This window comes from Cavia porcellus, unplaced genomic scaffold (assembly GCF_034190915.1).
Source record: "Cavia porcellus strain 051 isolate PalLab524CR breed Dunkin Hartley unplaced genomic scaffold, mCavPor4.1 scaffold_31, whole genome shotgun sequence".
In the NCBI taxonomy this organism is placed as follows: Eukaryota; Metazoa; Chordata; class Mammalia; order Rodentia; family Caviidae; genus Cavia; species Cavia porcellus.
The window spans coordinates 42,658,048-42,946,405 of NW_026947514.1; the positions used below are offsets into that span (position 1 = coordinate 42,658,048).

The 288,358-nt window shown below is 43.3% G+C and overlaps 1 protein-coding gene and 2 long non-coding RNA genes across 8 annotated transcripts; 2 read left to right on the forward strand and 1 right to left on the reverse strand.

Annotated features, from left to right (window-relative positions):
* Positions 1–17,935: 17,935 nt before the first annotated feature.
* On the reverse strand, positions 17,936–27,080 carry Otx2 (orthodenticle homeobox 2). Of its 5 annotated transcripts, XM_063241324.1 has the most exons (5): positions 26,949–27,080; positions 26,732–26,797; positions 22,501–22,717; positions 21,452–21,627; positions 17,936–19,591 (listed from the first exon to the last, which is right to left on the reverse strand). In XM_063241324.1, exons 3-5 carry the CDS (start codon positions 22,595–22,597, stop codon positions 18,971–18,973), a joined length of 894 nt encoding a protein of 297 aa, XP_063097394.1. In that variant the 5' UTR covers positions 22,598–22,717; positions 26,732–26,797; positions 26,949–27,080; the 3' UTR covers positions 17,936–18,970. The 5 variants fall into 5 exon arrangements, with proteins under 5 accessions (XP_063097394.1, XP_063097395.1, XP_063097392.1 ...); XM_063241325.1 differs by lacking the exons at positions 26,732–26,797; positions 26,949–27,080 and adding an exon at positions 25,194–25,384; XM_063241322.1 differs by lacking the exons at positions 26,732–26,797; positions 26,949–27,080 and adding an exon at positions 24,904–25,059.
* A 127-nt stretch (positions 27,081–27,207) lies between these two features.
* Positions 27,208–219,947, forward strand: LOC134474232 (uncharacterized). 2 transcript variants are annotated; one of them, XR_010044952.1, is made up of 4 exons: positions 27,208–29,604; positions 85,039–85,102; positions 190,040–190,230; positions 217,225–219,947. It is a non-coding gene; the product is annotated as an uncharacterized LOC134474232 (long non-coding RNA). The 2 variants fall into 2 exon arrangements; XR_010044953.1 differs by lacking the exon at positions 217,225–219,947 and adding an exon at positions 204,697–204,733.
* Positions 219,948–234,124: 14,177 nt separating this feature from the next.
* LOC134474138 (uncharacterized) lies at positions 234,125–237,623 on the forward strand. Its single transcript, XR_010044766.1, has 2 exons — positions 234,125–235,773; positions 236,134–237,623. It is a non-coding gene; the product is annotated as an uncharacterized LOC134474138 (long non-coding RNA).
* Positions 237,624–288,358: the final 50,735 nt, after the last annotated feature.

Genomic DNA, 288,358 nt, shown 5'->3' on the forward strand with positions numbered 1-288,358 from the left:
ACAGGAAGAGATGTACAATTATAAATATATGTGCAATAAATATCAGCACACCCAATTTTCATTAGAAATATACTGAATATGAAAGTTCACATATATATTAACACAATTAAAGTGAGAGACCTTAATACATCACTGTAACAAGTACAGATCAACTAGACAAATGTTAATAAATATTAGAGTTGAACCATATCTTTAAAAAATGAAATTATTAAGTATCTACAGAGTACTTCATCTAACACCAACAGAATATATTCCTCTCAGCAGCACATGGAACCTTCTCCAAAACACATCACACATTAGCCCATAATGCACACATAAATAAGTATAAAAGAATCTAAACTAATCCATGTTATTATCAGATTATAGTGTAATACAACTAGAAATCAGTGGCAAAATAAATTATGCAATTATATGGAGATTAAACAATACGTTCTTGAATAATCAGTGGGTCATAGAAGAATTCAAGGAAGAAATCGGACAGTTCCTACAACAAACAATAATTCAAGTACAATATTCCAGAACCTATGAGACACAATGAAAACAGTTTAAGAGGGAAGGGTATAGCTGTGAATACCCACATCAGAAAAATAGAGCCAATCCAAATACATAACCTAATGATGCACCTCAAGATCCCAGAAAAACAAGAACAATCCAAATCCAAGATTAGTACAAGGAAGGAAACTATGAAGATCTGATCAGAAATGAAATATAGAATGAAAAATAATACAAAGAATCAGTGAATTGAAGAGCTAGCTCTTTAAAAGAATAAACAAAATAGACAAACACTTAGCCAATCATAGCACAAAAAGGAAAGACCCAAACCAGTGCAATTAGAAATGAAAAAGGTCAAATCACAATAGACACTGCCAAAATTTGAAAGATTACTAGTAACTACTTGGAAAACCTGTCCTTTTAATAAACTGGAGAATCTAAAGAAATGAACGGATTTCTAAAGACATATGAAATACCAAAACTAAATAAAGATATAAAAATGCTCAATAATCCAATAATAGGAAATGAAATTGGTGCTATAATAATAATTTTTTTAAAAACTTACCAACTAAGAAAAGCTTAGGACCCAATGGACTCATACTGAATTCAACAAGAATTTCAAGGAAGAGTTAACATCAATATTCCTGAAACTCTTAATAAAATTAAAAAGAAAGGAATACTGCCAAATATTTCTGGAAACTAGCATTACGTTGATTCCAAAACTAGAGAATGACTCAAGTATAAAAGAAAACTAACAGTAAACTCTTTTTATGAACAAAAATGAAAAGATTCTTAACAAGCACTGGCAAAAAAAATATACAAAGAATGAAATTACAAAGATCTACATCATGACCAAGCAGGGTTCACTACAGAGATGCAAACACGCCTCAATATACACAAATTAATAAATGTAATCTATATCACATACGCAGAGGTGAGGATCATATGTAATACATCAATAGTCATCTCAACAGATGCAGATTCCAACAAAATCTAACATCTATTAACAATAAAAATCTTGAAGGAAGTAAGTATAGAGAAAGCTTATCTCAATCTGACAAAGGTTATTTATGACAAACCTACTTCCATCATCACATTAAATGAGGGAAAATTAAAAGCTCTTGATCTAATACCAGGAGGAACAGAAAGATGTCCACTACTGTTCAATATAGCACCCAAAACTTGAACGAGCCCAATCAGACAAGAGAAAGAAATAAAAGCAATTCATATAGAAAAAGAAGTCAAACTGTCCATATTCATGGATACAGTATCCTCTACATAGATGACTCCAAAAACTCCATCACAAGTCTCTTATAATTAATAATTCAGCAAAGTAACAGAATATTAAACACAAAAATCACTAGTATTCCTTTACACCAACAATGAACTTGCTGAGAAAAAGTTATAAAAACAATCCCACTTATTATAACTTCAAAAATAAATACTTAGGAATTAACCTAACCAAAGTAAAAGACCTGTACAACAAAAACTACAGTACTCTGATAAAGATCAGAGAACATCAGAAAACACAAAGTTAATTCATTCCTGAAAGCAATATTGTCAAAATGGTCATACTTTCAAAACTGATATATAGGTTTATTAACATATCAATCAAAATACCAACAGCATTCCTCATAGAACTACGGAAAACAATCCTAAAATTAATATGGAATCAGAGGAGGCCAAGAATAGCAAAAGCAATCCCAAGCAATAAGACCAAAGCAGGAGGCATCACAATTCTGGATTTCTAGTTATATTATAAAGTTATAATGAGAAAATCAGCATGGTACTGGCACAAAAATAGACACACTAATCCATGGAATATACTAGAGAATTCAGAAACAACTGCCGACACATTCAGTCATCTGATATCTGACAAAGGGGCCAAAAACATGCTAGAGGAAAGATAGCCTCTTTAACAAATGGTGCTGGGAAAACTGGCAATATACATAGGAAGATTGAATCTAGACTTATACCTCAACCATGTACTAACTAAAATCAAAATAAATCAGAGATCTACATATTAAAACAAATAATTTTCTGGAAGATAAGAAAGAAAAACTCTTGAAGCATGCTAGGTATACACAATGACTTTCTAAATAGAATCCCCATTGCTCAGGAAATAGTACCAAGAATCAACAAATGGGATCACATCAAATCAAAAACATTCTGCAAAGTGAAGAGACAGTCTTCACAATGGGAAAAAAATGTTTGCCACCTACAACTCAGACAGGAGATCAATATCAAGAACTAAAAAAATTAGGTACCACAATAAAAGGGCAAGCCAAAAAGAGGCCAAGTGAAATAAATAGACATTTTTCAGAATGTTCAACACCTCTGGCCACTAGAGAAATGCAAATTAAAACGACATCGCCATTCTATCTTGCTACAGAAAAAAAAAATAGCTATCATCAAGAAATCAAATACCAAAAAACATTGGTGAGGCTGCAAGGACTACAAGAGCTCTTCTACATTGTTAGTGGGAATGTAAACTAGTACAACCATTGTGGAAATCAATATGAAGATTCCACAAATAGAAATTCCATTTGACCCTGATATTCCCCTTCTAGGTATCTTCCTGAAGAGTAAAAGAGATCATTACAATTATCTGTACATGCCCATGTTTATAGCAACAAAACTCATACTAGCTAAATCTTATAAGTGGCCTACATGTTCATCAATAGGTGAACAGATAAAGAAAATGTGGTATGTATACACAATGGAATAGTACTCTGCCATAAAGAGGATAAAGTTGAGCCATCTGTCAGAAAATGGATGCATCTTGAAACCATAATGGTGGGGCTGAAGGTTTAGCTCAGCGGCATAAGCGCCTGCCTTGCAAGCAGGCAGTCGTGAGTTTGATCCCCGGTACTGATAAAAAGGAAAAAGACAAAAAAAAAAAAAAAAAGAAAGAAAGAAACCATATGGTTTTTGTTTCTTTACTTTACATATAATAAAACCAAGCAAAATAAAACAGAATAAAGCCAATGAAAACAAACCAGTGTAAGTGACACAGGACTTCAAAATAATACAAAATCAAAAAAGGTTACCATAATGCCTCTTGTCTTCAAAACAGCTGCAGATATCTTCAGACATAGTAAAAATCAAACAAAACAGAACAGAATAGAACCAACAGAAAAAAAACAATGAATGTAATAAAGGATTTCAAACCAAGACAATAGTAAATCTAAAATGGCTACCATAGTATATCTTGCTGTCTTTGAAATAGCTGGCCTTGCCACTGGATGTAACAAAGTCAAACAAAACCCAACCCAACAAAACAGTGAAAATGATACAGGACTTCAAAACAAGACAATAGGGAATCAACAACAGCTACCACCTTCAGGAGATGCCCCACAGATGCTACATGTATACTGTTACCTTCTGAACAGATGATCAGACAACTGGCTTTAGACCTGCAAAGTTGAGACCATAAGGCTGAGTGAAATAAATCAGACACACAAGCTTAAACATTTCATGATTTCTTTTATATGAGAAATCCAGAGTATAAAGAACAAAATAAAAGACAAAGGAAACAAAGAGGACCTCTTGAAAATGGGAAGGACACCAAGAGATGGAGGGAGTGGGCGAGGAGGGAAGGAGAACGGGAATGAGAGCAGCGAGCTAAGGCATGTCACTCTGCAGTAACTGCACTGCACCTAACAAAAATAAAAGCTAAAAATGAACACAGGCATAGAAAACCATTTTGCTGCCAGGTATGTGGCTCGCACTTCTAATCCCAGCTACTAGGGAGACTGACACAGGAGGATCCCCAAGTTTGGGCTCAGTTTGCACAGCTTAGCAAGATCCTGCCTTGAAGTTAGAAAGTAAAAGGTGTGCGGATATAGCTCAGCACTTAGTTAATCCCAAGTACTGCCAATAAATAAGTAAATGGAAGGGAAGGGGAATGGAGGAGACAGGCCGGGAGGGAAGAAGAGGAGGAGAAAACCCTTCTACGTATTGATTTGACATTCATTCACTGCTATAGAACTATATGCTGGCAATGCGTTAGAACTATCTGCTACTAACAAGCTTCATGAATTTCACAACTGCCCATTCTGAGAAAGATTCCAAACAGTCTGGACACTCTCTCTCAGGAGAAACTTCAAGAGCTAGCCAAAGTTTTCTAATGCCAGTATCAGTCTAGACATTTCTTTTTCTAGTTCACTTATTTCTGTGTTGTTTTGGGGTTGAATCCGGGCTCTTCAGCCTCTGCAGCATTCCCAGCCCTTTTTAAAAAATGTTGTTATTTTGAGGCAGAGTCTTGCTTAGTCAGTAAGTTGCCCAGGCTGTGCTCTAATTTGCAACCCTCCTACCTCAGCCTCCCAGAATGCTGCAATTATAGGTGTGTACCATCATTCACGTCTGGTTTTTTAAGTTAAGTATTTTCATTTATTTTTTCCTAGTAGGATTACTAGGATCTTCTAGGATAAATATGGGCTATAAAAAATAAAACAGAGGCTGGGGATTTAGCTCAGCGGCATAAGCGCCTGCCTTGCAAGCAGGCAGTCGTGAGTCAATCCCTGGTAATGATAAAAAGGAAAAAGACCAAAAAAAAAAAAAAAAAAAAAAAAAAAAAAAAAAAAAAAAAAAAAAACAAAGTCCTCTACTGCTTTTTTCAAAACTTCATTGTCAAGCAGATAAGTTTGGCATTTATCTGGCATCTAACCCACTTCTTACGGCCCCTATTTTCTTCTGTTTAAAACACACGCACATACAGATTAAGTATCATTAATACTTTACCACCCCAACTCATTTCCAATTCCTCAACAGTGTAGCAGTGAACACTGAGATTTAAATTGGGAATCAACACAAGTGCTTTTGAACCCAGGGCCTTGCCACTTCGGTGCAACCCTGCTGCTTTATTTTTTGAGACAGGCCCTCACTAAGATGCTAAATTGTCCAGGCTAGGCTTGAGCTTGCAATTCTCCTGCTTCAGCCTCCCAGAGTTACGTTTCTAAATCAAATAAAGCTCTTCACTATCCTGCTCCTGTTCCTCTTATGCCTGCCCTGGTGGCCAGGGGAGGAAATGCTGGCCATGCGTTGGTCTGGACAAAGAAGAAGGAGAAAGACAGTGAACTGTAGACAGACTGCCAAGTACATACCAGCTGTAAAAGGGAAATATTAAAGCCACAGCAGCCTTTTTGAGTCCACTGATGCCAGGAAATGTGCATTGGCAGGTTTTGTTATTTTTTAACTTAACCTTGACAATACCTGCTGGGCTACCTATGCTTTCTGCCAAAGAAGTGTCAGATGAGGAAGTTTGCACACCTGGTGATTTCAAACCTCACAATACCATTTGGAGGCAGGAAAGAGGGAAAAAGGCCACTACAGAAAAGAACAGAGCCAAGAAACACTGAGGAGGAGGAGGAGGAAGAGTAAAGAAACAAACACTCTCAAATTCTTTCATGACATTTTCCAAGATCCCATTACACCACAGGGACAGTGACAAGTAGCGCGCTGGCCCACAGTGTGAGAATACACCACTCTGCATATGTATTGTTGTACCTGGAACCCAAAAACAAACTACCCCTGCCACTGTGTCTATTTTAGATTTTGATGACCTATTTGGCTGGCCTGCCACTCTGTGGAGTTTCCAACTGCATGTAATTAAACATTAAGTGGCCTCTTAATGGACTATCTCTTTCCAAGAGGGGCATTCTTTAATTTATAACCAGTAGTCTGTGGAAAATACTGAGTAATTGCATTTGCCCATTCCAATGACACTTTGGCCATTCTTTTAACAACCCTGTTTTTTGTTTTTCTTTTTTTAGGAGTTGGTTTGATTAAGGCAATTGGCTAGAGCGAGGGAGGCGGTGGTTTCAAAGACATTCAAGCCAAAGCCAAGCTTGTTAGCAGCAACTGTCACACAACAGGGCCAGGACACGACACCATATGGAGCTTCACAGCCATGAGCCCCAAGACCCAACGATGTTCTCAGTGCAAAGCACCTCCTTTGCACTGGGCAGGCAGATTTGGTAGGTTCTATCACAGAATGTGCTAAATATGCTCCTATTCATTAAAATGCAAGGTCTACTCAAATGTGGTTTAAAAAAAGAAAGCGTTTTCACTCATTAGAGTGCTGACAAACATTAAACTTCAGGTGACATTTTCATGTACTTTTTTTTTTTTTTTTTTTTGTACTGGGAATTGAAGTCAGGGCCTTATGAAGCTAATCCTGGCCCTTATTTTTTGAGATGGGGTTTTGTTTTGTTTTGAAACAGGGTCTTACTATGTAGTTCAGCCTGGCCTTGACCCCACTATGTAGCCCAAACCAGACTCAAGTTTACAATGATCCTCTTGCCTCAGCCTCCTGAGGTGCACACTATGCCCAGATTCCAAACACCTCCCAAACTCATCAGTGTTTTCTTTTGATCAGAAGTTTCTGGCTCCTGTAATCACTACCCATCATTATAATCTTCCTTAAACACAAATGTGAACTATGGTACTTGGAAGCTGAAACCTGTGGGCTCCAGGCCCAGAATGGTGCCTGGTTCAGAAAAGCTACTCAAATATTTGCTGAACGAATAGATGAATCTCTGTGATAGGCCTAGCTCTCCTAAACCTCAAAGAAGTTTAAGTGGAAACTTAATCTTGAATAAGTCTGACACCTCTTTCTTTTAGCCATTCTAACACAGAATTATCTCAGTGCCAGAAAAAAATGTAATTTTACTATTCATCCAATTGTTGTGAAGGTAGCTAGCATTTGCTATCTGATGACGTGTACAACAGATATGAGGAACTGGCAACTTACCTCGCTACTCTTTTCCGAGCAGATCAAAGCTGAACTGTCTTCAAGGCAAACACTCTAGTTGAATAATTATATGTCCTCCTGGACCAAATTCAAATCCACGTAACCTACAGAAAGCCCTTTGGCAATAACATCATTAATGACTGTCAAATAACTGTCACATGAACTGAAAAGCAGGAGTGGAGTGGAGTATCCATAGTCAGCTAAGTTATAGATGGAAACTTACACCTAGCAGGTCACTTGGAAGTAAGTCCGCCCTCTGTAACCCTGGGCATTTCCCAGAGATGAAACTGCAAGTGCTCTTTCTTCTCCAACTCTGCACAGTTCAAACTGGAGCCTATCACTTCACTGACAGACTCTTCCATACCTTGTGAGACGTTACTATGGAGAGATTTCCTATTTTCAGTTCTTTATTCAAAATGAAATCCTTGGAGGTCCACCCTGGGATGATTTTTCCAGCTGTCCAGCAGGGTTGTGCCTCTTCAGACTCTTGTGAGCGGCTCTCAGCTCCCTGTCCACTGCAGACATCACAAAGGACATCTCGCTCCCCACCTAGGCACTGACAGTTTTGATTCCGCAGACTCAGACAAATCACTGGCTTGCACAGGCCGAAACTGATGAGTGAATGAAGCTCTGCTCCAGCAGACGAGGTCCATTCTGCCCATTCAGGCTTTGTGCATCTCAGCCCCTCCAGCCGCTTACACGATTCCTCCCAGTGCCTTAGAGAGCTACGCTGCAATCTTTAGTAAATTCATGTGAACAAATTCATTACCCTGTCCTCTTCTCCTTCTGCCAGCATCCATACTAGCTGATTTGCATGTAGTCTTTTTTATTCCCAATTATATTCCTAGTTCCTTTTTAAACCAAGAGCTCAGTTTATAAGGTCTTCATTATTACTAAACTGCTTTACCTCATTCTTCTCATTAAATGCCAATGTTTGCAGGAAAGGTATGAAACGTGTTGGCAGCTCTGTTTGAGTCACACGTAAAAGGAAATTAAAACCATGTTTTGACAGTGTTTTTAGAGATGAATTAACTTCCATTATATGGTAACAAACATGCCAGCATTGGTCTTGATTACAGTGAGAACAGGGTGGTATTCAGAATGCTTGCATCTACGAACGAGCTACTTGCAGTAATGAAGAAGTATTTTAAACACTAAACGGAGATGATTAAAAATACAATTTAATTGCTATAATTTGACCCCCTTGTCAAATCTGTTTTTGTTCTTCCTTCTTTCAAAATATATTTATAGAGTTTTAAATACTCATGGTTTCTGCAACTGTTGAACAAAAGAAAAGGCTACTTATGACAACAAACACACAAATTTAACCGTGTGACAAGTTTAATCATGCAGTTATGCTATGTGTATAATCTGGTGAAGAGTAAATATTATATAACCTTTATTCTTTCAGAGAAAGGGTCTCGCTGTGTTGTGTAGGTTGGGCTTAAACTCAGTATGGAGCTCAGGCTGGCCTGAAATTCTCAGTGACCCTCCTGCTTCAGCCTCCAAAGTGTTGGGATTACAGGTGTGCAAAAACGACCCCTGGGCTATATAACATTTTCTTTAAATTCTCATTACATCTATGTTCCTGTCACGTATGAATAGTCAGCATAGGTTATCATGATCTCTGGCTCTAAGCTAGTTTTGCTGGTCAAGGGATTATTCCAATGACAAGGGTAGCACTGAGGCTAACACTGGTCAGGAGTGCAATGGATGCTCTACTCTGAACAAAATCTGGAAGTAGAAAGTGCTGTTTTTCCTATTTTGTGGATGAGGACAGCACCAAAGCAGGGCCATTTGTTCCTCAGAACAAATACCTATGATTTTTGAAAGAAGTTTAGAACCAGGACTATCTACCTCAGGAGGTGAATATTTCACCACTATTCTACAGCACTACCCTAGTGAAACTAGGGGCCAATGCCTTAATCGAAAATATGTATTGATTTACATTTTTAAGGCAACTGGAAGCCGTAACTCCTCATCAAACAATGTTGTTGAGGGTTTCTATAATGTTGGAAGAACCAGAGTTACAGACAAAAACAAAAGCAAAAGGCCAACTACATCCAGTTTGTTTATGAGTTGGGGTAAATGAATCAAAGCTCAAGGAAAGCTCAGAATCTTCACAAACAATAAACAAGAGGAGTAGATTCTACTTTCATAAGAGAAGGAGCAGACTTCCCTTGGCACCAGATCCACTCAAGTTACCAACAAAATGCATGAATGTAGAACTTAAGAGACCTAAAATAAGAACTGATCCCTGAAAATAGTAAATTTGCCAATTTGGATAGATCTTTAAACAACTAAATAAATCACGTAGTCCAATGCTCTTATTAGTTTAACATACAGTATATGCAAACCACTTCAATACAGGGATCAATCACTATCATCATAATCATATTGAATTATGGGCCAAGACAATAAAGACATTTGGTCTCTTCCCATTTTAGGCTCTGAGGCTACCCAGTACACCTTACAAGGGTAAGACAGTTGCAATACTAAGGAGAGATAGCCTGAAATTTTAGTATCTTCTGAATACTGTAATCATGATTTTACCTGTTATCTTCCTAGGCAAATGCTTTCTCTTTATGCTAAATGAAGCTTATATCAACACAACACTGGAGCCAAAGCCAACCTTAAACAGTAATAATACTTCATACTTTATCTCCCCACAGTCACTCAGACAATCACCCAGTGTTAACAAAAATGGCCCACTTTGTCCATCAGTGGCTTTTTATCAGAAGAGGTGCTCCTTCACCATTTGTATACTATACACCCATCCTGAAGCTATGCTGTTTCTCCACTAGTAACTCTACCATGAGTTTATTCAGTGTATCACTGTTGGGAAAAGATAACAAACAATGGAGCACAGTTTGCAAATACTAGTTAATTGAAAAGGTAGGGCAACAAACAAAAGTTATGGGAATGACAACACAAAGGGTGTTTTGATATTATTAACTGAGAACTAAAATTCTGCATATGTCAGTTCTGCATATGGTCTTTGATCCTGTCCAAATCAGTTTATTGCTAAAAATACCTAAAATAATTTGGTTTTACCATCAATACCATCAATAACTATTTTACCATCAATAACCCATTCTGAATGCATGGACCTATAAAAATGAATTATTAAAATAACTACAATGTTTTGAAGCCTTTTTTATCATCAGTCCTCTCTAGAGCAATCTAGCAAATCAAATAGAACCATTTAACTACGATATTCAGGTAGCCGGACCTGAATAATTCCACCAAGCAGTGAAAGCACATTTCTAGGACTTTAGGCTAGAACCAAGTACCTTAGGATATGAGGCTAAAACTGTTCTTGCTACACGTTTAAAAAGTACAAATAACAAGCACTGGGTCCCCCACAGGCAACTTGGCCTGGTTTTTCCCTGGGGCACCAAAGCACAGGGTAACTTTTGTTCACCAGGACACCCTTTGCCTTCATTTTGTACTGCTCCCTCTACTTCTGTCTTTTTGGCCCTAAAGTGATAGTAAACCAGTATTTAGTAATCTGTACTGAACTTACAGATTGCAAATATAAAGCCACTTTCAGAACAATAAAACCAATTCTTGGACTTTATTTTTTAAGTTGCATTTTCCCTGAACTACTTGACAAAAGCATCCATTTCCAGAGGGTTTTTCCAGTCTTAGTCACAGTAATGTTCAAAGTTGACTGGGGAGGGAACATGCACAGTTACCTTTGCAATCTTTCTAATTTGTATTGGATTCTAAGCTCCCACATCTTGGCCCTCAGGCATTTTCCTTGATAAAGCCCTCCTACCTTCCAGTCCAGCAAAGACCAAAGACTTTGGATATGAAATTTTTAAAGTAACTACTGGAGGAGAGGCTTCAATTGTACTGGCCCAACTGGCAATCTATGGAAGGCCACATGAATCTCTCAGAGATAACGTCCTTGCCTTTTACCTTGCGGTCACCAGTCTGAATCAAGCAGAGATTAACAGTGTCCAAGGGTTGTTATCATCTGGCGATGGCTTGGCAGCTGATATGAAATAAATTGCTAGTATCTTGCGTCTACCGGCCTGAGGTCATCTGCTTCAAACTATTTCAGGACCAGAACTGAATCTTGACTGCAGTGGTTACTCCCAACAGAAGCTTCTGTACAAGGATCAAATGGTAACTAAACCCATAGATTACACTTCCTCTTCGACTAATGGAAGATATCCTCTCAGACAAGGTCAGCAGTGAGTTGCGGAGTTAGAGTGGGGGAAATAGGCAAGGTCTGCACATTGACAGGACTTTGAGTATTTAATTCCATCCTGGATCCCTCCAGGTGATTAGACTGTGATCTTGAATCTCACACCTGAAAGTAATGGCCATAACTCTCCCTCAGAAGGTCTCTCCTCTTTCACCTATTGTTTTGTCCTGATTTGGCAATCATAAATCTTTAAGGCACATAATCTTTTCAACAGGAAATACAGTAACATAAAGATGGTTGGTAAACTTAAGAGAGAGAGAACACCAATTCAGACATTTTCTGAAATTTTTAGGTGAAGATAATTTCTTATATGTATTATCTGTTTTTACTGAAAAAGGGATTTGGGGAAGACTATTGTTTGTTTAAATCTTAAAATATTAGCTAAAATTTTTTAATTTGCATTTCATTTGTAAATATTACTACAAATCACTCATACTTTTATTAATTTAAAATTTGTCCTACACGAACAGCCCCATGGACAATATTCAAATTAAACTTAGCAGGGCAGAACTGCAAAAACAAGGGACTCTGAGAAATGTTTTAAAACACTAAACTTTCAAATATTCGAAAGTAGCTTGTATTTGTATTTGACGGGATGCCCCTCTTGCTACTGAGAACAAGAGTCTCTTACTTTTAAGCAAATTCTTCATTCACAACATGCATGCATCGTAAGATAATTTTTAATTACTGACGGTTACAGATCCTTTCATAAATCTGATGAAAGCAGTGGACCTTTTGAACAGGAAAACTACATTGCATACACAAATAATAACAAATTTTCCATATAATTAAAGGAATTCACTTAGTATATAAACTTGTCTAAGGACTATTCCCAAAGACACCTAAACCAAAGGCTGAGAGTCTCTGAAAGGAATAACTGGCATATTTTATTAAGAGTGTGTATCATTAATCCATACTCTCTTCAAATGTAATGAAAAATTTTAAACGTGACAAGGCAATACACTCAATTAGAACAAGAATCAAAATTAGTGGTTTAATCAACTCTAGTTATATGTCATTGAAAACACTGAATACACATTTGTACCACATTCTCCCTCATCTTAAAACCAAAGGACCCTACCCAATGGACAGTTTTGAGACCAAATAATGATCATGCTTTTGGAAAAAGATAATCAACAAACAGACTCTGTTTAGCTTTCTAAAGCTTCAAGAGACCAACTTGGACTAGAATTAAAAACAGAATCAAGGATCAGCCAGAACTGTTGACCATTGCAGAGACCATTGCAGAGACTTACATCAACTTAAAGCTATTAATGTAGATTCCCCTTCCCAAACTGACTTTTAGACTTCAATTTAAATACAAATAAGAAACGTTTATTTAATTTTATATTTTCCAAAACATCTATTTCTCATATACTAAACACGAAAAACCTCCCTAGCAGCAAGCACTAAGAAAACGTCCCTAGCATCAAGCAGTATGGTTGGTTGGGAACTTTGAACCAAATCCAAGGCCAAAGTCAACAAACTTACACGGGGCGGGCAGACCTACTATACACCCAACAGGGTTTGAAAACTGACCCAAAATTCCCGTCAGGCCAGCCCACAGACGCCTCTGGGCCGGGAGCTGGGCAGAGGGCGGCCACGGGGCCCTGCGCTCTGGGGTGGACAGGCGCACTTGCGCCGGGGGGGGGGGGGGGGGGCCCGCGGCCTGCACTCTTGGGGCCCGGCTCGCCCGGCTCCGGGCTGCCGGCTCGGCGGGGGCCCAGCCTGTCCCGTCTCCGACGCCGACAGCGGACGCGAGGCCGCGGGCTCCTCACGCCGCCCCGCCTGGCGCTGCGGGCCGGCGTGCCCGGGAAGGGTGCCCGTCGAACCCGGAAGCGCGGGGCGGCGCTGGCGGTGCGCGTCCCCGGCGCCCGGCCACGTGCGACCGCCCGCGGCCTCTGCGCGACTAGAGGTCGAGGCCGCCCGCTTCCCGGAGCGGCGAGGGCCGCGGCGAGCCTACGCCACGCTGCTCGCGGGGCGGCCCGGGGCGCCCTGGGGGACGCCGGCCCGGGCGCGGCGCGGGCTGGCGAGTCGCTTCGACTGCTGGCTGGCCGGGAGGTGCGGTGCGGAAGGACACGCCCAGCGGCCGTCCCGCCCCACGTGCCGGGGCTCACGCAGCGCGGACCCGGGCCGCAGGCAGCCCAGGCCGGGCACGGGCCGCCGCCGCTCCCGCCCGGCCCGCGGAGCTGCCCTGAGAGCGGGAGGCGCCCTGACCAGCGAGCCACCCTGTGACGCCCGCGGGCGACCTCGCGCCGGCTGTCTCCACAACACAGTGCTGTTAAGTCGGTGGAATGAAGAACATGAAAGTCTCGGGCTTCGCCGGCAAGAGAGCAGCTTCTTTAGAGCACCGCTAGCTAAAAAGTGGTCTGGATGTAACGGATAATCAGGTGGCTGTGGTCAGACAGCCACAGCCATTCTAGAACCTTGCCATTCTGAGACTCTGTTATCACAGTGTCCATTAGGCCTCAGTAATCCACTGTCAACGCACTTTAGAACTATTCCAACGTTAAGGAGATTTCTGTTAATGGGCCATGATCCTAAAATATGACTGTGTTTCTGGGGACACATTTTTAACAACTTTAAGGCTGCAATGAGTGATTTTCTGGTTTCAGGTCTTTAGAGATTCCAGCTGAGAGACTGGAGGCAAACATTCACCCTGCGCAAGGCCCTTCTCTAAGGGATGCTTTCCAGTCTTTCCCTCAGGACCCTGGACCAAGGGCCAGCAGGTAGCTGCTGCTCCTGTGGCTCCCCAAGGAGGGCATTTGCTAGTACGTTCAGGAACAGTCCAACAAAGATGGAAAAGCAACCATGAATCCTATGGCTGCTGGAAAGTTTTTTTAAAAAGAAGTCCTGGGCTGGAAATGTCTACTAGTAATGTCAAGTAGACTAAGAATATAAAGGCCTGCTTCCAATCTCTGCCTTAGGCAATGAGGAAGGGTTACTAGTGAGGTGGCACAGGACTGATTCTTGGAGACATTTTTTTCCTTGTGATGCTAAAACAGATGTCAATTTAAACTTTGCCAACTTACTTTCATATTACTGTGATATTCTTTCCCCTCACCACCATACTGCCATTAAGAATTCAAGGTGAAGTGTGGAGATTAAGGAACAAAAGTGAGTTATAGACCTCATGCTGTTTGACTTTTCCTCTAGGAGAAAAACAAAATTTGAAGCCAGGCTTGTCTGATGATGGCCTGGCTGCCCTGACACCTGCACTTATTTGGACCAAATGGAATGGACTTGGTAGGGCTTCTTTATTTGAATTTGCTTCTTATTTGTTTGCATCAATAGCAGGTTGGCTTTTAAAGACAGAGAACACGCTGCTTGCAAGAGAGGAAGTGTGACTGGTTCTCTTTAGCAGGGGGCCTTGGAGTGAGGATCATTTGGCAGAGGCCCTTTCAGATGCACCCTGTGTCCTCCCGTTCAGCCGTCTTGGCATACTGAAGCCTCCTCCAGTTCCTGATTTGGTTCATTTCCTTCGAACTGCTTTCATCAGAAAAAACTGCCCTTTCTAGGTAGTGCCTAGATTTCATTTTAATAAAGTTAAAAAAATTAAAGAGCACTACTCAAAGTCTCCCGTTGTTATTAATAGGTGGTTTGGCAGAGTTGCTGCAGGCAATCCAATGCGACATGTCTCAATACACTAGTGCACTACAGTTTCACGTGTAATGTTAATTCTGTCCGAGACAAATCCTATCATCTGTGCGGTTTTGGAGCCGAATACTGAGAGCATCATGGGGGCGGGGTGGAGTGTCTTCCCCCTCCAAGGGAAAGTCCAGGGCCACCGGGTCTTTCGAATCCCACTAACCCAGGTGTGGAAATGGGGCATCTGTAGGAATCGGATTTTATCAGAACAGCTTGCACTGGCAGGTTTCTCGAAGTCAGAAGAGGAAAACAGAGGGGCTCAGAGCACTGGTCGAAGTTCCGGGCTTGGATCCTTTAGTGGCCCGAAAGAAAGGGAAAGAGGTGGCTGTCTGTCCTAAAGTTTTCTAAGAAAGGGGAGAATACGGGCGGGATCCGGATGAACCAGACCTTGCATTTTACCATTTGGATTGCTTCTATTTGCTTGGGATGCGCCGTCTCCTACCCTATTTCTTTGTGTTCCCCTTTGGATGATTAAAAACACGTCTACATGCATAAGCCACCGCCTCACCGTGGCACGCCTGCTTTGGGTTACATCCTGGCGGGCGTGTGGTGCGGGCTGCAGCGTGCGGCGTGCGTGTCCAGGCTGGTCGGTTCCGGTTAGCTGGAGGCGGGCGCTCCTGTGAGGCCTCTGCACTGCAGGTAACCGGAACGGGCTGCAAGGCAGGTTGGCGCTGCTTGATGCCGAGGGGACCGACTCCCCGTTTCCGGACCCACCTCTGGCCCTCAAGGCCGCTGTGCCAAGCCCAAAAGGAAACGGAGGGTTGTGGGGAGGAGAGAGGCGGATGCATCGGAGTGGGAGCGCAGGGTGAGCGAGGGCCTGAGGCTCTCGGGCTTAGCCTGGAAGCTGGGCTGGGGAAGGCTCCCAACAGCGGGCCGGAACCCGCGCACTCGCCCGGCTCCAGGCGTCCACGGGGGCCGCCCAGGGCGTGGACACTCTCTGCAGCGCCAGCGCTCCCCTCTCCAGTTGAGGATGCGGGTGCCTGGCCTCACCCCGGTCTCCGCCTAGCCCCTTCCTGGCCAGGTGTCAGGAGGCCAGGAGGCCCTGCCGTGGATCTGAAGTGGCCAGGGGGTGTTCTGGCCGCGGGGATCCAGGCGTCCGGCCACGCTGGCGGCGACTGCGGGAGAGGCCGAGCCGGTAACACCCCCAGAAAGGGTGGGGTTAGAGGGCCCCGCGTGGGAGCGGAGCAAACTATCGTGTGAAACCTGGAGGTTTCCAAAACCGCAGCTTAATTGACTTGATTTAATTTCTCTTATCTATGAAGGAAGAAACACTCCCCACGTGAAATGCAGAGGTCGGGAGTTTGTGGGAAAGATAAAGACCTGGGGCGATGGATCCCTGCAAATTGAGCTGCCTCCACCTCTGTCTTCCGAAAAAGAGATCATGCCTTTCTGGCCTCGTGGCTCTGATCCCTGGGAGGAGGCATCCTGTCGGGTCAGAACCCAGGTCGCACCACTGGGTTGCCCGATCCCCTGAAGCCGGTCTTGACCACAGGGCTGAACGGAAAGCTGGGGGCTGCAAGCCCAAGGTGCCCCGCCCTGACGCTGCCTCACCTGAGACCAGGTGGGAACTCATCTCCACCTCCCCGTCCATCAAAGGGATTTAACTGCGTGATCTTAGAGAAACCAAGTTGTGCAAAGATGATGGAAAAATTAGTTTCAGAATCTTAGACTTCCCTTTTTCTAACCTTGTTTGTATCTCAGAAGAAAAACTATTTTTAAAGGGTAACCTTTCCTTCGTGAGGCTTCTTGAAAACTGAAGACAATATGAGAAGTTGGTTATTTTGGATGTACTTCACTATTTCAAGAGAAAAATTGGGAGATTAAGATCCCGCATCTGGGAAAACCTTACAGACTCGATGGTCCCAATGTTACATTAGGATAAACCATAGTAGGATTAATGTTATGCCACTAGGTATTGGAAAATCTTGCCTTCAAATTTTATAGTAAGTGTTGGTTATAAACTGTCGCATTTCTTTATCTATGAACAGTTTAGTTTTTAGGCAAGACTCAGTAAAATTCAAGAGCGAATGCGCAGCCAGGGACAGAAAATGAAATAGCCAGGAAACCAAATGGTTGTAACTGCTAACCTTCATTGTAAGTTGCAATCAAGAGCCACTTAATTTTGGTCAGATTGAAGCACATAAGTTTAAAAATGAAATTAAATATTGCTTTCACCTGGGAAGCATGTGATCATTGCCCCACTTGTCTTTTCTGGTGACTGATTTACAAAACACAGGTCCAGCTGAAAAGGGACCTCCCCCTCCAGTACTGTAAAAAACTGACCAGGGTGCCTTATGTTCAACTACTGAAATTATAGGTTTTAGAAGATTTCTGAAACTCTTTTGTTCAGAAATCATTTCTGCCCGAATTGCTTTCAGATTCTGATTACACTCCTTCTCATGTTTGCCTCAGAAATTTGAAAGTTTTTTTAAATCCTCTTAAATAAGAGAATAGAAACAAGAAATTCTTGTCATTCTCATCTTTAAAGATACTCCACCTCTCCACCCCCCTCCCCCAAAAATTGATCTATTTTAAAGCATTCTAATAAAGTGTCTAAGAAACAATCCAAGTTTGCAGCAGGGAAAAAAATCCTAATGAATGTTACTGTCTCTAAATTCAATTTCAGAGCAATCCTGATGAAGTCACAAAAAGTTTACAAACCACCATCATGTCTAGTGCATCCACAGATTAACAACAACAACAACCAAATTAAAAAAAAATGCTGATTTACTCTGTTATAACAAAAAATATTTTGGGGGAAAGGTAAGACTGAATGTAGGCTCCTCATTGTTAAATACTGGTGTAAAATTAAACTAGACCCAATGTTGTGCTAGAACCACTTTAATATAATTATACATATCTGCCAAATCCAGGAAGAAAAGGTTTATGCATATATAACTTTTCCAGTTAACATCTGCAAGCATAAACAACAATGATCTCAGTTTAAAAATTTATCAGGGTGAGAGCCACTGACCAATGTCTGTTTACTGCTAGGCTTACCAACAGTAAGTTACAGATGAATGAGTGTCCTTTGTTTCTCTTCTCTCACTCTCCTTGTCCAGAGACATGTTGTCGTAAAGTTTCAGTGCAGCTCACCTCCAGCCAAAGGTAATCTTTTTAGATCTGTACTCATTCAGTTGCTCTGAATTTTGCTTATAATTATAACCTATTTAATCACAGAAGGGCCCCTGCAGAGGCGGGACCCAAGGTTGCATACAGTAACAGGAGATCACAGTTTTGAAGTCTAGCACGGATTAAGAACCACAGATGTACCATTTATATAGGACACACACTGATTGTCTCTTAAACTACATATTGAATCCTTATGAACATTATTTTTAAATAAAGTAGTGCATCTAGGACAATCAGTCGCACAATTCACACAGCCCTGAAAAGTTTTTCAGTGCCAACTACCAGTTGGTCATGAAACGTGAATGAGCTCGAGACACTGTTCATTCCTAAAATTCAACCAAGGATTGGCTAAAACATTGGATCACCTCTGCTTACAAAGGCTATGACCTTCCCTCCCTTCCCTCACGACTTAATTTTGTTTGATTTTATTTTTGGTGGTGTTTGGTTGCACATGGCTAGAATGCATTGGATCAATCACTTTGCAAATCAGGAAAACCAATGATCTAAAACTATGACAGGATCTTAAGTAGACTGGTTTGTCCATTTCAGGTTGCTGGTTGACAGGCCCCTCTAAGGCCTTTCACTTTTCCTTCTACGCCTCCCAGAACTTTGATCAGAGGAGTCTGAGCATCATCCCATCTAACGCTTTTAACCAATGCCTGGCTAAAACTGGAATGTCCAGCCCAGCATATTTAAAAATCACCCACAAAAAGAGGTTCTACAGGTCTTCACAAAACCTGAAATTTCCACGAGGATGTCTGGTCTTTATAATCCAAGCAGTCAGCATTGAAGTTAAGCTTCCAGGAGGCAGTTTGGTCCTTATAATCCAAGCAATCAGTAGTTGAATTAAAACCCAAGCTTGAAGCTCCATATCCCTGGGTGGAAAGAGAAGCTGGGGACTGATTGAGATGGCTGGTGACTGCATTGGTACCCATGGGACTGAGTGTGGCCCCTGGTCCAGGAAGCTGGTGGTGCATAGGGGTCAAATAAGATCCACAGTCCATGCCCCCAAAGTAGGAAGTTGAGCCAGCATATCCTTGACTATAACCTGAAGCCTGAGTGTAGGTCATGGGATAGGACCTCTGCATGCAGGAGGAGGAGGTGGACAAGGGGTCTGACAGTGGGGAGATGGAGGCGGGGCTCCAGATAGACACAGGAGCACTGCTGCTGGCAATGGTCGGGACTGAGGTGCTAGAGGAGGGAGTGAACTGGCCACTCGTTCCACTCTCTGAACTCACTTCCCGGGCTGGAGAAGTCTTCTTTTTGGCAGGTCTCACTTTGTTTTGACCTCCATTCTGCTGTTGCTGCTGTTGCTGGCGGCACTTAGCTCTTCGATTCTTAAACCACACCTTGAAAGGGAAAGACACTTCTTTACCATTAATTCAACAACCCCATGAAAGGAGTGGCTTCCCCATTATAAATCTGTCCCATATGAGAGATGAGCTAAGGAGACAATGCTCTGCTGCTGGAGACCTATTGAGCCATTCTCATAGTTGCTTTCAGAATTGTAAGAACATTGGAGGCTCTGTCTAAAAGCATTTTACCCCTCCTTGTTACTGACCCAGAACAATAAAATTTAGGATAATTCCCTGTCATATGGCTAATAATTTTCCATCTTGTTTACCTATTTTATCTCTACTACCGCTACACACGCGTGCACACACACACAGAGAGAGAGAGAGAGAGAGAGAGAGAGACAGAGAGAGAGACAGAGAGAGAGACAGAGAGAGAGACAGAGAGAGAGAGAGAGAGAGAGAGAAACAGAGAGAGAGAGAGAGAGAGAACCCTAACTGTATTTTTGAGACATTTTTGTAATGGAATAAATAGATGTCTATTGGAGGGAAATGCAAGAGAAAAGTGGGAAAATAATTCTACTGTTACATGTCAACAAGAGCAGCCTATATTCAGTTTACATTCCATCAAGGGGTAAAATGCTAATATGGAGGTCAGTCGCATCCCCTTACATTATGTCTCTCTTAGAAAATTCTCTAAGAAAGCTCCAAGAAGAAGATATTATCCTGTTGAGGAAATTAGTCTGAAATCCTGTTTATTGAAAGCTGCTCTGGGATAAATGGGGTGATCCATATGTTCTCTGTTTTGAACTCCAGGACAGACCTCTATACTGGTTTCCAGGATTAGAGTCTGTGTCTTCAGGGTGGCACAGCTATATATAGGTTCCGTTTCCTGTACTATGTTTGCTGGCTTGTCAATTTAAATCTCTGCCTGCAATTCTGAAAACTATCTTTTCATACTCTGCAAAGGACTAGCTATGTTTGGACAACTTCTCTTCCGGCTAAAGTCCTTAATATTTTTCTCCTCTTGAAGCAGCTCTCTGTAAGTATTGTAACTATGGCAAAAGGGGCACCCCAAGGCCACACTCAAAGCCAGGGAGAACCTTGGTTCAAGCTCCAGCTATAACTTCTTCCAACCCACTTTCAGAAAAACTTTTTTTCTGCTTTGGAGTTCTTGTTGATGTCTGCACTTTTCGCAAATAGTCCTACCAGAGGAACAGTCCCAGGACTGCACATGGGTTTGATGCTAAACACCTTCCCAAGAACTCTGTGGGTCTTCTGCTCCAGGGAGGAGGAAACTGACTTTCCCTTTCCCCTTTAGGCTCAAGTGGGAGGTGAGGAGTGCCAAGCCAAGGGGGTGTCACTGGGGACATTTTATAAGTATTTTATCTGTTAAATAGCCTAAAACTAGAAAATTCTGCTCAATCCCTAAGAAGTTAAAGAAAATACACTTTTATTGTGCTATCTTATTTAGTAAAAGCATTAGCTGTTCCTACAGCCTGGCTCTGCTTCCAATTTAGGTTATGACCTTGAACGATTCATTTGCTCTATTCCTTTACCGTACAGATATTTAGGTTATCTAAGACTCAAGCTTCTCCCACACATAAAAGTCTGTGAGAATAGCAGAGAATTTCTACACAGAGAACAAGGTGTAAGCACTACTGACAACCACTGAAATCTGCCTGTGGGTGGGTCTCTACCCAGCAGAGAAGGAGGGTTCTAAGACTTTGTCATGATAGACAAATTGCCAGTCTTACTTGGCAACCTTTGCTTATAGGATTAGGAGAGAATGAGAGGCCAAGGACAATAGTTCACTGGTCCCTGGATGTTCAGAGTTGGGATCCTACGAAGGCTTGGGGCTCTCTTGAGTCCGCTACAGAGACTATGTGTGGGGGTGGGCTTGAGGATGGCTCCTACCTGCACCCTGGACTCAGGCAAGTTGATTTTCAGTGCCACTTCCTCACGCATGAAGATGTCTGGGTATCGGGTCTTGGCGAACAGCGCCTCCAGCACATCTAGCTGCGCCCGAGTGAAGGTTGTCCTCTCCCGCCGCTGTTTCCGTGGGGTGGCTGCAGGACAAGAAGCCCAGAGTCCTTCAGGATGGGGGAGCAGTTTCTCAGTCACAGGGGTCTCTGTGGCTTCTCAACTCCCCAATCCACCTGTGTCCTGCCCAAGGCTCACCTGAGCCCTCAAGACCTAGCCTCTGACATGCAGGACACTGCCATCCCAGGGTAGCCCCCAGTCAGCCAACTTCAGAGACCACTCCCACTGGAGGGTCACTTGAAGAGAGCTAATGAAACAAATGAAATTTTTAAAAAAAAATTTTTAAAAAAATCCTCCAAAATCCACCGCCTAATGAAGTTAAAGATCTCCAACTGGGACCCTAGGAAGGAAGGCGGAGGAATGCGTATCCTGCTCACCGGTGTTAGCAAACCAAAGGTCTTTGTTTCTCCATCTTTAAAATGGGGACACAGCTCAAACTTCTACAAGGATTTTATAAAACAGAGCTGAATGAAAAGAAAGCATGGTGGGTTGTCACACCTTTGGGATTAGGCTGCGGAGATGCTAGGCCACGCTGAGAGATATAAAGGACACTCAGAGAGGAAACCTGGCTTCCCTGAGCTACTTCTGAGGAACTGGGCATTGAGACAGGAGGGCCAAAGGCCTCCTGCCCAAGCAACAAGAAAAGAAGCCTTCTCCACCTCACCCCAGTGCCTGTCCCGAGCCATTGGAATTAAGACTCAGCAGTGCGATTTCCTGCAACTGCTGCAGACACACCTCCTCACTTCTTCCCAGGGGGTCCTCTCCCTGGGCAGTCCACACTGGGTGGCTCTCAGCGACTTCTTCTCAAGGAAAACCCAGTGGGCATTTCGCCGAGGGTTGGAATGGGATGGTGTGGACTCGAGTCCAGTGCCCGAGGAAAGAGGGGGTTAATTCTGTGGGCAGGAGGCTGCAGGCTCACTTACCTGGATAGCCCACGGAGGGGTGCAGCAAGTCCATGCCCGAAGTGGTCAGACTCAGCCCATTGACTGCATAAGGCGGTTGCTTAAGATAAGACATCATGCTAAGGTTGTTTGGAGGCGCACAGTCGGCCCAAATCGGGGGAGAACCAGCCAGATGGTCTGGATTCGCCTGGGGTGGACAGGTCCAAGGTCGTTGGTGGGTGGCTTTGGAGTGGTGGAACTAAGGGCAAAGCAAACAAATAAACAGAGGAGCTGGTTTACTGCTTCGGAGACAGCAGCTCTCCCACGTTCCACCACTAACTAAAGAGCCCAGCCAGGCCAGGCAGGAGCTTTTAAAGGATTCACAGACACCCCCCTCCCCTCAACTTACCACAGCTGCCTGAAAACTGCAGGGAGACCAGATAAACCTGTCTTCCCCACCCCCACACTAAACTTAAAAAAAGAAGGAACCCTAAGAAAGCAATTACAATCAGCCTTCCCCCAGAACAAAACCTCACGCCTTCAAATGCACACCTCGCATTCCTATCCCAACATTTGCATAGGACTCATTGGCTGGCACTCGCTAATTGTCTCAAACAAAACTTGATTGGGGCCATTTGCAGAGACAAAGAACTCTTTGGCTAAATAAATAATGCTGATAACAAAGCCCATTGGTGAGAAACAAAGAAACAATTCAAGAAATCTACCTCTCCCCAGACTGTTGCCTTTCCATGGCAGAGATTTTAATTATCTTAGCTTTTTACCACTTTCAACTGCTTCTAACCTAAAACGTCAATGCATTTAACATCTAAAATACCAACTTGCTGAACAACAAACTTGAGAAAACTGCCCTGCCACTATTCTTCCATGTTTAAAGTCATTTCCAGTAATCATTTTCACCTAATTAGTAGTCTGGATAATTAGATTTCGAGGTAAGTAACAGATTTATTAGGGTTTTGGAGAACCTTGATTATATGTGTCTGAAGAACTAAAGCTAAACAAACAATCATTTAATTTTTAAGCAACACCCATCAACTATTTAAACATACTGCAAAAAAGTCATCAAGATTGGCACAAGGCTGGCCAGAAATTCTTTAGTAAAGTGAGAATCGCGGCAATCAGATAATAACAAGCCCACATTTGCAAGCACAGGGTGTGCGTTTGTAGTGCCAGCCGCTTCCATGTTGATCTAGATGTGTGGAGGCTGTGGATCTGTGGAAGCACATTTTCCGACATTTGGGTCCCCAGCAGCTGCGGTGCAGTTTCCTGTTAACTCGACTGCCTTTTTGCACATTTTAGTTTTGAAGGAAGTAAGTACATAAACACCCAAAGTTGTGAGACTAACAGAATTTCACCCTCCCTTTCAAGTTTCCTACAACAGTATAAAAGGAGCCGAGGGAGGAAGGGGAGAAAGCAGTTAATTTACTTTTTTCATTTAGGCTCTTCCCTCTCCTCCCTAGCAAAAGACCCCAAATAGGTGTGAATATAGGCTGGCAGCCCTTGCAAGTCTGGCTTTAATATTCCTCAAATGTGGTACTCATCCTGCAAGAATCTCTACTTCGAAACTTTGACACCAGGAGAGAATGACTCAAAATGGCGGATACAAGACTGGCAGTTCCCCCTTACTTTTAAAATAAGTCTTAGGGAGTTTTAAGGATCCTGAGTTTTCCAATTTACATTGCTTAGGACATCAAGACACAAAGTTCCACAAATGGACGTTGGTGAACTGCAACTTCTTGATTAAAATTCAGAGCACAAAGGCACACTTTTCCATTTAAAATATAATTTAACGAAATTTTATAAAAGTTCTTCTTGGGGAAGTTTGAAAACTAATTTACTCGCTCCTACCACAAATACTGTATAGTATTTGTTCTTCTGTTTTAAAGATGCAGTTATTTGGAGGCTGTGAAAATAATACTGCTTTAAAACAGTCATGTATTTCTTTAAATAGCACCTAAACTGGTGTTCTTTTTTTTTTTTTTTTTAATACAATCTTTCTGCCTTGTAAAGTTCGGAACTGCCAAAGAGAAACGTTGAATCAGATCAAGTGCACGCATGAGAAATATGGAAATGTTTTTACATGTCTAGCTCTCACCCAATTGGAAATGCCTGACACCCCATACAATAAAGTAGCACATTCCAACATAAAAAGCGGTCGGAGACAGAAAGCGCCAGGGTTGAGGTCTTTCTTGCAGCGCCTTTGCCCTCACATCACAAAACGGCTAAAAGTCTCAGAAGACACTATTTTCACTTTTAAAAGAAACGGGATAAACAACATCAAAGCCGCGGGGGTGCTCTCACCGGCCAGCCCAGGTACGCGCTACTCCAGGCAGGGGCGCTGGGCCCGTCCACTAACTCTCAAAGCCCGCGAGGACGCCTCTGACCCTTCCTCTCCAAGCACAGTCCCGAAGGGGAGAAAGAAATTACCCTTTCCAGACCAGACGCCTCGAGGACTGCCGGGGAGGCGAGCGGGCTTCCGGAGACTGCAGCTTGGAGCAGTCCGCGGCGGAGCTGCGCTCCCGGCGCAGGAGGTCGGTCCCGCCCAGCCCGCCCAGCCCGGCCCGCGGCCCCGCGCTGCCCGCCGCGGCTTGCGCAGCCTTATATGTAACGGTCAGCCCGAGCAATCTGTCGCTTCCCCTCCCCCTCCCCCTCCCTTGTTTTTTTCCTTCCAAGAAGCCCATCTACCAGTTGCTGTGTCCTCGCTCAATAATAATTACCTCGTCCGAGAATTAATTATAATAAATGTTTTCTTGATAAACTAACGAGATAATCCGAGGGGCACACGTCCCTTAATTACAGGCCGCCGCGCTCAGCTCTGCTGCTCGTCCTGGCTGATTAATTTTCTGCATGATGGAAAGGAAACAAAACTACGAGGACTGGCGACTGGCCTGCGGCTGGGACACGACGGCGAGAGGCGGAGGGAAGGAGGGAAGGAGGGACGGCGGCAGGGGAAGGCGCCGGGCCGCGCGGGCGGCAGGAACACGAGTGAAAGTTTGTGGCCGCGGGGAGCCAGCTGTGCCACCCGCGGGAGGCGGCAGGAGCGTGCCGAAGGTGGCCCTGCCCATTCATTACCGCGGGCGAGGGCCGGCCGGGCGCGGGGGAGCCGGGGAGGCTGCCTGCCGGGAGGAGTCTCTCCCGCACTCCCCGGCCGCCAGCAACTTGGGGCGGCTGGAGACGCCGGAGGGCCGGGAGCCCCGCGCCGGGGCTGGGGCAGGGCTCGGGCCGGCCCCCTCCGCGCCCCGCTCTGGCGCCCGCTCTCGGGACTCTGCGCGGCCCGCACGGGCGCTGGAACGCCGGGACCCCGAGGCTTCTGCGGAGCGTGCGGCGGACACGGCCCCGGCCCGGGCCCGGGACACTTGTGCCGGGTGCCCGAGCCCGGCCCTGCCTGCCCTGCCCACGCGGCTTCGTGGTCCCCACGCCTGCGAGGCCGAGGCCGAGGCCGAGCCCGAGCGCGGCTCTCCGGGAAGGAAGGCAGAGCCCGGCCCGCGCCGCGCCAGGTGCGCGGGGACCCACCACGCAATCCCCCGGACTCCGGCCTCCTGGCCTCGGCTGGGGCCCCGGCGGGGCCCCGGCAGGCGCCCTCCAGGGGACTTGGGAGTGGTGCTGAGGGGTGCGGAGAAAAGGGAGAGCTGCAGGCCTCGGGAGAGGCCGAGACCTCGCGGCTGCGGCCGGGAGAGGGGCGCGCAGGCAGCCAGGCCGCTCCCGCCGGCTAATTCGCCCGAGTCCGAGCTCGTCCTGAGGGACAGGGACGAGCGGGCCGACCTCACGCCGAGGAGCGCCTGCCTCGTTAGTATTACCATTGTTTCCATCCATCCACCTAGCTACGTCTGCATCTTTTTGTAACGTCCTTGGGATCCATCCAAACGACCCTCAACCAAATCTGGGGCCCAAAACGCAGAGGTCGCAGAGGTCGAAGGGAGAAGGCCAGGATGGCGTGGACGCAGAAACAAAACCACCCACGAAACCCCTCCCGAGCACCCAGATTAGACTCGCAGGCTTTCGACGAGGATTTGCAGCGGCAGCGACCCCAGGAGCGCGCTCTCTCCCTCCCTCCCGCTCCGCCCTCTCCCCAGATCCTCAGTTTTTCTCAGTGATCCTTACAGTATTACTCTTCCCAATTTGCAAGAAAAAAATACACCAGGTTTCAGAAGAACTCCACACTTGACGATGCGATGGCCCACTGGCGGGGTTGGACGGTGGAGGCAGACAGAGGGACACATCTCGACAGGGTACAGACAGGACGGACGGCACTTACCTTACAGCCGCATTGGAGGTTAGAAAAGAAAAAGAAATCCTTCAAAATCCCAAATATCCAGCTATCCTAAAAGAAATCAAGAGTATTGAGTTAGAAACCTTGCTGTCTTCTCCCTTCTGTAAAAAGTCAAACATAACCAAAAAAATTTTTAAAGAGTACAGGAAGTGAAGAGCGTGGCGCGAGTTGCAAACACGCGTGTGCCCTCCACGGTACATACAAGGTGGTCGTGGTGTGCGAGGGGTGCTCTCGAGATTTTTATTTTTAATCACAGTGGAAGGCGAGTTGGAGCTGAGGCCGGTTCCGCTCTCAGGGAGATTTGCTGAGAAAGCGCCTCTCTGGCAACTTTTTGACGCAAACTCTCCAACCAATGGCAGGGAGAGAATGATTGACACATCTAAGCCTGAGGGAAAATAATAAAAACACACAACGGGGGAGGAAAACAGGCCGCTGCTGCACTGGGGGACGACGAGCAGTCAACAAATCCAGGCCTCTGACATTACCAGAATGTTCTTGAAAGACACTGGGCTCCGCTTAAAATATACATTATGGGCCGGGGCATGTGAACTAATTGTGTAATTAAAATGATGGACAGGGAGATTTTCCCTCACCTTTGAGTCCTCTTCTTCCTCTGCACTCCTTTCCTGTCTTCCTGCTTCTTTTTATTTTAGGAAAGGGAGAAAGGACAACCTAGGAATGTAGATGTCCCGGAAGATGCAGACATTTAAACCCAAGCGGGAGAAGGATGGGAGTGGGGGCCGAGGGGTCCGCGCGCGGCCCTGCGAGGGGGCCAGAAGCGGGGAAGAGCCAGCCCGGAGCTGAGCGCCCGCGCTCCGCAGAGCCGGGCCAGGCGCACTGGGGCCAGGGCTAGGGGCGGCCGGGCGGGGAGGCTGGGGTGCGGGACACGGCCACAGACCCAGACACCAGCCCAGGAACAAACTCTTGTGAACTCTGCTCCTCTACATTCTTTAAGCGCTCGTCCCCAAGCGGGAGACCCGAGCTCCGGGTTTGGGGGAGCTGAGAACCCATGGCAGACGACGGCGCGGAGGAGCCCCCGATCTCAGCCCAGGGCGGGCTGGGGGACACAGCCGGGAGGCCGGGCCTGGCTGGCGCGAGCTCGGCGGAGCCCCGGAGAAAGAGGAGCCTGCCGCAGAACCGCCGCCTCCCGGCAGAACCGCCGGGCTGCGGCCTGGAGCCCCGGACCTGGCCGCCGAGCTGGGCCGAGCCGCGCGCAGCCAAGCTCTCGGCCCGGCGCTGCGAGCCCGCCCCGCGCCCCTGGCAAAGCAGAAAGCGCCTGGGCGGAGTGCTGCGGTGCGGGTGGGGGCCGGGCACCGCGGCTCGGGCGCGGCCGCCGGCGGGCTGGGCTGGGCTGCGGGCTGCGCTGCTCGCCCTGCGCCCCGGGCAGAAAAGGAAATACCCCCCCACACACACACCGCCACGGCAAGTGGGCCCCGGAAACAGCTCGCTGCCTTCAATTTGGGGACCTATGTTAATGAAGTTGGTAATTAATTCGTCGCTTTGTTGTCGGTTCTTACACTGTATGTGTAATCAAATGTGGCCGTCCTTGGGATTTCCAGCAATTAGCGAATTACGGAGAGCGCGCGCGGCGGAGGCTCCCGACGCCGGGTCGGGCTCGCGGCTCTGCCCGCGCAGGTGTCCCGGCCCCGCCGGCCGCAGCCCGCCCGCGAGGACCCCGGCGGCCGCGTCCCCGTCCCGGGAGGCACGACTTTCGGGGCCCGGGCTGGGGGAGGGTGAGTACGCGCCCCGCCCCCACCGTGCCCAACACCTGGCCAGGCCCCGCTCGTCCCCGGAGGGAGGGACGGGCCAGCGCCCCGGGCAGTGCGTCCCGGGTAGCGCGGGCTACCGGGACACTGCCGGTGCCCGGGTCACAGCCACGACGCCTGGCACCCGCGCCATCCCCTAGAGGACAGGCTCCTTGTGCCCCCCACCGGGAAGAGACGGGCTTTCCCCCAGTTTGACCGTAGTGACAACGAAATCATCAAAGAGAGAAAAAGGAAAATGAACTTCGTGGATCGGGCGCGGGGAGGCCTGGGGGCACTGAAGGGGTGTGGGCAACAGCAGGCGCGCGCGCTGGGGATTTCCTCGAAGTGAGAAGTGTCGGGCTGGGAGATCCCTCTGCGGGGAATCCCTGGAGTCCAGGGGGTGGTTTAGGACGTGGTCAGGTGCTCAAGCGGCCGAACCTCACGGGCGATGCGGGGCTCCTCTGGCCAGGGCGGGTTGCTACGCGTGGGGCGTGGGAGGGCATCCCCTTGGCAGCGCCGGCCGCACACAGTCCAGCTTCTCCGGTGCCCTCTCGTCTAATAACTTCGCCGAAACACCGGCCAATAAACCACGGGGTGGAAATGGACAGTGTTAAATAAACAAGGGTCTCTTTAAAATTCTCATCCACTTCAGATGTCTAAAGTAAGATTGTGATGATTTTGTCACGGTTTGGTAAATTTACCCCTTTAAGAGGCTTTCATAAATCCCAGAACACACCTTCAGCCAGATTTGAATATAGATTTAGGTTTTAAAACCCAGAAGCTGGAAACACCGCTTTATCAAAGAGAATTTCCCTTTAGCTTAGCAATGTGCTGAAGCTCTTAAAAAGATTGGATCTGAGAGAGAGGGTGAGAGAGGGAGAGAGACAGAGAGGAGAAAGGGAACTAAGGGAGACGGAGATGCAGACTGGGTGGGGGGCTTTCTGTTTCTTTCTAGAAGATTTCTGCCCAGACTCTGCAGCAGTTGGTAGCAGGCAAGCTTTCTCCTGGGTGTCACTTGGAAAAGTTGCAAAATTGCTCTTCACCTGTAAGAACACGCTCTTTATCTTCCAGTCTCTTCTTGTCAATTTGGAAACTGCAGACAGCCCGGCTCAGGTACAGTTTCCACAAACCCTCCTCCAGGTCAGGACAAAAGCCACGAGCTGGGGGTGGGGGCGCCGGGCTGTTTCACTGAAAACCTTAGAGGCTTGATGGGAGAAAAAGACTCGGGGATGAAAACTTCTCACTCTTGATTTCCAGTAAGTTCTTGAACTTCCAATATACTTACTGTCTGTTCGTTGCATTTCCTTTTGCTGTGTTTCACTTTCCTTCCCTGTGTCTGTCTGTCTTTTTTCCCTATAAATCCAACTTAAGATAGCATGCTTTGTATTTTTAAATAATTTTCATGAACAAGTGGATTGTTTTTTAACTGGCATGTGTAGATTATATTAGTATGCATATAAGATATAAGTATGCCCAAGCTAAAGGAAAAACAATACACAGGAAATCAAATTAGTTTTCAAAGCTTGCATGCAGTTTCCAACATACAGCTGATATTTATATTTTGAAAAATCCAGATTCATATTTAGCCCTAACTAGGCTGGCTTTCACCGCCCTACATGCCAGGCCAGTTTAAATATTCCAAACTTTCCCCCCCAAGTTTATTAACTATCAGGAGGGTCCGAGGGAGGAAGGAGAGAAGTAAGAAGAGATCCAGGGATTCTTCCAAGCTAATTAAAAAAGAAGGAGAAGAGCAAAACCTATATTCTGTGAAAACATAGCCTCTTGGGGGAAAGGAGCTAGTTAAGAGTCCCTGAACACTTACTTCCGAAAGATTAATATCCAATCTTTTCAGCAATTTGATGGATGGTGGGGGACCATGTTTTGCCTTAGAACAACCACAATAACTCTAAAAAAGCCATTTGAGTTTTAAATATTACTTTGTTACAAACTTCATCAAGATTAATTTTGATTAATTTTTAAATGCGAATTTAATACTAGCAATTTAGGCAGAATTGGGAGGAAAATATAAAGCAACAGATCTCTTATGAGTTAGGCTTGGGTAGCTCATTCCTTGTTTTGCAGTTGCCTCGAAAAAGAGTAAAGGAGGAAAAAACAACTTCAAAGATAGGATTGTGCTGTCTTGATAAAAGAGTAGGAGGCAAACTCCAAATGCAAAAAAGAGGAAAAGAGGACCATGTTGTTCCGGACTGAAATGGATTAAGATTGTGTGACAAGTGTGAGATGTGGGGCTGGGAGACATTTATAGCTGAGTGCGAGCCGCGAGCTATGCGGTTGCTCCGTCGTGTGGGCCAGGGGTGTGCACAGAGCAGTCGGGGTGAGGCAGAGGAAGCTAGCTGGAGTGTGAGAGATGGAGGTGTGTGTGTGTGTGTGTGTGTGTGTGTGTGTGTGTGTGTGTGAAGGACTGATGAATAGTGGTAGCTGTCAGTTTACATAATTTTCATCTCCTGGTCCAGAAGTTTTCTTGAAATCAATTCTACTGCAGGCAGCAGCCTTGAGCTTACAGAGCTGATATAAAGCAACCATTACAGTCCAATATCTTTCTTGCCTGTTTGCAAACTTCATTTAAAACTGGGGGGAAAAAGACCCAGGAATGGTTTTGTAAGAAAGAAAAAGAAGAAGAAGAAAAGAAAACCACAGTGAAGCTTTAAACTAGTTTGGATAAATCTCTAATCTTTTATTTGTAACCTTTTACAAGCTTTATTTCCCGTATATGAAAAGCTTCTTTCATATGGGCACGGCAGACTTTTCCTTGGGATTTTTAATTAGAGCCCATCAATTGTAGCCATATTTAAGAATCAATATAAAGTAATCCTTCGAGATGGGATAAGGTTTTAATCGAAAATCTAATTTCCCACTCTTTGCAGATCATTTTAGGGGGCTGGTTGATTCTTTAAAAAAGAGTTCAATATTTAAAAGACATAACACCTAAAACCCAGAAAAGATCATGTCTGCAAGAAACCAACTGATGCTGCCTTACAAAGAAAGTCTGTTGTCAGGAACTTTTTTTCCTACTTAGAAGAATTTGACATATTTTTCAACCACTGTTCTCTACTGTGACTCCTATGAAAGTGCACACATAGACTGGGAAGGGGAGAAGAGAAATTATTTTTTTTCAAAACGGTGTATCAGATGCAAAAAAGAGTAACCTAAATTTTTTATCAACAAAGAAAACATAGGTCTTGACAGATCCCTTCACTACATGCTCCTCAGTTCCCAGGATTACACAGTGAATAGCACTCACTTTTCATTTCTGTTTATAAATCCCAACTTCCCACTTTTATATTCAAGAATGAATATTTCTGACCAATTTTAAAACTTCACATTTAGAATTGACAGTCTTTTAAAACAATGAAAAAGTTGCTTAAAGGCATAGAATTTTGAATAGTTCTATCCGAGTTGCTGAATTCCAATTTGTGTTTTTTTAAAAAGGCAAATGAAAGGAGGAAGAACACAGACAAAAACTAACTGCAGGTGCATAGTCCTGACACTTTTTTCCCTCCCGAGTATCAAGTTGAGATATTTGGCCAAATATCTAAATCTTATCGTACATTTTCATTATTCACCACGTCAAAGATCTGCAGAGCATCTCTAAACTAGAAAGGACACCCTCAAAAGTTTACAGAGGTATTTTCAGACAGTTCCTGTGTTTGCTTTTGTTGTTATATCTGTTAAGTGCCTTTGAAAAAACCCCAAACTCTTCGTGCTTGCTTTTTAAAATCTGAACGAAGTACGGTTGAACATGTTTGATACTCATGATTTTGTCTGCAGAAATTTCAGTTCATTTAAAAGCCTGGCGTTTAATACCACATGAATTTTAGAGAAACCCTCTTGTATTTCTCCGTAATCGTGTCTAATGAAAACCTGGGATTTTCCACTATTAAAAAAAAGTGAAAATATAATGCATCTTCATTAGGAAAATTGACTGCTGTGCTCGCGACGGCTCTTAATTGAAAAGGCAACCTATTTTAATGGTGTGGTTGAGCAGAAGATTACATACTTTATCCAAACACAAAGACAATTAATAATGAGAAGCAGGCTGCTGCCATTAGCTCTAATGCAGTTGCATCAATGTCAGCGAAAAGTGCTCGTACCTGAGACGCTCCGTGCAAACTGCCTGGCTCCCTCCTTCCCAAATTCACCCACTCCCGACCTGGGCTTTCTCGGGGTGCAAAGCGCCCGCGCCGGCTGTGCTCCCGCGGGCTCCCAGGGCCGCGCGCGGGCCGCCCGCCCTCCCCGCGCCCGCGTCCCGACCCGGCCCCGCCCGAGGCTCCCGCTGCCGCGGTGCGCAAACCTCGCGCCCGTCCGCTGCGCGCGCGGAGCCCGGAGAAGGCGGCGGCCCGCGCGCCGGGGACGGCTGGGGACGCTAAGGGCCACCGGCTCCGCGCCGAGAAGTTTGACGGAGACAGTACTGGGTTCCTCAGAGACGGCTCTGCTCTGATTCCTTTCTGGGAAAGTTATGGGGGATGGTGTAAAATCGAGGCTCTGTTCGGCGAGCGCCTCCTGAACGCAGTCTTCCGGCCGAACAACCAACTTTCCCCCCGCACCCTCCCGGACCTCGACCGGGCCACGAGCTGTGCGCGTGTGCTCGCGCGCGTGTCGGTGCCTGCGCGCGCCCGAGGACGGAGAGGGGGCGTCCGGGCTCGTGGGGACCCAGCATGTCCGCGCTGCGGGCCGGGAGGCCACGGTGGCCCACGAGGACCCAGGGGGCCGGCTGGGGACCCTGGCGGAGCGGGCTGGCGCCCAGTGCGAGCCTGGTCTGGGCCCGGGCATCCTTCGGTGGGACCTTGAGGGCTCTCCCTGCCCTCCCGGGCCACCGGCTCCCAGAGGCGGCACAGGTTGGGCCCAACTCCCAAGTGGCGTCTGCAGGAGACGCCGGCTAAGGGCCGGGCCCAGCGGGCTAGGGTAGCCCAGGCAGCCTCTCTGTTCCTCTGCTGCGGCCTCCCGTGGCTGGGCGTGCACAGGGCGCAGCTGCAGGTTCGGGGCGCACCCAGACTAGGCCGGGCGTCGCGTCCCTTCACTCAAAGGCTGTGGGGAGCCGCGCTTCGGGGCATTCTGACCCGGCTACTCGGCTACTCGCGTGGCCCAGCCACACGCAGCGCCTGGGAGGTGTATTGAGGGCCGGGGCCAAGGAAGAGGGTCTAGAAGAGGAGGGAGAGGGTAGACTGACTTCCCAGACCGCCCGAAGGGTGCCCACACAGCGCTCCAAGGGAAAGAAGAAACGAGGGCCCCTTTGTCCAAGATCCAAGGTGACACCTTTCCCTGCCTTGAGCCCCGCAGGAAATTTCCTTCCCCTGGATGCCCACTTCCCTCTGCAGCCCTCAGCGGCCCACAGCCAACACACCCGATTTCCCGCCTGCTTCTGCCCATTCATCTGCAGACTTCCTGCAGACTCGACGCTTTTATGCTTCTCCCGTGGTCGGGAAGCCCCTAGAAGGCTCTGAAGACCAGCAGGCTGCAGTTTTCCGTGAGTTCTCCAGGCTCCTCTGCTCCCTCCCCTAGGGCAGGTGGGTCTTTAGGTGGTGCTAACCTCGGGTTGAGGAAAGCCAACTCGGAGCTACAAGGTGTGATCCAGGAACCTTCTGGCTCCTTTCCCACCTCAGTGGCTGAGCAGTCTTCCTGCACAATGTATCCAGAGCTGTCCCTGTTCCTTAGCATTTTTCAGATGGCAAAAGTACAGTTCTCCAGTCACTATTCATCAAGGAAGCCCTAGTGTCTGCTTTTGGTGAGGGCCAGTGTGTGGGCTGAGGATTACCAAGGAGGGGACCAGTTCTTCTAGCCAAGTGACAAGTGTTTCTCTTTGGGGATGCTTGAACTCTAGGTGTTACTTGCACAACTTAAGAGCAACAGCAGACTCTCCTGTGTTAGTGGATCTGTTTCTTGGCATTTAACCTATGGGTGCTTGGAGGCATCTTTTTAGCACGTGTCTGACTTTGGACATGTGCTCAGTAATGACATTCTTAATCATTTATTGAATACCATTTAAGCTAGTTCAGCAATACACGGTAACTCTTAACCTAAATGCCAGTTCCTGGCAGCTTATTCACCTAGTGAACAAGCAAAAGTCAAAGATGTAATTGCTTCCAATATTTAGCTCCTGAGTATGACAATTAAGGTAATTGATTTAAGGGACACACCAAATGTGGATGGTGTATTTTGGGTTACTTTACAAAAAGCAGTTTCCTTTTGGCTCTGACCTCTTGTACTGGATGTACAAAGTATGTCCAGACACAGAGAGCACTCAGGCATAGTCTTGTAGCTGCTGAGAATCAACAAACGAGGGGCTTGAGTGTATCCTGATCTTTTCTTACTGTTTCACAAGGAAACAAAGTAGGAACAGCCTGGATGAAGACTTTTTCTGACAAAGAAACAACCTATAGTCTCTAGATATTCACCACAAATGAATTCACTGCAAGTTAAGTTTTTTCCTATGAAAACATAAACACTCCAGTTAGAGCCGAATGCATCCCAGGCAAGTGCTCTATCATTGAGCTACATCCCCAACCCAATCCTATCATCTTCCCAAAATGTCTCACAAGGTCCTGGTAGTTGGCTCTGTGTACTAGTAGCCAATCACAGAATCCTGGTGAAGCAAAAACACATTTTACATTTAAATTTGGTAGTGCATTTGGATCAGTTTGTTCCATTAACTAATTTGTCCACTCATGGTGAAATAGATACATTTTTTTCACATGCAATATTTTTCATTGAAGTGCCTGATTAACTAAAAATGTGTGATTATCAATACAAAAAGTCTATAGAAGCAAGCATGGTGGTGCATGCCTGTAATTCCAGCCCTCAGGAGGTTGAGGCAGGAGGTTCATTGCAAGTTTGAGACCAGCTGGGCTAAAAAATGAGCTAAGTCCAGCCTGAACTGCATAGTGAGACCTTGTCTCAAAAAACCCAAAAAAGTCTATAAAACACAACCCCTCCTTTTTTTGCAGTGGGCTATAACATGAATTCACATTCACTTATGAATTTGTTGAGCAAGCATTGCTTGTATGAGTTGATTATGTCTAGAGACTTCTTAGGACCAAGAAGTAAGTTATTTTATTTCCTCATTTCAAAGAAGCGTGTACCTATAACAAACATTTGATGTAAAAGTTTACATTCTCTACCTTCTTCTGGAAAAGCTGAGTCCAGGAGGGATTTGCCACTGCTCCAGATAGAGTATGGGTGCCCATCATCCCCAACAGCCTTCTGGGAAAAGCTACAGGAGCCGTTTTCATGAAATGACAAAGTACATGACTCTTAATGTTCAGATTAGATTTGTTTCCAAGAATAGAATCAAAAGTCAACTGAGTATGTGATTTACTATGTGTTTGACTAAAGTCTGTGCCTCCCAGGAGAAAATAATTTTTCGATAGGAATAAAAAAACCTTTAGATTTGACTCTATATTCTTTTAGCCAATATCTAAAAGAGCCTGTATGTGTATATGCCATAATATTCTCATCTCTAAAAGAAAGCAAAAAGTATTCAACATATTATAGATACGACTTTCTAAAGCTAGAAATAAGTATTATTCCTAAATAAATAAATACTTATTCCATATTTATTTGTTTTGTGGCATTTTAGCTTCAATTGCTTGCCAGTTTTAGAAAATTCTGGGTTTTATTTCTCTTCAAATTCTGGATTCCTCATGTAATAACTTATACTTTTTCTTACCAACACTCTCTTTATGTACTTACTATCTGTAAAACAAGTATTATCATCAATTTTCTGTATATCAATGATAAAGTTCTTGAATGTGGTGATCAAATGACAGATTAGAATTGAGTCTCCATAGAGATGACCATGTATGAAGTCTTTTTTTTTTTTTTTCTGATGAACTCTGTCTAGAAGGAGGAATTAAATGCTACCTCATATAAAGGAATCTTACTGATCTATGTCTTCTTGGACACATTAGAGTATTATCTTTACCAGTAGCTGTTTTATCCCTGGGGAAGACATGTGGGTCATGCATAGCTTGTGGTCTGTATAGACGTCATACTGATTAATGTTCTTCATTCAAATTATACAGAAGGTGTTTTTTTCTCCTGAAACATCAAAAAATTAATTCTTTTCCTTCCTAATTTGGCCTCAGATTTCTTTTACAGAGCTAAAAGGCTCTGAGAGCCCTTTTGTTCTTGAGCTGTTTATTTGGGTGTCCAAGGTATGTGTTTGTTCCAAGGACTGCAGTTAGGATTTTAAGAACCAAAGATTCTTCAAACTAAGCCCCTGTATTCTTTAGACCACCTTACCAGCTTAGATTGTACAATCTTAAGAATGAAAAAAAAAGTATTCATGAGATTAGGCAGCTATTTATATTATAACTATGGATTTATTAAATTTAACTGGCAAAGAGATCTGTTGCACCTAAAGAAGGTGAAATGCAGGCTTAAAATATTCAGGAACATTTAATTTCTGATTCTCTCTGCAGGTGGGGTATGAAGTAGAATGCTAGGGTTACTGATGCCAGAGGCTTGCCTGATTTTACACTTCCGTGAGGGCGGTGGCAACAGGAAGGGATACTTACTACAGTGCCACGGGGCTTAGGGAAAGATCTAGTGGTTTTAAGGAGGGCAGTATTTATCTTATGGAAAAGGGCGAGTTTCTGATGCCCAAAAGATACACAAGAAAGATGATGCAGTGCAGAGGAAACGAGAATCTAGACTCCATCAGCAGCCTCAGCCCGTGACAGACCCAGAGGCAACTCCAAAGCCACCAGGGCAACTGCCTGTTCAGTTTGCCAAAGAGCCAGATGCTGTTGCTTGGAAGAATCTCTTCCACAGCTTGATGTCTGGGCCTGTGATTGCCATCCAAAGAGCAGTGGTGAGCATGCTGGGACGAATGCGATCCGGCATCCCACGACAGTCTCCTTTTTAAAGCAGAGTCATTTTAAACTCAGTAAGTTTTAAAACTCATATTTTACTTTATTAAATTTAAAAAGAAAAACGGGAGATAACAATATAAATCAAGGCTATGCCTTTAGTAAAATAAATCCTCTTAAAACTTCATTTTGCTGATGGGTCATATTTAATTATCCCATGAGGATTTGGACATTTAGAAGAAACAAAAGACCATCCACCATTCACAATGGCGGAATGAAAATCACTGCCATCTAGAAGAATGGCAACATGGAAAGTGTTTATTATTTGTGTTAATAACTATAATCATTTATAATATTCACAATAGAATTTTGGTTGTGGGTGCCTGTGAACATGTGCTTAAATTTTAAAAAGCAATAAGACAAATGACTAGTAAGATTTGAGAGAAAAAATTATGCCCACCCCAGTATCTGATGAGTCACTAACGTCTCTCCTTTCATATCACCAGCAAATTCACATGAAGCAATGTCCCTTCTTTTGGAAATACGTGTTAGTGTTTGCTATTTTACAGCTGGGTGAATAATAGCTGCTGTCTTTGAGCCATTCCAACCACTTCAACAAATGAATAGAATTTGATTCCCTTGTACAACCAAAATCTACACTGTTTTAGTGTAATCTTTTATTTTTTGTAATTATAAGAATTTTCTCCTTAATATTTCCAGATTTTGTACAGTAGCCTGATAGTGCCTCAGCACCAGAGTAAATCTGTAATTTCTTTAATTATTGTGATCAAGGTGAGTTGGGGGATGATTCCTGCAGCCAGGGTAGTTGGTAACAGTAAAAAAGATAATCAAAATATTTGGATAGCAATGACTCGCTGTAAAGCTGTGTTGCTCCACCAGCGGTGACTTTGCCTCCCAGAGGACATCTGGAAAAGACTGAGGACATTCTTGGTTGCTACAACTGTCATTTACTGGGTAGACACTAAGACAGCTGCTGAACACCCTGCGTGCAGAAGACAGCACTCCACAACAAAGAACTGCCCGGCCCCAAATGTCAGCAGTGGCCAGGGTGGAAAATCCTGATGTAGGGAAAGTGTAGCATGCTTCATAGTATTGATATTTTTTATTTTTTTTTAATATTTTTTAAACTTTGGTAGTCACCAACTGGAGATAGCTACTAAGTAGTGTCATTAATTCTGAATTTTAAAAAGTCACTTAAACATCTTCATGTTTGGGATCAGATAGACAAACATGTGGCCATAATATTATAATCACTTTCTATAAAATATATTTTTACCCTCTCTTTAATTACTCTCTAAGCATATAGACGTTTTAATGAAGCTGGCAGTAGTTTTGTGTTAGATATTCCTGTTTAATGAATAGGGTACTAACTCAGTAGGAAAAAGGTGAAATTTTTAAACTTTTTGTTTCAATTCTAAAACATTTCACAAAAAAATTGTAAAACACATTTTTTTTCCATGTTCTTTTTGAACTTCTGAAAAGGAAAATGAAAGATATCTTCAGTTCTGAATCTTGCAGGGCTAGTATTCCTTAGCTCTGTGTGTGGCTTGTGTCCTAATAGTATGTTCTTAACTCAGGTGGTCTTGCAAAAGCCAGCATGTAAACTGGACATGGTGGTGTGGTGCATGCCAGTAATACCAGCACTTGCAAGTATCCTTCTTGCAAGTTCCAAACCATCCTGGGCTATAAAGTGAGCTCAAGCCTGAACTGTATGTCTAGACCCTGTCTCTAGAAGAACCCCCAAAAAAACCCGCCATTGTCATGGGGGGGGAGGCTGGGGACTGGGGAGTGAACCCAGGGCAAGCACTGAGCTCTCCCCTCAGCCCTCAACAAGAGATACTTTTCCCTCACTGGATAAGAACACAGAAACTGTCAAATGATCAGGCTAGGAGGGTGTGAGGTATCAGTGGGACTTTGGGTGTTGGTCAGGAGCTTGCAAAATGCCCTGGCTGGATGATGGAGTTGAGTCAGATGGGTGAGCAGGATTGGCAGAAGGCAGAGCAGTCCAGTATGATCAAATTACAGAAACAAAAAGACGAATGGCAGTTAATGGAGTAAACAACACAGGGAGCAGTGATTAGTCTGCAGTGCTATGACCTGAATGTTGGTGGTCCCCCGAAAGTTGTATGTTGAAAGTTTAACCTCTAATAGGAAATAGGGCCTTGGGGATGAATTCAGTCATGGGGCACAGCCCTCCTGCATGTGGGATGTGATTGCTGACTTTAGGAAAGATGCCTGAAGGCACTTGTTCACTTCCTTCACTGTGAAAAGCAAGAAATTGTCTATCAACCAGAAAGTGGGCCATTGCCAGTAGGCACTGAATTTGCCCAAGGCTTGGAATCCAGCAGTCAGAATGATTGCCAGTAAATTTCCGTTGTTTTTAGACTTCCCAGTTGATAATATTTTGTAGCAGCCTGAATGGACTTAGACAAAAACAATTGGCACAAGGACTATTTAAAGGCGGTTTGTTAAAGGTGCTGCTTGAACAAAACCTGGGATGTGGAAATACATGGCTTTGGAACTAGAACATGGCAGAAGCTGAGAGCATTCTGAAGCGGACTGCTGAGGGTGGCAGATGAGGTGAGGGCTCAGAAGGAGGCCAGGAGAGCTGCAGAGCGAGCCTCAGGGAATACCTGAGTGGCTGGGAACAGAGAGCTGGTGGAAATAGGGGCAGTAAGCCCCACTGGATGGAGAAACAGACTTCTGCAGCTGTGGAGAGAAGGAACTCAGCTGAACTGTACTCATACCCTAGTGTTGTGTGGAAGGAGTGTCTTGTGGGTATGGAAATTGGATATTTGGCTGAGGAAATTTCTAAACGAACTGTTGAAGGCACATCTTGGTTCCTTTTGACTGCTTACAGTAAAATGTGAGAAGAGAGAAATTACTTAGTGATCGGATTATGACTCAAAAGAGCAGAACTCAAGAATTTGGAAGATTCTCAGCCTCTTCATTTTTTTAAAAACATAAAGGACAATCTGGCTGGGGAGAACAAGGGTCTGGGAAGGAGGCTGTAAAAAGCGGCATGTGGCGTGGTCATCTTGAGGGAAGGTAAGAGCTGGGCACCAGCGCTGTGGGAGCCACAAGTGACTTCTGCTAATGACCCCCAAACATCTCAGAATGCATTGCACATCTTCCCCATCACAAGCCCAGCGTGCCAAATCTCAAGGGCAGAACAATTTCAAAGGAGAGGCTTTTGCCACCCAGCTCTTTCCCACATGACAGGCTCTCCTCCTCCACTTACTGTGCTCCTCAGCCACTGCAGGGCTGGCTCAGGAAGTCCTGCCATATGCAGCTGTAGGCACACATGGCTTCTTACACTGAAGTGTCACAAAGGATGCCTGGAGAACCCTGCAGTCCAGGCAGGATCAGGGATACCCCAGAGGAGCCTAAGATGGCTATGTCCATTGGATCCTTGGGGATGGGGCTACTGTTGGTGGGGTTCCAGCCTGGGAGGCTCACAGACTCAAGACGCCTACCTGGGGTAACTGTGGATTGAGCTGCACCCCGTAAAGCCATGTGGGCAGGCCACACAAAGCTGCAGGGATAGCAACACTGAGGAGGCAGGACCAGCACCCTTAGGTCTGGATGGTGTCCATCTACCCCAGGGAACTTCACAAGCACAGTTTTGAGTCAAAGATGGTGCTTGAGCCTGAGGCACTCACAGCAATTGCCTTGTTGGTGGGACCTGCATGCATGGGCCCCACCATTTTTCTCCTTTCCTGCTCCTTTGAAATGGGACTGTTTTTTCTCTACCTGTCCTAACACTGCATTGTGGAAGCACATGACATTTGATTGCACAGACCCCCAGCTGGAACACTATTTGCCTCCAAAATAATCGCAGCTTGATTCCTACCCTCATTGGATTTAGAAGAAACCGAGGTGAGACTCTGGACTTTCGACTTGGCAAATTGAGACTGGAATGAGTTAAGACTTTTGGAATTATTGACATGGAATGAGTTGTACATGTCCGAAAAACATGAAGTTTGGAGGTGGGGGCAGAGGTAGAATTCTGTGGTCTACATGTTTGTGTCTGCTCCAAAATCTACATTGAAATCAGAACCCCCAAGGTGACAGTAGTAGAGGGTGAGAAGTTTGCAAGTGATCAGGTCCCCAAGGAACAGATTTCATAAATGGGATTAGTACTTTATAAAAGAGACCCCCAAAAATACCCTAATAAAAGGGTCTTCCATCGTGCTGTAAGAACACAGCTGTCCAGGATCCCGAAAGCAAGCTGTAACCAGATATCAAATATGCCTTCAGTTTATGCTTTCCAGCTCTCAGCAAGATGAGAAATACATTTCTGGGTTGGTTGGTCTATCAGTGGTTTATCAGAGGTCATCTACCTCTGAACTACTTCCCAGATCTCACTAAGTTGTTCAGGCTGGGGTTGAACTTGCAATCCTCCTGCTTCAGCCTCCCAGCATGCTACCACCAGGCTTGTACCACCAGACCTGACATGAGAGTGACCATTATGATCAACTTCCTTTAATAGAAAACAAGCATTTCACTGAAGTGCCTTCTCGTTTTCAGGTGCTCTTCGTCATTTTCAGGTGGATGGCAGGTGTTGCATGATGGCGCCCTTCGGAGGCTGCTTGTTTTCCCTCCCTGCTGTGAGCGCAGGGTTTAGATGAAACCCATTCTCTTGTTTCCGCCAACTTTAGGTACATGAAAAGGGGTAGAAAACAGGCCATCAAAGCATTCCTTGTTTCTTACCAGCTCGTATTCTATAATGTAAAGGCTGCGAGAAGAAATAATGGAAGAGCAGTGAAATATACTGATAAATCAATAACAAATCTATTAGTAAAAAAATATTCTGTAATCTCAGCACTCGGAAGGCTGAGGCAGGAGGACTGCTGCAGTTTCAAAATCAGTCTCGGTTACATAATCACCTCAAGAGCAACCTGAACTACATAGTGAGACCGTGTCTAATATATATATATATATATATATATATATATATTAAAAATAAATAATTAAATAAATTATTATATATATAATATTTGATTTTTTTCTCACAGCAGGGGATAGATAAATCCTTTTGCTAGTAAGACTGCAAAATTACTTGGCTGGCTTTGCTTGGATCTATCTCGGCAGCTGACAAGAGTCTTTTCCAGTCCCACTGAGATCCTGTCCTAGCTGTATGTCCTGCCCTGGACCAGCCCAGCCTTGTTGCTGAGTAGGGATGACTTCTGAAAGAGGCGATCTGCAGCTCGGGGTATTAAAGCTTGAGATTCAGTGTCAGATGTTTCCGTCAACTTTATTTCTACATCTGTAGTTATTTATGTTCCCATTTATGTATTCAGATATCAGACATAGGGCTGACCATTTAAATCTGTGGTTGTATGCCAATTTCTATGACTGCCAATTATACAGTTTATTTTATTTTACTCTCCTGCTATGAGGGCAGGGGTCTGTATGTCTACTCCACCTGATTTTGGCAGGAAGGGATGACATAACTCCTTTGGGAACTATGTAAAGAAGTGTTCTCTTTCTCTAAAACAGTTATACCTCTTGAAGGTTCTTCTCAATTTATTCTTATGTATGGTCTTTTTTACTTTCTTTGTTCCTTTTTGTGTGTGTGTGAGGCAGGGACTCACTACATAGTTTGGGCTGGCCTTGAGCTCACAGCCATCCACCTGCTTCAGCCTCCCAAGTGCTGAGATGACAGGTGTGTGACACCACATGCAGCTCTTATGTGTACTTTCATCAAGTGAAAAACTGAAAAAAAGATATGTTCTGCCCTCAGGAGGCTGAGGCAAGATGATCACAAGTTTGAAGACAAGGCTGGGCAAAACTTAGTGAGCTTCTGTCTCCAAAATGAATGAATGGGGCCGGGGATTTAGCTCAGCGGCATAACTGCCTGCCTTGCAAGTACGCCGTATCCCTGGTACCAGAAGGAAAAAAAAAAAAAAAAAAGAATGAATGAATAAATGAGAATGAAAAGGGCCAGAGATGTAGCTTAGCAAAAAGGTCTTGCGTTCATTCCTGACACTGCAGGGCTGGAAGGGATGTAGCCTACAGGATCCAAGGAGGGCTCTGCTGTCAGGACTGGGACTCAGTATTAACGAGAGTATTCAACCTATTCGGTTGCTCAAAATATGAAGGAGGTGGGGTTCTCTGAGTGAAGAGGAGAAGCTCCTATGACAGCACTGTCCCGGGGGCTTTTCCAGGAGCACAGCACAGAGTTAGAGGGAAGTTTCCTTGTGCTTAAAGCATGGCTCCCATGTGGCCCAGTAATGTCTTGAAAAGCATTGCTGTCTCTAGAGGAGGGACTTTAATAGGACTTCTCCAGGCCTCAGGGGCAGGAGAGGAGGAAGGGCTTGGCTTGGCTTGGCATAGGAGCTGCTTCAGCGGGATGCAGAGGCTCACACACCAGCAATCTCCTGTGGTGCTGAAGCCCTGGATGTGTTCACTGGTGGCTGAGTGGGGCCTTGGTCTTGGGATCTCTGAGCAGAAATGTTGAAAGCTCTGGATAAAGGGCTCATCTACACTGCCTGGAGGCTATCAAACAATTCCTTGTTTCCTACCAGCTCTTATCCTATTATACAAATACAGTTTTGAAGTCATTTTTTATTAAAAGTTGAAGTAAATAGTTACTTCTAACTAGTAAATCTTGAGAAGGCTTTCTCATCATTTGAGTCTAAGGTTATATTGAGAAGATTTGCTAGCTTTGAAATTCTCCCTTGAGAAAACTCAGCATCCCAGAATACATGGCTTTTTGACTTTTTTTTTGTATGTATTTTAGAATATTTTTTTTAGCATTATTTACAATTTACTTACAAACTCTTATTACATGCTGTGGGTTATATTTTATCCTCTAGAAGCCTGCATAAACATTCAAAAAAATCTAAACCACTTGTTACATACTAAACTATTTTTTTCTTATTTTTTGTATTTTTTCTTGAGACAGAATCTTATTATGCAGTTCAGGCTAGCTTTGAACTCACTATGTAGCACAAGCTAGCCACAAACTCACAGGGATCCTGCTGCCTCGGCCTCCTGAGTGTTGGAATAACAAGTGCGCACAACTATGCCGTTTGAACTTGGTTTCTTTTTGTCCACAACTCCTTTTTATTTAAGAATCTTGAAGGTTTTAAACATTAATTTTTCTGAATTATGAAACAGTAAAACTGACTTGTTTCAGTGTATAGTTCTCCGAAATTTTTAACATCTACAAGATTATGTAACCACTGTTACTGTGGGGATACATTGCACTCTCCTAACATAAGACACCTTCCCTCTCTTATCCCCAGTCACTGAAACTCATTCTCGAATGTAGATGCTCAGTGAGTTTACATCCAGCAAAACAGGGATCAGTATACAGTCCCCCAAAAAATGTAAAGCGGTAAGTGTTTATGCACAATATAGTTTTACTAAATAAAACAAATTTTTTTTTTTTGGTACCGGAGATCAACTCACGACTGTGTGCTTGCAAGGCAGGCGCTTATGCCATTGAGCTAAATCCTCAGGCCCCCCAAAAGATGTTTTTAAATAGCCCAAGTTGCTGATCCAACTTATTGTGTTCAATTGAATTATATATAATTTCTCATTATCAAAGTAAACTATCACTACTGGACAATAATATGCACAATATATATCAATACAAACACCAATTCTCCACTGAAGGTTTTTTTTTTTTTTTTTTTGGTACCAGGGATTGAACTCAAAACTGCAGGCTTGTCAAGCAGGCACTTAAGTGGCTAAGCTAAATCCCCGGCCCTCAATTCTCTATAATTTTAAAGACATCATAGTGTGTCAGAATGTTTCTTTAACTTTTAAAAATCTCATTTAAACTATGGCATAGATTTGCAATCAGATTATAACTTACAATATTTTCACTCATTTACTTGGTGTAAAATTTATCCTTATTAGAATCTATTTTACATTTTATCTAAAAGTTGCTTAGGAAAGTCACACATGGTGGAATACACCTATACTCCCAGCTCTCTGGGAATTGAGGTAGGAAAGTAGCAAGTTGGATCCGGCTTGGGCAGTGTAGCAATATAGCAAGACCCTGAATCAATCAATCAATCAGTCAGTCAATCAGTCAATTAGTTAAAAGTTGCATAGGAAAGATTGCAGAAATCATAATGTTTACTGTAAGTGATCAAAACAAAGTCTTCATTGTATCAGATGTATGTATTTACAATCAAGATAAAGAAATGAACTTGGAAATTTTACCCATATTTATATGGCTGAACTTGATACCCTAAAAAGTTTTGATCGTCTTGACTGGTGTAAATTTCCAAGGAGGAGTTAACGTTACATGCAGGGTCTTTTTTGATAGACCATGATGAGTCAGATGTCAGATTTGCCTTCCTATTTGTAAATAGTTTGTTGGTAATTTGCCATAAACTAAGTGCGGATACACACAGAGAAATAATAACATAGGTAATGTAGCCCTGATTTTTGGTTATGCTATCTCTGTAGAGGGCTAAGAATATGTATCTGTAGTTTTTAGATAGCTGAGTTGAAAAAGCCAAAGCTCTGTGCTTCAATAATCACAGTCAACACCCTGAATTGTGTTGTTAAATATTTCCCCTTTCTTCCCATTGCTTCTACAGAAAGTGAGGTTATTATAAGGTAGCAAACACAATAGGGTTAAAAGATATCTGGAAATTTAGTACCTGGCGTCAGAAAAGAAGCCGTAATAGTTAAACGTAATGAGGTTGGATTTTGCGTATTCTTCCAATTTGAGTCATTTGCTTTCAAAGCTATTATTTCAACCTTACAGATAACACTCTTCAGTCTAAAAAAATTGCTATTAACATCCGCTCACTTTTTGCAGGCTTTGAGCAATTTTTTTAATCCAACAAGCTATTTTACCTTATACAATAGATGTGGTCTTAGCCAATAATCTTTATTGTTAACAACATTCAATGGTTTTTTTTTTAACAATTACATGCCATCCATTGTATTCTGTTTTCTTTCTAAGGCAGTAATGCCCCGTAAAGCACCCAACTAGCAAGGTGCACAAGGTGCCGCTGTCATGAAGCTACGCCAGCTGTCGCTAATTCAATTATGCAACTCAAGGACTTTCTTCAGTGGCCCTTTCCCGTTTCTCACAGCCACCTGAGCAGGCTGTGGTTGCTTGGGCTCTGAAATATTTCTTTATCTATATTGCTTGTCTTTTAGAGCCATGTTACTTGTTCTGAAGAAGGGATTCAGATGCTGCTGCTGCTGCTGCTTTTTGTTTGTTCAGTGCCACCATAGACGCTACAGGCAGCTGTTGTTTGTACAAGCATGAACCAGCACATCTTGGGAGGAAGAAATATCAGGCTCTGGCTGACACCAGAAAGCGCAGAGTGGAACGTTAGATGCTCCTCCTTTTATCACCGCCCTTCATTCCTTATTTCTAGGACTGAATCTTTTTGGGTCATTTGATTATTTACTTCTTCTCTCTAGTGGGTGGGTAGGTTAGTATGATCTGAACTCCAAATATAGTCAAAATTCGGTAAAGGTCAGAAATGAGAGAGGATTAAACCCTCTGCATCCGATAGTGATTATTACATTTACCTTCGCAAAACCCACTTGGGTTTTACCCCACGTATTATCCTTTAAGAAAGCAGAAATCATGTTGGACACCTTAGCAGGTGAGTGTCAGTATGTATGTAATTCTTGCCACTAATGAACCCCAAGTCATTTCTTCTCTGGGGCTGGGGATTTAGCTCAGTGGCACAAATGCCTACCTGCCAAGCATGAGGTCATGAGTTCAATCCCTGGTACAACAAAACAAAACAAAACTTTGGAGTTAGCTTGTGATAGGTTTTTGTCTTCCTAAGTTTTTAGGTAAAGAAAACAGATGCTCAAGTCTCTTTTCTAGGTTTAGTTCTATAGTGACTGCCATGAATAATCATTTGGCTGAAATGATTTTGCCTGTTTCCAGTGCCTCTTGGCTGATGGCTGTAGTTCTCAAGCCGGCCAGGTGCTCCATGGTTAAGGCCTGAGCTGCAGGACTCTGGCATTTCGGAGGCAGGCGACCTGCTCTTGCTACTCGCTGACCTAAGAAACTACCAACCAGTTTCTCTTCAAGGAACAATGGCTACAAACTCACAAACTGCAGCCATGTTCGTGGTGAATAATAATAGTGACACTGATGGGCTAGGGTTTTGGTTCAGTGGAAAGGTGATTGCCACCCGTGACCCATGTGTGAGGCCCTGGGTTCAATCTCCAGAAAAGGGTAGTGAGTTATGCTAAGAAGACGCTGTTCACACAGTGGTGCTGTCCAAGCAAGCGTGGCTCATGGCCATCTGGGGGCTCTGAAAGACCAAGGAGAGCCTAAGTCTTGCTTCAGACTGAGGAAGGAGACTAGGCTGTTTGTGTCTGAGTTACCTTGAGAGAAGGGCCAATATCTGCTATTTAGAAAGAAGGGTGCCTGGGGATTGTCTAAGACATCCTCGATGTTATCCCTGTATGCCTGTTTCTTCATCTCTACCTCACAGAGCTAACACACGCCGACCTGTAGCCGGCACCCTGTGATAGTGGCACCTCTGATGTTCAGAGGAACAGGAAGTAGATAAAACATTAGAAGGGTAAGCAGGTACAGTGCTGAATCTGAAAAGGTTGGCTACTTGTCTATTCTTCAGATTGACTTTGGTGTTCACCAATCAGAGGGAGGCACGCCGAGTCGAGTATCAAGTCCACAGAAAGAATTGGGGGATGTATGACTGGTTCATCAGTAAAAGTCCTAAAAACAAAACCCTAATAAGCGAAGAAGAAGGAAGAATAGAATGGAAATTTCAGTTCCCAAATATCTGAGTTCAATTAATTTTTTTGGCCCAGAAGAATAAATGGACTTAAATAAGAATAATTTTCATACAGGTTAATGAATGTCATTGGCAAAACACCATGAGCACAAGACAAAGGTTGTCCTTGGTCCTTGGTTACACATGAATCCTAGACTCAGGTGAATTTCACTAGCTAAGCGTGGCAGCATATTTTGTTTTTCTGTCAATTACAAGATTTGATTCAGGTGCAGCACTTTGTAAACACTAAGTGCTGGGGGGCTAGAGAGAAGTGGAGCCAGAGGAATAGAGAGGCAAAGCCTAGCTTTGCTGCCCATGGACATTAGGAGAGTTTAACGAAGGGACTTTTTTGGCAGGGTAAGGGGGACCATGAAAGACCGAGACACAAAGGGACCAGCAATGCCAGGGAGCACCATTATGGCACCTGAGCCCAATGAGGTAAAGGGGTGAGCAGACCCAGCGTGGCAGCTGCCCTTGTGGGTACAGCTATGGGCAGGCCCCCTGAGTGGAGAGGTAGCTTTCAGGAGCTGCAGCTGGCTTAGTTGGGCTTTTAAGTAGCCAAGAATTAGGTGAGTAGAGGGGAAGCTGTGGAGGGTTGGGGAACAAGATGTCAGTATGGTGGGGTTGGAAGGTTGCATCGGACAGGCTGGCACGTCGAATGCCAGTGGGCGACCCGTGGCAACATTGACTGACATCCTCAGGGGAGGTTTCTAATTGAATATTTGCTGTCTACATGGACTCCAAAAACTTGAAGAGAAGACATCACAGATCATCTATCTGGCTTCATTTCATTTGGCATTCATGAGAAATAGTCAACTAGTTAATGACAAAATAGCCAACATAAATGGCACATAAATGGCAAATTGAGGTTCTAAAAAGGAATATGTTTATTCATTTTTAAAATTGTTTAGAAATGAGTGTGGTTTATTAAGTAGGGACTCTCCATTGCAGTGCCCTGCTCCAGGTGCCTGGCTGCTCCTTTGCACGGTGCTGTTGTATGTGTGCTCCTCATGGCTGTGCTCCTCGGGGCCACACTGTGACAGGGACCCTCCAGGGTGACAGGGACCCTCCAGGGACCAGCACGGAGGACGTTCCCAACCTGTGTCACGATGCCCTGGAGTTGTGAACTCACTCGCTTTGTTTTCCTAAGCATTTTTAGTAATATATGATGGTGATACATAATCATCACGTTTGTCTTGTAGAGTTGGGGTGTATCATTGGCTTTTCAAAGTGCACTTAATAAATGTTTCTAGGTTGGGCAGTGGCTCATACCTGTGGTCCCAGCCAGTTGGGAAGCTGAGGCAGGAGGCTTATTTTAACCAGGAATCAAAGGCCAGTCTGGGTAACATTTGGAACCCTGACTTAAAAAGCAAGCAGAAAAACAAAACAAAAGCTAAACATTCTTGGAGTTTTTACCATGAATCAGACAGTAGCTGTTAAAGATTCAGGTGCTTGGGATGATTGAGTCCCTGAAGCTAACAATGGAGACCACGACTCCACCTGAAGCTTGCCTAAGTTAGACAAGGACTGAGTGACGTCTACGTCTCCAGAGTACAACCTCATGAACCCACAGCTGGACCTCATCCGTATTCACTGGTCCAATGAATTAGTCATCAAAATGAAGAAGCATTGTGAGGGAGTGCCATGTTTGCGGCAGCACACAAGATGCTCATTTGTACTGATTCCCTCAATCTAGGCACACCACAGTCGGTCCCACAGGCATGGAGCAGGGCTCTGGTCTGCCATGTTCACTGACATAATCCCAGCTCCTAGCAAGACCTGCTCAGGGCAGAGCACAGTGTCTGCTTGCTTCGTCAGTGAGTGCACCTGGCGTGGAGTGACGGTCTGTCCTGCTGAGGGCTGCAGTTAGGCTATGCTAAGTAGTTCCTTAGATCTTCCTGCCTACGTGTTGTCCATGCTTCTTAACTTATACTCAGTTTGATTTTTTCAAACAACCACCCAGTTGTGTGGTTGTTTAAACAGTTTAAGTACAAGGGCCGAGGCAGTGGCCACTGGGGCGGCCTTGTGCGTGAGAGTGCCGGGAGCATGTGCCTGGTGGCTGGCTGGCTGCAGCCGGACAGGCGCGGGCTTCGGGTTCCTGCTGGGCACCTGAGGGCTGCGGGCAGCAGCACAGTGGTGCCTGGGCTCCTTTTACCTTTGTTCTTTCTCTGTTGTGTCGAACCCAGGGCCTTCTCTGAATTTTTCCCCCACCGCCATTAAAATCACATTAAGCCACTCTAAAGTGCTTCTCACAAACACCAAATGCGAAGCACAACTGCGAGAACAATTATCCACCCGTGTGGGATGGTTATGGCTTTAATTTGTAATCTAAGTGAGGCTCGCTTTAAAGAAGAGAGTATTGGGGTGTGTTGCCTCCCTACAGGCCACGTGTGCTCACCGAGGAGTGGGCCTCAGGGTTTTTTTCCCCTTTAATAAGTACCTTCCACCCACTGCTCTGTTAATTATGATACCTGAGGGTAAATTCCTGTTTATTGACTTATTTATTTATTTTGTGGTGGTGGGGATCGAACTGCAGACCTCGGGCTTGCTAGTAAAGCACTATACCACTAAGCAATGCCCCTACCTGTGCAGTTTAAAAACTGCATTTTTAAATATGCTATTGGACACAAACAGAGACCCAAATCCGAGCTTCTTTTTCGGCTAGAAGTGGAGACTCCGGGCTGCTAATATCAGGTGGTGATGGATGCGCCATTGCTTGAGCTTTAAACTGGGCAGGGCCCTGAGTGCAGTGAAACACAGTTGCACGTGCAGATCTCTGCCTGTGGCTTTTCCTGTGTGTCCCCATCCCCCTCTCTGCCAGGACAGCCGAGGCTTTCCGGTGTCTGTGAGATCCGGGAACACCCAGCACACTCCAGGAGCCAGAGAAATAGAAGAGCCGCAGGGCTGAGGGTCCCGGCCCAGCCTGGTGCAGGGCAGTGATGGGGGGGGGGCCCTCAGGGATCTGAGGCTGAGGTAGGATGCCTTCTTCCCCCTTGAACAAAGGAGTATTTAAGATTAAAACCTCAACCAATACTCTGGGAGGCCGACTAAAATACAAAGAAGGTGAAACAAATCTGAAAGGCCTGGATGAAACAGTGCTTGAAAAGTGCCCTAGGAATGGAATTAGCAACTCCTACTTTTAGTCTGAGTATGTGCTACAATGTGTGAAGACCTTTCCTGACTCTGAGGGTGTTCCCTCTGCTAATGTACCTAGACATCAATATGTAGAGCTCTCTGCCAGCACTCAAGTTTTAACTGCACAGTATTCTCAGCAAGTTTTTACTGAAGGTTGTACCATGAAATGAAACCAGCACCTCTAGTTTGTTCTCCTACAATGGTTATTCTGGATGCTGTATAAAAATAACAGTAGGGCTGTGGGTACCGAGCTCAGGTGTAGAGCACGTACTTAGGATATGCAAGACCGTGGGTTTGAACAGAGAACAGAGAGAGAGAGGCAGACAGACAGACAGAGAGACAGAGAAGCAGACAGGGAGAGAGAAAAAGAAACATAGTTCTCACCAATATGGCATCCTAACTTAGAGGAAAACTTGTTTTCTTTTAGACCTTTTTAAAGAGATAGAAAGACAATCTGCTTTTGGCTGAAATGTGATACATGGAATCTCAAGAAGTATAATTTAGAATTAAACATCTTAAAAATGTCTTCAGAATTTACAGAATTTGTTTTAAAAAATTGTTTTGTTTTTTATTTTTGAAACAGGATCTTACTATGTAGTTCAGGCTGATTTTGAACTCACGTGTATAGTCCAGGCTGGTCTTAGCCTCACTGTGATCCTCCGGCTTCAGCCTCCCAAATGTGAAATTAGGTGTGTACAATCATGCCTGGCAAGAAGCTTCAGATTTATTAAGAATAAAATTAAGTAGATTCTTGTTATTTTCCATCACCTTTACCAGCAAGTAAAAAATAAATATGGTCTACTTTTCTGCTGTACTTGGCTTGTTGTAGTATTTTAACAAATAAGCACAAACCAGAGACGTGGCTTGATGATATTTTGACTTTAGGCCTTTGAAAATTTAATTGTATGTTTCCCATAGCCTCATACAGTCACAGGTGGGGCTTTTTGGAAGCCTGGATCCAGGGTGTGTGTTGCTGGGACTGAGGAAATGATTCCGGGGTTGATTCATGGTGTGGTGCTAGGACTAAGGCTAATCTGCCCTGGGTATGCGGAGGCCTGGATGGAATCTAAGGGACAGCAGTGGGGCTGTCGTTTTTTTTTTTTTTTTTTTTAAAGAAAAGGAAACAAAAAAAAAATACATGGAGATTAAAAAAAAAAGGGTAGAAATAATACAAAATTACAGATAAACAAAAGGTAAGAAATTGCCGGTTGATAAGTTACAAGTTGTCATCTTCGAAATAGCTGTTCAGGTTGTAGAATTAGAGTATTTAGAATGACTTTCAAAAAAGTGACCCTACAGACCATTCTGCTCTATGATCGAACAAAAGCTCTGTAATATATTGCTGCTGCTTCATTACCTTCTGCCTCTGCCCACCATGAACCGTTTCTCCTCTGTGATGCCCCTTTGCCCTGAAACCAGCCAACTATGACCTGAAACCTCTACCATCTGTAAACTAAATAAAACTTTCTACTCTTAACTTGTAGGTATTGGGCATTTTGTCTCAGCAATGAGAAAAGCATCTAAGGCAACATCAAACAGAACACTGAAAGTATTTTAAAAAGTATCCCTAATTCTGTGCACACTTGGGAAAGATAACTGAATAGACCCAGTCAGCCAGTGGGCTCGGCCCAGTGAAAGTTCGTTTCTTGCCTGTATTGGTCAGTAGCCCTCCTCTGTGTCCTTGTGGAGGGCTCTTGGCTGACAGAGCTCTGTTGGCCTCAAGTTGCCCCTAAGTTGTCCCCGTCACAATTTAACAATCATATTTGTTAAACTGAGCCATGCGCATTGCATCTCAAACATGCATTTTGAAAATGTATTGATAGAATATCTACTTCTTGTCTTGTCGCTCTAACTTCTTAGTATATTTTTGTTTGGGTATTTACTTAAATCCTAGTTTATTACAAAAAGAATTGCATATGCCACAAAGCAGCAAGATAAGCTGACATTAACTAATACATATTTTATGGTTCTCAATAGCCTTCATAATTACAATTCTTCAATTAAACTTAGGAAGGCTTATCTCTAAGAGTGGAGATATTTTTGGTCCTATGCATATCATAGGTACCAAAATCTTATAAAGTGAATAATTCTGTACACATGGATGTTTATTTGGGTGAAGCAAATTTTTTTTAAGATGGGGGTCTTCCTTTGTAGTTCAGGTTGGTCTTGAACTCACTTTCAGGGTGGTCTGAACTTGCAGGAATCTTCTTGCCTTAGCCTTCTGAGTGCTGAGATTACAGATATGCACCACCTTACCCCACCTGAAGCAATTTTTTAGGATAAATTCCTAGAAGTGAGAATACTGGATCAAAAGGAATAAACAATTACATGATTATTCGTATTTCCAGTATTGGCAGAAATGGATATAGAGCTCAATAAGGCGCAAAACTCATCCACTCAAACTGCAAAATAGTACAAATTACTTAATGTTTCCTCTGTTTCTTCATTTTGCAGTGTTGGGGATTGGACCCAAGGCATCATGTGTGTTAGGCAAGTTCTGTACCACTGAGCCATCCTCCCAACCCCAACTTATTTTTCTTTGATTGCTAGTGCTTTCTTACTATGTTCTCCTTCTTTGGAAAAGTAGTTCTTACCCACTTAGAGTCAGTGCTGAGCATCGTCGTGCATACCTATAATTCCACATGTAGGAGGCTGAGGCAGGGGGATTACTGAGAGTTCAAGGCCAGCCTAGACCACATAGCAAGTTCAAATGCTGCCTGAACTACAGAGGAAGACCCTACATTAAAAAAAAAAAAAAGAAAGAAAGAAAGAAATCAACAGGGGATTTAGCTCAGCAGCACAAGCTGCTTGGAGGTACAATTTAACTAATTTGCCTGAAACAATTGTGTCACAATGGATATATTTATGGAATCATCACATGCATATCTTGACTATGACCATTTTTTTTGCCAATTATGTATCAAATAATGTAGAGATTTTTGTTTGTTTTTTTGAAATAGAGTCTTGCTATGGTAGTTCAGGCTGGCTATGAGCTCACTTGTACCCCAGACTGGCTTCCAAGAAAGAATCACCCTGCTTTAGCCTCTCAATGGTTGGGATTGTAGGTGTGTGCTCTTGGGCTGGAATCTTTGTTTTAAATGAGACTTATGTAAAGTCCATGTGTTTTGTTTTGTTGACAAAAAAGCCCTGGCTCATTGGAAGATCTTCCTTTAATTTTGTGCTATTAAGGTGCTATAGTTCTGAGTCACAGATAGTGGCTGTGAAGGACCAATACTTCTTTGTTTTAAGAACTTTGGGAAAAGATTTAAAAAATAGGGCTGGGGATATAGCTCAAGGCTGGGGATGTAGCTCAGGGCTGGGGATATAGCTCAGCTGCACAAGGGTCAACCTGGCAAGCAAGAGATCATGAGTTTGATCCTGGTACCAAAAAAAATGTTATTTTTGAAACATTTCAAACAGAAGACATGGAATAAAATAATGGGAAAATCAAAATATGACAGTACCAAGGAGGGAGAGTCCTGGGCTCACAGTGAATTTTAGAACCAAACTGCATTCCAGCCAGAGGTGTCAGGGTGGCAAGTGACAGAATGGGGTGGGGAGTATCTGTGAGCAGTTTCACCTCCATGCAGGAAGGAGGAAGCAGTGATTAGCCCTGCGGTTACCTCCCCCAGCACTGAGCTCTGAGGAAGGAGGCTCTTGCCTGACTGCTGCTGCGTGCCCTGCACTCACATCTGTGCTGGTTAGAGCCTGCACATCCATCCACTGACTGCCTATTGAAAAAAATTAGCAATCCACCAAATTTCCAAGTGGGAAGAATACACTTTGGGATCTTATGGAAATCGTGGCAAAAGAAAAATGATACGAAATGATTCATTGATCGCTCAATTGCTTCACCGCAGGTATGTAGTTTGCGGGGCCTGGGGTGTGTCACAGTCTAAGCCACATGGAGAGTGGAATTTACCCCACCTCACCTCCAGTGTCATCCCCCTCTATGGTTATTCTTGAGAAAAGGACATTTTTATTAACTGTAAATAGAATACAAATAAAAGCATCTTCAGAAAACTTGTGTCTTTTATGTATTTGAAAGGCAGAGCCAAAATACAAAAGAATTATTTAGTGTTCCAACAAAAACTGAAGCTGTCTTTGGTCCTTTCCTCCTTCCGCGCTGATTGTACCCTCCATGTAAAACCCTGGGATTGGCCCTGGGTAATGAAAACAAAATGATGGCATGAATAATTATAACCCGAAGTCAGAAGGTCAGGGGCTGAGAAATGCTTGCGCAAGTGTCAGTTTGGAACAAGGAATGAGCACTCTTCTGTCAGTGTGTGGGCTGTAGACGGCCCAACCTGGCAGCAGTTCGCATCGCACTGGCTCTTAGAGGACAGACACGAGGTCATTGGCAGAATCACAAAGCCCGACACTGGCCTGAGCTGGAGCAAAACTGCCACAGGGATCATAAGGGAGCAGTTCTCAGGGCCACGGGTGCCGAGGTCCAGGCGTTCTCCATACTCACCATACTCAGGAATCAAATCACAGCGGAGAAGGGGACAGTGCACAGTTCTGATCCGCCCAGCGATGTCACAGGTCGTCTCACCAGAGAAAGGTGGTTTTTGTTTTTAGATTGGCCCTTACCAGTATGTTGTCCAGGCTGGTCTTGAAATTTGGACTCAGGCAATCCTTACTGCCTCAGCTTCGCAAGAGGCTGGGATGATAGGTATGTATCGTCACAACTGGTTTCTGGAATGGGATATTGTGAGTTACAATTCAAGCAAGACAACATGCATCCCAAGACCAGGGTGATGAAATAGCTCAATGATGGAGTGCTTGTTTCTTCTGTGAGAGGCCTAGGGTTCTATCCCTAGGTCTGCACAAAAAATTGCATGGGCCTTCAAGACTGATTGCAATCTCAAAGTAAAACTCGTGTACGCTACAAGAGTCAAAAAGCGTTCTATAAGGGTAGTGGGTCAATGATGTCAGGCAAGAAAAAGGTCAGAGGTGTCCCTGGTATGTCTTAGCGTTGGGATAAAAGAGTCATGGAATTGATGGAAGGGTTAGCACTGAAATCAGACATTAAAACACAGCGAACATGTGAACACCTACAACAGGGAAACAGTTAGGCTTGGAAGCAAGAGGTTGAGGTAGAACAGAGGCACAGAGAAAAGACCAGAGAGCAAAGCTGGCACTGTAGTGGTGTGCAGGAGGCAGCGATGGTGTAGTTTGTAAACAGCATAGGCAAGGAAAGCACATGAAGAATCAATGATATCAAGCTTAGCAGTTCTGAGTTTATTCTGTAAGCAATGGGTGGGTGAATTTTTGAGGTGGGAGATGTACTTATGTAATTGAATATTAGAATCATCTGCAAGGGCTGATTAAAAAGTATGGTGTTTAAATAAAACAATTATCACAGTAAAAAAAACACATTGCCCTTCACCCCCTTAAATGACTGCCCTCACTTCAAACACACAGTTATCCCATCAGTCCTGCCACATTCAGAAGCAGGTCTGGAAACACTCTTTCATGAGTGTCTTTCCAAGTGGCATCAAAAATACAGTGACTGAGGCTTCCAAGTGCCATCCAATAGAAAAGCAGGCTCAAAAAAATGTTATGGTGTGTCTTCATCTACCTTATTCACTGGAGCTGGTCCTATACAACTTCTGGCTCTTCCTCAAGGCGAAAATGACTAGAAAGGGTAAATATCACGAATCCATTCAGGACAATGAAGTAACCTGGGCAGTGCACGTAAAGATACTCAGAAAAGAGCATTTCAGAAGTGCTTGAGAGAAGCAAGCGCGGTGGCAGAAGTGTGCTCGGACTGAGTGGGTACAATGCGAGGGGGATTAATGACAACGTGTCTTTTACTGTGATACATTTCTGGGCAGGAGGGTGCCAGTTTGCACACTGTTGAACAAGGCATATATTTGAGAATGTGTTTGAGGGTGGCATAAGAAACATCATAAGAGCAGCAGTTAGCAGCAGAACTCACTCTGAGCCAATACTAGCTGAGCTAATTACACACTAAGCATCCAGCACCAAAGTCTCGGAGATACCACGCCCACAAACACCAACAGTACAGTTTAGCCATCCTTAACTTCTAAGTTCTTCTTTGGTTAACTGAAATTACTCCAGATTAAAATCTGGCTTTTAAAGAAAGTCACTAAATGCACGAATGTGATCCCAGAGCCTGAAACTTCAAAGTTCAAGGAATCGATCCAATATGTATGTACTTTCCACCAAAAACAAGAGGAAAGATATATAGGAGAGAGGATGGCAAACTTTTCTTTACAAAAAAGAAAAGAAACATTTTAGATTGTGAACCCCAGAGTGGTTGATGTGGCTATTTACCCCATTTACAATCAGCCTTGACTAATATTTGTACACTGAAATGTGAATTTCATATAATTTTCACATGCCATGAAATAGTCTTCTTTTCATTTAGTCTAGCATTTAAAAATGTGAAACGCATGCTCAACAAATAGGCCATGAAAAAGAAAAATAAAACAAGGCAAATCAAAAAAAACAAGTACTAGACTGGACTGGGCTCGGGCGGTGGCTCACGATCCGCGGACCACGGCTGTGGGGTCAGAATCAGCACGGCTCTCTTGAGCCGAAACAACGCAAGCATATTCTAAGTGTAGTCGTTGGGCCAGGAGAGGGAAAACATGGGAACGAATTAATGCCTCAGTGCTGTATTTTGCTCTACCTGCTTTTGTTTCAAATGGGGGGGGGGGCCTTCCCCTTTCAGCCTGCCCTCCTGAAGTGGCATTAGTAGTTGTTAAGATACAGGCTAAAATAAAGGAAGTGAAGGAGGTTCTGTCTAACATAATGGACGCATGTGAACATGCAACAGTTAAAGAAGACGGAAGTTTAGTGAATGGGGCATAGCTGGTAGAGGCTCAGCGGGAGCTCTCAGCTCATAGTGTTAAGAAGGCTCCTCCAGCACCTACCATTACATTTGCTTCCCAGACAGCTGGTAGAGGAGGAGACAGAGACCTTCACAGCCCATTGGCCTGGACTCAGCACACACTCACAGCTGGCTGGGTGTTGGGGGCGGAGCAGGAGTCCGGATACCTAATCTTTATCTAGAAGCCATGGAGCTGACTAAAACTGAGGGTTCTGTTCTTTTTCAGTGCTGGCTCTGATGGGGCCCAAGGCCTGTGTTCTAGTCTTAAAACAAGATGTACAGCCAGCATTCAAGAGGCTGAGGCAGGAGGATCATTGCAAGTTCAAGACCAATCTGGGCTTATAAAGATACTGAGACCCTGTCTCAAAAAGACCAAAAAGAGAGAGAGAGAGAGAGACAGAAAGAGACACAGATGCACAAGACAGATATTGTAGCAACACTGGAAGACAGCTAGCAGGCTCTGTCAAGTGCTGCTGCATATGGCCAAATGATTTCTGTGTTTTATGAAGAGGTCTTTTCATTGCTTTAATCAGGAAGGAAGTCACTCTAAACTTAAACCCTAAAAATAGAAATCAGTTATTGCTTTGGCAGCTTCTTTCTCAGCATTTGACCTCAGGAGCTTCTGTAACATCAGAGATTTGCTCGCTGGCTATTTGGAGCCTCTGCCGCACTGGGCATCTCGCTAGGCAAGTGCAAGCCCTCGTTTTACTCCCCTCTCCCCGTCTCACTCGCATTCAGCTCCCTGCCCCTGCAACATGCATGAGGGGCTCTGGAAGGCACGGGCAGGTATTTGAGTGGGGAGAGGACAGGCCTGCAGCCTTGCTGGTCTCCCTCAGCCCCGCAAGCCCTTCTCCCCAGCACACGTGCCATCGGCAGCCTGCACTCTGCACAAAGGTGGTTTTGACAGAAGCCCCTGGAGCCTCCTCTCCAAGCGACCACTGCTGCTGCACTCAAGGGGGCCAAAGATAGTCCAGATTCCTGTGCCCCAAAAGCAAAGAACAGCCAAGTGTGCCCTCGCCTGGAGCAGCTGTGTTTGCTGAAGATCACAGATGGCAGCAGGGACAGGTAGGGACAGTGAAGGCGGACGGAAGAGGAGGAGGAGGAGCCCTCAGGAACTCAGACTGAGTATTTAGTCAGGTCCCTCCTGACTAACCCCAGTGCCTCCCATGGTGGCCGAGGTCTCTGACTCCTCTGTCCCTCTCTCACTGGTGTGGAAAATCAGGTGCCGGGAGCACAGTGAACTCCTAAGCTTCAGCGTGGAAAATCATCAGGATAGCATGGTATCTGCAGCTGAATGGTGGGAAGGGAGTGGCTCCCCCATCACCTCTCCTTCTGACTGTATCACTTGTACCTGTCCTTTCTGGACATCCCTGTCTGCTGTTGCTGTGTGGCCTGGCCTCTTGGGGGCCATCCCCCAGCCTCCCAGGAAACAATAGACCTTGTGTGTCATTCTTTCCTAAACTGTGTTTTCTGCAACTCCTGGGGGTCCTCCTGCCTCAGCCACTGGAAAGCTTGAATTACAGGGTTGTGTCTTGATGCCTGGCTGCCCAAATTGTATTTTCTGAAAAGAAAAGCAAGCTAGAAAACCCAACACTTCCCTACCCCTCCGCTTGGCTTTAGGATGTGTGTGATATGCATACTCTGCTCTGATGAGTGCGGGATCAGGTCTGCCTCTCTCTGGCAGGGGAGATGCAGGACTCCTGCGAAATCCTCGGACAGAGGGAGGAAGCAAGCAAGGAGCATGCGCGCTGGCACTGCTGCTCGTCAGGTGGCTGGAAATGAAGGCAAAAATGAAAAAAATCCCTCTGGAATAGGCAGTGTGACCTAGACTTATAAGCTCAGCACTAAAGAAGGCTGAGACAGGAGAAATCACAGATTCTCTAGCACCAACCTGGGCAACTTAAGGACTTAGTGAGACTGTGTCTTAAAATTAAAATAAACAAACCCCAAAGGCTGTGGATGAAGCTCAGTGTGAAGGCCTGGATTTAATCACCAGTCCCAGAAAAAAAAATTCCTTTGATTTCTTAGCACAGATCAGAGTGGTAAGTGGCAACCCTCTCACCCTTACTGAACCCCAAGGGCACTGACCAATGTGCAGCCCTTTCCACCCGGCTGCCTTAAGCCACCTCATCTGATGCTCAGGAGTAACTCTGTCAGGCTCCCTAATTTGTACCTGACAGCTGAGGAAGCTGAGGCTTTAAGCAGAGGCCCGGAAGTCTGTCTGTGGCCATCTGACTCTGGAACTGGTACTTTATCCACTTGGCCACATGCTCGAAGATAGTCAAGGACTGCTTGTCACCTTCCTCTTCAGTTTTGTCGCTGGTGAAAATATGGATCCATGTTTTCTAAAAGAAAGAAAAAACAAGCTAAATCATAAATGAAAGAATGCTTGGCAAGCAGATTAAAAACCTGCAAAGGTCTATACCCGTTTTACTTGTTGGTCTGCTAGTACTATTTTTTTCCTGGAGAAAAACACACTATGACCATACCAGATACCACATAAAGCAATTTGTTAGGTTTTGAAAAGTGATAATGGCCTTGTCCTCATCTTGAGGGTGGAGAGTGTTGAGGGACAGATAGCACTCTCAGAAGCAGCCACTCAGCAAGATTCCCTAAATAGTTCTTTCCTCTCAAGTCCCGACCCAGTAACCTCTGGGCCATTCTATTCCCCAGACCATCCTGTATAGGGCCCTGAAAAAGTATGCTGATGCTGGCAACATCTTTTTAGGATTTGAAGACCTATAGTCAAACTGCTTCTGGGGATGGGGAACATATCAAAACGTAATCCTTACTCATAACAGAATCGAGTTCGGTTTGAACCCAGCAATCAGGGAATGAAAGGTGAGCGCATTAACCTACCATGTTATCTGTCGAGGAGTTTTATATCTTAAATGGAACAGACATCCCAGCAAAACAATAATGGCCCCAGATTAATGAGTTACAGGTGACCCTCGGACACGGCAAGGTTGAGTTTGGATAATCACCCACAAAGGTCAAGTGCTTATCTGAATTCACCACAAGTCTTGGATCTGGAGTAAAAATAAAGGACGAGAAATACCCCAGGGAGAGGCTTTCTTCACCCTGAGTTTTGTGTTCATTCTAACCTTCTGCTTAATTCTGCGTGGGCTTGGGCCAATCCTTTTCTTGCAGCATTTCTATACTCATCTGGCCTAAACTGGGTCTCTGTGTCCTAAAACTATGGAAACCCAGAGTGGTGCTTTGCACGCACCTGGGCTTTAGGATTCGTGCTGGAGACCAATCCTCTTCACTGCCAGCACACTGAGCCATTTCTTCAGGGACATCGCAAGGGGCGATGGAAGCCTGCACTGCCTCAGTCCAGGTTGCCAGGTGCTGACCCCAGGGTTTGTGTCATTCACAGTGCAAATGGGTGGTGGTCATACTAACATTCTGTGTTTGTCACTTTCATCCTTGAACCCACTTTTAGTTTGCCTTGTAAGACAGAGTGATTCATCCCTGGAGCACTTCTGTGTTCTGCATTTGTTGAAAAGTGCTGTTACCTCCTGCTTGTCCTGCTGCCCTGCTCCTCCCTGGAGGGTGAGCTCCTGGTGTCCGTGCCTGGGAGCACCCTGGGGGGTACAGCTGAGATGGGAAGGGAAGTTCAGGGTGGAAAGCAGGGTGCTCACTTGAGAAAAGCCACAGACACTAGGGCTCCCTGGGCAGACAGCACCCTCAGACAGGGTGAAGAGCAGAGATATAGTGAGTGGACCTGTGGACAGAGGTAGAGAGAGAACCCCGGGGCCCTTGAGAACAGAACTTTAAAAACAGCATAGCCTCAAACACAGTGTGGACTCAGACAGTTTTCTTGGGGCTTTAAGAAACCCAAGCAAATGAGGTAAAACCTGCAAAGAAAGAAGGTTTTAACCAGAGGTTGGTCAGCCCTGGAAGTGGACAAAAGACAGCCCAGGGCTGGAGCTGCTCCTGGTGTTGCCCAGGGTCAAGCCACACGCAAAAGCCACAGGCATGCAGCAGCTTCAGGAGAACAAGGGGAGAGGACTGGAGCCAGGAAAGGCAGAGGAGAGGGTCCCACCCATCCAGGGGACAGAAGGGTTGTGGCCCCACAAACCTGCCTGGGCAGCTGACCCTCCTTCTGAGAGATGCTGGAGTAAAAACACTTCAGATAGGCAGTGTGGACCATGCCTCAAGCCCAAGCATCCTGTGGTGACATCACTGGGGACAGAGGGATAACTGTGGGGCTGGCCTTGGAATGGTTTTGCAAGATGGATCTGCTCCATGTTGAGAGCAGGTTACTCTCTAAATTTTCATCATAATCCTATCATAGAAGACTATCTTTATTTCTTTTTTACTGAAGAGGAAACCATGGCAAAATTGAGTTGGGAAATAAAAGGTGGGGGTTTAGACCATGAAAGTGCAGTTTCATCCCTTACACTTAGCGTGTTCTTGCACGTCAGTCGCCAGGCTGCTGTAGGGCTGGTAGGCGCTGCCAGGGTAAGGGCTTTGTTTTCCAAGAGCAAAAGGGAGTTTTAAAGGAGGGCCTGATCAGCTGCCTGCTTTGAAACAAAACACTCTGGCTATAGTGTGGAGAGACACTTAGCTACAGTTTTTCTAAAGTTTAATTATGATTATGCTTCTTGTGCAAGTCCATTGAGAAAGAGGGAACAGCTACCAAGATGGCTATTTCTTATTTTAATATAATGAGCCAGCCACAGTGGTACACGCCTAGAATACTAGCACTTGGAAGACTAAAGCAGAAAGCTTTCAAGTTCAAGGCCGACCTGGCTATGCAGCAAGACCTTGTCTCCAAAAAAAGAAAAAGAAAAAAACCCAAACCAAGAAGCTATTTATAATAATATATCACCTTTTGAGAATGGTAGGACTGTTCAAAGTTTTCTCCCCAAAATTCCTAACTGTAAGGTGAGAATATATTACTCATGAGATTTTGAGCATTCTAGAATGTTCCTATCACATTTAGCTCTCTGTATAAACTAATAAAGTGGTCTAGTTTGATAGATCAGACTCATAAGCAGCCTGTTCTTGGAATATCAACTTATTCTCCACCAAGAGGAAGTTTCTGGCTTGCAGTACTAAGACTCTGTCTGATCACAGTCAGTTCACCGACGTCCCAGCTTTGCGCACGGCTGCTAGAGGAGGACAGGGTGACAGTGACAACTGCCGCCCAGACTAAACCCCACAGCAGCAGGTTGTCACGGTTCTCTCCTTTTTGTTCCTCTCCTTCTGCTTCCTCTCCTCATGCTTCTGAGGCCAGGCATTTAGAAACCCGGGCAGGTGGGCAGGTTGGGCCATGCTGCGGGTGCATCTGGACCGGAACCAACAGGAACAACACAGGGTCTGGCTCGAGGGAGTGCAGCATCAAACACGGAATGCAGAGACTGCTAAGCGCCCCTGAGGAGCCAGAGGGAGCCTCAGTGTGGATTCCCCATGGAGTTCTCAGTGAGAGCCCTGTGGATGTGAGGCGTCAGTCTGGAGGTGGCATTCAAGGCCTCATGGCGGGTGAGATCCTCCAGCACTCCAGTGCAGGGAGAGGAAACAGGACCAGGACAGCGCTGGGAACCTCCAACTTGCAGAGGCAGGGAATTAAAGGGCAGCAGTCCAAACATGGCAGGAAGTAGCCCAGGTGAGCAGGGCAGAGCAGGGCCTCCTGTAAGGATAGAAAAGGAGGCAAGTGGTCAGTATTGTGGATGTTCTGAGGTATAAATGACATGGGAACTGAGGGGTTTTCCAGTGTGAATTTGGAGCCCCTAACAAGGTAATTTTTGTTGATGTTTTTCTGGTATTGAGGATGGAACCCAGGGCCTCGCACATGCGAGGCAAGGGCTCAGCATGTACAACCCCAGCTCAGAACAGCTTTGGTGGGATGTCTGCAGCCGGAGCAGAGGGCAGAGCCTGCCACTGGGTCTCAGAGGTGGGAAGAGGGACCGGAGACTGCACAGGATTTCTCTGGGGACTTTCATTGCCAAGAAGAGCAAACGAGGGAGCAATATCTGGAGGGAGATGTGAAATCGAAGTTACCTCCCTCCCTCCCTCCCTTCCCAGTGCCAGGTGTTAAGCCCAAGGCCTCATGATGCCAGGTGAGTGCTCCATCCCCACGCTACACCCAATGCTTTTTTTATTCATTGTTAGTTTGGTTTTGATTTTTAAAATAAGGTCTCAGTATGGGGTCCACACTGACTTTGAACTCTCTATGTAGCCAGGGTTGGTCTAGAGTTCACTGTGATCCTCTTGTTTTGGCCTCCCAAATACTTGGAATTACAAGGGTGTGCCACCACTCCTGACTGTTATCTTACAGCAATGGTCAGCAAGGGCAGAGAGACTGATGGTTCAGGAGAGAGAGGGAGGTGCTGTCACAAAAGCAGGGGGGCTGGTCTTGGCTGGGAGCCTCAGCAAAGTGTCCAAAGCCATGGAAGGAAAACTGGGGTACAAGGTGCTTCGCTGGCAGGAGACAAGTGTGAGTAGAAATATAGATTTGGGGGGACCTTCTGTTGTCGGGCAAAATAGGAGGAAACAGATCCCTAAGGAGTGATCAGATGTGGAGGGTCAAGGAGAGTGTGGTTCCAGAGGGGACACAGCCAACCCTGAGTACAAGGACCCAGGGTGGCGGCAAGGGCCACAGGCAGCACACTTAGCTGAGGCTTGGGTGTGATTTCAGTTGGGCACCATCGTGTGCCAGTGCAGCTCGGCGGAGCACAGCTGGTGCTACTGAGGGACGGTGGAACTGCGGCCAGCAGGAGGGAACCGCTAAGGGCTGAGCCCCAGAGGGGTCACACTGTGCCGCCCTTGGGCCCTTCACACTAGAATCCGCTCATCACCTTGGGGTTCAAGTTTCTGTACATTGTGATGGAGACAACAACAGCAGCAGCAACACACACGCACACACACAGCACGCTTGCATTGTCTTCCTTAACAGGAGCTAGGTTCGTGCCCCATCCCCAGGGCTGCGGCCTCCAGTGATTCTTCAAAGGTTTTGGAGAAAATAAGAGATCCAAGAGAAGCCAAAATAAGGTAAAGAGGCCGGTGGGGGGCAAGGCAGGAAGGCAAGCTTAGCCTATGAATGGAATTTGTGGATGATTCAAGAAATATGCACTCACTTCATTGGGAAAGAAGTCTTCGAGAAGCGGACAGGAAATTCAGGACAGTGACCACAGTGTGGACAGATACCCCCCGGCCTTAGCCTGTAGGACTTCTCCTGGTTATGGATTAAGTCAGCTGACTGCCCTCTGTTCTCTGGTTATTGCCAAGTTCTCTGGGTAGTGGAGACTTTTAAATCAGAAACAGGCCTTTCTTTGATCCTGGCATGGTTGTGTGTACCTGTAGTCTCAGCTCCTCTGGAGGCTGAGGCAGGAGAATTGTTTAACCCTAGGAGTTAAAGGCAAGTCTGGGCATCATAGCAAGACCTTAACTCTTCATTAAAAACAAGAGCGAAATGAGCCTTATAGATCATTCGGATCAATCTTTTCAGCTGACGGGTAATACAGCAGAGGTCTAGTGGGTGCAGTCTGTGTTCCCCATCCTACGCTGGTCCCTCTGTTCTGGAGTCAGATTCTGGCACCCATCTGGGATTGCAGGTCCTCTGCCCACCAGGCGCGGTGGGAAACTCATTTCCTGTCCTGGTCACCCTTGTCCTGTATTAAGAGTGCCGTTTGCCCTGGGATTGGGGAGCCTTTCCCATGACCCAGGAAGCAGTCCCCATCACAGGGCTGCTACTTCCTGTACCATGTGACGCTTGTTTTTTAGACTGCATGTAAGTTATTCACGGGCTATGATTGCTGCTCAGTGGGGGAGCTCTTGGCTCCTACGCAGGAGGCCCCAGGTTGATACACAGCACTGAACAATGAAATAAAAACAGAGCCAGCAGCTGGGAGGCTGAGGCAGGAGCACTGCAAACTTGAGCCCAGTCCCGGGATTTTAGTGACTTAGCAAGACTCTCTCTTAAAATAAAATAAAAAAGAGCTGTGGATACAACTCAGTGTGAAGGCCTTGGGCTCGGTTCCCACCGTGTGTAGGGGTTTTATTCATAAGAAAGATGACAGCCGGCTGCAGGTCAAGGAGGAACAGGTCCTGTTAGAATGAGTTCTACAAAGACAAATGACGATGTCTAGCGTCCACAGGCACATCAATGATAACGAAAACAGTAAAACCTAGTGTGTGCTCTCTGCAGGTGTCAGCTGCTCCCTCCCAGTGTCCTCAGCCCCCACAGCATGGTCTTTGGAAGGTTACCTAATTTCACTTGCACTTTATTATTTTTTCTAACAGAAATATATAAATGACTAGAACTTTCTACGTGGTTATTGTGCCAGATTCCTTATTTGTAAAAAAATTGAAATTAATCGGTATGTGGAAATATCTAACATACGGCGGGTGCTCAGTAAACGTGAATTGTTTGCTCTGCCATTCCCCTCAAAGTTCCTAGGACTTAAAAAGACCTTCCCAGGGCTTGTGTCGTTCAAGAATTTCAACAGCAAAGCTAGAACAGTTCTGATTAGAACCATTTGATAGCGCATATTCAGTTTTGCCACGTAACCTGATATCAACAGCCAGGATCTTTGTCCTGAAGGGAATTTCAATATCTGCAAAGTAGTGCCGATTTAATAACCATTAATTCTGAGAATATGTTCAAGTTCAAAGTCTGTCTGTTTTAAATGTAAATTGCTCTTTTTCATGTATTTTGTATTGGAATTTAGAAACAAATGCTGTCACTTTTCTTTCTCTTTGCATGGGATTGCAGGCGCCTTTATTATCGCAGGGCCCTATTACTGTGATACCTCACACAGGAAGCGCACTCTGACATTAGGCACCGAATTGCTGAACTAGCCCGTGTTTTCTATTCATTAAAGCCCTAAAGCACTCTGCACACATTCTCTTACTTTAATTACACACCTCGGGGATGTGCAGGCTGAAAAAGGAGCCAGGCAGACAAAACGCCAGGTCTTTGCCAAAAACCCCCAGCCCGTCAAACTGGTAAACATTTATTTTCAGCTGAGAAATCTGCTATTAATTCATATAGTGGCTTCCCCAGTAGAAATAATGAGCCCAGTCATGTGAACCAAGGAGCAAACCCAGCAGCGGAAGCACCCATCTCCTGGCAGGGTCACTTCCTCCTCGGGTGGGTGGGGAGCTGGGACAACCCAGACCTCCGCCTCAGCTGTCTCCCCTGAGGGTCTCCCCGGAGCCCTACAGAGCAAATTAGTTCTTAGGGGTTTAAGAGCGCAGTTCCCCACCAACCCCACTGACTTCTTCATTCTGTTGAAGGCCTTTAAAACAAAATTAGAACCAAAGAGGGAAAGATTTGCAAAGAAATACCATCTAGGGATTCTCTTGGAAAAAATTAACAAAAATTCTAAACTTTTAATTAAAAATATGTATTGTTCCATAAAACAAACTATGGATTAAAATAGTGCTAATATTCTCTCAGAGAACTGTTTAAGATTTCCATTTAGTCACATCTTTGGAATGTGGGCAGCGAGGAAAGACAGCTACCCACACACACCATACCCAGCGACAAGGACAGAGCACCTACACTTCCCTTCCAAGGGCTGGTCCCTAGCCAGAGGCATGCAGGTTGTAGAAGAGTAAGCAGCCCTGTGTGTGCACAACTTAGAATAAAAAGTCACCTGTCTAGAAAAGTGTCCTTCAAGGCATCCCTGGAAAGAAAGGAGGAAGGAGAGAGTTCAATTAACACATGGACCAGCAAAGTAGAAGAGGCTGGAGGTCAATATATTGATTAATTCCCATGACATGCAGAGTACCCACCTAACAGTCAATTAACCATTTAACATATTTCTTGTTACAAAGGAAGTTAAAAAGAGTCTCCAACTCATCAAAGATATAATCAATAATTGCAGGTTTAGTGCCTCTTGCTATAAGCTTAGTTGAAGGGTTTTAATCTATTCTGAAAGAAGAAAATGCTTTTTATTGTAATGACGGTGTGATTTTGATTATCACAAGTATGTGGAAAAAGCATGCAATTCACAGCACTTTAAAATCAAAGTTAATCACCTTCCAACCTTTTTCCTAACTGAAAGTTTTAGCGGATACATGATTTTTCTCAGCAATGAATAAATGAATAAAATGTATGAGAATTCTCTCCCCTTTTTGTTCTATCAGAAGCAGCAACGCCCTATTAATTCTGATAGACAACTTGGCATTAACCATTTTAAAGCCTGTTCTCGGATAATGCTATGCACAGCTCCTTTCCCCACACTTTGGCGGCGGGCAAGGAGCCCTGGGTGGGCCCTCACACCTCAGAGGGGCTGTGACTCGATGGCCGGTGCACGGGCTGCCCTGCCGCGCCTTGCTCCTCCTCCGCAATTACCAGGCGCCCACGCGGCCGCTACCTGGCCGTGCCCGCGGCCTTCACCACAATTAGGATTTCCCCTGCCCAGCCAATTTACCCCGGCGCCCCGGCTGGACCAGATAACTCTTTCACAAAGCGCCGAGCTCACTCCTTGCCCTTCCCCCTCCCTGGCCCAGCCCAGCCAATTCTCTCCCCTTTTCAGGGCTTCCCTGCCATTCCTCCCCTCCGAGAGGACAAGGCTTCTGCAGAAGGCGCGGGCCGGTCGGTTTCCAGGCCAACGGGAGCCGGCGCTAAGGAATGTGCTGCCGCCCACCAGGACCCTTGAGGCAGCGCCGGCAGACCTGGGGTCCAAGTGTGCAGAGGGCTGGGGCTGCAGGGCGGGCTGCCAAGATGGGCACAGGGTCCCCAGATCGGGGTCTGGGGCTGGACTGGACGGGAGCGGGGTCACTCTAATAACAGCCTGCGAGGCACTGAGGGTCCCCGGGAGAACCCGCTCCCCAGCCAGCCCTGGTCCACTAGCCTTTTTCTGAAACTCGTTTCTGCAGGACCCCAGATCCTGCTACCGGGCCAGCCCGGGAGGTCACTTTCATTCATTCTGCTGGCAAGGAGGCTGAAGCAGGCAGACCTCTGTGTCCAGAGGAGCTGGGTACTACTTCCGGGCTCCATCAGTGTGCTTTCTAGCCTCTGGGCTCCTTACTCTTTCACCTCAGCTGAGTCCAAACTGTCCTGTGCCTGCCAGCTCAACCCTGGCTCCCTAGGGCTTCTCATCGCCATGGCAACCACAGGTCCTGGATTTTTAGGACACTTTTATTTCGAATATCCTGTCATGTGGTCAAACCATGTGTCTGAGTGTGTACCAACAGAGACGTCCTGGCCCGGGTTTGGAGGACATGGCCACTGTGACTGCTGACCATCCTCCCTTCCTTGTCACTGTAGCATGGAGCTGGGGTCAAAGGTGCTCACCAAGTGCCCCCTAGGGGGACCTCTGGGGGTCCCGTGTCCCGCCCCCCCCCCCCCCCCCGCCGGAGAAGAGGAAGGAGAGTGTTGATACTGCTTGGATTTCACAGATGAGAAAACTGGGGCCCCGGCATACAACACGAGGGCCACAGTTAAGTGCATTGCATAACTGACACACTGTCCTTCACAGGGGGGCAGCTCCAGCCTCTCCATGGATGCCCTGGTGCTCAGCCCTAGGGAGGCTTCCTGCTCTGGGCTCCTGTGCCATCCGGGGCTCACAGGACGCTTTCAGGGACCACGTGCATGTGCGCAGAACACCTATGCTTCATATCAAGTCATCAGGTTCAGCAAGAGCTGGGGCAACCTGAGACATAGTGACCTGTTGTGTCCTTAAGAGAGGAAGGAGCTAAGGAGAGGAGAAACGAGCGCCAGAGCATCTGCCCCACAGCTGCCCCAGTGATGCTCTTACAGTTCAGCCTCCTTAGCACGGGCCTAGCAAGGCTTGTGCACACCTACTCCTCAGTGTTTTATTGACATTCCTAGAAACAGCACTACTCTGTTCATTTCTCCTGAGCTACCATCTGTGCACTGGAGACACCGCAATGCACATGCATTCGGCCCCAGGTCCTGTTCCAGAAGCTGCAAATGCAGGGTGCTCTCAGAGTCCAGGCCAGGGACAGCAGCTGTGCAGGACAGTGCAACCCTAGAGTGCTTAGAGCTGCTCCTCAAAGAGTGCCCAAGAGGCCTCCCAAGGACAAGGAGGTGGAGAGAGAAGAGACTGGCCCTGGCCCTGACAGTCTCAGAAAGGGGTAGGAACCATATTCTTTGAAAAAAAAACATCAGCTGGGATTTAGCTCAGCAGCTTAAGCTCCTGCCTGGCAAACACAAGGCTGTGAGTTCAATCCTTGATACACACTGAACTATAGTTCAGTGTAGTCAGTCAGCAGTCTGACTAGCAATAATAATTGCTTTTTGTATTGTTAGCCATTTCATATGCAGGATCACCTTCAACCTGCACAATTTTAAATGCTTATTATTATTATTATTATCATTTTAAAGATAAAAGCATCCATTCGGGGAGACTGAGGCAGGAGTACTGCAGGCTCTAGGCAGCCTAAGAGACATAACAAGAGCCTATCACAAAGGAAAAAAGGAAGAAAGGAGGAAGGTAGGGAGGGAAGAAGAAAGAGAAAAAGGAACCAAAACTTAGAGGGGGAGAGAAGCTGTGAAGGTCATGTGGCCAGGAGACAGGAAGTCAGAGTTCCCGTCCAGGGCTGCTCTTGGCTTCACAGTGCCCCTCACAGGCTACTAAATACTGTTCTTCCTGGTTCAGAGCTGTCCAGTACTGAATACCACTTAAATTCCTCAGATATCACCTCGGGCTCAGAAATACTTTTTTTGTATGTATGTAAAGTGTACAACTCAGGCTCAGAAAAAAACAGCATCAGGTTTGATACACTTACCTTGATGAACAAATGAGCACACTCAACATGTCGTCTAGTCACCATGCGTGTGTGTGTGTTTCTCAAAGGCACCTCATAGCCTCTCTTGGCAAACTAGCCTTATGCAATGCACTTAACTGTGGCCCTCGTGTTGTATGCTAAGTCTCTACATCTATTCATTCTAAATAACTTCCGCTTTTTACCTTTGATCTGGGTCTTCCCATTTCTCCACTTTATTCTGTTTCTATGTACTGGATTTTTTTTGGTACCAGGAGTCAAACTCACAATCTCATACTTGCCAGGCAGGCTCTGTGCTGCTGACCTGTATCCCTGGCCCTGTGTACTGGATTTTTAAAACCTAGAGCACATTATGCTAAATGAAATAAGCAAAACACACAGACAGGAAAATATTACTGGAGTCTGAATGGTGAGAGCCTTGGAAAGTCACAAAAGCCATGGAAAAAGATTTTTAGATAAGTTTCTTTCAGCAACATCATGCAGTATTTCTCCGGAACCCAATCCTTGCCCCCAGTCTACAGGAGCAATGCTCTGGCTGAAATGTCAGAACTCTCAGGAGCTATTTGCACAACATTATAAAATTTTGGAGTCTCTGGAAACACTCAGAACAAACTTTCAAAATGTGGGTGAGTGCCTTCATCAGTGCCCTTACATGCCTGGCACAGTGGTGTGAGCATCTCCCCACAGCCCAGATGTGGAAATGTAACCCAAATCACAGAGGGGCAGGTCTAAAAATAGGACTAAATAGGACCAGCTGGGCCAGGAGGGACAGGAATTGTTACTAGGTGGAGAAGAGGTTTAAATTCTCGCTGTTGGATCTTTTCTGGAAACTGAACAGGGAAGGCCGCGGTGCGTGGCTGGAGCTTTCCTGGGTACCAGTTTGCCACGCAGTGCTCTCGCTGGGCTGGGGTCTCTTTTGGCCACAACACTAGTCAGGATGGAACTTGTGTGCTTGCACCTCTCCTGTGCCCCGAGACGTCCCCACCACAGCTGTCTGGATGCCAGGCGAGAGCTGGGAGTCTTTAGCAGACACTTGGCAGTCATCAGACGTAAGGCAAACACTTGAGAGCCAAAACACTGGAGCTGCCTCATGTCATCTTGTATTGCTTTTTAATTTAACTTTATTGTTTATTTAAAGTTTAATTAAACTTTATTGTGTGGTTAATGCCAAGAAAACACAAAGCATTTTAAACAGAGGCACAGCGACATTTCCTTATTGTTGGTTTGTACCTGTACATCATCAGTTTTTTTTTTTGTTTGTTTTTTTAATTTTATTTAAGGAGAAAAAGGAAAAAAAGCAGAAAAAGGGTACAAGTTATACAGAATTTCAAAAAAAATAAACAGTAGGAAATCACTAGTTAATGGATTACATGTTGTCATCTTAGAAATATTTGTTCAAGTTACAAAATTAAAGCATATAAAGTGGACATTCAAACAATGAGACTGCAAACAGTTCTGTTCAATGATCCAACAAAACTCAGTAATATCATTGTCTATCTTATACACTTAAATATATATGCAGTTATATCATTTAGAGCACTTTCTTTTCCTCTCTTTTATACAATGACTATTACACATTTTGGGTTTTATTGCTCCTACAGTTCTTATTACTTTCTTTGGAAGAGAGTAAAACCAAATGTGACATAACAGAACAGAGTCGGACAAATCAAAAGGGTGGACATAATAGATAATGTAAAAACATAATACAAGGTGATCAACAATGGTTACCATAATGCCTCCCGCTATCTCTAATAGAATTGCCTATATCATCAGTTATAATAAAATTGAACAAAACAGTAAAGAATGAAACCAACAAAACCAAAACATTGGCAACATTACAGGTCTTCAAAAGTAGATAATAGTCAACCAGAATGGGCGTCATAATGAATCCCACTATCTTCACAGCTGTTGCCTAAACTTTCGAACCTGGTACTATCAAGCAAAGCAGAATAGAGGAACATTGGTCAGAACAAGATGGTGAGAGCAATACAGGGCTTCAAATCAAGTTAATAGAAAATCAAGTGGGTTACTATAATATATCCTGCTATTTTTTATTTATTTTCCCTTAATTAAAAGGATAAAAATAAAAAGTAAATAATAAAATGGAGATTGAGATAAAAGAGGGCATAACAACAAAACAGTGCAGATCAATACATAACCATTTAAGCAAATTAGTGTTTCACCACAAGATAATCCCAACATAAAAGTAGTTACCATATTGTCTCTTTCCTTGAGATCTCTGAGTATAACTTCGTATACTGTAGCATCAAATATATCAAAACAATGTAAAACCATTCAAGAGAATGACAGTATTACAGGGTATTCAGAATCAACTAACAGATAATGAACTATGGTTTCTGTATAATCTCCTTGTCTATAAAAGTTTTTGTTTATACTATCACATATAATAAAATCCAATAAGCTACAACATGTTAAGTAAGACCTATGGAGACAGAAGAACAAAAGCTTGATGGGACTTCAAAATAAGATGATACTAAATCAGTATTACCTATTAAGACGTCATTTTCTCCAAAATAGCTGTTCCTATCATCCAATCTTCTCTGCCTCATTTCTGTTGAGCTCTTTTTCTGTCATTAGTTGTCAGTTTGTCTTCTTCATTTTGTTTTCTGCTCCATTCATTGTGGCCTCTCTGCCACTATTTCTGGATTCTTTGTATTATTCTTTTTTAGAATATCCTGCAGTATTCTCTGTAGAGTTGAATTGGTGGTTGCATATTCCCCTAGTTCCTCTTTATCCTGGAAGCACCTTGTTTTTCCATCAATTTCCAGGGATAGTTGTGCAGGATATATCAATCTTGGCTGGAGGTTATTATCTTTCAAAGCTTGAATTATTTCCCCCCACGCTCTTCGTGATTTGATGGTTTGTGCCGAGAAATCTGCTGTAATTCTGATGGGTGTTCCCTTGTAAGTGATCTGTTTCTTGTCTCTGACGGCTTTTAATATTTTGTTCTTATATTGGATTTCTGGGATTTTGATTATTATATGCCTGGGTGTAGCTCTATTTGGGTTGTAAGTGGCTGGGGTCCTGTATGCTTCATACATCTGAGTATCTATACCTTTTGCTAAATTAGGAAAATTCTCCTGGATTATTTCTTCGAGTAGCTTTTGTAGTTCATTTGTTTGTGTCCCTACTTCTTCTTTTATGTTCTTAATTCTTAAGTTATAGATCCTCTTATCATCTTCTAGTCTTTGTATTTTTGCTGTTTTTTCTTTGTTATTTTTAAGAAGTTTTTCATTTCATGCTCCCATATTACAAATCTGCCCTCCAGTTCAGATAATCTATCCTTAATTTCTTTCAAGCTGTTGTGCCAGTTTTTGATAGTTTTTAGTTTCCTGGTAATCTCTTTGAACCTGCTTCATGTATTCTATGTCTTCTCTATTTTCTCCATCAAACAATTCTCCCCTCTTTTTCTGTTCTTCCATTCCACCATCTGCTTTTTCTTGGGTGGTGCTTAGCATTTCTCTAACTATTCTGCTTATGTCTTGCTTCAGGTCATTAATAACTTCATTCCTGAACTCGTCTATGAAGCTCTGGAGATAGCGCTTTATGTCTGTTGGTGCTGTGTCTGCTATTGCCTGTTTCTCAGGATTGGGGGCTGAGGAGCCTTTCTTGTTGCTCCCCCTTCCCATATTCTATGTTCCTTATATATGCAAGCATATATAGAAAGCCCAGCTTCCTTCCCTGTCGGCCACAGTCTGATTGAATTGCGCTGGCTAGGTGTTCCCTCCCACTGCAGCACACCAGGGAGTTACGGACTGGGCAGCCTATGTGGGGCCCGCCCCTCCAGGTCACCTTCAGGTGCTGGGACCTGGGCTGTGCTAGCCTACTGGGTCTCAGCCAGCAGCGTCACGTGGGCTAGGCACTGCTCACCAATCCCGCTTGAGAGGAGGATATGTGACTGAAGTCATTACAGCTCCCTGTTCCCGCAAGTCTGCCCGGTCCCAGAATGTCCTCTGTTGGCACCTCCTAGACAGTGGGAGAGTCCCAGTTTCCCTCACTCACCGCAGGTCGATGCACGGCTCCCTGCCCATCCAGCTCTCAACTCTGTTCACAGATTCCCGTTCTCAGAGCTTTCGCACGTCTCTCCCCCTGCCGAGCCAATTCAGATGCAGCAGCGGCAGCAGGGAACCCAAATCACGGCTTCCAATGGTGCGGGCTCCAGCTTCCACACTGAGGCTTTATCTGTTCCTGTTATAGCACCAGGATTGCATTCCCAGTTGGTATCTCTCAGCCCAGTTCATTCTTGGGTCAGCAGGGTGTATCTCCTCTTGGTTAGGATTCCTCACTCTGCACTATTCCTGGATTCTAAGCGGGGTCTCGCAGAGAGCCTGCATAGCCGTTGCTATCTGTCCGCCATGTTCTCCGGAAGACCCAGGAAACTTCCTGATAGCTAAAGTTTCAGATCAGACAGGATGCCATTGTGATGCTTGAGGATTTCCAAGGATCCTTTGCAGCTCTCAGTAAGAAGTCACAGAATCTAGAGGTGCGCTCTCCTCCAGGATCTCATCATCCAATATACTGTCTTGTAGAGAACACTTTCACATTTGAGCCTCGCTTCCCTCTTCCCTGGCCCCAATTTACTGCACACCAAATCAGAAATCAGCACAATTTCTTTCACTGTCCCTTTGTTAGTTCCCAGATTTCCACATCATCAGTTTTTAAAATGATAAAGCAGTGTAAAAATACTTAATAAGTGGCTGAAGTTTTCCTGCTTTCCTCATTAATGAGTGACTTCAGAGCCAGGTGTGGTACTGCCATCCACTCTGGAGGCTGAGGCAGGAGGACCAAAGCTTCAAGACCAGTTCGGGCAATGTATCGATACCCTCTCAAAATAAAAACAGGACCCATGGGATCAGCACACAAAAAAGGCTTTGAGTGCCTTCCGCATGTCTCGCATTGGGCTGGGGTCTGGGCCACAGTGTGAGGTCGGCTCAGTTTAATTTTGGAGGAGCGAGAGTGCGGGCAATGGGCAGAAGGGGGTGCACAGTTTTCCTGTGTGGGGTGAAGGTGCTATTACCAGAACCTCCCTCAGGTCGTCTGCTCCCACGTGGGCTGACTTCGCTCAGGCGATTTTGTAGTTTCTTCGATCCTCGGGTTTGCACATGTGTGTCCACCTCAGCATGCAGCCTCCGAAGAGCTCCCTGAGACCTGGAGGGCAGAGCCCGGCCTGGAGAGGGTCTGGAGAATGACCTGCCGCAGCCTCGCACCTCTCGGCTGTTTCATTTCTGCCGCGTGGTGAAAGCGGCCCAGAAATGCTGGCTGCCTCCGGGAGCAGCAGAGTCTGGGGGACGCAGCAGACAGCAAGTCTTGAGGGTCATTCACTCGTGACGTTCATGCACTGAAGCAAGCATTTCGATGACGGTGAGACAGATTCACATCTGCAGTTGTTTCCTACCCAGACCAACACGGTAGCTTCATTCAAGAGTTCTCAGCTCTCCTGTGTTGTGATTCTGATATCAGGGATGGAATGCAAAGCTGTCAGACTGAGCTATTTTTAAAAACATTGATTTTATCTATTTTTCATTTTGAGACAGAGTATTGCTAAATTGTCCATGTTGGGATTGAATTTATGATCCTCCTGCCTCAGCCTCCCAGAGTCCCAGGATTTCAGGGGCACCAGCATACCCCATCTTTGCCAAATGTTTTGGAGACCTTAAAGAAAGAGGTATCTGGGTAAGGGCTGCCAGATAAAAGACTAGATGCTTGGTTAAATTTCATAAATATGCCCCATGTGCTGTTTGAGTCACACTTATAACCTGCTCCCAAGTATTTTTATTGACTAAACCTGGCAGTTCCATGCCTTGGCTGTGGGCGCCAGAGCCTTCTAGCTCTAAGTGAGTAGGTCAGGCTAGGCTTTAGTGGTACAATTGTCACCACAGTGTCATGCTGGCTATAACCCTTGTTGGTAAAAGGCACGGAACACTCACGTGCTCAGGAGAGCTGTGTTAGTCACCCTATCAAATTAGTTCAGTGGGCATGGTCCTTTTGACCTGGGGAGAAAAGAACAGGCCAGCATCCCAGGAAGAAACCAGATGAAAAAACGGAAAGAAATGTAAAAATGTGATGGCCATCAAAGGAGCACACACCTCTGTTGTGTGGACAGCTCACTAGCAGGAACTTACAGGAGACCATGGAGGTTTCACCCTGGACACGGGCAACTGTTGACCTCAGCTATTTGAAAGTGAAACAGATGAATCACAAGTCAAGCAATATCTACTTCACTGACTTCTAGAATCATCTCAAGTCCTCGGCTCTGCAAGACTTTTCACTGGCCTGAGAGTCTTTGTGTACATACACAAGTACAAGCGCATATAGGTGCCGGGGTATGTGGGGCACATGTGTGAGGGGCACATTTGCACATCCACAGCACAGGCATTGCTGTGTGATCAAGAAGACCTTCCCACAGCCGTGCAGCGTGGACCTGGTCAATCCGTAGATTGCAGGCCAGGACTGCTGCAGGCAGAGGCTGCAGGTGCTACCTTGACAGCTCTGGTGACTGAGGCTGTTCAGTCACTCACATGTAACCTAATTCTAGAGCAAATGCACTACTAGCAATCAACAAATCAGACTTTAGAAGCTGGTTTTAAATAACTGATTCACAATGTCCACGTGCAGGGTGGGGCTGGGTCAGAAGTTGTCCCAGGTCATGCCTGGGCTTTTACCTTCTTTTCTTATTATAAGGTGACATGTGAGACTGGAGATGTAACCCAGGGGCAGAGCATTTGCTTGCCATGCAGGAGACCCGGGTCCCAATCTAGCACTGCAAACAAAAGAAGGCAGCTGACACACAGCCATTGTGGCGAGTTTCAGAATAGAGATAACACTGGGTGTGGCAGCAAGTGCCTGAAATCCCAGTGCCCCGGAAAGCTGAGGCAGGAGGATCACGAGTTTTATCCTCTCAATGAGACCTGTCTCAAAATAAAGAATAAAGACAAGGCCTGGGGTGTAGCTCAGTGCAAAAGCCCTGGGTTCCATCCCAGGGGTGCAGAAACCAAAACAAAGAATAGAGAGAAGACAGAAAGGAACCAGGGCCTCGCATCTCTGACCTTCTCTTGACAAGGTCTATAACGACACTTTTGAAACACCACCAAGATTGAGGAAATTTTCTATCAAACTTCTAATCATGACCAACATTAAACACATATTATTACTTGATTATTTTTTATGATTTTAAAAGATTCATTTATAGATCATTTTATTTTACTTTCTCAAATTAGTATGATTTCCATATGGTGATTTTTTTAAAGGAATAAATATACAAGATCCTGCTAAAAACCCATCATCAGGCAGGGTGTGGTGATGCATGCCTGTAATTCTAGTCCTTTGGAGGCTGACGCAGGAAGATCACAGCCAGTTTGAGGCCAGCCTGGGCTACATAGTAAGTCCAAGGCCTGGCTATACTACAGAGCAAACCCTGTCTCAAAAACACCAATAGAAGGGCTGGGGATTTAGCTCAGCGGCATAAGCACCTGCCTTGCAAGCAGGGAATCGTGGGTTCGATCCCTGGTACCGATAAAAAGGAAAAAGACAAAAAAATAAAATAAAATAAAATAAAAACCCAATAGAAGAAAAGAGAAAAGAAAAACCCATCCCGTCTCTCCTCTTTCCTTTCCTCCCAGGGGTGACTACTGCCTTGAGTTTGTTGTAGGTCAGTCTCGGAAAGCTTTTGTACTTTTGCAGTATTTGTACAAGTGCATAAACTATCATTTCATGCATCTTTTTTTAAAAGTGAGTAATAGCCAGGCATGGTGGCACGGGAGCAATCCTAATTTGTTAAGAACTTCCTAATTTGTTAAGAACTCTTGGGAGGCAGAGGCAGGAGCGCTGCCAGATTCGAAGCCCAATCTGGACAATTTAGCAATTCAGTGAGATCCTGTCCCAAAGATGGGGGAGTATTCTGGGGTGTATCTCATAGCTCAATGTGGGATTCATATCCAGCACAAAAAAAGGGAAAAGGAGCAGCACACGTATCATTTGGAATTGACCGCATTTACTTGCTTGCGAGTTCGGGATTTATTCATGTTATTGTCTGAGACTTCACTCACCCCAAGTGCCATGAGATATCCCCTGAATCTTACCCTGGGGACAGCCAGAAGGCTTGCACATTTTTCTGTAACGCAGATAGTGTGACAAAAAGTGCCTCCAAGCACACATATTCAACCTTTTTTTAAAGGAAAGACCCATTAAAAAACTTGCATGTGTAAAACACAGAAACCTGTTTTCTGTTTTATTTCCATTGATTGTGCTGGGGATTCAGCCCAGGACCTTTGCACTTAGCTATATCCCCAACCATTTTCATTTTTTTCTTTATTATGAGACTTGCTAAGTCACTGATTTTCCCAGGCAAGGCTTTGTATTTGGTGATCCTTCTGCCTCAGCCCCTGAGGGCTGGGATTACCGCACGCGCCACCACACCTGGCAATAAAAGTTTTAAATTTTGTACTTTTTACATCTTAGCCCTTCTGGAGTTAAGTCTGTTCCTTGTATAGGATTGAAGATTCATTTTACCCTTGTCTATGAGTTCCCAGTTGGCCTAGGATAATTTGTTGACTGACACATTATTGTGCTGAGGTTTGCGATACCTTCTCTGTTCCACATCAAACCCCAGTGAGTGAGTTCCTCCCAGTGCCCGTGTGTCTGTCGCTGCTCCGGTGCCTCCCCGCCTCATGTCTACCCCTCCTTTCTGCCTCCCACAGCGTTCTGTCACGTGGTGGTCATTCTCAAAGTCTGGGAAGTCATATGGCTGGCACTGCATGTGATTCTGTGGCTAATTTGGAGAGATGCGATCTTCGCTCTGCTGGCCCTTCATCCATTAGTTGGCATCCTGCTCTGTGTTAGTTCCTTCATGCTCCTTGATAAAATTTCCTATCTGGGGAGTTGATGTTGCCCATTCCTCCTCCACCGGGTGTATTTCCATTGCCAATGGAAAACTTGGGATGACATTTTCGAATTGTTAGCTGCTGTTCACTGGAATTACGATTAATTTAGATACCAGATCTTAGCAAACTTAAGAACTTTGTTGAACTTTTTTCTTTAACCTAATGGTTTTCTTTCTTTCTTTTCAATTTTTTTTCTTTATACCAGGAACTGAGCTCTCCATCTCACACTTGTCAGACAGGCTCTGTGCTGCTGAGCTGTCTCCCCAGCCCATTTCCAGTCCGTAGGCATTTTATTTTCCTCTCCTGTTACCTGGTGAACTGGTCAGCACATCAGTCCGTGGTGGAACAGGAACAATGGTGGTTCTAATCCTTGCTTTATTCCTGATTTTAAAGGAAGTGTGTATAGCGTTTTACCTCCAATGTGAGGCTTCTCACAGGTTCTTGAGGTCAAGTTTAGCTAATCTTCCTAATTCGTTAAGAATTTTTGGTTTTATTTCGTTTTTCTTTCAAATGATAGAGGACTAAATTTTGTCAAATATTTTATACATCTATTGAGATAATCATATGATTTTCTCCTTTATACTTTTCTTGTTATATTATCTTTTTGTTGTTGCTGGGTTTTTTTTTTTGTTGTTGTTGTTGTTGTTTTGTTTTGTTTTTTTTGTGCAGAAGATCAAACTCAGGGCCTTCCCATGGAGCCATCTCCCCACCCTTTGTATCTTCTATCTTGAGTCGGGGTCTCATATCTTGCTGACTGGCTTTCAGCTTGTGTCTCACCTGCCTCAGCCCCACAGAGTGCTGGGATTCCAGGTGGATGCCACCCTGACTCTTTTTGCTATCTAAAGTGAAGAAAGAGCCCGGCGTGCTGCCACTTGCCTGTGCTGAAGGGGCTGAGACACCCAGGATCACACGTTCAAGACCAGCTTGGACAATTTAGGGAGTGTCTATCAAAATCTGAAAAGCATTCAAGAAGGCATGGGGGTAGCTGTGTGGTTGACTGGCATATGCTGTGCCCTGCCTTCAATCACCAGTGTTTGGTGAGGGTGAGGGTAGAGAGTAAAAGGGATATTAGCCTCAAAAGTTAAATTTGAGCTGGGCTTGGTGGGACACATTTGTAATCCTGTTTATGGGGCAGACGGAAGCAGAGGACTGGCACCTGGAGGCTAGCGAGCGCTTTCGGGAGACCCTGTCTCAAAACAAAGTGAAATAAAGGGGGCTGGGGCTGGGGCTGGGGCTGGGGCTCAGTGGTGCCTGAGTCCAGTCCCCAGTAACGAAGAACAAGATTGCTTAGCATGTGTTCAAACACTGGCACTGGTTCGAACACTAGCACTGGCAACAACAAAAGCTGGGGCACTTCTCTCTCTCTTGGAACACTTTGTTTAAGACAGCTCTGTATGTATATGTGTGCACACGTGGGTGTGTGTGTGCAGGTGATTTTTGGTTTTGTCTGGCACCCCTAGAGTTGGAACCCAGAGCCTCCTTTGATCTAGGCAAGCATTCAGCACTAGCCACATCCCAGCCAGTGAGAGGCTATATTTGAAGACTCCATAGGATTTTGTAAGAGTTTGGGCTTGATATTTTTGTTTTGAGAATAGATTTTTTAAAAATAATTGATCTGATTTTAAAGAAATGCTAGGGTCTTTAATTTTTTTTCTTCTTGAATCAGCCTTAATAAAGTTTTTATTTTTAGACAAGGTCTCTTAGATTTGCTGGCCTTGAATTCACTATGTAGTCCAAGCTGGCCTCAAACTCACAGTGATCCTCCTACCTCAGCCTCCAAAGTGCTGGGATTACAGGCATGCACCACCATGCCCAGCCATTTCAAAGGCAAATTTCCATTTTATCTATGTGTCCCCATTTGTTGGTGTGAAGCTATGCAGGGTATAGTCTCTAGAGTCACAGAATCTATAATTTATCTGTATTCATGTTACTCTCTCTATTAGGTTATTATGACTTCTAGTTTTTCTTAGAAATGATTGGAACATTAAATACAACAGCTTTTGATAGGTTTTTCCTCAGCGCAGTAGAAAAGCAAGAGAAAAGAAGGGGGGGAGCCTTTATTGTGGGCATAGGAGGGCTGCAGTAGGGTGCAAGATCCCCTGGGGCAGACAAAGAAGACACACATTTTCACTCAGTTTGACAGAGGGTGGAGTTTGAAGGGGCGGGCAGAGTGACGTTCGGACAGCTGCTTGGGGGAACACTGGCATGCCTGGGAAAGTGGGGAGTTCAATTTTCAGGTTTGGAAGAATGTGGAAGTCAGTGTGGAAGGGAGGCACTGTCCAGCACCTGTTGGGCAGGTGCCATGCTGAGCCTGGCAGTGCTTCCCATAGACAGAACCATCAGTTTTTATTTCAGACTTCAGACTTTTAGTCTTCCTGACTTGTTTTTTTTTTATTCCAAATTTCTTAGATTCTGCCCTTATCTTTATTAAACTAGCATTGTGCATTCTAAAAAACTTACAGTTCACTTCCAAACATATTCCAATTTTAGTATGATTTCTTCTTTAACTCACCAGTGACTGAAGTGTGCCTTTAAGTTTAAAAATTCAGAGAATTTATAAATTGTGTTTTTCCAATGTTATTACATTACAGGCTGAGAAAGCAGTCTGTGAAATACTGATTTTCTGTTACTTGTTTTGGTCCATTTGCATAAATGCACTCTGCAGACTTGAAATGGAAACATCTTTTATAAAAGTCTGTCTCAAAAATACTCTAAGTAAATAAATAATACACAATTCTCTATATGTTCATTAAATCAGGTTCATTTATTGTACCGTTCAGATGATAAATGATCTTTCTAATGGTTTAGTTTGCTTGTTAATGAAGCTTTATTAATCAAGGCTTATTAGTTAAGGAAAAGCTAGTGTAATTTCTCTCTATGATTGTAAATTTATTACAGATTCTTGCTATTCCATTAGTTTTTGCTTTATTTGAAGGCTACATTATTGGAACTAATTTATGATTGCTACATCTTCCTAGTACTTTTTCTTCTTCTCACCAATTAGTGACTCCTTTAGGCCTGGTAGTGTTTTTTTTTAAAGGTTTATTGTATTTTATATGAATATAGGTGTGCCAGTGTTCTCTGCATTATTATTTCCTTGACATCTTTCCTTATCTTTTGCTTTTATGTTTGCGTTTGAACAATAACCAATAAGAATAACATATAGGAGGAAGAAAAATATATAGAAAATGTTTACATTTTTTTAAAACATACTATAGCAAAAGACAGATTTCCTAGAATGCTGGTGCTGGAAGCAAGGAAAAGTAACTCAAAATACTCAAATACTTTGGGGGAAACCAGTGGCAAAGGGTCTTTTACTGTAATAATCTTAAAAATTTAAAAATTCACTGGATTTTGTGCTCATACTTACATAGCTGAATTCATATCTAATTTGGGAATACTCTTTCAAGTTTGGCTTGTATACATTATCCTGATATATTATTTTCATGATGATTTTTACATTCCTCCTCTGCTTTTCAGTCTTCTATTATGATTGAATGATTTTTTTAAATGTTTACTTGTTTTTGTTTAATGGCTTGGAAATTATATAACCTGATTTTATTCTCTTCACAGTTACTTATTATTTAGTAGTTATCTGTTGCTATGTAATAAACTACTATAAAACTAGTCAGGTAAGGACAACATCCAACATTATCTCACCCAGCTTTGGTAGCTAAAGCCTCTAGAAGTAGCTGGACTGGCTCCAGCTTGGGTCTCTCATAAGTGTCCAGTCCACATTAAACTGTCACAACTGTCTTTGGAGGGGGTTAGCTTGATGGCGTGGCTTGTCACATGCTAGCATGTTCATGTTGACTTCGGTGGAGGCCTCCTTTCCATGTCCAAAGCATTTATCTAAGGAGCTGCTTTGAGTATCCTCACATCATGGCATGGGCTTTTCTCCAAAAGAGTGATCCAAAGAGAAAGGCAGAGCTGAAATGTGTTCTCATATCTAGGAAGCTAGGTATACTAATGTATGCCTATAATACAAGCATACTAGAGGATGGGGCTGTTGGATCTCAAGTCCAAGATCAGCCTAGGCTGTGAAGTAAGACCTTGTATTCAATAAGCAAAACACAAAAAAGATCTAGTCTTGGGATCCACATATCATGCCTTATACTATATTAGTCACAAAAGGCACCAACGCATGTACCAAAACTGCACCAAAGCATGAATCCAAGGAAGTGAGGCTTTCTGGGGGCCAACTTAAAGACTGATGGCCACAGTTACCTTTACCATTGTGAAGAGCATGAGAAGAGGGTGGGGGTTAGCAGAGATTAGGGAGAGAATGGACTGGGGAAATGGAGGAGGAGCTAAAGAGCTGGTCAGCGGGTGCTAAGTCGGGTGGGAGAAGGTCCGGTGTTACTACACACAGTTAGAGGGCCATAACGATAATATGTTCTTTCTTTTTCCCTCATCCTCCTTCCCCCTTCTCCTTCTTGCGTACGGGGCATCCCAGGGGGCTTCGCATTGAGCTACTTCCCCAGCCCTTTTGAGGCAATGTCTTGCTAAATTGCCAAGACTGAGCTTGACGTTGGGCTGGGATTCCAGGCATGTGTCCCCATACCTAGCTTACTGCTATCCTCAAATTTGAGGATACATGTCTTTTCATACTTTGGAAGAGTTTCAGTCACTATTCAAATGGAACACCTCCTTCATACTGTCTGTCCTTCAGAACTCCTACTGATAAAAAAGACAGAAAATATCAGACATTAAGAAATGTTGCTGGTGTGGTGGCACATACCTGTCAGTCTACCACTTGGGAATCAGAGGCGGGAGGGTTGTCATGTATCCCAGGCTACAGAGTGAGCTCAACGGTTTGTTTTGTTTTGTTTTTTTAGTTCTTTCTTTTTGAACTACATACTTCCCTGTCTCAAAACATCCAAAAACAAAAATAAGACAAAGAGATGTTGAGGAATGGATATGTAGCTCAGTAGGAGAGCACTTGCCTAGTATATGTAAGACCCTGAGTTCAACTGTGAACACTGAAAAAAAAATATGTGTGTATGTAAATTTTAAATTAATTTCTTTATCTTCCTTATTTTTAGTTTTTGAGTTGGGAATTTTTTTCTGAGACAGGGTGTTATGGCCTGTGTTTAGATGTTCCCCCAAAATCATATGCAGTTGTAGGTAGAGCTTTTGCAGAGGTGGCTGGATCTAGAGTGTGTGATTGATTTGTAGTGCAATGCTCATAGTAAGGGTACTAGGACTAAGGGTAGGTGATTACTAAATCAGTCCAGCGATTGGATTGGTACCACCCTAATCTTAGTAGCCTGGATACAAAAAGGCTTGCTTTGCCCTTTTGCTTGCCTTGTTGACTTTTGGTGCCATGAATCCTTTCTCTTCTGCAGTGCCTGTCGGCCATACCACCCTGGCTTGGAGTCAGATGACTATGTACTGAAACCTCTACAAACGGTGAGCCAAGTAAACCTTTCCTCCCTTAACTTTGGGCATCAGGTATCTTGTCTCAGCAACGAGAAAAGTACCTAACTCAGAGGGTCTCACTCTGTAGAACAGGCTGGCCTCGAACTCATGGGTACTCCACATTTGTGGCAATCCTCCTACCCCAGCCTACTGAGTGCTAGGATAAAGGGTGTGTGTCATCACCCCTAGTTTGAGTTGAGACTTTAAACTGCTCAGGCTTACCTCAAACACCCAGTCTTTCCACTTTGGGCTTCCTAGTACCATGCATAAGAGTACACCAGGAGAAAGAAAAGTTGAAAGTTTGAAAAGATAGTGAGAATGCCCCACATTCACTTATCCATGCTTTGTTTGGAGAGTTCCCTGAGTTTCACCTTCTAGCTAACTGCCTCTTTATCTGGATCTAAATTCATTAATTTTGTTAATACATAAAATTTCATTCTTGGTATATGCTCCCTTTTTTCTCAGTTCTTGTTAGGCTTTTTTTTTGTGCTAAGGATTGAACCCAGAGCTTAGTGCATTTAGGCAAGTCCACAGACCCCATACTTTTATTTATTTTTAAAAATTGTGCTGTTTTATGACTATAAAAATTTATGTGATTTAAAATATACTTACGTCACTGTTACTTCTAGGAGTCAAAAACTCTGAATTTTTAAAAAATCATGTTTTCCTGGATTTGTTTATCTGGGATGATTTACAGCACGCTTGACTGTGACCATGACTTTTACTCTACCTGACCTCCTGTGTGGGTACTCATCTGTCGGACCTGCTGTGGGGTACACTCACTCTACTTGATTTCCTGTGGAAATAGACTCACTACCTGACTTTCTGTGGGAGTAGTCAGTCGTACTTGATTTCCTGTAGGAGTCTACTCTGACTTCCTACCTGACCTGCTGTGGGGTAGACTCACTCTTCCTGTGGGGACAGCCTCATTCTACCTGCCTTTCTATAGAACTAGACTCACCCTAACTGCCCTCCTCTGAGGGTAGACTCTACCTGAATTCTGTGGGAATAGACTCATTCTGTCTGTCTTTCTGTCCGAGTACACTCACTATCTGACTTCCTGTCTGAGTAGATCACTCTAGCTGTGATGAACTAGAGGGCCTGCCTAAGGCATGTCCTCCCACAGCTAATGCTTTCGTAGCACTAGGGTGGCCCCCTGGGTTGTTGAGGGTCACTGCAATGTGGAGCTACCATTGGCCCAGGACTTTTTTTTAGACAGTGCCAGGCACTGAACCAGCACATGCTCCATCACGGAGCCACACCTCCAGCCCTTGAAATGACAGTTTGTATTGCATTCTACATTTATGAGTTCCCCCGACTATGCGGTATGAAATCCATAGGAGATTATTTTCCCACCTAGAGCTGAGGAAGATTTACAGAATTAGCAGCTGGCCTGCTGCCTCCCCCTGCTCCACACCACTTGTCGGTGTTACTGGGTAGGCCTTTTCTCCCAGTCCCTTTCTCTCTCCGTGGAGGGCAAAAGCTTAGCTTTATTTCAGCATATTTGCTTCAAGTCCTTGCTTGACAGTAGCCCAGAGTCGTCTGCTTGTGTTTGGGTGTTGAAACTCGAGCTTGTGTAGTTCGGATGTCACTCACACCCACCTTCCCTTTCGCTCCCCTCCCCACTTCCTACCTCCCACCTTCCCTCCCTTCCGTGCGTGCGTTAAACCTGTTTGTGCGAGGTTTTTTAGCTTTTCTAGGTACTTGCAAGAGAGGGCTGCAGGTTACCGTTTTATGCCGCCCCACTTGACAGAACTGTGTCAGGAAGCCAGAGTTAATGTGTCTGCCCATGCTGGCTGCACCCCTCCGGCGGGATCAGGTGCTCCAGTGCAAAGCTGGAAACAGGAAGTTCCTTCTCAGCACCTTCCTACTCAGAACTGTCTGCCTGTGGCACATCCTCTGTCACGGGCATTCTCTGTTTGTCTTTTTAATTGAACCCTGACCTTCCAGGATGCTGCAGGCCTTTCTGGGCTTGTCATTGCTGTGTGCTCTTCCCTCTGCTCTTGGTGGAAATGTGCCTCTCCAGTATTTCTGCACTGTCCAAAGTGTCCAGGTGACAATTAGCTAATCTGATAAGCTCATTCATGCTAATGTGCTAATGAAAGAGGACTACAGAAGATGGCTGTCCTTCCCTACCTCCTAATCAGGACTCTTCTTCCCCTGCCAGGTGACATATGTGCCTAGCAGCAGTGAGCTTCTAGAGACCATGACCCGGCTTTCATAGTCTAACCTGGAGGATTGATGTTAATGCAATGAGATTTTTAAGTCCAGGAGGAAGGGCAGCTGAGTTGGGAGAGGCAGGAGACGGTGAGTGCCAGGCCAGTATGAGCACAGATATGAGCCCAGACACCAGATCTCGCAGGGGGCATGGCTGCATTAACCCTGTCATCACTAAACTGTGAAGAGGATTTCTCACAATGCCTTTCACCCTACTGAAACCACTCTTACTGGAAACCCAAGGACAAGACAAGAACCAGAGCTCAGCAGTACCAGAACCACACTGGGTGCATTTCTGTGTGTTCTGATATTTTCATTCTTCTGGTTCTGTGGTCTCATCTTTGGGCCAGGTGGGAAAAAAAAAATCAGTGCAGAAGGCCAGAACACAGAATGTGCAGGTCTGGCTTTAGACAGGGTTGCAAAGCACTGGCCACTGCTGTTCTCAGTCTCTTGTCCTCCGGGTTCCGCCCTCAAGGAGTTTGGGCGCAGGGTCCGAGTCTGGGTCTGGGGAGGTGGTGCTTGTGGCAGGAGTTCACAGTAAGCCTCATGGGCTTCTTATATCAGCGGATCACAGAGCAAGTCTCAGGTCTTGTGCAAAGAGCCTGTGGCCTATGCCTATTTCCTGTACTTTCCTATGTGTTTTCCTTGTTTTGGGCTCTTTGTTGCTCTGTGAGGGTCTGAGGCAAGGGTGGACTTAACTGTACTGTCAGGGAGGCTGAGACATCATCGCTGTGCGCGTGCTGCTCAGATGGGGCATGGTGGCATTGGCCTTCCACTGGGGTCTGCCCTGTGTGCTCCAGCCACACGTCCCTGTGGGCTGCCATGGTGGCCCTATGACTTTGGCTTGGTCGGTGAGGCCAGCGTAGGAGGGAAGAGGAGGAGATTTGTCCTCGGCTCCCTTCCCAGGGTTCCGGTTCAGGTTGCTGGCCCTGCTGCCTCCCCCAGCTCTTCTGCACTGAACCCTGCTCCGTCCTGGTTTCCTTAGGCTCCGACCAAACCTTTGTAAACGGTATGTTACTTAGAGTCTACTGGAGCTACACCAGTTTGGGAGTGCCATCTGTTTCCTGCTAGGAAACTGATTGATAAAACACCCAAACTCTTTTTTTAAAAAAAAATTTCATTATTTTCTTAAAGTTTTTTTATTAAGGTAAAATATGTCTAACATAAAGCCTGCCCCATTAGCATACTCCAGTGGCATAAGTACACCTCTGGGACCTGTCACACAACTGGACCACCACCTCCAGAAACTTTCATCTCCACTGACCAAATCTCTGGACTCTTTCAGAAGTAGCTTCCCTAGCCCCTGAAACCTCCATTCCAACTTTCTTCTTTATGAATTTAACCATTCTAGGAACCAGATAAAAATGAGATCATACAATATTTGTTCTCTTGTGTTTGGCTTATGGTATTTTGTTTAGCATAATGTTTTCAAGATTCATAAAAAGTGTAACTGAACTAATACAGTGGTTGGATCCACAGGGCAATATTGGTTCCCACATACAGGCTTAACAATTTTGAAATATTTATGGATGACTTCCCATGAAAGGCTGCTGTGATGGAATTAATGTTGTGATTCTTTTGTGGTAATAGTCCAGTTTCCTCCCAGAGAATTTTGTACAGTAAATCCAAACATCGATTATCACACCTTCAAATGATTTCAGCTATGCAATCATGGTAATCATGAAGAATGTGCTTTAGTCTTGATAATCCTTGGAAAGGCCTTTGCCCACTTGGTAGAAAAGCAGAAGGTCTCTTTCTTCCAAGTTGCATTCATGGTCATTTATACATTAGCATACAGACACTGTAGAGTGACCCAGACGTGTCTTGTTCTGGGATCTATGCCTGAATTCCTAAGCTACACAGTCACACTAAAAATAAAGGTGAACTTTGTCGTGTGATAGGGACTGTTAGGGCATTTTTTAGGGAGTGTTTTCTAATGGGCCTTGTTGTACTGGGGAATAAACCCAGGAAGTGCTGCATGACAGCTCTGGGATTAATTTTCAACAGTGTAAAAATGGTCTCAAACTTGCATTTCCTGTTGTATGTATTTTTTTAAATTGTGTTAAGTAAGAGGATATTCTGGTTAGTGGTTGTTACATAATAAATTATCCCCAAATGTAGTGACTTCAAACCAATTGTGTTAGTGGGCCCAGTAGCACACACCTATAATATCAGGTACTTGCACATTGAGACAGGAGGACCACAAGTTCAAAACCAGCCAGAACAATTTAATATACACCCTGACTCAAAATTAAAAAAAATAAAATAAAATGAAGAGCTGGGGCTGTAGCTTAGTGGTAAAGCATGACTGGAGTTCAATCTCCACTGCTGCAAAAATGAGAACAAAATCCAAAAATGTATGATCACGTTCACAGTTCCATGGATTGGCAGGCTTAGCTGGAGGGGACCAGGGGTTTGTAGAGGGTAGCCGGGGCTGGAGTTGTCTGACGTCTTCACGTCTGTCTCTGGTATCTGGGCTGGGTGACGATTGGCAGCCAGTCAGGCACTCATCTCTTTCTGTGGCCTTTCCACTGGCTGGCTTGGGCTCTTCCATGCCAACATGGCAGCTTCAGGGTCCTCAGACTTCTGCACTTCTCCTGGAGCAGGTACCCCAAGGGGCCTGGGGAGAGGACACAGGGCTTCCTATAATCTCAATTTATGAGCCTCCGAACATTACAGCCAAGTGGTCAAGTAAGTCATTAAGGTTAGGCCATGTTCAAATGTGGGAGAATTAAAGCCAGTCGTGTATTTGTAATCTCAGCCCTTGGAGGGCTGACACAGTATTGCCATGAGTTCAAGGCCAGCCTGGACTACACAGAGACCTTGTCTCAAAAAACCAACCAACCTACCTACCTACCTACCAACCAACCAACCCACTGAACAAAAAAAGTAGGAGAATTAGACTTCACCTATCAACGGGAGGACTGGTAAGATATTTGCGGCCATCTTCAGTCTCTCCCAAGTCTGTAACTCCCAAATTCTAGGAGCCTATTTAACCACCTCTTCTTCCTGAACATTGGTTTTCTCATCTCTAAAATGTCAAAAATTCAGCAAAAACTCTTTCAGTTCCAAATTATAAGTATTGGTTTGCCTTATTTATAACAGAAACACTTTTAAACATTATCGGCAGTAGATGCTCTACAATTTCAATGTGCAAGATTCCGCTCCTGCCCCAGGCCTGTGTAAATGGGAAACTGTTCTGTATTCCCCAGTGAATGGTTATGAATTTCCCACACCTCTTGTTGCTGGCCTTCGGGTTTCACAATGGCACCGCGGACCAGAAGTTGCGTTCCCAAGGCAGGAGCGCCTGGCCTCTCAGGCTGTCAGTGCTGGTTGTCAACTCAGCAGCAGTGACAGGCACGAGAGATGGCGGAGGCTCACCGAAAGCTCTTACTGAGTTTCCGCAGCGCAGGGACAGGGATGTGCACCTCCGAGCAGACTTCCACAGGAGCTGCGACTTGTTTTGCCAGGGCCAGGGCCGCTTCTCAGTGCAGGAACCAGCAAGGAGTTTGATTCTGTTCTCATGGACATACCTCACTAGCTCTTTTTCTGTCCCTCTTTGTTTTGTGTGTATTTATTTATTGTTTCTCTTATTCTTTTTCCTCATTTAAGATTTTTGTGAGCCTAATACTGTGCTAGTTTTTTTTCCAAAATAAATCACAGTGACAAGTGATGCTAAACATAAAATATCAAAAATTTGCCTTGAGTGATGGTGCATGCCTGGAATTCCGGCCACTCCAGAGGTTCACTCGAGAATGGCAAATGTCAGGCCAGGCTGGGCTACCTAGAGAGATCTGTCTTAATAAAGCAAAGCAAAGCAAAACGGAACAAAGCAAAATCCTGCTGTAATCCCAGCACTCTAGGAGGCAGGTAGGAGGCTCTCAAGTTCCAGCCCAGCCTGGACAATTTAGCAAGATCTTGGCTTAAAAATTTTAAAAATAAATGAATTAATTAAAATGGGCTGGGGATGTAGTTCAGTGCCAAGGTCCAGGTTTAATCTTTTTAGTACCACAGCAAACCAAGCCCTCTATGGACCAAACCAAGCATCTTTTTCTGGTTGCCTCCTGGCAGCCACGCTTCCTCCGTGCTTTGGTCACAGAAGCCCTGCCTTGCCTCAGAATCTGCCTAGGCCCATTGCCGGTGGAGGGTAAATACTGATTAGTGTTAGGCACAAAGAGCCAGCAGTAGTCCTTTCTTTTCAGGTGAGTAAAGGAGCCAGTCTTGACCCATGGATCAGGGGAAGGTCTGCTTGAGACCCCATACACAGCCCGCAGGAGGACAGCCCTCCATGGCTGGAAATGTCACATAGAACTCAGTGCCCACACCACAGGCCCTGAGGCCTCGTGCTCCTGAGGATCACACCAGTGTCCATGCAGCCTGCGAAGGTAACAGGGCTGACAGGAAATGAACCCTGTCCAGGAGGAGGGTGCCAAGTGCAGGGTTTAACCAGGGGCATCACCACCTACTTCCCAACTTTCTGTCCCTTGCCATAGTGATTGTCCTAGTAATGTACTGAATCAAGGCCCTCCAACTTGTGATCCTCCTGCCTCAGCCTCCCCCATAGGTGGAATTACAGGTGTGGGCTAACATACCCTCTGTACATCTTTCTTAGACGTGGCAAGGAATGCTTGGCTTACCTAATATCTCCACTTCACCTCTAGGGGTTCAGTATCTCTTTTGTTGTTGTTTGTCTGAGGTTTTTTGTTTGTTTGTTTTTAAGGCAGTCTCGCTTTGTAGCCCAGGCTGGCCTTGAACTCACATGATCCTACTGCTTTAGCCTCCTGAGTGCTAGGATTACAAACGTGTGCCACCACACCCGGGCATTAGTTTGGCTTTTTGAGGCAGGATCTCCCTGTATAGTTCAGGTTTCACCTCAAACTCGTGGGAATCTTTTTGCCTCAGCTTCCCAAGACCTGGGATTAGAGGCACGCACCACCAGCCCTAGTCCTGGCCTAGTATTTCTTGAGACCTGAAAGAATAAAAATACACAGTACTGTAACTCGGTGGAGTTGGGTCCAGGAGCTGTGGAAGGACTCAATCCTGACAGCCTCAGGCCCCAAGAGGAGACTGGTATTCACCATAATAATGCTGCTTGATCCTGAGAGTTTGGTATACAGATGCTGCTTCAAATGTGTCACAGGCGAATGTCATTTCAGCAGCAAAGGGCCCTACAGCATTGGTACTGTTGTTCTTCTCACACGGGGGAAACTGAGGCACGGGGGGGGGCTTGAGTTGTGTGCCCAAGGCTGCATTGTTTTTTGTTTTGTTTTTTGGTACCAGGGATCGAACTCACAACCATGTGCTTGCAAGGCAGGCACTTATGCCACTGAGCTATATGCCCAGTCCCAAGAGCTCATTGTTTTATTTATTTATTTATTGTCTTTTTGTTTTTTATCAGTACTGGGGATTGAATTCACAACCACACACTTGCAAGGCAGGTGCATATGCTGCTGAGCTAAATCCCTAGCCCCTCAAGACCGCATTGTTAACAAGCATGCAGACTGCCTGCTGGAGAAGCAGTGATCCCAGGGGGCCCTGTGGCCCTTTTCCTCCAGAGGTGCACAGGCCGCCTCCTTCACTGCTATGGGAGCCAGACCACTCCAGGGGAATGGAAAGTTCTTAAACTATACCGTTTGGAGCACCCATTATTGGGTCCCTTATTCATTTAGCAAGCATAATTCAACATGGACCACTGTTCAGGCTTCGAGTACTTGAAGATGCCTTCAAGGTTAAAAATTAAAAACAAAAAGTATAGTCAGAACTCAATGCAGAGGCCCTGTGCTCAAACCCCAGTCCCGGAAAAAGTAAAAGCAAAGCAAATTCCTGTCCTTGAGCGGGTGACTCACCTAGGGGTGTACCGGCACATGGATGTCGTGAGATGCCCCCGTAGGAGCAGGTGGCAGTCGAGTGGTCAGCAACCAGTGTGGCATGCAACATCCGGAGGAGTACAGTCCCCAGAGTGGGGCAGAGGAGGCGACCTGAGCACAGTGCCTCGCATGAGCCAGACTTGACAGTGCGGGAGAGCCTGGAACATTCCACGTGGGAGGTGATGGTTCCTTTGGGGCCTCAAGGATCACTGTCGAGCACGTGGCCAAGAAAGGTGAAGCAGCCAGGAGTCTGAGAAAGGGAGAGGGAACCAAGGCTGCTCCTGCAAGAAGGCAGCAGGTGCCCGCCAAGCGAGGCCAGGGTAGCAGGGTAGACCCGGGACGCGGGTGGGCAGATGGCTTCCAACTCACACTGGTTCAGCTTGTGATTTTTTTTTTTTTTTTTGTACTGGGGATCAAACTCATGACTGTGCACTTGCAAGGGAGGTGCTTATGCCACTGAGCTAAATCCCCAGCCCCTTGTTTTTGACGAATGATGGTGTGAAAGCAGTGTGTATACAGTAGAAACATGTGGAGTTCTGATGTCTTCCCAGCGAACCGGGCATGGTCCTAGGCAACGACAGTGAGCTGGCTCCTAGCCCTACCCATGCAGCCGCACGGAGAAACCGCCCACCAGAGTGCGGAATTATTAAGCGAAGGCATCAGGTGAGGCATAGTAAGTGTGTGTTCAGTTTACTGTTTTCACAATAAACTGAGGACATCTGTCTGTGTTGAAGTATTGTCTGCATTGTTCTGGAAGCTACTGGAACTGTTTGAGGAGAAAGGTCACATGTGCTGCTTTCACTGTGATTTAAGTGAAAACTGGAGCACTGAAGTCTGTGGGTGTGGTGGCACATGTCTTGCAATCTCAGCACTCTAGGAGGCGGAGGCAGGAGAATCACAGATCTGAGCCCAGCATGGGCAATTTAGTGCTCATCAAACTCTATCTCAAAACAAGACATGCAAAATAAACAAGGGCTAGGGATGTAACTCAGTGTGAAGTCCAAGGTTCAATCTTCAGTGCTGAGAACATGGGAAACAAAAACTGAAGTCTTAAACAGAATGAAACAGTGCATGCCTGGAATCCCAGCATCTTTTGGGGGGTGGGAGGGTGAGGCAGGAGGATTGCAAGTTCAGTGCCAGCCTGACCAATTTAGCAGATTATGTCTTAAAAAATAAGGACGCCCAGGGTGTAGCTTGGTGGTAGAGTGTTTGCTTGAGCTTCCTACTACCACAAACAAAACAACAGTGACAACTCCAAGCTCCCGAAGGCCTGACCTTAACATGCCTGGCACAGACAGTGTCACCTGGGGTCACTGTGCAAGGACAGCCCAGGAGAAGCCCTGGGAGCAGGCGGCCCCCGGGCTGCAGGTGGTGTGGTCACTACGTGCAGCCCACAAGCCAGCCGTGGCATTTCCAATCTACTCCTTTACTTTGCAGGTTGTGGAGCAGCCTGGGCCTGTGCACCCGACGCGTGTCCTCAGCCATTGCTCGTGTCCCACCTGGTTGCCTCACTTTTATGTTTTGAAAAGGTTGCAAAACAGAAATGAAGAAGGACTTACAGCAGAACATGGCAGACTCTGTGGCCTGCAAAGCCCAAATTAGATGGAAAACACTGGCTCTGGGTCAAGCAGGTGGCCACGGGAAGAGAGGGAAGGCAGGAGAGGAGCAGGTGCTGTGGAGCTGGGTGCCCACAGATCAGCTTCCAGCAGAACCAATGAAAGCATCATGATCTAAGATACAGAACCAGGGCCGGGGTGGGATGGCAGAAGGGATCTTTGATCTGGGATGAGTTGCTGTGAGGTGCCACATGACCTCCATGCAGGCACGCTACTAGAACCTGCTCCATGACCTGGAATTCGGATGCCTCAAGGTAGAGCACACACTGTTTGGAGAGATGCTGGTCCTCACAGTAGACTGCTGAGCTCACTGAAATGAACTGGTTGCATTTAGAAGATTTGGCAAGACCTAGGTTACAGCAGGAGTTCCAAGTTCCTGGTTTTTAGATTGTAACTGCAGTCTGAAGCACATACACACCTTTAGAGCATCAGAAAGCTGCATCCTGGTGTACATTAGTTTAACTGTGCTGTCCACACCCATCCTGTGGCAGGCTGCATCCTTTGGTTCTTTTCCAGAGCGGTTGGGAAGGGGGCTTGTACCAGGCAGCTTTCGGGGTATAACCGGAGTGCGCACTCCACTTCTTCCTGCCTTTGTCCCTCATCCACAAAGCAGAGGTTTATACTGTCCCTTCAGGAGGCTGTGGGTTCAATACATGATCCTCCGTTAGCTCACCTAGGAGCTTTCAACTTTTTGGTGAGTAATAGGTGCTCCGTACAGACTGCACTTCAAATTTTGAATGACTCTTTCTCTGGACTGGCGATGCTGGCCAATGGTGGTGAGCAAGCTTTGGGGAACCAAGAGATACTTCGCAGGGTTGTGTTGCTGGCCTTGGGGTAAGGAAGGTCTGGTGTCTTACATGGTATTTGCAACTTCCCACGATTCTAAGGGAGGCAAGTCAAGGAGATCTGAGAGGGCTGTCATCCGTTGTTAAAACAGTGCCCAGAATTGTCGTTCTGAGAGTTAGGTCATGATCACATCAGCCTGCTGATTGGATGAAGCCTCCCTCTGATGGCTTCCCTCCCTGCCCTGCCCTGCCCCTGCAGTCTCCACCAGCTCTGCTCCCCTGGCTCAGCCACAACCGCCCCTTTGGTGCCTCCTCAAGCTCCCTCATCGCATTCCTTTTCCTTCTGCCTGGACCACACCTCCAGGAGGTATGGACATGCCCTGCTCCATCCCCAACTTCGTCTTTGTCCCCAAATCACCAACCTTTCCTGAATAGCACAGACCCTTCCTCCTGTTCCTCAGGAATGACTCTGACGGGCAAATGTGTTGTGCAACATTGTTTATTATCTGCCTCCTCACACTGGAATGGAACTTCATGGACGACAGTGTTCGTTGTGTGACTAAACAATGCCTACCATATAGTAAGTGCTCAGTGCGCGTTAGCTATGTTCCACACGGCTGTCTCTGATTTCATACGTTTGCAGCAGCACCAGCCCCAGCAAGAGCAAACATGAATGAGTGTCTACTCCGAACCCTTAGTCCATAAACCCAGATGAGTGTTCCCCATCCACAGGTCTTGAAGAGCTGTCTTTTTAAATCCCACATCTGGGAAACAGATAGCATAGAGGATTCTTCATAAGGAGGCAAAACCCATCTTTCAGACCTGGCTCACCAGGCCAAGGAAGAAAATTTGTATATACACAACAGTGCTGTTCTGTTGATATTAAATTACTATTAAAATAGGATAGAAATGCCTCCTAGACCCAGCTCCTATGAGGTGGACAAAGCAGTTTTGGAGGAAAAGCAGCTGCCCTCAGCAATAGGCTCAGAAATGTCATTTGTAATGAAAATGCTTATTTTCAAACATTTCATGTAGCCATATATGCTGATGTTGTACCACAACCAAATCACTGAGCTGAGGAGCCTGAAGAAATTGTGATCACAAGGAAGAATTGCCACGAAAATTAAAACCCAGCTCTCCTGTCACTTCCCCCGATGTCAGATGGGGTTGTCCCCACTCTGTATGGGCCTGAGCATGTGCCCCGGGCCACTGCTGTGTATGGGTCCTGTGTCACGGGCACAGGTGGCTGAGGCCTGGTGCTCCCATGAGTCCGGTTCTGCACGTGGTCTGCTGTTCATTGTAGTGGAAGAGGGTTGTACTCGGTGTTTCTAGATCTTATCCAGAAAACAACAACCAAGATGGCCAAAATTCCCCCATGCCGCCTTGCCCTGAGTCCTCTTTTGGGGGGGGTGATAAAATCTGAAGAGAGCTGTCTGGAATTTCATGATGGCCTCCTCAGCTCTCCTCTCTTTCCTCTCGCCCCCAGCCTTGTGGAGACTTGACACCGCCAAACTGTTGACTTCCCAGGGAAACAAACTGGTCATCACTTCTGTGCGGCCAGAAATCACTGAGATAAAAATGTGGCCAATTTACATAAGCCACCATTTAGATTAAGGAGCTCTGAAAATTTTGCTCTTATTACTGTAAAGACTTCTACGAAGACATTGATATTTACCAGAATTTCCAATGAAATATTAACATAATCTCCCTTGTGTGCTATGCTAAAAAAATCATTCTCATTAGGTTAAAATCAAAGATAACTAGGGCATTTATTAGTGTGATAAGTGTCCTTCATCTTGTAATTTGGTGAATGCGTTTGTGATTAAGGTGTACCCTAATATTTGAGAAAATTACGACATGTAAATACAGTTGCATCGATTGCTGCTCTCAATATGCTTTTAACCTCTTCAAAGGAGCCATTAACATCACAGTCAGGAGCAGAGTGGAGTTCAGAGCGTGTGTGCAGGTACTACGGATGGGTGGTGTGCATCAGTGCTGAGCGCGCTTGTAAGCTGCGAAACGTTCCGCTTTGGAAGTATAGAGTTTTATTTGGTATTGAATGATGTCGGTGGTATACTTTCCATCTCTTCACTTTCTGAGTTGACTCTGAGATGCTTTTGAGTTTTTTACTTTATGCAAAAAATATAGCAAAGGTGATAATTATTAAGTGTTCCTTTTTCAAGCTTATGTGTATATACACACATTTTATACATAACACGCAGACACACATGTGCACACACAACACCCAGCATCCTGACAAAGATCACTCACAGAGGACAGGCCTGGCCTTTGCCTCCCACTCATGTCCAGAGGGCAGCACCTCCCAGGCTGATGCAACACAAGGGCCTCCTGGCTCAGGGAGCCTGGAGTGCCCCACAGGTGCCACCGAGGAGCACATGGTTGTGATGCTCACCTCCCTGAAAGAAAACTCACATAAAGCCTCGGGACACCAACACTAGGCTTTGTGATTCCTACAAAGGACACAGGACATTTACTAAGTGGAGATGTTCCTTGAGAGTTTTTACATACCTGTTCATTCAGTCCTGCCAACTTGATTTGCAAGTAGCACTATTGCCATTCCCATTTCTCAGATGAGGAAACTATCCCAGGGGGCTTAGGCTGCCTGCAACCTATAACAGGGGAGGCAACACGCTCGGGCTGAGGCAGTTGGGCTGCGCAGTGTGGGCTGTGAAACCCGCATTTGGTAAAAACACGGGACGCACCATCGAGGGCTTCCTTTCTGCAGCACGGTGTGGGCTTGCTGATCTTAGGTTCAAGTCCGAGCTGCTCAGCTGCAGATGTGTGACCCCCAAGCACAAGTCCTTAACAGTTCTGGGCCTCTGCTTTTAAACTGAGGATGATTTGAAGAGCTCAGGAGGTGGCTGGGAGCAAGGACCCAGGAGAGTGAGTCTGTGTGGTCATCTTGCCATCACTGCCTGCTTAGGAATGGAGTAGACCAAGAGCACGTTGGATTTACAGAGGCCTAGCACATTCCTGCAGCGCAAAATTGGTGAAAAAGTAAATGATGCGATGACCTCCTTTTTTTTAAAAAAGAGGAAATTAGTCTTTTTCTCAGCTCCTGTTTTTGGTAAAATCTAGTATCTATTCAGAGGGAACCTACCACTTATCTTAAGCCTTAGGATCTCCAGGTTTTAATTAGTTTGTTTCTACACTCCTTTTTTGTGCTAGTTTTCTGAAACCAATCTGAAACTCATTCACAATTAGGTTCAACAAATTGGGGAATCATAGGAGAGGATATAAAGGACCAGGGGGCGAGGGTGTTCTGTGGGGTGCTGAGTTCATCAAGCAGGAGCTACAGGAGTGGATAACGTGCCTGATATAAACCTGCGGTAGCGGTGCAGGGTCCTGTTGCTCTGCTGAGCAGAGACACAATCTTCTGAGCCAAAGAATACATAGGAAGGAAGAGGTTTTTTGCTGTTGTTGTCACTATTAGGCACCGCGGTATAAAGCACTGCTATGGTAGATGTGATTCTTCCAGATCTTTCTATGTCAGTGGGAGTCTCTCAACCTGCTGGAAGGGGCACTGCACAGGTACAGGCTAACCACGAGGAAGCCACAAAAAGAGGCCTTATCAATGCAAAGGATTCCAGAAAAGCAGAAACAGTTGCACACTTGAATTAAAAGCAGAAATGCCATGTGCATTTGGTTGGGAAGTTGAAAACCATAGATATATTTGCTTGTGAGTTTTGTTTCATTGGTAGATGGTAATTTTTCATTTTCTGCAGCATTGGATGGAATCAAAGCTTGTCATTAAGCCATCTTTAAATTAACCTTCTATCACGTATCAGCAGCTGAGAAAAGCAATACATTATGTATTACTGCTTTGGATATTAGTTCTGAAAAGCCAACTACCATTCTCAACATCAAACAGCGCCGTTATCAAGGGCTTGGCAGAGAGGATAAAGTGCTGGCTATTCACCTTATGACCTTGGTCCCCAGCCAGACCTCACTGCCAGTGGAAAGGAATTTAGCAATCTTGACCCCACACAGGTGGGAGTCTGCATCACCAGGGACATGGACTGGCAGAGCTGGACTTGCCATGTCCTGGGGGAGACCTCAGGCTGAAGGAGCAGTCTGGGAGTCCTATGCATCTTGGAGATGCCGTCTTGTCATCCAGCGAGACGAGGGGACTGGAGTGGCCATCTGGGGATGCATTCCAAACTGGCTTGCAGATAAAGAAATCTTTTCAGAGTTTGCAATTTGTCCAAGTCTATTTTCCAAGCCAACACCTCCTCACCCAACACTCCCCTTCTCGACTTTCTCCTTCCAAAAAAAAAAAAAGAAGAAAGTCAAATGGACAGATAGATCTTCAGGACGAATGGGTTGAGCTCGTGTGACGGCTTTAATCTTGTGGAAGGATAATTACTGGCAAACTGATATGTTTCTAAAAATTAAGATTAAAAACCTGACATTGGATTCTCCATATAGTTCTTTTTAGACTGCAAAGTTTACTATTTATTACAATTATGCTTCATATTCTCAGGATAGAGACACATTCTATTAACTACAGGAAAAAGTATACTGAGTGGAAAACGTTACTGACCCCACATGAATGGCTTTAAATTTTTTTAAATGTATATTCGAAATCTAATTGAAGATAATCTAGTTATTGTCAAGTTTGACTTGACAATAGATAGGATTCTGTTTACTTGATAATAGATAGGAATATGTCTCCCAAATATGTGATATCTTATTTTAGACCATTTTTCTTAGTTTCTGTACATTGATCACTTCCTTTACTTTTTATCCCATTAGCTTACTAATTTAGTCATTCCTAGGACTTTTCAAGAAGTATTTTAATGAGTGTAGAGTAAAATAGTTAATAGGTATTATAATCGTATTTATTTGATATGGCCAGAAGGAAGCATTTCAGCACCAGGTAATCCATTGTGTCCTTCACTTCCAAGTCTAGGTAGAGAAGTAGGTGACGATCTTCAGCTGTGAGATGGAACATTCTGCCAGGCAAAGTAATCTGCCATGACACTACTCTGAGAAGCATTTAAGACCCTATTTATTGTACACAAACAAATGTTAAATAACAGCAGCTATCTTAAAAGCAAAGGCACATTTCCTGAGTGGGAGGAAAGGGACATTTAGGGTTTAATGTTTCTATTAAAAGAAAACACCCCTCACCCTTAAGAATTAAACATCACCAGCCATGCAGGGTGAAGTGTATCCTGGGTTCCTCCCTTCCTCCCCTTCCCCTTTCTCTTTTTCTTTCTTTCTTTCTTTCTTTCTTTCTTTCTTTCTTTCTTTCTTTCTCCCTTTCTTCCTTTCTTCCTTTCTTTCTATCAGAATGAAGCCCAGGGCCTCACATATGCTAGGCAAGCCCTTCACCACCCCTAGGCTACTCCCAGCCCCTGGCTTGGTTTTCTACCTCTGTGCATTGGAGCTTCAGCCTAGCACCCTTGCTCCAGCAACCCCGAGGTGGGGTTGAGGGCACCCCAGCACGGAGTTCCATGCATTGCAGGATCAGGTCTGGGAAGTGGACCCCTGATTCTCCATGAGGCTGTTGGTCGTTGGTGCCTAGCAGTCCTGTAACACCCATTAGGCTAAATTGGCTTCTCTCTCGTGCCGGGAGCAGAGAGCAGATGAAAGGGTACAAATGCACCAGACTTTTATTGTCAGCAAACAAAAAGGGGCATGCATGTGCCAGTGATAAATTACTGTTTTCATTACAAAGGAGTTCAAAAATCAGGTTCCACTTATCATTGTTAAAACCTTAAATTTTTTTTAGCTGTATGATTTCATTACATGAATTACAGAACAATAATAGAATAATATTACTATTAAGCCAGATCACTTAAATTTAAGACATTCAAGACCCAATAATGCACTAGGATCTTTAGTTCAAGTTATGCAAATAATATACATTTTTTATTCGGCTTCCCACCAGGTTACACATGCATTATAAACACAACAAAGGCCTCTTTCTTGTACAATATATTACTCAAAGGCTGGTGCAAAATAGAAGCCAAAATATTGTGAATTACATTCTTACAATGGTTTGGCTTTGTACTACTGCCTGACGTATGCTCAATGCTAAAGAGAAGCCTGGCCTGGAAAAGAGAAATGTTGACTCACTGTTACTACTGTTGTCATTCACACTGATGTTCTCCAACGTCTAAATCAGATTATTATTATCTTTGTTTTCTGCAGAGTGGAACTAGCAGATCCAGCTCTGCTAGTTTGGAAAATCAGCAGGGGGAATGCTCATCTCAAAAAGACAAAAATAAAAGGAGGGACTGAAACTTAACATAAATTACCATGGCTATCCCTGAACTCAGTACTGGGGAGAACCTTTTTATTCTTTTACACTAAATTTATGATCAAAGTCCACAGGTATTATTTCACAAGTATTGCTTTGTAGATATTTAGTACAGTTGCACAATTTATTTCATATAGTTAGAAACACAGCCACTGACATACTAATTCCATTTAGGCATTCAAAGAAAAAAAAACCTTAAAATTTAGAATATCAGAAATATTGTTTTGCCTTAAGACAAAAACAATAGTCACAGATTTAGCTCTGAAGTTTATATGCTAAACAATAAAGTGGCTTTGTGCTTCTCTCCAACTCTTTTTCCAATGATGTCCATAGTCACCTGGGCTCAACTGAATAAAAGAAAACTAAAGAAAAAATTTTAATGTGAACAGGAATATTGTGATGTACATCTTTGAAATACATAGATTAGTCCCGTGTTCTTTTACCAAGGGAGTTTTATTTGTTTATGCAGGGAAAAAGGGAAACAAGAATTTAAAAAGTAGAAAATAAGAAATTCAGCCCCTTAGCTTCATGACGTAGTAACATGAGCTGTGTGGGAACGGGAGGGCACTCCTTTATACTCCGTGCAATCTGAGATCAGTGGCTTTGAAAGCTCTGAAGTCCTCTACAAAACTCTTTCCTACTTCTTTTGCTCTAAAAAAAAAAAAAAAAAAAAAAAAAAAAAAAAAAAAAAAAGCAGAAGAACAAGAAGAAGAAGAAAAACCCACCTCAACTAATTTCTGTACTCTCATCAGTATTTCCAATCAAAGTTCTCACCTCAAATTCCTTCCTGTGGCAGAGTGAGCCGAACCGTCTGTGGAGTACTTGGCAAATCACTCCCGGCCTCTTGTTTAATTCAACAAGTGTCACTTGTGCTTCTGAAAGCACAGAGTTCTTTATACGGGCCCCGAAGGGCCACAGAGGGTGGCAGGCAAGCGCAATTTTAGCTGGATCCCACTGGTGTGGTCCCAGTGTTCCCGGGACCTGTGATGGTTCAGTCCAACAAAACACAGGCACAGAACCACATGTACTGTCACAGACATCAACAGGATGCAAACCATTAAAAATTGCCCTCCATCGGATGGCTACATAGAAAGAAAAGACTGTGAGGTCAGAATTATTTCTTAATTGCATTTCAGACCTGGTCACGATAGTGTATACAGCTGCAAGGGGCTGAAAGGAATGATTGATCCTTGAAAAGAGAGTAGGTAGAGCAGGCACTGGAAGCTTGAGAGCAAGGCACGCTGGGGTAGGGTGAAAGCAGAATTTCCTTTTGGCAGAATTAATTTCTTGCCAGCATTTGAAAGAGGGGAGGTGGCTCTGGAAGGAGCCTTCATTCTCCAACGCTGACTGCACGCCCCCACCCGCCCCAACCACAGCCTCCACCAAAATAGTCGCTGGCAAGAGCAGCTCTTTTAGATGCAATTAGACCTCTGTGCTGCACACAGCAGCTGGGAAACACTTTCCTGAGTTTTCTCCTTCGAATTTGGGTGGAAGAGGAAAGGAATAAAATATCCTGACAACTTCGAGCGTTGTCTTGTGACTTTAAAAAAATCAGCCTGTGAAGTATCACTGCTCTGTTTTAGTCTAATGCTACTTCTATCTTTTATCCTTTTTAATTAGAAGGCAAATTCTCAGACCGCCAGGCCTAATCCCTACACAGTGGAACAAAGCCCAGCAAAGCCTTTGAACACTGTTCAGCCGGGCAGCACAAACCCCAGTAACTGTTGGCAGTAGGGGCCAGGCTCTGACCCTCATCTCAGCCATTCTCCTAGAGCTCATGATGCTCCCTGCCCTGCAGAACCCTATCTGTTGTTCTTCTGTTTAGACTGAAAAGACAAAAGAGGAGACAATGTGGGAAACCTAGAGGATTGGCTAGGTGGGACGCAGGGCGCTGGTGACGGAGGGGGAGAGTAAATGGAGTTTCACGGGAATGGACACAGTGGGGAGAATTGGATCACCAGATTAGGTCTTTGGGTTCAAGAAATTTCTTCATCCCTCACTAAATCTTTTCAAGGACAATGCCACTTTTTAAACAATTGTTGCATTTCCAATTACACCAGGAGTGTTCAAACAAATGCCCTGAACCCTCCATGAAAAGTTTGCTCATATTTTAAACTCGCCAGATGAAAATCAATAAAACAAATACCCCCAAATCAGTGGCAGACACTTACATCTCCGAAGTATTTACACTTGTAATAATATTTGAGTCAAGAGCATAATTTGAGCTCACTGAAGCAAAACATGCAACCAGACAGAAATGTGAATTTTCAAAGCTAATGGGAACAATCATGAATCAAAAAGCCAAATTCTGAGTATGCAAATATAAAAGGATTGCTTACATTTCCTACTTTGGCGAACTGTGAATTAGTGAACAGTGAAACAGCAGATGCTACTACCACGCTGCAAAATCTTCCAAACTGCTCTGAGGTGGAGCTAGCATGCGTGGGAATTACCGTCTGGTGCCAGGGTGTTGGACAACTGTAATGGGATTTCTGAAAGAAAGATGTGCATTTCTTGGTTTTCGAGATGTCTGGGATAGACCCTCCAGGGAGAAAGGGAAGAAGAAGCGAACATATTTTATTTGGAGCATATTTAGTGATCTTGCAGATTCTTAAACGCAGCAGGTTTCATAAAGCCCCTTTCAGTTTCCGCTGTTTGCATCTCCAGAAGCATCCACCTATTCTGTGCAACACTTCACCTGATCACTACGGCTGCTCCTGTAACCAGATATAAAGTGTGCTTCGCATCCAGCTCTGGGTGAAGAAGAAGGTAAAATAAATCATAGGAAAGGCTTCAACCATGGCCACAGAGAAGCGGTGACTAATAAATGTGTATGATCTATCAAACACTCTTAAATTCAAGAGCTGGAGCCCTCGAAAGGAAGTTCCATTTTAGAACTCCCAGCAAGAACAGTTTTTTTGAGTTTTTATATTTAAATAAAAATATAATTTTGAAATAGTTAAATGTGAGAGTTTTACAGTAATTTATAGTACATTTATTTTGAGACTAAGTGGCTCTCCTATTAAAAAGATAGGAATACGTGGAATTATGGCCCATTTCTATGGCTTTACTCAAATAACAAAAGATCTTCAACATTTCTGCCTTAGTGCTATGCAAGCAAATCCTTCTTCCAGTTCAAAAGTAGTAAAATATGGAAATACAGAAAAATAATTAAATACGATCATAGATACCATTTCACGAAGACCAGGATTATTGACAGTCTTCTTTCCCTGCTTTTGTGTTGTACCTTTGGTCTCTTAAAAATATGCAAAATATAACTATTTGTGTTTATGCTCTTTCAGCACACTTTATGTTCATCCTTTTTCCTTTGTTTTAAATGAAAACTGCCCCCCCAAAAGAAAACTGTCAGAAAAATGAGGATACCCTAGTTATTTCAGAGCTCCCAGAAGTAATCTAAAACTTGCAAGTGAAAACACTTTGAAATTTTTAAAAATACTTTTTGTAAAGCTAGAAGCCATTTAAAAACGATCTAAATATTTGCACGCATTTCACTGTCTAATGCTCCAACGGAAATGATCAATAAACATTTGCATAAAAAAGAACACATTCATTATGTGTGTGTGTTTTAATAATTGGAAATCTTCACCTAGTGGAAAATTATTTCTTGATCCCTATGTGTGCAAGCTGCCTTTTGCTGGTGGTTATGAGACCCTACGGGTAGCACCGGGGTAGTGACACAGTGACACTGAGTGCAGCATTTCTATAGAGACTGAAGATCTGGTGGTCCTGGAAATGCACAGGCACCGTAATTGAATGTAGTTCCAATGAACCAAACCTGGCATCACTCCTACCAACAAAGAGTAGCCTCTATGTTTCTGTCCACCATCACTGTTGTCTGCCAACTTACCTTGATCACGTGTATAAAATAATTTTATTAAAGTGGAACAGAAAAGAATCTAGATCAGAGGAAAGTAAAGTTTTTGAAGACAGCTTTTTAAAAAAGCAAGCAAACTTAAACTTATACTGACAATTCAGGGTGCCTGATTAATGGTTGAATATACTCATTAATACTAATTAGAATGTGAAACTTCAATATAATGTGGAACTGCTATACTTCCAATTTTCTCTTTCTTAGGATGTGTGTCATTTAATGAACATAATAAGATTGAGTGGACTACATTGGCAGTGTTAAATTATTTTTTGTGGAGTTCAGTTTTTGTTATTGTTGTCCAGTTTCTTTTCCTGAATTAAGCTTTCTGAACTAAGAATAAACCCTTAAAGAGTTTCTAAAGCTTATATTTGTAAATGACCACAAATGCAAAGTGCAATCAAAACAAATATTAAAAAAAGGACAGCCCTTAATTCTGTATTCTGACCCATCAGCGACTGTATAACTGTATCATTAACGATGTTCTCTAACTGGGGAAGTCCCTACCCTAGAGTGTAAAGGATCAAAGAAAACATTCTTTTCTGTCTGGTACACTTAGTAGTCCTGCCTCCCAACAGTGGGATAAAAGGAACTTGCTAAACTGTTGCCATTTTGCAACATCTGCTATAATTCCCCTAAATCCAGATTTGCCTGACACAGAGCGGGCCGTTCTTACATCACTGCCATGTGACAGTGTAACGCCAGTCACATCAAGCTGGAGGATTGCAGCTCCAGGCTATGATAATATGAAGAAAACCTTTTTGCCTAGGGCAAAACACTTGTAACCAAGTATTATTCATCTGGCCAATTTAAATCTTCTCTCAAAAAGGTACCAGAAACATATGCAGTGGGCCTTTGTGAGAGGCTGGGGTGGCTCGTAGGCGAATGACCTGCACCAAGTGCACAAAACCTAATGTCCTGATTAATTACTGCTAAGCAGCTCTGATACACAGCAAAGAGAATGCTGTACTAATCCTTAACCCTGTCCTACATTCTCAAAATAGCCCGAACACTGCTGACAGCCCCAGAAACAAACCTGTCCGCGGTTAAAAGAAAAAGAAATGCGTGATCACTGGTCCCTTCGCTTTATAAACCGAGGGTGCAGCTCTATCAGTAGACAGATTCCAGATTCGGGAGTCCCCAGTCCAGGAGCTTCTTGGGACTAGGAACCAGGGACACAGAAGGGAAACAATCCAAAGGAAAAGACTTCACCACACAGACAAAACTCAAAGGGGAATATCTGGGGTCATCTTATTTGCAAGGGTCAGTTTATGAGACTGAGCATCTTTGAAAGTTGTGCCTCCAGAGTTGGGTGAGCTGAGAAGAGCGATGCTTTAGTGACTAAGCTGAAGCGGAGAGACTGCTGTGCTTAGAATTTATTGGAATGGGATGTGTAAGTTCCTTTTTGTTTTTCTTTTACCTATAAAATTAAGGGGACATTCACAGCCCGCCATAAATATTGGATGTTTTAAAATTTCAAACTATTTGAATTGTGAAGCTACCTTGGCTGCATGGACTCCCACATTGCAGGGGCCTTGGTAATAAAGCAGACACAGAGTTTCCTCCACCGTTGCTGAGTGTGACACCAAGGGCTCAAAGCACAGCATCCTACGTAAGGACAGAGGGATTGTCGTGACAGAATTGTTTCATTTTTTAAAAAAAGAACCAAAAGGTCATTCAATGCAGCTCATCTTACTAGCACTTACAATACTGCTATAGGATAGGTAAATCTCATTAAAATACTTCTCTGGGGCTTTCTGTAAAAAACGGCACTTTGCATTAATTCAGAATAAATAATGAACTTGATCTATTTAACATGGACGCCTTAATTGGACATTCCTCTGCGGGCACACCCCCGCCTCAGACCTAGGGAACAGAAACAGAGAAGCCAGCTGAGGGGGGTCCAGCACCCTCTTTCCATGGGGCTGCAAGGAAGCGAGACATTTTCACCCACCATGAGCTCTCTCATCAATTCTAACTCCATTTGAGATTGTCAAAAATACTGCTCTATGAAAGCACATTATTTGTAGGTAGCAGCATTTCAAAAAAGTTTTTTGTGTGTACTGCTTTTGTGTTTTTATGGTACTGGGAATTGAACGCAGGGCCTTCCAAACACTGAGCTACATTCCCGGCCCTTTTAATTTTGAGAAAGGTTCTTGCTAAGCCCTTAAACTGCCAAGGCAGAGCTTGAACTTGCAGTCATCCTTCCCTGGCCTCCAGGGTCTGGGGTTACAAGGGTGCACCCCGACACTGAGGCTTCCACGCAGTCCAGACCAAACACGACGACGCTGGCAGCCCCGGAAACTGAGGTGCTGGTTCAGCTCTGAGTCTGCACGGGGTTGTCTCTGCTGTGTCTAACTGGCACCAAACACTTGTCTTTCTTTTTTGTACACACTTGTTCTCCCTTCCGCTGCCCACCTTCCTTGCTTCACCCGAACAGTCCCTAAGTATGTACTCTGGTATCCCTAGATTCCTCATGCCCCCACTTTCTGAATTGCGGTGACTCGGGCTCTTTAATGGGTGTGCACCTTAGGAGTCCTGAGCATGGCAGTCTCTGGTGGATGCTGTCCCTGCCCACAGCTTGAAGCTCTGAACTCTGTCCAGAGGCAGAGTAAAGATCCCAAGCCCTGCTGCTCACACCAAGGCATCCCACGGGACAGTCCTCTCCAGGTAACAGTCGCCAACCCCATGGACCCAAGATGGACTTACAAGACGGATCCAGTGGAGGGGGGGATTTTTCCTTTCTGGTATATAGTAAATTATTTTCTTTGCTAATTAAAAAAGAAAAATTTAAGGATTGGGATATACTTCCATGGTAGAGTGCTTGTCTAATATGTGGGTTTGATCCCCAGCACTGAATAAAAAATGTTTTAAAAAGTCCAGAAATGAATGGCCTCTCTGGGATTTGCAGTGAGTGTCGCGGTGGCAGGGCTTCCCTTTGCTAACAGGCCCCCGAGTCCTTGAGGCCCTCTGGAGAGCACGTCTGTCCTGGATCGGGGACACTCACACAGCTCTCATTCCTGAATGGGTTGCTCAACCTCTTTGAACCTCAGTTTCCTCAGCCATAAAATGGTGGCAAATAAGCCACTTCTTGTGGGTTTTTGGAAGATAAGTGAGATAATGAATGTAGAACAACCTCTTTACTACTCACAGTAATCCGACTGAGCATCATAATCTCAATTTCACAGAGCAGGGCCCAAGGGCTCCATCACATCAGCACCCCAAGTGACATGAGCTCCTGTCTACCTCAGATCACGCATCACAGGCACGGTGGCTCTGCTCTCGTTTGATCAGCTCTTTACCTCTTAAGTCAGCCCCAAAATCCTCTAGTTATCTCCTTTATTTTTATTTGTATGGTGCTTGAGGTTGAACCCAGGGTCTCGTGCATATTAGGCAAGCATGCTACCCCTTGCTGCATCATAGCCTGTTTCTCTCTCTCTCTATCTCTCTCTCTCCCTCCCTCCCTCCCTCTGTCCTTCCCTCCCTCTCTCTTTCTGTCTGAGATGGGATCTGGCCAGGCTAGGCTATGACTTGATCAGTAGCCTCCTGCCTCAGCCTCTAGACACGGCACGTACTGCCCTGCCGATGTATCCTGTCCTTTTCACAGACTCTGTGCATAGTGGAATGAGGTGATCATGGCCCAAGCTTTCCCATCCAGGGTTATGGCCTCACTTACAGCCCTCTGCCCTCCTCTGTTTGGCACAGGGTGGGCAGTCCAGTGGCAGAGGCAGAGCAGCAAACTTTCTAGGTTTCTTCTGCAGCAGGTATCAGAGCACCCCTCCCGAGGTTCCTGCAAGAGCGTGGAGACACCATCAAGTGTCTACACTGAAGTCTAAGTAGAAACCAATCTTAAAGGGCTGGGGATTTAGGTCTGCGGCATAAGCACCTGCCTGGCAAGTGCAAAGTCACGAGATCAATCGCCAGTATCCCCTCCGCAAAGTGCAAAACATAGAAACCAATCTTCAGTGAAAAACAGAAACTGGGGTTAAATGGCTAGATAAGTAACCTGACTCAGCCCCCGGAGGCTGCCTTGGTGGGGAAGAACCATGGAGAGGAGAGTCAGGGAGGGTCCAGAGCAGGTCTATGCATATGTGTGGAGCTGCGAGCATGCCGAGAGGTTGGCGATGCTGGCAGGATGAGGTTTGAACCTGCTGGTCCCCACAAACTTCCCCAAACTCAACCCCCCCGTCATCTATGGGGCTTGTGAGCAGAGGTCCTGAGTGCCAGGTGTGGTGGCACACACCTGTAACCCCAGCTTTCGGAAAACCTGAGGCAGGAGGATTGAAAATTTAAACCCAGCCTGGACAGTTTACAGATTCAGCAAAACCCTGCCTCAAAATAAAAAAAAGAAAAAAGAACTGTGCCTGTGGCTCAGTGCAAAGGCCCTGGGTTCACTCCCCAGTACTCAATGAATAAATAAATGTACACAGGAACTGTGCAGAGAACTTGTTAAAATGCAGGCTGTGGCTGAAGAGCTCTGGGGGGACTTGGCTATGGGTGGACCCATTGACAGCTGGAAAATGTCAGCAGCTGCCTCAAAACTGAGTCCTCATGCAAGCCAGGCCACAGACTGCTCGTGCCCAGGCCTCGGGGGCATCCAGGTGGTGAGGCTCTCTGTGGCTGGAACAGAACCAGGGTAGACAGCCAGAGGAAGAGCAGGTGGGAACCATGCTCACCAGAAGGACAGGAGAGGCTAGCAGCAGAGTGCCCAGCATAAGCAAGGGCCTGGGCTCCAACCCACAGTGCTGATGGTCAGTGACCTACAGACCTGGGTGACAGCCTCCCTCCAGCTCCACTGAGGCCACACCCTGTCTCCAGCTCACCGGGTGGTGGGCAGTCCCAGCTGTTGGGGAGCCTGAGGCAGGAGGGCTGACTGAGCACCTACGAGTTCAAGACTAGAGCAAGACCCACCTGGGTGAAAGAGTGAAGCATATTTAAATTTTAGAGGGTAAACAATTGATGGATAGAAGTCCAGAGACAAAACTAAATTTACCTGGAAGCAGGTTGAAAGGGCTGGGCCACTGGTGTGGCTGTGCACCTACCCTCTGGGAGGAAAATTGGCTTCAGGCAAGGCAGGGCTCAGCTGCATTAGGGTCACATCTTAGTTGCACAGTGGCACCGGCTGAGGTTGAGCTGAGAACATGACTAAGAACTCCCAGGTAGCTAGGGAGATAGTGCACACCCTGGCCTCAGCTACTCAGGAAGCTGAGGTGGAGGGATCTCAGGTTGAGGGCAGTCTCCAAGAGCAGTTTAGTGAGACTATCTCAAAATAAAGAGCTGGAAGTGTAACTCACGGGCATTCAAGTGGCCCTAGGTCAACATCCAGGGCTCAAGCCCCAGCCCCCCATCCCAGGACTTGACTGTTCTCATGGGTTCCCTGAGAAGACAGTGGGACATCCATCGGATCTAAGCCCTCCTCCTCTCCCCTCCCAGGTAGGAAAGTCACTTCAGGATGCCACGTGTGACTGCTCACCAGAAGTTTCTGCCTGGCCATGAGCTGGCCAAGGGCATCGCAGCATCATAGTGAGGGGCAGAGTATTTGAAAAGAGCTTGGCAGGGCTGGGCGCATGAGGCTAAGAGCAAGTACCGTACTCAAGTGTTTTATTTCAACGACTGTTTTTGCCTCCTTGAAAAGAAAAGAAAAACCATTTCCTACAGTACGTCTTTGGAGACTGGCTGGCCCGCATCCGGTCTGGGGGAGCTGGTTGGAGGGGGAGGTGGGAGAACCTGTCATTGTGGAGCCTGTGACTCACCCCACTTAGGCTAGTTACCATTTCACGTTGGGAATGCCCCCTTGAATCTGTTAACACTTTTATTTTCCCGAAATCTTTCTCAGTGGATGTGGTGGGGGGATAAAGGCTACTGTCAAACTGATTAAGTGAACGCTTGTTAGAGAAAAGTAACAAGAGGTAAAATCTGCATATGCAATGCAGAAATGTGTCTGATCTTGCTAAGTTGTAAAAGACATAAAGGGCTGAAAACCTCCGCTCTCAGGACCTGAGGAGGTTGGGGAGGGGAGGCTCTGCACAGGAACCGTCCTTTAGGAACAAGCCAGAGCTGGCTGCAGCCGCTTCCACACCTGCCAGACACCTCAAGGTCTGGAAACTTGGATTTTCTAGAACCCAGCCTGACCGTCCTGGAGCACCCCGCCACCCCTGCTGCTGCTTTCCCCATGCGTCTGTTTATTCACTGTCCTCTCCTCATTCCCCCCGCCTCACACGTATTACCTGAGAATGAACCCTAAAGCACTGCGTGGCTGTCCCGGGACAGAAGCTTTGGTTTTGTGCAGCAGAGAGCAGATGTTTTTTTTTTTTTTCAGTTTTAAAAGATAATGAAGAGTTGGGGCTATAGTTCAGTGGCTGTGTTTGCCCAGCACATGGATCGGCCTGGGTTCTATTGCTAGCACTACACACACACACACACACACACACACACACACACACACGCACATACACACACACACACACACACACACGCACATACACACACACACACACACACACACGCGCGTACGCGTGTCACTTAACTGTTTTGACTGTATTTTTCTGCACTTCTTTGAGTGTTCTCTCCTAGCTTATTGGCCCAAACCTAAAACTCTAGATGAGGACCCAGATCCTGGATAACAATGGTGACGTTAAAGAGGATGAAGCTCGCTCCCTACCCTTTACGCAGTGGTTCAGCGTAGATGGTTAGACTGGTAATTTGTGTATCTTTTCTTTTCTTTCTTTCTTTGTTTTTTTTTATTCTTTTCTTTCAGTACTGATGACTGAATTTGGTCCTTCCTTCACACAGTGCTGTATCTCCAGCACACACACACAAAAAGGTTTTTTGAAATAATTTCACTAAATTGCTCAAGTTGGGCTTGAATATACAGTTTTCCTGCTTTAGCTTTCTAGGGTGCTAGGGTTATAGGTGTGTACTACCAGCCCAGCTAATTTGGGGAGCTTTTTTTCCCTAAAGACAGGGTTTCACTATGTAGCCCGGGCTGGCACCAAACATGACAGTGCTGCCTCGACCTCCTGAGTGCTGGGTCACAGGCATGTACCACCACACCCAGCATAATTTGGGTAACTTTTAAGAGAATAGTACTACTTCTAACTATCCCCATTTGTGAGTGCCCTAGTACTGTAGTGTGAGGATAACTGATGAGTTTTTATAGTACGCATCTGTCTTTAAGGACAAATATTCCAGAACTAATGTTGATAAGAATATCACAGGTGTGCTCTCCTGCACACCTGTGATGAACCTCAGTATTTCTGCAGAGACCCTCATTGCCTCCTCCCATCCTGAAACCTAACTAGAAATTCCTGAGTGAGAGAGATGGTTGTGTTGACTTAAGCCTACTTACTGACTGAGGTCACTTGGGGATTTGGGCAGAAAAGACCAGCAACATGCAATGAATGGGTGTCAGTGGACACAAACCGTTCATTTAAAAAAAAATTAAAGACAAGCAAAGCTCAGTACCCTTCGGCTTGACACTGTTTGGAAGATGGGAGTGGAAATAAATGGCGGCAGCAGCAGCATGGCCACGGATGTGAAGACGTGTGGGAGAGCTCTGTGACAGCCACAGCACAGAGGGGACTTCCACAGGTGGGGCTGTCGGGCTGCAGGCAGCGTTGTGTGCTTTGTAGGCCCTGGTAATTACAAATTTAAGACCTAAATCCTCAGTTCTTCTTTATACTTTTAAACTACCCCATAGGTATATTTCCTCCTGTCTTTTGTTCAGCTTAAACATTTCCAATTACTCAGACTCTAAAGGGAGATGTGATGGTTATAAATTCCTGCACTTGTAATGACATTTATTAATCTGTTCTGGTGAGAAATGTTGAACCTCTTGCCTTCTCAAATCATACATTTTAATTCCAAACACACCTCCAAAGCATACTGGCATTGTTTAATTAAAACGACGGTGCACATTAATACGGAAGGATATCATTTTGTTATTTATATATAATTTTATTTTGTTAAAAAATGAAGAGAGACTGGTAAGTTCCATAATTGCCCTCCATGGTGAAGAAATAAATGTAGAGGAGAAGAAAAGCACAGTAAGACACACACGTTAGTGAAATACTCCTTAATACTACACAAGCTGTAGAAAATGCTACTTTGCTTTTGGACCTCGACGTGGCTACCTGCAAGCCACTGAGTAAGAAGTGCACCTTTTAAACTAATGCCTTGGTCAGAAGATACAGTCACATCTAGAAGCTGCTCATTAATATGCTCTAATGGTCAAATAGGAGATTAATAAAAAGTTACCTGCTAAAGCAACCAGGAACCTGTTGATTAATAATAAGCCTCCAAAAATAAGATAGCAGATTGCAAAGCAAAATCAAGTCCCAGGGCAACAAGTGCTTCTGTAATTTATTCCTGCTTTATATGAGGGCATAAAGCTCCCTTTATAAGCGTGTTTTCCAGGCCCTGCTGTGAGCTGTAGGTGTGAGCTTTTCAGCTGATTTATTAATTTTAGTTTCAATCAACGTGTCACCTGCAGACACAAAAATGTAGGCCTTGCCACAGAAAATACAATTTAAGAAGAAAAAAAAAAAAGGAGAAAAAGAAAGAAAGAAAATAGGTCTTTAATTCAAAAAACTCTGCCAGCATTTTTTTTCTGGCATTTTTTCCAGATGAACATTGGAACGCCTTTTCTTTGAGATGTAAAATAATTCCCAGAGACATAATTAAAAAAATCAAAATTAAACATTTTTGTCATACTTCGAAAGTCAGTCTTGGACCCAGGGAAAAGTAGCATGAGCCTGCCAAAACAATCAGCCCCTCTTGTCAGTAGGGGCACATTCTCCCCAAAGAATTCAGTGAACACAAGTCCCCTGGGCAAAATGTGCAAAAAATTCTCAATTAGTTGTCTTTATTTAGTGAACGCTATGGGGTCCTCAGCCACACTATAGAATTATGGCAAGGAAGCCGAGCTCTTCACAGCTTATTAGCATTCGCCGAGGGTTGGAGAGCTGCTGATAGCAGGCTGTTGCCTCCAAGAGCTGCTGGTGGGACCCTACACTCAGGCTTTGTCCTTTTGTCCTTCCCAGTCAGCAGGAAGTGCTGTCCCATGTTCTGAGCATTCTGGGATACCTCATTCCAGGCGCAGTCTTCGGGCCCACGGCCGGCCAGTCTTTGTTATTGCCTACGGCCATTGCTGTTACAGGTTTGAATGAAAAGCAACAGCTCTCTGGATCGGTCAGCTCTAAATGGGGCTTAGGAAGTAACCCCTTCCAAATGAACATCCTTGACGGCTGGCGCTGCCCTGCGAGGCCCAGCCCCACAGGAAACCCAAGGTCCTGGTTATCGTCTGGCTGCTGCCTTCTCTTGGTCCTGCAACGCAGGCCAGGCATGGGAGCGAGATGGGACAGGATGGGTGTGTGAGTGCTCCAAGCTCCTCGGCATACTCAGCTGGCCACCCACAGCAAGCCTGCCTGTTGCCCGCCTCCCTGCCCACACTCCTCCCTCCCAGAAAGAGAAAACAGGGAAGGACAGAAACGAGAGTCCAAAACCGGCAGCGAGTGTTAGCAAGGTCTGCTTTAGAGAAGAGGGCATTTGCTGCTTTAGGGAAAACACTATCATTGACCAAATTAACAAGTGGTCTTATCAACTGCCATAAGCCTCAGAGTCTAATTAATTTAGTGGTGATCAATAGTCCCGAATGAGGCATTGATTTCTGCCCGCATGACAGGGCAGTAGCTGGAATCACTGTCTTCCCACACCACACACAGGCACCCAACGCTCCCGGGCTACCAAGTTAAGATTTTGTTTTACTCCTTCTAGACAGCCTCAAATTTCATGAATCAACGCTACCCGCAAAAACAGGATGGGAAAAACAACTTTGGCACTAACACGAGGTTTCTCCCTGCCCAAATTCTGCTTTCTTAGAATATGTTCTTCAAGACAACTCAAAAGAAAAAAGGAAAGATCAAACTGAAGAGCTTAGCTTAAAATAAATAGCTTTACCTGCTCTTAAAACAAGCAGAGTTTGGGTTATTCAAAAAGTAATACTCTGTCTCCTATTTCTAAAATGTTGATGATACTTTATTAAAAGTATTCTAACCCAAAGTAATAAAAGCAGAACTACTATCTGGCCAAGGGCAGAAGCAGATGGTGAGCTTCTGATAAGAATGAAAACATGTGAAAGCTATCCTAGATTTGTCCCTTCCTGCTGGGATTGGGGAGCGCGGGTGGGAGGAGCCCCTCCCTCCCAATCAATGCCAGTAATATTGGGACTGCAATGGGAGGGAAATAATGCAAGCGTTTGGCTTTTTGTTACATGCTTATTCATTCTCTCTCTCGCTCCTAATCATCAATTATTAATGCAGTTAATCATTAATTAAAATTTCCTAAGAGACCTCAAGTCAGAAAAAAATTTAACAAGACAGTTTTTCAAAAACAACCCACACATCGCCATCCAGGAGGATGCTCAGGCCCTTAAAGCACAGTCCTTGCAGAGGGCGGGCTTGAACCGGCTTCTCCGCCTCCCCCGACACACCCCCGCGTTTTCCTCCGCGCCCCGCGGCCTCGCAGGCTGGCTGGGGGGGCCGTCGCCATTGTGTGCCCTCCCGGGCCCCGGGGAGAGCCCGGCCCCGAAGCCTTTCCCTCCGATCCCTGAAGGTGACTTGAAGTAAGAAGTAACACAACTTTTTAAATATTGTAAAGATGGCGTTTTAATTTCAAACACACAGGAAAAGGAAGCTAAGGAGCTTGTCCACCTCAAAACGGTTTCCCAGGCAAGAAACATCACCAAAAACAACAGTGAAAGAAAAGATAGTGAGGAGTGGGAAGCACAGACCGCCTTTTCTTGTTGCGGGTTTGGGGAAACTATCCATAATGATCAAGATAGAACAGTTCCTGTTCTGTCCTGTGCATGTGTTTAATCCATTTGGCTACTAAAATTTCAAATCTATATGTATGTGTAGGTACATATGTAAAGTCCCGGAGACGTCCCACCCTGACTCTCTTGGGCCCCCCCGAGTTTCCCGAGCACCCACGAAGGGCCCGAGCGGGGAGGACGGCCGACCTTCCGCGTACGTGTGGCCGGCCCTCCCCTGCAGCAGGCCTTATTCCTATGTAAATACCCCGCACAATGCTCCCGGCCATTGTCAGGCCAGCGCCAGCCAGTCGCCACTTATATGCATTTTTACTTCAATCCGCAGCGCAGAGAATGAAAAGATGTCTGGACTTAGGCTGTTTACCAACCGGGCCGAGGCTGCGGAGTGGCCAAACTGAAGAGAGCCGGGCGACCGCGCGAGCGGGCCGCACAAAGCCCGCAGCCATTTTCCGCGCAGTTGTTAACCGGCCGCAGCGCGGCTAAGCTGTGCCTTTTCACAGGACAAATGTGCCGAAGCGACATGAATGAGCCCGAACTACGAGGAGAGAAATCCTCTGAAGAACTACTGACCACAACATCGGTTTGCAATCATTTTGTCTCAGTTGCCTGCTACCAATATTATCCAGGATGGTAAAGCCGGCTCAGTGGAGGTCATTGTCTGGTAATTAAACCATAGTGGGGGACAGCAAAAACACCCACGAAGCGGCCTCGCTGGAGCCCCAGAACAGTGTGCAGGAGACCACTGGGACTGACCGGAGTGTGGGCACTAGGACGCAGGCACCTTTAGCAAGGACGCCAGGCCACCTGTCTGCCTCTCTCCACCCTCACTGCTTAAACTGAAACAGTACAAGGGTTTTTCCTTTCTGGGTAAACATCCCCTGGAAAGACGCACAAGGAAAATAAAGGTGCAAAATCCCGCCAATAGGAGCTGACTTTCTCTGCAAAACGTGCTGTAGGCAAAGATTGCTGTGCTTTTTTTTAATGGCACCACGCCCTGAGTGGTGTATTAGCCTAGAGAAACTCTTGCCAATCTGTGTGCTTATTAGAATCCAACGAATGCTTAATAAGTGCATATATATGACAGAGGAAATGTCTCATTGCAGGAAACACACACACACACACAGGTTGAGAAAGGCAGTCTGAATTAATTACCATCACAATACAATCAAGTATAACAGTCCGAGCTGAAAACCATTTCTATTAGGGCTGCTCGCCTCCACCTTGTCTGCAGGTCAGCTGCGGCGCTGATAACCTTTCCGGCAGCCGAATACATGTAGCATTGCCTCATCTAATTAAAAGCTCAAGGAGCTGTAGAAAAATACCAGCACGATGAATCCAAGCAAATGAGCACTGCTTTCAGCTGATGAAGCTACCATATGCCGGGGCTGTTTACTCTGGAAGGAAACTGAGTCACTTAACATTTCAATAGGTTAATCAATTGACAATTAAATGGAGAAATTGGTTAACTCTGAAAACAATTAACATGACACTCCATTAAGTACACTTTCTAATTGCCACAGCTGTGAGTGGAAAGGAACGTGCCTGTTAAAGCGTCTAACTGGGGAGGCACTGTTTTTTTGTTTGAGAAAACGGAATTAGCTGAAAACTCGGGTTTTATTTTTATAGATTAGACAGTAGGAATTCTATCATCAACTGCAGTTTTAGCAGAGGGGAGCTTTGTGTATTTTTTTTTCATTCTTTTAAGAGCTCACTTCAAGTTGTTGCAATATTTAATTTATAATAATTAATTAAAATAACTCAGGCCCCTCCCACCAAATTACAGGTTGGTGAGCAAAGTGAGAAATCTCTCCCTTTGCCCATTTTGTGGACAGAATTACTTTGCAGGATCAGGTATAGTTAAAGATTTTCTAATTCAACAATCCAATGCAGTATCTTATAGTCAGAATTTTTGTGAATGGCTTCTGGCAGTTGGTTGTATCAAAGCCCCTGAGTTTTGATATTTTTTCCCAGTACTGGAAATTGAATTTGGAGACTTTATCCTGAGCTACACTACCATTCCTTTTTATTTTGTATTTTGACACAGGGTCTCACTAAATTGCTAAAATGCCCAAACTGGGCCCAAATCCACAATTCTCCTACCTCAATCTCCCAGAGTGCTGAGGTTACAGGCAGGTGTAGCCACGCCCAGCTTTCCAGCTTGAAGTTTTATAGACTAATATACATGACTGCTGTAGCCAGCCAGTAAGATCAAATATATTTGTATCCTAAAGAGGTAGTAATTTGAGTTAATAAATGTTTGGGGTATTAAAAATAAAATCTTTTTGAATGAGTATCTTTGAGAGCTAATTATCTTTTTTTTTTGGTCTTTTTCATTTTTATCGGTACCAGGGATCGAACTCATGATTGCCTGCTTGCAAGGCAGGCGCTTATGCCACTGAGCTAAATCCCCAGCCCAAGAGCTGGTTATCAAAATGATCTTACCCAAGATCCTTCGAGCCCCTTCTTGGTAACTTTACTACCCTGGCTATGCACAGATGAACAGAGTAAATCCTGCTAATGGTCTGGAGAGAGGAAAATGGCATTGAAGAAGCAGGGTGGATGGGCAGGATCTAGGCAAGCCCTGTACCCTTACCACCTCTCTCTCCTTCCTGTTCCTCTTCCTCCCCCCTCCTCCTTTTTCTGCTTTCTGCTTCTTCCTCTCTCTCTGTCTCTCTCTCTCTCTCCTCTCTCTCTCTCTCTTCTTATTTTAAGAGAGAGAAGCAGAAGCTTCTGGACTTGAGATATTTGGGAGCTGTCAGAATGAAAACATGGCAGTGGTGGCATTACTTACAAACACACACTGAACTCTGGGAGTAAGAGCCTTGGATAACTTGTGCACAGAGAACAGAGCTGGCAAGGAGGGCTCTCAGGATTGGGATCCAGTATGTCCCCCAAAAGGCTCACTGTGTGGAAGGCTTGGTTGCTGATGACTTTTTAAGAAGTGACTGGGGCCTGGGGATACACCTCTGCAGCATAAGTGCCTGCTGGCGAACGCAAGACCCTGAGTTCTATTCCCAGTATATATAAAGAGTAATTGGTGCTTAAGGATTCTGCTTCCGGCAGCGGTTGATTATTTTCCAGTTTAGAACTCAGTGGGCTTGCGTTAAGGTGAGCCCAACTGGACGAAGCAGGTCGCTGAAGAGCTGCGCTGAGTGTACGTCTGTGCCTTTCTCTGCCTCTTCCTTGCTCTCTCTACATGCTGGCTGCCATGAGGAGAATGTCTCCTTCTATCTAGTCCTTCGGCCCTGTTTCTGCTGTGGAGCAAGCTGATCACAAACGGAAGCTTCTAAAGCTGTGAGCCAAAATAAGCCTGCCATCTTCTAAGCTGACTTTGTGCGGTGTTTGGTCACAATGACCAGAAGCTAACCAACCTAGAGATTGAGAAGGAGTCAGAGCTGAAGGACAAGCATAGAGAAGGTGACCACAGAGCCAGGGCAGGAGGTGAGGGGAATATGGACACGCTGGTGCCTCAGCGATGGGTGTGGGTCCCCGTGGGTCAGGGTTTAATGGCAGATGGTGAAGTAAAGATGTGGACTGAAGGCTGCTCCGAGCAGCTTGGTTAAAGACTGAAGTGCATAAGGGGACATTAGTTTTGTGTTTGAGCGCAGAAATCCCTGAGGATAGCATGGTGTTTGCTTGACACAGGACAGGGGAGGTTATGCCTATGACTTCCAAGTGTGTGTTTGGAATTGCTAGCCATAGGGACATGACTGAGATGGACAAAATGATCATCACCGAGACCCAGACATTACGGTACACTCCTATAACCCCAGCTCTCTGGGAGGCTGAGGAAGTAGGATCAAAATCTCTAGCCCAGTCACGGCAATTTAGCAAGAATGTCTCAAAATAAAAAAGACTTGGGGATGTAGCTAGTGCAAAAGTCATGGTTGGGTTCAGTCTGGGCCAGTACTGAGAAAACATCACTGAAAGGCTGGCTGGAACCAGAAACAATAGGGCTTTTCTCCGTGGAGACGCCTTCATTTCTGTATTTATTCATTCAGTCAGTGAGTATTAAAGAACACTGTTCTAGGTCTCCAGGACAGGGCAGGAATAAGATGATGCCCTGACCCACAAGGAACCAGTGTTGGGAAGACATGGTGGCTTTACCTTCGGGGTGACATCTGAACCTAACCGTAAAGAACCCAAAGATCCTTCAAGATCCCAGCCATGAAGGATCTGGCAGAATGCCTTTTTTTTTGGTACCAGGGATCAAACTCATGACCTTGCACTTGCCAGGCAGGTGCTTATACCACTGAGCTAAATCCCTGGCCCTGTCAAAAGGACTTTTAAGGCATTAAATGAACTGCCTGTTCCTAGACACAGAAAACCATGCATCTGTAGGAACTTTAATTTCCTTTTTCCTGAGTTCTGACCCTTTAAACATCTATATAAACTATGCCTGACTCAACCATGGTTGATATTTTCCCTGTGTAAAAGAGTGATGATTTATCTTCTGATAAACCTGATAGGGAGGAATCTTTAAAAGCTTAAATGTTGCTATATTTTCATGCTAATGAGCACTGGAAAAAGCCAAGATTATTTCAAACCCAGGCCATAGGCCTCCCGAGAGGTTGCTGCCGGGCTCCAGGGCCCCTGCGCCTCCTCCACCTGCCCGGCTAGGATCCCGGCTGGCACCATTGCCCCTGCCCTTGCCCCATCTTCTAGCACTGCCAGAGCTTCAGAAATGTGCTCACTTCTCAGCAGGCTGCCCCACATCTGGGGCTCCCACCCCAGACCCCACCCCACTGCTCCACTGACACTCTGTTTCTCCCATCTCTTTTGAACCCAGAGAGAGAACCTCATCTTGGAGCTTGGGTTTGGCTTCTCAGGCAGTGGGCACAGGGCTGACCAGTGCATTCCAAGAACATTTCGTTCCACATCGCCCAATTTTGGCCAAAGAGTGCTGAGGAGTTCCTGACTGAACAACTGACTGTGTCTTCTTGTGCCCTTATGGTTCACACATAATGCGCCATGCTTTGTCTGCTTTACTGTCCTCTCTATGTCCCCTCCCCTTTCTTCTCATGCTGAAAACCTCCCAGAAAAACAGTCAATCATGAGTTTTGCTGTAGGTCTGTTCTCTAGGATACTAGCCCTAGACTGGTGTGCTGAAGATGACCGTGGTAGCAATCCCATTGAGGTTTTAGCTTAGCCTTTCCAGAGAGAATAAGGTACTGGAGAAGGAAAAAAGACTACACTGAGGGCTGCTGCTCGTCCATTTAAACATGTATGATGAGTAAGGGGAAAATGGTAGGCTAGATACGGTGGTGAGGGCCCCTATTGCCAGCACTCCGGGAAGCTGAGGCAGAAGGATCGTAAGTTCAAGCCTAGCCCAGGCAGCTCAGCAACTTAGCAAGACCATTTCTAAAAGTAAAAAACAAATGGTGTGGGAGAGGCTGAATATGTAGCTTATTGCAAGGGCCCTGGGGTCAACCCCAGTACCACAAAACCAGAAACAAAATAAACAAAACTTGACTCTTCTAGGTATAAGTACCACATTGGCACATGACTGATTGCACAAAATCTGGGCTGGACATAACCCCCTATTTGAGCATCAGCTGCTGCTGCATGCAGTAAACAGTCCATGCACCTGTGAGTGATAATAGTCCTTAGCATAGTGCAATTATTATGCAACTCAAAAGGGAGTCAGTTCAGAGAGCTATGCTTTTCAAAGCCTTTTTAATGGTACCTTGTTATGATGATACCCAGTTCTAAACATGAGGTAAATTTTACACTTGTTGACAGTTCCTGACTATGGGATAGCTCATCTTTCTTAGGAAGGAGCTTAAATGGGTTGTTGCTTTAGAAAGTTGATGGACAAGAGTGGAATTGGCCTGGGTCCTAGTTAATCAATGCAAATTATTCACATTAAAATTGATGTTCAAAATGTCCCAGGAAGCATAACACATATGGACACACACACACACACACACACACACACACACACACACACACACTAAGTACAATTTTACATTCATTTTTAGCATCAGCCAGTAACTCAGGGCAAAGGTTCAAGTGCATGAGTATGCACACCCAATACTCAATGCCTTTCCCTCCTTCCTTCAGTCATACAGATTTTACTCACTACGCAAACCTGCTTCTAGTTCTGTATTGTTCAGGTCTTCGGTCTCCTCTGACTTCTCAACCCTGCTCTATTCACATGGAAGTGACTATATTCTTGCTTCACTGTGTTTGAGACTTTGAAATCCCTCCAATCCTGGCAGAAGACAACACAATTCTCTTCAGCTTATCTGCTGAGGCAAATCTCTGTTTTACATACTGGCATAGTGGTAGCCCTGAAGATGGTGGGATGATCCCCTCTGGCTTAATGAAAAGGAGAAGGGAGACCCAGTACCTGGACCAGCGGGCAACTCCATCATTTCACATTCTGGGATGGGAAGACCTTCGCAGGCCCTCCAGTCACAGACATTTCTTTGCTATCATCGTACATCAGAGCAGGTGCCAGTCAGAGGTGAATGAGCATTTTGGCCTTGATGAACGTGTGGTCCAGTAGGGAGAGCCCTGAGCAGAAAACTTCAGTGTTACACAGTAACATCCTCCGTAAGTGTATGCTCGCGGGAAGTTGGGGTGGCTCCATCCAACAGGGGTGATGAAAGGTGCTCTGGGAAAGACGATCCTCACCTGGCTCTAGTGAGTCTGCCTCCCCAGGACTACTTAGGAGCTGACTCTCTACAATCTACCTCTCTAGCCTTTTGCATTGTCGGCCTCCACCAAATCCTCTTTGGTTTCCTGTGCAGTGCATCACACTCAGCTCCCTCTCATTTCTAAACACTCCGAGATTGCATAAGCCAGAATTTCAGTCCAGATACTCAATTCCCACAAAGTTGGAAAACCTCCATTCATTTGTTAATATCCACCTCAAAAGTCACTTTTGTGATGCTACCCCTGAAATTCCCAAGCAGGGTTTCCTCTTCTGACTTCCTTCTCGTAACTCACTATTTGTACTTCTAAGATCAAACTGAGCTCTGCAGCCTACCATCGCACTTCTGAATTTACCCAGTGTACTTCTAGGATAATATTTACACATTTGTTCTGTGTATATGCTTTTTCCCCCATTAGATTGTGAGCTGTCGGGACAGAAGTCATTCATCTCTTCTTCCCCAGGGACTAGCACTGCGAGTGGTCCTAAGCTATGTAACTTAATATTTGCTGGATGAATGATTCTATATAATATGCTATGGAAACACTGATGATAGAGTCCTTCACTATGCTGCTCACACTGAATAAAACATTAGAAGCATTAGTTAACATAGCAAATAGGCATCCATGACATGTGAGAGTCTTGAAATGGCCCAGGACACAGCTTCTATTTAGACAGTGCCTATAAGAGTCTCAGATCTGTTATGTTAGTTAGGCTGCCAACCCACATGTGTCATGGTTTGTTGAGTACTTTGTAGGTCATTAAACTGAGTAGGGAGAATGCTTTAGTTAAGGCTTTATTTCAGGTAATGTTTGTTTATCAATCTGCTTTAGTCACTTTCTCATCCCTGGGACAGAATACCTGACAGCTGACACTTGAAGGGAGGTTTATTTTGGCTCGTGGTTGTAGTCTATGGTTTCCAGGCAGAGGTGGTCTGAAGGGAGAGGCCCAGGAGGAAGAGAGTGGCTTACATCATGGTGGCCAGGAAGCAGAGAATGGAGGAAGCAGCTGGGAAGGGAGCTAGGCCCTCCCAGGTTACATCCACAGTGAGCCAGCTCTTCGAACTTGACCCCACCTCCTATTAGCAAGTCAGCAGCCCCCCCATAATTCAGTTACTCCCAAATGCTCTGCCTCTGAATGCATGAGAGTTTTGGGGATCATTCCAGATATAAAGTATAACATTCATCCTGGCCCTCAATAGACACATGCATATCACTTTGTGGCAAAATAGTCCATCTCTAATGATCACCAAAGTTTTAACAGTTTTAGCAATGCTAAAATGTACAAGTTCAAAATCTCACCTGAGACTTAAGGCAAACTCTCAGCTGTGAGCCCTGTAAAAAGCAAAGGAAAGTTAATTACTGCTGACATACACTGGCACAGAGCAAATATTTCCATTCCAGGAGAGAGAAAAAGAGGGATAGAAAGGAGTGGAACCAAAGCAAGACCAAAACTCAGCAGAGAAAACACTAAATTTTGTAGCTCCCTATTGAGCATCTAGAGCAAAGATGTGAGTTCCAAAGGGCTTGGGTGACTCCTCCGCTATGGCATAGCAGGTTGCAGCCTTTGTGACCTTACTCTTTTGGGTGATTTTCTCAATGTCTGTGACTTTTCTCAATATTCCATTTCTTGACTTCTCCAACTTATTGGGGTCTCACCTTCAGCTTTACTCTCATGGCTTCACGCACTGCCCTCTCAGGGCATATTGCCTAGCCTCCCAGGCCTCCCCTTGAAACTGTGGGAAACCTTCTGACCCTATAATTCTTGAATTTTATATGCCTGCAAAGCAGTACGATGTGGCTGATACCCAGTTGTGCCACCAAATTGAGCAGTAGGGAGGCCCCTTGAAAAATAGCTGGAGAGGCCTCTGAGGCCTAGATGGCTGAGCACAGTGAACCAGGTCCTGGGGAACAATGCCCTAGGAGGCTTTTCTGGAGCAGTGTGCCCTTGGGGTCTGTCTTATTTACTTTTCTCATTGCTGAGACAAAATACCCAACATCAGTGATTAAAGGAGGAATAGTATATTTTAGTTCAGTCTGTAGAGATTTCAATCCATATTCAGCTGACTCCAAGGCAGGGTGGCAGGGCAGAGGAGCATTGCAGAGGAGAAACAGTCCACTGAAGGACAGGGAGAAGATAGCAAGTAACAAGCCACAGCAGAAGCAATAAGCAGCCTGCAGCCCACAGTGTGCCTTCTATCTTAACTTTTTATTCAATCCAGGCTACAAGCCTTTCGGCTGGTGCCACTCATACCTAGATTGGGGCTTTTGTCTTCTGTAAACTCATTCAGCCACACCCAGAACTATGCTAATTCAAATTTTGTTGAGCATTTATTTCTAAGCCAAAATCTATCTTGGTTACTTTCCTCATTGCTCAGATAAAATACCTGATACCTACAATTTGAAGGAGGAAAGGTTTATTTGGGTTCAACATTTGGGAAGGTTTCAGTCCATAGTCAACTGTCTCCAAGGCAGGGTGGCACGGCAGACAGATATGGCAAGGGAAAAACAGTCCATGGCACGGCAGGCAGCAGGAAGCAGCAACTCTGCCTTCCATTTCTTCCTTTATATGCTGTGCGGGTTACAGGCCTGTTGTTGGGGCACCCACACCCCAGGATGGGGTTTCATTGTCCATACCCTGAACTATGCTAAACCCAGTTAGTGATCACATACCCTTAATGCTAGTATCACACACCTTAGATCTAGCCACCTCCAAAAAGCCCCACCTACAAGTGCATCTAGATAAAGCCGTAACTGTCTTTCTCAAAGCAAAGTCCCTCACTTGCAGGGCAGGGTGCAGGGTCTTACTATTTCCTTGGGGGACCACAAAGCACCTTTCTTACTGTTCTTATGCAAAAAACTTGATTTCTTTTCAATCTTTTCAGATCACTTTTGTTTCAACAACTTTATAGGTGCCTGAAAATTTTTAAAATGGGCTTTTTATTCTTATCAGTGCAAATATTGCTAAAAGTGGTAAGCAGTACCACAGCCTGAAAATTAGAGTCCATTGAAATTCCCTCCACTAGATTAATTGACCACCATCCTTTATTCCAATGTCCTACAAAGTCTCAGGACATGATCAAAATGTAGATAAATTTTTTGCCACAAATGGTCTTGAGTCCAATTGCCAACAGAGTCCTGATTCCCAAGTGAAACCCCCTGAGTCTAGGCTGTGCATCTCAGCACTGGTCTTCTGAGCTCCAAACAGGTTCTCCCATCAAACTCCAATTATAGCAGTCTAGGGTTTCTCTCACTGGCGTTTCCAGACCTCTGCAAATGCTTCCCTTGAATCAGCTTCAAAGGTTTTTAAGCCACATGGTCAGAGAATCACAGTACAGTCCCACTCTTGGCTCCAAAATCTATTTTAAATATTCTCTTGTCACTGGGACAAAATTGCCAATAATCAAAACTTTAAGGAGGAGAGCTTTATTTTGATTCACAACTATATTTGATCATTGTCCACTATATTGTTCACATTGTCCATGGTCAACAGACCCCATGGTCATCTGGTTCCAAGGCAGTGATGTCATGCCTGGAAGAGGGGCCTGGATGGAGGAAACATGCTCAGATCACAGAGGCCAGGAAGCAGATAAGCCCTTGAAGGTCACACCCACAGTGAGGAGCCTATTCTGACCAGTTCCTACTTCCTAATAGCAAGTCAGCTGTGGGGCCTTATAATTCACTCACCTTCTAAAAGCCCCCTACCTCTGAGGACATGAGAGTTTTGAGTTATTCTTTATGTAAGCCATAACAATCCAACAGGTGTTATTCAGTACCTGCCACATTGCTGAGCATTATTCTAGATGTTATAGATGCAGTCACCAAATTATAACATTTAGGGCAGAAAGCTTCATGGAGAATACTCTAGTGCAGTGGTTCCCAAAGTCTGATCCTTTAAGAGCAGCAGGATTACCTGGAACCTTGTTTGAAATGCAAGTTCTTTGACCTCCACCTACAGTAATCAGGTTTCTCCAGAGAAACAGACATCTAGGAGATTATCATCTATCTGTTTGTCTGCCTATGCATGTATCTTCCAAGAAATTTATTGTAAGGATTTAGCTTACATAATTATAAGTATAATCTTTTTGTTTTCTTGTTTGTGTTGTTTTTTGAGGTGGGATCTTACTATGTAGTTCAGGCTGGCCTTGAACTCGTGGCATTCTTCCTGCCTCAGCTTCTCAAGTGCTGGAATTACAGGTGTGCACCACTGTGCCCAGCTTTGCTCAAACAGTTGTGTAGACTCAGAAAACCCAAGGTCTGCAGTCAGCAAACTGGAAACTAAGGACAGCCCATGATGTAAGTTGCCATCTGAGTCTAAGTTGGAAGGCAACAGAAGACCCATGTCACAGCAAGGGAGAGCAGAGTCTCCTCCACTCACTTCCCCATGTTCTCTGCAGGCTTCCAACTGTTTGGATGAAGTCCATGTCCTGTGGGCAATAGTCTGCTTCATTCAGTATACCATTTGCATGTAAATCTCTTCCAGAAAGAGCCCTCTCCAAAACAATGCCTCACTAACACGTGCCCCCCCCATCAAAATGATACATAATTTGTGTGGGGGGGTGCTAGGGAATCGACCTAGGGGCTTCACACTGAAGCACACCCCCACCCCTTTTTATTTTTTTATATTTTGAAACAGGGCCTAAGTCACTAAATTGCTCAGTCTGGGCTTGAATTTGTGATCCTCTTGCCTCAGCCTCTCAAGTGCTAGGATTACAGGCTGTGCATCACCATGCCTGGGTGATACATAAAATTAACTACACCCCACCCCGAAACCTCTAAGGGCAGGGCCTGTGATCCAGACTAACAACTCCAGGTGGTCTTAGGTGGCTGAACGCTTCTGGTGAGGCTGGCTGGAGGCACTGTGTGACACAACTCGGCTGCGATCCTCCAGAGCCTCCATGCAGCTGGCGCTCAGGGAGGCGGACATGCATGCACGGCCTCGGGTGGAGCACCGCCAGCAAGGAGCAGCAGAGAGGGTGGGAATGCGGTATTGGAAGGCCCTCCCACCACACCCGTGGGAGCTCCCTACTGGGGTCCTCGGTGGCTGGCTTCTTGCCACTGAGGATGCTCAGTAGGAAGCAGCAGCAGGAGAGCAGAGGGTCAGGGAAGGAAGGTCCTGCGGCCCAGTGATGGCAGTGGGGGCGTCACTCTACCTTACGGCAGAGATGCATTTCCCCACCATAGCTCGCCCTGGTGCCCGCGGCCATGGGTCCCTTTGCCCTGCTGTGGAGGGCAGTTTGGGCTCTACACTGAGGTTAGGCAAGAGATGCCTCACCAGCTTTTATTCATTTCCTGTAACATGTTAATAACACTTCTTCTGGGGTACTGGGGGTTTAACCCCAACTCTTGGCGCTGAGCTTTATCCTCAGGTCTTTTAATTTTTTTTTTTTTAATTTTCATATAAGCTCTTGCTAAATTAGTAAGATGCACAGACTAAGCTCCAATTTGAAGTCTTCCTGCTTCAGCCTCCCAGAGTACTGGAATCACAGGTATGCACTGCCACAGCTTGCTGTTTCAGGTGTTTAAATAATTTTCTTTTCTTTCTTTCTTTTTTTTTTTTTTTTTTTTTTTCCTTGAGGAACTGGAAATCTAACTCAGGGCTTTTTGCACTGAGCTATATCTCCAGCTCTTTATTTCTTTCTTATTTTAATTTTGAGTCAGGGTCTTGTTAAGTTGCCCAAGTGAGACTCAAACTTGCCACCCTCCTGGCTTGGTCTCCCCAGTGGCAGGATATCCGGTATGTGTCCTTAGGCCTGGAAGCGTCTTCATTAGCATGCATGCAGACATCCTTTTAAGAGGTAGTAGGGAACCCTACTAGTATGTGTTTAATTAATTTATGACATCACAAAAGTTTCCCAAGGTATTGTAAACCCAAATATTGAGTTTAGACATCCAAGTATTGTACTTCTCTTTTTAGTTTTCCTTGCAATGTAAAAAGTTATATTTGTAATCCCATTGAGACATCAGTGGAATCCCAGCAGGTTAATTTTAATCTACCACCACCACAAACGCAACTCAGGGTGAGAGTAAAGACACCAAGACATATTCCAAGTTAAGGGCAGCCAAGGGGTCCTAAATCCAATCCCGTGAGTACATGTGGACAAAGGCCTTGATCCTAGGCCTCTCCCAGCATTTATTATCTTGTGAAGAAAGGGGAGTGGCTCAGGGATGAGTGACAGCAAGGATGGGTGTGGGGGATTATGCAAGTAACTTGAGCTGGCTGGCCAGGTGAGAGAAAGAGACCTGTAGAAGCATCAATTTACATAATCTAATTAAGGTAGCAACTGAATTGTTTTGGGAGGCTGTTGCTTTTGTCTTTGATATGCAAGCTCTTGTGCCCTGGGCAGTCATAGCCTCTTTACCTTGAGGCTCATACCCAGGTGACATTCCCAGCCAAGCTATTGGCTGTAACATCCCTGTGCTCATACGCAGTAGGAGAACACTGAGGAAACAGGACTGTCTCCTGGCTTTAGAGACTACATATTAGCCCCTCGGCTGCCCTTATTTGCAATGCTTAGAGCCAATTGAAGAGAGAAGGAAATACTGTAGCCAGTTCTCTACGTATCAGTTTAAGGAAATATGTCTCCAAATAATCAAAGTCACAGTAATTGTTTTGCATTCAAAGGGAGTCACTGGAGTTAATGTCCCACACAAGGTTTCTACAAAGTTTTTATATTTTGTATAAAAATATATTGTATTTATAATTTGTACAATGACCACAGCTGTACAAGATTCTTTTACTATGCATAATAGCTTCCTGATGAATTTTCTGTTTCTTTCCTTCCTCTTTACATGATTTTCTTGTCCCTTTACTTCTGATTCCTATTGTAGACAAAATAAACATTCTCAAAGTGAAGATTTTCACTGCATATAGTTTCTGCATGTATATTTTTTCTTTGGATCCTTATGGTGTAGAAGCAGAAGAAATTTTTCCTCCCACTCGGAAGACCTAGGTCTCTTGAAATTAAGGACAATAGACAGATTAACAGGAGTAAAAGCACACAAACTCACTAATATTCATGTATGCAATACATGGAAGGCATACGAAATATAGGAGTCACAGAGAAGCCAAGTGGTTGAAGCTTAAATGGCCTCTCCATAGGGCAGAATACAGAGGGGAGTAGAGGTCATTTTAAAGGGCAGTGAATGATTTTTAGGGGAAATAAATGGGTCCAAAACACAGAAGATTGTTTGTAAATGACTTTCTCAGAAACTAAATGGGACTAAAGTATAGAAACTAGCTTGTGACCAAGTTTGTCTAGGTGTGATGACATTTTTTGGTCTTCCTCCCTGGGATGTGAGTTTAATATTCTTTAGCCAATGACATTTTAGGGAGGTCACTGGTGGCAATTGTGGTCCCTTTTTGAAGACCTGGACTTTAGGGAGATAAAGGAATACTGTGGTTTATATCTAGATGCTAGAATTACAGGTTTGTGCCACCATGCCCGGAAAGATGAGGCTTTTGGGAGTGACTCGTATATGATACTAGGTAAGTCCACTGATTGGTTTAACATCATTCTGGGTGTAGATGATGGATTTGTGAAGAAGGGAGACCCTTCTGGGTGTGGGTGGCACCAATCCATCCGCTAAAATTAGAAAAGGGCAGGAGAAGAAATGCTCGCTGCTTCCTGCCTGCCTCGCCGTGGACTGCTTCTCCTCTGTGATGCCCTCTGCCACGCCACTCCACTTTGGACCCAACCAACTATGGACTGAGCCCTCTGCAACTGTGATCCAAAATAAATCTTTCCACCTTTAACCCGTGGGTGTCAGGTGTTGGGTTTCAGCAATGATGAAGCAAGTAAGACAAAGAACTTCAGAGAAAAGACTATGCTGACCTTAGGAGAGGAGGCAGAGGAAGTTCAGGGGCCACTGGTGCTGGGGCCACTTCCAAATTTCATTCACGCCTTCAAATTTCATTTAGTTCAAAACACTCAGTGGGGGCTGGGGATTTAGCTCAATGGCATAAACACCTGCCTTGCAAACAGGCAGTCATGAGTTCGATCCCCAGCACCGATTAAAAAAAACCACTCAGTGTATCAAGAAGCCATACTTCAGCGTATCATCTTGTGTCCATCCCTTCCCTCTCTGAAGTTTCTCTAGAAGTTTCACACACCAAAAGCTGAGTTGTTGGCTGTGGAGAGAAAAGTCAGGAGCTGTCTGTCTCTGAGTCACTTTTCTAGCCCCCTCTCAGTCCTTCTCTAGGTAAGCAGCTTACTCACTCTGTGGGGCAGGTGTGTACCATCTCCTAGTGACAGACATCTGCTTACACTTTTCTTCACATGTGAAACACTGTTTGCTCAGTTATTCAGGCGTCAACTTTCAACTTTCTGGGCTTCCCAAATTTGATGATACTTGTTTTTTTCAACTACCCTGTTCAAAGACTTGAACTGAATAATTGATAATTAATGATTTTTAGTTGTTAGTTTGAAATAGAATTTCAGTCTTTTAAGTTATTTAACTTTAAATATATTACTAAATTTCCTATCTCAATTGGATTATGAAGAATGACAAGAATTATTTTTCAGATATCGTTGTTTCCTCCTATGAAGACTTTTATCTATCAATTGCTTATAAACATGTTGATTTGAAAAATATTTGAGAACCACATTTAAAAGATTGACCTAAAGGCAAAATGGGTTTAAGGAGGGCTAATCCAAGTTCTCTGTCGGTGTCTGTCTATGACACAAGACATGGCTGCATCACACAGTGCTTGTGATTCTAGCGCAAAATGTGGGAGATACTACTCTTGTCACCAGGAGAGGGAATGTCTTTTTTCTTTCTTATTTTCTTTCTTTCAGTACCAGAAATCGAACTCATGACCTTGCACTTGCCAGGCGGGCACTGTGCCACGGAGCTATATCCCTGGTCCCCAAGAAAATATTTTAAAAATATTTACATTTCTCTGAGTCCATGTGGAGAACACATATAAGGAAAAAAAACACCTTAACACCAGAGACTAAGAAAAGAGAGTAGTGGTGGTAATTAAAACTTTCTTTTTACTAATAAATTCAAAGTAGCAATTCTCAGTCATCCTGGAATACTGCGTGTTGCCCTGTTTCATTTTCTTGGCATGTCATCACCTCCAGACATATTCTCACTTAAATTTATTATTTGGAATAATAATGAAATCTTCTTTTCTTCAACCAAGATTTGTGATGCACATAAGGACTTTCTCTGTCTTATATTTTTTATTCTAGTACCATTCCTTGAGTAACTGCCATTTACTCTATATTTGACATTCGGTAATATTTCTTGAACAAATTAAGATTTATTAGGACTTCATAATTTTTCAGAGATCACTTTAAGTGCTGTGTATATCTTACCTGATTTAAGTCTTATTATAATCTATCTCTTTTTACAGCAAAGGAAACTGAGTCTCATAGAAGTTAAAGGATCTCCAAGGTCCCACATCTACACCCAGGGGAAGGTGTGCCAGTAGCTTCCGGTTACTGTCAGCAGTACCTCTGAGACAGAGCAGCTCCTAAAGAGGGAAGACTTAATCCTGTGCACAGCTTTGAGGTTTTCAGTCCATGACCAATTGTTGCTTTGGGCCTGTGACTTGGGAGCTGTAGAGGAGCAAAGCCATTTGCCTCAGGGCCTGGACATGAAAAGACAGAAAGAGGAAGAGACTGGGATCCTTTGTCCCCTTTGAGGGCAGCCCCATGACCTACAACTTTCCATGAAACCCACTTCTAAGGGATCCACCACCTCCCAATAGCACCACAAGCTTGGATCAAGGCTCTAACGCAGTCCAGGTCCAAACTAGATCAGATAGTAAGACTTAGATGCAAGCAGGCTGGTGGAGAGAGAGCATAGCCTTCGCCACTGTGTTCAGCTTCATTCAGTGAAACCTGCGGCCGTGATGGCAGTAGCGCTTGCTACATGTTCTAAAGTGTACGAGCCGTTTACACACCTGCGTCCTCTGCAAAGACCGAGTTAATGACACCATGCTCCCGACTTTACAGGTGGGGAAACTGAGAGACCAAGTGACTTGTAATTGGTCATGTGCCATTAAGTGGTAGTCCTGGAAATTAAATTCTGACCTCTCCAGGTCTGCACGCCTGGCTCCTTCTATCTACCAAGCTGCACTTAAACTATGCCCAATGACCTCAGTTTATGTCTTCATTATTTGTTACTTCTCTAGTTTTGGTGCTGTATATGCCCCCAACTTGGGGCTTCAGACATACACCAGAAGAATTCCTATCATTAGTAAAACAGTAGTATTTAGTACTTTCCAGTGAAAGAGTCTGCCTTGTTATAAAGTTCTAAATTTGAGAGTAGTCCTTACCACTGACCTTGGAAGGACCTGACATTAACAGGGTGGCCAGTCTCTTCAGGATGTTGTAGAGTATATATTGGCCACACACATCAAAAGAGATTTACTTGAGTATAATACTCAACCTCATTACACTAATTTACCTCCTTTTCCTCTCCTCTTAGGTATTTAGTCATACTGTAGCTGATGGTAGAGGGTTTCAGGGTGTTTTCCCTTCTGACAAGCTAAAAAATATTACAAACATTTTGATAGTTACAACTGACAGCAGGAATGCAAATAGAAGTCGTAACCAAAGTTACTGGGTGAAAGCGACCCTGAGGCTGCTGGGTTGCCAGAGGTGTGAGGGGACAGCTGGGGAGGGCCCTGGTGGGCACAAGGAGTGCAGGGCGGGTGGCACAGTGGCACTGGCAGGACGGGAGTCACTGTGGTGTGGGCTTCCTGAGAGGGAGAGGAGCTCTGCACTGCGAAAGGCAGACAGGGAGGAGGACGTTGCGGGTCTCAATGTGAGGACATCCTGTAACTGGGTAGGATTGAATGTCAAAATATTAAATAGAAAAGTATTCTACGTCAATGAAAAAAAGGAGGCATTGCCATTGTCTGTCCGACAGTTTCACTTTTCATAGAGGTTTATAGTTTATAAGAGCCTGTGCTGCTCAGCTGGGGACTCAGATCAATCGCAGGCTGACCTGCCCCTGCTCTCTCCACGCACACACGTCTCTCTTCCCTGAACACGTGTAACATTTATTTTCTAGACTGTCAGTTGCATATTTTCATACTTAGACTTTTAATAAGTCTTTTCTTTCTTTTTTCTTTTTTGTGCTGCTGAAGGTTGTATTCGGGACTTTTGCACTGAGCTCCATCCCTAGTTCTCTCTTGTCTTCTTTTTATTTCATTTTTTGAGTCTTTAAAATTTTGAGATCACACCTCCCTGAATTGCTCAGGCTGAACTTAATCTTATGATCCTCCTGGTTCAGCCTCCCACAGTGCTGGTGTTACAGGTGTGCCTGCTGGATGGGTTCAGTTTTACACAGACACACATGCACACAGGCAATCTCACCAGCAAGGTATGTTAGTCACTTTGCAGTCGTCTGTATCAGGGGACATCCAATAAGCTGTTGCCCAGAGCTACCATGCTGGGTTTGGGGTCAGTCACCACACAGTCACCAGGCCCGGCTGGATTTTAACTTCTTAATTTATATTACTTAGTGCTCCCACTGAGCATTGCTGCCTTCACATACTGCATGATAATTGATGTTATAATTGATCATAATGATGACTTATTATCCTTAAGAAATCCTTTATTACCCTTAAGAAGTGATTCAAGTGTATACAAATCTCAATTTATATGATATCTGTATCTATTGCTATCTCTGTCTATCTTATTTATCTACTTTTGATGGTAATGGGGATTGAACCCAGGACTTTTGCACTGAACTACACTGGCAGCCTTTTCAAAATTTTAAGACAGGGACTCTTGGATCACTATGTTGCCCAGGTTGGGCTCTAGGTCTCAGTATCCAGAGTGCTGGGATCACAGGCATGTGCAACTCCCAATTCTAATGTTGATTGGTATTTTGTAAGAACTGACATTCTGCTAGAAAACCATTAGATTTTTTGAGTATGCAGGGGACCCTATCCTGTGATCATTTAAGAGACTAGCACTTATTTTTTGGCTTTAGGAGAGCATCTGCTGTATTCCATACTTGCAAAAATAATTTTTTTAATCTTTTTTGGTACTGGGGATCAAACTCACGACCATGTGCTTACAAGGCAGGCACTTATGCCACTGAGCTAAATCCCCAGCCCCACAAAAATAATTGTTAAACACTTCCCTTGTTTCCTACAACAAACCCATCTGTAAAACTCATGAATTGAAACAAATAATGTCTAGAAAAGATATGCAAATACCAAATATTTTCTTTTATTGAACTTTGTTCTGATAACTGTTCAAGTTAAGGGAAAATGAAGAATTACAAATAAAGATTATAGTACAAAAGGAAAAATAGATTAATAGTTTTAAAATATCTTAATGTATGCTTTAAGCGAAAAGGACAATAGTTTATCCACGTTGGTCTGTTGCAGAAAAGAAGGGTGATGCTGCAGGGTCGCCTCTAGCTTGGGGTGTGACAGCTGCGAACCTGGCAACGAGTGAGTCACAGCTGACCTTCCCACATGCACAGTCAATAGACAGTATGGCCAAATTGGTCAAACTGTCCTTTTCTTTTAGTGATCAATAAACTTTGAAAATGTTTCTTTTACATGAGACAAAAATACACCTATAGGTAAAGTATTTAAAAAGTCTAAGTCTGGCTCAAATTCTTAAAAACCCAATTTTACAATAAATTCCATGTCTTTATTCCTTCAGGACTAATGTTCAAACTTTTAAACGTTTCTGCATGTGGAAAAATGTGTAAATAAAAGTCCTGAGTGAGTGTTTAGGGTGACAAAAATAAAAATTTCTCCTCTTTACAGTCAGTGTGCTATCTTTGTTTATTTAAAACCTATGATTTGCACCCTGAAGGAGACCATCTGCACCCCAGCAAGCTCATGGGTGTTCCACACTGTCCACTGGCTTTGCAATGAACCTTGCTTGCACTTTCCAAATTAACTTGCATAAAGAATGCAGAGTTTAGAAAACCTAAGAACACGATACGCTGACTTGAATACAACTATATTCTTAAAATTTCACGGATATTGTTTGGAACCTCACCAACTGTATTTTTCAGAGGAGGAGTGTTTTCTTCCCAATATTGCTTAAGATGCTAAGTTCCCGGTGATGACACCAACTAGCAGACTGACAGACATCTGTTACAAATTAAGTAAAATAAACAAAGAGCAGAGTGGCGTTTCCTTGATGGTAAGGTTGGTTCTCTGTTCTTTGAAGACAGTACCTCTGCACTGTGTGCGCTGGGTGAGCTGGGCTGCCTCCTGCCCGGGGTCCATGGGTGCTTTACTTTGTAAAGTTGTATTTCTACTCGGGGTACTGTGGAGTGTGGCTGTTAGAAATCATTATTTTCCAGCATATTTCCTCTTCTCTCTTTTTCCAGTGCTGCTTCTCAGTATATCAGATATTTTACTTTCGCTTGGTGTTTCTAAGTTATCGCCACTCGGAAAGCTGTGCATTGTTTGATGAGAGCTAGACCTTTAGATAAATACTGATTCGTGTTTAGGATGTGTTTGTGCGTCAGTTTAAAAGGAACACAGCCTTTTAAAAACAAGAATGAAAGAGATTAAACAGAAGAATGCGGTGTATTCCCAAGAATTCTGTTTTGTATGTGTTTGTATTTGACAATCATAAGAACCAATTTATCACATCCTATCTCTTTCATGGAGGCACAAAGTAAAAATCCTTCACAAGAGAGCTCTCTTCCTCTCAATTCTTTGTCCATGAAATAAGTGTGTGTGGATAATTTCCATACATTTGTCATTTTTAAAAAGCTGGTACACCGGACTGTGCATGGGTGGCACCATACTATGCACGAGTCTGTTTTTATTTGTGTCTTTTACATTTTTCTCTATATAAAATTAATTTTTCTATAGTATCTGAATGGGTTTTTTAAAAAATCAATTAGCTTTTGCTGGGAAAATCTTTATATAGAATGATGATTTTTTCATCTGTCAAGGGGGTGATTAATAAATGCCACCAAGTAGGGTTAGAACATTCTCTGGCGTTTGCTTTAGGGGAACAAGGGGATTGTCAGAAATCCTAGCCAAACGGAATCATAATTAGAGAGAAAATGTTAGCAATTAGAACTATACATTAGGCTTTAATTTACTACCATGGAAAAGTCGAGGGTGGCATTTCTATTCCATTTTTAGGTGCAGCCAGATGGATGGCTCATTAGAGGATAATTTCCACCAACCCGAGGCATTTCTCAGGGTAAGAAAGCAGTCAAGAGCCCTGGATGGCCCAGGGGCTCGGAGTTTATTTTATTTTTGTCGGGGGTAGTGAGTGGGGTAGGAGACTCAGTGGTTATCAATTTCTTGTATAGTCATTGACATCAGGATCTTTGAATAAATTCCAGACCAAGAAAGCAGCTTGGGAACACAAGTGCATTGATACAAGTTACTTTTCTCTTTTCCTCTGCATGTACTGTACTGATCCATTTCAACAGGCTTCACATGAAAAGATTTCCTTTTTTCAGTCTGCTTTTCATTTTCCTAGTGACCAAAGTGAATATTTTAAGTGATTGTTTAAAGTAAAACCAAAAAACCTCTCAAACAAAAATAATATAGTTAAAATCTAACTCCAATGTGACTCCAGGAAAACAAGCATCTGAGCCTATAAAGTGATATATTTTTGAAGCTGTATCACATTTTATTTCACAGTAATGTGGCCTCTTCCTCACTAAGTTGCGCCAGCTGGCCTAGAACTTGCAGTCCTTCTCCTTCAGCTCACGAGTAGCTGGGCTTACAGGAGAGCACCGCCGTACTCGGCATCATTTCTTTCTTAATTGTCTGTTCCAGTTTTCCTTTTACAAAGGAATTTAGTGCCAAAATGTTAATTGTTTAAAATAAGTACATTTGTTTTAGTTTTAACACTGCTTTTCATGTTAAAAACTTTCAGTTATTCTATATTATAATTTGTGAAAATCAATTTTCTTTACTTATGAAACATAATCAAACCTTCATTTTCCATTATGTGTATGTCATAAAATTTGCCATTTTAAGTACTCTCAAGTACAGAGTTCAATAATTAATACATTCACATTACTGTACCACCATCACCACCATCACCAGAAGTCTCTGATCTTCCCAAAGGAGGCTCTGTGCCCCTTAAACAGTAACTCCCCACTGCCCACTGTCCTTTAAGGGCCTGCTCTAAGGCCTCTAAGGCCTTTTAGTGTTTGCCTTATTTCATTTAGCAGAACATCAGCAAGGTTCCTATATGTTCACCCATCTCTTTCCTTTCTGAGGTGAACACTCTTCTACTGCATATAATGAAGGTACTATGTACATGTGAAGACTTCGAACATATTTCCTGTGAAGGTGATTCTTGATTGTCAACTCGATTTGCCTGGGAGGTCCTTAGATTAGCAAAGTGACTGTGCCTGGGTGGGCCATGAAGATGTGACCCTGTGGACTGTGCCTGGTCTCTGGTCCCCTCCTGTCTGGTTCTTTCTTGCCTTCCCGCTGCTGCCAGCAATTCAAGGAGAACGACTTTGCTCTGCTGTGCTCCTCTGTCACGGTGCTTCTGCCTTGGAGCCAGCTGCCTTGGACTGAAAGCTCCTAAACCTTGCGCCAAAATAAACACATCCTCATTTAAATTGCATTTGTCAGGTATTTTGCCTCAGTAACAGCAAGCTGACCAGAGCATTTCGGAGGCTGTGGCTCCACACTCACATCTCGTTGGTGCTGTTAGGCAGTTGATGACTGTGAATGAGCTCTCCCTGGCCTCTCCATGGGTGACGGGGCTTATAGGAAGCGTTACCTTTTTTGTTCTATGACAAGTTCACGCCAGGCATTAAAAATAAAGAGACCAAAGAAAACACCCAATCTTTCCATTAAAGATCCAGTTAGAAAGCAACCGTGCAAAACCAATATGATTCATGAGATGAAGAGAAAAGTGCTTAATATTACTTTTAGGTAAATGTTAATTCAGACTTACTAAAAACATTTACATTCATAATTCATTATGAAACTTCAATGCATGAGAAATTCTGGCAACTAAGTATCCTAAATATTCTCTTTAAGTTAAGGATCAGAAGACCAGAGTTTCTCTGTATTTCATATCACAGTAAATACTGCTCAAAGTTTTCCATGCTTTTTATGGAAAAATATCACCTCAATAACACCATACTTTTTTTCAGTTGAAACCAATATTACAGAAAGTGCTTATTTCTCACAAAGTCCATATTGTGTAACAAAACCTTATTGAATTATTAAGTTTTAAATGTTTGAATGGCAGAGTTTAGGATCATGGAGATAGCTCAATGGCATAAGCGCCTGCCTTGCAAATACAAGATTGGATTCCTAGTACTAAATGGCAAAGTTTAAGACTATGTTTCCTAAAATTTCAGTTTGGGAATACAATATCACTTTCATGAGCTCATTTGTATAGAAACTTTTCAGGAAAAGCCAGAGAAGACTTCATAGGAGAAAATCTACAGTTTGAATTAGCAAGTATTTAGTATTTTTTCTCCCATTAAGAGAGTCAAACCCACAACTAGATTTTACTACTTGAGAGTATTCTATTTCAAAGGTCATTCATCAGTGTTTAGCTCCCTGTCTGACTGCAATCTTATTTTCTTCTACTTCCCTTGTCTCTGGTTTCTTCTGTCTCTGTTCGCTGTTTCCATCTTGGACTCCGTCCTGTTCCCAGTTTTCTTTCCCTTTTGGCCTTCTGTAGTGGTCTCCTGGGTGAGAGATCTGAGGTGCCAGGTATGACCCATGGAGACAAAGGTTAATATGACATGGTCGCTGCCTGAGGAGTTCACGGTCTGCTACAGGGTGCCCAGGAGGTTTGCCCTGGTATATTCTCCCCAGCCTGTGGTGAAGATGCCTGAGGTACTGAATGAGTAGTGTTCTGAGATTATGTCTGGGTTCAGTAATAAGGGCACCGAGGTGACGAGTGCTATCTGCCCACGGCCTGAAGACGGATCAGCTGGCATGAGTATCATACTGCTGCCAGCCTTTAATGCCAAAGCCCTTTTCAACTCCATTATTTCCTCCCTATGTTCTGACCTTCAGGTGGAGAGCAGTTGCTTGCTTTGTCATTGTAGTATTAGTGCCCACCAAATCAACTCCTAAACTGAGTGTGCTACTAACGATGCATTCCAGCCTCTCCCTCCCTCCCTTCCACCCTCCTTCTCGCCCTCCCTCCTAGGCCACCAAGCCTTGCTGAAAAAAGGCAAGAAACCATTCTGATTCAGTTCATTGAGAATTCATGCTACCAAACAGCACGTGGCTTTTATCCCTGCTCTGTAATCCTTTTATTAATTTCTTGGAGACTCATTAATGAGATTGCTACATTGGTTGTGAGAAACTTTGTCATCTTTTTGAGTTCACTTCCTCATCTCCCCCCACTTGCTCTCAGATTGACCTACCTCTCTTGCTGAGCTCAAGACCATCTGTAACCTTCCTCACTCCTCCTCTCAGTTTATTTCTGTTTTTCTTCACCCTCAGCTCTGCTCTTCTATTTCAGAGGACAAGACATTTGTCCAAAGGTTGACTTTAACTACTCCAAGGCTTTCTCTCTAGATTGTACCTTCTGTTCTTCAAGACCACAAACTCTCCTGTCACAGGTTCTTTAGATTTGGAAAAGTAATAGACAATGCAGAATTAAATATGAATGTTTCCAAAACCCAGTTGGCCATTGTTAATATTAGTACACCACCTTGTCTTTTCTTTCCAATAAAAAGGAAAAATTATGCATAAAATTGAAATTCTCTTTGACCAATAATCTCAGTCCTATTTCGATTTTTCTTCTCAGAAGCAATCCTATTACAACTTTTACATGAATTCTTTAGTCATTAAATGATACATTTACATAAATTATATGTAGAACTGTTCATTCAGTAGTCTACACCTTTACAAAGTTAACGTTCACCATCTACTTTTTTGCCTCCATGAGATGGTTCTGTCTTCTGATATGCTGGCATGTGCCTATCCAGCTGTCATCTCCCTGAGGGCAGGGACTTTGTCTTGTTCATTCTCAAGTATTCAGCATATGGTAAACCCCGTATATGTATATTTTTGATGTGAATGAATATAGTACACTCTAACTGCTAGGCAGTAAATAAGTCATCAATATTGTGACTCTACCACATATCGCATTTTATTGACTGAGTCCCCATCCGTCAAAATCTGGGATTTTCTACTTTCCCGGGTTTACTTCACAAAGGCTAACGTCATTCCCACCCAAGGTTTCAGGAACTGAGCATCACGCTTTAGCAGCCTGATTGCCCTACAAGTTTTCTGGTTCTTAAACACGCTCAGGAATTTTTCACTACATATTTTTTTGTACTTACAGTCAGAATCAATGGTTTTATCTTTCTCTCAGCATCTCAGCTTTTCAGCATGATATTCAGTGGCCCCAGGATCTTTATGCCAAATGCATGGAAGAGCTCACCTGTGAGTGTTAGCCAGTGAATCTCCCTTTTTAAAGAATCTACACATCTGAGAAAATTATGACTGATAAAATTATAAACTCTGACTTCTATGATATTGCCTTTAGGGAATTTATGGCAAATATTTTGTTCTATAGTTATTTAACTATATATCTTAATAAAAAAACATTGAAATCTTCAAGGAGAGTATAGATAGCATCTTACTCAATTTCCTATATCCAGAGCTTGTAGAAATTTTTTCTACTGAAAAATATAAATATTTTTAATTCCTTCTTACATTATTTTATAGCCCAAATTTAACTTAATTTTTTTGCTGATATCTCTTGAGAGATTTTTAAAAACTACATTCAGGAAATCACCCTAAGTGGATACTCTGCACCTTACATCTGTGGTCTTCCAGCCATGAGATGTTGGCCCCTGAGGAACAGAAGAGGTTTTCAAAAGGCACGGAAAATTCTAGACCCTTAACTTCCATATATGCTCTTTCATACATTCATCAGTTTTCTTTCTCCAGCTGTATGACCTCACTTATATAAAGCATAAAATATGCAAATTCAATCTGTGTGCTGATGCCCATGGGAGCTGGAGGTGAGGAGGGACCTTTAAAGTTCCAAGAACACCCTGTTTTCTGAGCGAAGTGGACTCAGTGGGACAGAATGCATCAGGGCACGTGCATATGACGTAGATGTACTGCAATAAAAAATGTAAACAGTCTACTAAAAGTCAGAAGCAGGACACTTTAAGAAATATTAGACTCTTTGTTTTATAAACTGTAGAAAAATAGTTGCCTTCTAAGAATTAAAGATGAACAACATTTTTTTTTTTTTTTTTTTTTTTTTTTGTCTTTTTCATTTTTACCGGTACCAGGGATTGAACTCACGACTGCCTGCTTGCAAGGCAGGCACTTATGCCGCTGAGCTAAATCCTCAGCCCCCAAGACAAACAACATTTGCAGAGGCAATTTGGCAAACTAATCAAAATTCCACATTCATTTACGGTTTGACCTTTGATCAGTGACCTCAATTGTCCACATGTCTCCTAAAGATCTGTTTGCATGGAGGATGATATCTACTCAAGGTGATCTCTGGCAGCGTTGGTTACAGTCGCAGAATACAAAAGGTCAGCAGTGGGTGCTTCAACTCAGCGTCTCTGCGTCCTAGCGCATGATACAGCGCTCAAAAGAATGAAAATTCCCTCTGGGAGTTGATACAGGGAGGTCTTTTGACGGTATGGGTAAGACAAAAATGCAAGATGTGGACAGTGCAGTGGCACATAGTTGTAATCTCAGCACATGGGAGGCTGAGACAGGAAGATCAGGACTTGGAGACTAGCTTGGGCTACATAGAAAGTACAGAGCTAGTGTGGACTACATAGCAGGCCCATTCTCAAAACAAAGAGCAAAAGGAAACCGAAAATAAGTGTCTCTGAGCAGTCACACAGCTCCTTGGTTTTCGTGATGCTCCTTATGAAACAATGTTGTTGATGATAGTGAGAGTTACCATAATAATAAAACCAGTACCAGTTGTTTTTTACAATGCACCAGGTACAGTATTAACCCCCTTTTGTAAATATCACTGTCTCTGCTCATCAGCGCTCTGCCATAGGTATTATCTGAGGAACTGTGAGTGCCCCCACCAAAATCACATAATTAGTATATTCTGCAGCTTGAGCTCAAAGCAAGTCTCTCTGTCCCCAACGCTTGTGTTTCAAAGCATCCATCATCTACTCTTTCTCATCATACAGAAGAGATGCATAAGGTATAGAAGATGGAATTATGGGTGGGTAACACAAAGCTTCTGTACCCTGTGACTGTTTTCAGCTAAAACAAACTGAGATAAGGTAACACAAATCCTGCTTTCTTTGACAGGGCAGATACTGGGATGGATCCCAGGACCTTACATATGCTGAGCATCTGTTCTATGATTGAATTTGAGCCCTAAACCTTATCTTTTGAATACAGAAACATCTTAAAGGTCGTACTGATAGAAACGAAGGATGCAGTTCCGTTGAAATAAAAAGATACAAACTGATATCACAATGCAACCGTCCTAAGCTACCCTTGTCTATGAGTGAACATTAGTTTATTAGTGGATAGGTGAGGATCTGTGTTCTGATGTCAGTCGGGGCTTCTTCACCACACTCAATTCTTCACAAGGCCAATGCGTTAGCTGTAAAGAGGGAAGTAGTGTTTACCATTGTGGACAGGATTAGAATGAGCTAAGGGCTCACTGGGACTGCTCCTTACATCACACTTTATTATTTATTGGTACAGTGCTTCTTTCACCTGAGGTGGGATGTCCACAGTGCAGCATGGGTGGGAGGTGGGTGTGGCCAGGAGGGGCCCACTGGCTCATGCAGGGGCCTCATGGCCAGGCCTGCCTTAATCTAGTCCCACTGGGCTCTCCCCATAGTTAAATAAGTTGCCAATCTGTCCCACAGAAAGAAGTTGCAGCTAGGATTCCCCACACAAGGGTTTGGGATAAAGCAAAAGTTCTCAGTCATGAGCTGCTCATGAGAATCACATGAGGAGCTCTTGAAGCATGCTCTCCACACCAGTTACACCAGTATCTCTGGAAAGAAACTCAAGCATCAGTGTTTTTTGCAAAAAGCCCCTTGAAAGGGAGTGACTTGTTGTGAGGTGTCAAAGCCAGTCTCTCTGGTGCTCTGACGGAGCCCTCGGCCCAGACCCTAGGCCCTGTCTCTGGCAACATGCAGGCCCACCTGTGTTCCCTCTGAGCAACCACGGACTCCAGGGGTTCCTTTGGCCTCCTTGCTGAGCAGTGGAGAAAAGTGGGAGGCTTCTGCCTAGAGGACTCCCCAGTATCCTTGAATGTGAGGTAAAATGTCCATTTGAAACAGTGCGTGTTGTTACTTCAGGATAGGAGTGAATTTATTCAAAAGTGCTGACCCTTTTAAGACTGCCTGCCACCCTTTCCCCACAAGCAGAATAGCTGTAGAAGGGAAGCATATTTTTATGTTTGCCACCTCAGGCCTGTGAGGTCCTGCCCTCCTGGCACGTGGGCTTCTTAGGCAGGCAGTGACACAGTGTTGCATGGCCAGGTCTGGCTGGGGTCCTCTCTCCCTGGTGGTCTCCAGGCCTCCTGGGCTCCTGGAGTCTGTGGAGCAGACTTTCTTGCCTCCCACCAGTGTTGAATGGAGGCCGTGCCCACTGCTTGCTGAGTGCTCCTGACCATAGTGATGGTCCAACTCAGGCTTCCAAGCTGAGCGACCAAGCAGGGAGTGAGGGGTTTCTGGGAATGCTGAGATGACCTTGTCGCAAAAACAAGATGCCTGCTCTCCAACTCCTGAGCAGCCCCTTTGGGAGCAGGGCCTGAGCTTGCTTTACGATGACACTGATGGGGAGAGAAGAACCACGTGCTCCTGGGAATCTGAAGCCTCTCGGAAAATATCCTTTGTCTTCGTTACTTTTCTCTCATTGCTGGGACAAAATGACTGACACCGGAAATGGAGGAAGGAAAGGTTTATTTAGCTTGCAGTTTATGGAGAGTTCAGTCCACTATCAGCTGGTTCCAAGGCAAAGTTGCGTGGCACGGGGCCAACACTTCCAGGTAAGAGGACAGCAAAGGAACAGGAGCAGACGAGGGAGGGTTACCTGCATCTCCCCCTGGCAGCCTACAGCCACCCCTGTCCAGGGCAGGGGTAGCACTCACACTGCCACCCTGCCCTCCTCTTGCACAGGATGAGGATGTTTACAAAGAGGGGTCCCTGCCCCCGCTGAGTGGCTTAAACTTTTAAACTTCTCAAATCCACACAGTGTATCAACCATTACATCCCTGTCCCTGAATGTCACCCTGATGTGAGCTAATGCATTGTCTTTACTGTAGTATTTGCTTTTAATCTAGATATAACTTAAGTATTAATTTTAAAAAGGTACAACCTGCTTTGTCTAGTGTAAATAAATAGCGCAATCACAGTATCAGAGAGTCACTAGGATGTGTTTCTTGTAAAATAACAAGAACACAGTCTTCTACACGTGGATACCCAATTTTCCCTGCCTATCTTTCCTTTAATGTATGTTTTTGGCTCTTTTTAAAAGAGCAGGAGGACTGCAAGTTCAAATCCAGCCTAGGCAAGTTAAGGTCATCTCAGAATGAACACTTTTTTTAAAACATCTTTGCAGCTGGGGATTCAGCTCAGTGGCATAAACACCTGCCTGGCAAGTGCACAGTCACAAGTTCAATCCCTGGCACAAAAAAAAGTTTTTCAATAGGGTCTCATTATGTAATTCAAACTGGCCTTGAGCTTATTTCGTAGCCTAGACTGACCTCAAAGCCAAGGTGATCCTCCTGTTTTAGACTTCTTAGTGCTGGAATTACAGGCATGTGCCGCCACAACTGACTTCAAAATTAAAACTTCTAGGATTAGCTCAGTGCAAAAGCACTGAGTTCAATCTTCAGTGAAAAAAAAAATTAAAGTAACTACATAACACAAAATGAATTTTTTCAAGATTTTCCTTTTTATTTTTGCTGTTGAATTTAAAATCTGATAGAAAGTTACTAGAGAATGTCTTTAGAAATAAAAAAATATAAATAAAAAAATATAAAAATCACACCTTTGAAAAAAAAAAGATCATATAGCTTAATGTCCCCGGGGTTGTTTCTTCATCCTCTGTTCTGCACCACTGATCCGCATGCCTGTTTTTGTGCTGTACCACACTGTTTGATCACTGTAGCTTTATAGTGTAACTTCGAGCCTGGGATTGTGTTGATATCTGCTTTCCTTTTGTTAACCAGTATTTCTTTTGCTCTTCTGGGTCCCTTCTGATTCTGTATGAATTTTATAACTGTTTTCTCTAGATCTGTAAGAAATGCCATTGGTGTTTTGATTGGGATTACTTTAAATCTGTATATCAGTTTGGACATTTTGATTATGTTGGTTCTGCCTACCTGGGAACAGGGGTATCTTTTCAGTTTTGGTGTCTTCCTTGATTTCATGTTTTAGAGAGACATAATTTTCTGAGATCTTTCACTACCTTGCTTATGTTAATTTCTGTGTCTTTGTAAGATGTACATTTTTTGCCTGTCTTCAACTCTGAGTACCTACTTCAAAGACAATAATATGCAGTGTGTTAGCTATTGTTATTCTCTTATTATTTTGATATGAAATTTTTACTTTTTCATAAAATAAAGCAATAACAAGGACCATGCTCTTTGACAAACCATGGGACAAGCATCAGCGGGATTTTGTGTTGGGAAGGTACTTTCAAACATTATAGAAAAGAGAATGTCTTCAGAAGTTGATCTAGGGATTTTAATCTGGGGTTCTCCCGAGAAGTCCTCTTGGTATAGGATGTTAAACTTTTTGTGTGTGGCTGAAATTCTGACTATTTGCTGGTTGTGGTGGTGTGTGAGGAAGCTGAGGCAGGAGGATGACAAGTTTGAACCCAGCTTGGAAATATAGTGACTTGGTGAGAACCTGTCTCAAAATAAAAAAACAAAAATGGAATGGAGATGTAGCTCAGCATGAAGGTCCTGAGTTCAGTCATGAATATTACACACACACACACACACACACATACACATGCACACACACATATCCTCAAAGTCTGAGTATTCTAACTTGCTTCAGATTTATTCATCATCTATAATATGTAAAAGAAATAGACGTATAAAAATAAAAATCCACTAACTGAAGGAGAACCTGACATGTGAATGTTTGAGAAACTCATCGGAAGCAGGGCAAGTCTTTCATGTTCTGAAACTAAAGATGAGCGTACAATTTGTCTCTAATCCATGAGTATTTCCACAGGTACAGGGAAGGCCTGGCCTTCCAGAAGTTTACAGCCAAATGGCCAGGTTTGGACTGGCGTTCAGTTAGTTTGGTGAAAGGTAGTAATGTTCACTGCCACTATGCTAGAGTAAAACAATATTGCAGTGCACTACAAGAGGCTAAATACAAATGCTGGAGGAATGAGAAGAGAGGTCACAGGCACTGCGGGCCTGAGTGAGGACCACCACCAGATGCCCGCTGGCTGGCTCTTCCCAGGGTGCCCAGGCCTGCTCTTTCTTAGCAGCTTTGCACCAGCAATGCTGATCCATTCCTCAGCAGGCCTGGTGGGCCACCCCGGCTGACTGCCTGCATGTACCCTGTGGTGGTGTGTGGGGAAGATCGGTTCCCACCACCTTCCCAGCCCAGAGCGCAGGGTCTGCGGGTGCTTAGAGGCGGGGTGGATCTCAGTAGACACCACTGCTGAGCACCTGCGAGGTGACATGCGCATGCAAAACACATTCATGAGCAAAGTTAATAGTGTAAGCTGTCACACTGGTAAAGTTTTATCATGTCAGTTTTACAGAGGAAGAAATGGAACCCTGGAAAAGGTAAACAACTTGTACAAGGCTGTGCAATACATCACTAAAGTCACACCCAGCAGGATGACACCAGGGGCTGCAGGGCCTGACAGTGCCAGACTGCTTGGTAGTGCTATGGGACAGTCCCCTGACACCACATTTCAGTTCCTTCTCCCCTGTTTCTCTAGCAACTGCTCTGTGAGCTGGGCATTATGAATCTCACTTAATGAGTGACAAATGGATTCTGAAGTGTTTATTCATTCATTCAACAGACTTTATCTGTTAACAAATCCCAGGCGCTGTGCTATCCCAGGGGTCACCATGACTTCCAACCAGGCCTATTTGACTTCAAAACTCCGAAGTTTCTTATAGTACTTTTTAATAACATGGCGGTAGAAAGGAGGGACAGGCAGGGACAGGCACAGACCCCAGCGTGGAACTCTCTGGGGTGATCCAGGGTAAGGTGACAGGAATGGAAGACGCAGGGCGCAGGTTGGGAAAGCCTCGGAGGATCAGTGTCCTCGGCTCAGAGGACCAGGTGGAGCCCTCTGAAAGGTCTCTGTGGGAGGCACGGAGGTGTGAGACAGCAACAGTGGAACAGGAAGCAGAGCCTGCTAAGTACTCCTGGATCAAGAAAGGGAAGGAGGAATTAGTAACTTTCCTGTGGCACAGGAATTCAAAGCTTGAATTTAAAGTGTGGGTTTCCTGGATGTCTGTTTCTGTCAGCGTACTCCTTACGCTGCAGGTTTCCTGGAAACCTAGTGTCTCACGGGAGGTGGAAGCATGAGCCGGGCGTGGTGGCCCACACCTCTCCTCTCAGCACTTCAACAGGCTGAAACAGGAGGGTTGCAAGTTTGAGGTCTGCTGGGGCAGTTCAGCAATTTGGTGAGACCCTGTCTCGAAAAATACAGAAGGGCTGAGGACACGAATCAATGTGAAGGCCCTGAGTTCAACCCCCGGGAAGGAAAGAAGAAGCTTATTTCTAACTATAGCGCTCAAGCTGGGGAGCAGTTCTGCTCCATTAATCCAGGAAAGGCTGTTTGTAACTTTGAAGGCAGTTTTATTATCTCTGGGCACAGCGCAGTGGTGTCAGCCCAGGGCCCTGCACATCTAGACCAGCTCTCCACCAGCAGCCAGGCATGCCCAGCCCACCCTCGCTTCACTGCCACCACGAGGAGAGAGGTCTCTGCTCCTGGTTACAGCCAGCAGGGAGGCACCCACAGCAGGGGCTGGCGGTGTGCACTCGGGCGGAGGTCCATGACCACAGAGTGACTGTCGCTGCTACATGCCCTGCCCCTTCCTAAGGATGAGCAGTTTCAGTGGCTCACTGACTCCTATTAAAAACTATTCTGAACTTTTAATAACATCAAATTGTTTTTAAACATGTATTGTCCATTAAGATAGAAAGTGAAATGAAATTTGATGGTTTTAAACACTAATAACCAAGAGCCAAACATTCTAAACCAGAAAACAACTAAGACAACTATTTATCTGAAAAAGATAAACTGAGTCATACACGATCCATTTTCATGTGCCTAAGACTGCATGCATGTGTGTGTGTGTGTGTGCATCACTCGGGATTTAATGCGGGAAGTACTGAACTGCGTCCCCAGCTCTTTCTTTTTAATTTTAAGACAGGGTCATGCTAAGTTGTCTAAGCTGGCCTCAAACTCATAATCCTACTGCTTCAGCCTCCTAAGTAGGCAACATTGCCAATGGATACTATAGTACCAAACTCAAAAGATACTTCTTGGCATTTTGATATTAACATTCATATTATTGATACTAATACTTTATTGTTATTACATATATTTTCATTTCCTCCTTAATTTCCCACTAAAAATCTCAAGCCATTTTTATAATGGGATATATATATATATATATATATATATGAATATACACACATTTAAACCAAATTTGAGTCAGATATTGAGATTAAAATACTTTAATTGTATATGGGACCATGAACTACATGTAGACGGGGGAACTCAAGGGGACTGAGCCCCTCAGTACCGTAGCTGGAGTCAGTCTTTGTACTCACACACAGATGAAGCGTTCTGCTGTCCTGGGTAGCCCTTAATTTTAGTTCATTCTCCTGCACCTATTTATTTGATAGCTCATTAATTGCCTCTGAGCAGAGAAAATGTTTCCTTAAAGAAGGTTAAACAAAGAGTTTATTGACATAAGTGAATTGGTTGAAGAAAACATTATTAAGTAACAGGCACTTATTTAAACACCAAATTAATCATTTAAAGGCAAATTAAAGGTCATCTCTCTTCCTAAGTAAATAATGTTAACCAGTAATGAGATAGGCGTTTTAGATTAGAAGCTTGTTTTCAGAACTGGGCTGCAGGCTGGGCTGGGCTTTGCCTCCCTGTGTATTTGGGGCCCATGGTTCCTCCAGTGGTTTCCACATTTTAACACTGAAATACCATTCATAATGCAATGCCATTTTTCAATATATGATTTTACAGACACTTAGCACTGTTCTTTCATCTTAGCAGAAGAGACAGGTGGTGTCTAGGGGGAGTCACCTCCTAGTACAAACGGTCTGTTTTGAGGCGGTGCTGGCTACTGAATGGGTGGCACAGGCCGTGGCCTTGGCATCGCTCTTGTCTGACGAGTGGGCCAACGGGAACTTTTCAGTGTGGTAGCTCGGCTGGATTCAAGGGCCTCGCCTGCCTCTTTCAGAACTAGTCTGTGTAAGTATTGGGAAACAGAGTGAATCACACAGTGGTTCTTGCGGTGTAGGCATGGGGTTCCCAGAGTGGTCTGGTGTTTGAGCTTTGCACTTCTCCCTTCTAATTGGAAGCTGTCGCAGCTGTCCCTTCACATCCTCCACACCCCTCGCCACGCGGTCCGACCAGGTCCACTGCAAGGTTGCCCCCACAGGCCTCTCTGACCGCCCCGTGGCAGGTGCCGTAGATCCCCAAGGCGCTTCCCCAGGGACTCACCCTGCCGGTGCCTGGACTCTGCACAGTGAGCCCTACGGTTTCCTCCCTCACCAGACAGGAGGCAGGAAGTTTAAGGTTAGTTGGCCCAGTCCGACTTTCATCTTCACAGCCCATGATCGTCAGATGGAGTGGCAGACCCCACTTTATCAGAATGTTTTACTTTGCCCTGTAGTGGAGATGGAAGAGAAGACTCCTAATGAATGATAATTTCAATAGGAGCATATTTTTAAAATGCTGTTTCCATCTTATTTCCTGCCTTTGTTTAAATCAGTTGTTCTAGCTGCCACACTGTCTCGAGTTTCTACATCTCAGTTTTGCTTATCTCGAGTCCTGACGACTGTTGTTTGGGTAACTCATCAGTTTCTGAGGGCACAGGCCCAAGTTCAGGCTTTTTATCCCAGGGGCACCTTAGGAAACAACACTCAACAAGCCAAATGTCATGTGCTCTCACGTACTAACCAAAATGATGGCCTCCTCACAAGCACCTCGAGTCTTTCTTTTCTTCACCAGAGACGAGAGACTCTGCTCATGACACATGGCAATCAGCAGAGACACCTTCGTGACGTGGGTGGGCAGCCTAACAAGACTTTCCAGGCGTACGGCCAGCCCGTTATTTTAAGGATATTTTAAGGATGCAAAGGGGAAAGTTGGTTCAAGTGATCCTGATTCTGCTCATTAACTAGACGACAGAAAGGAATAAAAAAGGTCTTTTCTGATCATTTCAGGTCCCCTCCCCACGCCCACTTCACACTCTCCTTCTCCCTCCAGCCCTGAGAGCAGAAAGAAAGGCACTTTGTGTTTAAGGTTAATCAAGTTTCAGTACAATTTTTTTTTAACAAACTAGAATCACACTAATCTTTTTTTCTTGCTCTAATGTGTGGCTGTTGAAATCCTCAGCTGTGATAAATTAAGCTACTTATTAATCTAATTATTGTACATTCATCCTAGAAACTTTCATGTGACTTGAAAAGGCTATTCAACCTTTTCCCTCCCCTCCTAGAAAGGGCTCAACCTTGCACCAATTAAGATCATTCTGAAGTAAGGCTTTAATAAAGCTTTCTCTAATCACCCAATGGGACATGGACCAGTGGAAACCAAACTCGGAGCTCTGGGAAAAAGTTTAGCATTCCTTTCTGTCTGCCAACTTTTAGGGTTTCATTGCACCGGGGAGGAAGACTTCATTTTCCTATTTAGTTGTTCTTTCACTGACCTCCAAATAAAGTCCATGTAATTACTGAGCAAATAAAGTTGCAGCATGTGTTTTAAAAATCAATTGCCATTCTTGGTCTATAGAAATGCAACAATGCACAGATTTGCTGGAAAATGCCCAGCACTAACCATATGAACTAAACCCTGTACTGTATCTGTACAATGAAGCAGTTTTGACCCCTAAAGCACATATTTACTATGCAGATTTTTAAAAGGGCTTCTTTTATGACTTATCTATTGATATTAAAATGTCCCTATCCTAATATAGGTTCAATTTGGGATTAAAATATGTTGCACATGTATCATATCTTAAACATCCATTCAATGCCAAATGCCTTACCTCTTTTTTTGGGTAAATGATGGCATAAATGGAGCTGTTTTACATTCAGATTAAACTAGCTATTAATTTGAATGCAAAGCAGCTCAATGTACACGATGCAATTTCAATGACAGGTTTACCCCAAGCCCGAAAGCAGGGAAGAGTCAACACAGGAAGTGCGGGCAGTGTGTCCCCTACTTTTCGTGCCTGGCAAACCCGCTCACTGTGAATAGTTTTTGAAGTGAAGATTAAAAGAGTGGAATTATAAAGTATAATTACATTTTATTGAAACTCTAGAAATCAGAAAAAATTCAGCAGGAAACTTTTAGTGAAACATGATGTGTTGTCATTATCATTAAAAGATAAAAGTTCCATACTGTTTTTATCTGTTTATTTGGAAGAAATCCAGCCTTTACAGTTATGCAGGAAACAAAAACGGGAATGCAGGAGTAATTATTAAGGCTGTGTGATTTGTTATCTCAGCTACTGTCTTTCCAAATGGTAATGCGATATCAGCGGCTGCAGACACTGCCGATTTCCTCTATTAGTAAACAAGTGCTTTGGAGACCTGTGTGAGGCACTTTAAGCTCACTACTCCCCGAAGTGCTGTCGGGCTTAACTACTAATCCATGGTATTTCAGAGCACTGGAAATTCATCTTTATAAAACCTGAACAAAAAAGGGAAAAAAGCCTGGAGGGCATGAGCTCCCTCTGGTGAGACAAATGACATGTTCATTTATTAATGAAACAATAACCCTGGAAAGAGGATCAAAGCACATTCCATCCTCACTTCACAATCCCCAATTTTCTCAGGCCAAACCATTTAATTGAGCCATGACAATGGAATACTTAATTGTTGCCTTAAAGTTTTGAAGGAGTGACTTCTGCAGCATCAATGTACATTTCAGGATTATGATCCGACTAGAATGTAGCCAGATTGAAGCCCGTGCAACTTGATTCATTCCTCACTGGGACCTTTCGCTGGCAGACAAGCGGCCCACAAACATCTCTGGCTTGAGCGTCGCCTTGCTGGGTTGCTTCCTCCTGGTGGCAGAACTGGCGATCTGGGTGGGTAAGAGTAAGAGTCAGGCCCTGCTGGACCCACACCCTGGAGCTGGGGCATTAATGAGGAGCTAGGAGAGGTCAGTCCCAAAGCCAGAAGGCCAAGGAGCTTGGGTCTGCAGCGTGGAGCCCATCTTAAGTCTTGCTGGGTCGAAGCATTTTCAGTGGGAATGACAAAGTCCCGTGTTCTCCCTGTAGGTCAGTCACTTGTCAGGTTTGAGAACAATGCCGTCAGTCCTGCCCCAGACACATGATGTTCTGAACAGAGCCCAGGTTGCACAGGAAATAAAACCAAGAACCAACGAATGAGATCATACTGAGCTGAAAAGTCTCTGCACAGCAAAAGAAACAGTCAGCCATGAAAAGTCTCCCTACAGAATGGGGGAAAAATTGCCAACCATTGCTCAGACAGAGGAGGAATATTTAGGATATATGAATAGGTCAAAACATTTAGCCCCTCCCAAAATAAAACAAAAATGGCCATGTGAAGTGAACAGACACTCCACAAAAGAAGTACAGATAGCCAATACGTACCTAAAGAAATGCTCAACATCGCTGGACACTAGAGAAATTCAAATTAAAACAAAACTGAGAGTCCATTTTACTCCAGAAAGAGCAGCCATCAATAAGAAATCAAGTAATAACAAATGCTAATGAGTCTGCGGGGAGAAAAAAGCCCTTCTAGTACAACCACCATGGAAATCAGCAAGGAGTTTTCTCAAAAAACTGAAACTAGAAATTTAATTTGACCCAGCTACTCTTCTAAGCCTCTTTCCGCGAGAGTTAAATACATCATATTATGGTGATCTGTACACACCGTGTTTATAGCAGCACAATTCATAACAGCCAAATCTTAGATCCAGCCTGTATGTTCATCAAGAGATGGAGATAGAGAACAGGTGGCCCTCACCCACGATGGAGCGCTGCTCTGCCATAAAGGGAGACAGCTGGAGTCATCTGTAGGAAGATAGAAGCACTTGGAACCATAATGTTAAGGGAAGTAACTCAGACATGAAGCTCAAAGTCACATGGTTCCTCTTTGGGGAGAAATCCAACTTATAAATCAAGAGCAAGAGAAAAGATAGGTAAGAGGATGTGGGGGGAAAAACAAGAAGTAGGGAAATAGATCTTTCTCAAATGGGAAGAGGATCAGGAGATGGGACAGGGGAAGGGTGAGAAATGAGAGGAGATGTGTGGTGTCCCTGTGCCGCTCCACACGGGAATGAATGGAGATGCTATGGACTGAAATACGTATCAATGAGAAATTTAACTTTTTTTCATTTAAGAGGGTTGAAATACGGTCATGAGGCAGTGACTGTAATTAATAGAATCACATGTTATTCTTTTTTGTGTGTGGTTTTGGGGTTGTACCCAGGGCCTTCTATAGGCAAAACAAGAACTCTGTCACTGCACTACATCCCCAGCCCTGCACTTTATCCTTGAAAATCTTTGAGAGAGTAGTTTTGAAGTGTTCTTACACAAAAAAAGACAAGATCTAGGGTAATGCATATATTAATGAGCTCATTTTAGACGTTCCACTGTGCATTTGTATTTAAAAGCATCCTGTGGTACAAAACATGTATAATTTCTGTCAATTAAAATAAACTTAAAGTTGCCAAAACCAAAAATAAAACAAAACAAAACAAGAAAATAAAAGCTCTGTGTTTAACTGCCACAAACTGACCCTGATTTCACTGCAGTTGTCCTTTGATCTTTTTGGATTGTCCCTGTACAAAACCTTTTCCTGGTTTACCTACCTATGTTATTTTATTTTTCTTATTATCTTTCAAATTAAGCCAAGTTCTCCGGGGGATCTTAAGAGTGTGTGTGTGTGTGTGTGTGTGTGGTGAGAGGGTGGAGTCAGAAAGTGCCTTTTGATTTCTTTGGGCAAAGAAGACCATGAAGATTCTCAGTACAATCACCACGACTCACCTGTCCCACCCAGACCAGCCTCACACCGGGCCCAGCTGTCACATGCAGCATCACTGGGAGTTTACCGATGGGTTTTCTTTTGTTTTGCACCTGCTTGCATTTATTCCTGAGGAGACTCATGAAGCCAGTGAAAACCAGTATCAGAACCAAAGGCTGTCAGCAATAGAAACACTTCTCACAGGTCTAACTTTCTGAATATCATCTGCCTTCTTGGGTTTTATCATGAGATAGTTTGTTTTGAGATGATTTTCATTATATCTGCCATCTAAACTATTTCCATCTAAACTATTGCCATCTAAACTGTTTCCATCTAAACTATTTTTCTTTCTTTCTTTCTTTTTATTTTTTGAGACGGGGTCTTGCTATGTAATGTACCCAGGCTGGCCTTGAACTCACAGTGATCCTCCTGCCTCAGCCTCCAGAGTGCTGGGATTACAAGTGTGTGATATCCCACCTTCTGATCTGTTTTTTATACCACTTTATAAATGACTTTCTTTTTGCCATATGTTATTAAATGTATGAATATGTTTATATTAAATTTAAATGAAGTATTTAGGAAAGGTTGAAGACAGTGTTTATAAAAGCATTTTTATAATAAAGTCATCACTTGGAAAACACCTCCCACCCCAGTCTTCTTTACAGTTGCACCACACAAGGAAGGTGTTTCAGAGTGTAAAGTGCACAGCTAGGCAAGTGGCACTGCGTGTCTCCGGCACTGTGGGAGGCCGAGGTGGGAGCACAGGTTAAGCCCAGCCTAAGTAATTTAGTGATGCAGTGAATAAAAAGGGCTGAAGGCATAGTTTAGTGTGAGGAGCCAGTACTGGAGAAAGAGAGGAAGAGAGAAGGAAGGAAAGAAAGAAGGAAGGCAGGAAGAGAGGGAGGGAAGGAGGGAGGGAGGGAGGGAAGGAAGGAAGGAAGGAAGGAAGGAAGGAAGGAAGAAAAAAGAGGAGAGAGACGTATGTGGTGTAGGTTCACACGCGTCTTCATGAAGAATACAAACCCTCAAAATCAAAACCAGAGCAGTGAGTGACCTAAGAATCCAAAGGGTTTCAGATAGATCTCTTCTTATTTGTGGAAACAATTATTTTTCCCACCCCACCTCTTAGTTATCTTCCATTCCTAAATACAAAACTTTTTTTTTCCCAAAAATACCCATTGAGTAAAGGTTCAGAGGCTTGGATGGAGGCATTCAAATCAACATGATGTTGATGACCAAGTCACCAGTACAGAATCCGAGTGAAGCCTTTCACATCTGCTGAAAGGATGTATTTCCACATCTCAATGAGCACATGCAACTCCTAGTTATAGCATTCATTTTCCCCTCTAGTCTGTCAATTAGTCATTCCCTGACTGTGGACTGAAGCTCTGTTGAAAATATACAAGCTTTAATTTTGTGACTTAAACAATTATTTCTGGGATGGCAATATGTAATCCATTAACTAGTGATTTCCTACTGCGCATTTTTTTATTCTGTAAACCTGTATAACTTGTACCCCTTCACTGCTTTTTTTTCTTTCTTTTCTTTTCTCCTTAAATAAAAATTAAAAAAAAAAAAAAAAAAAAAAAAAGAAAATATACAAACAATAGCAGTGACCGGTGGGGTTGAGCATGCTTTTGTAAACTCCGCGAGTACTCAAAATATAGGCAGGGGAGGGAAATACAAGTTGAAAAAGAATAATGTGGATGCAGAAACAGTTTTCCAACTCTATTTTTGAAAAGTGGCAAAGATCCTTTGGTGTGTATCTGTGGAATGTGTGATAAAAATATTAATTCAGCAGCACCTTTGGGCAACTGGCCATGTACTGGGTGGAATAATTACGTAAAAAAGACCTCTCTCTTTCAAAATCTGGCAGGGCATGTGGTATGTGCACGTAAAACTGCTAATGCAAGCTACATGATTAGGCCCTGAACGAAGCATATAAATAACAGCTGCAGGACGAATTGTAAATGTTGGGTTATTGCGGTTTCCTGATGTGGGCCGAGAACAGAAAGTGGAGCTTGGTCTTCCCATCTCCTGTTTCACAGACAAATGGATGCCCTGGGGAGCCTGATGGGACACACACCAACAGGTACACACAGGCACCTGTGGCCTTTATCAATTATCTTTTTAGACTTTGTTCCTTGGTGGAGAGATGCAAGCTCATGATTAAGGGTTAGTGTAATGCTGGATCACTTTAATTATTTGTCATACAGATATGTAGATGAGATTTCTGCCATAATGGCAAGTGACCCTGTGGTTCTCTGAATTTGTAAGACGGAAACAAAGCTGGTGCATGTAGCAGAAACTTCAGTGGGGTGAAATAGTTCCGCACAGGTGGTTACATGAGGACCTTTAATAATCACCAAGAGCAGAGAAACTCGCAGCTTCTTGCCTCCTCCGTGACCCAAGTAACTGAGAAAGGAAAGAATACTAAACCACACATCAAGGTAAAGAGAGGTAGGACAGGGTCTTTTCTCCATGATGACTACTTAGAAGCATTTTGAGATTATTAAGATTCCTTAAGATATCAAATAGAATCTTTTTCCTTCTTCCAGTGTCTCTGGTGTACCTGCAATGCATAATGTCTCACCATTTTTGAATCATTGTTTAAGAGGTGACTGCTTTTCTCTTCTATGTTTTAATATTAAATTAGCTATAAGAATACCCTGATATAAAGTCAAGTTCTATTTCCTATTTCCCCAAATTCTGATAGTAACACAAAAGATCTCCAATAACATCACTTCAGGGTATTAATTCTTTTTAGTATCCTAAATACTATTTTTTCCATAACTTATTAGAACCAAATAATAGCTCAGTAAGTGCTGAAATAGTCACTGATATTTAATAAAGTCAAATGATAAAACCTAAGCAAAACCATTTATTTTCTTATTGAGAATAAGGCCGTATTTAATATTACTAAAAATTATGTAAGATGTGTATTAAAAGGGAAACGTTAATGTCTAAGTAATATTACATTAATATTAAATACATCTTGAATAATGAAGAATTGTAGGTTGCTAACTTGATACTTTTTTCTACTTAAAGTTTATCATTTTGCAATACCAAAGGTACTGTGTGTAATTTTTAAGGTTGCTATGACATTTTAAAAGAAAACAGTGAAAGATAATATACAAACGCTGCTTGCTGCAGGTGCTCCAGCACCCCCACTCCCATGGGACTCACAATTATGTTATTTAAAACAAGCCAATTTGGTGGACCACACACATATGACAACGCAATGATATAATATACAAATCAACACACCAAATTGATGTAAGTGACATATCTCCTGCATGGACACTTTCTGATTGGTTTGTAACGGACTTCTGTAGGCGTTGTGTTTACATCAGAGGTGAACAATAGGCAATCATACAACTGGTGGGCAATCGTACATAGCCATGGCAATGACCTCAGCTTCAGGGAAGCAAAATGGCTGCCAGTTAGCATTTGTGGAGGATGCAGATGAAGATTTCCATCCCTTTAAGTAGCTTCATTAGTGTCTTAATCATTTTGAAATATGTTGCTGTATCTTCAAAATGTGAGTGTATTCCCAAAATGGAAGTGCCTAATACACATAATGGATACTGGATGCTATGTATTTGTTTATTTATTTGCACATTTAGGTCTATCTCAATGATAAAACAGTGGAAATCCTTAAATATTTTCCAAAACAGTGTACATTTCGGCCAAGAAGCAGGCAGAACACTTGTGTGTCCGCAGATACTCCAGGCACAGAGATGAGCAGTCTTAAAGTCATTTTCCTCTGCAGGGATCAGATTCACAAGGTGAACCTTGGTTTAGAACACCCTGCCTGATTCAATAGCAAAGAAAAAACACAGAGCTTACAAATAAAACACAAATAACTTTCTCAGACCAGAGAGAAAACACTTGGCATTCCCGAGGAACAGCTGCTTAGGGTAGAAGTTTATGATAATAAACTAAACTGGGGGAGTATTTCCTAAGAAGAAATATTTAATTATCCTGCTCACCATTATGAGGAACTTCTGCCACTCTTCAGGTTATTATACAGTAAATAACCATTTTTCTAAAGGACAGAACTGTTTTAATTATATGACAATGAATGCATAATTATTATGTTTGTTAGGAATGAATCACAAGACAACAGACTCGATATTGCTGCTCTAGTTAGTGCATCTTAATTACTTTTTCATTTATTTTGCATATAAAAGCTATTTGCTAATTGTCTTTGCTGTAAATATGCAAAATATAATTAGTCATTCATAATTCTTTATGTGTTATCTAACTGTACATTTGTTTCTGAGGAACATATATTAAAATGTGAATATTTAATGGATTTTGTGTGTGAATTCTTTTTCTAACAAAGTTTTAAGTAAATATTAGACACATAGAAGTTTTAACCCCATTCTTAGGGAAACTTTTGCTGTATAAGAAATGGAAGCTGGAAAATACAGAGTTGTGGAGTGAATGCTTAAGCATATGAAATTATAGTTTCTCTACTGAGGAGACTGATGATGATACGAAGTGTCACTCATTAAACCTTTGCCTTAACCTTTAGGTCGTTATCCAAGCTCCTCAGATACATTTTTCAGCATCTCCAACTTTGACCTAAGTTTTTACATATTTGTATGGATACGCAAAAGAAAAAAAAATAAGTTAACCCATGAATATTCTCAAACGCACATTTTTAAGTGTTCTGAAGAAATTCCTTTTATGTATTTAAAATGTTGGGTAAATATTCTCAATGCTTAAAATCTCAACACTGAGCATTATGTAAAATCTATATAAGTGGCAGTTTTAGCAGTTTTTAAATTTTGTAACAGTTAATTCTTCAGTGATTCTAACAAGGACATTTCGAAACAAGCCCACACCAGATTTCCTGCGGATGTGGGGCATCTCGTGAGTGAGCCACACTGCCCAGTTTTCAGTCTTGGGCACAATTTGGCTTTTGTTAGCTGGAAATAGAACTTGGACTAGTTTCTTCAGTGACTGTCACTTCAACGGGAGCTAGCAGTGCTGGGAACGCTCTCCTGCTCAGGCTCCTCACAGTGACTGACTGGTTAAATGGACCACGTGCTTGCAAAACAGTGCAGATATCAGGAGCATCAACTAATGTTTAAATTTTCCCTTTCACGTTCTCCACACAACCCTGCCAGTCCACCCTCTGATGCACGTTGCATTCCACTTGCTTCACCTCAAACATTTGATTTACCAACCGGTTGTACTGTTAATCCCATGTCATGACACTTCTATTCACTTCTCTTTTCAGCTGAAAGCGGCTTCCTATGAAGATAAAGCTAGGTAAAATCTATTGTAAAGAGGAGAATAACTTGAATACAGCTATCATATCAAAATGAAAACACACTTCTGCTCTCTTCACCCACTAGACATCCTGAATACTTTCCTTAATGATGGAGTCTAATAGGATAGCTCATGAGAATACAACCGAAGATAATATTTTTCTTCAGAAGTAATCCTGGTCTGTAATTCTGCAATTGTTCTTATTTACGTTTGGCAAATCTTTTAAACTGCACATACTGAGGAGAGCACGATGGTGTGGTATGAATTAGAAGCAGCAATCATGTTTCAGTGAATTGTGATATTATGAATAAATTATATTGATTTCTGTTTATCACAAAATATTTCAAAGCAGCTTTAAATAAAGCTTTTAAAAGCAGAACTGGCAAAAATGATGTTATATAATTTTCTTTGTTTTTATGATGAGATTTTCATTTTGGTCCCTTGGATTTATTTTTTTCCTTCATAAAAACAACAAAAGTCCCCAAAGTGAAATACGTATTTCAACCAGTATTCCATTTGGATGCAAAAGTTGTAGGGCTAAAATTTTTTCTAGACAAATCCCAGTGTTAAAAATATGGTGTCCTGTATGATTTATTTGAATGAGGTTGTGAAGTGGAGAATATTCTATAAAAAAAAATCATTTCATGCTACAGTCTGAGACAGTAAAACATTTATGAATTTCTATAAAGAGAATGTTTCTTACCTTTTATGCATGTGTTGATAGCATTCATAAATTACATTTCCATCCATATCTCTACTTCATTATTACAAAAAGAAGCACAAGAATGATTTTGCTTATAATTTTTGTCACCTTACAACATTCTGTGGTGACCTAAATAACTAGAATATTTACTGTCTATTGAAATGTTACTACGAATTCAAAAGAGGCATTTTTTGAGGGGAGGGGAAAATTCCTATTTTTTTATCTTAGAAAAAATAAACTGGATTCTATTTTGTGGTGCATATTTAAAACATCGCAAAATTCTAGATTTGCCCCAGTGACAAGGCTCACTCTCTGTGCTCCTTATGAGAAGTTTGAGAGGGTAATTACTTGAGGAGCTTTTGGTCTTCTAAGAATAATCCTTATGAAGAACCTATTTCACAAAGAATCCCATCAGAATAATAAATACGGTCCTCCTGATAGCACTATGCATGATAAAATTCAGAAGAATGTAGATGTAGGAATGACTGATACTGAGCAGAGACAGGGAGGCAGAACCCAGAAGGGCTTCGTAGCCATGTGTTGACCAATATTTTCACATAGAATATCCTTAAATAATCCTAAACTAAAAGCTGTCTTTACAAGAGCTAAGAAACGAAGCTTACCCCTGTCTTTTGAGTTCTGAATTTATATGTTGTCAAAAGGAACCATTTCATGGGCCTGAGTCAATTAACTACACAGCCCTGGTGGTCAACCCTAATGTTGGGACATTCAAGGGAAGGGGAAACAGCCCACGGAGATGTGGGTAAGGTGCAGATACACTGTGGAAACAGTAAATAAAAGCTCTTTATGCAAAAACCTTTAAGATATTGCTAGAGGAAAAATCTCTCTCTTGTGGTGACACCAGGTTAGGAAGCTGTGCATGCATGTCCAGTGAACACTCAGATGTACACCCATCTACAACGTATAGCCGCACACTATAGAAATACACATGCATGTATTGCTGCAGATCTGAATTTCTTCTATGGGAAGACATGATTTGATATAAATCTGTCAAATAATGAAATAAGCCATTGGCAATCAACATGACCTCCATGAATTCTTGTCTGTTTATTTCTGCTTTATCTGTTAATTAGAATTTGAAGTCAGGAGATAAGACATTAGCTAATTTATCATAAATTTTTTGAATGTCTAAGCTTTATTTCCGTTCTCTTTTGCTCCCCCAAATTCACAACCTTTTAAGTCTAATCAATTTTTGTCACAGGGTGCCATTATTTATTCCCTGAAAAACACTCTCTGATGATCACCTGAAGAGCCAAATCTAAAATATCCCAGTTTCTAGAAATAAAAACAGCATCTTTGGCTTTAGACAAAGTCTTTGGGCTGGGGGAAAATTATCCGCCTAAGAAAAAACAAACACTCTTTCTCCTGTGTTTGTGTTTGCATGGATCAATTGTGAGGCAAATACCATTCATTGACAGTTGCTGGCCATGAGTCTGCCTGTTTGAAATACCTTAGTCAGGAGGAGTACCACAAACTGAACCGAACAATCTCTCACAAAACATCTGCAACCATCTGACCCTGGCCTTAACCTTTAAATCTATCTTTTCATATTCATCTCAAAAGACCTTGTCAATGGCCAAGGAGACTCAAGAAAAGGATTCTTCAACAAACAAAAAAGATACAGAGGAAATTCAACCCAGATTAGGTGGCAGAAGATAATACAGTTTGCTCATTTTTATTCTGCTGCTCAAACTGGAGTTGAATTCATTTTCACTTTATCTTTATTCATGTTATTTAAACATAACATTCATTAGGATTGTGAACGGCAACAGATAGAAGAGAACAAAACTACTCGCCAAATTTGGTGGGCATCTGTTCCCGCTGGAGGCGGCCCTCTGCCAGCTCCGCGGCGTGTCAGTTTTTTTCCCCTGAATTCATTTCAAAGTCAATCCATCAGTTTATGAACTGTTTGATCAAACTTGTCATTAACCAAGTGAAACATTTAATTTGTATTAACAAAAATGGGACAAATAATTAGTACAGGGATTAACCATTTCACTTTTTTTTTTGCATTTTTATTAATCAAGTGGGTTCATGGTTTATATAACTTTTTCCTGCAACACTATATGGTTTCTCTGGAAATGATTGGAAAATATTTTTGAAAAGTAAAATACTTTGGAAATGACAGCCATGGGGTGGGTGGGGGGACTCTATTCAAGTTGCTGGGTGTGTAGTTACCATAAGTAACTGAATTTCTAGTCAACATCTTCATTAACATAGAAATGTAAGTTTCCCAAAGGCAAGATACTGAATGACTCTACTGGCCAGAGACTTATAAAGAAGACAATGGCTATATTAAGTATCTAAGGAATTTTTTTTCATTTCTAAATAGAACCAACATTTTATATGGGCATCCAAACTTGTTCTAGAAAACAGCGTATGTAACTTATCACAGAGCTCTCTCTTTCCTCACATTTGCTTGCAATGTTTATTTCACTCATTCTCCCTAAATCGCTATTTATATAACACATACATTACAAATGTTGGTTGGAGTTTGTGCTCTCAGGAAAACTTAGTCATCATCTCATGCAGTAGCCATGACCGTGACCTCATTGGGCACTTGTCGGCATAGCTATGACAATTTGTTAATGAACTGTTTTTGTTTTTAATTGCTTACTTAATTATGGAGCACCAACATAATAGCATTTCTAATTTGTACCATAATTGCATGCAGAGATGAAATGTTGGTGTCTATCATTTGCTTACTTGTAATGAACTCTGCTCGTGGAAAATTTTCCAAAGAGATATCTTCTAAAATATGATGATACAGTGCCAGTTATCTGAAATGCACTCCCCTTTAGCCCAACTGCATTTGTAAACTAACTTTAGCTGTTCTCTCTCTCTTTCACTGAGAACACATAAAACTGTATATGTAACTGTAAGCAAAGTTACTGAAATGATTTCTGTGTTCAGTAAGACAAATCACATGAATATGGAAAAAAAACTATTGTTCCTTAGATAGCAAACATTGGTATTTTTCACAATTATGTGTATGACTGTAAGAGTCTTAAAGAAGTTTGTAAAAGTGGTTAAAGCTGCAGGAAGTTTTCTCCACTATTACATTATAATTTCTGCAGCTGCATGCAATGTGTGAGATTCACTATGGGCGTGTGTCGTGTGAACCTGTATGCTTTGAACTCATCCATTAAGAGAAAATTAGGGCCATCTTTTGATCAAATGCAATCACTAATCACCTGACACTTCTTTCTCATCCTAACTTAAAGTTTGCAAAATTCAGAGAATTTAACTAAATCTCTTGTGAGATAAAGAACATGTGAACACTAGCCTTCAGAAAGGAAGTAGTTGTAGGGTTCCCTAAGTCACCATTAACCTATATCCTTCTCAATGATGTTTCTTCTTCACAGTGAGTCCCCATGAAAAAATATATGTAATGCAAAACATTGGTTATGGGCCCAATAGCGCCGTTCAAAACGTGTGTAGCTGACGTATGTTTCTCCCCAAAATACAAGTATTGGCCTGTTCATTGTCATCTACACAAAGAACTGAGTCCTAAAATCCTTTACTCAACTAAATTCTTAATAAGTAAACTGAGACTAACCCTCTAATACCAGATTTGTTAAACAACATGATTTAGGTCCTTGCTATTCAGGCACCTTGTACAACTAAAATGACTGGTAAAGCTAGAATCATGAAAGAGTCATTTTATGTGGCTGCTAAATTCCTCTCAAATCTCCTTGCAACTTAACGAGGAAAGAAAGCTCAATGTGTAATGCCGGCTAATGTGGTTTATGCTAGAAAATAGTATCAACCTATCTTTGTAGCTTATCTAAGCCAGGATAATACTTTTAGCCTTTATAGTAGACCCAACTCCATTTTTTCAACTCTTGACTATGTATTTCCTGAAATCCTTTTCCAAAGAGTTAAATTGGATGTGAAATCTGTACTAGGCTACGGAGCTGTCTTTGTTCTAAGTCTCGCCAGCAAAGCCTTCCTCTGTATCACTTTCATTGCGTTCTGATTGAGCTTGACAGTGTGACAAGAAAGCAAAGGGAGGCAATTCCAAACTGAATGAGAGTCTTTTTCAGCCACACAGCAGCCTCCTCCTTAGCCCCTAAGAAAAAGAGGTAACAGATGCTGATGGCAAAGCATCCCTAACAAAGTCCTAACTTTGATGCAGGCAGAAGAAGAAAAAAAATGTAAAAGATGGTCTCGGTGCGGGGAAACCTTGAATGGAACACAAAGCAGGCAAAATGAGAAAAATTGTGGTGCCAAAAATGGCTGGGAGAGTTACGTAGCTGGAGCGCATTTAAGAAATTATTCCACTCACAACAAGAGGTTAGGGTCTTCAAGATCTGCCCTGTCAGGTAGATGCTGCTGGAATAGTTGTATCGTAGCAGGCCTGAGCAGGTGATTAATGCTGCTGGGACTGCTTGGTGTGGAGTGTGTTTGTGACCCCGATGCACTGTCCCTTGGGTGGAGGGTGGACCTCCATTGGAGGGACAACTATATTGGACGGTGTAGCCATTACCTTGGTACTCTGAGAGTTGATCTTTTTCAAGTGAACAAAGTGTACAGTAGCTGTGATTTTTCCATAACCATGTTCTGTCATTAAATGGGTCAGAACATCATTATTTTATATTGCTATACACTATCCAGGGGCCAGCAGCTGGCCTCATCTAAATACAGTGATGTCTGCAAGGGACCTCGGTTTAGTTACACAGCAAATTTTACTGTGACATAAAAGTGCTGACGATATACTGACACACATCTCTCTTGCACTAGTTTCTCTAATATCAATATGTGTGCAATCTGCCTTATTTTTGAGGCAAGAACATGGATTCAGTTAGACAAGATCTATCCAACTGGACCAGAACACTGCCAAAGCCTAGGTTGTCTTGCATCCATTGCTAAGATAAAGTGTGAACCCGGAGTGACGTCTCTGAATCCATATACCAGCTCTCAGGCCAGAATATCAGATTCTGACCACTCATTCTTTCCTTTGATGGTAGGAGTGGGAAACAGAAACAGGAGGAGAGGAGTGTCTCCAGTGCTCTGTTTGCATTCATCTTCATTTACTTTCAGAGACAATGAAATCATAGAAATCAATGAGACTGCTAAGTCTGCCTTTAAAACAGTGGAGTTCTCCTTTACATGAAGTCCTTCTTTGACTGTCCTCAGAGGCTGACGTGCTTGGTAAAGCTTGGTGAATCCCAAGCTCCGTGATCCAATGATCAGGCCCCCGCAGTCGTTACTGGAAGTCATGCCATCTATGCTGGCAGGGTGGCATGGGAATAATGAGAACACTAACCCCAGGCATAGCTACACTTATGCAAGAGTTGGACCATGACACTAAGCACATTTTAAAAATACCAATATCAGGAAAATACTAATACAGGAAATTTTTAAGATCACAAATTGTGTAGTACTTTTGTCTCCAGCTGAAACGTTTTAAAATATAAATAAAAGGTCAACCAGAATTCATGAAAATAAAGCTTGCGCCAGAAAAACAGTTGGAGCAAGGTAAAGTTATCTGTATATTTTGACAGAATTCTAGTTGAGAATGTACTGGAGATGAGAGATACAGAAAGCACATGAAAATAATCTAGAGCACTAGAAGTCCTAGGTTAGCTTATAAATGATTTTCTATCTCTGCTGAAGTAAAACACACAATCTATAATCCAATGTAGAGTGCAAATACTGTAATTGACGCGCACAGATGAATAATTCATATGTGGAATACTCACAGGTTGACATGTAATGACCTATAAATTCTTACATACTTAAAATGATGGGATATTAACACATCTTAAATTATCTCTGTCACATACTCACGTGCAGGTTATACCATTAAGTTTTACAGATAACTGATGTCCTCTGTCTATTTATTATGGTTTGATTTCCTTTAGAGGCAGCTACTGAGGTGACACAGGTACCAGTGAAGTCAACCACCTAATCATACATGTGAAATTAAGCAACGAGGAAGCATCTACAATTAGCAATGGATCTGTTCCCTGGATCACTGATGCTGTGGGTCTTGGTCCCAGGCAAAGCTGCTGACCTGGACCTGCTGCACATAAATCTAAAAAGCACGCATTTCCTCAGGTAGCTCACCTTTCATGGATGACCGTTCTATCAAATTCCTGAGAGCTCAGGGAGCAGAGGGAAAGGCATGGATCTGGGACAGGGGCAGAGAGAAGCAATCCCATTTTCCATCCCGAATGTCTCTGTTTCCTTCCTGAAACAGAGGCAACAGGGTCGCATTACCTAATAAAGTCACAAAGTGCAGAACAGGGTCACATTACCTAATAAAGTACAGAAAACGCAGACCTGTCTAGGTGACAGTGGGGATCCAGATCTGATCCCAAGGCTGAATCTGATCATTACGTCCTTTAACATGGACTTGAGTGACACAGGCAGAAACACTAACATACGAACTATTTTGCTGACTGCTTAACAGAATTTCAACATCCCCCAGGATTTAGATGAGAGAACTCATTCTCTGTTTCCTGACAGCACAGGCGTAGCTGAGCAAAGCCGCATGGAGAAAACCCACAGGCACATAGGAAAACGTGTCAGTCATAGATGCTAAATGAGCACTCCTCGGTAGTACAATAGCATTAGCACCGTGCTATGTGCTTGTCATGGCTCTAAGTGCTTATCCTGGGTCATCTTATTTAACTGACTCAGAAAAACATGGAGGCAGTACGATTTTTATCAAACACTAGTGAATAGATGCAGAAACGAGAGACAGAGTCCTCAACATATTCCCAGTCACACCATGACCAGATGGCTGGGGTGTGTGTGGCCAGCCCTCAGCCTCAGCCATGCCCAGCACTTGCCTCACTCCTCCTCACTGTGCAGGTCACCCATGAAGAAGGCCATGGGTAAGGAAGGAAGAGAAAAGGAGTGGGGTAATGGGGAAAACACATGTGAGGGCCTGAGCATCTTGCAAACCAGTTGGATGGCTGGGGAATCTGGTCATGATGTCCAGATGCAGACAGGAAAGATCTGTACCAGGACAGGGGACCCCTTTAAGAGACCAAAGATAAGAAGCCACAGCTTAAGCCAAGGGTGTTCCACAACTAGAACTCTGGAGAACGGTTTCCTGGTGACAAAGTATTCACAAACATCCTCTTAGTCCCCTTGATAACACTGATGGTCAATGTTAAAGTCTTGTTGAAAATTTGAATAGATACTATATTTTTAGAGTAGTCTTTTAGTTAGAAAGTAAAGCTAGTTTTGCTAAAACCATGCTTCACATGTCATGGTCCTCATCAAGTAGTTAAATTCTTTAATTTCCCATTTTTCAAATGAATGAACAGGTAGAATGGTCTGATTGAAACTTAACCCATATCCTCCACGAGCAGCCAGTGCCAAGAGAGTTTCTACCTTGGGAGTCACAGTGATGGTCAATACCTCACAAGATGCCTTCTGTTTGCTACTGAAAGAAAAAAAACATCTTCGATGAGTTTTTCAACAGATGCTCTTTGAGCACTCAATCACTCAATTATACTTTTTTATCAATAAATTTGGAGTGCTTACCTTTGGGCTGCACTCATCTCTTCATTGAGATACCTTCCCCCGGCCTTTTCATGGGTTAAAAGAATGAATCTCACGTACACTGGCTATTAAATTGTCCATGACAGAAGAAAAGTTGACATATGTGAAAAATATACTATACACTATGTCAAAATAATGGGAATCATTTAAAATTACATTCATTTTTTAAATTTTAAAAAAATTTTTTTAAAGTAATTCTAAACAAAACAGAAAATGGGTAGAAATAATACATATGTTCAAAGAAAAAATAAACAGTAAGAAATCACTAGTTGATGTTTACATACTGTCCTCTTACAAATAGTTGTTTAAGATACAAAAGTGGAACATATAAAATGGGAATTCAAACAGTGAGACTGCAAGCAGTTCTGTTCAACTATCCAACACAAACTTAGTAATGTGGTTATTAATCCTATACACTTAAACATACATGCAGTTATCCATATCTTCATATTTTTTTTTCATTTTTATCGGTACCAAGGATCGAACTCACGACCACCTGCTTGCAAGGCAGGTGTTTATGCCGCTAAGCTAAATCCCCAGCTATATCTTCATTTATGTTGAGATCAAAAAAACTAAAGCAGCTAAAATTATTCTGAACAAAGAATAATAGGATTGCTGGATTGAACATTATGACACTCCAGGATCAGCACTGGGTACTTCAGTGTCTCTTTTTCTTCAAAGTATCTGTTCATTTTATCATGTGTCATAAGATCAGTTCTCATAAACTGTTTATAGGTTCTCCATATGCATGAGTCTTAACATGTATTTCTATCCTTCCTATATTAAAGGGAGAAACAGATCAAAGCAAGACAAAACAAAACATATTCCTATAAACACATGAAATGAAAAACACATAAAAGACTGTTGTACAAGGAGTTCTACCATAGTTAGTATTAATAGTTAGTATAATAGTTAATATTATAGTATAAAACTTCAAAAACAGACAGTAATCAAACCAGAATGTGTATCGTAGTGAGTCTTGTCATCTTCAGTGTAGTTGCCTATACTCTCAGACTAGATACTATCAATGATACCAGTTTTGAATAAAATCTGTCGATACCAAACAGCAATCAAACAAATCAGATTTAACTAAGATCAGTCACAATAAAACAGTATAAGTCATACAGGGCTCCAGATTAAATTAACAGGAAATTAAAGATGATTACTGTGCTATATCCTGATGTTTTTGGAATAGCTGTCTGTGCCCTCAAATCTAATCTAAGTAGACAAACTGGGACAGAATAAGATCTATCTAAGCGGAGTGGTGCGAGTAATGTGGGTTTTAAATCCTGATACACTATTAACAATATCTTCTGCCATCTTTTTAAAGACTCTCCCTCCCCTTTCACTTCCCCAGGGTACACTGTGCATTTTTGGGTCTGACCAAGACCCTTGGTTTTAAATTGGGGGGGGGAGGCAACCTGCTATTTACCTAAGTGGTTCCGAACCTTCTCTCTTCTGGACTTGATCTCTAATTGTATTCCTTTATCTGTTAAAGCCTGTCTTTCCAACCTATTCACAAATACTGGCTTAGTTGTCCCTATTACTCTCTGGTTCTCTGTCACATAGACCATCGTTTTCTCATATTTGATTTTCAGTCCATGTACTCTTTTTCATGTTAATTATATTTCCTATAAATAGCATCTCGGTGGACCCTGCCTCCTGATCTACTCTACGTGTGATTTTTTAAAATTTTGTGTATCAAGGCCATCTATATTAGAGATTATAACCAACCTTCTCTGCCTCATTTCTGTTGTGCTCTTTTTTTGCCATCAGTTGTCTGCTTGTCTTCTTCCTTCCGTTTTCTGCTCCATTCGTTGAGGCCTGCCATTGTTCCTGGAATCCTAGTACTTTTCTCTCTCTCTAGAATGCCCTGCAATATTCTCTGTAGAGTTGGATTGGTGGTTGTGAATTTCCCAAGTTGCTCTTTGTCTTTGAAGTATCTTGTATCTCCATTAATTTCTAGAGACAGTTTTGCAGGGTATATCAATCTGGGCTGGAGGTTATTTTCTTTCAGAGCTTGGAGTATTTCACTCCAGGCTCTTCTTGACTTAATGGTTTGTGTCGACAAGTCTGCTGTTGTTCTGATGGGCCTTCCTTTATAGGTTATCTGTTTCTTGTCTCTAACAGCTTTTAATATTCTGTTCTTATATTGAGTTTCTGGGATCTTGATTATTACATTCCTGGGTGTAGCTCTGTTTTGGTTGTAGGTGGCTGGGGTTCTGTGTGCCTCATACATCTGAATATCATTTCCTTTTCCTACGCTTGGGAAGTTTTCCTTAATTATTTCTGTGAATAGCCTTTGTAGTACCTTCGTACCCCTGCTTCTTCATTCACATTCTTTATTCTCAAGTAATAGATACTCTTGTCATCTTCTAGCCTTTAAATTGTTACTGCTTATTTCCTTGTTATTTTTAAAAAATTTTTCCTTTCAAAATCCCACACTGCAAATCTGTCCTCCAGTATATAATATATACTTAGTTTCTTTCCAGCAGTTTTGCTATCTTTCCATAGAGTTTTTAATTTCCTGGTAATCTCTTTGAATCTGCTTCAGGTATTCTATATTTTCTTTATATTCTTCATCAAATGGTTCTCTCCTTTGTTTGAGTTCCTCCATTCTTTTTCCTTTATTTAAGGAGAAAAAATAAACAGAAAAAGGGTACAAGTAATACAAAATTTAAAAAATAAACAGTAAGAAATCACTAGTTAATAGATTACATATTCTCATCTTAGAAATAGTTGTTCAAGTTACAAAATTGAAGCATATAAAGTGGACTTTCAAACAGTGAGAGTGCAAACAGTTTTGTTTAATGATCTAAAAAAACTCAGTAATATGGATATCTATCATATACACTTAAACATATATGCAGTTATAACCTTTAGAGCACTTTCTTTTCTTTTCTTTTGTACAATGACAATTACACATTTTGGGTTTTATTACTCCCACATTTCTTATTACTTTCTTTGAAGAGAGTAAAACCAACATATCAGAACAGTCAGTCAAATAAAAAGGATGGACATAATAGATAATGTAAAAACAAAATATAAGGTGATCAACAATGGTTACCATACTGCCTCTTGCTATTTTAAGAAGAATTGCCAGTTACAATAAAATTGAACTAAACAGTAAAGAATAAAACCAAAGCATTGGAGACATTACAGGACTTTAAAAGAAAATAATAGTCAACCGGAATGGGCATCATAATGAATCTTATTGTCTTCACAGTTTTGCCTATACTTTCGAACTTGGTACTATCAAGCAAAGCAGAATAGAGGAAAATCAGTCAAAACAAGATGGTGAGGGCAATACAGGATTTCAAATCAAGTTAATAGGAAATCAAAGTAGATTACTATAATGTAGCCTGCTATTTTTTATTTATTTTTCCCTTAATTAAAAAGATAAAGAGAAAAAAGTAAATAATTAAAAAAAGGGGGATTGAGATAAAAGAGGGCATAACAACAGAACAGCGCAGGTCAAAACATAACCATTTAAGCAAAATAGTGTTTCACCACAAGATATCCTGACATAAAAATAGTTACCATAATGTCTCTTTCCTTGAAATCTTTGAGTATAACTTCGTATATTGTAGCACCAGACATATCAAGACACTATAAAACCATTCAAGAGAATGACATTATTACAAGGTATTCAGAACCAGCTAACAGAAAATGAACAATGGTTTCTGTATAATCTCCTTGTCTATAAAAGTTTTTGCTTATATTATCACATATAATAAAATCCAATAAGATACAACCTTTTAAGACTGATGGAAACAGAAGAATACAAGTTTGATGGGACTTCAAAACAAGATGATACTAAATCAACACTAGCTATTATGATGTCTTGTTTTCTCCAAAATAGCTGTTCCTACCATCCGATCTTCTCTGCCTCATTTCTGTTGAGCTCTTATTTCTGTCATTTGTTGTCAGTTTGTCTTCTTCATTTTGTTTTCTGCTCCATTCATTGTGGCCTCTCTGCCACTATTTCTGGAATCTTGGTATTTTCCTTTTTTAGACTATCCTGCAGTATTCTCTGTAGAATTGAATTGGCGGTTGCAAATTCCCCTACTTCCTCTTTATTGTGGAAGCACCTTGTTTTTCCATCAATTTCTAGGGACAGTTGTGCAGGATATATCAATCTTGGCTGGAGGTTATTATCTTTCAAAACTTGAATTATTTCCCCCCATGCACTTTGTGATTTGATGGTTTGTGCTGAGAAGTCTGCTGTAATTCTGATGAGTGTTCCCTTGTAAATGATCTGTTTCTTGTCTCTGATGGGTTTTAATATTCTGTTCTTATATTGGATTTCTGGAATTTTGATTATTATATGCCTGGGTGTAGCTCTGTTTGGGTTGTAGGTGGCTGGAGTCCTGTATGCCTCATATATCTGAGTATCTTTACCATTTGCTAAATTAGGAAAATTCTCTTGGATTATTTCTGTGAATAGCTTTTGTAGTCCATTTGTTTGTGTCCCCACTTCTTCTTTTATGTTCTTAATTCTTAAGTTATAGATCCTATCATCTTCTACCTTTGTAATGTTGCTGTTTGTTTTTTTGTTATTTTTAAGAAGTTTTTCATTTCATGCTCCCATATTACAAATCTGCCCTCCAATTCAGATAATCTATCCTGAGTTTCTTTCAAGCTGTTATGCCAGTTTTCGATAGAGTTTTTAGTTTCCTGGTAATCTCTTTGAACCTGCTTCACGTATTCTATGTTTTCTCTATTTTCTCCGTCAAACAATTCTCCCCTTTTTTTCTGTTCTTCCATTCCACCATCTGTTTTTTCTTGGGTGGTGCTTAGCATTTCTCTACCTATTCTGCTTATGTCTTGCTTCAGGTCATTAATAACTTCATTCCTGAACTCGTCTATGAGGCTCTGGAGTCAGCGCTTTATGTCTATTGGTGCCGTGTCTCCTATTGCATGTTTTGCAGGATTGGGGGCTAAGGATCCTTTCTTATTGCTCCCTCTTCCCATTTTCTTTGTTCCTTATATACAAGCATATATAGGAGGCCCAGCTTCCTTCCCTGTCGGCCACAGTCTGTTTGAATTGTGCCAGCTAGGTGTTCCTGCCCACCGCAGCACACCAGGGAGATACGGACCGGGTAGCCTATGCCAGGCCCGCCCCTCCAGGTCAACCTACCGAAGGCTTCACTGCTAGGGCACACCTCCAGGCTGCTGGGACCTGGGTTGGGCTAGCCTACTGGGTCTCAGCCAGCAGTGTCACGCAGGCCATGCACTCCCCTCCAATCCTGCTTGAGAGGGGGATATGTGACTGAAGTCACTGCAGCATCTCGTTCCAGGTAGTCTGCCCGGTCCGAATATGTCCTCCACTGAAGCCTCCTTCTCTATGGAAGGGTCCCCGATCCACTCACTCACCGTAGGTCAATGCAGGGCGCCCGGCCAGTCCCGCTCCCAGCTCCATTCAGTGCTTCCCACTCTCAGAGCTTTCGCGCCTCTCTCCCCACCGTGTTGACCAGGACACAGCAGCGGCTGCAGGAAATTCAAATCGCAGCTTCCAGTGGTATGGGGTCCAGCTTCTGCACTGAGACCTTATCTGTTCCTGCTGTATCACCGGGATTGCGTTTCCAGTTGGTTTCTCTTAATTTAGTTCATTCCTGGGTTGGCAAAGAATATTCCCCCATTGCCTAGGACTTCCTGCCCGGCACCATTCCTGGATTTCAAGTGCGGTTTCTCAGAGAGCCTCTGAAGCTGCTGCTATCTATCTGCCATGTTCTCCTGGAAGTTCGAGTTCCTCCATTCTTCTCTTTGTGTCTTCTTGAGGGGTACTTAGCATCTCTTTTATTCATCTTCTTATATCTTGCTTTAGTTTGCTAAATATTTCCCTTTTGAACTCATCTATGAAGTCCTGAAGACATCTCTTTATGTCCAGTGGTGCCGAGTCTGATATTGCATATTGCTGTCCTCATTCTCCTTTGTATTTATCTGTCCTGGGTCAATGTTCTCAGGGTTGGGACCTGGGGACTTTTTGTTGTTGGTTCCTCTTCCCATCTTTTTTGTTTCTTCCAGGAGGCCCCAGTTTCTTTCTTTGTTGGTTACAATTCTTCTGAAGCACGCTGGCTAGATGACCCTTCCCAGTGCAGTGTGCTAGTGAGTTGCAAACTGGGGCAGCATATGCTGGTCCCTCCCCTCCGGATCAGTCAACCTGCTGAGGCCTTCACTGTAATAGTGTACGCCGCCTCCCCTCCAGGTGAGTCAACCTGCTGAGGCCTTCATTGCATTAGTGTGCACCACTGCTGTAGGGAATTGATTTTGGATCACTTATTGGGTCTTAGCCAGGTCATGTGGCCCAGGCCAAGCTCACTCCACCAATCCCGTTTGGGAAGGGAACAACTGACTGAAGTCACTGCTGCCCCTTGTTCTTTCCAGCCCTACCCGGTCCCAGCACCCCTTTTTCTGTAGGATGATTTTATTCCCATCATTCACCATAGGTCATTGCAGATTCCACGCTAGCTCGTAGACCCCGACCTCAGTGTACCTGCAATTCCAGTGAGTCAAAGCAGCGGGATTTCGGACGGCTCAGTAAGTCGCCAGCTGCATGAGTTCGGGTGGTGCAGCGGGAACACTGAACCTTTAGCTGTTCCAATAGTAGCACCAGGACTGTATGTTTGATTGGTTCTTCTCACCTTAGTTTCTTCTTGGGACCAGAGAATTCATGTCCCTCTGTTCGGGACTCCCTACACTGTGTTACGTTGAATTCTAAGTTGACTATCTCAGGGAGCCTCTGTAGCCTGCTGTTATCTATCCACCATCTTTGCTCAAATCTAAAATTTCATTCTTGATGATATCTTTACCTAGTTCTTGCAATTCTTCCCTCTCTCCCTTTTTCTCTTAAAAATTCCAGTGCTGACTTTCCTCATTAATGACTAAATTATATTCCTGTGAATGGGTCATTAAATGAATGGATCATCAAGTGAGGAGGTATATACAGTATGTGTATTACACTATTCAAAATTTTAAAAAGCAAAGGAAATTACAATTTAATGACTTTGCTTTTATTTGCGTAACTCTTACATGTAGTACTGCAATGTAGAACAGGCATGAAACCACTGTACTGTACAATCAGCAAAGATCATAGTACCATGTCGTACTGTACTGTAGAAGAAGCCACTATGGGCTGCTGCTCTCACGTTCCTGCATCATTAAGTCCAAATTTGGGTTGTAAGCCTGAAAGTGCCCCTCAGTCATAAAGTCGAACAGTTATTAAATTACTGTCGGAGAGCCGGCGTGGTGGTGCAGTCCTGTAATCCCCGCACATGGTGGGCTGAGGCAGGCAGATCATTGCAAATTTGAGACCAGCCTGGGCTACAAACTGAGCCTAAGGCCAGCCTGAACTGCATAGGGAGACCCTATCTCAAAAAGACAAATAAATAAATCAGTAACTGTCGGCTGTTAAGTAAGGAATACCTGGACAAGTCTCAAAAAATGGTCAACTGTAGTTGATTTCTACCTGGATCATGAACCAGCACTTTCATCTGCCCTCTGGAGATTTCCATATGAATGTCCGTGGCTTACCTCAGACCACAAACGAAAGCTCCACGTATTCTCCGTGAATCTGCCTTCTTTCAACCTCAGTTTTCCATCATGGGAAGACTTCACTCAGTAGCTTTTCAGTTACCTGGGCCAGAAACTTAGACACACCCCGGTCCCCCAGGTCTGACTCCCCCTTTGATGAAATCACGGAGTCCTATTAATTCTGCCTCGTAAGTAACTCTGGGCCCTGCCCCCACTTCTCCCCACTGCAGCTCATTTAGTCAGCAGATCAGATTAAGCACCCACCATGGCCCAGACGCTGTGGCACACACGGGAGTCACAGTGGCACACGCGGAGCGCCCCCGAAGCGGAGAGACTGCGGATGCACTGCTGTCTGATACCCGGCTGAGTTCCACCCAGCCCCGGTGCTGTGCATGGTGCTGCCCTGGCACTGGCCGGGCAGCAAGATCCACACGTATAGTCCTCAAAAGAGTGCCAGATGGGACTGTGGTTTCTTACTGTCATGCTGGGTAATGCTGAATATTTTTCTACTGAGCTCTAGAATGTCTCAGCTTTGATGAAAAACTAAGGTTTAGTGGTCTGAGATCTGTGGGTGGAAGTAGACACCCACATTTTATATAAAAATGAACATGGGTACAGCACACTTGGGCCAGCAACTCATGGACCGAGTGTCTACTCAGGAAAGCACTCTAGCATCCAGAAAACTCGCTGACATATAGCCCAGGGGGAGCACCACTGTAGTCTGCACCCAATAAGCACACCAACCCTTCCTGTTATTAAAGTTGCTTTGGGAGATAAGACCTCCTGCCCAGGATATCCTGAGTGCTATGGGGACACTGAACCTGCTTTCCAAAAGGAGGTCAGAAGTGAGACAGCCCTCATTAGGCAGTGTGGGGAACCCACTCCACTGCAGGCACCAGCTGCAGCCAGTTTAGGATCAGGACCGCTGAGGTGAAATCCTCTCCCTCAGAAGTCTCAGCACCCTGTATGTCCTGGCCCTGCTGAAAGTCCCCTACGTTATGAGTGGGTTCCCCTGGAAAATGACCGTGCAGCTGACCTTAGCTCCTAATTCAGGAGTGACAGGCTCCATTTACTGAGTTGGGGAAGGAGGCCAGGCCCTGGCCAGCTCTGTGCAAAGGTGACCTTTGATTGCATCAAACAGAGCAGGGTGCGAGCTCACCCATCTTGGGTTTTGTGGCCAACTCCTCTGTGAACCTGAGCTCTGGTCTTCCATGCCCACGGCCGGGACCTGTTCTGCCCCCTTAGCAACCACCTCGATGAGGGCATGGGCGCCACGCTCTTGACAGTAGCAAAGCTCATAGTAGCCCTGCAGCCACAGTCACCTCCTGCTAAGACTCTGACGAGCTTAGCTGCAGTTTTGTTTCAGGCTCAGGAGCTTCCCTCCTTTGCAGTACCAAGGGCCTTGCTCAGTTACACAGGTTGACTCCGGCATGGGCCTGGGGCAGAAGGACGGCCAGGCCACTAGCAGAGCACATCTCATGCTGATGTTGTGCTTTGCGACCCTTGCCTTCTCCAGAACAGCTGGGTCTTGCCTCTCAGAGTGTCCTACCTAAGACACCTAACACCTGCAGCAGTGCGCTGGGGCGAAGGTGCAGGGCCATGGGAAGAGATGGGCAGGAAGCCAGTTCTGGGATGAAGGAAGCAGCACTTCTCCCTTATGTTTTGAACACAAGCAGGCTTGGTGTCTACCTGTGGCCTCAGGGAATGAGTTGAGCAGCCCAGTCAAGAAGGAGGGACTCGATAAACATGCCCACCTGCAGCCTGAGCTGCCATGGAGACCTGCCTACCCAGGGACAAGACGTGGCCTCTTCTCTGAGTTAGGGCTCTTCCTCCACCGAGGCCTTGGACCTTTCCCATTGCACTTGTCTTCAACAAACCCTTGTTTGGCTCCCCATCCCAGGGTCACCTCCAGGTTGGCATTTACAGATTCTGCAATACAACACCAGGACTCTGCCTTGCAACAATTTCCTAAGACTCACGCGAATGTGAAGGACAGCAACGTTCCTGGTATTTGTATTTTTTTAATAGTGCACAATAAAAATAATAAAAGATGCAAACATAAATGCTGCTTTCCCACACAACAGTGGAGGGGGGTGACCAGCACAGTGGATGAGACGGCAAGAGGTGGACAGGACTGAGGTACAGCCGCAGGGTTACTCAAGGATGGGAGGAAGCACCACCTTGGCAGAGAGCGGGGAAAGGGTGAGAGGGCAGAGCTCCAGGCAGGGGAGGCTGAGGCCACCCCAGAGGACTGGAAGGCAAGGTCCTTGTGGCTGGGGAACACTGGGGTGCTCTGCACCTGCCAGGAGGCTGGGGGTCCTGCAGAGCAAAGGGGAGCTATTGGGAAGCCCTGGAGGGGACCAGGGTTCCTGACCACACCTGCAAAATGCTGTGGGCATGAGAGAGACTAAAAGGTCAACAAGAAGGCAGCAGAAACCCAGCAGGAGGGGAGGGTGCTAGATGTAGGGGGGCAGTGTTCCAATTTTAGGGTGTCTCACACGGAGGGTCAGTAGGACTTCCGAATGGATGGGGGGATGATATGAAGGAAAGAGTTATCCAGTAAATAGACTAAGCCAGAGGACTCAATGTAATTATTATTATTATTTGTACCAGGAATCAAACTCAACCTTGTGCTTGCAAGGCAGACACTGTGCCGCTGAGCTCTGTCCCTGGCCTCAGTGTAATTTTATTTTTGGTACTGGGGATCAAACTGACAACCTCACACCTGCTATGCAGGCACTTGTGTCACTGAGTTAAATCCCTGGTCTCTCTGACTGCTACTTTCATAGAGATAAAGTATGAATTTTTAAATATATGGCTTTACCAGATTTTATTCTCTTACCATAATATTAAATTCTTTTAAGAAGTCAATATTAGTCTAGGAATATAGCTCAGTGGCACAGCATTTGCTGGTACTAAAAAAAAAAAGTAAAGATTTTTCTTTTGGAAAATTTTGAGACAATGATGTGGTTGTAATTCATTGACCTATTTAGATGGTAAAATCTCATAATAGATTTTATACTTTTGCACTAACCACAGAAGTCTTGAATTATCCCTACTTGGTTGTGGTATATTTTTACTTTACTGTTATTAGTATAATGTACCAACATTTTATTTTGTGTTTTACATTTTATTTTAAGTAGCTTAGTCATAGATTTTCTTACTTGTGTCATTTTGCAATCCTTTGGTATCACTGTTGTGCTAACTTTGTGAGAATTCTTTCCTTAAAATATGATCAATTAAATCTTCCAACAACATAGAAGGTTACGTGGTACTGGCCTTTGAATATATTTCCTTGACTACTTTATATTGCTTGAAAGAAAAATCATAAGGTCTTTTTAGATTTACACTTACTTAGAAATTACCTTTTCCAGATTTTGAAATTACTGATATAGGGTTGTTATGGTTTGTGTCTAGATGCCCCCCTTCCCCGCCATGCCCAAGCCTCGTGTGGTCATAGGTGCAGCTTTTCAGAGGTGGCTGGATCTAGGGTGTGTGATACTGGGATTAATTCATGGTGCAATGCTAGGATCAAGGGTGCTAGGATAAGTATTTGGATGCTACCCAGCCTGAGGAGCCTGGATAAGATAGAAGGGATAGAAGGGATGTGGTCATCCTGTGTTGCTTTGCTACCTTCTGCCTGCCGTGAACTGTTTTTCCTGTGTGATGCCTGTCTGCTGTGCTCTCCTGCCTTGGAGCTAGCTGATTATGTACTGAAACCTCTACAAACTGTGAGCTAAATAAACCTTTCCTACTTCAAATTTGAGTGTTGACTATTTGCCTCAGCAATGAGAAAAGTAAGACAAGGATTATAAATGTTATCTAACATTACATTAAGTTGAAGTTTACTTTATTCTCTTTAGATTTTTTAGGAGTTCATACCATTTGTATTTATTGTGATAGCATATGTGTTTGGCCTCTGTGTCATATGTTTGATGCTTTCTCTGTTACTGTCTTTTATAACCGTTGAAACTGCTTATCTAGCAGTCTATTCCATACCAGAACCATGTTATCAGTGTAAGTCCATACCATGTAAGCCAGGTAAAGAGATTATAATGGTGAGAAATAATTTCTAGAAGTTGCTTCATGTTGTAAAACATTTCATAAATTTCATGAAAAAGTGGTGATTTGCTTCTAAGCACAGGAAATGCTCTTATGTACATACTGAGAGAAAAATCGGAGAAGGAAAAGATTAGCAAAGGCAAGCAGAACCTTCCAAGAGAGCTCATTCCCTCCGTCCTTCCTTGCTGCCTCTCTTTCTCTTTCTTTCTTCCTCCCTTCCTCCCTTCTTCCCTCCTGCTCTCCCTCCCTTCCTCTTTTCTTTAAAAAAATGAATCCAAATGGGCCGTGATTACCACACACATCTTTCTGGCTGTGCTTCCCAGCCAGAGCCAGCGGACCATCTCCACTCTTGCTCTCCACCCCACTGGCTCCCACCAAGCCTCCACGGGGTCACACGGGGCAGAAGGTTTTGTCTCTTGATGGAGAAGATACTCTTTATCTTGTTACCTGCTGCCAACTGAATGTTTGTGTCCCCCAAATTCATGGGTTGAAACTTAATTATCAAGGTGATGATATTTGGAGGCGGGGCCTTTGGGAGGTAATAGGTTATGAATGAGGGTGAAACCTTCCTGGATGGAATTAGTGCCCTAATAAAAGAAACCCCAGAGGCCTGAGTTCCTTCTGCCATGCAGGGCTCTGCGAAGACAGGCCCTCAGCAGGCCCTGAATCTGTGGGCATCTTGGTATGAGATTTTCAGTCTTTAGAATGATGATGAATATATTTCTTTTGTGTTTAAGCCAACAAATCTGTAGTATTTTGTTATAGTGGCCTGAAAGTGCTAAGATACTTCCCATCATTTTGACTTTCTAGATTGCTCATCACTTCTTAGCATTCATGAGCACCAGATTTTTCCCCAAAGATCTTGCCTAGGGCTGGCTGTACTAGATGAGTTTCTCACATCTGCTGTGCACTTGCCCGAAATCAGTGCACCTGCTAATCTGAGCCCTGGGGTTGTGCCTGGTCACCAGCCCACCCTAACTCCTCTCCTGGGGAGAGTCCTGCTGGAGTCCTGTCCTTGGGCTGTGGCCTCACTTACAACTACTTTGATTTATCAGATGGAATAGCTCTGAACCTCTTATTGGGAAAACGCTGTCAGAATCAGATTCCCTTTTGCCTATGGTGCTGCTCTGACTCTGCTTGTCTCTAGGCTCACCAGATCCCTTTGGTAGCATCCATGACTCCAGTTTTTCTTTAGATTCTGAACATTATTTCCAGGACCTCATGTGCACTAGGTTCTACCACTGAGCCACACCCTAGACCCTGTGACCCAAAGTCTTATAAAAATGTTGGAGGATCAACGATGCTTAACTGCACACATTAACTTTAAGTTCTTGCATCCTCCTAGCTCTGTGAACTTGAACAGCTAGTGACCACATGGTCATGACCATAGGCAGGAACAATTACAGAGCCAGAGAAGGGGAAGAATCTCTCATCACCTTCAAATCACTCAATGTGGGGCCTGCTAGTGCCCATACTTTACCCTCCTCTCTCCTCTGAGGGTTTAGGAAGCCAGACTCATTCGTACCATCAAGATGTAAATTATTTACTGAGTCTACCCTCCTGTATCTCATGAATTACTTAAGATGTGGGCCGTATGAGTATGAATAAGAAATTATTCTCTGCCCTGTCCTGGCATCTAGGTGGGAGAATTCTAGGGTAGAATTTGCTTTATTACAATTTGTGCATAAATTCAAAGGCAGACACTTTGATTTCCTCTTTTAATTTAGAAGCACTTTATTTCTTTCTCTCGCTCAGTTGCTCTGGTTAGGAATTATTCTGCTAAATAAAAATGGTCGATGTAAGCATTCATGTTCTGCTCCAGGTCTTAGAGGAAAAGCTTTCAAATGTCCTGTCTTGAGTATGATGTGAGATGTGGGTTTGCCATTTCTGGCCTCTGTTGTGTTGAGGTCTATGCCTTCCATACCATCAGCAGGGTGGCATATTGAATTTAGTAGGATAATTCTGACATAGTGGGGTGACTCTAGCTAATAATAATGCATCATATGTTTCAAGATAGCTGGATGTGTATGCCATCATCACAAAGAAATGATGACTTTTTGAAGTGATGGACATATGCTAACTACCCTGATGTGATCATCATACAGTAGATAGATGTACTGAAATGTTACATTCTACACTATAAACATATACAAATATTATTTGTCAATTATGAGTCAAGTTTACAAAACACAAAAGAGGCTGTCTTCTACAGAGAAAAAGGCAGTGTGTCTTCAGATGATGCAAAGAACAGGAACCAGAATCCCAACTATGCAGGTTTATCCTTGTTCTACAGGAATAATCTTTTCCACCTTTAAAAAGTGGACTTGAACTGTATTTTCTGAAGTTAATCCACACAAAAGGGAGTGTCAGAAGTGCTACCTAGCTCTGCAGGGTAAGTTAAACATCAGCTTCTCCTGCAGATTCCATTCCAACACATTCTAGGTCAGTTTGCAGCCTGCACTTGGAATCAGATCACTCGCATGAAGCTAAATTTTTATAGACAGTTGTGCTTTTCTTCGGATGAGTCTGAAGTATTTTACAGCGTTGTCTCATCAACCCTGACCACAGGGAGTGCTACGGAGACATGTGTAATATTATTCTGATTTTATGGAAGGAGAATAGGGAACAGAGAAAGTGTCACTAACAGGCTTTGGCTTCTCTGCCAAAAGACATCTGTTTCTGACATCTGTCAGAAAGAATGGAGTGGGCTTGGTAGTGGTACTAAAGGTTTGATTTTTTGGCCCAAGAAATGGTTGAATGTATGTTGGGAGGTAAGAGCAGATAGAGCCACAGAATTACTCGACAACTTTCCTCAAACCATCTGTATGTCACCTCACATCTACCTGCCATGTGGTGCAGAGCTGCCACGTGATACAGAGCTGCCAGGTGCTGCAGGGGAATACAGGAAGCACTGGATCTGGCACAGAGCAGTTACTTGTCTCAGTCTATCTGGCGTTGCTATAACAACATGCTCAGAGTGCATAAAGAAAAGAGGTTTGTTTAGCTGTCTTGAGGCTCACCAGCAGTGCCAGCCTCTACTGGGCACTGGCGAAGGCCTTGCTGCCAGTGGTGGCTGTGGCTGTGGGACTTGCAGGGAGCCAGGAGACCGAGGCTCCAGCTGCTTTGTTCTCATAAACTGCGCTGGCAGAAGCTCGGCCACTGTCAGGCTTGGCCTCTTCCCAAGAGAAAATGCAATGCCATTATGACTCATGAGGGTGATCCCATCCTTTCCATCACGTCCCCCACTAAAGGCTCCAGTACTCCCAACATTGCTGTGCTGGGCCTGAGTTGCCAGCCCCTGAACTCCTGGAGAGCACCCAGTTCCACGCTGAGGCAGGGTGAAGTACATTTTCATTGGATCAAAGACAGAAGGAAGATGGCAGAAAGAAGGGAAGAGAAGACACCATTCCTGTCTTCAAGGAGCTTAAAGCTGGAGAGTGAGGAAAACTACAAACTTCTGTCAAGAATTATGTGCTGAGCAGAAAGGACTGGAGCTCATAGCCACTGGAGGAGACAGCGACATGGCCGGCTTGGAGCAGGCATGGAGAGCTGGAAGGGGACGCTGTCTGCTTGGCTTGGAGGAGTGGGCCTGGGACGTGTGGGACGGCTATCTTTCAAAATGCCTGGGCCCCACCAGGCCGGAGGCAGATGGGGGCATGAAAGGAAGGGGTGCATGAACAACTTGTGTTTTTTGAAAAGAATTTTGTGAGATTAAAAAGAGGTGTTACTTTTTGTTTAGATGTGGTGGAATGTCTGGTCTACTGGAAGACATAGAGCAAAGAATCAAAGCAAACTGCTGTCTGAGACTGGAACAGTGCCTTTGTGAGAAGGAAAGCTTGCATTTTGGAAGATTTTAAATTTTTTGAGCATGCAGTAAATTCAGGGTGCTGGGCTCTGGGTTCTTATTTAGAAACTCCACGAATGCTGTGATTTCTGTATCTGTTTTTCCTCTAAGGTGAAACCAGGAACGTCCCTCTTCTTGGCCACCTCTACGTTGGTGCTCTTCGTTCTTTACTTACTTGGGTTAGTTATTTGGTGTGTACATCCTTATTCTTGATATTATAATTATTTTTATTTAGCTCTTGTGCACTGCTGCTAACACTGCCCGTCCCTTGGCATGTCCACATCTGACGGACTTTTCTAGCAACTTTCTTCTTCTAAACTGGGTTGAACTACTAAACTTACAGAATCTGAAAACTGTTTTCACACTTCCAACCTATTCAGCCAAATTCTTGTTTTATTTAGGGTTCTCTCCTTTTTCATAAAGAAAGGAAGATTCAAAAATCATAGAAACTGAAACATTTTCCCAGATAATGCTGTCTTTAAATGAGAAGTGGGTAATCAAAATAAGATTTTGAAAATTAATGCAACATCATAGAAAACGTGTATCAATCCAAGCACAGGATTTCATTATTAGGGATCTGTAAAGGTCAAGAAGTCTGTCCCCCCAGAGCCAGAGGATATGTTTTTTTTCTTTTTCTTTCTTTCCTTTTTTTTTTTTTTTTTTTTTTTTTTTTTTTGATAGAGATGAATTCCTGATGTGTTGTCCAGCCTGGCCCTGAACTCCTGGGACCCAATGATCCTCCTGCTTCAGCCTCCTGAGTAGCTGGGATGACAGGTGCACACAATAATGCCCCACTGAAGACATTAGGCTCAGGAGTCTCCCTGCAGGCACTGACATGTGCCAGCACAGAAAAACAGGATCTGTGGTTTGAAGTCGAGCCCCACGTAGGATCTGGGAATGGGGCACATGAAAAGAGGCATGCTTCTGTACATTTCAAGTGTTCTGGTCACACAGCAATAGTGAGGGAAATATGTAGAAAAGAGACCGCAGAATTTTTCTAAAGTTCATTCCTTAATTTATTACTTTTCATCTAACGGAAAGCCTTCCTGAGAATGAGGTTCATATAAAATTCCTATTTCTTGTTTCTTTCTACAAATGTTCCCAGCTTAATTCCAATGCAAGCATTATCAAGCATCTGTTTTAATTACAGCCATTGTTAAGGTAGTTAATCAGTTGTCGTCTCTCACCAGCCAAAATCCTATATTGCTAAATTTTCATACAATCAAAGATACAATAAATGTAAAAGGAATTCTTGTATATCAGCGCAAAAAAAATGCATACAACGTCTTTGCTCACTGATGCAACCAAAACACCCAGGAGTTATTATAATGTGCATTCCCTTGACACAGACTTTTATTTCATGCAAATGACTGTGATTAAGATTCAAATACTTTTTTTTCATTTTCACACATTACTTAATCAATGTGAAGTACTGTGTAAAAATTGCATCTCTTCATAACAGTGATTTTGACCAAGTCAAGTGTTGCTCCTAGAATTATAATCCAGACTTGTGATTCAATTATCATTTAGAGACTTTCTAAATTCAAATTAAGTTCACTCCTTTTTCCTCCTCCTAGCACAGTAAACTTAGTATCAGTATGGATCATTTGTAAGGTGTGATCAAAATAACTTTCCATTGTAAGGAGACATACAATGTGATGTGTGGTTTTTCCTTTACTGGCCAAAAAAAAAAGCACAGCAATCAATAGAAGCTGGCCATTAAAATGTATGAAAACGCACAAGGTACAGTCTATTTTTCCATTTACGTTATAGTTAGCTTTTAGGCTGAATAAAATTGGCATTCCCCAGAATACTTTCTATTTAAACTTACCTGGAATAGTTGTACAAACCACTATTTAACAAGTTAAAAAAGAACCCATGGAATACTGAAAGTTTGGCATCCCCATGTGATGAATTGACTATTGGACATTCACAAAGCACATTCTTACAAGAATCAACAAGGTCTGCGTAAAATGAAGCAGGGCTCCAGAGGCCAGCCCGGTGAGTCTCATGCAACTACAAAACACTGATTGATCTATTTACCGTTTACTGCGCCCAAGCCAGAGGCTGTCTTGTTTTGTTATTGTCTGCAACTATCTTTTGCTTGTTCATCTTGCATTTTATTTTCATTTGAGGAAAAATTAGAATTTCGTCGGTGACTTCAGAACTGGCAGATTTGGGTTTTCATAATACCAACCTTATTCATTTTCTTAAAATGTTCCATACCTGGAATTTCTAAGTCGAAAATAAAATCTAATTTTAAATTATTTCTCTTCTTTCAAGACTTAAAAAATATTCTCTTTTGTGTCTGAGTGCAGTGAGCAGAGAAAGACACCCTTCTTTTATTCTCCAATGGTCCTCTGTGGCCAAGCTGAATTTGTTGAATTTGAATCATTTTTTTGAGAGCAAGTAGAATTTGCGTTGCTGCAGCCTGATGAAGGCAGTGTTTGAATCTGGCTATTTCTCCTTAGAAGCTCTTCCCCGTGCCTCACAGTAGGTTAACCCTACCTCTCCCTCCAGGAAAGGTCAAGGAGACCTTGGGAATTCGTTGTTAGGAGGGTTCTGATTTGTAGCTAACCAGGCCAGTTAGAACCAGAGTGCTAGTCCTGAATCTGCTGGAAAGAGAGGAAGCACCTGCGATTTAGGGGTTCTGCAGGAGGAAGAATTACTAACCGCTGCAGAGTTGCCTGAGACCTGTCATTTCAGAAGAGAAAGAGTTGCAGTCATGTTGGGTCTTTTGAAGGCAGAACTGGATCATTTGAAATCAGTCCAGAGGAGGTCAGTCATAGAGGACTAAAAGGACAATTCCTATTTACTTCTATCCAATGTAGAAGGCTAAACAATGTGCTGTAGGATGAAACGATAGGGAAAAAACCAAAGTCGTGCAGAGACTCCTGGCCAGGCCCCAGAACCTAACTGTCCCCATCCCATGGTACCCGGCTACCGGTGAGGCCATACTGCGCGTGCGTCCTTGGAGTCAGCTGATGTTCAGTTCCAGCCTGGAGAACAGAAACAGAGCACCTGGGAGCTTCTAATCTCAAATCCTAGCGGCCTGTTAGAGTTGGAACCCAGGCTTTTCCCTCTTTTGAGGAGGTGTGAGGTATGTACTGCTCAGAGTGGAGTAACTTCGTGGACGTCACGGGTAGCTCCACCTAATCAGGTACAGAAAGCCACACTGCTCTTCAGGCCCAGTGGGATAAATAAGGTCATAAATGATTCCATGTCAGGACAGCTTAGGTTTTGTCTTCAAATGAATCTTTATGGAAAAGAGCTATTTTGGTCTTTAGAGCTTTTTACATTTTAGAATTCTATATAATATGGCATTTCTAGAAAACTAAAGAGATAGCTGATAAATATCCTTTGCCTGTTCAGTCTTCTTTCTGTATCCAGCTTACTGGACTTTACTGCTTCCTGAGATCACCATACTGGTCTTATCTATCTATCTGTCTACCATCTATCTTTCTATCTTTTTTTTTGAGACAGGGTCTCACTATGTAGTTCAGGCTGGCCTTGAACTCACTGTATAGCCCAGACTGGCCTCAAACTCACACCAGTCTCCCTGTGTCAGCCTCCTGAGTGCTGGGATTACAGGTGTGCACCACCACACCCGGCAGGACTGCTCCTTAAGGGAGAGTCTAGAGAGCTTTCTTCTAAAATATGGGTAGATATATTTTGCTACATAATTTAATATTAAGCATATAGTATGGGGCAATGCACCATGCTCATTTAATTCTGTAATGATTCCATTTTACAAACGGCAAACTGGGTATAGAAGTGTAAGTAAAAATTTAAGTGAAGATTAAGTACCTTGGTCAAGGCCTACAATCAGAAAGTGGCAAAGCCGGGATTTGAAACTGGGAAGTCTGGTGCCCTCCTCTGTGTTGGTGACTGTAGTATTACTGCCTTTCTCCAAGAGACAGTAGTTTTCCTATAAAATATGATGAAAACCCCTATAGCCGCAGGTCTCCCTGGGGGCCTGAAACTGCAGTTTTAGATGATGTGCTGTCATGCTGTACTTGTTTTCTGACCCATTTTAATGTGACTTGCCATCAACCAGCTTGTGCCTAGGCTGACAGTGGACCAGCCTGGAAGAGGGTAAGGTGAGGAGTTACTTCCCATCAGAAACCATGGACAGCACAAGCACCACTGTGTCATGATAGCACAGTGTCCTGCTAGAGCTGTTTATGGCTATCATTATTTCATATGCATAGCTCCAAAGCAAATTAAAAGTCAATGTAAACTTGTGAAAAGCATTTAGTCTGGCATCTTGGCCATATTGCTGGCTCACACCTGTGGTCTCTTTGAAGGACATCGTGTCCTTAGGGACTGGTGACTTTCACTGTTAATACTCAAGCACCAAAAGAAGTCACAGCTCCATAGCAAGCCAAGCTCACCTCAAACCTGAGAGGGTTTAGAACTTGTAAGCATGATGATCACAAAAAATGGTCATTGTGCTGTCAGCTCGTCTGGCGTAATTACCTAAAAAAGATACAGAAAAAGGCTCTAGTCGATAGCAGCCAAGGGCCGTGCTGAGAGAGTCTAGGTTGTGTCAGGGGATGTCCACAGCGTGCCTCAGCTTCGCAGACTCGGTCTTCACCCATTACAGTGGTTGGATCTGAAGTATTATTGGGAGAAATATGGTGCAATATAATCATTGCTAAACTGAGGTGATGAACATGCAGGTGTTTGTCATACTCTTCACCTTGTTTTTATGTAAGTTTGACAGCTTTGTAATTAAAGGTAGTCAGACACTGGGCAAGAGAAAGACAAGGGGAAATTCTGGTTGATAATTTTACTGATTTTTCCAACTGGTAATTTTAAATCTTAGCACTGTCAGCTGTTAAATTAGTTTCTCCAGGCCTTTAGCCTTCCACTGTCCATGACAGCAGAACACAGTAGCTGCGAGCCACAGCTGACGACTAAAATATAAACCAACCAAAATTAAACTAGAAAGTGAGCCCTTCAGATGCACTGCGGACAGTGTTAACAGCTCTCAGTTACCTAATAGTTATCGGCCGTATAGTTTTAAACTTTTTTAATTGTGGTAAATATTCAGAACCTGAAATTTACTATTTTAATATTGTAGAGATACAACGTATGCATATCAAGACCCCCTTGAATTTATGCCCTTGTCTATTTCTGTATTTCCCTGAAAATACTGACTTGCTGCCTTCTCATTATGTGGATTATAAGCAAATAAAGAGGTAGCAACAACCTAAAGCATGAAGAATTTAAATGAGAGAAATATGAATTCTGAAGCTGTGTGTATTAAAGATCTCTTTTTCTGAAAACTGGGAAACAAGCAGAACCCCATTCCCTAACTGTAGCAATGGAACGAACCTTGCCCCACTTACGAAACCCCAAGGCTCTGTTCCCCTTGAAGGTGACTCACGACTTGCAGCTCTGTGGCACACAGACACTGATTCACTCAACAGATGTTCTCAGCATCTCCACCGTGAGCCAGGTGCTGTGTCGGCAATGGAAACACCAGCAAGGCTCCTGTGATTTGCAGAGCTTCTCTTCTGAGGTGGGAAGTCAGACAGCAGACCAACTGTCAGTGCTGACGGTTGCTGTGGAGGGTGAAAGAGGCAGGGCACACCTATTATCTCAGCTACTGGGGAGGCTGAGGCAGGAGGATCCCAAGCCCCCAGCAGGCTTTGGAGCGAGCAGGCTAACGTGTCCACTGACTACTCCTCCACACATCCAGGTGGCTGCTGCGTTTCCGGTTTCACTTGTGACCTAGGGGCTGTGTGTCTGCCAGTAGGAGGAAGAGACTCAGAATCAGCCCAAGAGGCTCTGCAAAGTCCCCTAAAACTCGCCATCTGATGCCTTCATGTGCCTGAATCGTCACTGCGCAGGAGGAATAACCATATGCTCAGGACACCTTGTTCTCATCAGGTAAGCATTCAAGTTGGTAAGTGAGCGGAAACAGGACTTTCTGCCCACACAAAGAGAAGAAATTCACTCAGCGGGGTCAGAGAGCCGCCAGCTTTTCTCCAGGTTCTTATGTCAGTGGCAGAACCTGGGCCATTTTCAAGCCTTCTGGATTGTCCTGCGGTGTGAATCGTATTTCTGTCAGTTTTTCTTCTTTAACATTTATTTATAGCTTTGAAAATGGCCTGGAGCAAACAGCAGTTTAGACAAGCAGAGCTGCAAAGTGTGGTTTTCCTTGACAATTTGGGTGAGCCCTGAGTGGGTGATGTGATTTGAGTGGGTTTTAAACGGTGATGGTAATGGAAAGAGTCGACATGTATAAGGGTTCCTACTCATATGACACAGTAGTGTATATATCCTTTAGAGTCTGAGAAGTACATTTTGAACTCAATTTCTTAGTTTTAGAAAAGTTACCATCTACAAACAATCTACACTGAAATTCAGGAAATTTTCAGCATTAACTACAGTAACACTAATAACAAAACTAATAGTTGTGCATTTTCTACATGTTCGGTGCCGCGCTATGATTTCAACACACATCTTCTGGTACCCTTTTTACACCCAGCACATGTTACTGGTGAGGAACTTACAGTAGTGAGCTAACGCGTGAGCCTGGAGTTTCTTGTGCATTCACTGCTGGCAATGAGACCAGGACTTGGAATCCCTTACTTACCACAATTCCCAGCAGAGTGACTTCTTTCAAGCCTCCCAAGACAAACATTCTCATCCAGCTGAGGACAGCGTGGTTGCTAAGTGTAAGTGCAGATTGTGAGGCTGTAGACAATTTCAGGTAGAAATTCCATGGCTGTTTCTCTCTGCATATGGGACCATGTGACTAAATTCTCATTTCAGAAAAAGCTACCATGGGAACACTACAGTAGATAATGTACAGGATGGACGAGAAGCAGGGAGGAACCAGAAGGAGCTCAGAGAAACGTGAGCACAGATGGGGGGACAAGCCCAGCCTACTGGTCAGGCTGACCTGACTTCTGGTCATGAATCTCACAAATTATGTCCTTAATTTTAAGCTTTCCTTGGCTTTCTTTAGTTTCAAGACTTGATTGACTGAAAACTGCGAGTTTAAACTCAATTACCTTATAAGTCCTTCGCACCTATACAATATCATAATTCCTCGTCTTTCTTTTAAGACTTTATTAATTAATGTGTTGAGACAAACTCAATCTTTAGAATGTTTCTAAATTTTCTATCATACAGTGCTATCTCACTTCATTGTTTCCATGATTTTGGTCATAAAACAAATTGCACAAGAACCAAATCAGATTTCCCCATAAGGCCAACACTGAACCTCACCATTGCATATGATGTCCTGGACTTCAGGTCTGTGGCAGTGTTCTGTGGCTTTCCTCAGAGGCTTGGTACATTTTAGGGACCTCAGAAGTGTTTGTTAAATAAGAGAGTGAATAACATAATACGTAAAGATATGAAAAAATGCTTACTTTGAATTTTCCAAAGCAGTAACACATATGGACTGACCCAGCTTCCTCCAAGTTTGATGTTCAGGTCTCATTTTGTATTATTCATTCTTAGGAAAGGATTCGGGGTTTATGTTGCCTAAAGTTCATAGAATTTAAGGGCTCCTCTTTAGAAATAATTTAATATTGCAAGTGTAAAATGCTACGGCCTGGCCACAGGCCATAGCAGTGGTTGGCTGCACTCTCTGTTAGCATACAGTCACTTGTGGCACGGGCACACACCTTGTCAGTGCAGGGATCAGCTTGAGACCCAGCCACTGTCTGCTCTGGGCATGACTGACTTCTCACTTTTCCCAGAGTTTACACACATGCTAGCCCATTAGCCAGGGCATGTCCACCCCACCTCTAGTCTGTTTCTACCTACCACAAATCCTTGACTTTTTGTTGTTGTTGTTGGTACCGGGAATCGAACTCACAACTTCATGCTTGCCAGGCAGGCATTTATATCACTGAGCTAAATGCTTGGCCCAAATCCTTGACTTTTTGAGACCGAGTCTTACTAACTTGCTAGGTTGTCCAAACCGGGCCGTTACTTGCCATCCTCCTGCCTCAGCTCCCAAGAGTGCTGGGGGGAAGGAATGCACCACTATGCCTGACTCAGATCCCTGACTTTTAAAAAACTGTGGTAAAATATGCATAATGCAAGACTGGCCATTTTAGCCATGTGAGTGTACAATGTGATGGCATGATAATTCCTAATGTTATGTAACCATACTTCTGTCCATGCCCAAAACTGCTAAAATCATCTCCACATAAACTCTGCACGTGTGAAATAAAATCTCCCCAATCTCCTCTCCCTACTACCCGGCCACCTCTAACTCTGCTTTCTGTCTCTATGGGTTTGCCTCCTCCTTAAGTCCCTCATAGAAATGGAGCATATAGTATTCAGCCTTCTCTATTTGGCTTATTTCATTAAGCATGACACTTCAGGGTCAGTCATGCTGTAGTACATATCAAAATCTATACCTTTATGGCTGAATAATATTCATTGCCCATCTAATTCTGTGCATCCAGTCATATGTTGATGGCTTTTCCCACCTTTTGGATACTGTGAGTTGTTGCCATGAACAGTGCTGTGCAAGTGTCTTTCTAAGGCTTTTCTTTTAATTCCTTTGGGTGGGTACCTGGGTATAGAAATGCTAGGTCATATTCCGAGTCTATGCAGAACACTGCAAGACCCCATTAAACTATTTTCCATAGAAGTTGCATCATTTTACATTCCTACCAGTGATGTGTGAGGGTTCCCATTTCTGTACATTTTTGTTGTTTTATTTTTCTTTCCTTTTCTTACTATAGTCATCCTAGCAAGAAGTAGCATCTCATCGTCATTTTACCTTATCATCTTTCTTACAACATTTAACACTGTCCAAAACAGTCTTGCTGGTTTCCTTGGTTTCCTAGTCCCAAAATCCATGACGGCAGGACCACTTTTGTTCTGTGTACCTGTTTTGGAACACCAAGCACTGTTCTTGCCCCACACATGCATCCTACTGACTAAATGAGCCACGCATGTCTCTGAGGAACCACGTGAGGATTGTTGCAGCTTATTTATCCTCAGATCAGCAACTGAGTTAGATAACAAGCCACAGTTAGTATCAGGCATCAGAGAAATCCTTCTGGGAACCCACAGCAAATGGACACCTTTATTTAGGGCTTCAGAAAGTGAAAGGTAAACAATTTAAATGAAATTGTGAATCATAAAAGTTGTGCATGAGCCTCAGATTAAATTTAGCAATTAGAATTCAAACTGAATCAATCAATAATTATCAGAAAGCTTCCAAGAAGAATGATGTCCCAAAATAAGGACAGATGTCCCAAACTAAGGTAGCATTGTGCAAGCTATTGGGGGAACAAGCCCCTTGCACTGGGGAGTCTGGAGGAGCCACGTCCCTGAACCCTAAGGCCTGAATTGCTAACTATTGAGTCAAATTGGGTGAGTTGACATGAAGTACTGCCCAGCTTTGCATTTATAATTGCGGGGAGAGCAAAATTTCATCCCTCACACTAAAGTCTGAAAATGACTGAGTCATTACTGTGATCTTTACCTGTGGCTTCTGTGTGTTTTACAAACACACAATTTCACAATTGAAAGCTTTCAACAATTCCACTCCCTATTGCTAAGAACCACGGTCCTGGGCTGAGGAGCCTGGAAATGCCCAGGGAACAAAGCAAACAGACGCCCAGGTAAGTATTGCACCATCAAGAACTGCACAGCTCAGGCAGCCTGGCACGCCCGCGGCGGGATCTGCTAGCTACCCTTTCACACCAGAGCATGCCTGTGGCACGGTTCACAATTGCTGCTGTCACTCTCTGAGTTACTAAGCCAAGTTGCTTAATGACACTATTTTGAAATCATGGAATTTGTGGCTCTGAGGAGCTCCCAGAGTGTTTAACGCACGGTTGAATGAACTCCTATAAAAGAAGCAGAAAGAAGAACCGGATGGGCTCTAAGCAGGTGGACGGGACAGAGACACACTCAACCAGGAGCAGTTTGCCCTGGGTCTCCAGCTACACGGGTGCCATCCCAGGGGTACAGGGAGTGGGACAATTTTTGTAATGGTATATTGTTTAAATCCTGTAAGGTTCAGGCTCTGGAAAACCTGGCTCCCCCAAGCCTGTGCTTTTCTTTGGCCATTCAAGAAATTTTTGAAAATATTTCCCTTAGTTGTTTTCTACTGACAAATGTTAAGACATCAGCAAGGCTTGTGGCACTCCCTACAGGGGCCCAGTACTGGTCCACTCATATCACAGCGTTCAGTAATGAATGGGCTTGATAGAACAAAATAAGTAACATGAAGTACAGTTAGGCGTGTGTGTGTGTGTGTGTGTGTGTGTGTGTGTGTGCGCGTGTGTGATATGCTTATCGGGAACATTTGGCCTTGGATGTTCAGAGTTTGCTTATTCAAAATGAAAAACCCAATGGCATTTTTAACCAGAAGAGCTCCATTGGAGTAACCGAAAACCTGTCTTTGAGAACTTGCCAAGGAAGAACAGGGTTTTTGTTGACTGACTCTTTACAGAAAATACTTAAAAAACCAATTTCTTATTTGTTTTTATTGTGCATTGTGATACTTTGTTTCATATGTTGGTGACAAGAAAAATAAAAATCTGACTTTCAGGTTAAGATATTATTTATTTTTACCCAAATACTGCTAATTAAAATTGATTTTTGCAAACTGTATTGAGTGCTAGGAGTGTCTTTGCACATTTCCTGTTGATTAAGTGGAGTCAGAAGTGAAAAAGTTTCCCTGACAGCGGCTCCCAAACACACACACACACACACACATACACACACACACACACACACACACACACACACACACACACACCAGGTGCCTCTTCTGGCCCTCCTGGCTTCGGAGTTCAATGTTCTTCACCCACAGTCTCTTTTGTGCTTTTAGGCGAGGCCCATAAGTCATGAGTGGAAGATTCCCAATAACCCACTTCTGATAGATGCTTCATCCAGTTCCTCAGTATAAACGCAGCAGCTGCCCTGGTGCTGGGGTCCCTGCCCGCCCCATCCATGTTTCCTGAGTCACTCGCTTCTTGAGGCTCAGTGATAAACCCTGGCCCTCCAGGCTCCTCTCCCCTGGTACATAGGTCTTGGTGGGCATTTCGTACTTCTTTCCTTTCAGCCCTGAAAGTAGCTTTCACAGGGAAATTCAAAAGCAAGCAGAAAGCTGGCATAGCTAATTTAGGCTAATTAGAGTGGCGGAAGCCAGTTCCTACTTCAGATCCTCCCGTGCCCTCTGTGGCTCCACCTGATTGCTTTGTCCAGCAGCAAACCCGGGAGGCACTTCCAATTACATCACATCCTCTTCAAACACCGCACCACTCAAGCTAATTTTATCCTATTAAACAGGCTGAAGGACCCAGAAGAAAGGTTCTCTCCCCCTCCCCAAAAGCTTCAATTACCAGGGTCCCTGATTATCATCGCTTCAATCCTATATGCACTGCTAAATACTCTTCTTTCTTTCTTTTTTCCTTAGCCTTGCATTCTCAGTATAGACGAAAAGCAAATATGAGCATGTCTTTACACCTCTAGTAAAGCGACATTAGGAGGCAAGCTAAAAAGAAACATCCTGGTTATTAGCACATTTAATCAGGGTCAAGTCTGAAGATTCCTACATTGGAATCACAGCGATCTTAGCACCTTTCTGATCATTAACACTGAGACATCTCTAAAGATTTTTTCTCTTTCTCTTCCTTTTTATTTCCTCCCTCTCTCCTTCTTCCTGGTCCCTCTCTGTCTCTGTCTCTGTCCCCCCCCACTCCCCTGGTCTCTCTCGCTCTCATATGAAGGTCTGGGTGCCCCTATATTACCCAGTTGGCTAGCCTGGTCTTGACCTCGTGGGCTCAAATGATTCTTCTGCCTTAGCCTCCCAAGAGGTTGAGATTCCAGATATTGCCTGTCTCCTTCTACCTCTGGCTCTTTTAAGAACTGTTGCAAAAGTTACTAGTATTCAGTGGCAGCAAGTCAGGACAATACATAGGGAATAAGCAAGTTGATTGAAAGAAAATATGAGAAAGGTTATTGAGATGGACTCTGCAATCATCTATAACATTAGATTTGCTCTTCCTAACAAACAAATAATGTACTTTTTCATGATGTGTATAAGCAGACTGTGACTATTGTAGAGTACAAACTTTTAATATCCAAAATCAAAATGAACTTTCTATTTAATTTTTGCCTGTCAAAGAAGTTTTAATCTGAAAGATTTTAATATATACACTTTCTCCCCCTGGTCACACCAGAGATAGCACAGTGTTAATATTCTTAATGTAAAGACCTTTCACAACTGCTAGTTGAAGACTTAGAATCAACATTTAATTGTTCTCAATGTTTTCTTGGATAAAAGATTTATAAAAGCCACCTTAAACAATCCTTGCTTAAGGAGACATGGTGAGTATAGATATAGAAATTTACATGAAGAGAGTTACGATATCTGAAAGGCTTGCAAAACTGTTTTTGAAGTTAAAGATGTCTACTGTGCAAATATCACTCCCCTGCTCCACACGAAATGGGTTTGACATATCTTGAAAGGTACCAGTTAACAAAGAAGAGTTTTCTACCTTTAATATCATCCAGCTGCCTGGGGGGCCCTTTTCCAGTGACAGGCATAGTGATTTTTTCTTTTCTCCTGAAGATTCATTATAACTTTTAAAGATCTGTGCTGCACCTTAATGTATTCCTCGATTTCAGTTGAAAAAGATATGCAGTTCAAATGATGGAAATTAGATATTTGTTTTTTATACACAGTCTCTTACTTTTAGCATAAAATCTACTTAGTAATTCACATAACTATCCCTGTTTCACAGCTATAAGGAAACCATTGTCTTGCACCAATCACCCCTTCCTTCCCAAGAAAGAAATAGCTGCTAAACAACCATCCATCCAAACTCTGTTTGGGCCAATTTTCTTAATGTTTCAGCAAGGCTTAATCTGTTGGCCTAAGTGTTTAGTCCCATTAACAGCTAAAATGACAGCCCACTACTTGCCGGTGCTGACAGTAAACAAGGAATGTGAGGAATGGCTTTTCACCATGACTGAGCCTCAAGCCATTTCTCTTCAGATGCTGCGGAACCTGTCCACACTGGTGGTTGCCTCCTTTCCACCATCCGCCCTGCTTCTATTTAAAAGGCACCTTCCTGGCGGTCTTGTTAGCTGATTAGACTCTGCCCTGCCCTGGCTGGCCACCAAGGGCCCATGGGGTTGGTAAGAAGTGCCATTCATCACTATTTCTTGGAAGAACACAAGGCTGAGGTGTGGGTGGGTTTGCCTCCCCAGGACTGCCATTGGGTGAACCCACTCAGTCTCCCGTGGAATGGGATCTTTGACTGTCCAAGCCTTCCCTCTGTGAGAGTGCATTGGCCCGGAGAGCAGGGCATACACTGAAAAGTGGGACTGCACCTTCCTGCCAGCAGCAGTGACCCCACAGGATGCCAAGGTGTGGGACCGGCCATGCACAGCCCTCCTCTTCAGATTTCTCCTCTTCCGCTTCCCTTTGGATGCTCTCCAAGAACCTTTAGTCAGTACATACGTCCTTTCTTATCTCCCCAGCTGCTCTTTCTCCATTTGTCACTTACATCACAGGAAGTAGCCAATAATTTTGCTGCTACTTCTACCTCTTCTGACCACACCCCATCTGTTCCATCACCCTCACAGCCCACCCACTATTTCTAAATAACAATAAAGGGGGCTGGTCATAGCCGCGATCTTTGGAGACCTGAGGATGAAGGCAACTGCCCGACAGGCCCAGGCTTTTCACTGGGGACTTTCGGGTCTCCTTAGTAGGGCAAACGTCCCCTGAAACCTCACACTACTATCCTCCACCTCCAGTGTGCGAGGAGGGAGGGAATAATGGTGCCATGTGTGTGTGTGTGTGTGTGTGTGTGTGTGTTCCAGCAAGCTGAGGTTGGACTTGGGAACAAAGAGGCAACAGGAAACCTGTAAAGTGAAGTTCACACAGCCGCTAGGGAATTTTGCAACTCCTTTCCCAAGCTCTATCAAATTGAAAAGCATGCACATTAAGAGGTGGAAAGTGGGCAAGAAAGGTGAGAGAGCAATAGATTGCTGTAATCATTCAGTGGTGTTCAGGAAATTCCTGCTCCCTGGGTGTCATGCACTGTGTGCACTGGGTGCTGGAGATGTGAGCGTGGCAAGGTGCACTTTCTATCCTCAGTCAAGGAGAGAAAGTTGGTCCATTAGCCTCCAGCTGTACCAAGGTGCGTGTACCTTCTGAATGTTCTGTCTCTGGGCCTTTGCACTTGCTTTCTGCTGCCCTGTCCTCCGGATGTTCCTGCCTCCTTACAGCTCCCTCCCTGCCTGTTTAGCCAAAGCAATATATTCTGCTCAAATGCTGTGAACTTGTGTGCACGTGTGTACATGTGTATGTGTGTATGTTTACTAAGCCTATTGAATTCTTCGATGCCTCTGTGATATGCAGTTTCCTTTGTCAAAAATAGCCTGGGAGACTCAGAAGACTTTTCCTCCACCTGCAGTCTTGGCATATATGTCACCAGCTTGGTCTTGACTGTTTCCGTAACCCCTTGACTGTACTCTAAGGCACTTCCTTCTACCTTTCTTTTACACTGTGTAAAACCTCCTTTAAGCATATTCTGCACTGTGTTGTAAGTGACATCTGACAGCTCACAGCTGTCCCCTTGCCTGGCTCTTAGCCCCTGGAGTGTGAAGCCCGTGTGTTCCTTTCCTCTGCATGGTTGTTCATACAGAACGGAGCTCAGTGGTCCTTCAAGGTCCGCAGTGTTATCTTAGTAAGGATAGACCTCAGCTGCTTAATGATGAACCCAGATCTTGGGCAGGGCCTTTATGGGGGACCCCAGCAACCCATCCCTGGTCCCTCTCATGTGCAAGGCTAGAGACCCATCTCCTCGAGGGGGTGCACCCATCTTCCCTTTCTTTCCCTGTCCAGGGACACGAGGGAGTGCAGGAGGGGGAGCAGCACGGGCCAGTCGCTCTGAGCTGTGCTTCACTTCTCTAAGGTCCTTCGGCATACGTGCCTCTAGCTCCTGCTATCACACGAAGCGTGACCCCTTCTGCTTCTCAGGCACACCTCCAAACCCCTCACCTCTGCAGGCTGGCCTATACTTTTGCTTGGTGTCATGGTTTACATCTAACATATCCTCCAAAGTCTCATGCATCTAAAGGTGGTTAGCTTATGAGGGCTTAACTTTACTGGTGGCACAACTCTTTGAGGAGGCTGCAACTGGGTGGCACTATTGGGACATGACAGTACTTACAAGAGGCAGCCCCGTGGAATGGAGTAGTCATGGGAAAGTGGCGCTGCATGCGGTCCCTGGTCCCTTCCTCTCTGGACCTTTCTCTTTTTCTCTGCTTCTTGGCTGTGTGGAAGCAAACAGTTTTTGAAGATTAACAAATATGATTTATAGAATGAGAAGAACTCAAGAAGAAGGCATTCCCCAGGGAGAGGGAACACAGAAAGACATTTGACTGAGTGGCTTTGTGTCTATATTTCTCTTTCTGAGGTATCTGACCCAGATGCTACTGTGAAAGCGCAGGGGTGTCCAGTGACTGTCCAGCACCGCCACAGATTCTGACTGGCTGAAGGATGATCTGGAGGGTAGGGGATGAGATGCTGTTGGAGGAAATGATGCTATGATGGGGCGTCAAGTCCCAGCTCCTCTTCCTGCCCCTGCCCTCCCCACGTGTCTGTCTGTTCCTCACCCACTTACAGAGGAGGCAAAGGGGTTGCTGCAGGAGGCAAGCGCTGTCCTTAGAGCACATCCCACTGTGCATGCACTCCACCACAGCGGCCCAGGGCTGAGCAGCTTTAGAAAGAGTGGATGGTTTGCCGGGAGAGGGGAACAGAAAGTAGTCCATCTTCATTTGGAGAAGTCTTTTCAGGTGGGAGGTCATTCTTTTTGAATTTAGAAATTTGAATTTTGTAATCAGTCAACCTTGGTTCTGGTTCTTCATAGAATAAGACTCCTTTTCTTAGCTTAGCTGAACGTGTGTGAATTTCACCCCAAATGGGAAAAAATAGGCCATATTCAAAACTGAAAATGAAAATCCATTGCAGAATCTTCCCAAAAGCTGTGTTATTAGAGTTACCACCATTCAGTTGGATATTATCAAGGCAAAAACATTAAGGCATGAATTGCTTACACTGCCGCTCCTCGTCCCCGCGCTCATAAATGACTGTTTGCAGCCGCCCCATCCATCTTCATTAACACTGGGAGTGATTTGGATTGGTGGGGACACGGCATCTATGCGTGTGATGTCCTAGCAATGGGCGATTTAGTATGAAAAGCACACCATGTCTCAAATTTTTCTTATTTTACAAACAGTAATTTCTGCCAGGAATTATTCCATGATTTATGTATAATTTCATGCAGATGGTTATTTAAATATAAATAGAGAAATGTGTTATTTAATATTATGTCTGCCTCTACTGAGTTGGCATTCCCACATCGAAGAATGTAATGTCATAAATAAAAGATAAAAAAACAGCCCTAAGCCACATACTCATCAGAAGATAATTGTGTCTGGCCCTGAAGTGACCTCCAATTAACTTTCTTAATATTTTCCAGTTTCTTGAAAAAGAAACTGAAATGGAGTCTTTTGGGGAGATGTGTTTACAGTGTAATGGAAAACCTCTTTGTTTACCTAATTAAGCCTACATTCTCCCAGTAGTAAAAACAACTCCCTCCTCTGCTAACCAACCTACTTTTCTCCTCTGTAAATGCTAACTTGTGACAATAAACTAACACAGGAGGGACACAACTGGGAAGCCAGGGACACAGAGGGGAGGGCCAGTGGTCTCCACTTCATTAATGCCAGTGTATCTTTCATCAGGAATGCCAGAGTTGTTTGCCCCAAAATGGTTTTATAATAATGAAAAGAGGAAACATGAGGGAAAAAAATCAAATATTATAATTAACCTCTTTTGTTTGAACAAGATCTAATTTAGGGGCAGCAGGTTGAAAGTGAGAATTTTTATGAATGCCAGAACATTGCTTAAGCTGATATCCTATAACATTTTTCAACCAAAATCTCTAACCTGGAGAAAGGACAATGAGACATTACAAAACGGGAGGAAACAGGGCTGTTCCACAGGGCTCCACCTTCTCTTTGTCGCCCTCTAAACCATCTCCTGGGCTATTCTAGTCAGAGCTCTGAGAACTCTCCACACTGTATTGGCTTCCACCCAAGAGAACTGAATTAGAACTCAGCAATGTTTCCCTGCCCCAGGAAGATGTCATGTCAAGCAGCACAAAAGAAGACACAGGTGCAGGCTTGTGTGAGGATCCACTGGCCCGCCCGGTGCCAGTGTTCACATTCTGCTGATTCCTGTGTTCACATCCTTAGCCTAAATCTTTCTTTTGCACTTGCAAACCTCCCAAGATAATAGGAGATCCCCGCTAGAAGAACCAGTGTCCAATTAAAATCAAGGATGTGAAGCTGCAAGCAATTGTTTTCATTATTTATCTCTCTTCTCCATTTTACCTTTGTCATGGAATTGGGTTTGAAGATTTTCTTTTTCTTCACTGGTTTTGTCCACCATACTACCCCTTCCATCCCATAGCCCCTTCTCTCTGTTTTAAGACTCTACCTCAAGTCCTCTACCTACATCTGGAGCAGGCATCATCTTCATACCTATTTGCGTGTGTGTGTGTGTGTGTGTGTGTGTGTGTGTGTGCTCTTTTTTTCTTTCTAAGAATCCTGGAGCAGCTTGGCTGTGAATGTTACCCTGGTTTGCAACTTATAGGAACTGGAAAGTCTAGTCCCATTTTTCTGACAGTTTAATTCTCTTCCCTAGGTTTCAGATCTCTCATTTGAAAATTATGGGTTTCCTTCTGGTGCTCACATCCTATTCATCTAGAGGGCCACTGAGAGCTCCTGCCCAGGACTGCAACAGGTGCATCTGCTGGCTCCACTGGGTCTACTTAGGCCTTCATTCTGTCTCCTGGGCATGTACTTCCCACTGTAGAAATCTGCAGCCCTTGATGGAACTTGGTGCTTTCAGCTCTCTTGAATACATGAAAGACTCTTGTAATGTAGAGGCAAAGTGAACTCAAGTTGGATTTCCTGGTTTTGAGCCCAGCTTCCACACTTACCAGCTGATGGCCTAGAAGGACTCAGGCAAATTACTTGACCCCTGCAAATCTCAGTTCTTCATTGCCACAGAGGACATGATGGTAATAACAAACCTTATTTCATAGGGTTATGAGCCAAGAAGGGCTCAGTAGATACTAACCATCAAAATGAGATCATCTAGTTTAGAAAACAGTTTTCATAGTAAAGATTAAACTGTAAAATAGACAAGAATGTGTTAGACACGAATAACTCAATATTATCCTTTTAAAGAACATAGCATTAGCTCTAACACCTGCATGTACAGCGATGCCTGGTGGGGGCTGTGCTTGGCTCACATCATAAGAAATGTATGCAGTTATCTTATCTGCATCCTAAAACTGGCTTCTTTCTTAATAACTCTTTATACAGACAGTGTCAAAAAGGCAAGTGGATTTAGTCCTCTAGACTAAGTGACATTTAGAAAAAAAAGCCAGTATCTCTGCAAAAAGCAATTTTAAAAAATCGTAGTTGTATGTATTAAAATAAACTGATATTTTCAAAGTGAGAACTATGGCATTATTATAAATTTAAAATGCTAAATCTCCCATTTTATTTCTAATAGGAGACTGAGGCTTGTTTGGCTCAAGTAACTCTTTGTATATCCATGTTTTGCAGAATCCTGTGTCTTTGAAAAGCATACCCTTCCCAGCAACCCAAATTATTTAGCTCATGGTGTTAAATGAATGTGTGGCACTGAACTTGGCGTCATTTTATATTAAATAGTTTGTGCCATTCTAAGGTTGAACTTTAAGAAGGACGTTACCAGATATAGAAAGATCAAGGAAGTTAATATGAATACCCTGTTAATGCTGTTTGCAATGTAAGACGTACAGTATACAATACAGGAAGTATCACACTTCAAGGGACACACTGCTGAAGTAGAAAACCAGAGAAAGTCTGTTGAGATTAGCAAATAATGCATAGTGATTCATCACAAATTGCTTTATTTTATGTATTTATGTATTTATTTCTTTTTGGTACAGGGAATTGAACTCAGGATGGTACAATTGCCAGGCAGGCACTGTACCACTGAGCTGTATCCCCTGCCCTACAAATTGCCTTTATAAAACACAAATATTCTGCCTGTGTCTCTATTTTTGGTCTTCAGGAAGCCACGAAGCAGAAAGTTTGTCACTAGCCACACCTCTGACTCGTCCTCTACGTTCCAGCAGCTTGGCTGTGCGGAGTCTTGCTCCTGGCCTTGCCTTTCTTTTTCTGTCCGCTGCTGACACGGCACCATCCCAGGGCCCAAAGCAACCTGCATGCTGCTTTACAGCCAGCCTTCGGCCCACCAGTGCCATTGCTGGCAAATCCAGATCAAAACAGAACACCAGAATCCCACCAAACCTGACTTTGCTTTCTAATGGGCGTTCCGTGATTGTCTGCTGAATTTCTATGAATCCAACAACTTGGACTCTAGACTTAAGCATCATTCTTTGATTTTCTCGACCAGTGATGACAAACCTTTTAGAGCTTTTGATGATACACCCAGCCTACTGTGGCACATGTGCCATAGGTTCGTCACCAGTGGCCACTGAGAATCATGTTTCTTTTCTTTTTTTTTTATGGTACCGGGGATTGAACCCATGCCCTTGCCAGGCAAGTGCTTATGCCACTGAGCTAAATCCCTGGCCTCCTATTTTTCTTTTTTTCTTTCTTTTTTATTTTGAAAAGGGAATCAAACTCAGGACCTCACAGTTGCCAGGAAGGCTCCATGCCACTGAGCTCTTTCCCCTGCCCTGGAGAATTCTGTTTCTGAGAGTTGCTCCCCCACAAGGATGGCCGCATCTGTCCCTGTTACACATGTGCAGGGCCTTGAGAAGAATCTAGGAACTGCGATCTGAGCAAGTAGAAGACCAAAATCTCATGGTAATAATTAAATAGCTGATGATACGGGGGCAGCAAATGTATCCTTAAGAAATTAGCAGACATGTTAGTGACTTAAGACTGTCTTAATCAGTGTATATAGTTCATTCTACTAGTATTTGGTTATTTTCACAACCACTAGTATTTGTCTACAAAAAAAAATCACAGAAAAATAGAGATATAAATCATAAACACTTGGCACACACTTGTAATCCCAGCACTCAGGAGGCTGAGGAAGGAGGATTGCTGTGAATTTGAGGCCAGCCTGAGCTACAAAAGTCAGTTCAAGGCCAGCCTGAACTGCATAGTGAAACCCTGTCTCAAAAAATAAATAAATAAAATAAAAATACTAAAATCACAAAGAATGATTTTTAGAAGTATTGGAGAATTGCAGAATCCTAAGTCACATTTTAACAGAAATTTTATTGATCTTTTTTGGGGCCACATTTCTAGTTCTATACATTGAACTCCGTGGAGAGAGAATGCAGCCAAACTAAAGTGATTTCCTCTTAATAAGACAACACAGGTGAGTCTTCCCTACGATCGAGGCTCAGTTTTTCACTAAACCATTTTGGTCTTGGACTAAAACTTCCAAACTACAGGCATTGAAAAAATAAAAGCCTCTGGCTGGGTTATTTGTCCTCCCGACTGTGTTTTAGGGTTGTGAAACCCAAAAAAACTTTTCCTATGGATCCAAGGATTCACTGGCACTTGTTAATAGTTAAAATAAGGTAATTTTAAAATTACTGTCACAAAGATAAGCAAAAAGTGTTTTCAGGAAATGTGATGAAGCTGAACCCAATCAAGACTTGGGATCCTGTGTTTTCCCTGGAGGGAGGGAGGCGGGTGGTGCAGTCTACAGGCAGGCAGGCAAAAGTGGAGGAGTAACTGTCCCACTAGAGAACCCCTCTGAGCACAAACCCACGGGACAGTGTCATCTGCTGAGGAAAACATCAGCTACCTTCAGAAATTTAAACAGAGACACGTTAGTGAATACTCAGTTAATTCTTAAAAATACACTTAGAGAAACAATTCACTTACCCCTGTAGTCTTTATGGAATTCTCTAAACACTGGCATATTGAGATATAGAAATAAATATCCATTCAACCAAATAGATTAATTCAACAAATCTGCTCTTATATATGTAAAAGTGCTCAAAAATGCACAGCCTGAAAAGAGAGAGAAGATGAAGAATAAACCGAAAGCAAGTTGAGACTTCCAATATTTGAAAGCTTCAAATAAATGTATTTAATGTCTTCACATTACAAGAGAAGTTTATACAGCTTTAAGCAAGCCTCAGATAATCATACGCTGATTGACCCAAAATGTGCATTTTATTGCCTTCAGCCTCCCAAGCACAATTTTAGCTTCTGTCCAAGGACTGTCCTCAGAGCACACTGTCCCCATGTGAGAACCACACATTTCTTCCAGCTCCCCCCTTCAGAAAGTTTTCCTACATTCATTTAATTCTGAATCCGATTTCATTGGTCTAAAATTTTGAACATGTCCAACTACAGTGTGTTTCCCTCTTACAAAACTCGAGACAATGCCGGGAATTCATAGTAAGTTCCCCTATTCAGCCAGACATTTCTTGAGGGAATTGCAAAGGCTCTGTGAAGAAGCAGTTAATACGTACATATCTCTCTGAAATTGGCAAATGTCTTTTATTTCCTCTAATATTCTAGCCAGAGATCTGAGCTCATTTTTTTCCCTGTCCATAGGCTCAAAAAAAAAAAAAAAAAAAAAAAAAAAAAAAAAAAAAAAAGACTGTATTCGCTAATTATACATCCTGAAAAGAATTTGGTTCAGTGTAAGATGATCCCAGTGATATGCTAATCCCTTTTTCTGCCTGGTGCTGCCCGAAGCTTGTGTCTAACATTTTTTTCAACTGTATGACAATAAAAGTTCTGGCAACAAAAGAAATAAATGGGCAGCTAAAGAAGGTATAGCTAAACACATGGCGGCCGCGCGCCCCGCTCCTTCTGGCTGCGCTTTTGTGGGCTTCGGTTTGGTATCCTCAAGTCAATAGCCGAAATCCAGCCACCTTAGCAACTTAGTATGACACCCAAGCCCTCTCTCTTTACATTCATGAATAGTCAGCACCCAGCAGACAAAATAGAACTAATCTTTTTTGACAGAATTGTTCAATTTTGGAGGAAAAGCTTTTGAGTCTTCCACACTCGCAGAATATGAGACAACAATGGCCGCAATCAAATTTTAAAAACAACAGTGGCCAACAGGGCTGGAAGAAAAGTGCCTCCGAATTAAACAGCACATTCAGGCAGTCCCAGTGGTCGTAAACTTGGGGCAAACATTAATTTCAATATGAGACAGAGGCAGAGAGAGAAACAGAAAGGGGAGCCCGCAGCCCTGTTGTGACTTCAGTAATTCCTTCTACTGTGACACATTTTTTCTATTTTTTTCTTCTTCTCCTTTTGCTTTTTCTTTCTTCTTCTTTTTTTTTTTTTTTTTTTTTTTTTTTTTGCATAGACTAATACAAATACAGTATTTCTTTTTTCAAAAAATAATTTTTTGGGGGGCACAATGAGTCGCAATGAAAAATGCTTTTTTACCCAGCAGCTTTTGTAGTCATTTGAAGGCTATTTTACCATTTAGAAATCCTGTAATGTATCCGTCACTTACAAGTCTAACATGTGCTAAAAAAGAATCTTCTCTCCAATCCTTCCCCCTGCCCCCATTTAATACAAGGCGTCTGTACCTTAGGAGGCAATATGAACAAGAGGAAAAATCTACCCAGTTCATGGCAAAAACAGAAGTTAGCATGGTCCATGCAGCTGCAACACTGCATTTAAAATTCAGTTTCCTCATAGGAAGAGGGCTAATCCTGCCCTCGTAATTCCCTACAGCCAAAATGTGCCCCCTCCCCGCGTGACAGTGCAATGCAAAGACACTAGCACGCTTATCTTGCCTAACCAGATGGCCGACTTGGATCAATGCACACACGCCACGATCAATGGGAGAGATAAAGAATTAGGAAAACAGTGGTACATGCTCCCAGTAAGCTTGTACACTGCATAATTATTTTATGATTCTACACATGGCTACATGTGATACTGAAGCAGAGAAGGAAAGGATAATTAGAGTGCCAGGAAGAATTTTGTAGTAGACTACACTGTGTCTGTCAGCACTTCCACTCTAGCGAACTCACTGCCCTTATCTAAAGTGAATTTAGAAAACATGAGCAAAAATGTCAGGGAAGGTATTTCCATTTTTGCCAGGTCCTGTCATGTCCCAAAGCCTAGTTCAAAGCCAGAGGAGACTGGCTGGGATTTGGATATGCTCCTCATCATTAGCCACCCCTAGCTGCCCCACCAAGGAAACCCCGCAGATAATATTTGTAGGTGATGCAGACTGTAACCAGGAGAAATTCAGTCTCCAAGTAAGTCAGTCAAGTTCACTCAGTAAAACAGAGCAGGACGAAGCAGCCCGTAATTTCTGTGTTCTCGTTGGCTAACCAAAGCAGGGTTTCGAGCAGGTTAGTTACACACTTCAAACTCAGGAAAAATGGGGACCTACATCCCTTTTCTCCATCAAGGTTAGAAGATGAGTGTACAGACTGAGAAGCTGGCATAAGGCTGCTCTCTTCTGAATTTAGGCCAAGGTCACAAACTGAGACAATAAATTGCCACAATCCTCACTATGATAATGTGTTCACCAGAAAAGCAAAACATTCCTTCAGCTTCCACTATATGGCAGACTTAATAAATGATTATTATTGCAAATATCAGTCATCCCTTACTTTGTACTACTCCAAAATTTTATTCTTTTATCACCTTGTGTTCAATGAAAATAGAGGTAGGTTCTCCTTTGGATTTAAGATCCAGTTTGCATGCCAATTAAAATATTCTATAAACTTTGCACCACTTTTTACATAAAGGCAGGAACTGAGGTCTGAAGTTAGACACAGTTTCCTTCCATTAACAAAACTGTGGGGTAGCTGGTTATTTGGAGGAGTCTATCGTATCAAATTCCAAATCATTCAATAAATACAAATGAATTTCTAAAGTTCAATAAAGTCTGGAAAAAACTGAGAGGAAGGAAAAAGAATATTGACAACTGTGAAAAGCCTTAGTCATCGTCATTGTAAGCTAATGTGTTGGGATAAATACGAAGCTCCAAGTTTTCACGATTCTGTAGTTCTTTGTAATGTTCTCTGTGAAGTATTTTGCTATCACTCCCCAATATCTCTCCTCAACCTCAGAAAAAATAGACAGCCAAATTTGCTATATATAACTAACACTTAGCTTTCCTGCCCATCATCAGATTTGGAGACATATCCTGGTTTGAGAATAGGATACATATTTCCATATTTAATTTTAGTTTAAAATCTTTGAAAAGCCAGGCTATTGTTTTACATTTTAGAGCTTATTTTCCATTCTTCAGAGATAAGCGTAAACATGCTCTGTCCGGCAGTAGGATACAGGTTCATTGAGGCTTCCTCTTACTGCAAAATTGAATTCCACCTGGACCACAATTGACATCACTTAGCTGAGCTGGTAGGAAGTGAGATGTAATAGTCAATCTTTTTTTGTACAGAAACTTTTATTTTATTGTGTATTTTACCAAAGGAAGATTATACAACTTGGAAATTTTTAGAACTCTTTCCTCCTTGGCAATACAATGCAGGTATCTTTGTACATCAACAATTGCATCTCTACAACATTTTAGATGTCTAAACAGCGCTTTGCTGTACTGACAAGAATTTACTTAACTCATCCTACATTTTTGTCTTTTTTTAGAAAAAGAGGGTAAAGCCAATGAAAATAAAGCAGAATAAAACCAATCAAAATAAACCAGTATAAGTGATATAGGACCTCAAAACCTTATGAAATCAGTAATAATTACCATAATGCCTTTTGATGTCTTCAAAATAGCTGCGGATATCTTTGGGTATAGTAAAAATTGAACAGAACAAAATAGAATAGAAACAAAACAATGAATGCCTCTCCAGCAGTGGCCTGCCTCTCTGCTTCCCAGCTGCCAGGACATGAGCAGCTCCCCTCCAGCTCTTCACTGTACCCTTTGCCATGAGAGCCACTTGACTATGTACTGAAACCACTGAAACCGTGAGCCACATTAATCTTCTCCTTTAAGTTGCCAGTGTCAGGATTTATGACCTAACGACAGAAAAAGTGAGCAATACATAAAAGAAATGTTTGTGTGTTTCAGAGGGAGGAATCTATGAGTAGGAATCTTTGGAATAAAAAGAGTTTTTGTGATTTCTATGAGGCAAAACTGAGTTTGCCTCAACCCTGAGCTAAAGGCAAAGGAGACACTGGTTGTAGCACAGGGAAGTCGAGGGAGCTACCCCTCTCCCTTCATTCAACTAAAAACACAACACTACCCTAATGGCTGTCAGTGTTTAAATCCAGCAGGCTGCAATGCCCAAAACAGATTACTCACACCAGTGAGAGAGGGAATGGGAGGAACCTGGAGTCAGAGGTTTCTGACCCCTAAATTCTGGAAGGCTGAGTCATGAGGTTGTTGCTCTTCCTCCTCCCTGTCTTCCTCTTCACTTTTGCCTGTTCCTGCTGCTACCGTCCATGATCCTCAATAAATGTAGGTACTTACTGTCAGGTGTACACTTGGCAGTTCTTTCCTTATCACATGGAAGAACCTGAATTATTTTTGGCCCATTCAACTTTAACAGTTGGACCTGAGTACTAGTAAACCAGAAAACCACAGGAAACTGTGTGCTCTCAGCTTAGTAGTACCCATGGCTCCCTACAAAAGCAAACCTAAATTCTGTCAGGAGTAAACCACTACCATGTTAGACTCCCAGGTTTTCAAGGGTTAAGATGAATGAAATCTAGGTTTGCAATCAGAGGTCACCAGCCACATAAGGAAATAACAATCCAGAAGGGAGAGCCACTAAAAAATAAGAAAGAATAGATTTTAGTCTTCTAAGATGAAATTATCAGAACTTACCAGACAGATTATAAAAGTAATGTGTACAAACTTTAAAAACTAAACTCACATTTCACTAATGTTTCAAAAACAAAGAATATAAAAAATGACAACTTCAAAAGACAAATAGTATTTCTATTTTTTCAAATTTATTGAGGAATAATTTATATCCCATACACTACCACCATGTTAAATGCATAATTCAATGAGTTTTGACAAATGCATCTATCTAGAAACTGTTACCAAAGCAACACCAAAGTGTTTCCATCAGCCTCTGATGCTGCCTCTGCTTCAGCCCAGTTGATCACCCGCTATCTATGGCCCTAGGTGACCACTGACTTAATTTAACAAATGACATTTTTTAGAACTTTGCATCAACAGGTCATATAAATGCATTTCACATATTTTTTAATCTGAGTTCCTTGACTCAACACATAACTTTGAAGTTCATCCATTTTATTTTATATGTAAGTAGTCCATTTCTCTTTATTACTGAATGACTCTACTGTTTAGTTGCATCACATTTTGTCCCTTCACTCCTCAATTAGTGGACCTTTGAATTGTTTTTAACTTAGAGCTCTTGAGAATAAAAACTCAATAAATGTGCACAGAGAAGTCTTTGTGTGACTTATTCTTCTGTTACACTGGAGGAGGTACCTAGTAGGGCAAAGCCTGGTCATGTGGTAGTCTATGTTTAACATTTGAAAAACTACCAGAACAGTTTTTGAGATTTGGTACAATTGTACCATTTTTACATCTCACCAAATCCACAGGTGTTGCAGTTGGCCAACATCTCCTTTGACATTTGACACCGTCAGTTTTAATTTTAGCTATTCTAATGAGCATGTTATCAAAATCTCATTGTGGTTGTAATTTGCATTTCGGTATGATGAATAATAGGCCTTTTCGTCATTTGTGTATCTTAATTTATTGACATGTTTGCTCAAACCTCTTGCCAATTGCATTTTTAAATTTTTTTATTTACACAAGTGCTTTTTGAATCCTAGATATTAGTTTTACTATATATGTTTTCTTCCATTTTGTTACTTGTCTTTTCTTCTTTAATGATGTACAATATTTTGAAGACCAAAAGCATTAGGCTTTGAAAGAGTTAAGTCAATTTATCAATTATCTGCTTCATAGTTTATGCCTTTTTGTGACTTATGAAAGAAATATTTGCCTGTTTCAACTTTGCAAAGATGTTTGTCACCTATACTACGTTTTGAGTTTTGCCTTTTATATTTAGAAATTTTATCCATTTGAGGCTAATGCACAGTAAAGTAAAAGCCTACCCATATTTTTCCCTTTCAGATAATCTATTATCACAGCACTGTCTGATGAAAAGATTCTGCTTTCCCTATTGGGTTTTCCTGCACTTTTGTTGAAACATCAATGGGCCACATACATGTAACTGTGTTTCTGATCCTTTTCTGTTCTATTGATTTACCTATTTATCCTTTTGTCAATGGATCTTTGTAACTTTATAGTAAGTGGGAATGAGGCAATGATAGCCTGTCATTTTGTTCCTTGAAAACATTGCAGTGGCTCTTCCACTTGAATTCTAGCATGCCGTTTTCTGTAAGATTGCCCACTGAAGCACTGATTAGTATTGCCGTTAGTCTGTAAATCATTTGAGGATAAATAACACGCTGACAGCACTGAGTCTTAATTCCTGATCATAGTACCTCTCTCCTTAGTTTAAGACTTGCAGTTTTCCTCTCAGGAATACTCTGCAGTTTGTAGTGTAGAAGTCTGGTAAATTCCTGATGACGGGACTTGCAAGTATTTTGACTCTAGATTTTATCTTAAATGGATTGATTTTTCTTTCTACCTAACATTTATGACCTTTACTTATTTTTCTTGCCTTACTGCTATGGCAACTGTTCTCTAATATAATGTTCTCAATCACTTAATTTCTCATCAGTAAGTATATTAACTATACTTAGGTTTTCCATGGCTAAACTTTGTCAGATTGAAGTATCTCTCTTTTTTTAAATTGCTGAAAGTTTTTAAAATCATAAATTGATGTTGAATTATATCAGAATATTTTGACTCTGGAAATTCTTATGTGTATTTTTCTTTATTGTATTAGTATGTTGACTGCACTTACATAATTGGTTTTATACATTTAAACTGCTTTGCATTCCTGGTATAAACTTTCCTTAGCCATAACAGCCTAGTTTTCTAAATATATTATTGTATATTGTTTACTAATATTTTGAATTTTACTGGTATTTAAGAATTTTTAGTAATATTTTACTAATATTTAATAATTTTTTCTCTAGGTTTATCTTTATTTTCCCCTTTTGTAATATCCTTATCAGTTTTTTATAATAAGGAGGTGATAACTATATAGCAGTAGGTTTGGTTGTATCTATATACTTATCACGAAACATGCAAGTGTTCAAGTTTCTTACAAAATATAAAAGAAACATATGTTCTCTTAAAGAAATTATTTGTTAGGAATAAAATGTTATGAGGATGGGTCATTAAGAGCTCTGGTTAAATGTTAATAGAGATCTTCCCTAATCATACTATCTAACAGAACATTACTGACACATTGATCTTAGCTTCTTTCTTTTTTTAATTTGCATCATCATTAATCAAAATACTATATATATAGAAATATTATATATGTACATATATATATATGTATTTTTTATATATATACTTATCTCCTCAACTACCGTGTAAACTCCATGAGCAAATGGTCCTCCGTATTTTCCTTTTAACTCTTGGTTACCAGTTGTGACGGATTTCTTTAAACATGAAGATACGGAGAAAGACCCCGAGAGAAACAGAGGACTGGTTTTCAGTTGAACGGAGTGACAGGAAGATTGCAGGCTGTATGACTCAGCTGCCTGCATGTGAATCCTGGCTCTACCATTTACTAACAACTTAACTTAAAGCAAATTATGGTCACTCTTTTGCCTCCGTTTTTAAAACTGTAAAATAGAGTAGAAACAACACCCACCTCAAGGAATTGTAATAAGAAGTAAGTCAGTTAATACATGTGAAACATTCAGAAAAGGACTTGACATATAATAGATAATCTCTAAATGCTTACAGAGTAATTGATATGCGTGTCACTCAGACCACGCATCCACCAGACCGTCGGAGGTAGATGGGGCCGCCCTTCACGGGAGCTATTCTTTCTGTTGCATGCAAGGCCAGTCTCATCTGCCTCATGGCTCTTCCTGTCCACATCGCAGCTGTAACTGGGCCTGGAGTTTGCATTATAATTTCATGTCTGATAGGCTGCTCCTTTGAAGCTGTGCCGAGTGGACACAGCCAAGGTCTACCTCAAGCCAGATGGTCTACTGAAATGAAATGGGAATGAGGTTCTTTACAAGAAAACTATTGGGAAATATCCAAAAACACTTTGGAGAATTTATACAGGACTGCAATTCATTTAGAGGTCAGTTAACTTAGATGCCTCATTTCAGTACAATTTCTCCTTCCCTAGAGATTTGACAGGAGGTCAGTAGCCACCTCCATGGGTCCTGCTGCTGTGGTTTTGCAGGTGTCACCTGCTTTGTCCTTTTCTGGGCTGGCCTGAGCTGTCATGTTATAGATCTGATGCTGTGCTAGGTGAGCAGCCGGCATGCTCTGCAGGGAAACGGACTCCTTGTCTTGAGATGACGCAGCTTTTCTCACTTGACACATTGCTCCCTGTTGAGTAATTGTGCACACACTTGAGAGTGAACAGGATCTTCCATTATCACAGCTCCTTCTCTATTTCCATTGTTCTTTGTCCTACACGTCCCATAAAGTGCTGGACTCTTTCTCTTAGCTTATCCGCTCCCCAATAGCTGATCAGGAAACCGTCTTCCTCAGGGGAGAAAACTGCTTATGAGGTCTACTCCAAGTAGTGCTATTAGAATAACACATCCTTCCCTCAAGCTAAAACAAAGCCTTACTGTGGCCTGGCATCCTGAACTTCAGAGGGTCCTCTTCAATGCAAGCAAAGAACTGAGATCAAAGCCACTGTCTGGTCAGAAGATGCCACTTTCCTGTCTACTGCCTTCTTGTTAACAGTAGTATGTGTCACATTAGTGAAAGAAGTCCAGTTGAAATTCATAAAAATTTTAAATCATCTGTGGAAAACCAGGCAATATCCTTAGTGAGGAGAAACAAATTCTGTTCCCCTAAACTGAAAACGTGTACAGATGTTTTTCCTCACCACTTTTATTTAAGTCACCCAGCTCCTCTTCTCTTCCTTGTGAGGCAGATGGGTTAGACATAACTAGGTTTAGGGTCTTTTGGTCCCAACTTATCCCAGTTCTTTTGACTTCTCTGAATATTTGCCATTAATGTTTGGAAAAAACTGTTAGGTTTGGCCCATGAAGACCAGTTATTCTGACTTTGTTTTTTAAATTCCTTTCCATAATTTGATGTTTGAAGCCTCTAGTGGAAGAATCCGGAGACCAATTCATGGACTAGATAGGGGGGTAGCTACAGACTAGTCTCAACAGCACAGCATAGATGGGAAGGAAGGGAGGAAGGAAGGAAGAAAGGAAGGAAGAAAGGAAGGAAGGAAGGAAGGAAGGAAGGAAGGAAGGAAGGAAGGAACGAAGAAAGGAAGGAAGGAAGGAAGGAAGGAAGGAAGGAAGAAAAAGAGGGAGGGAGGGAGGGAGGAAAGAGAAAGAAAGAAAGAAAGAAAGAAAGAGAGACAGAAAGAAGAGAAAGGAGGGAGGAGGGAAGGGAGGGAGAGAGAAGGAAGGGAGCAAGGAAAGTTAAGAGAAAGAAAAGGAAGAAGAGAAGGAAGAAAGGAAGGAAAGAGAAAAGGAGGGAGGAAGAAAGGTGTTAAAAGCTCAGAATCTAGGGGGCAGGATAGATTTTTAAGGTCCCAGAGAGCCAACTGCTAATTCTATGAAGCCCAGAAAAAAATGTAATCAAAGGAGAAGGAAAGATTAGCCATTGTAGCTGGGCATTCTGAGAAGCTGAGGTGAGAGAATGGCAAATTGGAGCCCAGTGTGGGCAATGTAACCTTAGCAAGACCTTATCTCTGAATAAAAATATAGACGCAGGCTGGGGATGTAGCTCAGGGCGAAGGTCCTGGATTCAGATTCATTTTCTAGTAACATCCAGTGACACTGTATTAAACGCTGCTCGATGATCTGTAGTCTTGCTGCCAGGTGTCCTCAGGCGCGTGTACCTGACATACCTATCACTGCCTTTCCTGTCGTGTTGCCTGCTCACAGCCCACAAACCCACCTCATGGCCAGATCTGATGACCAAGGTTAGACATATGACCAAACCCTGTGTCAGTCACATTCTCCACGTTACAGGTATGAACAAAGAAACAGAAAAAGTAGCTGCTAGAACTAATGTGGGCATGTGGGCAAAGGCATGGTAACCATGTGTGACATGAGCAGATACTGAAGTAGAAAGATGGAGACAGAGAGAGACAGAGAGACAGAGAAAGAAATTTGATACTTTCCAGCTGTAAAAGTCACAACAGGCCTTGGTTTGGGGGACTTTCCTATTGCTCAAATACCATACTCCACTTTTTTTTTTTCTGTCCTCAGCACTGGGGAGAACTGGGTCATTACCATAAACTGCCTTTTATTTGTCAGAGCTTGAGTAGGTTTATCGTACCTATAAACAATGAGACTTTGAAAACGGCGCCCCCTCCAGTGCCTGTGAGCTCCATATCTCAAACCTACTCAGATCCGTGAGACTGGACTTGGACTTGACGTTCATAGCAATTACTGATCATTTTTATTTTCAGTCATTCTAAGTGTTTTCTATCATGCAATTTCACCCACCCTAACAGTAACCCTGTTGTGTACACTGTCTTTAATAATAGAAAAGCAAAGTTCTAAAGCCCACCAGTCCTTCAGGGCAGAGGCACGACTGAACATGGTACGATGGTGAGGAGGCTGGAAGGGCGCCTGCCACACGTCTCTCTTCCTCGTCTCATTAGTCTCTGAAATATTGTTAGGGTTTTTCCTGAAATCACTTTGGTCTTCCCAGTCATTAATTAAAATACAAACATCTAGGCCAATTTTCCCCAGAATGCATTCTGCATAATTCTAATCTCTCAAGATCTGTCATGGAAAAAATAAGGGAGGAAGACAAATGAAAAGGAGCCATGGAATAAGGGTCTCCTTCTCAGTGTTCAGAGGGTGTCCTGGCTGAAGTTTGATTAACACCTTTAGCTCTCAAATCAGTCTGCAAGTGTCCACTGGGCTGTAGATGTACCATTGCTTTTGTGGTAAGTGCTTGCTCTTTGGTTTTCATAAGTCAGATATGCAGAGAGTCAGATAGGTAGGTAGATAGATAGATAGATAGATAGATAGATAGATAGATAGATAGATGATAGATAAATAGCACTTTCATTTCTGCTTTGCTTTCCCTAAGCAATAGTGGCATGGAGAGGAAACTGAGAATGTCCAAACACATTAACTTTATGAAATCCTTGTGGTACATGAGCTCAAGGTCTCACACATACTACCCTGGCATCCTTCCACTAGGCTAGGCAGCCAGACCTTAAAACTTTTGTGTGTGAGAGACCTCCCTTATCACTGGCAGATACAGGAAGGCAGACAGAAAATAAGCACTTGCAAGTGGAAGGGGAGAAGGAAGATGACACAGACAAAGACAATACACATAGCATTAGAGGTATAGCTTTAGAATCAGGAAGACCTGAAGTGTCAGTTATGGCCCGCTGAGTAGTGATAGAGACATTTGGGAAAGTCCTTAGCCCTCCCAGCTTTAGCATACTTTCTGAAATGACATTTACCTTTCCAGGGAGTCATTAGGATTAAGTGAAATAGTACATGCATAATATGCTATTGAGCCCTGTTTATAGCCATGATAGTGAGCATTTAGTTCCCTGGGCCAGGAACCACGCCAGATGTCTTAAGTGCATTATTTCACTTAATCCTCAAAGTTATCTTTCAGGGGCAGATGCATGTATCTCCTCTTTATACCAGGATCTGAAGGTTAGCGACTCCAGGTAACTGGCCCAAGGAAGTGACAGCACCAGCTCTTAATATATGCAAGGTGTAGTACATTAAAAATACTGTTTGCATTGGACCCTGCAGATTCAAAGCCAGTCCTGCCTCAATTCTTCCTGCTCAGCCAGTGCCTCTGAAGCCTGTGATGGAAGCCGACATGCCAGCCACTTGTTTCTCCACTGGAGCGGGGGCACCAGCTCGGGTTGAGGATCCTGGGAGTTGGCACACTGAAGTTTGCAGAGGCTGCCTAGTGACAGGAAGTCAGTGGAGCGATGTAGAGCAGGAGTGGGCGACGAAAACACGCTCTCACTCTGTGCATGGAAGTCCGCTTTGAAAGAGAAGCTTGCTGCCTCCTCCCAGTGCTCCTGGCAACAACACTGTGGGTTTTGCTATCAAAGAACAAATGCTTCAAGACATATCTCACCCAGACACCACAGCCCTGCCCAGTAGAACTCCAGAGAAGTAACACCAAGCAGGTGAGAAGGTCGGTGCTTCCAGGGGCATCACGGCTAAGAGGCTGGCTTAAGGTTATGTGCCCTGCAGTATGAGTTCACTTTACACTGGCAGAGAGAGAAAACCGAATTGCCATCAAACTTCGGCACAAATGACCAAGGACACCGCCAAGAAAAAGAACCCGCTGGGGCACATGCGCTGCAGGCTTCGTGGCCTCCTTTGTCCTCAGCCTTCTCCTCCTGAGACTGGCAAGAAAGGCGGTGCCACAGGTTCCGGGTTCCCATCCTTGCGGCTGTGGTCACCAAGGCAGGATGCTCCTGTCCCCCGTCCCATGCGAAGGCTGGGATTGGCTCTGCAGGGGAGAGCACATCAGGCCCATCACTGTGACCCACCACTGAGAACCGAACCGGGTGATGGGCACGCAGGGACTCGCCAAGCCCAGGTCACCTGCCCGCCGGCGTGCCCCGCTGATTAAGGAGGCCACTGGCTGGAGTTGCCCTATTTATTTACAGTTGTTGTTCACCTGAAATTCGGATTTAGCCTGGCACCCTGTGTTTTTTGTGGCAGTTCTGGCACCAGAGTCACACAGGACGGGCCAGAGTAGCTCTTGACAGAGCCAGCAGATATGGCCCAGCAAAATCCAAATTTCTAAAGACACAGGTTAGTCTCCCTCTCAGGCTCAAGCCCGAGGCCCCGTCGCAGTGCTGGAGACAAGCTGTCCTCTGGGGCTGAGGTCTGGCTGCCACCCATGCAGGGTCAGTCGTTTCCATTCACCTGGGACCCAGACAGCAGCCGGGAGGTTTATGTTGACTACTTTTAAAACCAGCAATTTCTGTTTCCAAAAGCTGTTGAAATTCTACTTCAAACTTTAAATTTGTTTCTCTAGTCAAATGAACATTGATCATCTAACTAGATCACAATGCATATGCCACTTATGCATTGGGATTTATTACATTCAGAGTTAAATATAATGTTTTAGCTTAAAATGTAATGAAAAGACTAGCTGTCTTTTTTCTTTCCCTTTTCTTCTTTTTTCTTAAGAAACCAAGATATATTTTTTTAAATATTGAACTAAAAAAAAAAAATGTATCTTGCCGAAGGCCTATGCTATAAATTCCTATTGCAGAAATCAGTCTATTTAATTGAAAAATATTTAAGACAACTTTAGCCAATGGCTCAGATATTGCCAACAGTACCAGATAGTATTAAATTATTGTACAAAAGGAAGGTTTGGATGACTGGTTGAAATATATTGAAATGTAATTTATTCTTGAAAATCAGGCTCAAGAATCATGACCTTGAGGTATATTTAAAAATGAAGACACAAAATTTCCATTTTCTCTTCTCTTAGTCTTAGCAATCCTCTTGTCCTTTCCTGGAGTCTCACCCTCATATAAACTATATTAAAGATGTAGCAAAATCTAAAATAGCAGTGTCTAATAGAAATGTGCCAGACAAATATGTAATTTAAAATTTTATAGTAGCAGCATTTAAAAAAGTAGTAACAGGTGAAATCAATTCAAATATCCAAGATACCGTCATTTCAACATGCAATTAATATAAAATTATTCAAGAGATATTTTACTTTCTTTTTACACATTCACTTTATGCTTTTCATACTCAGACTTTCAATTTGGACACTCATTTTTAATTGAAAATATTTAATCTATATTTAAATATCATAAAATTTACAGGAGAAAGTGTGTTCATAGACCCACATTGTTTCAAATTATTTTATAATTTTTTAATAACTAGAGTTTCAGTTTTTTGTTCAAATGAAAATCAATTGAAATTAAATATACAGTGGCTACATTTGGCTACTATGTTTAGCTGCAATATTTAATAGCACGAAACCAAGGTTACTTTACTTCCTAGTGGAATTCCAAAAGATCATTTCGACCTTAGCTGAATAATATGTGAGCACTTTCTTTACGTTTCTAAGGACTAGTTTTCTAGGATTGCCATAACCAATAGTTGCAAACTTAGTGACTTAAAGCTGCACAGATTTATTGTATTATAGCCCTGGAGGTCAGATGTCTGATGAAGTTCTCTGGGCCAGGCATGCAGATGAGCAGTGATGCTCGCTATGGCCAGGGCTGTGAGTTCTCTGGAGGCCGGGGGGGGCAGACCCGTCTACACCCTGCCTGTGTGTCCGGGCCAGCCCCTTCTCTCTGTCTCCCAAGCACCCTGGTTTGGAAGGGCGTCCTACAGCCCTTCCCCACATCTCTCTGAGCACATTTAATAGGTTGTGGTGATGTCTCGCTGTTTTCTTTTCATTTTCCATTTCATGTGATAGTTTGCTGCCTGTATATCTTTTGCAGTGAAGTTTCTATTAAAACCTTTTGCCCATTCTTAAAGGTTGATTGTTTTTATTCAACTTGCAAAATTCTTTTTTAAAAACTTTTTTTCCTTAATTCATGGTGGCAGTACATGCAGTTTACAATTATCTTGGAGAACAGGTACATTTCATGATATGGCTTGTTTCCTTTTTTAATCCTCTACACCCTTCCTCCCTCTCCCTCCTCCTCTAATCTTTCTTCCTTCATTTCCATCTTGTTGATATTATTAATCTTAGTTCATGTTTACGGCATACAGTGTTTACATTCACTGAAGTTACTAGGTCCAGCTTTTAGTCCTTTTTTTTTTTTTTTTTTGAGACAGAGTCTCCCTATGCAGTTCAGGCTGGCCTTGAGCTCACTTTGTAGACCCGGCTGGTCTCAAACTCACAACAATCCTCCTGCCTCAGCCTCCTGAGTGCTGGGATTACAGGCGTGAGCCGCCATGCCCGGCCCAGTGTTTAGTCCTTTATCAGATATATGATTGACAATGATTTCTCTAAGTTCTTACCTTGTCTTTCCATTGTCTTAGGAATACCTTTTCTTCTTTTGCTCTTCTTGGTTTTGTTTTTCTGGTTTTTGTTTTTTAGTCCTGGGAAGGAACCCAAGCTCTCACACATGCTTGGCAAGCATTCTACGATTGGGTTAAATCCCCAGCCCAAGAATATCATTCAACAGAAGTTTTAAAGTTTGAAGTAAAGTTTGCCGATGTTTGGTTTTCTGGATTATATTTTTGAGGTCACATTAACAAAACTTTGGCTAGCTAATGTTACAAAATTCCATCCTTTGCTTTCTTCTAGAGGTTTTATAATTTTACCCTTAGACCTGTGATCCTTTTGAAGCTAAGTTTTATGTTCAAGGAATGGATGGTAGTGTGTGTACACAGATGTGTTTTTATATTATTAATTTAAGAGTAGACTTTCTTTACTAGATTTCTTTTGTATCTTTGTTGAAAATCAGTTGGTTCTATTTCTGATCTCTATTCAGTCCCATCTTTGTGATGATTAATAAAATCTTGAAATAAAATGGGACTGAAAGTTCTGTGGATTATTTTGGGGGCTGTGAATTTTAGAATTAGCATCAATTTCTGAACAACTGGGATTATGTTGATCCTTGGAACAAACTGACCTTCCAGTTATATTGTATCTCTGAGCCATAAACATGATATATCACTTGAATTATTTGGATATTCTTTAATGTCTCTTATATTTAAAAGATTTACCATAGAAGTCTTTAGGGGCTTTTGTTAGACTTACCCAAAAGTACTTAGATTTGACATTTTAAAATATTCTATTTTTTTTAATCATCACTAACACACAAATACTGATTTTTGTGTGTTGATTTATATCTTCCAATTTTGCCAGGCTCAATTTTCAGTTCTGGTAACCTTCTTGGGTTTTGTTGTGTAGTCTACACAGATGATACATGAATAAAGATGGGTTGGCCATTTCCTGTCCATGTTTAAATTCTTTGTTCCTCTTTTGCTCCTTGATTGCATTGGTTAGAACCTCTAATATGATAATGAACAGAAATTAGAAATGGCAAGACCAAACATCTCTCCACTCTGATTTTTTACCCCATTTGATTTTGCATCATTTCCACTGCCACGGCTTCACACTCACTAATCTCTTCTTCTGCGTGGTCTAATCTGTTGTTAGTCTCCTTATGCTGATGCGTTGAAACTACACGCTAGGTAAGTCTCACCAGCAGAACTGAAGCCTGCAGAAGTAGAAAGGCCTGTTTAGCGCTCCTTATTGCCAGACCCTAACATAAAGCTAGCAGATAACACAGAAACATGGTTCTCAGTCTCAGATCCAGTATCATAGCGTGTAAAAGGATGGCTATGGCATTAGGAAAAAATAGTAACATATATGTGCGGTCCAAATTGTGTAGTTAGCTAAACTGGAATTTGCTTCCCGTAATTCCTTTCTCTGCATAGTACCGGGTCAGTAAGTATATGTTAAAAAAGCCTTCTGCTCACTGGAGCGTGTTGGAAGGCAGGGAAGAGGCAGTGGTTGTACTCTGTGCTCCAAAAGTTGGCGAGGGGAGCAGCACATGTGTCCCATGGGTGGGGCTTGCCAGGTCAGTGGAGCAGCGCCTCAGGCCACAGTTTCTGCTGATTGCTGTTTTATTTTTTCTAATGCTTGGGCCAACATTATCTTTATCTTTATCTTTATCTTTATCTTTATCTTTATCTTTATCTTTATCTTTATCTTCAAGATAAAGTACACCAGCCCTTCCTTAGAATACCTGCGCCCTTGAAGTTGGGAGTGGTCAGAGAAAAAGATTCTCCTCCATCCTTCTGGTTCAAACTCAGCCTCATGGATTCCAGATTATCCTTACTTCCCTTATTTCATATCCACCTTTGTTTCTCAACTGCTTCTTCTTTACAGTTAAGGCTCCAGTACTAAAGAAACACCAGCCTCCTGAGGATCACTATCAGCTCCCACAACTCATAAGGTCAATAAACCCCTACTTGTGAGTAGAGACAGAGAGGACAGACCTGTCTTAGTGGTTCTACTTTTCTTCTGATCAAACCTTTGCAGTTACAGTGGCATCACATACAAGTGGCATCACAACATGTTTGTTATTACCAAGGAGCCACTCTTCTTCTAGGATCAAGTCCTGGCATCCTCAAGCACCATTTGTCCACGCTGACAGGCTGTTAAACACAATGGGCCTTGTCATCTCCAGTTTTCCGGCTACCATGATCTTTCATGGGGTGAACGAGCTAGCTGCACCAATCCCACATGGAACTGCATACATGGATGTTAAGAAAGAATATTTGCTTCCCTGTTTATCATAAACTGTAAGGTTATCTGTGTGGGTTAGCCAGAGCCATCTTTCCAGCCATTTGGAGTCAGCCTATTTTGTTTGTTTCTTTTTCAGTAGAACTGCACAAAACAATAGCAAATAAGAAGAGACAGATAAGCAGACTTGTTAAGCACACAAGAGAGGCCCTGGATATTGCATTTCCAATTCCGGGTCCAGCCGGGCTCCTGTACTTTCAATTGTGTGACCCAATTAACCTCCCTGTTTTCTTAAAATAATCTGAGCTGGGCTTCAGGCACTTGCAAGAAATGATTTTTGATTAATGTAAAATGTACACCCACCTTGTGTAGTCAGTAATTTTTTTCATTTCATAAGTGGTTCTTCAGGGGTCTAAAGATGTTAAATGACTAATCCAGATTGTAAAACATACGGTTTCTAATGAGCCACAGTAAAATTATAATGCCACAAATACTATAATGTCAGAGCTAAATTTTTAAATGACTGCTGAAATGAGTCTAAACTATACCAAAAGGTATTATGTTAAAAGTAACACCTTGATACTTGATAGTCTACAAAGGTTATTCAATTTTTTCATGATAAGAAGGGAATACCAAACAAATATTAATGCACACAAATGAGCACTAAAGCCAGAAAACTACAATCTGTGAACCAAGTCCAGACTGCCACTTGTTTTTGTTAATAAAGTTTTACTGAGACACAACCTGGCTCATTTATTTATGGATTGTCAATGACTGCTTTCCATGACGATGGCAGAGGTGAGCTTGTCAGAACCCTATGCCTGCAAAGTCTAAAATGTTTACTATTTTACTTAACAGAGAGGTTTGCCAAACTAATCCAAGCCATTGTTGAAGTTAATGCTTTTGTTCATCCCACATGATACCAGTGACAACGTATTTCTTAGCATGCCAAATAACTCATTTCCTTATGGTCTGCAGTTCACTCTAGCTGTGGGCAAGCCAGTGCACTGGCTTATTGGACTGTACTCAAATCTCAGGAGCTATAGAACAATATCAAGCAAATGGATTACAAATAGCCTGGTTACTGGCCTTCTTCTTCCTAGTTTTATAAATTCTATTGTGAACATTTTTTTCACGCAGTATAGCTAAACTCTGTGTATCAAGAATAGGAAGACTTGGGGCTTGACCCTTCATTTTCCCCTCTGACAGCTGGAAGAGGAGGGGATTGACTGACAACTGTCACACCTCTCTCTCCACTCTCTGTGGCCTCCTTAAAGTGGCCTTTGGTAACCAGCCCCAGCATCTTCCTGCCCCACTGTGGTGGCTCCAGTGGCCACTGTCAGGCCACACCAACTGTGCTGACACCACCACTGGGCTGACAACCACAATGCCCCTATTTGATGACCACCACCACTCCAGGAGCTGCTGCAGCCTCTCTAATGAGTGACCAGGAAGCCATGCTTGATGGGCAAGATGGGGAGAGAGCAGGGCCATCACTAACATACCCCAAACCCCTTCACCCCAAGAGTTCATAGTCAGCAGACTGGCCCTTCTGGAGTTTCCTTGAAGGCAAAAGCGGCCATGATTTCAACCCTCCGTGTATGGGGAGAAACAGAAGCTGGCAATCAAGCAGCCTTTGCTAGGAATTCACCAAACTGTGCCCATGACAGCAGCGATATCCTCCACTCCGCAGCCACTCAGCAGACACTTGCCTTGGCTGTAGCAGGCCTGAAACTCCAATCCCAGATGGCTTCACCCCAGGATGCCTGGTGACTCCACCCTGTGACCTTCATTCTGCCATCTCTGCCAGTATTTCCCAACTTCCCAAGCAGGGCAGTGAAAGGCACAAAACTGCACACACGCACAGGCTGCTCCTGCTGTGCAGAGGCCGCGCACCTTTGCGCTCCTTTGCAGAGTTCAAGGGCTCCCTCTGGAGCACTACCCCCCCCTCCTCCCCATCGGCTGCAGTTCTGCATTGCTCAGGCAGCCCCGTACCTCTCCTGACTCTCGCCTTGGGTCGCATCTACAGAGCAGGCCACATGAAAAGAGAGGCAGACTCTAGGGCTGCTCACCCTGAGGGGTTCCAGAGGCCAGAGCAGAGACCAACAGAGACCGACAATGGCAGCAGCGATCATCAGCGCTGACCCGCAGCAGTGACCAGTGGCTTCTGCATTTAGCAGAGGCTGATAGAGACCTGCAAAGATTCCCAAAGGGGCTGCTGGAAAGTCCTCCAAAAGCTGCCCTAGAGGACTACGGTGCAACTGCTATGGACAGGGGCTGGCTGGAGTACAGAGAGCCACGGTACTGAGGGCTAACAATGAGGGCCACTGGCACTGAGGCCCAGCGCCACTAATGGAGATTTATGATGTGCAGTTATACCTTGCCAATTTGTGATTTCCATCCCACCTGAGCAAAAGAACCTACAAGTGACTGACAACATGTCCACATGTTCCTTTAAGGACTAAATTCCTTCAAAATAAAGATTGGTCAAATAACACATGAAGGAGATAAAGACTTTCATACATAAAGAAGTGTAGGATAAATGTGTCTTATTCACTATCAAAGTCAGTTGTGGTAGAAAATTGTATTTAGTTTTTTTCTACTTACTGTTTTAAAATTATACAATCTATAACATTCTAGCCAAATAATTTTCCATGCCTCACTTTTTTTTGTCTTTTTGAGACTCCCTGTGCAGTTCAGGCTGGTTTTGAGCTCACCTTGTACCGCAGTCTGGTCTTGAACTTGCAGTGATCCTCCTGCCTCAACTTCCCAAGTGCTGGGATTACAGACACCATCATGCCCAGCCTGGCCAAATAATTTCAATAATATGATTTTCCAGAAATGAGAAAATGAATATTTTTACAAATGCTTTAAAGATATACTTTAAAAAAATAAACTGAAAAAGCTATTTAAATTACCATGTAGAAAGCTAATGTGTCAATTTTAGACACTCAGGTGAAAGCTATCACTCATATTTTGCAGAGAGAAAACACATGAGCTAGACTTTGGCTTTTCAGTGACATCTTTTCATTGTCCTCTATCATGTAGGAAGTTCATTACTTTATCTGTCTAAAGCTGTAGTCAGACATATCCAACAGGAGGAAGGCACATACTTACATTACTTAGAGCATAAACTGGTTCTGAAAGTTGGACATACTGTCTTAAACAGAAGTCTGACCACTATGGGAATAAAAACCTTCAAAATAAAACTTCCTTCTCTTCTTTTCTCCCCTCACTCTCCTAATTTTCCTTTTTCCTGTGAGTAGATGGAGAGCCCTTGGTATCCATGCAAGAGAAAAGAGAAAAGTATATGAGGCAAAAGGATGAATGAGAGAAAAGAGTCTTCTAAGCTAATCAGTGATCGGACTTTTTGCTCATCTGGTGATTTAAAAAGCTGTTTCTATGAAGGCCCAGAAGTTTTGTTCCATGGTGGAGAGGCTGTGCTGGCAGTCAAGGTGTCTATGTGGACGATTGGTAGCAAAGGTATAACAGGAAGAGAGATCTCATCACCATTTTCCCTAGACTTTAACTGGGCCATGTACTGTACACTAGTGGTTTTACTCAGGTCCCTAGGTGGGTGTTCAAGTGCATTTTTAGTGAAGACTTTATCTGAAGGTCATATAAAGACAGTGAACAGAAGAAATTACATTAATAATTCTAGAAGCTTTCTTAAAATTAAATTTTTTAGAGCTGATTCATAAATAACAGTCAAATCCTAGGACATCCGTCATAATTTTATTCAACTCATTAAACAGCTACTGCAAATCAGTCATGTTATTGGAAGCCATCTTAGTTACTTTTCTCATTGCTGGGACAAAAATGTCTGACATACACAGGTTAAAGGAGGACAGGTTTATTTTAGCTCACAGTTTGTAGAAGTTTAAGTCCATAATTGCCTGGCTCCAAGGCAGGGGTGCATGGCAGACAGACATGGCAAGGGAGAAACAGTCCACGTCATGGCACCAGGCAGTATTAAAGCCTGCCTTCTTTCTGTCCACTTATAGTCCATCCTGGCTACAAGCCTGTTGATTAGTGTCACCAAAATCCAGAGTGGGACTTCGTTCTTCAGTAAATCTATTCAGCCGTTCCCAGAACTATTCTAATCCAATTAAGGGGATAACCTAGATACCACATACCCTTAATTCATATTCACAGCCTAGATCCAGCCTGCTCTAAAAAGCTCTGTTTATGAGCACTTGAGGCTTCGAGGAGACATCTCGATATAAGCTGTATCTGAAACCAATAATCCAACTAATAAAGCGAATTCTTGGACCATTAGAGAGAAGCATCATCATGGCTATCACCTGATTCCCACTGGAGCATCTGACTGAGAGTAAACAAGGTCCATGTCATCCCAGAACGTGTGTATTGAGATGTTGTCCTTTTTTTATGCCCAAAAAAGATCAAGGATTCAACCCAATGGGGTAAAAGGACAAAAAGGGACCCCTGCCAGCACAGTGCCATGGTGCCTACCTGTGATCCTAGTTACTCAGGAGGATGCGACAGGAGGACTGAAACTTCCAGTCCATCCTGGATAACATAGCAAGATTCTGTTTCTAAATAAGTAAATATGGACATAGCTCACAGGGCCACATACTCATACACACAATAATAATAGTATTTCATGTCAGTGCACAGTAGAAATTGACATGGACCCATACATTTGGATTTTAGCTTACTAAAATAGTAGCTAACATTTCTGAGAATTCATGTTTCAGGCACTACCTTAGGCAATTTGCTTGAATTATATAATGTCAGACAATTGAGAAGACAAAATGGAACAATGTTTTGTTTATAAGCAAAAATCTAAAGATATAGGGGCTAAATCTAAAGATCTAGATTTTTGCTTATAAAGATAAAGAGAAGGAAGGCACATTGAGGTAGGAGAGGAGGAAAAAAATTCTTTGCTTTAATTTCTTTTTAAAGATAATAAAGCCCACCAAAACAGAACAAAGCCAGTTGAAACAATGAAGTGAAATTGGTACAGAGCTTCAAAGCAGGGTAATAGAAAAACAACAATGACCACCATAGTATATCTCATTATCTTCACAATAGCTGTCCATTCCATCAGATAGAGCAAAATCAAACCAAAACAAAACAGAATAAAACCAATCAAAACAGAACACTGAATAAAGCAAAACAGTTAATCAGAACAAAACAAAACAATGAAAACAATACGCACCTCAAAAACAAGATGGTAGGAAATCTCCCACCTTGCTGTACTGCATACTGTCATCCTCCCAACAGATGCTCAGATGCCAACTCCAGGCCTGCAAAGTCAACCCAACAATACAAGCATTAAGTTGCTTTTTGAACCTCAGTTGCTATCAATTCAGCCTGTCCTCTGAACTAGCTGGGTGGTGGGGGTGGTTATTGATTCTCAGCCCGCACAGGGATGCTCATGGGTGGCGCTCGCGGACTTTCCTCTTCCTGGGCCCCACGTGGTTTGCACAGCTTACCAGAAAGGCTGGCTATTGGCTTCTTAGTGGGCTCCTCCCAGCCCCAGCATGGCTTTCCAGAAAATTTGTTTTTAAATTATATGTACTCCCTCTAAGATAACAGCCTCTACAGATAACAGTTGTATCAATCTTAAACTCAGAAAAGTTATCTGGGTTAAAGATATAGCTTTCTGTGTATTTAGAGGAGCAGGAGACCAGGATACAGAAAAATGTGCACTTAAAGGAGGGGACAGATATGGGAGAAAATGTTAGGAATTAAAACATCATAGCAGCAGTAGCAGGTAGCATTTCAAGAGGATATGGTAATTGAAGTGACAGTTAAAAACACAGCTTAATAAAGAAGTAAAATAGTCACAAAACTATGTATAAAATTCATAACTGGATGTGTAGTACAAAAACATTTAGAAATGCAAAACCTTCACAAAATTAAAACAGCAATTTTAAAACATCTCTTTGAAGAATTAAATGTACTACATATACAGAGTTAAATGCAGAAAAATCAAGACAAGAGATAACAGCATGTACAATTTGTATTTTACCAATGCAGAGTGCAATTTTGCATTACAACAAAATATAAAAATTGGTGATATATTTCAGTATCAACATAATCTTAAAATATTAAAATATAGAACAGTCACAGACCACAATACAGCTAGAAATATACAATAAAATGTTGACGTGAAATAATCTTATTATTTTGGTTAGGCTACATTCTCTTAAATAACCGTGGCATCAAAGAGAAATATAAAACTAAAATTACATGCTATCTTGAAAGCACTGAAAGGAGAATACTTTACAATAGATACTTTAATATTTAAAAATTTCTTAACTATAGCTGAAAAAGATATATAACCTCAAAGTCCTCCGTGTTTAAATTTTAAAATTTAGATTTATTGTTTGGGGCTGCATGTATGCCCCTCCCCTTCAAAACTTCAAAATGTAAATGCATTGAGAGAGGGGGCTTTGAAGTAATTAAGGTAAAGCAAGTTCCTATGTGTGGGCCCCAACCCAACACAATTACAAGGGTCCTTCTGAGGAGATCCTGGGGCGTGGACAACACGGGAGCCAAAGGGGAGCCCTGAGGACTCTGCAGGAACCTGGGGTCTGCAAGTCAAGGAGTGGCCCCTGAGGAAAGGAACCTGCCATGCCTTGATCTTGGAGTCCAGTCCTCTAGCAGACAAAAAGCCGGTCGTTGGGTAAGCCAGCCACTCTGTGGTATTCTGTTATTGTAGCCCACATTGCAAAGCAGTATAGAAAACAAAATAAACCAAAGAAAGTAAGCAGAAGGAACTGGTCAAGAGAAAGTAGAAGTAAGTATGTTGGAAAACACAAAATTAGAATAACTAAGAGCTGGGGATTTAGCTCAGCAGCACAAGCACCTCCTTGGCAAGAGCAAGGTTGTGGGTTTGAGCCCTGGTGCCAAAACATAAAAAATAAAAATAAAAAAGGATAACTGAAAACTGGTAAACAGCAATTAAATAAACTGCTTTCTGTTGGCTCAAATAGAAAAAGAAGAAGGAGAAAAAGGAAACACAAACTTTAAGAATGAGGAGTAAGAAGCCAAAAATAAATAAAATAAAAGATTTGAAAATAAGTATAAGAATATGTCACGTGAAATCCTATAACAATTTGATAAGCTAGAAGAAATGAATGATTTACTAATAAAATAAGTGAAATTGACCCCAAAAGAAACTGTAAACAGTAACAGTAATTATCATACAAAAGTTATAGAAAATGTACAATTAAAAATCTGTTCATGTTTTATGCAAAGATTTATCATTTAAAAAATATTCAGTAGTCATTTCAAAGATCGTGAAGGCCACTCCTGGGATGACCGGAGCGCAGCAGACCCCAAGGGAGAAAAGGTCCGGGAGGACACTGTGTGAGGAGGAAGATGCACCGTGTGTTCACCGAGATGAAACCCACAGCTCGACCTGGAAGTCTGAGGACGATTCAGCACATGACCAAGAAAACCAGATAAGCCAATAACAAGACAGTTATTAACCCAGGGAAGCCAAAGGCTTAATAAAATACAGGATAGGAATTCAGTCCTAGCACACAAAGAAGACCTGAGTAATGTTTGCAAAGTTAAAATAATGAAACCAAATAATGGCAGGTACAGTGTACCTGAGAACCGTAGAATAGGAACTGTGAGTCCAGGTGTAAGTAGCTTCAGAACCCAGTTTTGATCTTCACTAGGTGGGTCACGTCCACAGCTGAAATGCTTCTAAAAATGTGTTAGCGTACACTGTGGAAGTACAGTAAATTTCAGAAGAAAGAATAGTTGCCACTGGAGTTTGTTCTTCTTCCTCTTTTTCCTCTTCCCTCTTCCTTCTTTGTCTTCTTTTATTTCCAAGACCTGTAATGTAATTCAGGCTGGTCTTGAACTCACTCACTCTGTAGCCTAGGCAGATCTCAAATTTGCAGCAATCCTCTTGCCTCAGCCTGGAGTTACAGCGCTGGAATTATATGCTTGCACCCAGTTCTTCTTTTTTGGTAATTATTTTGTTCTGGGTTTTTTTTCATTCTTTTTTTTTTTTTTTTTTTTTTTTTTTTGAGGCTGGCCTTGAACCCTTTGTCTATGTAGTTGAGGCAGGATTTCGCAGAGATCTCTCTGCTTCAGTCTCCAGGTGCTGGTATGACAGGTGTGTGCCACAACATCTGGCCTTTATTATAAGACTGTACAGTATAATTTAGCTGCACTTTGATCATGAGGGTGACAGGATAGCATTTTTATTCCTTACAAGTTCCTATAATCATGTATATGGGGAAGAAACAAACGGTGAGTTTTTAGAAGGTATTACGGTCTAAGCAGCAGATGACAGTGTTTCTTGTAGACTAGAGCATGAAAAATGGTAATAAGTGGTTGATTTACATATGTGTTAGCATATATGCACATATATGTCATCCACACATAACCTGTATAACACTATACATATTCTGTGCATGTGTGTTTGCATGTGCAGTGCTGAGCATTTAATGTGGAGCCTCACAAATTCTAGGCAATCCCTCTACCCCTGAGCCACATGCCTTGTCCTAGACATAAATAGATGGTAGATAGATGGATAGATTTTGGTTGTTGGCATACTTGAGGCTCTATATTCAATCCCCAGGACTGCCAAAAAATAAAATAGAAGGCAAAAGAAGAGAAGGAAAGAAACATTGCCTAGAGATATAGGTTTGAGGATAAAGTTGATAGAGCTTGTTGATAACTGACTATGGAGAGAGGGAAAAGAAAATCATGAAGAACTCCCAGTTTCTGATGCTGAAAAGTAGTTTAGAATAGTAGAATCATTTAATGAAATGGGGAGATTCTGGGGGTGTCATGTGGTGAGAAATGAAAAGTTTGTCTTGGACATGTTGAGTTTGAGGAAGTGGTTAAAAGGAAGCACTTCTAGATCACACCGCCAGAGTTTAAGCCTTAGATTTATCGGATACTACCTTGAGTGAGATAATTCCTCTCCATATGCAGAATGAAAATAACAGTTGCACGCACTTAATAGAGTTACTGTAAATGTCAAACTATTAACTAGCAAGGATCATTGTGTGATTCACTGTGATTCCGAGTTCCTAGGAGAGTGCCCCAACCAGCATGGATTTGAGAGAAACGCTGCTGAATGAGTGGATGAATCAATGAATCCTAACACATTTAAGGGGAGGTACTAGATTAGGAGTCTAGGGCTAGTTATAAAGTAGGAACCATGAATGAAAATGCACTCCAGGTAAGAAAGCAGCTGTATGTTTTGAAACTGTACAGGATTAACAATTTTAACCACAATTCCTACCCTAAAAAAATAGATTGTGATAGGATGGCTATAGATGGCAACTTCAAATTCTTGTGTGTCTGACAGTACTAGCTGCATCAGCTGTATACCAATAGCAAATTGGGGGGGGGGCAGTACTGGGGATTGAACTCATGACCTCACACATGCCAGGCAGGCACTTATGCCGCTGAGCTAAATCTCCAGCCCAGTAAATATTTCTTAAAAACCTACTCTGTGGTATTGTACTGAAATCACTGATAAAATATTTTCAAATAAACCTCATCTTCTACTCCTACAAAAGAAAGAAAGAAAGAAAGAAAGAAAGAAAGAAAGAAAGAAAGAAGAAAGAAAGAAAGAAAGAAAGAAAGAAAGAAAGAAAGAAAGAAAGCAAGCAAGCAAGCAAGCAAGCAGCTGTAGTAATGGCAAGTCCTTTGGACCTTAGAGCACGCACCACTACATGTAAGTGTGTGCTAGTGCAGGAACTGTCTGAAAAGGGAGTCTCCAATCAGAAATCAGTGTATTCAGGGTACTTGGGGGAAAGGAGATTGTGCAGACAACTGACAGGGTTTGGAAAATGGTTAGGAATCTGGGAAATGGAAGGAGAATCCAATTAGAGCAAACATCACAATATAATAACAAAAAAATTCAAGATAGGGTAAGGAATTGAACATACGATACCAAAACAAAAACCCAAAAGTGTTGAAGAAAACAAGGGTAAATACGTAAAATGTTCTTGGGATTGGAAGGACTAAAGAAATGTTAAAGCCATAGTAGAAATCAAAAAGGGAAAAAATACATTTTTAGGCGACAACATAAAAATTAAATTTTTTTAATGTTAAAAAAGTCACAAACAGCTGGGGATTTAGCTCAGCTGTTTAAGCGCCTGCCTGGAGAGCCTGAGATCATAAATTATTTATTTATTTATTTACTGGAGTTCCGGGGATCAAACTCATGACTTTGCGCTTACCAGGCAGACGTTTACACCATTGAGCTAAATCCCTGGCCCCGAGATCATAAATTCTATCCCCTGTACAAAAACAAAAAGTCATAAACAAAATAAAATACAAAATAAAAATGGCAAAGTACATCCAAAATGCTACAAGTAAATGATGACATGATTATAATTTATTAAGACAAGTATAAGCATGCTTATGGGAGAAAAAATGAACAGAAAGTTATGGAAGGAAGAAAAATACAGATAACTAATAAAGGAGGAATCTCAGTCTCTGATAATTAATCAAAGACACTACAAAGTAGAAAATATTTTGCCATGTAAAACTAGCGAAACTGTAAAACATAATAATCATGATGTATTGCGGCAGGAAAACGTAGCTGTGATTTTGAAAATGTACACTAAAAGCTTGTACATGTTTTTAGTGTCTTTAATTCTTTAAATTTCACTGAGGAATATACTTAAGAAAATTCAGACATATCAATAAAAGCAATGTCAATCTGAATCTTTTAACATGAGCAGACTGATAGAGCAAAAAGGAAGTTATAAAAAGAATTATACTGTGGGTCCAATTCTGCCCAAATGTGCTATGTGAAAGAAAGATTTAAAAACACATTAAAACCATAGAAATAATTATGTTTTGGTGGAAGAATTTCAAGTAATTTTTATCTCAAATTTTTACTTCACAAGTTCTTCAATGAACATGTATCATTTCATAATTATGAAACATTTAATCTTAAGCAACAATATAGTACTATTTAAAATGTACCAAACTGGTTTGAGATCTAAAATTAAAATTGATGAATTTAATACTCTCACTGAAATTTATTCATAGTGGACCTGTGTAATGATAGTCAAAGACTCTTAAAGCTATTGGTTAAAAAATTGACAAGTAGTTTTACAATAAACGAATCAGTTTGGCAATACCTGGGTCCTTGGATTAACTTTAGCAATAACCAGAAATGGGACAGTTAGACATCACATATCTTGTGACCACAGAACCATGCACATAGCACCCCTCTATGAGTATTCCTGACAGGAAGAATAGAGGGAATGAAAAGGTGGGGGGAGGGGATCATGGAAGGAGGGAATGAAATCTAATCAAGATTACAGACCAATCAGTTTATAGGAAATACAGGAAGAATAAACTAAACTATGCCACCAGGAAGCCATTAGCCAATCAGAGTATAGGAATAAAAGTCAAATCTAGTCTCTTCAAAAACTAAATGGTTGCAAAAACCAGAAGAGGGGGCCTCATTGCAGATTGAAAAAAATTTAAGAAATACGACAACCAAGTATGATATAGGATCCTTTTTGGACCTTGAGTTGAACAAACTTATAAGTCATATTTTTGGGTCAATCAGAGAACAGCTATGTTACATGATACTAATGCCTGTTTGTTAATTTTGATGTTGTGGTATTGTCGTGTTATATTTCAAGTAACCTTATCTGTTAGATAATGCACACTGAGGCATGTGTGGTATCTGATGTCTGGAAATGTATTTGTACATAGTCTAGAATTTAAAAGAAAATAAAAAGCTGCTGTATTTGATGGGGAGAGCTTTATTAAAATTGTCAAAATTTTTGTGAAGATTATTGTAGCTTAAAGATTGCTGCATTGGAACCAGTGGACTCTCCCCTCTACTGTGGTGTACATTTGAAAATATCTGTAATTAAGATTTGTAAGTAAACCTTTCAAACTATTAGCACAGTCTTTCAGCTTGAGGAAAATGCATGTATCTGCACATAGTTTTGATAGCATGGGACATTATCCAAGTTTCTTAATACAAGCATTATTCTTTAGAAATCAAGGTCTTATAATTCCAACTAGACAGATGTTTGGGACTATGAGCTTAGCATGTGAAAATGGTACATGTCACAGAGCAAATGTAGATGAGAATATGTTGTGAGAAGAAAAATATCTGAGAAAACATGTAACCTTTTAGAATACAACACATCCTCTGTAAAGTGTTTAGAAAGAGAGGCAGGTGCTCCCTGAGAAGAAGGAGCCAAGGGGTGGTTTAGTGAGAAAGAAGGAATCCTGAGCACTTCTCAACACTTCCCCCAGTGCTGCAGATTGAACTTGCAAGGCAACCGCTCCCCTGTGGAGCTACATCCCCAGTGCAGGAGCCATGAGCATGGCTAAGGTTCCCCCTCCTCCCAGTGCACCCTGTGTTTACCCCACAAGACAGTCCTGCGCTCTGTGCACTCTGAGCTCACACTGTGCACGCTGAGTTGTCCACTTGCTGTCCACGTCCACCCACTGTCCGCTGTCCTGTATGTAGAGTGCTGCCATGAGGGCAGGGATGGGCCCTGCAGCGTCACCTCCGTGCCCCAACATCACGCTGTAACTCTTGGCACACAAGCACTCGATGAGTATTTTTCAGTCAATTGATTAAATAATTTGTTTTGTTTTGTTTTGTTTTGTTTTGTTTCAAAATTAATTCCCAATCCTCTCTACCCTGTTCTACATGATAAAGGTTTGTTTTCATTGAGAAATAGCAAATAAAGGCTTTGGACCCCTGAAGTTTAAATACTAAAATCCTCATAACAATGTTTTGTTCTTAAGGGACTGCATGAATTCGGAGGACATTTTTAATGCCTAATAATGCTCTAGGAAGTTCGCCAAAAACTCTGCCATCACTAGGAGTTCAAACCTAGGGAACGTGTCCCTCCAAATGTGTTAGAGAGTATTTCAGCTCCTTCTGCGCGGGACGTACTGGCTTATGCTGGCATCTGTCTTTCCCACCTCCCCCCAAGGGAAGTGGCAGTTTCTTTTCAGGGTCATCCACGATTCCAGCTGTCTCTTTGGTGAGCGGAAGATAGCCCTGCTTGTCTCCCCCAGCTCCTCCAGCTCTAATGAGAGACAATCTGTTCCACACGGAAGAGCTGCGCAGCAGGAAGAAAGCTGGTTTCTATAAGGTAATATTTCTCTCTTGAGAAAGTACAGTTTGTAACTCGGGCGCTCTCAAATTTCCAGGTCACCTTAGCTTGCTGGGAATAAGAATCCTTAGGAAGAAAAGTTGCTCCCTGGAGGTAGAAGAAGGCAACAATCACCTCCAAAGTGACCCTTGTCCCCCAAGGATGGCAATAATGTCGCCCAGCCGCTGGGCAGAAGTTTGGGTGACCGCAGACTGGAAGACTCCTTTAATGGGGTGACTTGCACGGCCCTCTGTGAAGTCCTCGTTCGCGGACCTGTGCGGTCATGAGCCATGTGCTGGGCATTGTCGAGGTGCTGATACTGCTCAGAGGATTAACAGGATATTGCTCTGGCTTTCTCAGGTGGAGACACATAGAATCGCTGAATGCCATTTTCAAGGACAAAAGGAAGAGATCTGAGAGCTCTGCAAAGGAATAGAGAAAATAGCAAGAAAAAATCCACCCTCCGTCCCAGCACCAAAGGACTTTCTGGTCCCAGGACAATGACTGCCTCCTCCGTCGTCTCCCATCACCTGTCCTTTAGGTGCATCTGCCTCGCACTCTCACCAAACCTCTTCTTCACAGGGTCACCTAGAAAACAGGGGAGGGAGTGGAGGGGAAGACAGGGTCACCTTTACTGCATCACTTGTTCCTTGAAGAATGTGTATATTTATTGTATTTGTAGCCTCTCTCTAAACCAGAGCACATGTCAAGGCAACTGGTTTGTGACCTTGACATTTATCCCACTACGATAACTCTAGACAGACCTTTCCTAGAGAGAGAAAGCAATGAAGTGGTACAGAACCGCTGGTTCCACCTGAGGTTCGCATCGTTATTGGGTCGTATGTACTGAATGTCTTACCCGGCCTATTATCTGTCTTTTCACATGTGTGCTGTTTTTCATTTTTAATTGCTTTTATTTACCAAATGTCTTACTCATTGCATTATCTAGTTTTTCAGATGCTGTCTCTTTTTCATTGCACTGCATAGCGAGCCTACCAAAATTGATGCAGAGTGAATTAATAACCGACAAGTGTCAAGTACTCTGCAAGGTTGGACTCAAGAGTTTTCACAGCAAGAGATGGGTGTTTCTTTATATCTTCACTCCCATAACCACTGCTTTTTAATAAGAACTGAATGATTTGCCCTTAAAAGGGAAATTATAATGCTGAACATTTATTTGCAAGCATCAACAATGTGTTGTCAAATAACTTCAGTTATTCAAAACAATATTTCAGTGTCCTCCATTTTCTAAAACAAACAAATAAATCCTTGGATTTTTTTGTAATTTAAATAATTTATATTAGTATTTACATTTTCAGAAATATCTATGTGGAAATATTGGTATTCCTAATATGTCCATGGAAGGAATTCACAATGGAAAATCATCCCAAAAAGTAGAAAGTCAACAATAGATTGCATAAACAATAGATTGTTTGGTAGAGTGTACTTTATTATTTATTACATTTCTGGTTTTCCTGTTCACATTTCACCATGTTTGCCCCTATAAATACTAGACAGAAAAATAATTAGTATTTTTTCTTCTCTTCCAAGAAGCTGAGGCTGCTTTACTCGTGGCCAAGGATGGAGTTAAATAGAATCCTATAATAATACAGTTCACTACCTAGATTCTAAGTGCTGTGGTACAACCACATCCAGCAAAAGGTCATCACTGCCCAGAGAGGAGCCCTTCCACAGCAACAGCCTATTTTTTTCTGTTCAAACCAATGTTTGGAAAAAATGTGTTCCATTTTCTCTGGAGGCTTTTGTTTTCCTTGTGAGCAATACCTTGTTCTGCTGTCTACGCGACCACTAGAATTTTATCAGCACTAATAAACGGCACAGACCATCTCGACTTGTTCAGGCTACTATGATGGGATACCAGAGGTTGGGTACCTTAAACAACAAACATTTATTCCTCACAGCTCTAGAAGCCAGAAGTCCAGGCTTGAGGTGCAAACATGGTGGGCATTGGTGAGGCCAGCTTCCCCTGCATCCTTCCAGCCTTCCTCTTGGCTGCTGACGGGCACTGATCTCATCACGAATTCACCCTCACGACCTTTTGGAACCCTAATTACCTCCTAAAGCCCCACCTCCAGACACCATCACTCTGGGGGCCATGTTTTCAACGTACAAGTGGAGGGATACAAACATTCAGCTCATATAATATACAAGTATTTGTACGTTTTTATAGGTTAGGTAGGTATTTTCATGAACACTCAACCATGACATGCATGTGTGTGAATACATGCAAATAACCAGAAAGTTTTTCTAGATTTCTCTCTCTCAAAGTTATTCAGGACCAGATTGTCTTGCAGTCACAATTATTAAGAAATAGCTTTATACAGCAATTTAAGCACATGAAAGTGCCCCATGCTGTATTCCGAACAGGTCAGAAACTATGCTAAGGCCTTTAGTCTTTTCCCTTTAACCTTAAGGCTTCAGGTCACCAGGGGATCCCTTAGAAATCAGAATTCTGCACATTTCCTCTGTTCATGTTTTGCTCATTTTAACAAATATGCACTGGGGGAGAACCTGGGGCTCAAAGACAAACATGTGGCTCCTTTCCAAGAGCAAACAATCTAAGAAAAAAACCAGTGAAAGATGGCCATTGGCACAACCCTGTAAAAAGCATGAAATTATCAGCATGAAAAAAGGGTCTGGAAGTTGACAACAGCAGAAGGTCAGTGCCTTTAAGACTACGTGATAGTTAGGAACTGACCCCATCCAGTTCCAAGAGTGAGTCTTCATAAACGTAGCCCACTCAACACCATCCAGACCCCTTTCAGTGATGATCTTAACAACAGAAATAAGCAGATGTTTATTATTTCCCATGGGGTACAGGGGTGGGTCTAAGCCGATCCAGTCCAAGGAGAGTCTGGGACGCTTGTCTCTCTGCAGACCCACCGCCTCCCTCTTTGCTTTCTATCATGCATCTCCATCTTCACTGTCTCCTTGCTGGCTTCTCTCTTATCCCAGATCTCTTGGTGTTTGAGGCGCCACAGATCAGCCTCTTCTTCTCCACCAACCCTTGCTTCCTTGACAATCCATCCAACCTCACAGTTTAGTATCTGTATGTTTGGAATAGTTATCACTTCTTTAGATGTCTCTCCCAAGCAGAGGTCCCAGAACCCTCTGTTTACTAGAAAGAGAGATAACCTGTGGATACTGAATGCATGACAAACTTCTAAAATGCTACATGTCCCAAAACTACCAACTGCCTTCCGCTTAGCAAATCATGGCTGAGGCTGAAACTTCTAGAGTTACAACTGATCCTTCTTCAGCTCTCTGAATCTGCTCCCTTGTGTAATCGTGTTGGCCCTGAGTTCAAACTCTTTCCTGAATCCCACTCAGCTCATTACCCCTCTGCCTATAGCCTGGCCCAGCCCCCATCACCTCTTCTCTAGTCTTGGAGCCTCTTAGTGGGGTCCCAGATGCCACTGGTACCCTCCTGGTCTCATTTCCACACACAGTGAAGAGTTTCTCATGTACCATGACCTGGATCATTCACTCTTTGACCGGAAGTCTTGCAGGCACCAAGCTTTGGTGTGGGCCCTCATGATTGGGCTTCCTGCTGCTGATTCACTCCACGAAGCCTTCCCTGACCACAGTACACAGACCTCAGCCACCCCCAAGCACCACCACCACCAGCCCTCACCACACATACACCATTCTCCTCTTTTCCACATAGACTTCATATTTTAAAATGCATATGAGTCTTCATGTGTGAGTGGGTGCGTAGAGAACCAGAAGCCCAGCAGTGCCAGATGTGATGAGCACAGCAGATGTGGACACACTGTTGTGTTTATAGGAGCCTGCTCCTCCATGGATGGGACAGTGGCCCTCACCAAACTTATCGCAGCTCATAAAGGTAGAAAAAAGACTTCCGGCACCTCTTCAGGAAGTGGCAAGGGTGATAGGGTCAGTGTGCTTCACGGGAGGGAGAGGCTTAGGAGAGGACCAATGGCAGTGTGTCCTTTCTTGTAACAAACTTTTAAAAAATGTAACCAGTCACTGTAAGTTGCAGTCAAGGAAAACAAGGTTTACAAGGAAAACAATTTAATACAGGACAGATAATCTACAGAATTATTTCATAAGTCACCCAGAGAGTCAAATACAAAACATGTAGGAAATCTGTCCACACACTAAGCACCCCCCAAAATCCAGCTGAGGGCTGGCAATATCCTGCATAAGTCCAGATGAAAACCTAGGGTTCAGGACAATGCCACTCACGGATCCAGCTAGAGGCCTAGAGCCCACAACAATGACTCATGAAAGTCTGTTTCATGAATCTGCAGTAGGAAGGCCCAAAGGTCAGTAGTAGATGCTAAAATGTCTGTGCCAGTGGGCTAAAGAATCTGTGCCAGCAGGCTGAGGGATCTGCATGGACATCAGGAAGCAACCTCAAAGTAAGAACCAAAGCTCCCCAAAAAGGGGAACAAGATTCTAAGCTCCTCTGGTGATAAGAAGAGCCAAGTTATCAGAAAAGAGGCTCAGCAAATTTCTCTAGGAGAACCAACAGCAACCGGACTTCTTCTCCAGTTCTCCTTTTTATGTTGGCAACAATCCTCAAGTGAGCCCTCCACACCCAGAACCACGCTGACTCAGTTCAACTCGTTACAAGCTGACCACCAGTTGTTAACCCACCACATTATAGTTTGATGAAATTTGTAGATCCACCATTGGGTTTTATTTTTTATACTACCTTGCATTCAGTTTTCTGTTACTCACTAGAAAAAGCACCCTAAGGAATACAGAAGGTAAGGAAAAGCTCAGAATCCTCACTTAAGGAACACCCTAAAAGATGAGTAGGGTCTATGCCAGCAGGGCAAACCTATGGCACAAGTGCCACAGCATTTTGTATCGCTGAAAGCTCTAACAGGCTGGCCACCACTGCTCCACACCCTTTCGTAGCATCGCCCTGAAGAGTGGCTTCCTTGCCTGGTCTGAACTGTCCCACCAGCTCTAATGGACTTTGACCCCTAGTGCTGTACAGGTCTGCAGTCACTCATGTCCCCAGGGGTCCTGTGCTCAGCTCTGTTGTTTGGCATTCCTAGAGAAACTGTCCTCTCCACAAAGCCACCCCACTTGCCTCTCTTCTCCCTCCTCTCTTCTTCCCTTCCTTTGCCCACCTGCCTGCCTTCTTTCTTCCTTCTTTCTTTCCTTCCTTCCTGCGTTCCTTCCTTCCTTCCTTCTTGTTACTAGGGCCTGAAACTGAACTACACTCCTATTTTGATACAGAGTCTCATTAAGTTGCTGTTTCCCAGGCTGAGCTTTTGCAGTGCTCCTGCCTCAGCCTCCCAGAGTGCTGGGACTCCAGGTGTGTGCCACTATGTACTTCTCCCTCACGCCTTCCATTATTCTACTCTCTCTTCTCTCCTGAAAACACCTTCACCCCTCCCTGAAAGGCGTTGTTCCCCAGGACTGTGTCTTTGGACCCTGTCACCTCTTTCTCTACAACCGCCCTCTGAGTGATCTTCTCTGGTCCCACACTGGTGTCTGTCACAAGGAGATGACACGCTGCTAATTCTGAAAGTTCTTCATTCAACTCACACCTCTGATCCCAGCCCTGTGGGTTCTGCAACCTCCAAGCCCTAGATCTCCTGCAGAAATCTGAAGCGATTCGGGCTCATTTACTCCAAATAAACTCCCGCTCCCGGGTGCCCTGTCCACTGGGATGGCCATGCTTTCTTTTGCTCTTCTTCCAGTTGGGGCCGCAGCCCTGCTCCCTAGTCGAGAGTGACCTCAAGGGCCTTGTTCGGCCTTTCCCTCATATAACTGGTCCTTTCATTCTCTGGTCTCGTCTGCTGGGAACTGTACCCCCTAGAAAATGTTTTGAAAATGTTCATGTTGTGAAGTCAGTTATCATAAGGCCTGAGAGAGTGTGAGCTGGCCCATCTGGGGTCCAGGGATGCTGTAGCTGCATGCACCACACAAGTCCCCAGTGTCCAGCACACAGTCACTGTCATACTGCTGCTAAAGTGATAGCATATCGAAATCATTTTCTTTTTATGTTTTTTTAATCATTAGGGTCCTTCATTGAATTTTTAAAATACTACAGGTAGATAGATGGTATTACCTATGTATTTCAGTTCAGCGTAACCAAAATGATAGGAATTACTGCTGTGACAAAACAGCACTCCTCACACGCAGGCTAGACCTGGCCATCTCCAACACGGGTCACCAGCAGACCACTGTTACCACGAGAAACCACAATCCCTCAGACCACCAGGGAGCTCCAGGCCAGCTCTGGTTACAGTCCACTAGTTCGACTCCGATTACCAGCAAATTAAATTTCCAGCTGCACGACACATCATATGTATAGCTGGGCTATATGTTTAGTAAAGTATTTTCATTTTTACCTGCTATTCACATGTAACAAGATGTCTTATATCTAATCTAGAAATTCCATATTTCCCTTCTCTTTCCTTCCTCTTCATTTCCCTTTGTCTTTTTCTCAGTAAGTAAAATGGAGAGCTTTTTACATTAAAGCACGTGCCTCTGAACTGCTCTGAGAAGCAGGGGTCTAGGTCGGCTCTCACCAGCTGGAACAGGATGGACACTGCGCCATCAGATGGGGTCACCACCCGAGCCACACAGCCCCACCTGCCAAGAATGGCCATCAGGAACCCTCCCAGACGCCGGCAACTCCCACAGCAAAGAGGAAAGGGAACTACTTCTGTTGCGCAGATGATAGCTATTAAAGATGGAAAAATAAGAGAAGGATCAACAGGATCTTGTACTCTACAATAAACAAACAAAAAGTCAGGGTGGAGACACTTTTCTTTGGTGAAGTGAAGGTTTCCCATGTGGTCCTACCAGCTGAAACCCAAAGATGGGTTTAAGTAGAGAAAAACTTGAGCAGACAGACACGCCAAAAGTTCTGACTTTTTAAAGTCCACATTTTTCTTTTCCCTCTTTTAAGTTTTTCCCTTATCAATAGTTAAACTTGGAAGACAGAAGGAAGGAGAAAGGGTCAGCAGGAAAAGTACTAATTAAAAATACAGGAGTCAGGCGTGGGGCACGGATGCTGGCTTGGGGGAAGTGTCTTCGCCTGCGTGTTTAAAGCAGTTTCCTGCTCTAGGACATCGGACTGAGGGCGGAGAAACAGCCTTGTGTCACCTTGGAGGTTTAGGGACAGTTAAAAATCCCAGGTGCAAATTGCCAAGTACAGCACATGTACAAAGTGTGCAAAACTTGTGCCTGTCTGCTCAAGACTTCTGGAGGACAGGACAGAGGGAGGGACATCGTGAGAGAGAACTCTTTCCACTCCTCAGAGGACAGCTCGGTGCATTCCTGAGGCCCAGCCCAGGCACTAGTGCACCAGGCCCTTCCAGACACTGCTCAGGGCTCCCCGGCCTTCCCACTGTGCACCTGTGCCCATCCTGGTGGTATTCTGGGCCTCTGTGCCCCCTCTGCTCGATCAGGCTCCCTGGACTGCGGAGGGGGCACTAAGGCAGTGAGGAGCTTGGCAGAGGGCACCCAGGGCCCGGTCCTGGGCGCTGCCCTGCCTGCTGAGTGCCCAGTGTCAGGAAGTCCCAGGTCACTGCAGGAAAGGCTGTATGGAAAGGAGCGCAGGCCCTGACCAGGCAGCACTGGAGAGCCAGCGCGCTGGCCTGGCCTGCCCGTCCCCTCCCAGCAGCCAGGGCAGGCAGGTGCCTGTGACCCAGCCCTGGAGCCCAGGCTGGGCGGATGCTCAGCCTGCCTGGCCCGGTGCAAAGGCAGGTAGGCGCCCACAGCCACGTGGGAGAGCGATTCCACTGATGGCGCTGCAAGCCGGCAGCAGAAGAAAGGAGAGAGCGCCGCAGACCAGCGACTGTGCGAACAGAAACGGGTCTGCTGGGTGACCCGAACCCCTCCCTAGTGCACGAGGCCTTCTGCGCTCCATCGAGGACTTGGAGAGACCCTACCCCGGCCCCAGCTGCAGTCCAGGGCCCACTCAGCCGGCAGCTACCCGGGGGCATTTGGCGGATGGATGAGGTCACCCACACTGACTCTCTCATGCCAGTTATTCCCTGTGTACTGCGTGAGGCTGCGGGGAGCGCGCGCAGTAAGGCACCCGGCTTCCTCCACACTCACGGCCGCGGGGTCTCCGCAAAGGCTGGGGTGTGACCTTTGCTTCCAGTCTCTCTTGCTCAGCGTGCAGTGCACTGGCGTCTAGGCTCCTCTGTGTCTGATGGCTCTGGAAGGCTCATGCTGCCCTTCTTGGACACAGACCTGGAGCAGCTCTCCCTGCCGCAGTTGCAGAGAGTGAAGGAAGCCACGTCCTTGCCCCCTGCGCCCCGACGCAGCACACTCCGCTGGGTATCTGCACACACACGCAGGCCCTGTACGGCAGACACTCATTCTGTCACCAAGTCTTCCTAGACCTGCTTCCCCCACCTGCACCCTCCCGGCCTGGCTCTGCCTTGTGGAGCTGATGGGAAAAGCCCTGTGTCACTTCTGGGCTCCGCATTGCTGGCAGGGACCCTGGAGCTCCTTACCCCTCTGCCTGGGCCCCACAGTCTGCTCCATCCCTGTCCCTGGGGGACCCACGGGATACCCCACCCTCGAGGCCAGGCTGTCTGTTAAGGCGCTCCAGGCAGCCAGCCTGGCTGTACACTCCCAGAGCCAGACGCCCTTTGTCTGCTGGCCCCCATTTCTTCCTGCAAATAAACCCAGGAGGTAAGTGCTATTGTCATGCCCATTTTGCAGATGAAAAAGCCCCAGCTGAGAGAAATTAATTAACTTTCCCAAAAGCACCACAGATGGCGGGACAGTGCTCCTTCCACCTCTCCCTGGCAGGGCACTCAGCTCCAAGGTGCTTTTGGAGCCAGGAGGAAAAGTACATTTGCTGCCTACACATCATTGTGTACTTAATTACAAAACGAGGTTTCCCTTTCAAAATCCACATGTTAAAAACCAGGGGGGGGGGGATCTGTTTTGTGACAAACGATGGAGCATCCTAAAGTATAGCTTAATGGCTGGCATTCTATCACTTGCTAGCAAAAAATGGCCTGGCAAGTCCATAACCCTTCTCACAGCAAGCAGACCCCAGATAAGAAAATTAGTTTTATTAACCAAAAAATCATTCTCAGAATTGATGGCTGTGTAGATGACCCCTGGCCTGCTATAACACAGCAATGTGTCTACCGCAGTAAAAATGCCAGAGTGAGACAGGTCCCACAAAAGGCAATAAAGAGACAACATTCCAGAGACAAACCCGCTGGAGACTCGTGTGACAGCCATGCGAAGGGGACTAATCAGTTATGAGAAATGACAGTGTTTTGGCAGCCTCAGTTATTCTAACTGACAGGACAAATAAAACTAATGTAAATTATTTTTTTAAAAAGCAAATCTGAAGCATTGCAAATATAAATGAAAGTTAGTTTGATTTCAATCTGCCAGGCACCCCTCTTCTTGCAATGCACGGACGTAGGCATTTTCCTGTTACAGATATTAAAACCTTTCTGGTTCTACTAATTTTTCTTTAGTCATTTGATTTAATCTGGGTTTTATTCTGCTGTTAATCCTCTCAGACTGACTTTGCCCCTCAGACTGTCTTTGAGGCATATCCTCATCTGGCCATGCTTATGGCTAAATGCAAATCCTCCATGAATTTAGCAGGAATATAGAGGCCATCCATTAAAATAGCCCTGTTGTTTCAAATGCACCCTGCTCTAAAGAGATTGTGAAATGTCCTTTGGATTTTGTACATTTGGACCCCAAAATATGAGCATGACTGACTCTATAATGTCTGTATGTACTTTTATTTTGTCACTTTTGGAGGCAGAAATGAACTTTTTCCTAAGCTATGCTCACATTTACTTGGAATAGAAATAAGAATCCCACATAAAAAGGCTTGAAAAATCAAAGGAAATCCTCCCTTGTATTTGTTTTGAGGCAGCTTATCTATAGCGCTATAAACACCTCCTTGGAATGAACCTCTTTGCCTTGCCCATCACCGCTCATTTTGGGACAAGCAGGTTCTACTTCATTTGTTGGTCAAAGACAAAGATATTGAAATTCTTGCTTAAAGACAAGGGCTTTTGAAGTCTTTAGTGGCTTAATGACCAAAACTTTGCTTTCTCGAGATGGAAGTTCAAACACAATTTAAGTCAAAGGTTAAAGAAGTCCGTCCATTTTGGTGGACAGATGAGGGTTTGGAAGCTTTGAACAGAGGAGGCCTGGTACCCAGGCAGGCAGACAGAATGGGGCTAAAGGAGACCCAGCTCCTCCTTCATTCATCTGCCTTTAGCTTCCTTAAGAAAGAATGTTCATTGAAGTCCTCTTCTGGGATAAGAAGAGGAGTTTATAACCACCCAAAAAACAAAGCCTACCTTTGTTCTGGCAGACCAGGTCGGTGTCTTCTGCTCCTGCTGTGGGTTCTCCTCAGTGTGAGGTACAGAGTGAGGCACAAGCATTGAGGAAACTGCATTTGGTTGAACTTTACTTCTTGCCACATCCGAAGGTTCTGGTGACTCTCAGGGACTGACTGAATTGGTTGGTGGGTGTTTCTCTTGGAAGACGCCTAAGAGAAGGCAGCAGATCTGAGGTCTACCTTCGCACAAACTCAGCTTTGACCCCTTGCCTCCCAAACACATTTGCTACATGTGGAGGTACCATTGCCATATAAGAGAAGCTTACAAGCATGGAAACATTACCTTTTCACAGCCTGTTTTAGTGAGGCTGAAGTCAATGGTATAAATTTCATAAGCCTGCAAGAAGATGGGAGGGGAGGAGAACAAAATTTACATTTTCTCCAGATTTCTGGTTCTCTCCCCAGGTTCATCAATACTTCCACTTAGGGCTTCTACGTTAATTGCAAAACCAAGATAAGTATTTTCTTGTACAAGCTTTAAGACAATGGTGGTCTTTGGCTATAATTCTGTTTGTTTGTTTGTTTTTTGTCTTTTTCCTTTTTATCGGTACCAGGGATCGAACTCACGACTGCCTGCTTGCAAGGCAGGTGCTTATGCCGCTGAGCTAAATCTCCAGCCCCATTGGCTATAATTCTGAGGCTTCGAAAAAGGAGTCACACAGACTGTAGAGGTCGGTGCAAATACAGAAAGTTAATCTTCCCCCTACACAAACAGAGAGGTGGCATTCATGGTTTGGCCTCAGAGACGGAGAAAAGGGCTCCCAGGGCAAGACTTTTGTAAAGAAGCACTCAATAATTAATACAAAAGATGATTTCACATGTGGGCCCATTGCTGGGTGCGAGAGAATAAGAGCTAGGAACTCCTGGGTCTTGTGAACACATCTATCAAAGACTCACTGTGCATTTGAGCGTTGACTGTTCTCCACCTCTGCTTTCCATGACTGTGAATGAACCGGACTTGGCCATCGGGCAGTGTAATAGCCCTACAGGAGGGGCATGCTTCCCCTCCACATCAGCTAGCCTCTTAGAAGTGCCTTTATCTGTACATTTTCCTGCTGGCATGGACATCGCACAAGGCAGGGCTCGGCCAGGCATGGAGCTGGCACCCCAGAGTGAGCAGATATCCTTCAGGTCACACAGCTGTGACCTCGTTCCCCACCTCTCCCCAGAGCTTTCTCATGCCGAGCCGGAAAGCAGCATCGCTAATGGTTAGACAGACTCATGCCTGAGAAGAAAAAATGATCACCTCAGACTAACAGATAAATCCTCTGGAAGGGAAATGAAAGCACGGGACCGGAGGGGCTGGGTTCATGCTGTGCACCTACACGATCCCCCTGCAGCTGGACTACAGCTGGGCTTCGCCGGCTCATGACCACCTGGACACACTGGTAATGCACAGTGACTTAGCAGGCCTGGCTGGCCCTGAGAGGCGATATCCCTAGCAAGGTCCTGGGTGTGTGGTGTTGCAGGAACACACTTTGGGTAGGAGAGAAACAAGATATACCTAACTGCTCTCTTTCTCCTGCCAAGGCAGTGAAGCAGTATCATTAGGGCTTAAGAGGGGGATCCTGGCTCATCCGTGGTCACCCATCCCAAGAAACACTTAATGTCACTAAACTTGTTTTTCCTTCTGGAAAATGGGGCTAATACGGGTATTGACTGAGGCAGTGTCTTGCAATTCCAGAGGAGGAAAGATGAGCACTGAAACAGGCCATGGTAATAAGATGAGGCAGGCCAAGGGAGGTACAATCAAGAGGTATGGTGAGTGTGTCAATGAAAAAGTCACAGTAACAGACACACTGACGTTATTCTCCTTCCAATGTTCCCCCGGTGTCGACCCTTACCCCACCACTCTTGCCACTGTCTGAAGTAGTCTGGGAGTGCTCGGCTGTCAGGGTCTTAGGTGTGCTCTCACGGCAGCATGGCTGTCTGAACCGATTCAAAACATTTACCTTTCATTTCAGCTTTGGGGAAGAGCTGGAAGCCACACAGCGCTAGATCCAGTGACAAGGGGGTGAGGAGAAACCATAGTGCTTTTATTTGACACACATTGCCACAAACATTTTGAGCCAATTCTTGATATTTAAGTAGCACAACTAAGGACACTCATGAAAGGACTCCCAGAGCTGCTCCAGGAAGGAGCTGGAATGACGGATACACGTGTTTGACGGGAGGGGGAATAACGGAGGGCGTTCACGGCAGTGCGTCTTTTACCACAACAACATTTTTACTTACACTTCCACTGTGTTGTGCGGGCACATCTTATACATTCCACAGGTGTTAAGGAGGTTGAATCCCCAGGAATGACCAAGGATGGAAGTGAGGGAGAGGAGGAGCAGGGGCTCCATCACAGGAGGAGGAGCACAGGAGGACTGTGCGGTGAGTGGGAAGAGGTGACATCGAGCTGGGGATCTAGGCTAGAGACAGAGTTTTGAGAGGGCTTATTATGGAAGACATGTAGAAAGGTAAGAGAGGGAAGCCAGCACAGGTCTCTGGCACACAGCCATGGCCAGGGAGGAGGCAGAAGAAGAGAACCTGTGGATGAGATGGAGGCAAAGTGTTGGAAAATACAAAGAAGCCCAGGAAAGTGTGGTGCCATTCCCGTGGTGGGCTGGCAAAGGGTAATGCTGCTAACGGCAGGAGGAGAAAGAAGCAAGCACTTTAGGAGAGGGATGGTAACCGCTGCGTGTGGTGCACTGCATCTGAAGTATCAGACAACCATGTAGAGCCTGGAATACAGAGCAGATCTACAAGCAGAGCTAGACAAAGCTTTACATTCAGAGCCAATCATAAAAGTCCAGAAGAAGAGCTGGGCGGAGGGGAGCACTCCGGCTCCAGCTACTTGAGAAACTGAAGCAGGAAGACTGCAAATTTGAGACCAGGCTGAACAACTTGGCAAGACTCTCTCCTACCCACTCACTATCAATCATCAATCAGGCTAGGTATGTCACTTATTGGTAGATGGCCCTAAGATCAATCCCCAGTGCTGAAAAAAAAAAGTAAAAACAAAAACAGAAAATAGAAATGGGAAGGGGCGGCACCTAGAACGAAGAGCTGGGAACACACACAGGGGTGCTCAGTGGTGGATGGCATCGGAGAGGCGGCTGAGGACGGGGAGATTCCCGCCCTCTCACGCTTGCTTTTCATTTTAAATTGTGCCAATCGGAACAACAAAAGCAAACCAACAGAAACGTCCACCATGGAAAAATGTTTAAGTCTCAAAGCATTTTAATACAGTATCAGAGCTATTAAGAGACCGACACACCCATGAATCTACGGAAAGAATGATTGAAAAGTACCTCTAGAACAAACACTGCACTGGTTGAGACGTTCAAGAAAGTAAAATGAGAAAGCATCGACCTGGGAACCTTTGGCCGAAAAGGCCAGACCTCCCCCACCCAGCTGGACTGAAAATTCCACGGGCCCAGAATCCGAGTTCTGCTCCTCTTGGTTCAGAATTTTTGAGTGCCTTTCTGCATTAGCTGTGACTATGACCCTAAGCTGGCATCTTGGTGGCTCTGATAACTGTCCCAGTGGTTATAAAGTCAACCTTAGTGCCACGATCTCAAAATACGCAACTCATAACATGGCCCGGTGTCCAAATGAGCTGTGAGGTTAGGAGCCACACCCTTGCATCTCCCTCCTGACAGTCCCAGCTGGCTCCTGCCAGGCCCAGCCACAGAGGCCCTCCACCAACAAGGCTAGAGGCAACGTGAAACGCTGCATTTAACAAGCTCTGCTCAAATCCCACTACTTCAGACGGCTTTTCCTGACGAATCCCAGTCTCAGAAGGCACTTTGTACTCATGGATTTCTATATAAGCTTTTAATCTCGCCATCTTACAATTACTGTTATTCATGTGTTGTTTTTAATCGGTCTGTTTTAATTGTGCGTGCGTGTTTATACGTGTGCACGTGTACGTGTGTTTGCTTGCAAAGGCACATGAGCATTCCTCCCTGGGTTCGTGATGGGTCCTCCAAGCCAGAGCCTTTATTTTTCTCAGGTTTGAATTCCCATGCAGCTCTGTGTACAGTGGCATTTAAACATATTCATTGATGAAAACTCTTGCTGCCTTCTTGACTGCATTAATAAATACTTTGATCACTATTCCAATAATTCTTTGGCCTCTAATTTATATGCTTTTCTACTTCACAGAAAGATGAAAGATTAGACATATTTGAGGGCAAAGATTTTGTAATAGAAGAATAAATATTTTATTCTTTTCCTTTTTTTGTCTTTTTTCTTTTTATCGGTACCAGGGATCAAACTCACAACTGCCTGCTTGCAAAGCAGGCACTTATGCCGCTGAGCTAAATTCCCAGCCCCCTATTTTATTCTTTTCTAGACATCTGGTAGAGACTTTACTTCCTTGCCAGCAAACCTGTACATCCAGGAAGAGATGTGCATTGGATAGCATCCAAGTTGCCAGGGAAGATGGAACCCTAGCATGGCGCTCTCTCTCTCTCTCTCTCTCTCTCTCTCTCTCTCTCTCTCTCTGTCACACACATACAAACACACACGCACACACGCGCACACACACAGGCACACACGCACACACATGAGTTCTGTAGATTATGGGTAAACCACACTGTCTGGTTTCACAAACACCAAGCATGTTACAAGAAAGGTCTAATGTGGCAATCGTGTGACAAAATGATTACTTAATGTTTACATAAAAATAGGCATTTCCCTCATGAAGACTGACTTCAGGAAGATCTTTGGAAGCAGAAAATTTTCGCAATTAGAGAAAAATAAATCAGGTCTGCTAGATACAACAATTCTTTCAAAAACTCCAGGTGCTTTTAGCACTAAGGAAAACATAAACATCAGAAGTCAGTCTCTGTTTCTATTGTAATAACCATAATTACAGTTTTCATGAATTAATAGAATAAATTATATCCTTCTTAATATTAATATTTCAGTAATTTATTTAATGCAATCAACAAATATCTACTGAGTACCTACTATGTATCAGTACTGACTTAGGTGCCTAAGGATGCAAGAGAAGAGGAAAAAAAAATTCTTGACTCAGCTACCTCCTCTTTCTGGGTTAAACACCTAGTCTGAGCTTATTGGAGTTATAGTTTTACATAAAAGAAATTATTAAGGGATTCATTTTCTTGGAAAATTGCTGAATATTTAAAATTAAGAATAGGAGTATAATAAAGTTAAAGGCATAATTTTCATTTCATTTAAAAATTTAAAGACATTGCCTTGATGAAGTATTTTAAACCAGCCAAATAATAATCACAGAAAAAAACTGCCACTGCCTAATTCTTGCCCAAGGGGCCTCCCAGGCCTCTAAAGAAATGCACATTTTCCCAATTCATAGACATTTATGACAGACTTCTTGGGCTGTTCCAGAACATTCACCCTGGTTATACAACCGAGTAATTAAAATAGATCTTTCTTAAATTTACTAATGAAGGCTTTAGTTACAAAACGTCTCTGACTCATCAAAAAGTGAGTTTCAATCCACCTCACTAGTTTTATTCTTGTTTTTGAAGCTATTAGAATGAATAAAACTTTTGGTACAAAGGACTTCACTGCTGCTTGCCCCAAACAGCTCGCTTTGAAAAGAAGCATTTGACTGATAGCTTCTTTGGCCTACACGTTGACCTTGCTGTTCTGTTTCCCAAGGCTGTACATGTTGCGGTTATTGTAATAAAGCCTGGCTATTGAAAACCCAAAGCTGCCCATCATAGCATATGCTTATTGCATGACATGTTTATTATTTTCTTTTCTGTCGATTTTATGGTACGTTCCCACGCCGGCGCATGAGTAACTATATCTATTTGTTTTCGAGGTGTGTAATTGGCTCAAAAATACACAACGGCGCCAGCTTCACCTGTGGTTGTGAGCTTATTAGGATTACAAGAATCAAAAGGCTAAAGCTCTGGATCTCTGAGTTGTGTGGCTTGATTTTGCTAGCTGTTAATTGCCTGGTTTCTTTCCTTTTTCCAAACAAGAATAGATGAGTTATGTTATGAGAATGCCAATGTTCTAAATTTAATCTCTTCAGCATTCTAGGGTCACTTACTCTTTTTGTGAGAATAGATCCTTCAAGGTATCATTCATTCAGTGTTTCTTTCGCAGCGGCTGTCCTCGGTTGCTATGAGTAGGGAAAAGCCAACTCTGTCATTTGTTATAATTACACAGTTTATAGAGAAGATCTTACCCAAGAAGAAAAATAAATTATTTTTAATATTCATTTAAACAAATTTGTTTTGGAAAATAGTTTTTGTGATTATTATTTGGTGAGGTTAAACTATTGCAAAAAGCAATATTGGAAAATGTACTTGGTTAACAATTTTGAGGGCTGCTACATCGTCACATTTTCCCCCCACTTGAGATGTTGGCGTTCCCATTGGTTCTTGATTAAAATTCCTTGGATTGCCTGAAAGTGCAATCCCTTAGACAAATTTAATTGCCTTTAAAAAACCCACCAGCAATAGGAAGCCCAGTAGGAAAACAAGCATTATTCTAGAGCGCAGCGACTCTGGAAAGACAGTTTTGTTAGTGGAGACACATTAGTCTTTCACAAGCTAAGCTATGATGATATTTACCGAGCAGTTTATGAAAGGTCAAACGCTCTTCCTCTTCCAACAAACGCTGTGTTTCCTCTCAGAAAGAAAAGCAAGGACTCTAACAGGTTTGTCCAAGGTGGGGGGCTCCTGGACACTTTCAGGGTTCTGACCCTTTTAGAATATGCCAAATAGTCTAAGTGTTTCAATGACGACAAAGATTTCAGCACTCAACTTCTTTAAACAGTTTCAAGAAAGAACTTTCTGCGGTGATAATTCTCAGTTGCAAGGCATCTATCACACACAGGAACCGAGCTTCAGGCCGACGTTTCCCAAGGCGGACCCCACTGGTGGGTGCGAGAGAGTTTGGGAACCGCGCCCTGCAGCACGCTGCGCCCTGCGGCCGAAGGGGCCGCGCAGGCGGAGGGCGCCACCGTGAGGCCCCGCTTTCAACGCCTGTCACTCCGATTGCGGCTGGTGCGAGATCACAGCGAGCCGGGTATCTGTGGAAGAGACATCAGACAGTGTGGTAAAAAGAGTAATCCATTTATTTTTAGAGAAGTTTGCACTCAGAGATCATACACGCTGCAGATCACAGAAACACACACAAGCATGAAATTTAATTTTTCGTAACTCTTTCCTGGGGCTTCCATAGAAAGCAACAGTGAAAAGAAAGTGATAATCATGACAAGGCAGTTAGAGGTTTGGGGCTGATGGAAAACTGAAGACAAGTAGTTTAAAAACATTGAGATTAACAAGTAAAGCAAACTACAATGTTTTAGTGGAAAAGAGTGAAATTAACATCACAGAGGTAACGCTTTTTACACTTGAAAATAGTCAAGAAATGGACATGATTTTACCCAGTTGTGATTTGTTCCCCTCGTGATCCAAAATCTGTAAATGTGATAAATATTGACTCACCAGGCTCCCGACAGATGGAATGAAACATGTAGTAAAACAAAAGCACTACTTTTGTGCCTTAGGCATGAAATAAGTGGAGGGTTAAACTAGGGCTTCCCTGGATTATTAAAGAGGAGCCAAATAGATGATATTGTTTATGTACAAATGCATGCCATTTTCAAAAGTAAATATGGAAAATTAGAAATAAAAAGGAGGGAAGATGAAGGAAGGGAGGAAGAAGACAGGGGAAATTACTCCCAGGACAATCATTCTTTTTCTTTTTTCATTTTTATTTTCATTTTTTATTTTCTTTCATTCTTTCTTTCTTTATATTTTTGGTACTGGGGATCGAACTTGCGACCTCACACTTGCCAAGCAGGTGCTTGTGCCACTGAGCTAAACCCCCAAGCTAATTTTTCATTTTTAAAGAAAATTACTGAAAAACAATATTTTTTCTTTAAACTTTTTTACACTCTCTTTCAGTTGCATATCTTCAACTAAACACATTTTTTCAGAAAGAGAATTATGATTTGGCATGCCTAATAGTGCTAAAAAAGAGCCCTGGCACAAGGAAATGCTGAGTTACTTTACCCCCCAGTTCTCTCAGGCACCCCCAGAGGAAGCTGCACTTCCAAAAACGTACACTCAGCCCTTTTCCTGGAAGCAAAAGGCATATTGCAATGTGAATTCAAAATGTATAAACACTGTTTACCAGCTCTGGCCTTATATTTTATATTGATGCATGGGTGAATTATTCCCTATTAACCCTTTAGAAAGAATTTTTAGGGGCAATTATGGGCCAAAATGGGAAGTTTTTCCCTTAAAAGTACTAGATGAAACAATATATGAAGAAAATGCGAAAATCCATTGTGAGTGTTTTGGGTTTGTCTGCTGCTTTTTGTGGCAATGATGCCATGGTTTCTAGGTTCCAGGGAAAGAAAAGCAACTCAAGGAACCGAGTTCTTACTGGCTGGATTTTCTGAACCATCATTGGTACAACAGAGTAATTTGTCAAATTGTCAAAATGTACAGTGGTCCCAGACACGGGAAATTTCAACCGAGTCTGTGCCTTCACTGAGAGCTAATCCCACTCCTGGAGCTGTGAACTTGGTGGCGGAAGGGACAGCCTGACTACAGCTTCGCCTGTCTTAGACACATCTCACCCCACTGTTTAAACTGCATTTAAAACTCATTGTTATTTTTTCAAGGCTTTTCTTTAAATTAAAAGGCCATGTTTTCAACCAAATGCCCACTCCTCCCAGGACTCCAGCACACAGCCACATTGTCACTAACAACTGAGCACGGCAAATGCAAGGTCCAGGCCCTCGGGCTCCTGCCTGCCCACAGGGCAGTCAGGATGCTGTGTGCAGGGAGGCCGCTTATTTATTTGCACTAGTACCTAACAGAAAGGCAGGCTGGGGGAGATTCAGACTGGAACAGTAAAATCCTTACAGCTCCTCGATATGAAAATTTGGCTGCATACATAGAACACACTTCCAGTTTCAACAACCACCCTTCAAAATTTTGGCAGCAGCTTTTTTCTTTAAGTGGACACGGTTTCACAAATCCCCCTATCTTACTACTGTCTGTGCTTAAATTTTAAAAAAAAATGACAAGTCGACTTTCTCAGAGCCTCAATTATTGCATTAAGTAAATGCAATACAAATACACACCAGCCTTTAAATAATATTTGCTAACTTTCTGCTACAGTGCAGGGAGGGGTTCATATTGTGTGTGAAAAACAGATCATGAGCCCGACCCCAAGCATTCAGGAAGGACAAGGAAATGCAGGAAACTTCCCCGCTCCTTCCTGTGGTGTATCCTGTCTGCAGCATGGCGCACACAGAAGAATCGTCTGCAAGATAAACCATTCCTAAGCCGTTTTAACTTCATGGCGACCATGGAAGCCGCTTCCCATACACTTCACAGCAGGTCCAAAAGGAGGAATCTGAAAACTAGCGACAGTGACTGCAGAGAAATCTCTGCCTAAATACAGGGAGGTAGAGCCTGCCTGCAGCACCGTTTCTGCCTTTGTTTCCCATGGTCTGCGTTGTTTATGATGCCTGTGTTTATTTCCTAATGTATTTACCATGCCCCAGTGTGAGACCGAGTCCTCTGTCATGAAGTTGATGAAAGAATCCAGGTCAGGAAGCATCTACACAGGTAGTGGGATTGATGCTGGGAATGAAAGTCTTATTTCCTAGTGCTGATATTTGTCATTTGTTAGTTATAGAATTTTGAGCTTTTATCTGTTATTAATTTCTATGCAAAATTGATTTTTGGATTAGATTGAGCCCTTTTTTTACATTTTCAATTATAATTAAATCCTCCATAATCATCAAGGGTTGAGCAGAACTGGTGTTGGCAAACTCCTACTGAGCATCAGTAACTCACTGTGAATCAGGTTAGTGAACCATATTAAAGGAATAGTATTGGCTTTTCATTTCAATGAAAGTCAATGTATACCAAATAAATTTGCATATTGGTACTGCAAGTAAAATCTGAAAGTCACACACACACACACACACACACACACACACACACACACACATCTCCAACTGGACATTTTCACATACTTGGACTATAAACAATTTTCAGTTCTTTGAGAATATCGCTCAAGATCAAGGTCTTGAGACGCATTCACATAATCCTGCACGTGGGAGACCCTGCTCCTGTTGGAGTGTGTGAAGTTTCTTCGTGGGCACTGATGAGAAAAGAGTATCAAGATGTTACACTGCAGTTAGGAACTTTCCAACTTCATTTCTTCAATTTTCTAACACTCAAAAACAAAACAAAATCTGGCACTAGAAAATGAATTCTGGTAAAGCTCTTAAATCATAACTTCCTTTGAATAGTAAAAAATAAATTTAAGTAAGCTATTTTAAAAATGATTTTAGCACCTAAAATTTAAACTAATGATGAAGATATACCTTTGTAATGTATGGAATTTAAAAATGTGTTTGTTTGATAGTCAACTTTATTAACTAAAAAAATCACTTTGCTATGGAGCGCTCTAAAAAAACTCCAAAAAAAGTATTGTAACTCATACTTTAACTTAAGATCACTTGAAATATTGCAGGAATATGTACATATTAGTTTAATGCAGCATCAATTTCAAAGTAATTTGAAACTTTAAAATTGATTTTAGTTGCTCAAATAAAGAAACGCTTGAAAGAGTTCTTTAGAACCTTGTAAGTTACCAGGTCGGTTGTTGTTAGTTATTAGAGTAGTTTTTAGGTAAACATTTGGTTGCTAATGATAAAAGTAATGGATATTCTACAACTTCTACTCTTGATCTAATATTGCAGTCAAGTAAGTTAATCATTGCTTAGGGAAAATAAATAATTGATGAACAAAAGCAAATACTTTCAAAGTATTTCGTATCACAAAATGTTAAAATTAGGTTAATATAAATAACCATAGGTGTAAAAAATTTCTCTAAAATTATAGGGCTATTTGGGGCAGAGAACAGGAAATACTTTTGTAACCTTTCCAAAGATGGTTTTATGTGGGGAATGGGGGACTTTTCCATTTGAAAATCTCTACCAAGTGGGTTGAATCCAAATAGCTGACAATTTGATCCATTCATTAATCATGTAAGCTCTAAATATGTGTTTTTGAGAAAAGTATGTTAATATTGATGGACGTATTTGGCAAAGCAATATCAGCAATCTACAAAAGGCATTTTAAACAGCTCTTTAATAAAGTAGGAGATGAAAAATGCCAGTGCACAACAGTATGTGTTTAATTAGGAGGTATACTGTACTTAGGAGCATTCTAATGAATAATAAATGATGTTTTATTTCCTGTGTCTGAGACATAAAACCAAATAATCAAGAATCAAAGCAACTCAAAGTATTAGGTAACAATCAGGAAACTTGGGCAAGATTCTTTTTCCCTCTCAAGTTTAATTGGCTCATTGTTCCCAGGAACTATAAACCATGGGGTTGGTGGTGCTGCTAAAGTCTACTTCTATAAAGGAAGATTAACATATTCTGGAACTTTACACTAATCCTTGTTTTGAGTTAACTCAAGCAGATTGGATTAGTAATTCTTACCTACCACCCACTAGAAGAGACCCCAGCCTCCTTTCTTTGACCGCTGGCGGCATTGTACACCTTCTGTGCATTATCTCCCACTGAAAATATTCTCTGGAGACAGGCTGTGTTCAGAAAGAAAGACACTGTTTTACACGAGGGGCAAACAGGCCTCTCAATGCCGAACCTGGTAGCTTGTCCATTATCAGCTCCGGGCACATTTGGTTAATACAGGCGTTGATGGAGAATTCTGAGTTCGTTAAACATTTTCTCATCTGTGAATGGGCTGGTCTCCCTCTCATCTGGGGAGGGACCCTGCAGAAAGGCAAGAGAAAAGGCTTCTCCTGCACTTCCCTCCTGGAACAGTGTCTGTCTTTCCTTTCTCTCCCGGTGCTCCTGGGACTCTCAGCTAAGAACCAAAAGAAGAAAACTGAGCCATTCTGCAGGTAAATGGTGAAAGCCCTTTATTACTAACACAGTAATTTCTGATCCTATTGATGTGAAGGCTGTATAGAAGAGCAGTCCTGCCAGCCCCACAGGAATGAAGTCCTGGGTCAGTCTGCGGGTTCAGACCTAGAGGCCTGATGTGCATTACCATGTGTCCAAAGAATTTTGATTTTCCATTTATGAATAAATGCTTTAAATCCCTTTTTATTCCTACCTTTAATTTTCTAAAAATCTTAAACTAGGGCCACAACTATTTATGATCTGGTCTTTTCTATAAAGAATAATTGTAGAAATCCACTAATGTCCTCTTTTCCTTGGTAGCTTTTGCTAGAAAACAGCCAGATGGCCTTTTTGTGATGATGGGACATAGTTAATAATTGCATTTTTTGCTATTAAAAATTATTTGAAACAGACAAAACATGCATTCTCTGCAGTACAAATGATATCTAAAAATTAACTCTTAGTTTACTCCACATCATCAAAATAATATAATTTGACACAGGGCTACCCATAAGTTTAAGGGATTAATAAAAAATAAATCTGATGTTTAGAGTTAAGGGAATTCTTGCCAAATGGAAACAACTGTCAGTTCCTTGTTAAATGAGGAAAGGTGATCTGTAATGTTTGAGGAATTTGAAAAGGGCAGGGGAAGAGGTAGTGCCTTAGCACCACTGGGGTGCTAGGCTAGCCAGTTTCTAGCACTGTCCCAGCTGTGTGGGTACATGCTGGACACGGTAGATGGGATCCATTCAGCACATCTGGGCCTCGTCTCTCCTCCCCACCCCAGTTGCCTGGACTCCAATCCTCTTCTTGTTCTGGTACCAAGCGTCTTCCATCTCCTGTGCTGTGCGAACACTGAGCAGTAGTGAGGTAAAGACCTGGAACAGGAAGCGGGTTGCATGCCCTCTCACCACCCAGCAGGTGACACTGACAGTCGGAGAGGAATGGAGGCAGGGCTGTAGGTGGCCTTCACACAGCCCCCACCCAGAAGGCAGGGACAGAGGATGCAAATATTCTGCGCACCTGTGGTAGTCTGTGGTAATTACACCTCGAGATGTTAGATGTTAGATTTCCAAAGCAGGGAAACGCAAGGGCTTTGAGGAATGTCACTTGCTTCCGCTTTCTTCCCTTCTCCCACCTTCCCTCTGCTCAGAGCTGGCCAGAAAGCAACCAGGCCATTCTCCCAGCCTGGTGTAGTCAGGGTTGCAGGAAAGATATAAATACAGAACACATAATTTATAGGATCATATTATAACATCCTCCCAAACAGTCAAATGCAAAAGAGTGAAGGCGATCCAAAGAATCCAGCTGAGGGCTTGTCCTGCACAAGTTCAGATGAAGACCTAGAGCCCATGGCGATGTCTTCCATGGGCCACGTGGAGGCCTAGAGCCCACAACAATGTCTCATGCAAATCTATGCATGTCTATGCAAGTCTATTTCATAGATATGCCTTGGGAAGGCCCAAAGGTCAGCAGTGGAAGCTAGAAAGTCTGTGCCAGGGTGATGAGGGATCCGTGCCAGCAGGCTGAGGGATCTGCACTGGAGCCAGGAAGCAACATTCCAAGCACCAGAACTTCTCCAAAGTGAACCACAAGCATCCTCACCGACAGTGAGATCCAAAGCTCTTCCTACAATGAGAACAGCCAAGATCGTATCAGAAAAACCAGTGCAACGTACTTCTCCAGCACACCTTCCCCTCCAGTTCCCTTTTAACGCTGTTGGCAACAATTCTCAGGTGATCCTTCCACACCGAGCACAATGCTGATTCAATTCAGCTGAGTGTTACAAGTTGACCACCATTGACAATCTACCACTTTGCCGTTACAGAAAAACCACAGAGCAGCCTCTGCGCTAGCCTCTCTAAAAGCTTGGCTCCGGGACACTATGCCCATATGTCCCTCTGTCCAGTTCATTTGCAGCTGTCCTTTTTGGCCTTGCGCTGTAGGCTATCCAGGACCCACCTCCTGCTCTCTCTTCCCAGGATGGGGTGTCCTCCTCCATCACACTGCAACTTGGGGCATGGGAGTCCTACAAGAATAACACACCCAGAACTTCAGTGTGAGGATCAGCCACTCTCCCCTGTAGCCCACCTAACTGACCCCAGAGTAGGACTTGCTCAGGGTGTGACTGACCCCAAACTTCCACTGCACTTGCTGCTGCTTCTTACTCCACCCTTTTCGACACCTTCAGAAAGGAAAGAATAGAGGAGGAAGACAGAATGTGACCTTGAGGTAAACTTGCCAGAACAGAGAGCACCTCAGATGCTTGAGAAGGGAGAGGATAAGGCAGGGGACCTGCCAGACTTGAGTCTACCTCTTCTGAGGACATCAGTGACCCCTTGTGTGGCTTTCCTACTCCTCACCTGCCCCATGTGTGGCACCGGAGCCCAGGACACTTGACCCTGAAGTTCTGGTTTCCCTCTGTCTAGAACAGCATCCCCCAGGAAAAAGGCAGGGACAGAAGCTCCACTTTCCAGTGATGCCTGAGAACCTGGCTCATCACATCAAGGGACAGGGCCACTTACACATACACACATACACATACACACATACACACACACACACACACACACACATACACATACACACACACACACACACACACACACACACACACACACACACAGGATCTGGTAGAGATAGAGACAGCTGCAGAAGTCTCAGCGCAACTTCTTCCTCTGTCCTCCACCCTGCGTACTGGATGAAGCCAGCACAAATGACATAACTTGCTCCCCAGGTGTCCAGGGTTGGGCAGCACAGTTTAAGGATGCATAGTGTGAGTGTACCAGATGGACTTATCAATACACTTCCACTCGGATGGCTGCTGCAAGCTGCTGAGCTACAGCCAGCCTTCAATGCTTTGCTTGAAGCATGGTGGCCCCTCATGACGTGAAAAGTTAGAGGGCACACAGTTCCTGCTCACACATATGGCTAGGAACAGCTTCCTCTCAGGAGGTCGTGTGCTGAACATCTGTACCGCTCTACTGTGTTGGGGGCAGACAGTCTAGCATGCACAAGACCTGAGTCTGGTCTTCTCTGAGGTCATGTGGTGTGGTAGATGACAGGAAATTGATTAATTAAAAACCTGAAGTTGAACAACAAAGCATTATCTGAAAAAATGCTATTAATATCTGTTGATACATTTGTCATGACTATCACTTGTCTCCTCTTTTGTACAGTACTACTGATTAAACCAGGGTGCTGTACCACTGAGCTACATCCCTACCTCTTTTATTATTATTTATTTATTTATTTATTTAGGGATAGTCTCATAAACTTGCCCAGTCTGGGCTTGCATTTGTGATCCTCCTGCCTCAATTTCCTGAGTAGCTGGGATTATAGTTATGTGTCACCATACCCAGCTACTAGTGTTTGCTTTTAGTCACAAAAATATCAAAGTTCTGAGAATGCTTTCCAGACTGAATTTCAAAACTCCAAATTTGCTTAGCAAACTTTGTCATTCATCATGGTCCTTTCTTTCCTGTTTTCTCAATATTCTTTGAATCTTGTTTATGAAGATAATCATCTAACATTGTAGCTAGACAGTTTTTTCCTTCTGCGATCTTGTATACATTTAACTCTATTGAATGTTCTTCGAATATGCATTCAATTGTCCCGTGTCTTAGTCAATATTCACTGGGGTCTCAGAAACACCCAACAGTGAGCCCAGCACCAGCCTGAAGAAGCCACACTCCAGGGCCCCGCTGCCATTGAGGGAGCACAGGCAAAGTGCCACCCCAAGCATCTCCACCAGTCTCGGAATCCCGATTCAGACGAACCCAGGTGTCTAGTCCAATCCACTGCACTGAGGGACCGGCAGCCAATGCAAGAAGCATCTGGGATGCAGCAATGGGCCGATTCAGAGAAACACAGGAATACGTCAAGACAAAGGAGAAAAATATAATCTCAGACCTCCAGCCCACACGGAACCAGCTCAGGAGACACAGACATACTAGAAACTAGAAGTCATACACTTGAAATTTTTGAACGATAACAGCTGAAGTAAAGAGGCAGCTTAGTTCTTGTATTGGTTGGTTAATTTTACATGCCTATGGACAGTTGTTTTGAAGATAACTAGGGGCATTATGGTAGCCATTATTCATTTCCTATTATCTTGTTTTGAAGTCCTGTATTGTTTTCATTGTTTTGTTTGGTTTTATTCATCTTGTTTTGTTTGATTTTATTGTATCTGATGGTATGGACAACTATTTTGAAAATAACAAGATATATTATGGTAGGCATTGTTGATTTCCTATTATCTTGTTTTGAAGTCCTGTATTGTTTTCATTGTTTTGTTTTGATTGGCTCTCTTCTGTTTTATTTTGTTTGGCTTTATTCTCTTTAAAATTAAAAAAAAAAGATTCACTGGGATGGCAGTGCAAGAGAAGCAAGTTACATACTGTAGTTAAAGGTTTTCTTCCAGAGCACCTAAATAAGAAGTCTAAGGTACTTCCAGGCATGGCCGAACCCAGGGACAAATGTTCTCAGAACTGTCAGATTTACCCTCTGCTATGTGTGAACCTCCTCGATTATCTCAGTGTGCTTCCTCAAAGGGCTGGGAAAGAAGGCTTCCAGCGGGTCTCAAACATACGCACATGCATAGTCCCGCATCACTGGGGGAGGAATGCTAGAAACACTAATAATCGCCTTCCTTCCTCACTTTCTTTCTTCTCCATTTTTTTAGCTTTAAAATTTTCAACCTCCAATACCGATTCAAACTTACTGTCATTGGGTGGTGAGTAAGACATCATTGCCTTAGTCTGAATATATGCTTTAAAACTTGCTCCTGGCTTGGGGGAAAGTCCCAGAGACTGTAACACTCTCTGCTGTGACACTGTATCACTAATATTCTTGGTAGCACAGAGAACACTGAATAGAAAAATATATACAGCAACAACCATAAGTCCAAAATGGCTCAGTGGAACTGGAGCATGAAGTTCTAGAGGCACTATTAGTTTTGCTTACATTTTGAAAAAATGTGTACACGAGAGGTTATTATAGAAACCGGTATCTAAATAAATCCAGGAGAGCACCTCTGGTAAATATAAAGCTTCATAATGATATATCTTAGCACAAATGAAATTAAGTGATCCAAATCCATTTTTTAACTACTAGAACAAGATTATAGATAAGATCTAACTCCACACTGATAGAAACGTTGCTTTCTGGCATTTTAGAAGCCTGTGTGGTCTTTGCTGTGTACCTACACATGAGGTCTGGTCGCACAAAGCTTCCTTGGGCTGGCAGAGCAGGAAGAAAGCTGGGCTGACCATAAAACGCTCAGGATTCTGATCCCAAGTCACAGTAGCCAGTAACATGGGACTTCGGTGCTCCGAGTTTCACTTATTCCCCTTCTCTGCAATAGAAATTGGATAATTGCTAAGATCTCTTCTGATTATAAAAGTTTTAAAGCTGACAATGCTATGTACTCCATAGAGCCACAGAGATCATAGAATTTTTCAAGCATAACTTTTCACAAAAAATTTGGTAATTCCTACTACCTAATGATATTAAAATAGAATAACGCATTGGAGCCAGGAACAGTTGTGTTTTTTCCTAAATCCACCAAAAATAGCTCAAAATATCAGGTTAGGTATTTGCAAATCTTTCCTTTTAATCTGCCCATGGTAAACACAATGAAATAGCTAGTGTAAGTGCTGATAAGTTTAGCACTGTGGGGCTCTGTCAGAAAACATTCATTCCTAATGCTAGGCTGATTGTGTATGTGAGGAAAAGGTGTCAGTCAATTTGTTAATTTCTTTCCAAAGAAGCAAGAGAAGAAAGTGGCCGCCAGGTAAGCAACTGAGATCAAAGATATCCCACAGCTCTGAATCAGACTGTAACAGAAAACGCAACTTGGTGTTCAAAAATTATATGAGAACAGGACCTGAAGTTTCTGGAAGAGCACAGTGCAAACTAAATATTTTTAAAAGTCTACCAACCAGAAGAGAAGACACATGCTGGCCCTACAGTAATCTACCAACCGTGGTGGCTGTTCTAAGGCAGTTGGGCATCTTGCATGGAATGTCAAGGCCCCCCACTCTTCCTTTAGTCCTAAGTGGCTTCTTGTGCATTTCTTTTCATCACAGCTGCACTGAAACCCCACAGTGTCGTGCTCCTGATTTCTGTAAGAAGCCCCACAAGGGGACAAACCAAATCCCTCACTTGGCTCTGGAAGCCCACTGCTTGCTGAACGTATGTCACAGCTTCAGGAAAGTTTTTGTTCTGGGTAGGCAAGGGTGAGTTGCTCAGAGTTACAAGAGCAATCAGTGCCTAGAATCAGAGCAAGTGTCTGGTTCTTGAATCATTAACTAAACACAAAATTGACCTCTCTTTTCAGCAATGCCTGTTTCAAAACTTCATTAGATCGAGATAACTTTGGCCTAACCACAAAGAAAACATTCTTAATATGAATATGGATGGAGATAGAGTGTGCCAAGCAGGGAGTTTTACAGCTTTGATTCAAAAGACAGATGTTAGCTAATGCACTCATTTTCTTTTTTGTGTGGATGTTAGCTGCTTAAGTGAGACCCTTCTAACACTTTTATTCATGGAAATGCTTTTAACTTTTTGTATCAACTTTTCCCAGTTTATACGAATGTGAGTGCAAATACCTCTTCATGAGCTATTGTGTCACTATTTCCCCATCCCATGCTTGTTATATTTTGGACCCAAATACAGGATTTTACATTTTATTTATCAAATAGATTTGATCTATTAAGATACTTCTTGATTCTGATTTTACCACCTAGCAAATCGCTTTTCCATGGATGATAGGTGACTGATAATGCTTTTGTTGTTCAGTTTTTGTTCTTTTGTTAAAATAGTGACATAGATCAGGCAGCTTGGCAGCACTGGAATCTAAAGCTCCCTCCGGGTGACACTCTTCAGTGAGCTTTTGCACCAGTCAAGGTTTCCATCACTGGGACAGAATGTCCAAGACCTGCAACTTAAAGAAAGAGAGGTTTATTTTGGCTCACAGTTTTAATGGGTTCAGTCCACAGTTGGCTGGCTCCAAGGCAGAAAGGCCACAGCCAAAGAGCATGGTGGAGAAATCTGCTCACCACAGTGGCCAGGAGACAGTGAGTGAGAGGGGAGGACCAGGGAATAGAACTTACCTTTCCAGGATGCACCCCAGGGACCCAGAACCAGGCAAGCCCAATCTGCTACCAGCACACTCAGCTACTGAACTTAGCAATAGTGACTCCACAAATGAATACAGCACAGCATCCTATGACCTTCAAAACATATGGGACTTTTGGGTGACATTCTAGATCTAAACCATAATAAGACTCAACCAGGAAGACAGAAACCCACCCTGAGCATTTAAAACAGAGCATTTAACACAGGGGAGTGATTTTACAGACAATAGGAGATCTAAGCAGAGCGGGGAATAACAAAGTAAATGAAGACCAGCAAACACAGCAGCTACCGTCAAAGATGGGCTGGACAGGCAGAACCAAGGAGACACAGCTCCTGTGCAGGCTGCACCCGAGGAAGGGTATCTCCCCACTGCCAGCCTTGCCCAACTGGAAGCCAGCTGACTCAGGAACTTGGGAAACAACTGGTTTACATCAACTCCTGTGATTTCGAGCAGCACAATCTAAGGACAAGAAGTGAATTTGAACCCACACACAGCAAGGGCAGCATAGCCTGCTTTAGGTAGGGTTGTTCAGCCAGTTCCTAAGGCACTGTTCTCTTCCTTGCTCACCAGAAAGAAAAGCAAGAATTTGATGAGGTCTAGTCAGTGATACTGACCCCATTTGGCTGACCCTATTGCCTGGTATTCCTATGAAATGGAGATGTAAGACTACTCTGCCTTGACTAATTCTTAGTGATCCTCTACTTTCTTAACCAAGTCTTCACAAATCATTAGTTTATGACAGTGATGACGAACCTTTAGAGACACAGTGCCCAAACCTCAACCCAAAACTCCCTTTTATATCACAAAGTGCCAGCACTGCAATTAAACCTGGAAATTGAGGTTTTAGTTAGAAAAAAAATTCCACATTAACATCTCTCTTTTTTTTTAGACAGAGTCTTACTATACAATTCAGGTGGGCCTTGGGCTTACTTCGTAGCCCAGGCTGGTCTCAAACTTGCAATGATCCTCCTGTCTCAGCCCCCTGAGTGCTGTGATTACAGGCATGCACCACCAAGCCTGGCTCCACATTACCATCTTTTGTTTTCAAAGACAAACCAATAGCACGCATTCCATCACCACCACTGGCCTATGAAGTATGCTTGAAAAATACAACTAATGTATACATTTTTTAAAAATTGCAGTAAAAAAACACATTGCCATTAATCCCCCTCAGAATACTCCTCTTCACGTGGAGCACCCTTAGGCCGCTGTTCTTGCCACTGTCTGAAACAGTTCTGGAAGTGAGTTATCTTTTACGATGTGTGATGAAAAAAAAAAGTACAAGTTTTTGTGTGTCTTTTATGAAGTATGAGAAAAAAATACAATGAATGCTGCTGCTATGTGGCATCCAATGAAAAGAGGGGTTCTTAAAAAAAGTCATGGTGCACCCCCTCATCTACGTCGTTCACCACACTTGGCATTATGTGACTCCTGGCGCTTCTCAAAGTCAAACTGACCCTGAAAGTGAAACTGTGGATTGATGCACGGTATCAAGGCAGCCACGACCCACCCACCCACCGCACAACTAAGATAACAAAAGGGGGCTTTACTAAAAATTGCAATTGCCACTTTCCCTTCTGCAGAATTTTCTTAGCCTCTTCTCTGTTTTACTCTTCACCAGAGCAAGGTCATCTTGTGACACCATTGTTTTCTACTTGTCCATTCTTGTGCCAATCTCTTCTAGAATGTAAACTCCGACAGGGCAGGAATTTTGTCTTATTTGTTCACTAATGTGTTCCCAGCCCTTAGAACAATGCCAGGCAAACAAGGAAGAAGACAACGAGCGTTTTGCAAACGGGACAAGACAGCACCTCATTCAGAACAAGTGGCTTCTCCCTGGGTGTCTCTCCACAGTCTCAGGCTGTCTGGTGTCATCTCCGGAGCCAGCAGGCAAAGAGAACTCCGATATGGAAAGAAAAAGCTTCACCACTGCAATTCTGTCAGAGTGTTTACGTGCAAGTTAATTATCAAGGAGTCTGTAGCCACGGCTTAAAAAAAAAAAAAATCATTACACAATCTTGAAAGGAAACAACTGGGAACTCAGATAGCAAATTTTTCTTTTAATCGCTGTCCTGAGGAGCCGCCCCTTGCCTGTCTCTGGTGATTCTCCTTCTATGAAGCTACTATAATTCAAGCTACCTGAGTGGAAAAACATGTCTGAGGACTCAGTCTTGTTAGCATTCACCAAATCACAAGAAGCCCTTCCAGCCCCTAAGAAAGAGCACTTATTCACACCTATTTCTCTTCCTTTTCTCATCCAAATGCTCCTCACACTGAAGAAGGAAGTCTACATGAATTTGATTTTGTGGTCAACCAGCACCACTGAGTTTAATACTGTTTTATTGATCAACTTGACTTTTTAATATTTTGAACTGTGTAAAGAACACAATACTGTGTTTTTTTCAGTGTGAAGTTTTCTATGGAACACTTTAAATGTGAGCCTTTGGCATGACTGAATTTTTGCATGTTCTTGGTCTTTTTTATTAACATTAAATAAATCTTTACTTTCCTCATTTAAAAACTCGCCTGTCCTTGTTGCTGTTAAATTTGTGAATCTTTATCATTTTTCAATTTTAGAATTGTGCCTTTTTTATTATACCCGATAGAAACTCTTACAAGTGTTCATATGGTGGCAGTGCTGTTTAAGACACAGGAGATAATGTCATTATCATTCTAAAATTAAACATGAAGGCTTCAGCATGAGTTTGTCCTGAGTCCCTAGAAGGATGGATGTGTACAAGAGTGAACTGTTAACTGCTCTAAAGCTATTTCCAACCACTATTTAGTTTCTAACTACAGTGCTGACATTTCCTTTTAAACAATTTTTATAGTTAATAAAAAGTATAATTAAAAGAAGGGTTTAACGGTCCCTCCAATACTAACCTAAAACTGGTCTGAGTGACCTCCACTCTGTTCCACAACAGCCCTTTGTTCTGGTTTCCCATCTGTTTGCTAAGCATTTTTCAATGGAAATCTCAATTAGAGGAAAATAGGGAGGGGGACAATTGTTTAATTCAAAAATTAATTTGGAGATCAGGCCACTGACTGAGGCTCATGCCAGCAATGTAAGGCTTTTCAGCCTGGTCCGCATGATGCAGAGGAACTGAGCAACAACTGTCTCACAGCCTTAATCCTCCTTAATTTGAGGGCAAAGAAACTCACATGTGTTTCTAAGAACATTTTTGGAGTACAAGAAGTCCATTTCTGGGGGACACTGTAATACCCTTGTTTTGCTGATCTTGCTGTATTCTAAATTAATTTTTAAACCACACATAAGCAGAGAGCAGGGCGGGGGGAGAAGGGGACCAGCTGAAAGCAGGCTGCTCCCTGTGTTGTAAAAATGAATCCTGAAGGAGTCCTCACATCATCGCATGAGTTTTCTTTCTGTTGAGATAAAACTGGGCCCAGTCACAAGACAGTTAGCACCAGCAAGGACTCACTGTCCCTCCTCTATTGAAGCTGGTATAGGTGTCATGGAGGTGGCCCGGTGGGCTGTTTGCTCCTCCTTAGTTTAGAGTTTGCTGGGTCCTAGGTGTTTAGAGGAACTTAGCTGAAATCTGTGGACACTTTTCTAGAAGTAGATGAAGCCCTTATGGAAACTGTGTTCTGTTAGGAAACTTTAAGTGCTTTACTTGGGAAGTGAAAAAGGTTAAAGGTAAGAAAATCCTGTGCTTCTTCAGTCTTCTGAGTTTAAAGCACCCTAAGTCATGAGTTCTTGAAACTCATTACCTGGGGTTTACTCATCAAAATGGAAAGTCAAGAAACGGGTGGGGTTGGAGTTTCTTAGGCAAAACTGCAGAGAATCGCCTGTCTCCTATGCTCTCGGAGTCTGTCTTCTCCTGTTTCCCTCATGGGTCCAAAATCCAAATCTTCAAAGAATTTCCTTCTCATAAAATCATTCCCACCCTTCTTTACCTGTACACCATCAGTCTTACTCTTAAGAAAGAGTTTGGTTAAAGCATGTGACTCAAAGAGTGAATAATAGCTAATATTTACTGAGCCCTTGCTTTGGACAAGCTACTGGGTCTAAGCACCCTCCAAGAATTGTCATTTAATTCTCACAGCAACCCTATAAAATAGGTCTCATTCTTGTCCACAGTTTATAGGTGAGGCTGGGGATTTGCTGCAATTCACACAGGGATTCCAATCCAGGATGTCTCGTGACAAAGCTTGCTCTCAGTCACACAGCACCATAATTACAGCTCGGTGTGTGGGTAAGAGGGGACAGCAGGCTGCTTCTCCCCAAAGCAGTTGCCTTTGCCTAACAACCAGCTCCTGAAGCAAAAAATGAGGCTTTGACTATGTATGCTTCTCATCTGTGAGCCTTCCCAAAAAACCCAGCTCTGGAGGCAGCTGCCCATCTGGCCTTGCCATTGGTGTCTAGGTATGTTAATGAGCCCATTTGGAGACAATTAAAAATGGTCATGAGCCTATAATACTGAAGGAGGAACAAGATTATAAAGATACTCAGAGAATCGCAGCCCTTTCAGTTATATGAATCCGTGAGGTCTTTGAATTCAACTTCCCAACCAAAGCAGGAATTCTGCAAACCCTGGAAACTCCTTTCCATGCCAGAGAGCACACCCACACCTCAGCTGACTGCTCTCCCCTCACTGTCGAAGTGTTCTCACCCACGTTGAGAGCACACGCGCCTTTCCCATGAGTCCAATTTGAATGGAAGAAAAGGCAGAACAAGGGAGCTCCTTCCCCCACTCTCTTCAGATCGTCCCCAAGAAAATGATGATCTCAGAGCACTGACATGGACCAGAGCAGCCACAAATGACACAGGATTTGAAAGCCAAAGAGATCAGCTCTACCAACAGCAGCTGGGAGGAGGAAGCAATCCAATCCCAGCTTTTTTCTGCAGTGATGGCATGACTCGCAGCCCAACTGCGAGGTGTCCTTCCTATCTCCCAAAGTATCTGATGTCCCACCTGCCCTCCGTCTCCCAGCCCGTGCTCTGAATTCTCTTTCCTTGACCCGTCTTTCCCCCATCTGTCCCCCAGCCTTGGCTTCTGTGATTCATAGAGCAAAGCAGAGTGGAGCGCGGGCGGTGCAGGTTTTGAGGGCAGCGACCTCACTTCACAGACCCAAACTATCTGAAGGGTTCACACATTTATTGCCAGACCTAGACCTATTTTTAAAAATCGGCCACACTGATAAAAACAAACATTAAATCAATAAGAAACTTCCTTGAAGAAGTGACTAAATTCTATAAGTGAAACATTTACCCCCCAAAAAGGCAATCGAGTTTGCTTCAGGTATAAGTGACTGGTTTTCTGGGAATGTGGAGGCTCTGTGAAAGGAGAAAGGTCCACATCCTTCCTGGGCTTTAGCAAAAGGCTGACAGGACAAGAGGAGCTCACAGTCTCATCTCCTAACTCAAATCCAGAGTCCCTTCTGGCTCAAGAGACAGCCCCGGCACCCGGCCGGGCCTTGTGCGCAAACTCACAGATGAAGAAGCAACCTGAAGGAAGGGAAACAGAGGCAGGCAGGAGCCGGGAGGGCTCCGGGTGACACCTAGAGTGGCTTCCCGGCAGAAGTCACTTACAGTCCCAGCAGCGCTGGAGTGGATTCTACGTGTGCTGGAGAACACAAAGCAAAAGCTAATGCATGCTTTACTGCTGTTGTTACACATTTTGAGTTTTGTTGATATTTCACCTAGTGCTTACTGACTGGGCAGTCAAGGTAACCATTGCACAGACACTGTAAGAAGTGTGCTGGAAAAAGCAGGGACTGCGAGTTGAAGTCAGTTTTCTAGTTCTTAACTCTAGTACACTTGAGTGTGAGCTTGAACAAGTCCCAAGCCCACAATCTCACGTGGGAGAATGAGTACAGGACTTCTTGTGTTACTTCCAATTACTTTTGTCTGTGGCAGTAAAAGTTCACAGCAAAAAAAATCTATCTATTTATCTGTCTATCTATCTATCTATCTATCTATCTATCTATCACGTATCCATCTATTTACCAGTCTATTCATCCATCCACATATCCATATCCATCTCTCTCTATGGAGCAGTCCAAGGTATTTTTGGTCTCATTGTGCCTACATTTCAGCCAAGAGAAGAGTCTAAGACTAAAAAATTTTTTAAAAAATATATATGCAGTAAAGTTATTATTATTTATCCGTAGAAAGGGTTACTCCATTTGCTATAAAATGGAGAGAATTAAAGATCATCATATTAAACAAAATAAGCAGACTCAGAAAGACAAGTAATACATTTTTCTCAACATATAGAATCTAAAAAAATGGCATAAAAGCAGAAGGGAGGCTTTTACAGGCAAGAGGAAGAGCACACACGTGTAGATGGAGCAGGGAGGGCGACAGGGAAGATGAGGAGGATCAAAATATGTCATCTGCATGTATGAAAAGACCACATTGAGACTCAACATTTTGTAACCCTTACAGGCACTAGCAAAAGTATATTTTACAAAGTGTCAGGTTTGCCTCGTGGGTGATATGGCTGGAAGGAGAGGCAGCCTAGCAGGAGGGCCGAGCTCTGGAAGACAGCTGTCCCATCTGCTCTCTGCCTAGCAGGCAGGGTCAGAGCTCAGGAGATGTGCTCAGCAATGCCCACCCAGGCACAGCGGGGGACAAAGTTTGTGTTCGATAGCCCAGGTGTTCCTCTGCCATTTCTCTTCAAATCTGGCAATCCTTTGACTCAAAAGCCTGGAAAATAATTCTTTAGAGTTTTATATTTCATGAAATGTATACGCATAAAAATATTTTTAAAACATAGAAACAAATAGAGTGATACTTTTTTTCACAAATTTAATTCATGACATGATTCTGGAAAAAATGGCCACAGTCATGTTTGGCACCCAATGCAGAGTTCGCAAACCAAAAGCAGAATTTTGCCAAACAAAAGTGTTCATGAACCACTGTATAAAATATAAAAACATCAACATTATACAAAAGTACAAAAATATAAAATTATGTAAATATATAAAACATAAACATAGGATGTAAAGCTCAGACATGATAGAGGGATAGCATGCGATATTTTGATGCATGTATACTTTGAACCATGTCTAAGTTCATTTAAACATATCTACCGCCTCAAATACTTATCATTTCTTTATGGTGCAAACATTCAAAACCCTTTCTTCTAGTTTTCTGAGTGATGCCACTCTTAAGTTGTCTGCTCTCACACTGCTGTGCTCACCAAGTTCCTCACACCTACCCAACTGTCCCTCGGCCTCTGCTGAGCATCCTCTCTATGCCCCTCTCTCCTGGACCCCCTCAGCCTCTGGTCACTGGATGTCTACTCTCAAATTCCATGAGATCAGCTTTCTTAGATTCTGCACATTGGTGGGATTTTTCTGGATCTTGCTTACTTCTCTTAACAAAATGATCTCCAGTTCCATCCATGTTGCAGTGGATGATAAGAACTCATTCTCTTTATGGGTGAATGGTATTCCAACGTGTGTATACATCACATTTTGTTCTTTAGTCATCGACTGGTAGATACTTAAGTTGTTGCCATTTCTTGTCTATAAAGAATAGTTCTGGGGCTGGGGATTTAGCTCAGCAGCATAAGCGCCTGCCTTGCAAGCAAACAGTCGCAAGTTCGATCCCTGGTACTGATTTTAAAAAAAAGAAGAATAGTTCTGGAATGAACATGGAGTGTAGCTATCTCTTTGACATGCCAATTTTTATTTTGTTTGCGCGTATATACCACTAGTAGGTATATGCTAGTAGGAATGCTGAAACATATAAAATTCTATTTTTAATGTTTGACTAATTTAACACTGTTTTCCACAATGTGTACTACTTCACATTCCTAACAGAGTTGTTTTAAAAGATAATCATTACAACAACAGATATTCAAATAGTCACAATTCACATATCATGTTATTGGGTGTATAATTACCTCTCCATACACCCACAGTGATAAAAAAGAATCCAGTGGTTTCATCTCCAATTCTGTGTTTCTGATCCTCTAAAATGGGAGGGCTTCCACAGCCCTTTTGGCATGGACTGTGGTTAATGCCATTTGTGCATAGAGACACCAAATCTGTTCCAAATTTCCATTCAATTATCACCTGGGTTATGAGTTGCTCACCACCGTGCTTTTCACGTGAGCAATATCTTTCTGCCCTATCATCAAGCTTTGTAAGTTCATCACTGGCCATTATGCAAGGTAACCACAGGACAGAGAAGAGTTAAGATGCTGCCACCCAAATGCTTTCCAGCAATGTAAGAACATCCTGTCCTCCTGACTACTAAACAGGCAAAAGCAGAATTCTCCCAAATATTTGAATCTCCCAAATAAAAGTATAAGATAGAAAAAGAAAACAAGACTGGGAAACAAAAGAGAAGGAACCTCCGGGGGGAGGTGGCAGATGGTCCACCAGGTGGACTTTGACAGTCTATAGAACTGGCCAAACTGACTGGTGGACCAGGCAATTTTTAGCAATGATTGCAGTGTGAGCCACAGGGCACCAGCCATGTGGCATGACGCCAGGCATCACTGCTAGTGACATTCCAACCAGATAAGCAATACATTCACTCCTGGGAGGGGGCTGAGGGCAGCAGGACGAAGGTAAGGGAACAGGCAGGGAAGTGGGACAGAGTAGAGCACCCACCACCCAAATTTAACAGGTCCCAACATGTCTGAACAGGTAACTAGGAAGGTGGCTTAACCTTTGGTCTCTGCACACCCAGGAACATTGCCCTTTGAGCAAGATGTGATTTATTCAAAGAAGTAATTAAATCTGGTGGCATAGCACTAATCGGGGTGGCATTCAGCACTTGGAGCTAGAAAATTCCTTCCCTTTGTAAATGCCCAAACCTGGGGCACCTTATTATTCAAGTTTCTAATTAAAAAGGAACAGGAGCAGCTCAATAACCTGCAGCAATCCATCATGCTCATGACCTAATGACAGCACGGCGTCGGAAGCCCCTCCCCTCCGCTGCACCAGGTGAGTCTCCATGGGAAGGCGGGAACGCAGCGCCAGCCCGGGCCTTCCCTCTTTGCCGACTTAACTGTCAGCCTGCATCGTTGCTGCTGAACTGCACGGAAGGTATTTCTAATCTCCTAACGGTGACTGGGAGGGATTGAAGGACACAAATTAAGTCTCAGAGCAGTACAGCTGAGTAAGAATGGAAGGTCAGTCAGTTGACTCTTCCCACAATTCCCTGAACAAGGCAATTATTCATGAAGGAAATTTCAAATTATTTTCATTAGACTTGTGTTTTACCAATCTAACCAAAGTGATTAATTAGGGATTAAAATATTTACTCTACACATGCTGCCTTGGCTCAGCACTAGCATATTTAAGCATTGTGCTAAACGGGTCAGCTGTTTCCAGTATTGTTTGGAATTCATTTCCCACTTTCTGTGTAAAAGGGCACTGACATCGTGTCTATACCATACTTGGGGTCTCTCCAGGCACCAAAGTAGAGAAACAGAAAGAGGCTCCAGACTTCCTGCCCTTTGACCTCAAATTTCTTCCTCCTTAGGACCACTTTGTGTCAGTGGCCATAATTTGTCTGGATCCATGTCTTTGTTACAAGGTGTCCAGGGTGCAGGCAGGGACGGCTAGCAACACAACATACCCTGTCCTTGTGAGCTGTACCATGGCAGCGGTGTGAGAAGCAGATACCAGAATGGGGCACTTTCTGAGATGTTAGAGGTGTTCTCAGTACTAGGGGATTCCACAGCTACAGTGTAAAACTATGTCCAGGGCTGAGATATCAGTGAAGTTCTTCTCATTCAAATAGGCGCGCAGGCCTCGTGTGTCCCAAGGATTTCCAGCAGGGCTGACACATCGATGGCTTCGAGTTCATTCTGTTTCAGTGAGACATCACTTGGGGCACCAGCTTATTTGTTCATAGTTTCCAACCTTTTGTGTGCCTGGAAGAGGTGGGGCAGCTACTTCCTTACATTATGATTGGACTGAGGAGGACGCCCAGGTGGATAAAGAGGTGCAGATGGTGCAGAGACACTTTGCACTTGGCTTCCTTTCAGCAACGCTGATCAGTTTCTTCCGTTGTTCTTAGCCTTCAGAGAGGTACAGGATGAGGTGGGAATAAGCCAATCAACTGTTCTAGAAGCAGAGAAGGTGGTACATAAAACCATGACCCTTGTTGGGTCGGAAGGGACTGGCCCAGCTTTGAAAGGTGGGAGAAATGGAGGGAAAACCTGCATTAGAAGAGGAGGAGGCACGGTGAGGAACATTTCCAGGTCAGGGGTCACTGGTGCCAAGGCAGAGAGGCCACCAATGGAGGGAGGCAGCCACAGTTTCCTGAGCTGGGAGAGGGCCTGAATTGGTCTAAGGCGGGGTTTATTGACAGGAGAGTAGTGTCTCCGTGGAGGGTTGGAGCCATGAGCCAGGCTGGCCAGAGGCCAGAGAGACAGCTGGTGTGGAGACATGGATGTGGCAGCAGGTACAGCAGCACACTCTGGAATTTATCTGGGAATAATAATAACAGCAGCAATGAAAGTAATTTGTGATGCTTTTCATGAACCAGATACTACCTGGGCAATATCATGCTTTCTTGAGTCCTCACAACGATCCTCCCCATTTTATGCACAATTCTTAACAGAGCCGGGATTCAAAGCCAGGTACATCAGGGAGCACAGCTGATGCTCACAGTATGCACAGAGTACGCCCTTCATAGCCAGGAGTGGGGTTGGAGGAGCTCAGCTGGGGCATCGGAGATCAGTGTTTGGCCTTATGGAATGAAAGCAGAGAAGCTGAGGACCTTCCTACTCCTACACCGCAGCGCTGAATGAAATACACTTGGCTGGCTGGAAGTCTGCAGGTTTGCATCTTAACGTTCTTCACTTGGGTCCTCCAGAGTTTGTGATTTTTAAGAAATGCATTCAGGCTTTATCCATTTTGTCCTTTACTCCTTAAACATAGCAATGCTGCTTACCTGGTCCACTTTGGAAAAAATTCGCTACAGTAAACCAGCCCCTTAAAATGGCTCCTAATGATGTGGCAAATGGTGTGAGCCAGGGCTCTGCTAAAATCTTCACCAGCATTTCTTGTTCTATGCTCACGAGGCCCCTGGGGCTAGGACTATTACAGCCGGGAGTGAACAGATAAGACAGTCAGGTTTCATACAATTCAAAGAACCTCATGCATGGAAGGGTTTAGGGTTGTGGTTTTTGCAGGAAACAGCAGCATTCAGCTCAAAGAGCAAAGGGTAAAAACAAAACCTCTGAAATGTGTAGAAAAAGAGAGGCCAGGGTCCAGCATGCACAGTGTGTAACTAGGAATCAGGAAAAATCACTGGCGACTGAGCCACAGGGAAAATTTTGTGGAGAAGCAATGTCAGTTACCTCCAACGTTGGGTAACTGAATTTGGGGTGATCTTAGCTCTGCCTCCAAGGGAGAATGTATCAGATCTAAAACAAATTGATCTTAGCTAACAGCTTTGAAACATTATCTGCCCCAGAAGTTGGACATGTTTCAGGGTATTTTAAGTCTCCAAGAAGTTATATATTTTTCCTTTACCTTATATCTCACTTTTATAGCCACTGCAACCTCCGTAAGATGAAAAAGATGCATAACCGGATTTGCATTCCTTACTGGAATAGGACTGCTGCAAGCAACCCATCCAGAACTGACTTGTTAGCAATATTATTAGATGTCGCAATCGTTTTCCTCATGGGGCAAAACGCCCAGAGGGTAAAGAAGTCACCTGCCACTTTCTAATGTCATTTAATCTTTTTAGTCTGTCTGAGCTGTAAACTGTCAATCACGGTGAATGTTTAGTCACCTTGAATGCTGTTTAATCAGGAGAATGCTTTGTACATGTCTAATACCTGATGACACAGGAATTAAGTCTTCACGATAATTACCCCACTACACCATTTGACATCATTACTCACAGGCCGGGCCAAACCCATTTGTAATCTCTCAGGGTTTTTCGGCAAGAAACGTTTCATTACTGTTCCACAACTGGAATGGTTACTTCACACGGAGAAAACAGGTAGCTGAAATCTGCATATGGGGCTTTGTACAGCATCTGCGCTGTCTTTAAACACCGCTGCTGCTGACAGGGTAATGATGACAGTGGGAACTGACTGCCAGGTGCATGTGGCAAGAAGCAGGAGCGGCGTTGGTTCTGTATTTGAGGTTCATGTCCATCATTCAACTTCTGCAGGTCACTAGGAAGAAACAATTCTCTAAAGAGAGAGAAAAAGATGCTCAGCTGCATCCTGTATGCTAATTGTGTAGGTCCTGGCAAGTTGGGACACCCTTTCCATGGAACCTGCCTAATGTTCTCCCTTCCTTTCACTCTTTTTATTTACCCACTTTCCAAACTATTGTATGACTTCATACTAGTTTTACAAAGAAAAATGTAAGCATATGTATTTATAAGAATCCTGTGGCCTGCTGTGTGAAAAGCACTTTAAAACACGAAGCTCCTGACTGGGCTTGGTGGTGCACACCTGTAAGCCCAGCACTTGTGAAGCTGAGGCAGGAGGGTTGCCATGAGTTGAGGGACGTGGAGGAGTGTGGAGGAAGAAAGGTGCCAGGAGGCACAGCAAGGAGGCCAGAGTGTCAGGAAGGCTGAGACCCGGAGCTGCAGGAAGTGAGGTCAAGGGGGTGACGAAGGCGGTACCTGTCGGGACACCATGGGCCACACCCATGTCTCCACGGAGTGGGAGGCAGAGCTGGGAATGTCAGAAGGAAAAGAACAGAATGACAAGATCTGGTCTGGGTGACTACGCTAGGGACACCCGGAGAGGGCAAGGGCAGAGGCAGAAAGGCCAGGAGGAGCCCACTGGTCTTCTGGAGGAGGGTGGAGAGCAGCCGAGTAATGCAGACACTAAAAGGGCAAGGGGCTCCATCGCGAAGAGGGGGCCAGTAGGTTCCCCCACAGCCCAGCTGCGGGACCCCACAATAGCCCACACACCCAGGAAAATGGGGCTTACAAAGGCATACATGGTATTTTAAACTCCTGGGTTTAAACCATCTGGGTTGTGGCTAGGCAAGGTCACAGAGGGAAGAGTATAGACAAGCCGACCCATGCGCTGAGCCCTCCTCACTCAGTTCTAAAGGGGCAGGGAACCAGGGTGTGAATATGTGCAGCTAACACCACCATGGGCTAATGACAAGGCCAAAAATGAACAAAAGCTCAAACTTTGGAGTTAATGTCTCACTGGGATAAAGCCCAAAGTGGGTTTTTCTGAATGCTGAGAGGCTCTTTTTCCATTTTTTTTAGCCCCTGAATCTTCAGCCTCTGATTTCAGAGGTCACCTGAGCCCCTGCAATCCTGAGGAGAAAGAGGAAGAGTGGAAGGGTGTGCAAGGGCAGGTTCAGGGGCAGCCTGGAGCAGCACCAGAGGCCTGCTAAGCCAAAGAGAGGTTCGCAGATGTGCTGACCAAAAGCAGAAAGCAGGATTTAGAACAGCCATCTGGGCCTCATCCCGGGAGCACCCGGCCCAGGAGACTAAGAAGACGGCCCGGAAAGGGGTTAGAGGACTCAGGAGAAGAAGTGCATGGAAAACGTCAAGAGAAGGGAACAGTCAGCTCTGCACAACACAGCTGAGCAATCAGGGGAGATGCAAACTGACCACTAGGCTTCCCTCAGCCAGAGTCCATGGTGACTTTGACTCAATGCTGTGGTACAGTGACAGGGAAATGACTCGTGGGGATAAATCCAAGTTAGAAACAAAGCAAGTGAATTAGAGTGGGTGGGTAACTCTTTCTGGAATCTTTTGACTATAGAGCAACACAGACTTGTCTACTGCCTTCCTGGTTATGACTGAGCAGGAAATAGAACCTACCTCAGCTGGGTCAATGAAGAATCTTTAAGGAAATTCTGCGGTTTTTTTTATATTTTCTTTTTCTATTTTTATTTTGAAAAGAATAAAACCAAATGAGAAAAAAATGAGGTCATCCAAAACAAAAGGATGGACATAGTACATAATTTAAAACCATAATACAAGGTGATCTACAGTGGTTACCATGGTGTCTCGTTATCTTCAATAGAATTGCCCATAACATCAGATACAATAAAATTGAACATAGCAGTACAGAAAAAAATCAACAAAAACAAAACATTGGAGACATTATAGGACTTCAAAAGAGGGTAACAGTAAAACCAGGAAGGATATCATAGTGAATCTTATTGTCTTCAAAGTGGTTGCCTATACTCTCAGACTTGATACTATTAAACATGACAGTTTCGAATAAAATCAGTCAAGACAAGACAGCGATCAAACAAAACAGATTCAAGTAAAATCAGTCAAAACAAGGCAGTGAAAGCAACACAGGGTTTCAGATTAAGCTAATAGGAAATTAAAAATGGTTACCATAGTATATCCTGCTATCTTTGGAATAGCTATCTATCTCTCAAATCTAGCACAAGTAGACAAACTGGAATAGAGTATAACCAAACTAAACCCATATTACTGAAAGTAATATGGGTTTTGAATCATGATACAAGATTCCCAATGTCCTCTGCCTTCCCTATTTAGACAATTCCTCCCCTTTCACTTTCACAGGGTGCATTGTACATTTTGTATCCCACTAACTCCTTTAGTTTTTAGATTAGGGAGGCAACCCGCTCTTACTTAAGTGGTTCTGAACCTTTTTACCCCTAAGCTTGGTCTCAAGTTGTATCCATTTACCTACAAGAGCCTCAAAGTTTTCCTTCCTTATAGCTGAGTAGTTCACTTTATAATAGTGTTTGTTTCCAACCAATCTGCAGCTGATGGGTGAGCTACCCCCACTTTTTTCTGGTTCCCTGTCACATAGAGCGTTATTTTCTCATCTTTGACTTTCAGTCCACAAACCTTTTTTCAGGTTAACTTATATAGAGCATCTTGGTGGACCCTATCTCCTAATCTACTCTATCTGTGTTTCTTTTTATTAATGTATCAGGCCATCCATGTTAGCGATTACGGCCAACCTTCTCTGCCTCATCTCGCAGGCTATTTTTCTGCTGTTGGTTGTCACTTTCCCCTTCACTCCACTGTCTGCCCCATTCAGTGAGCCTCCTCTGTTGCTGTTCTTGAGACTATGGTCTTTTTTTCCCTCTCTCTCTAGAATGCCCTTCAGTATTTTTTGTAGGGTTGGGTTGGTGGTCATGAACTCCCTCAGTTCCTTTTCATCATGGAAGCATCTTGTTTTTCCATTAATTTTGAGAAATAGTTTTTCAGGGTACAACAATCTGAGTTGGTGGGTATTTTCTTTCAGGGCTTGGAATACTTCACTCAAGCTCTTCTTGATTTGATGGCTTGTGTTGAAAAGTCTGTCATGATTCTGATGGGTTTTCCTTTATATGTGATCTGTTTCTTTTCTCTGACAGATTTTAATATTCTGTTCTTGTGTTAAATTTCTGGGATCTTGATTTCTGGATGTAGATCTACTTTGATTATAGCTGGCTGGAGTTCTGTATACCTCATATATCTGGATAATATTTCCTTTTCCTATGCTTGGGAGGTTTTCTTTAACTAGTTCTGTAAATAGCCTTTGTATTTCATTTGTGTTTACCCCTGCTTCTTCACTCAAATCTTTTATTCTTAAGTTATAGATCCTCTTGTCATCTTCTAGCCTTTGTACTGTTACTTCCTGGTTCTGTGTTATTTTCAAGAGATCTTTCCTTTGGGAATCACACTTTACAAATTTGTCTTCAAGGTGTGATGGCTTCAAGCAGTTTTTCCAGCTTTCAATGGAGTTTTTAATTTCCTGGTAGTCTCTTTGAATCTGTTTCATATATTCTAGATTTTTAAAATATTCTTCATCAAGGGTTTCTCTCCTTTTTCTGTGCCCCTACATTCTTCTATCTGTGTCTTCTTGAGAGGTGCTTAGCATTTCTTTTATTATTTTTCTTATATCTTCCTTTACTTGTATTAGAATTTCTGTTTTTAGTTCTTTTATAATGTCATGAAGATAATTCTTTATGTCAGATGCTACTTTTTCAGACACCACAGGTGTGTAACCCAATCTCTTCTGTGTTTACCTCCACTGGGCCAGGAGTGTTTATGTTGGGGGCTGGAGATTTCCTTTAGTTTCTTCCTCTTATCATGTTTCTGGTTTCCTCCAGATGAGTAGACAATGGGGGACCCTAGCACTTCCTATATTGGCCATGATTACTCTGAAGGATGCTAGCTAGGAATTGCTGCCCTCCCCAATCTACTGATGACCACTGAAGTACAAGCAGGGGTGGGGCAGGCTGGGCCTGCTTCTGAGCTCTTCAAGCTCTGGGAGTCTTCACCACATTAGCATGTGCCTGTGGACGGGGCCTGAGAGTTTCAGGGAGACCTTGTCTTCTGCTATTGGATCACACACAGAGGCAGGACTCAGTCCATGGAATTCTCACCAATCTGCTCTGCACTAGGAGTGGCTGACTGAAGCTGCTGCTGTTCTGGTTCTGGGCTTGTCTTACCTGACTCCAAAATGTCGCCCAGCCAGTCATCTACTCCTGCAGCAGAACTGAGTTACTTGCACTCACTATGAGCTGGTACAGATCTCTGAGCTGAGTGCTGCTCTCTGCTCCACCACTCCCCTCCATGACCACTTCCTCCTGCCAAGGCCCTCAGGCTCACCAACCCCCAACTTCACCATGACTGTGTGTCTCCAGATTCCAGTGGTGTCTCATTCATAATGGGACCAGCTCCAGTGAGAGCAAGTCTGGCTACAGCCTTCCATCCATGATTTTCTTTTCTTTTTTTTCTTTCTATTTTTTTTTCCCTTTAGTTTCTTCCTGCGTCGAGAGGATCATCTCCCTCCATCTGGTCTTCTCCAGGATGTTTTATTCCAGCATCTGAGCTGTTTCTCTTACAGAGGCTCCATATTTTGCTTTTTAAGGAAAGTTTAACCTAGAGGTGTGGGCTGTTCTAAGGTATTAACCAGCAGGTGCTGGGGTACCCAGGCACTAGCTGCCATGGAAAGCTGTTACTCCTTTACGCTAAGGGACAAAACCAAAATCAAGTTATTGAACATGATGAAAGGTGAAAGAGTAGAAATGAGTCACGCAGTAGGAGGTGTGATCATAGAAAGAAGCAGCTATTGCTTGAGACAGAAGATGGGAAAGAAGAGTAAAGCCAGGAAGACCTAGCCAAAACCTCTGCTCCTTATCCTCTTATCTCCAAACAGTGGTCAAGTGCAGTCAGGAGTGCGTGAGCAGTGGAAATAGTATTCTTTCTGTGCCACAGAGTAATGGAGAATGCACCAGCATGTGGGAAGATGAAATAACCAGCTCACAGAGCTTGCTGGATGTGAATTTTGGAAGTGGAAGGATATTTGTTGCAACTTGTAAAGCACGTCCTTTGCTTGATTGCTCAGGGGATAGTCACCATATGTTCCCCAGTGACTAGTACTTACTATAAAGAAATATAACTACTCCAAACAGCATTGGTTGCATTCTGTACTGACCAGCAGTCAGTGGAGATCAGCACAATGTGTTAGTCAGAGTTCTTCAGAACTGACAAAGTATCTATGATGTCTTGCATTGTGAAGGCAGAGTCAATGGAATTTTTTCATAGATAGATAGATAGATAGATAATAGACAGAATTTATTAGGGTAATTGGATCATTCAATTATAGAGTCTAAAAAGTCCCTCCACAGTTCATCTGCAAGCTGCAGAACCAGAGAGGTCAGTCTAAGTCAGATGACCTCAGAACCAAAATGCCTGTAGTGTAACTCTCAAGTAGGGGCCAGAGATACTGAAGGATCTGACTGCTGGTACAAGTCCGGGAGTTTCCAAAAGCTAGAGACCCAGGAGTTCTCAGGTCCAAGGGCATGAGAAGAAGGCTGGGCCAGCTTCAGGAGCAGAAGGAAATTCACCTTCCCCCGACTTTTGGCCCTTTCTGGGCCCCCTGCCAGCGAGGGCCCACACTGAGGCTGCAACTCCCCATTCACTCTGTCACTCACACCCCCAGCTCGTGGGAAAGAGGAGACACCATGCTCTGCTGGCTGGCTAGGAATTCCTCCATCCAATCAAGTCGACACCTAAAATAAACCATCTCAACATTATGTTTACCTAAAATGGAAAACAAATATATTTATTAACTCTCTAGAAACTAATGATAATGAAATTAATCATAGCACCTATTCCGTAAGAAAGAACATTAAATCCCACAGCACTTTAGGGTAGTAATCTGTGCATATAGTTAAAATCAAGAGGGTTTACTCAATTCCCAAGGCTATTTGTATTTCACTAAGAAGGAAGTGGTAAATTTGTATTGGTAATCCACATGCAAAATGTGTGATTATGAAGTGTGTGATTATAAAGTCAGGTGCTACAATTAGGTCACACATGTGTACAAGCACTCATATACCTTTCCCAGAAGGGCGTTAACAAGAGATTCCAGAGTGTACCAAGGTCAGCCCTCTACTCCTTCCACCTCCCCCTCTTCTGGCTCTGTGTAACACATGCCCCTCCAGCAATCAAGTCCCTCGTGTGAAAGGGATAACAGCTTTACACAATATTCATGTTTCCAGTAGTATCCCATGTACAGCACACTTGAGGTTTCTTTCATAACTTTCCTAATCATCCTCACCCAGTACAATTAGCATTATCTAAATTAGTTATCAGTTTACCAAATTGTCTACTCCTTTAAGGAAAAGTCATATTGCAAAATTATAGGTATAGCCATAGACAGACCCACTATTGTGTGCTTGCAGACATTTGGAGAGAGATAATGTTCTTAATCCTAATTAGAATCCTTTCCCTTCCTATATGAACTTCTCAGAGTCAGGGTGACCTTCTTTTCACTTGGGTGGAGGCCTGGTAAACCAGCTGACTTTCCTCTGTCTTTGAGTGCATCGTCTCCTATTCGAATGTGTTTATGTGAGCACAGGGCTTCTGTTATCCTGCGTATTGTAGCCATTTGGAATAGAGCGACTTCTATTTCTCTTTTTCTGCAATATGATCTTTAGTGCATGTTAACCGTTGTTCGAGCCAAAAGTCCAAGCTCTGCAGTACAGAGTTTTTATTAGAGTATCCTGCCAAGATCAGAAAACTTCTGCTTCCCCTTGGAAATTTATTCTCCCTTTCTTCCATGGTCCCGGGGTTCAGGTGGGACACGTGGACACCCAGCTACAGACTACAGTGTCATCTCCTCTGAGTGCAGATGTGTCAAGGGGACCAAGTTCCCACCAACGGAGTCACACCTTCCAGGACCGCCAAAGGTAGAAACGATCTGCCCGCTCTGGGTGCCTCTATTTCCCGTGCTCTTAAGCTGAGCATGGACAAGTCCATAAGCTTTGACTGTGCAGACAGGGCAGTCCTCTGAGCTGGGCAGAACAAGGTGGGCTCCACGTGACCACATGGACCAGAGCCACCCAGCACCTGGAATGCTCTCCCCAGATCCGCCTGCTGCAGGTCACCCCTTTGAAGGTGGTTTCTTCATTAAATTAATTTTTAGCCTTACACAGTTGTTAAATGGGCTGAAATTTTTAAATATATAGAAAAAATGAAATTAGGTCAAAGTACAACTATTTTTAAACCATAATCTTGCTTTCCCTTAAATTGTTCTGTTTCAGTAAGTAAAATATGTATTTATTCCGAATATCCTCCTTCCTATCCTTGATGATGATGTCTGATCTTCAAGCTTAGTCTCAGCTTTCCAACGTCTAGTCTTTTTTTAAAGACTATTTATTCAAACTGCAAACTGAATGAAATATAATAAAGTAATTCTAAGTAACCTTGTAACTATTGAAAACTGAAATAAGATCAAATATCAGGGACAATATTTTGTGTTTTAAAGTGCACTTTTTTATTGATGACTTCAAATTCAGATTTAAGTCCTAAATCTGAATTTAGGACTAAAGTCCTTATTATGGTTGACACATTGTATCAACTTGAGAAACTTAGAAGTTTAACTAAGCGACTTACCAGAAAGCCAGCAGGGAGATGGTGTGAGAGCCACATCCGCCCTGGAGGGAGAGTGGCCTGTGTACAATATTCGGGAGGCAAAGAGGCTTGTTCTTTCCTGTTTTTGCTCTTGCTGTTTTGCTGTCTTCTGCTGCCTTGAAGTGTTACCCTTGTGCAAGGCCACCCTGCCTTCGAGCCAGCTGATTACAAAACCTCCACAGACTGTGAGGTAGATAAACCTTTCCTTCCTTGGTCTTGGGTGTCGGGATTTTGTATCATCTTCCTTTCATCTTCCTAAACATCCCAGTGTCTTGATACAAATACACTTCAGGTTGTCCCCCTTCTTTTCAGACTTGGGGCCAGGCCTGCACAGAGGCACACAGACACACACTGATGGACGCACTAACTAGCAGGAGTCTATGACACACTGGAGAGGTGATATAGCCCTGCCCTGTGTGTCCCCAGCGCCAGACCCAGCTTTAGGGTCCTGCCTCTGGGGCATTATAAAAAGCAGGAATTCCATTCTTGTGAAACCCAAGCCAGGAAGCTAAATCCCAGGCACGTGGTCCTTAAAGCTTAACATTTACATTTTCTGCATCTCTTAGGTCCAAGGGCGCCGGAACAATGTTAAGAGCACATGGGTAGCACAAAGCAATACAGGTTCGGCCTCATGGTCCTCTTCTGGGGTCACCGCCTTCCTCCAATGCCCCTGTTGCTGGTTCCTCTGCCTCTTGGTGCATTTCAAGTCCCTTCTAAGAGCTCAGGGTTCCTGCTGCCACCAGTCCTACTCCAGATGTTCACTCACTCTCACCTCCTGCACGGAGATCTCACCAGGCCTCCAGATGTATGGCTCAGACACCCCCAAAACCAGTGATGCAAGATACTTCCAAATGCTTCCCCCGAAATGTGCTCCCAACTTCTATGTCCCACTTTAGTTAACAGCAGCTCCTTGTTTAGCAGAGTTAACTATGGTTCGCTCTCTTTCTACCAGCCCCTTGGGGAATCCAGAGCTTCCAGAAGGGAGAAGTCCTGGCCGACGGTCTGCAGGGCGCACGTGCCTTTCCTGCCCTCAGCCCCACGGCTGCTTCCTGTCCAGTTTCACTCTGAACAGAGCTGTGAGTCTCGGTATCACAGTAATGGGGAATTAACTCAGGACACCCGACCTGGGGAAACACTCACCCATGAACTGGCTCCGGTTCCCTTCCTCTGGCTGTCCTGAGTGGGCCACACCAGACAAAGCTGGCCACGGACTTCTTGGAGCCATGACTGTCTTCTGCACTTTTTCAAAACTTAATTTGACTGAATAGCAATCTTTGTGCATGTTTTACCATTTGTTTTAACTGTGAATTCTTTGCTTTTGGGATTATTTTTTAATTGTGTTTGTATCTCAGGTCTATTCTAGAACCTGTGGCAGGTGGAGTCAGCGTTGAATGAATGAACGAATGAATGTGCTTGCTGAAGAAGCGGAGGTTACTCGCAGTGGCCTTTGGTCCAAGAAGTTCTGTAAAAGATAATTTCACAGCTGAATTTTTCTTTCTGAGTTCTATTTATAAAAGAAAATCTTAAAGTAGCATTCTTAGAGGAATTGGAATGAGTGTGCTGGGTCAAGCAAAGGTCACATTTTACGAATGTTTTATGGCTCAGATGAGGACTGAAGTCAGACGGAGGAAGCCACAATGCTAATGACAGTTTTGCACACACTTTCTCTGCATGTGTGCTCATTCCCTCACAAGATGTAACCGGGCATTAGTTCCATCCAGCCCAGCATGGGCATCTGAACGTTTTAAACATGGGGACAAGTGAAGATTGCCTTGGGATTTGAGATGTTCTTCAGGCTTCTAAGTTGTGATTCTACAAAAGTTTGCTCAAGGAATTGCACTAAGAAGTTCTAATGGCTTTGCAGATAACAGATTGATAGAAATCAGTAAGAGCCCTGACTAGAAGAATGAACAGGGAATTTTACTACTCTTGATACAAAAATCTTTTTGAGGTTAATTTAAAAGTAAATTCAATGTCATTTTTAGAAGTACAAGATAGTATTATATTTCTCTTACTAACATCTAATATGTCATCAAAAATTAAGACATTTGTGAATGAGAAAACTTGTTTATGCGTTTGCCTTCTGTCTTTACCTCCTTGCTTTGAAAACAACAATATACAAAATATTTTAAGGGGCTGGGGATTTAGCTCAGCGGCATAAGCATCTGCCTTACAAAATATTTTAAAGCTACTATATGCACGATTTGATCTTAAAAGAGCTACTTTTGGCTTTGAGAGATAAGCTAAGAACAGGAACATGTATAATTTTACACTGACTGAAACACACTTTTATATCAACCAACAATCTTTGTTGGTACTTAGTAAATGATAAATAAGAAAAATATCTTCTTTAGAACCTTCAAGATTACACTTTTTCCTCCTAAAAATGTCAGAGGCTTTACTCATTGCCCCATCTCCCACCCAAGGGGAAAAAGATTTTCACTGCTGGGCCAATTGCCACAACTCCTGGAGAAGAAAACCTCTGCCGCCAAGTGTGTAAAATGTAGCCTGTTACAATAAATTATTAAAAATATTAACCAGTGCATACAACACAGAGAGAAAAAAGGATTCAAAGATACCACGTGTCACAAGAGAGACTCACATAAGATGTTTTTATTTCTGCTTGAATCATACAGGAAGCTAATCACTGTTGGAGTATGTTTAACCTTTTTTAAAAAACAAAAAATGGAGGTTTTGAAATAGGTGTCCATGAATAGGTTCTTATTTGAATAATCTATATTATTTCACATTTGGATCATACACAGCAATGGTATATTGATCACTGCACTAGAAGTTAAACATTTTGAATGTGATGGACTAATTTGAACATTGTTGTTTATACTAAATGCATTTTAAAATGTTAAATTTACATTGAAATTTACATTTAAAAACATAAAAAATTTTGTGTCTAAGGACACAAAGAGTAGGATGGAAAAGGCTTTCGCTGGTGATTCTGATTGTTGGGAACTTGAAGAGAAAGCAGAGCTCGCACTGTCTAGAAGAGAGGGACCTGGGCTTTGGCGGTTCAGGGCCTGCCGCGGGACCCCCGAGCAGCATGCTCTCTGTGACCGCAGGGCTGTCCCTGCAGTGCTGCCTCTGCAGCCGTCTTGTGCTGTGGCCCCAGTTTCATTTTCACAGTGTGCTACCCATCAGCAGTATCCAGACTGCCAGGCCAAGAGCAGGCAGCCCGGGGGAAGAGTCAGGTGCGTAGGGATTGGTCGTTCTTGAAACATAGTGTGAAAACTTGTATGTTTCGTGTTCTGGCCACTGTCTTCATCGAAAGCTCTCAAGCACCCGAGTGAGTGGAATCATTGAGAGCATTCGAATGACAAATATCTGCCTTCATCC

Coding starts and splice junctions, on each gene's coding strand:
- Otx2 (XM_063241324.1), bottom strand. CDS start 22,597: ATGATGTCTTATCTTAAGCAACCGCCTTATGCAGTCAATGGGCTGAGT. Junction 21,628..22,500: donor CCCCTCCGTGGGCTATCCAG/GTAAGTGAGCCT, acceptor CCCATCCTGAAG/GACTCTGGGCTTCTTGTCCT. Junction 19,592..21,451: donor TGCCTGAGTCCAGGGTGCAG/GTAGGAGCCATC, acceptor TTCCCTTTCAAG/GTGTGGTTTAAGAATCGAAG.